The 251,715-nt window shown below is 42.9% G+C and overlaps 3 protein-coding genes across 4 annotated transcripts; 2 read left to right on the top strand and 1 right to left on the bottom strand.

Annotated features, from left to right (window-relative positions):
* Positions 1 to 13,550: 13,550 nt before the first annotated feature.
* Positions 13,551 to 22,443, bottom strand: CLRN3 (clarin 3; the record flags this gene model as incomplete). Its single annotated transcript, XM_082309295.1, has 3 exons — positions 13,551 to 13,825; positions 16,071 to 16,250; positions 22,215 to 22,443. 3 exons carry the CDS (start codon positions 22,441 to 22,443, stop codon positions 13,551 to 13,553), a joined length of 684 nt encoding a protein of 227 aa, XP_082165421.1.
* An 8,112-nt stretch (positions 22,444 to 30,555) lies between these two features.
* PTPRE (protein tyrosine phosphatase receptor type E) lies at positions 30,556 to 142,508 on the top strand. Of its 2 annotated transcripts, XM_082308436.1 has the most exons (20): positions 30,556 to 30,618; positions 99,634 to 99,743; positions 107,649 to 107,751; positions 108,015 to 108,088; positions 109,888 to 110,024; positions 114,336 to 114,426; positions 114,960 to 115,036; positions 115,160 to 115,196; positions 115,995 to 116,092; positions 117,135 to 117,254; positions 120,078 to 120,238; positions 123,362 to 123,497; positions 123,915 to 124,064; positions 126,435 to 126,528; positions 127,371 to 127,447; positions 128,425 to 128,559; positions 129,221 to 129,346; positions 132,062 to 132,222; positions 137,965 to 138,100; positions 139,589 to 142,508. In XM_082308436.1, the coding sequence occupies exons 2-20, from the start codon at positions 99,641 to 99,643 to the stop codon at positions 139,661 to 139,663; spliced, it is 2,091 nt and encodes a 696-aa protein (XP_082164562.1). In that variant the 5' UTR covers positions 30,556 to 30,618; positions 99,634 to 99,640; the 3' UTR covers positions 139,664 to 142,508. The 2 variants fall into 2 exon arrangements, with proteins under 2 accessions (XP_082164562.1, XP_082164563.1); XM_082308437.1 differs by lacking the exons at positions 30,556 to 30,618; positions 99,634 to 99,743; positions 107,649 to 107,751 and adding an exon at positions 107,881 to 107,935.
* A 5,301-nt stretch (positions 142,509 to 147,809) lies between these two features.
* Positions 147,810 to 176,175, top strand: MKI67 (marker of proliferation Ki-67). Its single transcript, XM_082308723.1, has 16 exons — positions 147,810 to 147,871; positions 153,120 to 153,233; positions 154,749 to 154,830; positions 154,912 to 155,027; positions 155,548 to 155,617; positions 156,525 to 156,603; positions 158,550 to 160,064; positions 160,390 to 160,628; positions 161,360 to 161,783; positions 163,896 to 164,011; positions 164,233 to 164,404; positions 164,493 to 164,627; positions 168,565 to 169,316; positions 170,482 to 170,557; positions 171,131 to 174,232; positions 175,917 to 176,175. Exons 2-16 carry the CDS (start codon positions 153,142 to 153,144, stop codon positions 176,072 to 176,074), a joined length of 7,128 nt encoding a protein of 2,375 aa, XP_082164849.1. The 5' UTR covers positions 147,810 to 147,871; positions 153,120 to 153,141; the 3' UTR covers positions 176,075 to 176,175.
* Positions 176,176 to 251,715: the final 75,540 nt, after the last annotated feature.

Raw genomic sequence — 251,715 nt, 5'->3', positions numbered from 1 at the left:
CACAGCCAGCAGCAGGTTTGTTCTTGTGCGTACTTCAGTGTGGCTTCTGTTTTGCTTTCCCTTTGCTGCTGGTTGGGGATTTGATAGTAGCATCAAAGCCCACGCATAACCTGTGGTGTATAGCATGACCCTCTTCGTTTAGCCTCTTTTGCTGTAGTTTCCTCCCTGCAGACAGACTGTTAAATCTGATAAATACACAGGTTTGTTCTTAAAAGCTTGTTTCTTACTCCTAGCTTACTGGTAAAATACTGGTGCGAAGGCAGAAGCCCAGCTGGCCCTGGCAAGTGCCGTGTCCCTTGCGTGCCCCTGGTCCTGCCTGCCTGCACAGGGGATGGGAGCGACAGCCTCTGAATGATAGAAATATTAGGGCTTTTTATTTTAAATTGTAAACCTGAAAATGCTGTCTACTACATACTGGAAGGTACCTGGGTGCAGCTCGATGAGGGAGGGGTGAGAACGGGACCTGCTGCTTTCCACAGAGTTCAAAGTCTTTAAAGATACTACAGCTACTCACAGAACTCTTCCAGTTCTCCAAAGAAACTGTGGTCTGTAAACTGAGCGCCTAAACTGCTCATTTGAAACGCAAGGTGAATTCCTATGGCTATCATGTGGTTAAATTCAGACCGTAGTCTTAAAACGTGCAACCTTAGCCCTGTACCCCATGGCAGAACAGCGATCACGGCTGTGGTTCCTGCATTTCCCAGACCTTGACCGTAGCCGTAACTACAAGCTCTTTGCCTCTGATTTAGACATAAAAGTAGAGACCTCTCCGCCACATCCCAAAGGGTAGAAATCACACATGTGCAAAATTGAAAGAAAACTAAGCCCTTATCTTAAGTTCTCCAATTCAGGGGCATTTGTGAGGTTTCAGATTTAGCCACCTGCTGGGAAGTGGAGATTTGCTGCTTAAAAATGAGTCATCTTTTCTGTGCTGAGAAAGAAGACAGGCAGGTTTCAATCTTTCTCACTCAGCACTGAAATGTGTTTTATTTCACAACCACAATGGGTCATCTTGCAATAATTTGATAGTTCTGTGGTGATACTTTGTCTTTTTCCTGTTACAGCCATGTGACAACGGCCATGGCATTGCTCATGTTTCAGTCCCGTCAAGAAGGCAGAGGCTACCTCTACAAAAGGGAGAGAAAAAATCACTGATAAAAGTTGTTTATGTATTAGTTTCATCACGCTGCATTGAACGCGTTTTCATGATTGGCCTGTAGAAAAATGAGCAAGTTGGGAAATTGAGGAATAGAGGGCACTTGTTGTTTCTGTTTCTCCTGTACATAGGGGAACAGATAGGGAAGACTGCCCCATAATAGTGTCTGCAAATGTCTTCTGCCCAGATGCTCCTGAGCTGTGACGCAGACAAGATTTACTGTGAGAGCCTGATGAGCACATCTGATCTTTGTGCATATCATCTCTGTTGAGCGTGGTCATACCATGATCTTCTAAATAAATAGGTCTTTTTGGGTAGTCCCAATATATTCACAATGCACCAGTGATCTAGCTCTGATAGTAATAGTCAGTTGTATATAAATATTAGTGAAGATCTTGACCATGGTTAATTTGCAGTGTTTATCACTTGGCTTACAGGTTTTCCAAGGATGGCACTACTATAACTGACTTATTATTGCTGCGCTTAAGTACTTGTGCTTTTTTATTCAGCAGCGTATCAGTATTGCAGTAACGATCTGATGTGATGTGTATGCAAAGGTGCCTGATTCTTAGTATTGCCAGATTAGTTCAATGTAGGTATTCTTGGATTTGTTTTGGTTTTGTTTGCTTCCCCCAAAAGATGCAAAGGTGTCTGGAGAACTTGATGGTTGAAGCAAAAATTGCTCTTGGCGCTCTCTAATCCATGTTATCTCCTCTTTAAATGGAGGTGAGGAAACGAAGTTGAGATTAGTGAGGATATTTTGATCCCCATCAGTTTCCCCTTACAGGACAAACATGAAAAGATCCCCATTATTGTCATGTTAATTTGTTCACAACTTGATCCAAAGCCCACTCAAGTCAATGAAAGTTCTTATTCTTTCCTATTTTCAATTACTTTGGATAAAGCCAGCAGAACTGTTTTTCCCAACACAGAAAGATATGGCAGCTCACCCCCGGCAAAGGAAGTTTTCAGTCACTATGCTGTAACATGCTTCTGTCGAGAAGAATCAAAAGTCACATTAAAGTTTGGGAAGAGGCTTGAAAAGGCAGTTTATAATGCTGGCAAGTGATTAATTGAGCTGCTGTAAAGTTAGAGATGATACGGCGGTAGGAGGTTCCCATCTGGACAGATACCATTACAGATGTGCACCTACTCCGCGTGCATCCCGTGTCATCCGCGTGCTTTGCTCGCTCTTCTGTTTGTTCAGTTGCCAGAGTAACTTTTTCTTTTTGAGGGGTGGGATTATGGAATCTTTGAAAAGTTCATCTATTGCCTTGGTAACAAATTTTAAGTTGTCTTTTTATTACGTTTAATGTATGTGTTGACAGAAAGAAGGAATTTTCTCCTTGATTTGCTCCAGCACAGGTTGTTGAAGTCTTTCTTGCACAGAACAATGGTGTGCATAGACCAGCAAGGTGCATGTATTACCCACTTGCCTTTATTTTGAATAGGATTTGTTATTTATTTATTTTAAAAGAAGAATAAAATATACACACTAATGTCTGCATAGATGCTAGTTAGAGGTATGTATGTGATGGAATATTATTCTTTTAAAGTTGTATTAGTCCTGTAAGACAATATTGACTCTTTGTGGATAATTTATTAGTTCCTAACGTGCCTTTCTTCAGCCTCCTGCCATCTTGAGTTCCACAACCTTCCCAGTGCAATCCTTCAGCTGTCTTCATCAGACCTCCTGAATGCTTCGGTCCTGGATTTTACCCTGGTTCGAGACATTTGGCCCTATGTTTCACATCGCTTCCCACTTTGTGCTGCGGTCTACGCAAGTGGGGTCTAAGAGTGGACACGGATGGCTCTTTCCAGTCCCAGCTTTCAGCCTGTTCACTTGCACTGGTATAAGCTATGCTGTGTTGGGCTGGAGGTCCAGCCAGCCCAGTTGCCTGCCTGCTCCCTTCGTTATTGATCATGCTGGAGCTCTTTCCTACTCTTGTTCATTCTTGTTGCCTTTCCCTGAATCTTTTCCAGTACTATGACCTTTGTTTTTGAGATGGAGCATATCTAACCTGTATAGGCAAGCCATGGATTTATATGTCATTGGATTATATTCTGTTATCTCTATTCTTTTCCTTTATTCTTCTTTTTTCTTTGCCCAACATTTGATTAGCTTTTCTGACAGCTGTTGAACACTGAGCTGAAACCCCTGAAGTCTCAGTCTGAGTCAGCTCGGTGTACGTAATTTAAATGTGACACGGGGATCATTTTTCCAGGATGCATCACTTCTCATTTCAGTATGTTACTATTGTGAACAGCACACCTCCCTGTGGAACGGTAATGGCCACCTCCATCCTTTGCAAGATGGACTAACTCCGATCACTAACTCCTACATAGGTTCCTGCCTTACACGTTATCGGTGCCAGACCCTCCCTTGTGCCACAGCTACGTGACTCCCTTAAAAGCCTGAGCTGGGAAACGTTGTAAAATCTTTGTGGAAATCCAAGAAAGCTCCGTAATCTGGACGACCTGATCTTTTTTACTCTGAACACGGGTATAATGAGGTGTACAGTTCACTGTGCTGCTGACGGTGTGAATCGTCTGTTGTGCATGTATGTTCACAGAAACTGAGTATTCACAGCCAAGTACACTTCACGGATCGTCTAGCGTGATCGCTCCAGACTTCTCACAAACTCCAGGGCTGGCCCTGTGACACTACTTTGTTTCGTATTGCAGTGTGGTTCACGGCAAGGTGCAACGAAAACTCCAGGTAACAGCAGTCCTGGCTCTGCAGGGAGTGTCTAAATGTAAACTCGCATGGGTAGCTAGGTACCGTTTTAGGAAACACTTTTTGTAGTGTAAATCACAGAATTCTGCATTCGCCATGTGACACTACTGTCCTGTTGGATCTTCTCTTTGAAGTTTGACTGTTTTCCTGGCTATAGTCTATTCTATCTGGGAAACTGCTGCCAAAAGCCACTGTTAAAACAGTTTCTGTTGAAGCATTTGGCAATGGTGCAATGAAAAAATTCACTAGATTTGCTGATTTTCTTTGGGTGACTGAATAGGAACCCATGATTTCTTGGCAGTTTACATTAAATGCCTTTTTTTTTTTTTTTTCTTCTCCTTGCCATGACATCTCATATATGAAATCCTCAGGTTCAGTAAGGAGGCCAGAAACACTGTATGTACTTAGAGCATAGGCAGATGAAGGCAATGTCTAGACTGAACCCCAAAGTCCTTAGGAAATTAAGCTGTAGTTTTATTATATTTAGTGATTTTCTTCGAAGTTCCTATAATTAGGATATCGTCCATCTTTCAGTGGCTTTATTAGCATTGACAGCTTCCTTGGGGCTGTAGACAGGCCAAGCACCAGTGTGTTGATGTATTGCCCTATTCTGCAGAAGTCTGTGAGTGCTTCCCTTTGCTTTGGTTTCTCTACACTGAACAATGCTTTTCTTCTCAAATAGTCCATTTGGCAGGCGGGAGCAAGGGGAGATGGCTCTGATCCTTAACATGTAAAAAACATGCATGAAAACAAACAGTCTAAATAACCCAGAGTTAATTGGGTCACGACTGCAGGATCTCCAACATAGTGAAAGGTCCCTTGGGAGAAGCTGTCACAACACAGGGCACTTTGCTGCAGGAGCAATGATCTGCAGAGACCACTCACATCTTCAGAGAGCATCTGGGAAAGCACAGGAAAATTTTTTTATTTTTATTTTTTTTAAGGGCTTCACAGGTGTTATTTTTTCTTTTTTAAAATTTTCTTTAAGGAGGGAAAACTTAAATGTAATGGAAGTTAAACCATCATCTTTAAATATATCAAAGTAGTAATGAAAAATTTCCTCGAATAAATAATGTGTTCTAGAGTAAATTGTTCCTTTAAATGCTATTATGCAAGAAATAATGCCTGACATCAGAAGTATATACATACAGCATGGATAATCATAAGGAAAACCTATCAGATGAATCCTAAAGCTGGTCAGAAACCTTGGAAACATGGAAAATTATTTGACTCTTTTTTAGTTTTTGATGACCTGCAAAACCAAACCAAACCAAAGAACAGGGGACAAGGGTTGGCGATGCTTCCAAACAATAGTCTCTTGGTTTGGGATAGTTTCAGAAAATTTTTAAAATGTTGGAAATTAAGCGTTGATTTTTTTTTTTTTAATATCTTTCTAAGAAAAGCAGGCATTTCTTCATCAGAAAAGATTACTTCAGCACTGGAAAATGCATACCAATGGCAGAGTAATACAACTCCACTGCACATCTGTATCTTGCTACGTTGATGTTTGTTATTGAATGAAGTTCACTTTTAATTGTGCACAGCTTTCTTCTGCACTGCTGACATTTAGAATTGCTCTTTGCCCTAAAAGTTTAAATCTGAATATACTAGTATTCATTCTAATGTCTGATGCTTATTCTGAGGCTTTAGTATGTAGAACTAGATGAAAAATATTTCTTAGAGTGCCATCAATCTCCACAATCATGCTGTGTTTTCCTAGGATTTTTCTTTATCTATTTCTTTCATCATACAGAAATCTGAAATCTGAAAAATGTTGATATTCATTCCAGAATATTTACTTCCCCTCTATGAAAAATAGTTTTTTGTCAGAGCCTATCTGAAGCCAAAAAACCCACTTCCATTGCGTATGGAGCTGGCGATCAGGTTAAACGTAGCAGCCTTTGGCACAGAAACAGAGCCTGTCCGGACTTGGCTTCTGAGGGAGCATCCTTTTCTTTAAAGTCTTGTATGAAGAATGGGAGAAAGCATCCTTCCCGTGGGCACGGACGTGTTCTCTCTTTCCTATATCTGGAACATAATTAACTATGTGTGGAAAATAATTTTGAGCAATGCTATTTAATTCTTATTTGGAATGACGTTGTTGCTCGTACCCTATTGATCAAGAAATATAAGTGAACGTTGTCATGGTAACATAATATTTTTACTTTTACTATGAAGACTGGGACTGCATAAATCCCATTTTCTCTTTGAGTCTGTATTTCTAACCATTATTAATCAATAGCTTTGGTAGCTCTGCACTGTTCACACCAGCAGCTCTGATTAAGTGGCTTCGAACATCTCCTAGACTTGCACTTGAGATTTTTGGTCGTTTGGGCAATTTCCCTCTTCTAATATTGGGAACTAGCCAAGCAACCTTTTCCAGTGGTCACGTACAAGCAACCCACCACTCTGCGGTACCCCCTGTGCTCGCGGGGGTATCGATTAGAGCACCTAACGTTAACGTGCAATTTGGGTAATGCTTTTTCTTTGGTTTTTGTGTCTCAGAGGAGGAGGTGAAATACAGTGTTGTCTTTGCATGTACAGGTAAGTCAGTTCTCTCTCTTTCCCCCTCTCTTTTTCGCTCTTCCCTTCAAAGGACAGCAGAAAAGGCAAAAAAAAAAAAAGAAAAGGCAAGGCTGGTAGCACAGCCTAGGAAGGAGGCTGCTGCCCTCTGATGGTTCCCGAGGCGAATAACCGGGAGGACAGAGTTCAGGAGCAGCTGAAAGGATCCCCTTTATTTTCTAGCAAAGGTCTCTTGCCAGGCACAGCAGAAGCCAGCTGTTTGACTGGGCTGAGCAGGAAGGGATAACTCTGCAATAATCCAGGACATTCAGAGAATGCTGCTTTGTGGGATTTGATTTCCTTATTTTTCCGTTCCTTTTCTTGTAAGAGGTCATCTTGATGCGGTTTGACCGCCACAGCTAACTGCGCTCCTCCGGCAGCAGCAGCCCATTAATGCCTGGAGTTCGTTGCTCTGAGATAACTGGGTGCATCAGGGTTGATATAGAAATATTTGCACCGCTGCCTACAACCTGTCACCTGGAAAGGTGAGTTTCGAGTCATCTCTTCAATGTTCAAGGCTTTGCAGCTGCTTTATTAAAAAAAAAAAAAAAAATAAAAAAGACTATCAGGCTGCAATCTGTCAAAGTGTGTGCGACGCCGCAGCGCCTGAGCGGAGCCGTTGCCCTTGGTGTTAAACAACTTGCCCGGCAGCGTCGAAGCGCCCGCCGCTCTGCCCCGCAGGCAGCCCTCCTCCTCTGCCCGTGCACGGGATAAAGATTTAGCCTTGGCAAAATGTGCAGGGAGAAGAGAGGTGGGTGTTTTTAATCGCTGTGCACAGCTCGCTGGGCTTGGAGCCGTGCCCCTCGAGGGGAGCGCTGCGAAGAGCGGGAAGGTCTGTCTCCCTGCCCGCTTGCACTGTGTTTTATAAGCAGACTTTTGAACTAAGTTTTGACACTTTTCATCTCATTTTGAGAGCTTCCATCCCTATCACCCAGCGAAGCCAATGTGCACGTACCCAATCCTTCCTTCTGGCTTTCCTCTGGGAAGCTGCTCCCCCTTCCCCGAGTACTGCTTTGCAGTGATAATATGAGGACGTGCCACGATATCTTCTCCGAAAGATAACTTTAAAGAGATCCTTATTGAACGCCATTGCAATTCTTATCTAGATTGCTTTTGAAAGATAAATGAGTAGACAGGAGAGAGATGAGATGATCCCTGAAGTGTGACTACTAGCTTGTGCCCAATCTTTAGAAGAACGAATGAGAAGCTCACCTAGAAGCGCTGATGGCAAAAATTATCTGGAAAGAGGACACTTAAACTTAGGATAAAAGATTTGTTTCTGTCCTTGCGGTAAATTTTTCCAAGCAGGGATTTCTCTGGGAGGTTTCTGCAGCAGTGCTCCCTTCCAGAACAACCTCATACCCCGCGAGGCGTCGCATGAAGCCCAGCACGCAGCCCATGCCGTGCTCCGTCGGCTCTTCGAGGGGCCTGTAGGAAGTATTTGTCTGGTGGAAACGCTGCCAGCAAAACAACCTGATGAAACCCTCTTCCGAGTGTGGGACAAAAGATGCCTGTGGTAAAGCCTCATAAAATCATAAGTGCTCAGGACAGGGTTGGGAGCAGGTTTTAGAGCTTCTCATGCCTGAAGTTGACTTGCGCTCCACGTAGGACTTGCCTCTGTCCGAGAAGGGGGAAACTCAGATGAGATTTGACTGCTGGGGGCTCCGTCGCTCATGCTGGAGCAGCGTTACCGTGTGCTCCACCAGCAATGCTAAAGCTGTTGAAATTCATTACCTAAGAAGCCCAAATTTTAGCTCAGGCTAACAAATGCGTTGGCTGGAACGTGGCCGCCATGAGGTAGGGCACCGCTGCAGCTTCCATCGCTGTGACAGGCATGCCGGCTCGCAGAGCCGCCTCCGCTCCTGTGCTCAGCATCAGCATTCCCCATGTCAGCTTCCGAGCTTTTGAAAACGAAGTCACGGTTTTAAAGCAAAGGTTTTGACAGGTGAGAGGCGGAAGGGCAGAGAGAAGCTGTTGCTCGGCCATCTCAAAGGCACTGGCAGCGTGTGTGCTTTGCCAACGCGTGCCATACCTCTGCGTTTTTCCCAGTGCGTGGCAAAATGGATAGCACCATTTTACACGACGTAGCTTTACGGCAGGCAGGAGTGTTGGGTGGGCTCATGCAGAGGAAGGGACTTGAGTAGTAAAAGGTACAGCTGCTAAGTCAGTGAATATTGGAAGCCTGGTACAACATAGGGCTGCCTGATCAGGAGAATAAAACACTCACCTGTGTGCCAGTCTAAAGCTCTCCTGTACGTTTTCATGCTGTAATTCCTTGAGCTGCCTTACATTTGAGTAGCTGTTCCACTTAAAGTAAGGGCACTCGGAGAAAAAGCTGCAATCCTGCATTCTGCACCCAGTCAATGTGGCAAAAGCGAATGTCACGGGGTGGGGGACGCTGCCGCGCTGTCCCGTGGTGATCCTGGCTTCAGGCTCTCCTCCCTTTCATCCACCGTCCAAACTCGCCCCAGGGCTGTAAGAGTAATATTTATTTTTAATTCTCTGATACTCCTATAATAAAAATGATTACTGTGTCGGCGATACTGCGCTTGATTTAGAACATCGATTGTTAATTCTGGCAGTTCTCCTACCAGCAGAGATTTTTAAATAGCAGGAGCTGGATGACTCTTTAGCAGAATAGCTCCTGGGGGACGGGATTGGTTTTATTGACTGAGTCTCTTTGCCTGTGGGTAACAGCAAAGCTGCGCTGGCTCTTTTTTTCTATAATTGTGAAGTTAACTAGCTTCTGCCATGCTGTCAAGTAGATATGCCTACATCAAAAATTATTGCATTTGCCTGCTGTGAGGTTTGCAATGTGTCTTATTAAATGTTTTCAGCTGCTGCTAAACATTAAGGTAACTGATAATTTACCGGGCATTGAGGATCTTCTGTGTTGTCAAAGAAAAAGCTGCCTTTATTCAGCATTTCTACAGTCGTTGAATTTGGGGTAACTTTTATCCAGTGTGAAACTTTTCAAGTGAACCATAAAGCTAAAACAGATCTTGCATAAATAGGAACCAGAGCTTCTGAAGTGGGAATGTATTATCAAATAATGCTCTATATGATTATTTTAAAATGTTAGTTCCATCATGATCGCTTTAGTAGAAGCATCCAAGTGACTTATTTAGCCAGAGCAAAATAAGTCAACTTATTTAGTCAGAGCAGCCGTTATGGATAGGTCAGCGTGTTGGGAGTGAGGGGCTGCCTGGATTTCTCCTTCAAGGGAAAAAGAAGGGAAAGAGCCATTTTTTGCCCATCGGAGCGGGGAGCGGAGGGGAGCTGCTGGCTGCCGTGCTTCATAATCGTCCTCTTGTTCCTCTCCAGCTGCCAGCCTCCTGGCAGGGCCGTGCGATAGCTGCAGTGAGTCATGGGTTCCTAAACGTGCTGCAAGCGGAGGGCGGGGAGCAGGCAGAATTCATCCGCTCAGCTCTGCGCGTGCAGTGCCAAGGGCGCTGCCAACGCCCGGCCGGAGGGCTCAGCTCTCCACCGAGGTGTGCGGTGGGCGCTGCTGCCCAAAATCGCACGCCGGTGCAGGACGCTGGCTCAGGTTTCTGTGTTTCCTAGCCACCTTCGGACCCGAGCGCGAGGCAAGGGAGCACGCTGCACACACCCTGCCCCGGCGAGCGCGGAGCTGGGACCTCAGCCGCTGGAGGGAGGATTCATCTTTCAGCTGGTTTCAGCCTGGATCCTTCCCTTGACCTGATCAGACGCAGCTCCTGGTGAAAAGCAACGTGCTTCAACTACTGGCAAATGATGAATGTGTAAAATTACCCCGGGTTTAGATAAGATGGGAGCTTGATTTTTCTTTCAAGAGTGCATCAAGCTGACAGTGCAAGCTTTTTTCCTTTTTACCTAAGGGTAAACTGCCAGAATTTGTCCTCATTAAGAGGATAAGTGTACTGAACACAGCTCCATTCATTTCAAAGGCTGTCTGGTAGGCAAGAGCCAGACCAATTCCTTTTTGATATCCTAAAAGCTAGATACAATGTTGCATCCTTTCTTTTTTTTTTTTTTTTTTTTTGTTCTCTTTTTTTCTTCCTGTGGTAGAAGTGGCTGTAACCCAGACGCACAATCCCTTCTTATTGAGCTTTTGATGCAGGGAACGGATACCTGAACTGTTTGGCTTCCCCTTCGTTCATCCCGAGTATTTGCCTGCCAGGGCCAGCCCTGTCCTGGATGGCTCCTGGGCAGTCTGGACTCTTCTCGGGATACAGGTAATTCCAGAGCTCTCATATTTTGTAATTTAACTTGGAGGAGGCGCTTCAAATCCAGGCACTTACCTGGTAACTAACCTTTTCATGGCCTCATTATAAAATATAACAATCCCCATGGCACGCAGCGCTTTGCTACCAGTTTACAGGGCTGTTGTTGCATTTTGGGGGAAAATACGGTGAAAAGTTTGCGACGATTTTTGGCGTTCTCCTCTCCTCCTTGCATGGCATCGCTTGCCTCCCCGAGTTGCTCTCCCCGTGCTTCCCCCGCAGCCCGGCCGAGGTTGGGCGAGTTCATCCCCGCAGGGACGTGAGCGGCCGCTCCTTGAGGCACCGGGGCTCGGTCCTGCGGGAGGCTGCTGCCTTCCTCGGCCTCATCGCCACCGCCATCGCCAACATCTGCCACGCTGACACCGTTGCATGAAGCAGAAAATATGTAGCATAGGGCAGAGAGGGTCATTTTGAGGTTGAGAAGGAAAGTCCTGTCTTTGATTTGAAATAAAACATTCAGACCAAGAATATTAGAGTAGCCTTGTTAGCCACTTACAACTTTAACTACTATTTAAATTTGATTTATTTTTTTTTTTAGTTGTAATGATTTTGATCTGTAGTTCCCATCAAAGCAGGTGAGCTCTCACCACCCAGTGACTTTCTGGCGACACGCGTCGCCGCTGCTTCGCAGCCGTACGTGTCAGCAGGCGAGCATAAGGTCCCTTGAGACTTCCAGACTGATTTTAACAGACCCAGGTGGTTCGAACAGGCATATGAAAGTGGGAATGTGTTGGGTTTTTTTTTTTCCAGCTCTTCCATGGGAATTAGTACTTCAGTGTAATAGAAATGCCCAAGCAACGGCAAGCCGCTGCTTTCAACGCAGGAGCCCCTGCTCCTCTGGTATTATTCTATTACGATGACTTTATTTCTCTGCGAGCAAGTGCCTGATATAAGTGTAATTGTATTGTGTGATGGATGCTGGCTGAGTACAACAGTGACAGATGCATGCTGAAACTGTGTGAAAATTTTTGCAGCCAAAGCAAAACTGGCAAATGTTTGGCTTTCCGCCAGCTCAGCTCGCGGGTGCACAGTATCTGACGGTTTAACTGCAATGTTTACAGCACTGAAAAGCAGTTCTAGGCATGGTTCTTGTCAGCAGTGGAGAGCAGATAACATCTCTTATTTTGTTGACCTATGCCGCCCCTCGAGTCTTAGAAACCTTCATTTATTTATATTTCTTTTTTTTCCCCCCACCCTGCCCTCATCATACTTTTATTCAAATGCTGAAGCAGGATGGAAGAGCCCTCTGCTTTGATTCATTTGAAAGAGCACAGCTGCATTAAGTATTGGGCACTTTAATCCTGAAACTTTATTTTTTGACATAAATAGTGAGAAGTCCCCTCTTGTATCTTCTCATCCCCTCTTCAGAAATGCTTTTTTTTCTCCATGAGCATCTCTTGCACCATAGGACAGCTATCAAGCATGACTGTGAAAATCATATTGTAAAGGAAAACGATGCGATAAAAAAGTTGTTCTCATAGCTGCAGAGGTGAGGAGCAAAGGAGCAGAAGGTGCTGACCACCGTTTTGCACGGTGCACTTCTGGGGCGTGCACCGGGAGATTTGCGCGATGGCCTCTGTCGCAAGGTCGCATTCGTCTGCTGACCTTCCCTTGGGGGGACGGGCAGGGAGCTCCCCACTTCTGTGCACCTCTACCGTTGTGTGTCTTTGTGTGCATATTAAATACTAATTAAACCAGGCATAGGGATGGTATTGGCTATAAATCATCACTGATAAAGCCCGCTATTTGGCTTTTGCGTCGGGGCAAAATGACAGTCAAGGTACGGCTTTGCCATTTGCTGTTGACAGTAATCAAGGGTCTATAAATAGCCTGATACAGGATCTTGCTAATGTTTCTACAAATTAATAACTTGCAGAGACTGGGCTCTTATGCTGTCTTCTGTAGGCCGTGGCCCATCCTCTTGCTACTGCTGCCACCCCAGCCATGGATGAAAGCACCGAGCAAAGGAAGCACAGATGGGGCAGTGCCGTTGCTGTTGGGAGGTTTGATGGGAAGGTGACGGACTGCAAGCAAGTTTGTCCAAGTGCTCACGCTCCTGTTCGTGAACAGGAGCCTGCAAACCTGCTCACAGTCACTGGGGCAGTGCCATAGGGACCTGCAGGAGAAGATCCCTAAGCAGGGAAAAGGCAGTGGTAAGAACTGCAGGACAAAATGAAGCACCGATACCTTAGTGACCATTTCTCACCATCCCTAGGGTTCCTGGTGTTTGCCCTATTTCTGCCCCTTGAGATCCCAAATTACATACACAACCAAAATAATGTCTCTGATCTTCCCATTCAGACCCAAAGGGGGAAGCAGAAATGCATTCATGGGTGCCGATGTTGGTGCACCCCTGCAGAAAGCCGGGGCAGCCACCGCAGCTGTGTCCTGTGGTCCAGAAACATCCAGAAAGCAGAGGTGGGAACCAGCCCCTGTGCGCTGCGTGGGCACGAGGACGGCAGTCCACTTGGGAAGGTGGTGGCGGTGGTACGGAGAGGGGGATCCCTTCTAGGAGCGTGTTTTCACAGCGATCCCTCCGGGGCAGAGCAGAGCCGTAAGGTGCATGAGGCCCGTTCCTACAGGACGGCGCTGGCATTGTGCGCTTCGGGCCACGTCTACTCGGATGTGTTTAGGCAGCACATTGACCAATAAAAACTTGTAAGTATTACACTAATATCTAACATAAAGATAAAATCAAATTGCTCTGAAGGCATAATAGGCTATTTTGTTAACTGAACTATACGCACGGCTTCAATTTGAATGGAAATGATCAGCCATGGATTGTCCGCACTAAACAGTTATTTTCCTTTACACCCTCTTTTCAGTGTCATCCTTAAAACAGAATGACGTCTTTTGGTGCATTTTCAATGGGTCTTTCCTGTTCTTTCTTCTTAGTGTATCTTGCATGGTCATAGAAATATATGATGATGATAGAAGCAATGTTCAGAAAAATGATGGGCAGCATGATCCAATACGAATATCCGTAAAAGTGTGTGGAGCTGATATGTGTCTGCACAGAAGAAAAACATCCACGGGCCAATTGTACAGACAGGTTGTTTTCTCCGATGTTCACAGGAAAAAGTATCATGGCTAGAAGTATGAACATTCCTAGAAAATATAAATACAAATGTTAGAGGTAGAACGGTGGTACTGTTTATGTAGCTACTTCTAAACAGTCTATTTAAATTGGTTAGAATACCTGGACCAGGACAAAGATTAATATTTTCCATTAGTAAAATATGAGGGCATTTAAAGAATTTTTGTCCCACTTAATAGTATCTGCCAGGCGTGTTGACATTGGCAACCAGATCTTCTAAAATTAACGGATTCTCACTGACTATTCTTAGATAAGGCCATTTAATGTGATTTTTTTTTTTCACTGAATTTAGTGCTGATGAGTATAATATATTCACCCCTTGAGTGATTTGCAGAATGCCTATTTGATATGAGCCCAAATTCGTGGGATATGTAGTATCACAACTGGATAAAACCTTGAGCAACCTGGTCTGTGTTCAGGGTTGGCCCAGCTTTGCTGAAGAGCTTAGACTTAGAGGCCTCGCATTCTTTCCAATCTGAATTATTCAATGGCTCTGTGATGAGCCCAAATGAGATGTCTTATTAGATCTGCATCTATTTCCTATAGCTCTCTGAATATAAGTGGAGTTCGGTTACTTTGACATTTAGCTAAGTAATGCTTTTACATCTCTGCTTTCATAGTGCTAACAGGTATAATTTCTGAACATTGGTGAAAATATTTCTATTCCTTTCCCTTAGGTACACCATCCTACAGATGGTCCCTCTGAAACACGTTCAGGTTTTTGCATGAGGACACTGAACTTCCAGGTCATCTGGTAGGAGAATTAGGAACCTTCAAGATACGCTAACACATCAAATGATGCATGATTTTTCGTAAAAATATGCCCACGGTAAAATAGACTTCCAGGTCATAGCACTTACAGGGCTGTAAAGAGTAACCACAATTCTCAGTCAACATGGAGGGTTTACTTTCTCACTAATATTTATCTTGGCAAGCCCACGGTCCTTTCATTTCAGGTCAAAGCTTGCAGATTCAGACTGCATAACAGGTGCTGGGCTCGGGAAACGAACTTTCTCATGCGATAAGACGATGATCTGGTTGTCTCAAAAGTTGAATAATTTTCTAATCTAGGCTTTTTCTCACTTTTCTTATTGTGTTTCGAAGCATCATCTATCTTTATACGCTGTATTAGCCATGGCTGGAGAGAAAAAAGGGTGGGTTTCACTCCCCAACCGGTACTTGCTGTGATTAAGACCACGTTTATGCAATTCCCTTTCCACCAAGGTCTGATTTTGGCAAAGTGCGGCCCCGGGACAGGACACTGCTCAAAGGCAGGCAAGCTCCCGCTCCGCAAGCAGAGCATCTTCGGACCTGAAGAACTTTTGAAGGAGAAAACACCAATGCTGAAGTACTCTGTAATCAGATGTCTTTAAAGAAAATTTTCCGAGTGCAAACCTAGTATTAGAGGAATGCATAATCCTCTTGAGACAAATTAAGTGTGAGAGCTGGAGTCATTACCATAGCAAGATGAAGAGGGTAGCAAGGTGTGTTAGGAGCAGCCAGGCTCAAGCCTGCCGGGTGAACGATGGGTTACACCTCCAGGGAGCTGTTTCACAGAGTTCACGTCTCTACCAACGCAGCATCTCTACCATTTTTTTCTGCTTAGGGAACGTTAAAACTTATTTTGATCTGTGAAAGTGCTTTTTACAGAAGGAAATAAATTTTGCCATGACTCAGTCCTCCTAACTGCCACCCCCCCATGTTAATGCTGTTGTGGATGTATTCAGTTCAACGCATTTTTCAGAAATGAAGCTAGAGTCTATCCTACAGATTAGACCTTTGAGGCCTAATTTGGCATGTAGGTAACCCAGCAACAAATATGCTACAAATACCATAAAGTAGTGAGATAAGGTCTTAAAGAGGTTACAAATTGCACTGTAGTCACATGCAGTGCGTACTTTTCTGTTACGGTTTTGTTCTGTACTTGTCAGCTTACTCTGTTCTTACTGACGTGTGACACGCGTGAAATGATGCTACACCTGTTGGGGCCTTTTCACATCCATTTTTGCTGCCATTGAATCCAGACTCCTCCTGATCGATGGTGCCGCTTCAACTAAATAAGACTGTTTTACTGGTACTTAAAAGATAGTTTTCAGGTATCCCAGCAGACACAGTTAAAAACCAAAACCAACTGAACAGAATACTTTTCCAAGTGTTTCCTTTTCTTGTGGTATTTCTTAATCTTGGAATCAATGAGAATACAGTATTCATCTGTACGGTGGGCAGAAAGTGGTCAGCATGGGATGCGTTACTCACCGCATAAGGAATTCCAGGTATAGACTCCAGTGGCCCCCAAAAACGTCTGGTAGGGATTACTGACAGCATTAGTGCAGGTAAATCCAGAACTCAGAAGAGAACTCAGTAAACTGAGAATGAGAATCACGATAATTGCAGTGATCATGCTTTTCGCCTTGGTGTTTTCCAGGTTATCTGCAACTGAAATAGAGCGGCTCAGCATTGATAATCAGCCTTCCCAGCACAGCCCAGTGGGCTCGGATGACCTGATCACTTAGTGGCGTCGTCGTAATTAAAAGCTAATAACCAGAGATTTGGCTGGTCTGCAAGGATCGGGATGTAGAAGGGGAACAGCGGGTTTGGACACAGCACATGGACCCAAATCCGAAATGGGATGAAGGTACATTAGCCTGAAATAAGTGCATGTCTGCTAATCCTGCAGGCACACGAACTTCCCAGGCATTGGGTTGGGTAGTAAACTTCTCATCCTTAATATTTCTGTAAATATTTCCTCTTGACAAGGCCAGACAGAAATTTTGTGTCTAAATCAGATCAGAAAACCAGGTGTTCCTCTGCCCATTGCTCCTGAGATGTCTGGCAACTTCCACAGATACCCGACTTAAAACTTGGCTCCAATTGTAGATTATTTCCTTTTAATATAGCAGCAGTTCCCCTCATATGGAATAAATCTGACAAGGGGAACAGCTCCTAAAAGTCCTGTAAAGCCATTAGCCTGGAAGGGTCAGGTGCATTTGTATGACAAACGTAACTGAGCACGGTCATTCACGGACAGCCGAGGCATGGCTGCGCTGGTGTTCACACCCGGACTAGATTTGTCTCTTTCCATGTCCTGCAGGAAAAAAATTGGTAGAGGTAGTACTCGCTCCCTTCTTTTAAAAAAAGAAAGGAGCAACTCCTGCTTTGTTTCCACCGGGAGGACCGGGTGGATGGAGAGCTCTGGCTCCCAAGGGGCTGCACTTCTGCTCACGGCTGGTGGCCCTGGGCTTGGCAAGGGGACAAAGGTGGGCTCCCGAGCGGCCGGCTCAGCCCTGCCCTCGGGCTCCTGCTCTCGAGGTCTCCAGTCCTGAGGCCACGTCTCAAGGAGTCGTGCATCTTAACAGCAAGCATCCTGGCACCTCTCCTTTTTGCTCCAGCTTACTACAGTTGATACGCGTAGATTATTGCCGCTGTGGTTTCTGTAGCTATATGCGTGGCTGGCCACATAGACATGGCACATCTAGTCAAGCCCTCCAGGACTGTAATCAATTTTATTGGTTTTGCCTAAATCCTTCTAGTTATTTGATATGTTGCTGATAATAAGAGGCACAAATGTGACTGCAATATACTCAAAGTGTAATTGCAGCATAGCTGTGTTGAAGTATATTATTTTCCTCCTTTCAATTTAAAGATTGAAAAGGCAGCTATAATGTGCCTGTGGCTGCCTTACCCTATAACAAATATGACAACAATGTTTTCAAGCTCTTTTCAAATGGGCGTTGTGATAGACAGCCATCTGTAGGAAAACCTCCTTTCTATGCTGCTTTTAATACAAAGCCGTTACTACAAAGTATTCAGTTAGTGCATAAATTGGAGAAATCATAGCAGAGAAAATAGTCAAAACCCCATAAAAAGGAAATAAACACTCATGACAAAAAGAGGAGCTATTGGAAATAAATGAAAAGGAGAGCGTCTCTCTCATTTTATATAATATTCCTGGTAGAAGTTAATTTCTGTTTGAGGAAATGGCAGGTAAGGATGTGTTATGGAAATCAGCTGTAAATTTAAGCAGTTCTCCTAGAGGATTAGGAAAGACAGGCGTTCGGGAGACATCACTCAATTCAATGGAAGTGAGCACACCACGGGCTGTACCGCGCGCTCGCGCTGAAGCAGCCTCACTGCTTGGGCATTGCCCGGTTCAAGAAATAAGTCTGGAGCCAAATCAGACAGGTTTGCCTAATTTCCCTCTGGCAGCCTCACTTAATTCTATCATTCGGAACATCTCCAGGATTGACTGGCTCCACCTATTGCACCCCCTAATTGATCTTGTTTACTCTGACAGCAATCTGCAGTTTAGGGGATGTAATTTTGTCGGACTCCGCCTGTTGTAAGCACGCCTGCAACAGCGCAAGACTAAAGGTTTTAAATAAAATGCTGGTTTTGTGGCAGCAGATTTTTTTTATCTAAGTAAAGCAGCCTGTGCAAATTGAAGGAATCTACAGTAGCTGATCTACTTGAATGGGATTGATAGTAACACACAACTGGATAACCTCTGCAGCAGTGTAAAATAACCTAATTCCAGGATGAAAGCAGAGGTTTTTGCCTTCGCCAGGTCTCCCCTTAATTTCTGTGCCTTCTTTTTTTTTTTTTTTTCATCTTTAACTTTTGTATGGTTGGATAGAATTTCCCAAATTTTTACTGACCTGAATGTGAATGACATCCAGCTGCCAGCTTGGAGGTCTTTTCTAAGCAGTGTTTATCTGGCAGGTTTTATGAGGTCTAGGATCTCTTACGACACATAATGAATTGTTCATTTAAAAAAACAAACAAAAAACAAACCAAAAAAACAAGAAACAAAACCAAGGAAGGTAAAGCTCAACCTAGCTTTCTGCTCTTTTCAGGAGATCCCATAGCACACCTGGAAACTGCTGATAACATTAATGAAGTTCCAGTGATTTTCAAGCAGTTGCCATGTATTTTAAAAGTTAGAAAGTTAATCGATTCCTCTCTGCCACAGCAGATTCCAGACTTCCTTGGGTGCTGTCGGCCTTGCTGGCTGCCAGCCGTCAGAGAAATCCTGACTTAGCAGGGCTCTCCGGGCAGCCCTCTTCCTGCACCTTCCTCGCAATTTGTACGTGTTTGACTTGGAAACAAGCAAGGCTGTAAACAAGCTCTTTTTTTCATATTCATAAGTGGTTCCTTTCTAAGACAAATCATTCAAACAGCTAATGAAGACTCTAAGGACTTAAGTTATTTAATAACTTTTACATTCTGCCAGATCATCCCCAGAGCCTCTGTAGTAGCCGCATTGATTTATTGCTCTATTAAGGTCGTTCATGGCAGTCTGTTAAAGAGGCCACCCCGACCAGGCAGTTCATGCGCTGTACGCTTACAGAAACCGTATTGCTTTGCTTGTCTTTCATCTTTACACTTGGAAATTTCTTTTTTGAAAGAATGTTGCGGTTTCCAAAAGAATAAGTTATGGTCTTTGTAAAGGCTGTTGATAATCTGCTTTTCTATGGCCATTAGTAAAGGCCAACCTAGGCTATGGCTAACAAGTGCTCTGTATCCACAAGCTACCATCTTTGATGGACTCTTCCATGATTTCCATTCTTTTCTCACACCCAAGTATGAAAATGCCATTTGAGAAGCACGCTCGGGGTGCACAGCAGAGACCCCAGCCAGGCCATGCCTGCTGAGCGGCAGATCAGGCTGTGATTTAAAAGGATGCTTATACCTCTTCTTACTGTTGTCTGAAATGTTAGAGTGGAGAAAGCACAGCACTTCATTTCTCCATCGCACAGGCAATCCATTTACTTAAGGATATCGCCAAACAAAAGAGATCTACTGTCTTAGGAGGACCTGATTATTTGAATTTAAAAATAGTACGTATGCAATTCTGTGAAGTATTTCTTCTATTTCAAGAATGTACGGAACCACTCTTAATATAAAATGTGACAATCATGCCTAGTATAGAGCCAGAGAATTAATTTAAAATCAGTTCATTTCATCTTGGATATGTGCCCAACTGAACTAGCGAGGGGTGTGGGCAAATCCATATTTAGACTATTCATAAAGCGCAACTTTCTTTCAGCAGCTGTTGAAGGCAACTAGCAACTCCTGAAGCTCACTGGTTTTGTTCATCCCTAAATGGCTTAAATGTGAGAATTGAAATGACATTTTGTAAATGATAAGCACAAAACCCTAAATCTGGTGGGGGGAAACCACCACCACCAAAATGTCTGTAGACCATGCAAAGAACTGAAATCCTTTACTGATGCAAGTGTTCTGTGAGTGCTTGTTGCTAATTGTAATTAAAATCTATATGTCGATAGTGCCCACGCCCCAGGATTGGGTTGTGATAGCTGCTGTGCAGACAAAGGCAAGACACATGTCCCGAATTCCTGCCAGGCTGCATCCTCGCCCTGCGGTCAGCGCTCAACGGGGGACTCTTGGCTTTACACGGAGCCCTATTAAAATCAGCAAGTCTGCCCACGTGGCGCGAGGTTTGGGGCTTGAGCCAACTGGCATGGGGAGATACAACCATATATAAACTATTTTTATAAATGTATATTTACTCTTATAAAAATGACTTTGATTATTCTGATGTGACTGTAAATAAACTGGTTTGAATGACTTGTGATTTTGTATTTGTTACGTAGTGATCTCAATACATGCTATATGCTTTGCTAGGAACACTGCTGTGTTCAGGTTTTTCATGCCAATATAATTGTTACAATGTGAACTGGCTTGTGGGATATAGCTTTGCCACCGTGGTAATTTGGGTGCCTGTTTGTACAGATGCAATTTCTGTACTACATTCAGGTGGGAAAGAGCTAGGCGATGGGAACCATCTGGAGGCTTAGGTCTGCTGTGCTCTACCTTGGTGGCTTCTCTGTGTTGGGACATCTTACAACAGCCTACCAAAAAAGAAAAATTTTCTTACAGTGCATCTCGTGTTTCAAAATGGTTTGACTTACTCTTCCAAATTTTCATTAGGTTTCTTTTGACTGGCTTTCTTCATTTTATTGCTTTGAACTCGGCGAGACAGCAAGATACATAAAATCAGTGCAAATCCTCGCAACAGCTTTCAGGCTTATCTACCTTTGGGCTTTGTGAATGCTTTTCTTCACATGAGTAGAGCTACCTGACAGACCTAAGTAAATCTTCGCTGAACCGTGTAAAATCAGTATTGAGTCTGTGGTTCGTACTTGGTATGCATAATTTCTTGTTTCTGGTTTACTTTTTCTCATGTTTTGCTTCTCATATTAGGATTTTTCATGCTTGTCTTAACTTTCTCTGAGGTTGCTCTACGTAAAACCCCTTCTGCTCTTCTCCTTAATTTTTAACTTCGTTTTATCCCCATGTAGCATCTCTCCTCCCTTCTCTCTCAGTTATTCTGTCCTCCTTAATTATTTAACCATTTTTATTCTTTTTTCTTCTGTAATAATTCTACCATTGAGGATAAATACCAAGAACTGCAGATGCACAAAAAGTAAGATCTGTTGCGTATCAACGTAAGATACAGTTTAATTTGAATCTACTGGATGTTTGCTGAAATGTTATTCCAACAACCTTGTTTCCAAAGCTCATCTCAGAGTTTTGTTTTTTTTTTGTTTTTTGTTTTTTTTTTTTGGAAAGTCACGATGACGAGGAATCACCTGAAAACCGTGCATTGGGTGGGGGAAGAAGGGGTTTATAAAAGGTGACGAGCTACGTTGTAATCCATACCTCACAGTCTAGTGTAAAAAAAAAAAAAAAAAAAAAGACATGAGCAAGCATAAGGTTTGAAAATACTAACCAAATGGTTAAGTTTGATAATGGCACTTAAAAATGGAATGGTGTGCTTTCAAAGGAAGAAATGAAAGGAATACTGTCGTTAATGTGTAGGTACAGCACAGGTATAAACGCCATATCTGTCTAAATTATTGTTTTACGCGTTTTGTTGTTTTCCCTTCAGCAGCCTCATAAAATATTCTTCTATAAAAATGATACTGATTTGATAGTAGGTGGCAAAATGTTTTAAATTAAACAATTAATTTAACATAACAAAATTTAAAAAAAAATCCTGGAAAGTGAATTAGGTTTGTAATCCTTTAATAAAATAGTAGTCAAATGTTGCTTTTCTGTTCCTCACTGAAAGCTTCCGAAAATTAAAATCAATTTTACATGAAGTTCCTATTTTGTATTTTTCCCTTGTTCCAAGGCATAGGCTAAGATCACAAGTAATTAGAAGAAGTTGCTATTGGCAAGAAAGCTGCAGCATTTCTGTGCTTTTTTGGGGTCTTATTTTATACCACTTAAATCCCCAGACTGCTTTACAGATATTCTTGTTCTCTCTTAAAGTGTTATAGTAACAGACGAATAAGAGAGTGAGCCGCGGTTCCTACGTCCGTCGCCTGCATTAGCAAGAAGACGCCCTCCATTTCCAGGCGCAACACCACTCACCTCGGAAAGTCTGTTCTGAAACCTGAAGTCCCGCATCGACGAACTGTTCGCAGGTACCGCTGAACAGCCCGTAGGTGAGGCTCACCGTGACGCTGGAGTTTGTGACGGAAAAGCGAACCTCGCTGCTCATCCAGTGCTGGGTCGCCAGAACGACGCAAATCATCGCGAAAGAGAAAACACAGGTGCAAAAAGCAGATGCAAACATGGCCGTTTTTTTTCTGGACGGCATTTTGTCAGGCAGAGCTTTTCCACCGGTTCAGAGTATTTTCTTCTCTTTAGTCCTGCTTAGCATGAGGTGGTTTCCTCCTCCTCGCTCTCTGGGATCTGCTCTCTGTTCTAGCGCAAAGTTACCCTGGTAAACTTTAAGCAAACAGCAGTGGTAATAAAAATGTAAAATAATTGAACTTTGGTCTGGAGTAAAGGTGTTGCCATAGTTACAACACCACCAGCCTGGCCAAGGCCAGGAGGAATCGTCGGCAGATGATTTACGATCGCCTTGCCGACCCGTAGCTTCTCCGATCACGGCTCTGGAGAGCCCTTCTAGAGCCCGACGCCTGCGGGGCCAGGGTTCCCGGCTTGCCTTACGGCTTGCTGGCAGATTTTTTACTCCCTGACAAAATTTTCCAGCCTGTTCTTGCTTTTTCGCTTGAAGGGCTGATAACCAGGCTGGAAAGAATTTTTGCTAAATCTGTATCTAATCCGCATCATCTAATGTGTTATGGTAAAAAGTAATAAAATGTTCTTTCTCTGGAAGTTGTTTGCTTAATAGCTACCCAACTACCTCTTTTGAGGCCTCTTTTAAGTTCTTCATGCTCTTTGTGAAAACATTGCATTGGCCTTGGCTTTTGGGGGTAAGGAGATTCTATCATCTACTGTCAATAGATTATTTTCTACAGAGGAGCTATAATTCTTAACTAAATTTCATATATTTTCATGCAATAGCTCCTTCCCTTTTTTTTTGACATGAATACCTTAAATAGGGATTCATTTCACTGAAGTAGTGGATATGTAAAGAGAGCAATACTGACGAAAATCTGTTTTGGACTATAAAGCAAGAGAATATATTCTTTTCTTCTGCCTAAATAAGGACAAAAGACAGTAACAACATGATATCAAATAGAACATACATTGCTTAATAATAAGACTGAAGCCAAATTTCTAGAATTTGAGGTAAAATAGGCATCAGGGTCCCCATTTTGTTTGTGGGAAATCTGAAACCTAAATTAATAATCTATTGTCGGGATAAAATAAAAGAGATTCCATTAGCTTTTATTTCTAGTAATTATAATGTCATTATTCTACATTATACTCAAGTCATGCTTCTGGATCACCCAGCTTTTTTTTTTTTTTAATTAATCTTTGGAAAGCAGTCTGTTTTAACAGTGCTGCTAAATAAACCCGTTGAGCTATCTTCCTGAAGCTTGACCGGTTTGTACTGTAAGGACATTGAGAGATTAAAGTTTTATGAATTTGAAATGGCAAAGAATTTCTTGGGAGGAGAAAATACCTGTTCTGTACTGCCGTGATACTGCACTGTAATTGCTCTAGGGTTGATTTCTGGATTCAAAATGTGAAAGCAGTAATCACATTTGAAATCAACGTATCTTATTTCTGAGATGTACAACTGGTCTTTTACATGATATGGTCTTCCGTATTTTTTTTTTCAAATTGCATGGGACTTTAATGATACCTCTGATGTAATTGCTTTTAAGAATTTATACATTTTATTCATAAATAATTTATATGCTTCATATATGTACTTAACATGTGTAACATAGCGGAGATCAGTCAAAACACAATTTAAGCACCGAAGACCAAAGGGAAGCTTTTCAGCCCTTCTAAAGAAATAAGACACGAGAGACCTGTCTCATTTTTCTCTCCGGTCCGTCAGTTAAATTTTAACCGTAGGTAAAAAGTTTACCATGGGTAAACTTTATTAGACTGATCCACCTCTACAGGTTTATTAATCCAATAGTTCTATTCACCGTTGAGTTGCATACAAAGAGCATAGTCCAAGTATTTATATTCCAAGGATATTTTTTTAATAAACTGAGGTAAAAATCTGCCCGCCTGCCCTCAGCCCTGTGCTGTCAGCTGTGCCACTTGTCCCCTATGAAATATGTTGAAAAATATCTATATTTAAGAATTTATAGTTGTCTTGGTACTAACTTTGAGGGAATAAATTTTCAGCTGCTGCTCACTGGTCCTCCTTGGGCAGACTTGACAGAACCAAACTTAAGTGATCTGAGCACCCACACCTTTAAAAATGCGAAGTAACAGAGAGTAAGAGCTGTAGTGAATAGCCTGTAGTTCCTTTCTAAGCAATCTTATTCGATTATATTTACTTTTTGGTGACGCAGATCAAATTTTTGTAGCTCAAATCACTGAAACTCTCCTGAGGCCAGGGGAATTGCTCTGTAAATGAGACCGTCATTTGCCTTTTTATTCCCTGTCACCTTGAAGTTAATCTATTCTCTGCCGATGGTACGGTTCCTTGTGTCTTTTTTTCTCACAACTACCTAAAAAAAAAAAAAAATCGTATAACTTGTAATGAAGATTGTAGTTTGACATGACACACCTCATCACTCGAGAGAAGAGATTGGTTTCATCTGACTCAGAGAAAATGTTTCGCTATCAGCACCTTACCTCCTCTGCCCCCGCTAACACCGACTCAGCCCTGCACGACGGTCACAGAGAGCAAGCAGAGCAATTCGTTATGAATCAGACGGACAGCAGAGAGATTTGGAATCCTTTGCTGTATAAAATTACATAAACCGCTGTGTTTTTTAAAGGTAGAGCATGTGAGTATTTCTCTTCTGTTCATGTGCAAGGTAGTTTGCTTTAAGCAACCAGCTATGTAAAAATAGAAAATGAAAGCTTTTATTTGCAAACGTTTCATATACATTTATTTTTCTATGTTACAAACACGTTCTTACACGGGGGGGGGGGGAATGACAGGGTGGTTTGTTGCTTTGTCCAGGGCTCCAGACGGATCCCATCTCCTGAGGGATGCCATCTCCCATGGGATGCCATCTCCCGGCTGCGGCAGGCAGGGTCCGAGGGCTCACGCCTCACTGGCTCACGGCAGCCAGGGAAACTCAAAGTGAAGCCATTGCAGCAGAACAGAAAATAATTTGCAACCACAATTTTTAGCAACAATTACTGGTGGTTTAAAAAATTCCATATTTAGTTAGAAACTTTCATTTAAAAAACAATTGACAGGTGGCAAGGTGATTTAGCAGTGTGGTTGGCTGGCAGTTGCACCGATATTTGTGATTTTCCTTGGACACCACCTTTGTGGTACACCCTTGTACATCACACAAAGCTTTCACATCCTTTTTATTTCCCGTTCTCCATGTCTAACTGCAGAGGAGCTCAGCATCTGAGATAGCTGAGATCCTTGTGCTGCACTTGACCCCAAAAGGAGTCGATAAAGCCCCACACAAGGCACACGTATGCACAGCAGTGCAGGATCAGGCCATGCATTACCAACGTTGCCTCCACCTCTTCCAAGATGGATAAATTGTAATATAAACAAATTATTATAAATGTACTATAGAATACTAAGAATGAGATTGATTTTTTTTTCCCCTGGTCGCTTTGCAGCCAGAATTCTGAGTGGTGGCTGAAACAGGGGTTTGTTTATGCTCCTTGGACTGGGTGAGGAAAATCGGATAAAGCATCACTAATTCTATTGCAGCTGAAGATGAAAAATTTGAAGCTCAACTGAACTGCAAAATTATTGCAACAACTGTTTGGGAAAGCGAGAGGGATGCGATGACAAGTTTTGTGCATCCACAGCCAATGCTGCTGTGCAGTGGATTTGTACTATTCCATCTTCTGATTTCATTCTTCTCTTGCTCTGACCTTTTTTATAGCACTATTGAAAAAAAAGAAACCAAACATGTTTTAAATGTTGTTTGGATTTCTTCCCAGAAAATGACTAAGTCTTCTCAGCTGAGAACTCCGTCACTAGGTAGTTATTGATTTCTGAGCTCTGACGCTGGAGCATCTTGGTAAGTATTGGAGACAGCTGGAATACTGTGCTGCCACCAGCCCCTCCGGAGCAGCATCCTTTCACATCAGCAGTCAGCAGGAACAGCCACGGGTGGGTTTCATCTTGAAAGAAAAAAAGGCAGAAGCTCCCAAAGCTACCACGCTGGTATCAACGCAAATGCAATGAGCAAAACCCCATAGTAAAAGGATTGCCTGCTGCAAGAGCATTCCTCAGCGTTACCATCCCAGTAAGCCAGCTGGTGTCTGTTCTGGTATCTTGAGGCACAGCCCGTGCTACTCTAGAATCTATTCACAATACAACTGTGTGTTCTACTCAGACACCTGAAGAGGTGATGGCCAAATATGCCTGGGCTCGGTAGAGGAGGAAAAGCCACGTTCAGCATCTCCTCCGCTTGCCATGAGCGCTCCTTGCCCAAACAGGAACGCCACTTGCCTCGCACGGCGGCTGCACGGGCAGCCCTGGAAATTGCCTTTTCTCAATGATTTTGAGATTAAGAAATGAGCCAGCATTAAGTTTTGATAAGAAATTAATTCTTCCATTGGAAAGTTTGTCTTCTAAAACTTCTCACGCAACACATGCCAAGGCAGGTGAAGGAGACCCGTACCTCGGTGGCAGCTCACTGAATGTCTGACTTCTCGCTCGTCCTGTTTCTCCCCATTTCCAGGTTGTAAACTGCTTGGGGGGATTTGAACAGAACAGCACAGACCGTTCTGGTAAAATAAGAAATTATAAAATAAAATTTTGAAAGCCTAGAGATGTCTTCCATCTTTCTTTAACCCTGAAGGTCAGCGCCTGCAGTTACCAAAACAGCTGAGCTCCACTAAAGCCTCTAAGATGTCCGAGGGTATCTTTTTTCCATACCTCAACAGATGACTTGCAAAACTTTAAAATAACGTGTTGAGGCGTTCAAAAGCTGCTGTCATTCATGCCTGAATAGTGCAAGTTGAGTGGTCAAGTACAGTTTATTAAAGGGTAGGGGAAAAAAGCCTTCTGGCCTCATAAGAGGCAGAAAATACAGCCGTTGCAATATTTTCAATTTAATAAAACGTGGCTTTGAAGCTGTGTCAAGGTTTGTAATGTTTAGAACAAACCCGGGAGGTGGAGATGGAGAGAAGAGCTGGCAGGGCAGGCTTTCATTTATTGCAATTTCTGTAACAATTATAAAGATATGTAGTCTTGAATACTTAAATATATTCCTAGATACTCATAATTTTAGATTCCAAATGTAAAAATCTTAGACAAATACCTCTTTGAAGTCATTAAATTAGCTACTGCTGGGATGTTACATATTCTCATGCTTTTGCCCAATTATCTGTACTTTAAAGAGTTTTTCGTGTATTTTTAGGCTGAGATACATTTGCAGTTACAGAAATCACGTGTCCGTATCTGTTATTTGCCGTGCTGCCTCTGATTTTCTAACTTCTTCTGTACATTTACAATTTGTGTTCCAGTATATCAGCAAAGAGACGGATCTACCGTGCTGCTGCCAAGGGTAGAGCGGCCTTTTCTCAGTAAATGTGGAAGCCTGGGAAATATTTGGGGAGCTTTTGCCTAAGTGAAGGAAAGTGGTAGGATTAGACTGGATATCGGATGCTTTAATAGGACCATAGATGCTCCTCCTTGAAATCCTTTCTCTCAGGGCTGTGAGCACGCGTTACTGTCTTTTGGTTTTACAGGCGTTGCACAGAAAGCAGTAAACATAATTTTATCTTATTTGGTGCTATCAGGTTCGCTATCATGCTGGAATACCTGAAATAAATTTTTGGTGTTCCAATATTGCCTACTTCCTAGCCTATATTTCTTGAGCTTGGAGCAGAGATGATACTCTTTGTAACAGAGAGTAGCAAAGTGATGATAATTGTTCACGGGAAAGTTTCCACCGCTTCTACTGGAATAATGCTGCTTCCACGGTGCGAAACAAGGGATGCAGGTGCTGGGTCCTGCCAGAAGCTGTCGGAGGTCCTGCAGCTCCTCCGGCAAATTGGAAGCAAGGGTGAAACGGCTGCCAAAGAGCTGACATTGCTGAGAACGTATTTGAGCTGTGATGGAAAGAAGGGAAAAGACAGGTGACCAGTGAACTGTGAGATGAACAAAGAAAAGCCACTGCTGGAGCTCTGTTGGGCTAAGCATGAGGACATCTACCCGTTATTATCTTATTTTTGCTATCGTATTTCAGTCTTCCAGTTTCTTAAATCTATCTTCTGATGAAGCGAGTAAGCTCTGTCAATGTAGCTAAATTGCTTCAAATCCCACAGCAGCTTCATTTTTCGTCCTCTCCCCTTTCTTAACAGCATAAATCCTCTTCAGACCTTGTCTGGAGAGCACTGAAAACGGGTTCAAAGACGCTTCATTCTTCAGATCCCCAGCTCCTAGACTTTGTGGAGGACTAATCTAGTTTTCCGGATAAAGCACTGTATCAGAGAACATCATACTGCGTTGTTTTTCTCCAGCAAGCAACCGCAGATAAAATCAGCCTGGGGCTTACTCGCTCCTGTTGGCTCCGGCTCGTTAGCGTCTCCTGAAACGCACCAGCGGCATAAACCCGGGCTTAGAAGTATCCTGGACGTGACTGCAAGAAAGCGGAGCTAGGAACACCGACGGGGATTAGCAAGGCTAAACTTCCGTCACCTTATGTCAGTAGTTATACTTAGGACTTGAGTATAGGATGCTGGAGCAAGATTGGATGAAGCTTCTTTTATAACTTTATTTCACAACTGTACAATTTATTTAGATATTCCCCTGATCTGCAGAAAATCTCTTTCCCCCAAATAACGTATTAATAACTATAATGCGCATTTTCTTTGCTTCTTCATTGTATAACTTCGGCTTCACTTTTCTTTCTCATGACTAATTTTGGAACCGCGGTATAATAGTACTTTTAATTTCTGCACTAATAAAAAATGCGGTAATTTTATCCAACATGTAAAATAATTCCATTTATTTTATTGCTTGGATATAAGCAGTCATTTAAATTAATATACAATTTCTTGCAAATGGTTACTAGGGAGAAAATTGCTGACTTGCAGTCATTTGATCTACAAACACGTTCATTAAAATCAAACGCCTTCCTGGTAGCGTGCCCGTTTGCACTGCCATGTCTGCTGAAGAATTTCAGCGCTCCACTAAACTGCTGTTTCCTAGTCAACACGATGCCAAAGGGACATAATTAGGCTCTGATTAAGTTTTCTGCAGAAGACACAAATATTCACAGATGTTCTAATATTTTGTTTTGATGGTCTTTTCATACAATCCCTAATTGTCCGACATCCTTTGGTGGACTTAATATAAATATGGTGTGCACGGATACGGGTTTTTGAAAGTAATACATATGTGAGGGCTTCCTGGAGGAGAGATTTCTTCTGCTGAGGGACTTTCTTGTTTTGCGGGAGGTGGTATCCTAGGGGCTGGAGACAAAAGAAAGCAAGACGTGCCTTCCGACTCCCTGATTCTCGCCTTTCCTTCAGTAATCCCCTCCTCCCTGCCCTACTTTTCAGCCTGACGTTTCTATTCTGGGTTTCACCGTCCTGATTCATCGGCCCCGTGCAGCCCGAGCTGCGGCAGAGGTTTCTTGGAGAGGGAGGTGGGTGCCAAGGGCCTCAGGCTTGTCCCTTCCCGCCCGGCTCCGGTGGAGCAGCGGCACGCTCACGGTGGGGTGAGCAGAAAGGGGACGGATCCCGGGAGGCTGGCTGATCCCCACGGGGGACCCGCAGACCCCGCCAAGCTGCGTCGCACCGGTGGCCTCGGGAAAGGAGGACGCCCAAGGAGAACTCGGCGCCGCCAAACACCGGCCCTCCTGCTCCCGCGCATCCTCTGTGAAGCGCGCGAAGGAACGAGGCCCTTTCAGCATGCACGGATAGCAAGGCTGACTTCGGAAATTTTGGCAGGTGGTGCAGTCGTGACCGTGCCAGGCAGCGGAGCCCAAGCCCCGCTTGAAACTTGGGTGCTCAGGCACAGTAACTTGTCATCCGCAGATCAAAGCACTTTCGGGGGAGGGGGTGCTGAGGGAGGCCCGGGCCGGCACCGGGGGATGAAGCGCCCGCCGGCGCGCAGAGGAGCCCGGGCTGAGGGCCGGGGGTCCCCCCGGGAGCCCGGGCTGAGGACGCGGGGTCCCCTCAGCCGCCGGGGCCCGATCCCCGCTGCCGCCGCGGCCGATGCGGCCGGTGTCCGCCAGGCGGCTCCGCGCCCGCCGCCGCGGCGCCGAGGGGAGGAGGAGGAGGAGGAGGCGGCGGCGGCGGCGGCGGAGGGAAATTTCCTGCCTGGCTGCCGCCGCCTCTGCCCGCCGCCTCGGGCCGGAGACCGCCTGGGCGTCCCGCGGCCGGCCGCGCCCGCCGCCCTGCGCGGGGGCGCCGAGGGGCCCGCGGAGCCGCCGCCGACGGAGCCGGCGAGGTGAGCGGAGCCCGGTGCGGCGGGAGGGAGGGAAGGGGCAGCGGGCGGCGGGCGCGGAGCCGCCGCTGCCGTCGGCAGGTGCTGGCGGCGGCGGACGGGGCGGGCTGCGAGGCCGGGCCGTCCCTGCGTCCGCGGCGGGAAGCGACCGGCGTTTGCCCGCTCCTGCCCGCGGGGCTCTGGGGGCCGGCCCCGGCTGCCAGCGCTGCCGCCCGGGGCCGCGCTCGCCCCGCGGGGGTGTCCCCGAGCCCACGCGTGTCCCTGTCTCCGTGGGGTGCCCGTCCCCGGGAGTTCGTGCGGGGCCGGCCGGCCCGCGGGAGAGGCCGGGGGGCCGGGCGCCTTCCCGTGGGAGCCGGGAGGGCAGGGGCCGGGCGCCTCCGGCGGGGGGCCGCTAGGGCGGGCCGGGCGTCTGGGCCCTGCGGGGCACCCGCGGGATGGCGAGGGCAGGGCCGAGCCCGCCGCCGGGCATCCCCGTTCCCTCGCCTCCGCGCCGCCCGCCTGGGGAGCACGGGGCTGGGCTGTCAGGCTCTGCCCCGGCCCCCGGGATGGGGCTCGCCTGTCAACTTCGGCTCTAAAAAGCCATTTCTCTCCTGTCAGCGCAGCCACGCTCATTTCAGCCAGCTCCTCCTGAGGCGAGCGGGGCTGTGGGTGTATGCGGCGTTCAGGTGCCCAGGACCAACACCTGAGGGGTGACGTGGCTGCCTACCAACTCTTTTACTCTCCCGTGGGCAAGATTAGCGCTGTTTGAAAACCGTACAGTTCCATTTCTGCCATTTATTGGTTTCCGATGACGTTGGCCGGCCGGTTCACGCCGCCGGCAGCGCGGTGCCCTGGCGATGCTGCGGTTTGGCACCGACGGTGCCCGGAGGAAGGGGGTCACCGGAGGAACCGGCGTCGGTGCTGCGCTCCGGTGGCCCCGTCCCTTCGGCAGAGCCTTCGGGCGCGATGGGGCTCCGGGCTCCCCAGGGCCGCTGACGAGGAAAGCACCTGGATGTACGGAGATAGGTGTAAATCCTGCAGCTGGTGAAAAACTTCGTATTTTCCTTATACAGGCTATAAGGGAGAAGTGAAATGAGGCTTTCATGGAAAAAATCTGATTTATTACTTCCAAAACCAAAGATACCGTGTTCCCCCCTCCGCTCTGCTTATGGTTTCATTTAAAATACTGTGGAAAATAATGACAATTGTCAGAAGGATAACATAAAGGCAACTTTTAACTGTCTCCCGTCATTGGGTTTTGGTGTTTTTGCACTTTAATCGTGGGTTGTAGAGAGGGTTAATGGATATCCGCTGTGAGATTGAACAGTTTTTTAATTGGGAAAGGGTGTCTCTTAATGTTTTTTTTTTAATTTTTCTGTGAGGTTCCTCTCCTTGAGGCTTGTTTCCATAGAGTGAGGTGATTTGCTGTGTATTCAGCTGCGTAGCTTCTAAACCACTGTCTGTCTCTGACTTGGATGGAGTAGAATCTGCTGGGTTAAAAGAAATTACATCGCTTATCGAGCTTTTTTTCCTAAGATGTTGTAAGCTCTCTGAGAAAACTTGGGAAGTAGAAATAAAGGGGCTGAGAAGTGAAAAATATTTATTATATGCATGGCAATCTTAGCGTCTGTGCATGTTGTGCTTTGGGGCTTGTAAAAAAAAAAAAAAAAGGTAACTTTTGATGAGAATTAATGACATGCAGCTGGAAACTCGATGTCATTTACAAGAGATTTTTATGTGGATATAACGGGCTCTCCTCATCCAGGAGGCACCGTAAGGTCCTGGTTTGCTTTGCTGGGTCATGGATGAAACCGTTTCAGTCTTGATGTGGGAAGATGCAGGTGGTCCGGTGGCACCGGCCCCGTCGTCGTCTCGCCGGAGGTGGAAGTTGGGCCTTGAGGAGAGGGGTCCCTGATGGGGTAATGATCTCTAATTACTGCTGGTGGCGCGGGGGGCTTGCGGGGCTCGGCTTTGTGCTGGGGGTGGCACTTGTGCCCCGAGGGAGAAGGGGGGTGAGGATGGAGGTGGGACGAGTGGCGACCATCCGGCTGAGGTCTCCGAGACGAGCGTGGATGCAGACATCCTGCACGGGGGCTCCGCGTTAGCGGGAGTGAAGGGAGTTAAGCTAAAAAGGTTTGTTTTCTCAAGTGACAAAATCAGTTGTTTTAGAAATCTGGGAGAAGAAGGGAAAGAAAACAGTGTGAGGAACAAAATGGTGTGGGTGTAGTGTTTGATTCCTTTAATTTGCTGTCTTTGCTCACAAATAGAAGAATTGCATAGGAGCTGTGTTACACCAGCCATCCTTGCTTGCTGTGCTTTGACTAACATACCCTGTGTGCCTTAAATGCATTTAACATATTGTTCCAAGTAAAAGATAAAAACTGAGTTCCTAATTTAAAAGCTTTCTATGCCTCTGACACCTTTAATAAAACCAGACATCTTTATATACCTCAAATCAGTGTGATGCTGCTGTTTGGACTACGGTAGTTTATTCCGAGCCTGTGAAATGCAGGTGCAAAGATGATAATTTTGGCACTTTTGGGTCCTAGTTCGCTTTTGTATCTTGCTTTCTTTCCCCTTTTCCACTTCATGTTTATGTTTATCTATCTGTTATCTAGCTCAATCAGGTTTTTTCATCTGCATGAGTTAACAGCTGATCTCTACCCAAGCAGCTGTTTTGAATCCCTGTTTTTCTTGGTCTTATTTTTCTTCCCCTGCCCCCCACTGCATTGCCAGCTCCTGGATTACGTGGCCTGGGCGATGTCAGAAATGCACCATGTGGGCTGAAATTATTGGAAGCTGGAAGGTGGTGGTTTGGGGACTCTGCAGGTTCGAGGTCTGTGTAAGAAAGACTTTCATCTTCCATGTGGGTTCCCGTGAGGCTGAAGCAGAGGACGGGCAGAGCTCCGGTCCTTGCATTGCATGCACGCGAGTGGGCTCTTGCGCATTCCTAAGTGGAAAGGCTTATGGGGATTTTGAAATTCGTATTTTCTTGGCGTCTTTCTGACAGGATGGCGTGCGCCTCATTGTGGCAAAACCTGCTCTCCTTAAATAAGCTTCTCGATTGCAAGACACCTGCCTTGCGCTGTGCGTGTCGTGTGCTTTCTGATTCTTCTGTAAGACAACTGCTGCCATAAGTTGGTTTTTTGGAGCCGTTGGTTTATGGACCAAAGCTGCAGAGCTGTGTTATTGACTGAACTAATTTCAGAGCATGTTACAGGAGTACTTAGATCGGCGTACTTGGTGACCTTTTTCTCTTTCATTTAAGAGGTTACATGAAGAAAAATGGGTGAGCACGGGTTGACAAACTGCAAAGTGAAAAAGAGCTGTGGGAAGTCTGGTGCAAAGCTGCCTTGGCACAGCTATCCTTGGTGTTTGCTGAGAAGTCAGCTACACGTTATCAGTAAAAGTGCTTATATACTACTTCGTGTTTGATGTCCTGTAAATGCGTTCACCAAGATTTCGGAGCAGGTCAGTTGTAGTGAAGAACAAAAAAGAGCCAAGGCAAGCGTTGAATGCTGTGTAGGATGAAAAAGAGAAAGATAAAAAGGAATACTGGCTGTTTGCCTCACTGATGGGAGCGCAGCCCATCCACCCCGCTCGCTGAAGGAGTGGGAGGTTCTGCAGGAGATACTGTTCAATTACATAGAGAACCTGCGGGTTATGTGTGTATGTCCTTTGAATGATATTGTCATTTTGTAAATGCGATATTGTATTTCAATCGCTGCTTCCAAAACACTCTTCAGCATAGATTTATGGCAGGGCTTAACACCAGCTGGAGAGCCTATGTCTGAAGGTTGTATCAGAGCACTTGAAGGCCATCAGCAATGAATGAAGATGCTTTAGTGGAAAAAAACCTTGCCTTTATATAGAAACATGAAGGTGAATGACTCTGTATCTGGAAGTACGCTGAAAATTTCTCAGCCAAAGCAGTTGGCAAGAAAAGGGATGTTTTTGCTAGACAGTGCTAGCGTCAGGGGGTCGGGAAGAAGGGACCGGCTTAGGATTAGCAAGAGTGGTGCATGCAAAGGAGATGAAGAGACGCATAAGAAATTGCTGCTTGTTTAAAATGGAAGGCCATTTTTAGAGATAACCACGCGGTTTACCTGATCCTGGAATGTAAGCCGTATGCTGCATTTCAGAGAAATACTTGGGTTTTTTTAAATTCATATATGAATAGTGTAGTCAGAACAGTGCTGCTTGGTGTGCCTGGTGAATAATGTATGCAAACTTAAACTTGGTTACTTGCTCCACATCCAGCGCGCACTGGGATGCGGTGGCTTTGCAGCGCCGCATCCCTGCGGCCCGGGAAGCAGGAGTGGAGGAGCCAAACCTGGGGGCTGCCGTCGTGATGCCGGCAGTGAGCAGGTCTTTATTTCTTGATAGGCATTTCATTATTGATTTCCTGATACAATATTAATGAAAGCAGAATCCCTCTGTAACCTAAAATATAATTTGGTGCCCCGTAATCGAAAGTATTGTAAATTGAATTGATACATTATTAAAGAGTTCTGAATTACGTATTCTTTGTGGAGCATCATTTATGGGTACCCTGTATGTGATGCTCGCTTTATGGGTTGAGAGCTGTCTTAGGGAGTGATTCAGAGGTCGCTTTAACTGATTTGCGATGTGATGCAGCAGAATTCAAGCTGAATAAGAAATGGCTGTAGCCACCAGGCTGCTCTGCGCAGGCTTTCTGCGTCCTTTTTAACTGTGAACTTATCTTTTTTTTTTTTTTTTTTCTCATTGCCTCTGCCCTTCTGCACGAGGTTGCATCCCAGTGTAGTCTTTGTGCTGTCTGATAACAATATGTATTGTATAATCCCAAATGCTCTAAGGGTTAATATTAAAAAAAAAAAAAAAAAAAGCAGCTGTATTTATTCCAAACTTTTTGCTGAAATGTACATATCTTTTAAATATACATGTACAACAGACTGGAGAACTTGTGTAAGCCAGAGCTGAAATGAGATACTGATAAGCCAGAGATTAGGAGAAAGTCAGCAGCAAGAATTTATTGAAGTATTTGTACAGAATTTATTTTTGAGTTATTCACAACATGGAACATATTTTTAAGGCATGTGCACAGTGTTGTGCTTTTTAATTCAGTTGACTTACTGCAGGTGTAATAATTCCATCAATGATATCCTTTTGCCTGCCAAAATCCTCTGTGTTGTCTGCAGAGGATGCCTTTGGGAAGTGGGAGAATAGATGGGAGTTTTTTCTTGCTGATGGGCGAGGGTGATGCTGTTGGACTGTATTTTGATTGCAGTGTGCTCAGATTTTTCTTCCTAAGTAAGCCAGCCAACCGATTATCTCCAGTGAAACAGCTCCCTGAATGAGAGTAGCATTCAAGGCTGCTTTTTTCTATCCTCCTGGTCCTGACAGTGAGTTTGGGGACAAGTGACCTCGCTGACAGTCTGTCCTGGCACCTACGGCAGACGGACGGGGGCCCTCGCCCTGCCCGGTGCTGGGTCTGTGGGCAGGGGGGAGCTGCCCTGTCCGCTGCTCACCAAGTACATCTCCTGTCGAACGGCGATGCCCTAAAAATGCCCTTTTTCCTTTGACTCCTGACTGGTGACTCACTGTTGAAGTGGGGAAAGTAAAAAGCTGCTCGCAGAGATCTGGTGCTTGCCCACGCAGAAGTGATGTATCTGTGTTCAAAGGTGTTTCCTGGCTAAGGGAGGAAAGAAAACTGGAAAGAAATTTGTTGGGGTAGTTTATTGCTTCTGATGACAGCTTATTGTCACTGGAAAATGTGGCACAGCTCAGACGTGGGGTTTTCTGTCCCTTTTCTCCCCACTGTAAAAAGGAAAAAGTACTCAGTCCTGAAAACTTAGGTTATTGGAGATTTTCTTTTTCTAACGTAAAGTAATAATTATTGGTAAGAATGAGAGATCCGAGCAGGTAACACACAAAAAAAAAAAACCCAACCAACCAAACAAAAAAACCCCCAAAAAGCAAAAAACAACTGTAAATCAGGTAGAGGTGTGCTGAGATACAAACTAAAAAGGCATGAGCGATGGAAGTGGAGGTTTTTGGGAGGCAGCTGCGTCACGCGGGAGAGCCAGGGTGCCCAGCAGCTGGATGGAGCTGTACCAGCCGCACCGCTGTTCGCCGAAGGGAATGCACACAAACAAGGATGCAGCAACATCAAGAATGACCGGGAAGAATGCAGTCTAGAAAACATAGAATCACAGAACGCTTTGGGTTGGAAGGGACCTTTAAAGGTCGTCTAGTCCAACCCCCCTGCCATGAGCATCTTCACCCAGATCAGGCTGTTCAGAGCCCCATCCAGCCTGGCCTTGAGTGTTTCCAAGGATGGAGCATCTACCACCTCTCTGGGCAACCCCTTCCAGTGTTTCACTACCCTCATTGTGAAAAATCTTTTCCTCATGTTTAGTCTAAATCTCCCCTCCTTTATTTTAAAACCATCACCCCTTGTCCTGTCGCTGCAGACCTTGCTAAAAAGACTACCCCCATCTTTCTTGTAGGCCCCCTTTAAGTATTGAAAGGCCGCAATAAGGTGTCCCCGCAGCCTTTAAATAGTAGTATGAATTTTTAAGAAAAAGGAAATAAGCAAGTAGTGGAAGATTTACGAGGAAAGCAAGTGAAAATTGCGTTAACTCATGTCACTTAAAAAGATCAGGACAAAATGGATTAGATAAATTGGAGGATAAAGTTTTCTGCCAAAGCAAAGGAGTTAGATGAACTAGGTCTCCTCCTCCTTCTAGGTTTTGTTGCTCTGGAGGCATTAGAGGATAATTCAGAATGAAATATGCAACTCCACCTTCATGACAAGATCTTACTCTTCTGAGACCAATGGGTTTCAGGTTTCCTGGTGGCTGGGTTTTTCCTTAATTGTTGTGGTTCTTGAGTTTTCTTCCGCTTCAGTAAAATCTATATCTCTTTCATCTGAAATAACTTTCAAAGAAAGCTTAGATAAAATGGAGCGCTGCTGTAGTTCTTGGTGGTGCCCCTTGCAAGGGACTGATTGAGACTAGCAGAGTAATTTCGATTATCATCGGCCAGCATAACCAGAGACTGAGATGAATTACAGGAGCACGGTGCTTTTAAACATCGCTTTCCGGTGGACGTGGTGCAGTGTGGATTGTAGTGAGGACAGACCAGTTGGCTTGGTTGTATAGAGCCGGCGCTTCCCTGGCCTGCGGTCTCGCCATCCAAAGGTCCTGGTGCCCAGGTCTGCTGCCGTCCTGTCCCTGTGTTCCCAAGGGTGGGACCGCACTCCATGAGGCTGACGCTAGGTCGTCTTTTATCTTGGCATTTGCTCCCATAATTTGTTACTTCCCTTGGTTCTTTTAATGACAAATTTTATCAGAAACAAAAGATAACCTTTTGGCAAATGAGAGAAAGCCCGTGTAATCATGACTTGAAGCCAACGATGAGAATTTGTGGTTAAAGACCCTCTTGTTTTTCAGTATATTTGATAAAGGATCTGGAAATATTTCCTTACCAAGAGCTGTAATTCTTTAGCTTCAGAGCAGTTTTCACTATTACTTGGGATGCATTTTAATTTGTTTCTTAGAGGGGCAATTCACTTTTCAACCAACCTTTCTGTCTTTTAATTTATTTTTGATATAATGTGGCAATTTCTAAGCATATCTGTGTGTAAAATCTGCAGGGAATTTACCGTAACTTATTAGGATACCTTCTTGTCTCACTTGCCCAAGTAGTGCTAGGTCTGCTCTCGCGCCTAGTGTGCTTCAGTTGCAATTTTTAGACTTCCAAGGCTGTGAGATTGTGGTTAGAAGAGTGTGAACCTTTCAAAGCGTACTGAGAATTACTTTTTTCCTGACAGATTTGCTTGCTGAACGTGCTGCTTTCTTTACCTGTAGCTGTTTCCCAACTGGATTCCAAACTAACAGTGCAAATGAAAAAATAAACAAGCAAACAAAACCAGTCTTGTCCAATACAAATAGTTCTATTAGCCCTTCCTTCGCCTTGCTTACTATTTCTTTTAGTAAATTCCATTTTTATTGTCTTTTGCCCTTTAATGTTGTCATCTTCGCCATTTGTCCTTTGATGATTATTTTTCTTTGCATTCCTAGCCTTAGTTTCTGCTGTAATATGCTGTATATAGCTTGAGCTACTGTGCTGTGCTTTTTCATGAGTAGTAGGCTATTGATTTAAGCAAGCAATGAATGATGTTTGTATCCTGTGTTCTGCGGGTTTAGATGTCTCGGGTACTTTCCGATTTTTTTTTTTTTTTTTTTTTTTTTAAATTTAGATTTGGGTTTCATGAATGGATTTAATCATACTGCACAATGTCACTTAAAATATTTAATTACTCAACAATATTAATTTATCTGCTGCCTGTGTTTCTACTAATCTCATACAATTGGGTGAATTCGGCAAGTTGCTACTGGGAGCAAGACTGTGGTAAAAAAGCTTTCATAATGCGGAAGAAAAGCCTTTGTATAACCAAGTTAAAATGATACATGCTTTTCCTGTTAAATATAGGGATGTGTTTAAATGGATTCACATTATCATTTTGTTTGCTGTTGTCAAAAGCTCATTAATTTTAAGTCAAACTACCTAGCTTGCTGCTTCAGATTGCTTTTAAATTACACATGTGCTGATCAATCTTGAAAAGCCAAATTAAAAACTCAGCTGAGGGCACATTTCAAGGCCACAGATACAACACTTAATTCTAATGTGTTTTTCACAGCCTAACCTCCCACCTCCAGCACCTCGCTGGTTCCCGGCAGAACTGGGAGGAGAGGAAATTTTAGTGACTTAAATATTTCTGGGAAGGCGGGGAGGAAAGGAAAAGGTGGAAACAGGGAACTATATTTAAATAATGACCTATTTGCATTACTTAGTTTAAACTATTAAAAACGAACTTAGGAAGACGTGATGCTGAGATAATTGGTACTATCATAACGTGTGATTTTTCAAGGGGACTTGCCCCTATTCCACTGCAAGTCCCTCTCTGTTTCACCTGAGCACAGCCTGGCTTGGCCCGGGATACAGAATGATGTGCAGGAGAGCTCTTGGCAGTCACATTCTTCACTTTTTCTTTTTCTAAGATCTTTGACTAGCAAACTGCAGAAGTTATTTAGAAGTTATGTGTACGTGTGACATGACTGAGTTGTAATTTGTGCTGAAAAAGCTTGAGAATTTCTCTCCTAGATCAACCTCTTTGCCCTTGAAATTTGGCCTCATTTACCAGGATCTTCAGAGGAAGAAACTTGAATAATTTCCTTGAAAAATCACTGAACCCTCAAAACTTTTTCTGTAAACAGTGTTTTACATTTCCAAAGGCCTTTGGTTAGCAATTTATTATTTGAAATGAAAGCTTGATGCCTTCCAAAAGAGATTACAAATGCTGTCTAGTGTTGCTCTGTGTGCAGTTAACATCTTCAGGCTTAGTTCTGCCAGTCTGCTGCTGTCCCGCCAGCAGGTCTGCGTACTGGTTTGTCCTCTGGTAATGTTATATTTAAATATAATAAATTTTAGCAGGTTAATTGTGCACGATATCTTTTAGATTTTTTTTTTTTTTTTGGTACTCTATCCTTCCTCATCTACCATGCTCTTTCACATTAGTTTTAGCAGCTGTAACGTCTATATTCCTGATGTTGGTTTTGTTTAAAAAAAAAAAAAATTGCAAGAAAAACATCCTGCAGTGACTGAGCCTCCGTGGCATCTTCTGTGTCTTAGAAGGAGAGAAAAGCGGAGTGAAATACCGCTGGCAAAGTTGGAAACAGCTTGCACCGTCCCGTTCCCTGATAATATACCGACTTCTTTGGGGCATTACGCTTTCTGGCTGATACTTGACTGCAGCTGATATTTTCATAGCCGCCAGCCCCCGTGGGAAGGGGAGGTGCCTTCTGTTCCTCTCGGGGATTGTGTGCAAGGGAACCGAGACGCGGGGACTGTCGGAAGGAAGGGAGCGCAGAGCCTGGCACCGCTGCTGGTGCATCTCCAGCCTGCCCCGTGATCCGCACGGTGCTCCTGTTTTAACTAATTAATACTACGCAGGATGCTTTGGTGCTGAAGATGTTCTTTAAGAAGAGTTTCGCTCTGGGTGCTTTTATTGAAATTGGACTTAAAGGTGGCTGGTTATGAAATGCTGAAAGGAGAAAAAAGATGATGTTAGAAAATGAAAGGGCTGTCAGGCCCTGGCCCAGGCTGCCCAGGGCAGGGGCTGAGTCCCCATCCCTGGGGGGATTTAAAAGCTGGGGAGATGTGGTGCTCAGGGACATGGTTTAGTGGTGGCCTTGGCAGCGCTGGGTTAATGGTTGGACTCGATGATCTTAAGGGTCTTTTCCAACCTTAACAATTCTATGAAAATTCCTTCTGGGGGAGGGTTGTGTGATTTTTATTTTTTTAAAGGAGAAATTATCCCATTTGCAAAACGAGATGAAAGGTATTCCAGCAATAGATTAGCAAAAGAAAAATCTTCTGGTTTTTGAGAGGGTGCATTTATTTACCTTAGCCTTTGTGGCAAGGTGGGACCCTCAGGCGACTCTGTATTTTTGGAGACAAGGCTCATCTTGGACTTCTTGGAAGATGGATAAATAAGAATCCACTGTTCCCATCCAGCCTGGCCCTGGTCTGCCGAGATCTGTCCCCTCCAGAGAGAAACCGTTCAGTCCCTCAAAAACCGTACAGTGTGATTTGGGGACAGGCCATCCCCGAGCTTTTGTCCCCAGGGCACCTCGGCCCGAAAGGCGGGCTGCGGCTGCCTGCCCCGCGGGACGCTGCCATCGCTGGGAGCTGTAATCGGAACCAGCTCTGGAGCGTGGGAAAGGAAGGAACTATCCTGCCGGCCGGCCGTTTGCAGAAATATGCCCAGCTGTCAGGGGGCCGGGGGGGGAGAGCAATGTTTTGTCAGTTTTTCAGCTAGAAATGCATTCACAGCTGTATACCAGCTTTTTGGAGGTGCGTTATATGCTTTTATTTTTGCCTTCATACCCCAATTTATTTCAAACTGTTAAGTTTAGTGACTTGTACTAAACAGAGTCTCCTTCTTCAAAACCTCCAGACTCTCGCGTTCTCTTACAGCTGAATATGAAGCTGTTGTCCTGCGCTGTTATACATCCTCGTATCTATCCAACAGTGCTTTGGCCAGCTTTTAACATTGTAAATGATGATGTTGTTATGCAAAGCCGTGTTGAAAGGTTGGTGGATTTCTGCTTATTCACTTAACGTATTGCTCAATGTGCAGTAATATTTTTCACGGTGTTCGTTCACGGCTGTCCCGCAGGAGCTCTGCCAATGCTCCCTCCCGCTGCTCTCAACCCTTGTTGTATCCAAGTAATTAATATCCTCGTCACTGATTGGATCTATCAGGCTTGATTTTTATTAAGCTGCTTGCAAAATATGTTTGTGAAGCTGTCAGAGGCTCCAAGGCGTGACAGTTACTTCCCCAAAATACGTGCGCTCTGCCCGGCAGCGAATAGCCGCGTTCTCGTCCTCACCCCTGGGTTTTCGCCTGTGGTGCTACACCCCGTAGTGACCATTGTGTGACTGATAACAGAAACATCGCCTTTGTAGCAAGCACAAAGTGAGGGCCTGACGTGGTTCAAGTGGTTTTCACGTGTCTGGGCTGTATGACAGAAATGAGCGTATCCTCATTTACTGGTCCCTGTAGGTGCGTTTTGTTATGGCCAAGAAGTAGAGGCTGATGATTCAAGGTCAGTGGGACAGCAGACTGGTGGCATGTGTTGATAGATATCAAATTTTTAGTAAAATTTGTGGTAGGATCGCTTTGAAGACATATTCCTTTTATAAAAGCACATTTGTGGAAAATGTTTGTATTGTACCTTACTTTTAAAAACCTTAGAAAAACCCAACAAAAACCCAAAAAACCCAAACTAAAAGGCTTGTCCTGCAAAGAATGATATGCCCGTTTGACAATACTTTCACGCTCAGGTTCATATGCTTCCTTTTTAAGTAAATGGACGGAGTGAAGTTCAGTGGAGAACAGATGCTGAATCGCAGTCCAGAGTCGGAGCTGGGATATTCTGTCTTCCTCCCAGCAGTCAGGTTATTCTCATAGCAAGGAGAATGAGACATGCTCTGCAGCCCCTCCGAGGAATAGTCCTCTTACCCAGCGTGTGGGTACGAACTTGTGTCATTTTTCTGTGTCTGGGAGCAGGTCCGGGTGCTGCTGGGATGGAAGGAGGCTGTGCAGAGCAGGCTCGGGCCCTTGGGCTGCGTCTCGATGGTCCGTCGGTGGTTGCATATACAGAATGCCGAATTTATGTATATAAGAAATGTGCATTCACACTGATGTATTTTAAGACTACTGCTTTTGCCCTGATCAGAATGGAAACTTGATGGTTGGGTAGGTTTTCAAACCGTTGTGTCTGCATATGAGGCATGCTGCTGTTAATATACTTATCAGCCTCAAATGTCCTGTTTAATACTGTGTTTTTCCAAGGTTAATTTTAATGTATTCATGTGTTTTCAAAGGCAAATTACTTGTGAATGTCACATAATTAAAGCCTCTAGGAACCTAGATACATTGCTATTTTAATATTACTGAAATTTGAAAACTTGTATTGCCCAATTTATAAACTTGGGTATATGCACTCCCCAGCACTGTACCCCTAAACTAGCAGGCTGGTTTACTTAAGCTCTGTCTTTAGTCGCTAGAGAGAATCTTCTGGAGGGATAATTCAGACGACCTGTGGGCTTCTGCCCTGTCCTGATGGCACTTCTTGTCTCAAGACACTTGTCCTACCTTGTCCCTCTCTCTGATGAGGGAAGGGAGCATGGGGAGATTAACTGGTCGAGTTCCAGTGTTGGGTAATGTACATTTTATAGATCTATTTGTGTCTATACATATCTAGAGATGGATTCTTACAGGTAAAAGAAACGTATCAAAGCCAACATAACAAGACAAATAGACTAAAATATTTTCAGTGTATTATTTCTTGTATACGAATAACAATGATAACCTGATAAAATACTGGTAGACAAAGTACACGGGCAGTTTGAATGGGAATAAATGAGGTGTGATTTTAAGGTTTGAAGTGAAACTTCAGCCTGTTGGTGTTTAGTTTCTGGGGGTGGTGGTGGCTTGTGTCAGAAAACAGAGCTGTTTGGGGGAAAGGCAAGATGAAGAGAACAGATAATTGTGAATTTGAGAGAGCTGTGGTGGTGCCTGGGCTGAGTGGCAGATGGGTGAGGTGATGAAAAACGCACAGAAAGGGCAGGTTTGGAAGGTGGGGGTGGGCTTGTGAGTTCCTGGCTCTGCTGGTCATCACCGTCTCACTATAACCAGTGTAGGGCAGAAGTTGCAGCTGGTAAGGGTGATAGCTGGTAAGGCTTCCCTCTTTCTGCTTTGAATAAGAAGAACCTGGATCCAAAGCACAGCTTGCAAATGTGCATTAAAGACTTTGTCATAAAAATGATTTTTATGGCAAAATCTGCCCTCACTTTTTTTAATGAATTGAATTGGGCTGTGCTGTAGCTTTCACTTAGGTAAGCACGTTTCCTGATTGCTGTTCATTTCGGGACGCTCCGTGGCTTTGATGGTATCGCAGAATACCAGGTTGGAAGGGGCCTCAAGAATCATCTTGTCCAGCCTTTCTTGGGAAAAGCATGGTCTACACAAGACGGCCCAGCACCCTCTCCAGCCAAAGAAAAAAATTTTTCATCATTCCATGAACATTTATTGTATTTCATCATTGCACGAACATTTGTTTCTCCAACTTCGTGCTACCTCCTTGGATTTGATTCTTCCCTCGCGCATCCTTTCTGCAGCGTCGTGTCTGCATCTTTCTTCCCATCAGCATTAACGTAATCAATGCACTCGGCCCTTGGCAGAATGGCAAGCCCTTCGTATTTCAGAGTAGCGGCCGTCCCCAGGCAGGGATCTGGCAGAGGTGCCCCCACCCCATCTCCCCTCCAGCGCTCCTGGGGACAGGCTCCCCGGCCGCATAGGCAGCGTCAGGCTGGGCCGGGCTGGAGGTGCAAGTGGCAGGGGTTGAAGGTTGCTTCAAAATACAAGAATGAAACAAAAAAGCTGAAATTTTCAAGGTAATATTGTATTTCTTTTGAATATTTTTCACGGGAGGTGGCACAAGCACATCTGTTGATGCCTAGTAGGCTGCTGCTCAACTCTTGACTTGAGGAACCACAAATACCCATTGTGTTGGGCAACGGGACTGGCTCTGGAGCTCGCTCGTCATACGGCTCCCAACACTGAAGCTATTCACGGGGTCTGATCCAAGGGGCTGACAGCAATCTTTATCTCTGCATAGAAACTGGAATTTTCCTCTGGGACAGAAGCAGCAAAGCTTGAGGGGAAAAATGCCCGTCTTCAGCACCGATTTGTTTCATCCTGTCAACGGCAAGGCTGGAGCGTAGGGAAGCCCCCTCTTCCCTGAGCCAAAGGCAGGTGGTATCAACTCTTTAGTACCTGGGGCTTACGCCTGGGTTTTGTATATGTTCAACTTTCTCATAAGTGAGGTTTTTATTTTTTTAATCTCATTAGGTCAGAAGGTAATAATGCTTTCCTTAAAGATTCCTTGTAGTATTGGTCTTTTTAAAATTTATTTTTTAAAAATGCTGTATTGATTATATATGTATTATTGAATTGTATCTATGGAATATAAATGCAGCTTTAAAATATTGTTGTGATCTCAGGTAGAAGGAAAGGGGAACTTTTTTGGCTAGTTTCAGCGTCTAAAATCAATAGTTAGAAATGATACAGCGTGTAAACATCAGGAGAAGCACTGCGTTTGCTGGGAATTGGTGGCATGTCAGAATTTGCTGCTTAGGGCTTCGCAGCAGTTGAGCAGTAGCTAATAAATTTTCAAAAGTATTAAACAGATTCTGTTAATTTTCAGGGCCGAAAGGAAACAAAACTCAGAAACCGCAGAGGCATTTGTGTAATTTCTGACTCTGTGTTTAAGAAATCCCATGGGAACCTCTTAAAACCAACAGGTGTTTTCTAGCTTTTTAGGTCTTTATTGTTTTTTAGCTTTTTAGGTCCCCCTGGAAACATATAAACAATTGCGTCACATGCCCGCTCTTTGATCAGAATCTTTAAATACTGAAACTCTGGTTTAATTGCAACACACGCTGTTTGGAAATAGAAATTTGTGAAACAGTGTGTCCTTAAAATAGCATCATACCTAGGTCATGGTAAACAAATTCAGGCTGTAGCAGGATAGTAAGTAGTGGCAATTGGTAACTGCTGTAGTAAAATTAATTCTGGGATTGTTGGGACAGCCATGTTGTTGTGGGTTTTTTTGGTTTGAGGTTTTTTTTTTTTTTCCCCAGTTTATTGTAATTATGACCAAAGTGAAATAATTGAGCAAGAATGATGTTTATGGCAGCAATTCCCTAGTGTTGCTGGGCCCCCAAATGGGAGATGTCTCTGTACCCAATCCCTGTAGCCCATGTTGCTTCTAGATTGTTTGGCAGCTGTTCATTTTATTTAATTTTTTCCCAAGGCATGCCAGCAGGTATTGAATACGTTTATGCTGTCATGTCTTTCTGTAGGAAGAATGGGCAAAGGAGGCATTGCCTGTTTATCGAGTTTCTGGAACGCTAGAATCCTTTGTGTGCTTTGTTTCCAAGCAAACAAAGTCGGGACAATGGAGAAAGGATATTGTTATTGGGCCTCTGGGACTCTACTACTGCATTTTGTTTTTAAATAGCCTTTAATATTTCTGACCTGATATCCTGAGCAATATAACAAAAGTCCAAGTGGACAGCTAGCTTTCCTTATTTTGGAAATGTCTCTGCTTCCCCCCTTTTTTTTAAAACTGAAGAGGCAGGTTATTTTCTTAATGCCAGAACAGCTTATCTGCGGGTGGTGTACCACCGTATCTGAACAGTTCAGCAAAAACTAATTCTCAACAAAAATCGAACCAGCTAAGGTAGTGTCAGTGTCCTGCCAGAAGGTAAAGCAGAAAGTAAAAAAGGAATATAAATGATGCAAATAAATAGCATAGCAAGAGGGAGCGTTGTGTGTAGGGTTAGATGATGGATGTTGTTTGAGACTGTCTTGAGTGTCCGTCCGTGAGCTTTTGGCCAGGTTGCATCGAGTCTTTAAAAAACCGTTTCAGATCTTCCACTTGCATCTGAATGAGTGAGGAACCTTTGTAGTGTTGGATGCTAGAGGGGACTAAATTATGTCATGGCCTTGTGGTCCAGAGATCTGAATCCAAACTATTTCTCCTTCCGCCCTTGAATAATATTAGCAGGCATGATTCTGTAGAGGTCTGTTAAAACTTTATTTTAAAATATTGTTTCGTGTTAACTGAATGCCCCGGGGCAGGCAGGGGTCCCTTGCTCCAGCCTGAAGGAAAGCAAGCACTTGAACGGTACTTCAGCACAACAGTCCGGTTTGATGCTGTCTGGGTTTAATTTAGCAGATTTGGGGCGTTTTCTGGGGTTATTTTTACAAGAGAAGGAACAACTTTCTTGCTGGGAATGCTGAGCAGTTCTTGTGTGTGGGCGGGCTGTGTCTGGGCGATGTTACGCTTCGTTTCGGTTCATCTCTTGGGGGATACCTTCTCGCCATTTATGTCTCCAATAACATGTTTACTGTTAGCATTTAAAAAAAAAACTCTGCTGGTTTTCATTTTCCTTTTACAGTGTTTCTGCGTAACAAATGGAACAAATTTATTGCATATTCTCCCTGAGTTAATCTCAGTTGCCAGTAGCCCACGAGGACCAGCCAGGAGCCAACGTAGTCTGCGCAGCCTCTATTTCAGCAACATTTCTGCTACCCTTGAAATAAAAAGTTTACCAATATTGTGAAATAATGCATGGTATTGTGAACGTACCGAGTACATTATTGCAAGGTATTAAGACACTAACAGGGATAGATATGTGGGCTAATGTTGTGGCATTCGGTGCTGTTTCCTTTTGAGGCTTAGGCTCTATAATTTTGGCCTCTGATGCCGACCTGGTGGGGACGGTTTGTGTAGGAGCTTTCTTAAATTTCTGACTGAGGCATAAAGTGATCATGCCTGGTAACAAGAAGATATTTTTGTAGTTCATGTCTGTTAGAGGGACGAGGTTAGTTCTCTGATAGGACATGACCATTAAAAGAAGAAGTAAGAGTTGCTGTCAAAATTCTTTTTCATGATGATGTCCAGAATTTACTACATGACTGAAGAAATCTCATTGGCAAACGTAGGTTTTGGAGAAGAGGAGGTACAGAAAGGTGCTTCTCCTTACAGTAAACATAGGAGGAATGACAAGAGAGAAATCCTTCCTTAAATGCACAGATGTATTTGCTGTAGTAAAAGTGACTCCGCATATCATCTCAAAAAGATTAAAAAATTTTTTTGATGTTTAGAGGAGTTTTTGACGACTTGGTAGCAGTCATCTTCAAGCATTTGTGCTGTCATTTCATTTCTGAAGGCTCTGGGCTGGCTTGTGGTTCTTCTCTTTGGTTTCCCCCCTGAGCTGTGGTTTCGCTAGTGAGAAGCTGCTAAGCTGGTCGTAGCTCTGAGGTCTCGGCTTCCTGAGCTTCAGGCTGAAGGATGAGAACAGGCAGAGGTATTTAAAACTGGAGCCCTTCGGTTTCCATCCCCCTGAAACAGATCTCCCTGGGAGCTGTGGTTGCAGTAGGGGCCCTTTACACTCCGCAGGGCGATGGGACACGAACGTGCATGACCCAAGAGGCTGCGTGTTGATTTTCTGCCACGTCCCTGGAGCACGGACGGTCGGTTGTGGTGTGGCCTATCAGTCTCTTGAGCGATGCACGTCGTTGTTGCTGGGTTGTGGACCTGCCTGCCGGGCCCCATCACTGTCTCTGTCCCTCCTGTAGCTTCAGCCTCGGAGCAAGTGGGAGAGAAGAGCCCATGAGCAGAAAAAGCCTATCTGACCGCCAGTATTGGAGGGAAAGGTTCACCTGAAAGACAGACGCTGTTATTTGATCCTTTAGAAAGCAACCAAGTCACAGAGGGTTGTTTTCTTCATGGAAAAATAGACAGTCTGTGCTAACAGCTTGGCATATCTCTCCACTATTTAAGGAGTGGAAGAGACTGGGGCAGCAGAAGAGCCCATGGAGAGTCAAGCCTACCTCTTGACTGTAAAACCCTGTCATACGTGGACTTCACTCTGAAAAAAATGTGTATTGTATGCATTGGAAGTTATGGGATTCTGGAGGTGGCAGGAGTCAGTACTGGTGATCAGGAGTTGCTCAAGGCTGAGGCTGGAGATCCCCGAAAATACATCGGTGTTCATGATGTGTTTCAGCTTGGAGTTGTTGAACTCCTTCCTTATCATATTTTTGCAAAATAGTGAGGCTCCATATGAAATCTGGTATTTTTGAAAGGAGATTTATCTGTTTTCTTTTCACCCTCCCACCGGTAGTTTTTGTTTTGCATCTGGATTTCTGGTTGTTTATCCAATCTTCAAACATGAACATCTGACCTGCTCCTGGAGCCAGTAGTAATAATGACTTAAGGAGGTTCACCATTTCTGTTTGGATAATCGTATGGAAGAATAGCTGAAATAAGCAAAAACTGATAGAAGTTTGAGGTTTTCATCTCCCGCATTAGGCAAATAGCAGTTCTGAGTTTCTACCGGAAGGTCTTAGGGTAGCAGTGTCCAAGCAAAAAGGTCAAGTCCTTGTAGGACATATCCAGTATATTCAGATGAAGGGAACTTTGTGTAGATGCAAACATGAAATGCTCCCTGAGGGCCACAGCTTTTATTTATCCCCTCAGTGTTACAGAAACCAAACTTGGAACCAGTTTCTGCTCTTTAAAGCACCACTGCGAGTCCCCGGAGGATGCTGTCCTTCCTGCACATTTACAGGTCTCCAAGGAAGGCTCCTCTCCAGTTGACTCAATATGTGAAGCTGGAAGTTTCTTCTGCACTAAGGCAGAGAAACGATTTATTCACATCACATTTGTTCTTAAACAGAAGGGAAGAAAAGGCTATAGGTTAACTTGGCATCAAAGCACATTTATAATGAAAATTGGCAATCATAAGGCGGGGGGGAAGTCATGTCTCCTGTACTGCGATGTTCGATGACAAAATAGTTACTTGAATCTTGCTGATTGATCGTGGAGTGGTCAGGGCTAAAGCAAGGCTGTGCTAGAATGAAGATGAAGGTGATACTTAAATGTTTCCTGCTGTTGAGGTATGTGATTGTGAGAATCCTGTTATGATAAAACTTAATGCCTCAGAGACGGGAGATTGTGTGTACTTATCTGGACGTTACCTTTCTTTCGAGCTGATAAAATTCTGAGGAGAATAAAAATAGAAATTGCTATCCACTGACTGGTGTCATCTCATTTGGAACTGTTTTTTTAGGCACTCTAGTTGATGGAAAAATATATTCTTTAAATAATATTTAATGCAATCTGTCATGTTTGTGGAGTAGAGTTGAATTATGTGGGCTGTAGAAGAGGGAATTGAAGGAAATAAGTTGTTAACTCTTATCAGTGATCTGCCAGTGTGGATCCTGCTCCCGGGCTGCAGATGAGTGTCTGTTGTAGCAGACCTGACCTGGCAGCGCCGGTCTCCGGGATAGGAACGGGGGTATATGCTTCTGTTTGCATTACACTGGAAAAAACTCTTCTGAAGTCTGCGCAAACGGCTCACAATTTACTTGAGGACCAGGCGGAGGTGACGGCGGGACCCGCAAGCAGAGCCCGCGTCTCCCTGGCTGCTCGGAGGAGCTGCTCCGCTCATCGCGGTCGGTCTGTCTGGCCTGTTTATCGTCCCTTCTGCCCGCAGGGAGCCATTACGCGAAGGAGATTTTTGGACAGGAAAAGTTACAAACTAAACAGAGGAGACAGGCGAAGGCTGAAATAAATGAACTAACAGTATTCTTGTTTTGTCAATTTGAATGCAGGCTGTTGTGGTTATATGAATGTCTTCTTCCAGCAAAGATTTGCTGATAGGTTTCTGCCTGTCCTCAGTTGCTTATTCCTGCCCCTGAGCTGCCACTCACTGAAGATGTATAATGTTGTTATTTGCAGGCTGTAAATCAGATCAGGGAAACGTTTCCTTCTGGAGGGCTCTCACTGTAGTATTTTATTTATATATTTTAACCCAGATAGTCTCTTGGGCTGGCTTACAGCAAACAGTTGTGCCAGCGCCAGTGGTGGAGTGGTGCAGAGCGGCTGGGGTGGTGCTCAGCTATGGAGGGAGGGGAGAAAAGATGAAGAGGGAAAAAAAAAGAAGAGGCCTTTGATCTTGGACATTGTTTTTATTGCTGTTTGTATTCACGTACATGCCGTACTCTTGTTTTCCCGATGCCGTGAGCTGTGCTTCCTTTCAGCATAATGTTGAAAAGAAGATCCCCTATGGCTATATGGTGTTTTAGATAGCTACATCGCAACTGGTGGTCGTGTCTTAAAGACGCCGCACAAAGACAAAAGTAAAGAAATCGAACAGCAAGAATAATAACCAAGTTATTACTAAATCAATATGAAACTCGATGAGGAGAACTGTGTTTCCGTAAAGGCACGGATGGCTGTGAAGGAGCTGCCCTTTCCTCGGGCAGTGGCAGGAGGTGCCGTAGCCAGCACTGCCTTAGGGCAGAGGGAATTGGCATTGCCCAGGAACCGAGATCAGGACTTCAATTTGTTGCTTCCCCTGGGTATCCCTGTTTGAGAGCGCACTCTTGTGCCACTTAGCTTGTCACATTTGTGTGTCCCGGGGGAAATTGCCTTGGTCTCAGTAATCCTTTCAGAATGAGCATGTTATCAAACCCTAACGTTATTTCCAGACGTTGCAAAATAAAGTTGTTTTCAAGACGTACATTGCCACATATTGATGCAGAGCTTAGCCATCAAGTTTTTCTCCTGTTAATTTGTTAAATAACTATTTAAAACTTTTCAATAACAAATACATCTTGGCTATTTAAAAAGGGAAATAAATCTCCTATGTCCTCTGTGTATATCTCCTGTTATCGTCTTCAGAATTACAATTTCTCCTCCGACACAGAGGGCAAATCCAGAGCTTCTTAAGCAGAACCCTAAAATGTTTGCTGCAAACACACATCCCTTGTTAACTAGTATTTACATAAAACATGCTGACACCACTTTGGGGAGATTGAGTAGGATGCTTTCTCAGCTGTTGAAATTTGCACATGAGATGGAAGATGTTTTGATTAAAAAAAAAAAAAGGGGGGTTAGCTGAATATTTTTTCCATTTATTCCCATGTGCCAAAATCAAAGCAGTGTTTCTCCAGGCGTTTTGCCCATTTTCTTTTTCTGTTCCTCTTGTTCGGCTGTTTGGATTTTTTTCCCTCAAGGTTGGGATTTGGGATTTTTTCCTCTTAATGGAGGAATTCAGTTTGCTTAATGAGATAAATGCGTGTAGAAATGCCTTTTGGACAGAAATGAACATAATAGTACTAGGTTTAGATTCCTGTTCACTTTTAGTAGTTGCAAATGCGTTCTGTTATTTATCGGTATAGGCATGGTGAACTGGGGACAGGCGGTGGGAGACCTGTGAGACTTCACCAGTAACGTCCTCCTGCGGTAAGAACAGTAATGAAAAAGATTACAGTTATGTCTATTTTACTTCTACACGTTCTTTTACCTCGTGCATTTTCTAATATGAAGCCCTTTCTGTGATAACATTTTAGTATGTGGTTGCTTAGTTTATTTTGGAGCTGTATTTCAAAAGCCTCCTGTCAAGGAGGAGAACTCCCAACTTTCTTAATCAGCGTTGAAATGGCTTCTTAAAAGCGTAAAATAGAATCTTATCTTTTTTTCCTTGCAGTGAGGGAAAAACATTCCCTTTCTCATTTCTTTGTTTTTATTTTCTCCGCGTGGATGCTAGTGCTTGTGGCCACTCAGAAACTAGAGCAAAATCTTTTTTTAGAAACTAGAGCAGAATTTTCATAATAAACTTGATCTCGTACAGATTCAGAGCCTCCTTTGGGGGGAAGTGAGGGAAGGAAGCTGGAATTAGGGAGGTTTATAAGCAATGTAATTTCGAGGATCCATATTCTAAAAAGTCTCCATGGATTTGCTACTGCTGCCTGGATTAGAAGACCCTTTAATTTGCTTTTAATTAAAATGATTTTCATTTATTCTGTGCCTTCTTCAAAGGTCCCAAGGCACCCTACAAACTTGTGATTATATATAGGAAATGCAAAATCCATATTCATGCGATGCCACGGTTTCACGTTGAAGTTAAGGATGAAAAAGAGTTTTACCTTCCTTTTTTCTAGTGGTATTTTTAGAACCTCAATTCCCCATTACAGTACAACTTTTAAAGCCCTGTAGTTGTACATGTTTGATCTCAATGAGATTGCAGTCCAAAGTGTAAGCATTGACCTTCCATAAATATCTTATCTGAATAATATATTTAAATAGCCAAGGCTTTATTTTTGCAACCTCATTAAGTTGGAGGAAAAAAAAAATCATGTAAATACATTTATTTTTTAAAAAAAATAGACAATGCACCTATTGCAGAAAAGTCCAAACCAAAATGCTATGGAAATGATATAGTAAAGTGGAAACTGTTACATAGCTTGTAAGTATAGTTAGGTTATGGTAATTTTCTTTTAAATAGCTGATCTTAATACAATGTAAATACTTAGAAATAAAGAAAAACCTTTCCTAAAGATGACTGTACTGCACTACATTTTACTTGCGTACTCCACAGTAACTACTAAAGAGCAGAAGAAATAGGGTCATCAGCTGGGAAATACCCATATTTTAAATGACTTTTGTGGTGGTTTCTTTCTTTTTGGTTATTTGCTGTGGAATTAAACATGATGATGAGCATGGAAACCTGAAGAAGTCCAAGGAGTAGTATGGATAATGCAGTCTCAGGTGGGAATTTGGTGCCCCGGCTAAGGTGACGGTGCTGGAGCCAGCGCTGGGAGAGAGGAGCAGCAGAGATGGGGAGGCTGGCAGGAGCAAGGATGCACAAGTGCTGAATTTTTCCAGAGACTGGAAAAGTTGCATTTATGTTGGTTCTTTTTGTTTCGGAAGAAACATAAGCTGTAGTGGCAGAGATGCTAAGATTTTTTTTTTTTTTCCATGCTCATGAGCGTAGACAGCTCTGAATTAATGCTGGGACATTTTGTAACGAACCGCAGTCTGCTGGAGGCAGAAGTTCTCTGTGTGCTTTTGCACGATGTAGGCAGTTGTACGAGTTCAGTAACTGTACCATGAGTTTTTTCATATGCGGTAATTAAAATGGAAAAACAACAAAGTCCTTAAAAATGATTTAAGCATATTGATTTCATAATAAAATTGTGTCTTGAAAAAAATGGGTCTCCTGCTGTCGAAGAAGAAAACCTGAAACTTCTGCTTGTTTATAGAGAGCCAGAAATTTCACTGTTCGAGTTAGGGTAAGCAAAATGCCATTTTTGACATTACACTGTTGTTTGAGGATATTACACCAGAACTGTGAGCAGCATATTTTCGTATAATACTGGTTTTGTTTTCTAAATGAATACAGCAGTGTTTGTGTCTACGGAGGAGTTATTCATGAGGAGTTCACAGAACTTGCTCAGGATCTGGGAGGAGGGGAGATGGCTGTGCTCAGCAGTTTGACTGAGGATGGGATTTTTGGGGGGTCTTGGGGGGTTAACTTTTGAAAGGTTGGAATCTTTGCGTGCATATCTAATGTACAATTTAAAAAAAACTGGTGTAATTGTCTACAGCAGCTACAATTCTGTAGCCTGTTGGCATTCATCTGCCGAAGCGGTCCAGGTAGGGGAGAGGTGGTGCTGGAGGAGGCTGAGGTTGAGTACCAAGAACCGAGTGATCCTAGTGAACGGACAACTTTGACTTGCCGGATTTCCCTCCCTAATGCTTGAATGATTCAATTTGAAGCTTCGGGATTTTTTAGTTTGTTTTTCTTCCACCGTTATTTCCCAAACCTGTTCCCCATCTCCTGCTCTACAGCCAAATCCACAAAGTCTCAGCGTTATTTTCTGGTATAACTGATCAATAAAGGTGACTGAACGTGTGAAGGCTGGTATTTGGTCAAGCGTTAGTGAAAAAGGCCAAGTGCCTCCTAAGGGCAGGTATGCCTCCTTCTCCCCCCGCCGTGTCCTCTTCTGTCCTCCTGGTCTATTGTGGCAGCAGATTTCTGGTGGTTGAGTCTTTCTTCAGACCTGGAGTGGCTTGTTTCCAATGAGAAGCTGATGGCAAACTTCGGCCTGAGAATCCATGGATTCCTGTTTTCTGGAAACATGTTAGGCAGTAGGAAAACTGTATTTTAAAAGTACAAATGGCAGTTGCAATGTAAAGCTGAAAGGGCCTTTCATTTCTTTTTTTTCTTGTTTTTAGTTGACTCTTACCTTCAGTAAGATGTTTGGCTGAATTAGAAAGATGATTATAAGCATCTTATGAAACCACTGCGTCCTGTTGCTCTGTAAATAGATCGTAATAAATGACTGGGTTGGGATTGTGTGCATCTGAGACCAAGAAACATGCTGCTGCAGGGTGATTTCTTGTGAAATTGTAGGCCATTAAGATGATGGACTTTGCGGCGGCTATCCACAGACAGCTTTATTAAGGGCCAGTTTATGCATTTGTGGTGAAAAACATAGCAGTTGTGTATTTTCAATGACTTTGCAAGGCATCTGTATTGCATCTACTCTGCTTCATTGTTTCATTTAGGCACAGATGTCAGAAAAATGACTGAATGGAGTTACATAAAACTCCAGTGCAAATTGTTATTCTCTTTGAAATTAGGATGGTGTCATCTTGTTTTGGCTCCAGGGAGGTTAGATGAAATGGGCTTCCTAGAGGAACATCAAATACCGCAATTTGCAGCCGAGCGTGACCCCAGATGCTTTGTGAGAGCTCGCTGCTCTCCGTCCCTTTCGTAGTGCTACCACCGTGTGGCATCGGCGTGAATTATGGTCCCGGGGAAAATGGCATTTATGCTGCGTGTGGCTGCCCGTGGGAGGACGTCGGCGTCAAATAAAGTGCCGTCACGTTGGAAATCCAGTTGAAGAGACATATGCTGCTGTCCTGATGTGTTGCTTCAGGACAAAACCGTGTAGAGAAGTGACTGAAAATATATAGACTTAACCAACAGCCTTACAGGCTTCCTGCAAAGCAGCGCTCCCCGCTCTTCAGGCGGTGCCGTTGTGTTTTGAGGGCGAGGGGAAGGTATGCGGAGGGGAGATCCCCGAGATAACCCATGTAACGGCTGAGGGTTTTGGCCGGGTCTGGCCTGGTGCAGCTTCACCTCTCTGCTGTGATCAGGAGCTCATCTGTGAGCTTATCTAAAGCTGGATGTGCAGCGGACGCTTCAAGTTGTTCTCATCTCCTTCGTGCAGGAAAGGAAGTGCCTTAATGAGCGCAGGGTAGAAGTCATTTTCATAATTACCGTTCTAAAATAAATTTAGGAAATACTCCTGACTTTGTTTGGCAGTCCCTGGAAAACCTAATCTGAGGCCCGTTTTCCCTAGAAGATTGGACCAGGTGCTCTCCAGAGCTCCTTGCCAACCTCAGCTTTTTTCCTATGATCAATTTTAAAATCACTTGGCATGTTTCTTTCAGGACTCGCAGCCTTTTCAGAAGATGCAATTAATTAATTTCAGGTGGAAAAGGGTGCTTAAAAGAAGCCTTTGGGGGGCACCTGTAAACTGGTTTCAAGCATTTTTCTTTTTTTCTTTTTTGTTTTTGGGGGAGTGGGGTTGCAGATCCCTTTAACGCATGCATTAGTGCAGGGCGAGTAACCAGCATATTAGAAAGAAATGTAGTTGCACGCCCGTCCGTGAGCATCCGAGTTGAGCTGTTTTGTGTTTCTGCTGCATTGAGGTGTAATGACATTTGCGAGTTCGTCTCTCTTGAGTGCTTGTGGCAAATGGTCAAGACATCAGCAACTGAAGTCTGCTGAAATAACTGCAGGTCTGCAAGCATTTTATATTCATCAAGAAGCAATTTTTGTTGTTTTTTTTTTTTTTTTTTTTTTTAAGATGCGGTACAAGAGTTGCATGTTAGTTAACGTAGTCCTGATTTTGTATTCAGTATACATCTAAAACATCCTAACAAACATCCTTTGTACATCAGAAACAGAAGGCATGCAGTGCCTGACGTCTGAACACAGTGGTTTTTTCCTGTTTGCATTGGCCGAGACCCTTAAAAAAAATTACTTATTTTGTCATGAAGAAGGCTACCAAATAAGTTCACATCTGTGGAAGCTTGTGTAAAGTAGATAGTGAAACTTGGCATGTCCTGTATGTTCTTGCCCTTCCAGGAGATCATTCAGGACTTTTGTGTGATATCATCGTCTTATCATTGGAGCCACGTGGGATCAAAATGAAATGACTGCTACTGCGCTGTAGCAGGGAGCAAACTCTGAAGTCTGATTTGCACAGCAGCTGTTCCTCATTTAATCTGAACAAACACGAGAGAGCAAAGGTCTTTATACATAATTTTCCACTGGATATTATTCAGCCATATATTCATATGCAACATCTCTGCCAGTGACCTGGATGATGGGATGAAGTGCACGCTCAGCAGGTTGGCAGATGGCCCCGGTTTGGGAGGAGCGGTTTCTGTGCCGGAGGGCAGGGATGCTGTCCAGCGGGACATCAAAAAGCCTCCTGGCGTTGGACAAAGCCAAATGCAAGGGCGTGAGGACGTGAAGTACGAGCCCAGAGGGAGAGGGCTTGCGGGGTGGGGACTGAACTGCAGTCTTCAGCTACCTGGAGGAAGGTAATGGAGAAGACTGAGCCAAGTTCTACCCCAGGGTGCACAGCGCAAGGGCAGGAGGCAGTGGGCACAAGCAACTGGTTAGATAGGGGGAAATTGCAGCTGGTTAGATGAGGAGAAGAAAATTCCCTGTGAGGGTGGTGTGCAGCACCACCTTGGAGCCCCACCGGCACGAGCAGACGTCCCAGCAGCCTGGAGCCCAGCTCTGCTTTCCGCAGGAGCTTGGGCAGGATGAGCCCGAAGGTCCTCCTCAGCCCAAGTTATTCTGTCTCATTCAGCGTTGATGCCCGCCTAAAATCCTTGCCGGGAAGCTGTACGTGCTATGAAGTGACTTGCTATTCTTAATTGTGAATTAAGGAAAAAATGCAAAAAATTCATCCTCTGAATGACTTATGAAAGGGAATTCACGTCTGTGTGCAACTCCAACTGCACTCAGGTATATACAGCGTGTATGTATATATATACACACACGTATATATACAGCGTGTGTGTATACATATATAGTTATATATATAAAAAGCTGGAGATCTTGACCCTTTTTATGATCAATCTGCTTAACTTGTTCATTATTGTCAATAATTATGATTAGGCTAAGAAAATATTTAACACTTCTATTCAGAGTCTGTATTGAGAGAATAGCGTAGCTTGTCACAGCAGGTGTCGGGGCTGTTCTGTGGGACCGCACTGCTTTAAAACATCCTCTGGTTACAGGTGTTCATTGAATTATATTTTAAATTAATTTTCATGAAGTGGATATACTGTTATGCTTGTGTTTTTAGCCATGCTGTTAGCTGGTGTAATACTGGAAATCAAAAACAATTCTGTTGATTCAAAGCAAAGTAAAATTTTAGGTTTACCTAAGACTTAATGTGTCAGTGCTTATGACGGACTACAGGGAAAAGTGGGGAGCTCTGCTTACAGCTGGAAAGGGTTGTTTTCCTGCGATGTGAATCTGATCAGTATACTTGACTTAGTGAACTAAAAATCTTGTTGGTAACAGCATCATTACAGTCCATGGTTTACAATTTTAAAGAAACTAAGAAGTGAATCCGTATTTCAGTGATCGAAAGATAATGTGTTTGAATGCCGGTCGCTCACCACCACTTATTCTCTGGAAATAGCTTATCTTCTTGAGCCATCCTGTTGTGGTGGTATTTATATCAAAAATAGTGCTGTTCCTAGCCCATTAAACCAGGATGTGTAACACCAGAAACAGTTTGTAGAGGAAGTAAGATATATATCTTTATGGCTTTGTGTGGTAGCTATGACGCATGTATGTATACTTATATACATACATGTATCATAGCTATACATATATGAAAGCTAACACATAGTTTTACTCTATTTTGAATTTTCAGTATTGAAAAATAAGCCAGTTTTTGTCAAGTTGGTACAGTTATGTCTTACAACGCGTCTACTTTTGTGTTTTTAATGACGCATTTTGCGTATGTGGATGAGCACGCACTAATTAAAAGTCATCGAGCAGTAAAAGTCATGGATCTTTTTGTTGGAGCAGGGAAGGGTTCCCCTCCGTCGAACAGAAGGTGGAACCTCTGCAGGCATCAAGTATAAATGGAAAATGTGTTTAGATTTGGATCTTCACAGAAGGAAAAGGTTGGGGAACTGTACAGAAAGGTGTGCAGATAAGTTTTGAATTATATTCTGCAGGGGAATCATGTTGGCTTAGAAAGGCTGATGGTGAATGAATCGCTAGAAGACCTCTGTGGCCTCTTTTGGGCAATACTTAGAAAAGTACTTAATTATCAGTGCTGGGAGGTGGAGGGACACAGTGGGCTACAGCTGCGGCTCTCGGCCATTGCAGCCGACTCCCATGGGTACAGCACATGGTTTAACTGAGCACCAAAATCTCTGCGTTTTGGTCAGAAATCGCTCTCTGGTCGAGCCAGCACGTGGCAGCAGCCCTGCCTGGGGACCTCCTTGCTTCCATCGCTGCTCGCGCAGGGAGCTGCAGATGGGTCGGGGTTCTGGCAGCACCGCGAGCCATCGGGGCCCCTGGCTGCGGCGAGTTGGTCCCCAGCGACGGGCAGAAAGCCGTGGGCCTTTTTGGAGCCAGCAAGATCTTCTCAAGATCTTTTTATCTGCTGAGTTTAGAGACGACCAGTTGTGTGTATAGTCAGCATTTTCCCCCATCTTACCAGTTTGCATTGGTCGTGGTTGAGTGGTGTGATACCTTTCCCCAAATCTGATCCAGAAATGTTAACTTTGACCAAACTGAATAACTTTAAACCTGTGGATTTTGTCACCTCCGTGTTGATCCTTTTTCCAGATCCCTGAAGAATGGCATTTCTTTTATTTATGTTGTCCAGGCGCCAGCCCAGCTCCTCGTGAAACACCGTTGTGAAAACCAGTAAGTAGTTAGAGCAGAAAGAGTAAGGGGCAGAAAAAGCGGTTCACCTGCTAGTGAGTCTTCACCTGTGTCCCGTGGTTAAAATACAATGAAGTCAAGAACTTCAGTTTTATCTTTTCCAAAAATGGTCTTTTGGATGTGTCCTCCATCACAATGTTATTCTTAGTGATTACTGTTTGTGAAATAAGGAGAAGAACAACCCAGTGACTGCAAATATCTTGCTGTTCCACTTCACATTTTGTTTGTGTGCCTGTAGATTACTCATGAAGCAAAAGTTTTGCTTTATTATTGAAGAATCGAGATGTGCGTTGTTTAGAAAATACTCCCTGCAGGTTCATCTTTCACTAGCTCAAAGGCACTTTAAAGAAGGCATTGCCTTATCTCAGTAACGCATCTTGGAAAGTCATTTAGTGAGCAAATTGCCAGATAATTGCATTGGTGGTAATTGCATCTTAAATTGATCTGCTGTTGAGAAAGATGCTGAAAATGAACTGTTCTTAATCATGATATCAAAATATTGGTTCTGCTCTATTAATTAGCATGCTGTGAAATAGGAATTTTTTTTTTTTTTTTTTTGTTAAGGAAGCAACTTTAGCTGATCTGGTTTGCTTTTGGGTTTTAGTTAATGCCTTTAGTCAGTTCCCTGCAAGAATCAAAGCTCTGTGTCTGTGTGTGTGAGAGGGGAAAACAAAGTTTCTAGGATGTTGATGAATGAAAACACACAAGATTTTTTCCATAAAAGAAATTTTGAGATATATCTCAGGATTTTGTGTAGCTTCGCCAAAAGACTTTTTTCTTTCCTTCAACCCTGCTGTTGTCCTAGCAGTTGCTCACCGTTGACAGCACACGCTTTGCCTTTGAACCCGTTGTTAGCAGCAGAAGGGCTGCTTCAGTCTGCCCTGTACGTCTGCATTTCCCTTCGCTGACCTGGGTGGAGAAGGTAATGACTGAGCAGCCAGGAGATGCAGAAAGCTTCTGTTCAGACACGGGGGGGGTTCATTTCATAGGATGTTTATGACTTAATTTGCTCGTCTCCCACAAAACCACTTTCCTTTATAGTCGATCTACTTGACCTGTGGAGAAGAGGTCTCTTGGAAGCCAGTGCGTTTTGATTTTTGTATGTTTTTGGGGTTTGGTTTTGGTTTGAAGCGCTGTTTTGCAGAGCCGCATTGACTTAGTATTGACCTAAGTTTAGTTACCATCACTTTTGTTGATAATTAGACTTGGCTTTCTGCTCTCTAGCAATCTTTTTTTTATACATCTTTCTGTAGCTTGGTTCTGTGATGTGGCCAAAACACGAAAACAGTGAAATAGGTGCAAAATCAGTTGGAGCCTGGAAATGAGTTACAATCCCATTATTTTGTCTCATTTATTTTTCAGCAGTGGTTCTTTGGTGGCCTTTCAGGAAAGGTCTGTGGGACACTTGAGTATGAAGGCAGAAGAATTGAGGCTATGATTTCTTTTGAGAATTGCTCCAGTGCTACTTCGATAAGGCTAAGATAAGTTTTATGAGACAGCTAAGTTGCACTAAATTGTACATTAATGACTTCAGCTGGAAAAGCAGATCATAAGCACACAATATGCATGCCACAGGGCAGGTTTTTGTAGCTAATGCCTGATGTGATGGGAAAGGAAGGGACATGTTTCAGCCACAGACTGCAGCGCTGCTTGTAAATGCGGCTTGGTTCCATTTCTCTCCATTGCTGCAGTATGCTGTGTGTAGGATGTGTATGTATATATATATATACACATTATTTTTTTTCTGTTGAAAAGTGTGCGAGATGGGGAGAAGCCCTCAGTGCCCCGGCAGTGCCTCCTGCGCTTGAGGTCTCTGGGATAATCCTTACCACTGCAGGAGCGAGCGCTTCTGCCAGCCATACCATGCTCGGAGCTATGTGAGCAAATTATCCTCGTTTTCCTCTCTCAATGGAAAAAGGTTGACTTGAATCTGGCAAAATCAGACCTACCCGTTGTCGGTTTTGCAGCTGCCAGGAAGATTTCTTGCCAAAAAATCAGTTCAGGTCTTCCATCTAATGAGGCCTCAAGTTCTTCAGCATTTTGAGACTTCATTAACTCGAGTTTATCTGCTGCCTCTCTGGCTTTTCCACAAGTAGCAATTGCTGATCACGTCTAAAGAAAGAGACCTTGTTGTTCCGTGAAAACACAGTCCCACGAAGCACATGGGTGAACTCCTACCTCTCCTCTTCCCACCACCCCGCTCCAGAAGCGCGTGAGTTACGCCGTCGGTTGGTGCGGCTTCCCGCAAAGCAACTTCCTTGCTTTTGTACATCTAACGGGCTTCAAATGAGCTTTGCCGTCTCACGGAGCGCGACTCTCGGCTCTTTCAGATGCCTGTACAAAGACGGTCCTCCGGAGCCTGCTGGACTCTGAAAACAGAATATCGTTAAAATTACCCTGACCTGGAGATAAAAAAAACTGATTACTTTTTCCAAAGGTACCTGCTATCTCGGATTCGTGCCTCTTCTTCAAGCACAAAATTTCTCTCCTTTTTCCTTCTCGTGAGATGTTTCCCTACATGTATGAGAAAATAAAGCGGTTTGAATTCAAAATCCCATCTCCATCTCATGCAAGTGGGTTGCAGGAACCCCCTTTGGGGAGCGGGGAGCAGGGGCACCCAAGCAATGCGAGCGGTGCATTATCGCCAGCGGTTAGGTTTAAAGAAGTTGAGCCCAGTTTCTCAAGCTGGGTTTTCCCGTGGCGGAGAGGAGGCGGCCGCGTGGGAGCACACTGACGGTGCACTTGTGGGGATGAAGGAGAATCACAGAAACAATTTTCTTGTGACTTCCCCTTCCCTCCGCCCCCAGTGTTTGTAAACAGGGTGTGAGGAGGCAGAGCACTGTGTACTGAATATTTTGTTTACCTGTACAAGTAGATTTTCTCCATTATTTCCTGGGATAGAAATACAGGGCCAGGTTCTCAGTAGCTGCTCTGTTGAAAAAAGAGGGGACTTCACTTTGTGGCAGCTTCAGCCAGTCATTGATCGGCCTGAATGTTTCCTTTTCCAGTCACAGGAGGAAAATTTTGACGTTATAGTATGGCCAGAGCCTCTCGGGTTATTCCATTGAATCTCTGGGATGAGCACTTATCACATGCTAAAGCCGCAAGCAAAATATTCAGCAATCAGGGTTTCCATCACCAGGGTGGGACTACACGAGCACACTGAATTTATTCTATAAAAAAGCTCGCCCTTTTTTTGGCTGATGTATTCTGAAAGGCAAGTTTGACAGACAGCAGCATTCGACAGATAGGAAAAAATGGATCCCGTGGGGCAGCGGCGTTTGTTCTTGGGCAGCTCTGCATCAGATGGAAAGCAGGTAAATAAAAGGAAAACAAAAATAATCAGTTTGTATCATGTAATTGAACAAGGTGTGCCTGTATTTCTAGATATGTGTTGTCTTTGGGACTACAGAAGGGAAGCCCAGGAGATGTTGAGTGTGTCCTGTTCTGCCACGCAGGGGTGAATCTGCCCCAACGCTGCTGGAGGAGGAGGGCAGGGCTGGGGTGCAGGGAGGCAGTGAGGGACCGTCGGGGCCCCGAGACGGGACTGGGACAGTGGAAACACGTCTAACATGCGGGTCGTGCTGAACTATAGCTCAACTAGAGTAGTTAGATTGAAGGACAGAAAAGGAATCAACATTACTTTTAGTAGGCTGTCCATTAATTGTATAAATTACCTGAAATAATCTCTCTAGGAACATTAAAATAAAAAAAAATTAGAAGGGGGACTATAGAACAGCAAAATATTAATTACTTGGGTGAAAAGTGTTGTAAATATAATTTGGAGGATCTCCTTCCTTAGTCTCTTGGTCCTATATTTTTTACCCTAAAATGTACATGTGCATGACTCATCTTTATGAAGCTGGTGCTATGGCTTCGGCTTAAAAGTATGGGTCTCTATTTGTGCTTTGAGGGATTGTGGTCGAGAACGTACAGGGAAAAAAAAACCCAAGATAATGGTCCCTGGACCAGGAAACGCAGAGAACTAGGAGGGTATTTTAAATATTCACTGCTTTGAAAGATGCCTTGTTTCAGAGACATTCATTTGTTACAACACGGTAACTGACTACTCAAAATACAAGATGAAGATGCAAAACAAACAAACAAAAAAAGTAAAAATATTAGTACCTGTGCATTTGTAAATTATACTGCTTTCGTGCTGGAGATTTCGGTGATACTGTTTTAAACCTGTTTCATCAGAAAGGGTTATCAGAAGGAAGTAAGGTTGGCTGGTTTAGTTTCATATCCTCTGGAGCTAAAAGTGTCATTTAAGTAATTTTTGCGTCCTGCTGTGTCTTGACAAACTAAAATTGAGTGTTTATGTTTCTGTAGCCTAAGGGAACCTGAGCTTATCTGAAAGTTTTGTAGTTGTCTTATTAAAAAGTTACTGTTTAATTGACTATATCATCCTGGCAGTGTATTTTTATTGTCAGAAGTAGTAATGGGAACATGCTATTCTGATGCCTAAAAATCTGGCTTGATACTTGCAAAATTGTACTTCTAGTGAAAACTTCAAATTCTTTTCCATATGAAAAGAAAAATCTGTATTCTGAAATGAGCCTTGAGGCGTACGGTATCTATATGCAGGTGCTCGGTTGTTCTGCGGGTAAGTGGAAGTATGGAGGGGGGTGAATTTTGGAATAACAAATTATTTCTGTAATATTCCCTGGTAAAAGCCTTAGAGAAGCAGCCGTGCACCGTGCAAGTGTTGAGGTTGGATTAGCAACCCCAGCGTGTACATACGCTGTGTCTGGGACCTCGGGACCCCTCAGTGTCCCCGTAATCCCTTGGGAGGGACAGAGCCGTTCCCGGGAACGTCGTGGTGCCTTGGCTCACGCTCCTCCCGTGGTGTGAATCTTGCTTTTCACCCATCCTTGCATTCTCCCCCCAAAGACACCCCCGCTTGTATTTTATCCTCAAGGTGTAATGTGAAATAAGTGACCTAAATGTCACGTAAGTGAATAACTGAACGCCAGGCCTGTCTGAAGCGCAGGGGAGTGTGTGTTTGTGCATCCTCCACGTGAGTCTGGGCTACCAGCAGGTTTCCAGTAAGCAGAAACAGATGGCTCGGGCAGACGCAGAGCTCTTGCCAGCTTCCTTTTTGCAGAGGATGCCATAATAAACACTGGGACAGAAAAAAAAATTCATTTTTTATTAAAAAAAAAAAAAAAATCTGCCCTTTCAGAAAACAAATGGTTTTCCTACCCTGTTATTTTGGTGGATGCTGCTGGTGCTTGGCACCGGCGGGGAGCGAGGGCAGGACACGTGCCTGCCAGACAGTACCAGGTTGTAGGCTCTGCTCGTGCCGTTGTCTGCTGTTGTGTTTGTGAAAATAAAGCTTGCAGATCTGGAACTGAGTGTCCTGTACAAATGCTGGATTTTTTTTTTTTTTAAGTTAACATACTTCTTTACTTCCAAAATAGAAAAATAATTCTCTTTGATCTTGGGTCCAGGATACAGTCTCAGTCCAAAAAGCTATTCCCATGGTAACAACCCACATTTGGCCAAGGGGTATTTTCCACCAAATCGTATTTTTGGATGAAATAGGCCAGCATCGCTGAACACGACGGTCAAATCTACAACTTTGTTATGTGTTTCACTCCAAGGAGGTTCCAAAATGGGACTCTTCTGTATTTTGTACACATGGTGTCTTAGAGAAAGCTGTCAGGGGCTGGTGGGAAAACACTCTGCCTTTTCTTTTTATTCCTGTCCTCGAAGAAAAACATTCCTTTATGCAAAAAATCCAACTTACAGTGTAAGGAAGAGGAACAAATGGTTTTAGAAATCCTTGCAAAATTATGTTTTTGTGAGCTATAACAAAATCTGCTGTAAATACCCCGAGCAGCACTCAAAACTCACTTGTGCTAAATATTTCCCAAGAGTCTGCTTCTATATTATTGCTATTATTATTGTACTATTAATCACATACAGTTTTTCTTTTGCTCCTTAGTAAATATGTTCAAGAGTAGCAATTCTTTTTAATACCATGTCTTGAAAAGAATTGATAAGAATTTGAATGCTAACTGGCTATGGATCTTCAGTGCTTTGCCAGGGATTTAAGACACACATACATTTTATCAACAGTAATGGCATCAGGAATTCCAGTGATGATTTTAAAACACATTAAATAATAAAATACCAGTTTATTCTGCAGAAAGTATGTCGGTAAATGCATACTGTTGTTGACACCAGCTGTCACTGGAAAGCAAATATTCTTTAGGTTGTTTGTTTGTAGGCAGCAGAAGCGATGACAGCAACCTATAGGAAAATCAATAGCTGCATTTTCCATCAGGCACTGCCTCTTGCCAAACTGCTACTCCTGAATGGTACCGCTTCAAATTAGCGTATGTTTGTGCACTTCTTTGTTAGCTTGTGTTGTCGATATCCGAGCAAAAGAAAAAAGGGGGTTGTGTGTTACTTGTGGATGGGACAAACGGCAAATGTAGGAGCGAGGGCTGCTGGGGCTGGGTTGGGGAGCATCGGTGTTTCCTACCCCAGCGTGCTGCCGTCGTGGGTGTCCAGGAGGATCTGCCTTCCTCACTGTCAGCCTCCGCTTGGGCTTTGGGGAAGACGTCTCGTCATCTCTTGATTTATTTCTCATCGTATTTTCCCAGTTACCGTACATCTGCCAGCTTCTCTTCCTTCCGAGTGATGCTTTCAACCTTACTTTATTGCTTGAAATTATCTGCTGATTAAATGCTACATTGCCATTTTTTGATTGAAGTCCAGCCCCTGCCAACCTCCTTCCAAAAAAAAAAAAAAATTGAGAAGGACTTATGGGGACTTTATTCATGAATAAGCAATGGCAAACTGTAGCCTTTGGGCCCTGTCTGCTAATGCTGCTGTGGGGAGTTCTTGTACAGGCTTTAATTTTTCTCCCAGCTCGAGCTGAAAGCAGATTTTAAGCCTCTGATGCAACGTGGTGTTCGGACCTGGTGAGGTTCCGGAGGAGCCACCAGCCTCCTGCTGGTACCAGCGTTGCCCGGTTTTCTGTGCTGGACTTCCCTTTGGTGGGTTTTCCTGATTTTGCTTAAATATACACAGTTACAGCTGTATCTCAGAAACCATCTGGCATCCATCTGCTCCCATCCAGTGCACGGTTTTCCTTCTCTTACTCTTGTTTACATGTGTTGGAAATGCATTTTTCTTATTAATTTCACCCACATCCTTCAAACCGTATTTGAAACAAGTGAAGCAGTGGTTTGCTGCACTAAGGGTCAGGCAAAAAATGGGACTATAGGAAAAGGGAGGAAGAACTGTCATTAATTGTGGAACACAAGTGCTTCTTGAAGTTAATTGAGGTGTAAATTAACTTGTTGCACACATTAGCATCAGTGCAACTGAATGCGCTATTTGGTAATTGCAGTGAGGGCAAGCAACTCTCTAGATCCAGACTACTTCAAATATTTTTTAGTGGTCATCAGCTTTTGTGGTCCTCCACTTTTGTCTGTTCCAGACCCCGGTGGGAAAATACAGCAGCTCATTTCTCCAGAAGGGTCACGCCGTTCGGAGCAGATATGATTTCTTTCACTTCTCTTTTGCAGGAAGGGACAACACAGGGGTCTGAGCTCTTAGAATTACTCTGGTGAATACTTATTCCCATCACAGAACTGTAATGTTTCTTTCTCAAAGTGTCAGCTTTTTGAGGATTACTAGATAGGTGTTGAACAGGTCTGAGTTTCTGAGTTGAAATAATGAACTATTGCTTGTGATAAGCAGCTGAATATTTCCTCTAATGAATTATCTTCTGTCTGAACTGCGACATTGGGCAAAACATGAAGTAGCACACCTGGAGATGTGCCTCCATCTTCTAGCGATCTGCTGGGTTTTGTCCTGAATTGGGTAGCTACCAAAAGTCCAGGCAAACGAAACCATTCTTGCCGATTTCCAGTGAACGATGGAATTGCTTTAAAATTACTTCAAAAACTTGGCTGGGTGAGGCCAAATGTTATATCCAAGAACTGCCTGGTTTATGGGTCTCCATGTGGTTCTGCCTTCTTGTGTGTCTCTTAAATGCACTAAATGAGGCAATTAGATTATGGGGGGAAAAGCGTACAGTGAAAATCTTTTAAAGGTTGTAAAACTCTTCCTTAGCTTCTTTCTTTCTGGAGAGACATTCTGCTAATTCTTGAGGAGTCTTGTTAGCTGGGGGCAGGAGTACAGTGCTTTCCTGGAGGTGGTGGTGTTGACGTGAGCATGGAGGGGAGAATCCGGAGGAGGGAGGACGTTCCTGAGAGCATCTGCAGACATGAGGGAGGGTTGGGTTGACCTTCCTTCTCCTTGTGGTGTTGACTTGGAGTATACTCATCTCTAGCATGTGAGTGGCAGTAAAAGCCGTGGTGGTGGTGGTCTGGGTGAACTTCTACAGTGAACTCTGCTCATCAGAAGAGTTTGATTCAAAGAGCAGTTGTATGCCACAGCTTTTTGTAGCTCTTTAAATCTACAGGTCACTCTTAAGGTGATGAAGAGGAAAATTAAGTATTTTAGCAGAAAGTCTCAGGAGCTTGGACTCTGATGGGGTCACTGTATCAGGGCTCTGTATCAGGTCACTGTATCATGTCTTCTCCCTAGCAGAAGACCTATGTTGTACTGTGGCTCATCCATAGTACAATAATCTTTATAATTTTTAAAGAACTTTGCTGTTTTTCTCCACGTAAAATTTTTGAAAATAGTTTGAGGTTGCTATACCCGTTAATTAAACTCATACTGACTATAATCAGAAATGAAGGGGAGCAAACATCAGTCAGAGCTAAGCCTGAGCTGGAACGGAGGGAGAAAATGGCAGAAGCAAGCTCGCTGTGTCCCATGTCAAGCTGCAGCAAGAATTGAATGCAGTCAACTGCGGTCCAAGATCTAAAGCAAGCTTTGCAGCTGGCGGGCAAAGTCGGGATGACACGGGGAATGTCACACGCAGAATAATGTACCGGGTGTGTTGAAATGGTGTAAACAAGGTCTGGAGGAAGCAGAACCTTTCATTTTCATTTGCTCTTAGTCTATGGGGTCAGAAAAGATCTTGGTATTGTGAATAAGGGAATATCTGCCTTTCAGGTGGTTGTTCACGATGATAATCTTGTACAGCGTTTGTCTCCTTCAGAAAAGCAGCTGTAACGTCCACGTGATGTTCATCGATGTGGACGCTGCCTGGAACTCGGTCTGTGCACAACTGAAACACAAAATGAAAAATATTACAGTTATCACAGAACAACTGTTTGGGCTTCACTGGCTGGATTGGCAGTGTTTGAACATGTGTTTGCTGTCGGCTTGGCTTGCAGACGAAAACCGACTCTTGTGGGCTCTGTGTTAAGGCGAGGTGTAGCAGCCCGCGAGCCTTGTCCGCGGTCGGGTTCAGCAGCGGTATTCTTGTTCCACTGCGGCGGATTCCCTTTCCTTTAGCTTTAGTATTTTCCCAATAACATTTGTTACACCCCATGATTACCAGTATATATTTATATAATCAGTTTATATATTACTTATTATTTAATTATCTATATTACTGCTACATTACCCGATTTGCTAAGCATGCTGCTTGGCTCATCGCGCTAAGGCGCAGAAGTCACCGTGCTCAGCAAGACGAGGGTTGTTTATGCCGAAGCCGTCGGGCGTCTGCGCATCGTGCTGACAGCGCGGGATCTGCGGGATAACCTAAATACACAGCTTCAGCCAGCTTCCATTGAATTGATTTGACCTCTTTTTTTAAAATGTGAGTAGTAAAAGGGAAGGAAGCAGCTTTGTTGATTTTTTTCTTTTTTTTTTTTTTTAATTTTTGATCTGTCTGTTAAGCCTCTTCACATTTGTATTCGAAGGGCATTACATTTATCAGTCTGGTTTGTTGTTACGTGGCAGATTGGTGCAAGTGACACATTGCTGCAAGGAACTGCACATGCAAACTAGTTCATTAGGAAGATATAATCAGGTTTAAAATCATTAGATATTCTCCTGATGACTCCACTGGTGTCATATGATTTCTCATTATTACGAAAGGAAGAGAACAAAAATGAAAAACACAGCTTGTTCGGGACTTTTTGGTTTGTGGGGTTTTTTTGACTTGTGAATTTGTAAGTATGTCTTGGCACACGATTATTTTAAGTTTGGCATCAGGAATTGTTGGAGAAGTTTGCGCTTACTCTGACCTTCCTTAATTTAATAGAATATTTCTATTGGAAAGGTATGACTCTAGGATGTAAACTAGTTTGAGTTGCATTTTCATTTTGGTCTTCATAGCCTGAAAGATGAATAATTTGTAAATGGTGGGTGGAAATGTATGTGTACGTATATACGGGCCATGGATCTCGCAGCAGTCGTACTTGCAGGATGAGAAAAAGCTGCTGCAGCCTCGTTATCTGTCGTTCCCCAGAGATCCATCTTCTCCCCCGGAACAGCGGCGTCGGGAGGGGACAGACCTTTGGTGCGGGGCGGTGAATCGCGCGCGGGGGACTCGGGGCTGTTGCAGAAGGGACGCAGCCCTCTCCGCTGCAGAAGCAAGCCGCTGTCGGGATGCCGCCCAGGCTTGCCCCGGCTGTGATTTGTAACCTGCGGTTTGCAGCTCTCGCCAAATATTCCCATTTAAGAGCGGATAAACCTGTCAGTAAATCAGACCGCGGTCTGCTCGTTTCTCTTCCATGGGGATAAAGCATGTTTCGAGAGCGCCAACCCCTGTTTTACTCTTCCAGAAGCAAAGACAAATGTAGTAGCCAGCTTACGTGAGGCTTTACTTTTCCAGAGTAAAGCACTGTGGGTGATGGGACTTCGTACCTTTTTCTGCCTGAATTTATGAGTTGAAGCCTGTTGTCCTACACGAGACCTCTCAGTAATGGTGTGGCCCAAAGCCTTCTGAAAGGAGAAAACATGCTGCTTAGGGTGCACCAAAAGCAAGCCGGACTGGAAGTTAATGTAACGTGAATAATGTGAATAAATGCGTCTCTTGTTCCGATTCAGCAATAACTTTGCTGGAATAAATGGAGACTGTTCTCAAGTAAATATTTTGGTATGTCCAAGTTGCACAGAATGACAGGAGCGATGCAGGCCTGTTTTGTTGGTGGGAAACTAAAGAATAAGAAGCAAATGGGAGTTAGTTTCACCTCTTTAGAGGTTTAGGAAAATGTTCCTACTTGGAGGTTACGTGAAGCCGCTGGAGAGAAACCTCCAATTGACCTGTGCTGCGAGGGCAGAGGTTTCTGCTTGGCGGCATTTCCCCTGCCATGTCACGTCTCAAAAAAAATTTCTTCCCCCAAAGGGCTGTCAGGCCCTGGCCCAGGCTGCCCAGGGCAGGGGTTGAGTCCCCACCCCTGGAGGGATTTAAAAGCTGGGTAGACGTGGTGCTTAGGGACGTGGTTTAGTGGTGGACGTGGCAGTGCTGGGTTAACGGTTGGACTTGATGATCTTAAAGGTCTTTTCCGACCTAAACGATTCTGCGATGGGCTCCTGGCAGCACGTGTAACACCAGTTGGTGGCGGCTCCGCGGTCCTGCCCTAAACGCCCCAGCAGAAGACGGTGGTTTGCTTTTATCTTGTGAGCGGACGGGGCTCGGTGAGGGAGCTGTACCCCGCCAGCCCCGGGGCTCCTCTCCCCACTTTGTACCACGGCCAGCCAGGTGGGAAGCTACAGAAACCCATAGCAGCTATGCTGCAACATCGCCATGGCAACCAGGGAAAAGAAGGGCCCCTTCTGGGAAAAGGAGAGATTTCAAATTTTGTTGCAGCCAAGAATTATTATTAGTGTCTGATTGCAGCGCTAACACATCCTTGTTTCAAAGTTTCTCGTCAATAAAAACAAATGGCAATGGCTGTTTCTCTACTGCTCAGGTGAAGGTACTTGCAAGCCTGTACTGTTGGTTCAAGAAAAATAAATGGGATTAAGCCAAGAATATAGAAGAAATACTGCATTAATTACATTTACAAAGCTACTAAGTGCAAGACTAAAAACTAAAAGAAAAGTCTGCGTGCAGCCCCCATGAAATGTGTGTGCATACGTGTATAAGGCTGTGTGTAAAATCAGAACACCTTGATTCTGTAAGTGACGTTTAAGGTCTAGTTTCTTGGTTTTATTATAAGACATTGGAGGAAGTAGCCATGCATCCAGTCATTTCTGAATGTGAGAACCCTATTTTTAATATTGGGCTCCTTTGCCAGTCCTCAAGGTGTCAGTTCGCTCTAGTTCTGTATACACAAAACTGTGAAATTGTTGGGTTTTGTTGTTTGTTTTTTTATAATCAGGAAGTCACTAAATTATTTAAACTATTTAACGAAACTCGAAAACCTGTAAATAAAAATGGAGAATTTGATAATTACAAAAGCAGTGTGCTGTTGAGTCAGAGCTTATTTTGCATAGAGTTACCATTGCATGTCCTCTTTAGCTAAGAAACCGAACTATGTAAGAAAATACCATATGATATTACATATGGCATTTTAATAACACCTATTTTATATAGCTTCTGCTTAGCCTAACTGATAAATGTGAAATGTAAAATTTCAAAGACATCTTACCATTTGTAATGGAAAGTCAAGTTTGCTTGCCAAGCTAGACCATGCCTTTTTTTTTTTTTTTTTTTTTTTTTTTTTAAATTTTATTTTAATTTTTCTTTGAGCAGAGGGGTGAGTCCTGAGCAATTGGGGGTCTCTTGCCCCATCAGTGTGGTTATTTGTTCATCAGCTCCTCCCGAGCCCGGTCGCCGTGCCGTGCCGTGCCCGCAAGCAGCGGGGCTCTGCTGGGGCCACCTCCTTCCTTCTCTTCCTCCTTTAATCACAGTTAGTGACAGCTCCTTCTTAAACATGGGTTCGGGTGACGATTAGGGATCTTTTCATGTTATTTCTGGCTCTTGCGTTTTAACTATTGATCTGTGTTGATGAGAGAAAGGTGGAGAGTTGACGGGAGCCTGCAGCCAGCAAATGGAGAAGGCATGGGAGACTGGAGGGATATATGAAGACGCTACCCTGCTCGGACTGGTGTGTCTGTTATAAATGAAGGCTTAGGTGTTTTAACTGCTAAAAGCTGATTTTCTTCTACTTCATAATGTTGGTGTGGCAAAATCTATGGGTCTCCCAATAATAGTACCCACCAGTTTGGATGGTTGGAGTCTTGGGTTTATCTTCTGGCTTTGCACAAACTACTCGTATGTTTTGTTTGAAAGCCTAAATCCATACATTTTTAGGTACTTAAAGGCACTGAAAGTTGCCCAGTGAAATTTTCCAAAGTATCAAGGCACCAGACTTCAGACCAAAGATACAGGATTTTTACCTTTATACCTGATTTGAAGACCTGATATGGTGTCCTACTCATACTTATGGTATCTAGAAGTAAATATGAACCGTTTTTAAATTATATATATGGATACTGTGAGTTTATCTGTGGGAAAGCTACTTTTCTTCTAGAAACTTTAGACTTTGAGGGAACTTGCTGAAATATTTTTAGCCCTGTACATAATTTGGGAAGTACTGCTTCCACTGTAGCATATAAAAAGAGTTTCCAAGATTTACTATGAATTCAAGAAGATAACAAGCAATCGTTACTGAGAAAAACATACTAACCTTTTTCATAACTGTAATCTTGGCATTAGGTTATTTTCAAGAAATATATTTCGGTCCATTAAATCTGTCTTTCTTAAGGTGGAGAACTTGGAGTTGGCCATAAAGACCTGACCTCTACCTCTTTCCTCCCATTATTAACATTTGAAGCCTGTGATGGTTTTCCTCTGTTTGTTTATACATGGAAAAAAGTTGACAGTGGGATAGATCAGCTCCGTATGCCGTTTCCTTCCCGAGAAAGTGGAATGTTTTTTTTTCTGAATGCATAGATAGGACGAGTATTGGCTATACATCATTTTGATCGTTCAAACCTATTATTTTAAAAATTATCATCGCTACTGTGATATTAAAACCAAGGATTAAGTTGCCTTTATTGCGAAGTAAACAGGCACTTAAAACAAATATTGACAATTAAAGAGTATTTAAAAATACAGAATCAGAAGTTCTCAGGTTTGATAAAACAGTGGCTTGGCTGAATGATACATAATTTGTGGATCTCGTGCTCAGCTGCAGGGATTCAGCCTTGTGCATTACTTGGGCAAGTAATACCTAAGTAAATAAAACCTTTTTGTTTTTTAATCAAAAGTCAGTATGGTTGAACCCTGCCCAGCGTTCCCATTTGCAGTTCAGCGTAGTTCCCTGTCGTTAAGAGATGGAGAAGAATCTCTGGCCACACTTCTAAAAGAAAGTTATTTAATGATGCCTGTAATCTTAGGTTGTACTGCATTTGAACAGGCAAGTCTCCAGGGACACTTTACAAGTATGTTAGCGGTGGATATTAGACTTTGCTTGAGTGTTTGAAGTTACATTTTTTTCCGAAGAACTGTTCCCAAGTTAACATCAAAAGGGAACATTTTCAGATGATCTTGAACATTTCTGAGAATGCTCGGTGAATTTGCAGTTGAGTCCTCGGATTATTCTGGATTATCACGTTACTGATGAGACTATATAAAAGACATGTATAAAACAGTCCCAAAGAAGACTTAAAGATAATTTTAATGCTTTTGGCTTAAATTTCAAGGGCTTTGCTAGGTTTGCATGAAGAATTTCAATAAATATGTATTGGCTGTGTTAGCTTAAGTGGTTAGAAAAACACAGTGGTGGGAATGGATCGTAATCTTTTGGTTAATAAGAATGGAATAAAAAAGTATTATGGGCTTACTGCTTCCATTGTCAGGAGCATAAGCATATTAGGCTGCTTTTCACAATATGATACAGCCTTTCCCCTAAGTCGATGTATGTGTTGCATATAGGGAATCCCTATTTTTGGGTATATCTAAGTGCATTCCAGCAGATGCATTCAAAAATTCTGCACAGCTGCCATTTTTCTGAAGCTATTCACAGTTAAAATAATATAATTAAAGTAATTTAAACGTGATCACGATGAAAATAACTTTTGTACGGTATATTTACTCTCCTGTCTGATTTCAGCGTGGGCTGCAGAGCTATTCTGCAATGCAAATGCATAGTCAAGCGTTCCCTGTTGGAACTGCCTGCAGATAGCCCCGTACCTTCGCCTGCCCTGGAAAGCAACAAAGTTTTTGACCTCATTTAAAATGTAATCCTTTACCTTTTCCCCAGCTTGCTTTGGTGCCTCGCTTTTCTCGTACGTATGACGCTGCCTTACTTCTGAACAAAAATTGGCTTACTTTCAGATAAACAATGTATTTCATGTTGATTAAAAGGAATTAAAGATTATAGGCGTATGAAGACAAATAAAAATGCTGAAAATGTCTTGGAAACGAGTGTTCATGGATCACAAAAGTATTCTTTGACAATTATTTATACATAAAGACGCATTGTTTTCCATTTTGATGAAGAAATGAGCCATAAAGCTGTACTTTGACCCATGTATGCATTTTAGAAGTGAACGTTCCCCTTTTCAGGGGTCATAGCGAAGCTGAGTCGGGCGCGCTGCGCTTCAGGACACTGCTGCGCTGGGTTTTGCAGCTGCTACGTTTCAGGGGCTGTTTAATTTCTTTGGGATTAATTTTGTTTGTGTATTTGAAATACTAATCCTTGTCTTTTGAGGCAGTATCTTAAAAAAGTGATAACTTTTGCTTGGAATCATCTATTTAGCTAGCTCAAATGCCAAGAGAGCTGAACTGAAGATTTCTCATTTATCACTGTAGTTACTATTGAAGAAAAAATGTTAGCACCAAGTGCCATAGATGCACTTTTAGGAGAAGGCTCTAAGGTTCACTTTAGCGGGTCCTTACGCATATCGTAGCGTTGTTCGGTTTTCTGCGCCGACAGGCTATAAATATCCAGGAAGGAAAATAGAAGGCCAAGTGTAAACCTCTCGCATCAAAGGAGGCCATCCAGCATCTTCCAACTCTCATTCTGTAAAGCTCTGACGAGAAAAACATATTATTTTTAATAATGCAAGCAAACCAACCAAAAAAAGTCTCTGAGTTCACTGGGGCTAGGAATAGTAAAAGGTGGGAGTTAGGAAATGGGTGGATTGAGGAGTGTCAGGGATGCAGGAGTGGTACAGCCCAGGGGCGAGAGCAGCGGGTGACTCTGAATCCTTATGCCCGATTTTCCTGGGAAGGGTTTCTTAAGCTGTACCTCTTCGATACAGCTGTTAATGGAAGTGAGAATGTGCCATGTTTAAATGGTTTTTTTGCTGCAGATAATACTTATTTATCCAAGGAAGCTCAAAATGTTAAGACACTCACATAATTGTAACTGCCGTGGAAAAAGCTTATTTTCGAAATACAGTGATGATGTTTAATTCATAATTCTCTCCTCTTTGGGGCAAGAAAAGCTCACTTTCCTGCTCAAGTTTGAGAGTTGAATATGACTACTGAGTGTATAGGCAGCAATGGAAGTAATTTGTAGACATGAGGGCTATACATAAATTTTATATACTATTCTCCTACCCTACTAAAATGTGATTCTGAGGCTGGGCAGTGGGGCAGGGTGCACCCTTGCCCAGTTTGCAAACAGCACCCAACTGGAAGGGGGACTGGTGGACCTGATGGCTGCGTATGGAATGCCGCTGCGCATTGAAATCTGCTTTAGCATCCAACTTCTGAAAGTCAGCCTTTGGTCGACGGACCTTGTGCATACTTGGCTTTAGCCCTGTGTTGTGCATTAGCTTTTTAAACCTTGTTTTTTAAACAGGAGCTCTTGCAAAAATGGCTGGCATTTAAAATTTGGCTGTGCACATGCAAGTATTCATTGTGGCTTAATGACTTCGCTTGTTTTGAATAAATCAGATTGTGATATTTTTTTTTTTTTTAATTTTTATTTTAGTGATTTAAAACCTGCAAGCAGAAGGCACACGTGTAGTATACTGCTTCTGTGTCTGAGCTGGAAGTAAAACCTGGGGGGGAGGTTGGTGGTAATAAGCTGCAGGGTCTGCTGTCGTCCAGGGAAAACCTTCTGCGTCCCCCAGCCACCTCCTTTTGTCTTCTTGACATCTCCTGGCCCGAATGGTCCAGCAGTGCTGTAGGATGGCAGGCGCACAAAGGTGGATGTAAACGTTGAAATGTCTGTGAGTGCTATAGGTTGGCTATGCTGTCAGCGCTTGTGCTTGCTCTTCCCGGCTTTCTTGTTAATAGTTTAATGCATTTCAGACAATTTGCACCCTTTGGCACAGTTTTGTCCTTCATGGATGCATACCATAGTAGGCTGAAACATTGAATAGTCAAAAGTAAGAGAGAACATAGCAATCAACATTTTGGAAGTGGGTCTAAAATAGATGAAGTATGCTCTTTTCTGAATATCCAGACAATATAAGCCTTGTGAAGGTTGTGCAGTTATCTTGCATATTTATGAGAAGATAGTCTGCCCTTGCTATAGCAGTATTGGTGTGACTTCTGTAGCTGTGAGGTCTCTGACACCTAATCAGATCTCACAAACACAAAATTTGTGGCATAAACATGTTGTTTTAAGCAGCAGTGAGTAACATGGATTGTTTTCCTTAAGGTTTTCAAGAAGAACCTTGCCACAGAAGTTGCAGTATTATTAGTTCACAGTGAATACCACACTTGACCAGAAAACCCGTCTCTGAATTGAAGGTTGCTGTTTATATTAAGGTGGCATTGAAGAGAGAAAAATCCTGATGTAATTATTTAGCGAAGCCGTCAGAGCAAAATAAATAACCCGACCTTGGTTGCCTGATCTAATGATACGTTTTCTCAAAAGATGCAGCAGCTCCACCGCAGAGAGATTCCTGTATTTTAGGTAAGTAGCACAGTTTTGGGAGAAGGCAGGGAAGCCGCTGACCTAAATCCGTGTTATCTGAGAACTATTCCATTACAGGGAGGTTTTTAAATGAAAGCGATCTCAATCTTAGTCCTCTAAATCAGTAGGGGTTTAGAGATTTTTAGGGTTACAGGACCCAATAAATTTGCATGGACTTTTCTTGCATTATTCTGTGTTTATTACCCAGTTTCTTTAACAATCTTGCAATTTATCGTTGTCTTCGATGTTCATATATTAGTGATGTGAACTTAGGGTGGAGGTATAGAACAGATTTAAAGTGCACCATGTTAGACTGAATATTATGCCTAATTTTCATTAATTTTTTTGAATGTATATTTCAGAGGAGATGATTTTCTGGCTGTAACAGTTCAAATTTCCTCAAGGCTCAGAAGCACTAGGTAGAGAAACATTTTTCTTTACTCATGAGATGCTGTCAATAAATTTTATATATTACGAATAGTGACTTTTTTTTTTTTTCTGATGTCCTCACATTTGTAAGCAGCATCTCTAACGCACTAAAGAGGCTGCAAACATACCCTCTGCTGTGTATTTTTAATTTTCTTCCGCTTGAAGTCGCTTGCCGCCGCCTGCCAGCCGCTCTCTCCGGTGTGAGCCCCCCACAACCTGCCCTTCCCCGGAGCGCCCCGCGGCCGCGGGCTTCTGGCTTGGAGAAGTCGTGGCGATGGGGGAGGCAGGGGAGGCTGGAAAGGAGGGGGCAGAGCAGCCATGGGTGCCTTTGCAAAGGCCTTGTTTCTTCTGCAATATTACAATACCAAAAAAATGTGAATATCAGCTGGGGATTCTGTCATTGCCTGCTCCTTCCCTGAGCGTGAAGAACCATTTGTCGTACAGGGCATGGCTGCAGGATGCTGCTAATAAAATATTTGTGAAGATGAAAATCAAATTAAATAATAATTTCAGCAAATTGTTCTGCCTGTGAAGACTTTTTCAGCCATCAGCAACGAAGAGAGATATCTTGGAGGCGGAGTAACTTTTTTTTTTCCTTTAAGCGTGGATTGAGTGGAAAGGAGCAGAGGACTGTGTAAGGCAGACACTTTGACTGTCACAGGGAATCCCGTCATCCTGCAGATGTATGGAGAAGAGGTATATATTTGGAGACAGAAGTTTTGTCATGTCACTTCAGGGAGAAGAAGGAAAAACAATGCAGCCGTCAGCCCTTATTTAAGGAAAGCTTTCTGTTGACTTGCATAAGAAATCATGAACTTGGGCTGTACTCTGTAGTGCAGACACTAAGAGCTGCTCACAGATACCAGGAGTCACAACCCTCATTTTTGCAGATATAATAACTATAGCACACTGTATAACATGTGTTTTACTACTCAGCTTTGTTTCCGATTAATTACTAAGTGGTTAAGTTCTTGCAGGTCAGAGCCTAAGGCTGTTGTTGTTGACAGTTGGGATGCCCAGATGATGATGCTGGTTTTTCAGATGGGGGGGGAAAAAAAGTTTAATAATGTTCCACTAATGGAATTTATATTTTCATTCAGAAGGAAAAAATAGAAGCCATCCAACATTAGACAGAAGAAGTTACAGAAGAAGAATTATCTGTGTGCTTCTTGATGCATAAAGGCTTCGGCCTTAAGCTTTCTGCCTGAAGTGCGCAGCTTTGGGGCAGATTAATTACAGAAGGCAAATGGACTTTTCTGAGTTTGTCCATATATTTTGACTTACAGTTGAGAATGTAAATAAGTTTTCTAATTAACAGAGTTTAAAGTTTCTAGTCTTCGCTTAACATACTCGATGTCCAGGTGCTTTTAATGGGCAGGGACATTATTACAAACTGACTTTCTGCATCTGGGAGAGCCCGTAATTTCTAGCAAATTTGAGATGAAAAGGTAAAAAAAATGTTGCTGTTGTTGACCTGCATGTGTTCTGCAGTTCAGTGAGGGTGTTTAGCATCATTTGAGAAAAGGGGCTTCTGTACTGGAGATACTGCAGCTGCTTTTTCAACACGGTTGGAGGCAGCTGCTGCTTGAGAAGCGGTGACGGTGCTGGTGCCACCCTGGGCTGCTGAGGTGGCCAGCGCGGGCTGGGGCCGGCTCGCAAAGGCAGGGCAGGGCACCCAGCCCACCCTGCAGAGCAGTCGCTGTAGTGGAAGAATTGTGGGCAGGCTCTGTTCTCTTTTCTGCATTTAAATTGCTCCTAATAAGTTAGTTGAAGTAGCAGACCTGTGAATCTGAAATTGAAGTAGAGGAAAATTATGCTCCTTTATGCATGTGAATAACCTTCTGGTTAGAGTTCTTGGAGTGGGGATGTCAGGAAGGGCACTGTGCGCACAGAACAAGGGGAGGGGGTGCCTGGCTGCTGCTCCTTAGGGGCTTCGCGCCTCCGCGGATGGAACGGGATGCTCTGGAGGGATGCGGCGTAGGCGCTGACATGGGACTCAGTATTGGTTTTCTTTGTAAGAGTTCCTTGCTTATGATTCCTCCTATCTGTTCCCTCATAGACCAGAAACACAGAGTACTTTTGGTGTGCATTTTTCCCTAAAAATACATTTTTTAAAAGATGGTTAAAATGCTCTAAGTTGATATTTATTGGGCAGTTAGGTCTTGCGTACCTCCCTTGTGTACAGTAGCACAAAAGCATCGGTCTGTACCAGATTTTCTGAATTACTTGGAAAATAGGTTTGGGTTAGTATTTATTATTTTGCTAGCACCTTAAATATGCGTAGGGCCTCAGTGTAAAATGGTGGTTCTGGATGTGTTTCACTGCTTTGATGCTGTGATCCTGCTTGTAGTGACAGCTAGCAGAATAATGGAAATGCCATCACAGTGTTTATTCTGAAGATAAATTCACTTTTTCCCCAGCCTAGTCTTTGAACAGGATTGCTGTACCTCTGCTGAGAGGAGATGTGCAACACCAGCTTCCCCAGCAGGGTACTCGGGCATGGAAATTAAAGGATTTTGTTCAGTGCACCGATGTCAGATAGCTCAACAAGCTATTGCTTCAGTAACTCCTTGGATTCATAAAAAGAACTGGATGTCTGTCTTATCTCCATATCAAATATAAGTACAAAAATGTAGAGATTTTTTAATAGGAAAAAAGGCGATCTTACAGTGTTTTAGCAGCAATATTATGACAACTATTACTCAGCCAAAGCAGTGGTGTGCTTGGTGGCAAATGAAACAAAACAAAACAAAAATTGGAAACCTTCAGTTTTGTTTTGAGCTGTTTCCTGTGTTAGAATAACAGGATGGCATGAAACTGGAAGGATTGTTTATGAGAAAACTGTTGCTTCGCAAGGCTGGAGGTTGAGAGAGCTGGAGAGCGGCTGGGTAGGTGGCTCAGCAGCAGGAGGAGAAGGTTTGGAGGGGGTGCGTGGGGAGGGGAAGGGTCAAGCCTAGGAGGAGTGGAGAGGAGCCGAGAAATAAGAACAAGTAACTCAGTGGGGCAGTGGGGAACAGTGGCAGCAGTAATTTTTTTCAGGTTGTTTTTTTGTTTTTTTTCTAAATCTCCTTTTGATGTTCTTTTAACATGTTTCTCAGACTGTATCACTTTCACTCCTTATATTGGACATTTTACCATTCTTATTTATAGTATTGCTATGTAGATTAGGTTTGCACGCAGTCCCAAAGCGTGGCCCGGACACTAAGAACAATGGAGATGGTTAACTGGCTTGTTGCGGTGGGGGGTGGTGTTACTATTTATTTTTTTTTTACCTCATTTTGTTTTTTTTCCCCCCACGTGAATTCTTACCATTTAATCAGAGCATCTTCAAGCTGAGGCTCAATCCGGTTTCTCGTGGGAAGCGCACGCTAACTAGGAGAGCGAGCAGGGTGGCCTTGCATGGGAGATGCTTATACTTTTGCATTCACCCAAAGACACCCGAGCTGGCTGCGGTGGTAATGGTGGAGAAGAGTCCACGCTGCCAGCTATAATTTGAGGGGTGACAAATTGTCTTTTGTAGCTCATCAAGAGCCTGGCTTTGCAATGTGAATGTTACTGCCTGGAGGAACTAATGTGAATCCATCAACTTGTAGGGCTGTAAAAGTGAGATGATGGTGATGAACGGGAGGGGAGCCCATGGAAAGGCCATCTCCGGCGGTGTAGCTGTGGATAGTTTGGGCAGCTCTGTGTCCGCTATCAATGTAACCATCAGAGATCGTAGTCTTCCCTGGGAGTTTTTACCCCAGCTCTCTGTATCTTTGATTTCAGAATGATTTATCTAAAATAGTCATCAGCTGTTGTGTAATTTGAAGGTGATGTCTAGCATCATTTTTAGTGTATACAAATTTACAGGTCAATTTTTAAGCTTAGCTGTGCAAGTAGTGGTGCTAAGAAGAACTTGTGCAAAGCTTTATCCCTTTTTCTAATCTTAATGCTTACTATCTATATCATGCAGCTTAAACTAAAGAGTGCCTGTGTCTTCTAATAATCAGTAAATACAGGGAGAACGAGATGCAACAGTGCAGGATGTTTCTAGACCCAAAATCTTGCCCATTATTTTCTTATCAGTACCTCACCTCCTCCCAGCCCTATTTCTTGGTCCCATTGCAAGAAGACTTTGCTAATAGGGTGCCTGTTCATTAATTCAAGAGTATTTTAAAGCCAATTAGATAACACAACAAAACATTCGGCACGTTTCATTCCAGTGCACTGGGGGTATATTGTAATCTGCAGAAAAAGGGTGAATGAGTTAAGCCATTTGTTCGAATACAGCCCAGGTTGGCCAGCTGCTAAGTTGGGCTCCTAAATCCAGCTGGTACCAACGGAGATGTTCCCCTGCATGAAGACATCGCAAAGGAGGCTTCGAGAGCCCAAGAACTGCAAAAGCGAGCGCCGTTCGCTTCCCCCCGGGCGAAGCTTCACGAGGAATCTCTGCACATTTATACTTGGGAGGGCTGGCTTTCCTTTCCTAGCGACATTTATAGAAATGTAGTAAAAGTCAAGCTGTAATCCTGGGTCAGCTAGAGAAAAGGAAACATATTTTTCCCTAGTGATAAAACGTTGGATCTCTCTCTGCTGCATTACGGCACGTGTCCAGGCTCTCATTCCTTTTTCTTACATTAATTTATTAAAAAAAAAAAAAAAAAAGGTTGTTTTTTTTTTTTTTAAATGTCTTTTTTAGGAAGTTTTCTGCCATCATGCAGTGCTCAAACTGTGTGTTTTAGATGACCCATACAGAACGGCAGACTCTGCCCCGTTGCTGGCAGCTGCGTGGCGTTCCTTGGCCGAGGCGCGGGGGGAAGCTCTGCGGCTCGGCCGGCGCCGGGGGTAGCGGCAAAGCCCTGATCGCTTTTCGCTTGCTGCCTGTACAGAGATCAGCTTTTGGTCTGGGGTTTTCTTGCTGATCATTCTTTTCTTCGAAGCGATCAGTAGGTTTTTAAAGGTATAATACTACATAAAAAAAGCAGAATTTTGAGTCTTGAGTCCTAAAAATGATTCATGTTAATATAAGCAGCTGCAGGTTACGTGCTGCCCTTCAGAGACGTTGTAGTACTTTTTTTATCAGACTCTTTTTTTTTTTTTTTTTTTCTTAATGGCTTTTATTTTTTTTTCCTTTTAAAACAGAGTTGACTGATTTGTCCCATGATCTGAATTTGGAACATATTCTCTGAGCTCCCACTTACTGAAAAATTTCTTTTTTTTTTAAAAGTATGTGCCCACCATTATTAATTTTGAATAGCATGCAGGTGTTTCCAATGGAGATTCAAACATTTAAATTGTGCCTTCCTGCCCTGCCCCTTGCTCCCTCATTTTTCTCATTCTATGAAAAAGGTTAATTTTTGGCAGGGTGCTGGAGGGGAGCGGCTGGCCGGGCTCCGACTATCACCCGTGTCTCAGGGAGGACATCTTTTCAAAGAGATGAAAGTAATTTGATTTTCTGTTTTAATATCTTCCAATAGATTTCCATTTCTCCAAATCCAGAGCAAGCTTAAAGTTTGAGAAGGCTTCAGACTATGAAAGATGCTCCAAGGACTTAGCTCAGCCCAATACTGTTTTATTGGGTTTTCTTGTATTTTACCAGTCCAAGGCTGATCTGAACCGAAATGATGGAAAATTCACTGCAGAGATGGTTTCAGTGGTGAATTGCCCTCGTGGTCTAGCATCAGTGTTTTAGCATCAGTGTTTTGCCGTCAGAGATGGCGTTACGGGGAGGAGGTAGGAGTTCTTGCCGCATTTAACCTCCCCAGCTGCTGCAGAGCAGAGAGTATTAGAGAGCTTGTTACCCATGTAATTTTTCTATCTGGTGGCTTTTCCAGCCTGCATCAGCATTTTTCTCTTGGGGTTAACTTTTTTTTTCCTAGTTGTTGTTCCTCTTTTATGATACTAATTCTTCTTTTTCAGACTTGAGCAAAGATAAATCTTCTCCCCCCTGCCAAGAAACCTTAATCCTCTGTTATGCCATGAAAAGTTGCAGATAGCTTATTCAGGAGGGGTTTTATTTTCTCAGTGGAGAAGAGCAGCATGTGTTAATGCTTTCAGCGGCGTTCCTGGCGATGCTGAAGCTGTGCCCGGGGCAGCCGTCTGCCCTCCCGCAGCGACTCATCGGGGTGTGGGGGGGAGACCCAGGGATGCAGGCACTCAGCATCCCAGGGATGCTGCCTGTGGTTTCTGCGGCCAGGCTTGAGTGCCTGCATCCCTGGGACTCAGCGCGGGCTCCGAGAGCCGCCTGCACAAACCACGCTGCGGGCTTGGATTTTACATTTCTAATAACTCAGAGGCTTGCTAGTTTAATTTTAATAGTAAATGCAGTTTCTATTTATTTCTTGAGACTCCAGGCTGTAAAGAACTTTACTATCCCTAGAAATTTGCATTGGTTAACGACCTTCTTTTGAGATAAATGGCTTATTAGCAGGCCTAGAACTTAATAATGGATGAGAAAATCAGATGCATTTCATGTCCCAAAGCCGTGTTTTGAATTAAAGCTGCTGTTGATAGCATAAATTTAGTTATATGAAGTAAATATATCTGCTAACTTTGGGAATGTTGCAGGAAAAGAGAAATACCGAACACCGGTGACAGATGCTACAATATATATGTAACGCAGGCCCTGCTGTTGCTTTAGTTCTTAGTGCAGGGGGGCTGGAAGAGCAGAGAGCTGCCGTCTGTCCCCGAGACAGCGATGTCTTTCAAATAAGTAATTGGAGTATCAGGCTTTTGATGAATGCTCAGCAAGCAACTAAATATAAAAACAGATGTTACCCGTGAATCTCTGTGCACGTCGCCGCGCGCTGTCATTACGATACGACACCAGTCACAAAACAGGTGTTACATGAAATTATCTGGGGCGTGAGTTCAACATCTGGCGTAGCTTGCTTCGTTAGTTTTGTAATTGTTTCTTAGGCGTTGCATTCGCCGCGTAGCCTGGCTGGTCAAGGGGACGCGCTTTTGGTTGGAAGCCGCGGGCTCTCGCAAGGAGGACGTGGCCATCTATTTCATTAACCTTTGGTTTGGTTGCTGGTTTGGTGTGACTGCTGTCAGTCTCGGGGGATGATTGGATTGTACGAAGGATAAATATTACGGGGTAACTTTTAGTAGTTAAAGTTTTAGTGCTTCTTTGTAAAAAATTGGAGAGATATACACACACACACATTTCCTAAGTGGAAGGTGCAGAGGAAAAAAGGCTACAAAGAGTACGGATTTTTGCCTGTTGTAAACTGCTGTTTTGAAGCTGCTGCTTTCTGTGAGCCCCTGGGATGTACAAAGCAAGCGTGGTCCTCCGCTCGCCTGGCATGATGAGTGGCTTAGTTTGAACATCAAGAACTCCTCTTGCTTTAGCTTTAAAAATAATCCCCAAAGTGACATTTATCGTGTTGCTCTCTTGTAGTTTGAAAGATTCTGGTTCGCGCTCTTGTCAGGGTTTGGATACAGCTGGCTCAGCGTGAGGAGGCTGTATCCAAACCCCCCCATGGAGGGGTGTTTTCCTGGGGTAGTTTGGGTTCCCAGCCAAAATGGGGATGGGAATTTGGGAATGCCGGTGGCTTGGGGGGAGTTGCTCTTGCCTGGCTGGCAGCTCGGGGTGTGGATGGTGCATCCTTGCTGCTGACACAGGGGTCTGCATTGGCCAGGTCAGAGATACGGACACGGGTCCTAACGGGTTGAGAAGAGGGTCGAGCATGGTTATAGAAAATACTGTGTGCTTAAAGAAAGGGGAGAGCCTGGGGTGGGGACCTCGGGGAATAACGTCTGTTAAGGCGTTATTTCAGCCTGTCTGTCTGTCTGTAGGACATCAGCAGGGCCCAGAGCTGTGCAAGCTCTGCCAAGGGGGCTGCGAAGAAACAGTCCTTGTAAGCAGAGAGAGATGTGGAAGCCCACCTGCAGTGCATGTGTCATCTGCAGGCACGGCCAAGCTACTCCTGACCAGGCTGGGTCAGGTACCGTTCCCGCTCTGAGATGCCCTGCCCTGTATTTGCTGCTGCTGCTCTGCAGTCCCTTGCCTGTGCCGGCTTTGCAGTACGTGGGCACCTCAGTTTCACTAGCTCAGCCGTAGGTTGGGCTATGCAAGTGAGTTTGATCATTAAACTGCTTCAGGTTTAAGAGAAAAATGAGCTTTCCTTCCTTCTCCCCCTCGTTTTAATCTGATGGGTTGGCAGTATGATGTATGGTTGTGTTGGTGTAAGTAGGAACACGTGAGGTAGTAGGAAGACAAAAGGTATAAGAGCGTGTAAAACCTTGTGCTATCAAACCCTTTGTATTTTAGAGCGGCAGTCAGAGGCCGATACAGCCCCTCTGGCCTTGCTCCGAGCTGTGCCTGTGTGTGCTGGGAGGAGGAGGTTTCACAGAATTCTGTGAACCTGGGGGCCGTAAATAGTAGATCTAAGCTCAGATCATGGGCAAGGCTCCAGAAAGCTTTGTCTGTCCCATGAAGTGCAGAATCACAGAATGCTTTGGGTTGGAAGGGACCTTGAAAGGCCATCCAGTCCAACCCCCTGCCATGAGCAGGGACATCTTCCACTAGATCAGGTTGCTCAGAGCCCCGTCCAACCCATCCTTGAATGGTTCCAGGGATGGGGCATCTCCCACCTCTCTGGGCAACCTGGTCCAGTGTTTCACCACCCTCATTGCAAAAAATTTCTTCCTTTTGGTCTCGGCAGCCCTGTGCCCCAGTGAATCTGCTGGAGGAGGGCATCAGCCACATGCAGCTGCGGTGCAGAGCCGACGAGAGTAATTATAAGCCTTGAAACACATTGGTACCGTTCCATTTCTCCAGTTATACAATTGCTAAAAATTTATGTTGCTGTACAGGGGAAGCAGCCGAAGGCTTAAAACCAAGAACTTATTGTACTGAAAGTACACATCGGGCACGTTAACTGCAGAGCGGGGGAATCCCGTGGAGGACACCGAGGAGGAGGGAGGACGAGCGGGTTACCTGAAGCAGCCGGTCGGAGCAGCTCTGGAGCTATCTCCAGCAGTAAATCAGGGGAAGGAGCAGTTCTGAGCGCTCTCGAGCCATACCAGCGTTGTGGTGGGGCTGGAGCTCCTGGCCTGTCTCACCAGCGAGCTGACCTCCCACACCAGCCAGGGAGAACCTTTACTATTAATGTTGATAGTGTCCATTGCAATCTTCAGCTCTGAAGAAATACTTCTGTCTTTAAATTTGGCCCAGCGCTGGGGTTGACCCTGAATAATATGCCCAAGGCTTGGCTGCTTAGCTTTTCTTCATGGATAACAACTGGTTTACCAGATCAGCTCTGAAGAGTGCCTCTGGTGCTGCCTCCCGCCCGGAGGGGCTGTGGGGTTCCCAGTGGGACGTGGGGCTCTCGGCCACCGGGCTCCGAGGACCTGGTGTGGAGGGAGCTCAGGTCTCGGTGGAGGCAGGGAAGTGGAAGAAGGATCGGGGGTGAGCTGGTACGCTGGCTGTGCGTTAGGGCCAAGAACAGCGAGGGCACCGAAAGCAGCGTCCAAGTGCCCTGTCTCTGGATGCACCACGAAATCCACCTTTTAACTTGGGACCCTGAGCGTTGCTTTTGCTGCAGGGACATTGTTTGGGTTGGAATTTCTGCGGTGCAAAGCCATGCTCGGCTTTGGATGTACCCGTAAGGTTTCCAAGCCCTGCTGGGCTGAACAGCTTTAAGCCGTAACGCTGCTGCCTGCCTTTCTGCATTACACCTTCTTGATGTGTTACGAATGAACCCTCAACCATCCAGATGTCATGTTCTCCTTTCCTGCTTTGTCTCAATATGTAGACAGGGCACACACTTGTGCTTTTGGTTTTTCCCTTCCTTCCCTTCTCTCCTCCAAAATGAAATACTTTCCTGCTGAAACACAAGCATTTAATCTGGCTATTATGCGGCATATAATTCATCTGTATGTATTTTCTATCATATATAATTAACTTGCGTTTTCAAGAAGCAATTTTAAATATTCATATAGATCTATTACAAGGGAGCATCTGTATGATGATATGTTTTCTGCAACTGAAGAATAAAAGGGCCACTGGGACGGAACAAAAGGCAACTTCTCAAGTTAATAGTAAGATTTTATTGGTGTTTCACTCCGCTGCTCGAGGGTTTCTCCTGCGAATCGATAGCAGACTGCCTAATTTATGTATGAGCTGGTTGAGAGGCGTCGCAGATCCATTTGCTGACAATGCACAGGGAAAGGTGACCCTAATTTGTGACTGAAGTCTCGGCGCAGGCCTGTTGGGAGAGGGGGATGCTGGAAACCTGCAAAAAATGCAAATTTTTGTGTTTGCTTGAAAGGTTCTCCATATGTATTCAGTAAAACGTAATTAATTTGGGGTTTGGGTAGCAGTTGTTTAGTATTATAGAGGATATTAATGAGACTTTAAAATCAGTCAAGGTATTTTTCCTGAAATGTTTGTTCCTGTAAGATTTTATAAGGAAGTCCTGGAACTTTTTTTGTTGGTGGACGTTGATTTGTTTGATTAGTGCCCTGAAAGCAGTGGGCTGTTTGACAAGTCTCTTCTCCTTCTCCATGTTTCTGTGTTAATGAACTCGCTCCTTTGGTGAGCTTGCAGGTAAAATAGTAAATAATTCAAAATAGAGCCTCGCTCCGGAGATCTTTATTTATCTAAAATGAGACCAAGAAGGATGGACAATGAATATTTATGCAGCGAGAGAGACATTTGGATATGAAATAGGAATGTAAAATGGCTGTGGCATAGACCTAATGGTAGGCAACATGTGCTTTTAAAATAATCCAATGTTTTTTCTTTCGTTTTCACCATAATAATGTTCTGTGCTTTAATCTCAACTCGTTCTTCCATGTCTTGCTCCTCCGCTCGGGTGTTGGGCAGCTCTCAAGGCGGGGGCCGGTGCGGGCACCCCCGGGGCCGTGGCTGCGGCGGGGCGGGCTGGGGCGTGGGTGTGCGGTTGTGGCACCGCCGGTCAGGAGCCACAGCTGCCCTGCCAGCGGGGCCACCACCAACCCAGGCGTCACAACCGCTTCCTTTCTGAGCGCTGCTCCGGGCCGCCGTGCCACGGGGACGGTGGCGGTGGCCGGAGCGTGGGCTTCCTGCTGACTCAGCGCCGGCGTCCTGCCTGTGCCAGCACTGCCCTTCTCCTTAACCATGAGTTAGAGCTCGTCCTCATGTCGAGATTTGCAGAGGCTTTTCACTTTAAAGTTGTAACTCATTATCTGGATGTAATTTCTTCTGTGCTGAGTATCTGTCTCAAAACTTTAAAGTGTCTTTTAGGATTTAGCCTCTGATCTAGAATTTCTAGAGATTTGGGGTAGGAAAGGGATTGACGGGGCAAGTCGAGGTTAGCAGCGAGAGCCCAGGCAATTTATAAACCTCCTCTGCCAAAAATAAGATGACGCCTTTTCTCCCACACTGTCTTTGAATAGATTGGCTCTTCTTTGTACACTCCAAAAGCTGGAGTTATTCAGACATTCATCAAAACACTGATATAATGGTCTCCTCTGCCGGGGAATGGGGGCCAGGGGAGGGCTGGCTCCTCACTGATTGTAAGTTTTTCTATATATAAAATTGCATGACTGGCTCACGATACCACTAATGCGATACGAAATGTCCTATTAACTATTTCATAAATCCAGCAGTAGTTAGAGCAGGTATCACTTGCTTTCCGTAAGTTGTTTCACAAATGACTGAGAACAAGGCACCGTTCTTAATTTTCATGCACGCAGCCCTGCATTGCAGAAACCGCTGCTGAAATTGGGAACGCTAGCAAAAAGGAAATGGTGAAAGTGGTCATTAAAAAAAGAAGTCAGTCCAAGCCCAACTGCACGGTAGAAGTAAGAAAAGGGCAATAAACTGAAAATAGTTTGCTCTTCCTGTAAACGTGTCATACAACGGAGATTCACGTTAGAGGATTATCTGATGAGCCTGCAGAAATACTGCGATTTAAATACTGCAGACAGCTCATTCAGCTCTTCCTTTAGCTCAAGAAATAGACTTCAGCTCAAGAAATGCTTTTACAGCAGCTCTTGTGTTTTGCATGGAAGCAGTTGGTTGAGGCCGCGCCTGCGTATGGAGTCACCTGCCAGCGGCTGGCGCGTGGCGCTGAGCGCAGGCAGTGGGTAAGACGCGGTCATCGGGGCGATGACACCGCGACGTGTACAGGTTTCCAGTTTCTGCCTCTTCCGCGCCAGCTGAAGCTGTCATGCAGTGGAATTTGGGCTCGGACCTGGCATTTCAGGTCAAGGTTGTTACTGCGGCGAGGAGCTCCCTCCCCGGAGCTGCCGTTCGCTGTTTGAGGGCAGGACTGCGCATCGCAGTTAAGACGCGAGGGAGAGCATCTCTCCCTGGGACTGAAAAGAGAAGAATCAACTTCTCGTGAATTTTCTGGTTTCCGAGAAGACTTCTGTTTTTGCGGAGTTGATGTCGTTCTGCTCCTTTACAGCTGTACCTTCACGAGATGACTGTGAGTGGTCGGGCTTAAGTGTCACTGAAAGAAATAGTCCTTCAGGGGCTGCGTATGTGACTGCTAAAGGTGGGTGCAAGAACGTGTGGAAGAGCGGTGGCGTGGCTCTCCTCCCCGGCAGAGGATGCTCTGCGCGGTGGGCGCCCGCCCTGCCTGGGGACCAGCGGGGAGCGGGCAACCAAAGCCACCGGGCACCAGCGCCGCGTGGCAGCAGGGTGCAGGGATGGGAGCTCGGGCTGCGACGAGGGAAGGACAAATTAGCATTCAGAGGGAGTTAATTTGAAAATACTGAAGTGGCCTGTGTGAAATCCTCATCTGAGAACAGGCTGGAGCGATCTCTGGGTGGTTTGTGTTTGGGGGCTCGCAGGGGCCAGGAGACGCGTGAGCGGGCAGAGGGCATTACGTGAGTCCGCTTTGGGAGGGAGACGAGGAGGAGCTGGAGGTTTCGCAGACCCATCAGCTTAACTCCATTTCCAGGAAAAATACCCAGAAATGTCAGTAACCCCCTGGAAACTGTTGGGAAGATGTGCAGGGAGTGACATGTCCTGTCAAATCAGGCTTTTTCCCGTGACGGTAGCATGCCTTACGGATTTCAGCAGAACCTGTAGGTGCTGCAGTGGGGTTTTGCCCCTGTCTCAAAGAGACGATGCTTTCTCCGAAGCATGTTAGGAAAAGATGGATGTGATGACACCAATGCTTTCAGAGCAGCTATTAATTGGAAAAGCTCTACCCTGAAGAGTGCAGGTGTGTGGCCTTCACAGTAGCCTGGATGTTATTATGTATTGTGTCTGTTAGCGGCTTGGCTTGCTTGGGAAGTAGTGTATTAATGGCATTATTAATCTTGACTGATGAGGGAAGCATTGTGGAGAGGATGGCATGCAGATGCAAAGCAGTTGCAAAGTCTGAAGCAGTCATCAGCTGCACCGTGCGAGCTGCTGGAGTAGTTTGCCTCCGTAGGAGAGCTTAGGAAAGGACCTGTCTGAGCCTTCCCATGTCACGCTGCGTAAAATACATGAACCTATGGGATAGCGAATGGGTCGTACCCCTGCGTTTTGGGCTGATGAGCCCTTACCCAGAGCATCAGGACTTCGGGAAGGATCTTGGGCTGAGAGAGTCCAGAAGACAGTAAAGCACATTGCTGGCGTTTAGAAGTGATGTGTTTGGAGAAGCTGAAAGAATTGCCGCTGTTAATGAGTTTACAGAAGAGAAGATTAAAGGGAGATGCCTGTCTTCAAGCATCGGAGGTTCAAATGGGAGTAGTTTGTAATCCGTCTCTCCGGGTAGGGGGAGAGGAGCGGTGGGCTGACTCTACACGGGGAAAATAAATTTAAAAAAGGAAAAGAAAAAGCGAAGGAGTGGAATACAGAGCTGAGGGATGCTGAAGACCTGGAGATCTGGATGCACGCTTCAGACTAACATGTCAGGAACGGGGTAGGCAGAGTTGGTCCAGCCTATGGTGAGGGAATGGCCTCGGTGGTTTCTCAAGGACCTTTTGCAAAGAAGGTCCTTCTTGCTCCGCCGTATTATTGAGCACTTAACAGCTCTGTTGGTTGTATTTAAATTAATCCCCTTGCAGTTGTGTAAACACCTAAATAAAACATGACTCATTTAATTATTTACACTGAAATCATGGGACTTTACATTTAGCTTTAGATAGGAATTATTTTAACTTCCCCCTTAACGATTAAAGCCTCAGTTCATGACCTACCAGGTATGAATCTTTTAAAAATATACTATTGGGGGATATTTTTATTTAACATAGGTATTTGTGTTTGTTTTTTTTTTTTAATAACAGAATTTTGTTTAAATTCTCAGCAATATTAAAACACTTTTCTGTACATCAGGTAAGAAAGCTGTGAAATAGTGTCCTTGGTGCATTGACTTTGGAGCTATAGCTCCTGGTTACAGCAGTCTGGGCTTGACAGACATCCATAACGGTGCTCATCACGTCTGAAAATAATGCTGCCTCTACAAATAGTGCTAGTCATTGCGCCATGAGGTGGGGGGCCATTTTATAAATTACAATTTTCTTGCTGGCTTCATCCTGATTAATTATGTTTCATTTATTCTGGTTAGTGTGGACTGGCTTACGTTAGCTCAGTTTAAATCAATATTGGTCTCGGTGTTAGCCAGCGGAGGTGGATTATGACTCCTTCAGAAACGCACCTGCTGAGACCGTGGTTCCTGCAAAAGCTGGGCAGACAACTGCAAAAACGGGAAAAAGTTCTTTGAAAAGTATTTGAGAGTAAAGGTACATCTGTGAGGGAGAGAATGTATTAATCATCCTAACCTTTTTTATTGCAGCATGGAAATATGGTTGTGAATTTGAAAATAATTTCTCTCTCTCTTGTTGTAATGCCTTCTCTTTTGTGTGCTCTTTTCCTAATTTTGAATTTTGGTGATGTGAAAGCTGACTGTTCCAAGTCTGACCTGTGTGGTTTTAGATATGATGTCCCAAAATCTTCACAGCCTTTATATTGCTTTATTGAGAGCCGCTCAGCACGGCATGGGAAAGAAATCTCTCTTTCTTTTTTTTTTTTTTTTTCCCTTCTTTCTTCATTTCCAGAACTATGGGGCTGCAGATAAGCCATATAGGTAATACATGAGTGGGATATGCATAGTTTTCCAAAATGAAGGCAGCAGTCAAAGTTCATTACGTTCCTGGTTTTAAACACATCGAAACCAATCCTCTTTTTAATACAATTTAGCACATAGCTTATCTTCATAACTGCTTTGAATTTAATCCTGGTGAGCTGTAGTACCAAAAAACCCAAGCAAACAGAAGAAAACAGGTCGCCGTCATACTCAACGCTGCTGCCTCCTGGTCCTGGGTGCATTTGTAGAATCCGATTGATTGAAAAATTCCTCACCATTTCTAACGTGGCAAATGTCACTTTGTAACGGTGGCACGTCAACCCCACTGTCAACACTGTCATTTAATCCTTTTCAGAGCAGACCCGCTAATGCAGCGCTTAATCTGCTGGTGACAACCAGTAATTTATATTCACTGGAGATCTCAGCCTCGCTAATTGAAATGGATTTGAACTAGCGTTAGCCATGGTAGGCTGGGTTTTGAGACTTGCTCACGATGCTGAGAAAGACAGATAGAGACCAGCTATATTGGGTCAGTAGAATTTAAAAAATTACTGTTACAAAAGTGGTAAATTTTGTCTGTTAGGTGTCTTTAAACATAACTTTTTTGAACAGATAACATATTTTCTCTGTAAGTCCTTGTTAAGCTGCCTGTAGTCCATGAATGTGTGTGGCAGATCAGAAGTCGTCGTTTCTCAACTGTCTGCTGTAACTTTTTGCCCCACGCATACTCTGTGCTGCATATGCTGACCTCCTCTGGCAGGAAAATGAAAGCAAATGTCATAATTTGTCTACCTGAATTAGAGACGAAGTGACTAAGCAAGTAGGACAGTCTATCAAGCTTGATTATTCTGAACGGAGATTCATTTTATTCAGTTAATTGGTACTTTGCCTCACTCAGTCTCTTACGTGTAAGTGATTATTCTAATTTGTATTTTTTTTAATCTAATTATTTTCATCTCCTTTAAATGATCTTTATTGCAAGTATTTGTATAGCATACACGAGGAATTGTTATTGGCAGATATAATTTTGTGAGCGGTTATATTACATTATACATGATTTTAAATATTAGATATTTATCCCTGAAATTCTCATGCTATTCCTGAAGAGGTCAGAAACGAAGCTTGTATTTACACGTACAAAAACCCCAACAGTGAGTGTGCTGTAGGCAGTCCCATTAAAAAAAAATACATTTTTATGATGAAATGTAACTTTTCATCGTGGGGTGTTTTCTAACCTGCCTCTGAGGATCGGCCGTGCGGCAGACCGCGCGGCTCAATTTTGAGGAACGTTTCCCAGGCAGAGAGGTCCCTACCCGAGTTTTTTGCTGCTTGCTGGGCTGCACTGAACGCCCGCACAAATATCTCAAATATTTTTCTTTTTTTCCTCTGGATTTTGGGATATCTTAAGTCTCTGAGGCAGAATTACAGGGATTCAGAAAAAGAAAAGGGAAAGATACCTGATGTATTCATTTTTTCTAAAGCTCCTAAATTTGAAAGCAGGTCAAAATGTGGGACTTCTACCGAACTTCTGGAAATTTAATTTGGGGCTTAACGTATAACTCCAAGTAACAAATCGTTACTGAGTGGTTACCCCAAACGAGGAATACTGCAAAGCCGGTTCCAGCTGATGCCCCGTGGAGCGGTGGGATGCGCTCGCCCGCGGAGCTGGGCACCGGCGCCTGAGGTCCCGCTGCTCCACGGGCTTTGACGCCGAGCGCCCGAGGTGGGGACGGCGGCGGAGAGCTCCCGCTTTCCACCCGTTCCTTTGGAACGGAAAGGAGCCCTTCTTTTTCCAGTTATTTTGTAAAAACAGAATTCAAATGAATAATAACGCTTCCTTACCCGCCTTATGACATAATGGTGCAATAAAGTCCTAACCAAAAATGCAGTCACGCAAGAGCTATTCCAGTTAAACTGTAACTCGGCGCTGCCTGGTGTGCGAAGACGGGTTGGCGGAGCCGCCGTGGGAATGCCCAGGCTTCAGGGAAGAGAGAGTGGCTGCCGTCAGCCCGGCGGGAGATGAGCGCTGCTCCCGGTGCCCGGGGCTCCCGGCCGGGGGGGATGCCACCGCCCCGGCTCGCCGGCTCCAGGTAGGGCAGCCCCCCAGCCAGCTGCAGAAAACGGCCTCTGGGGCGTAAGATCCTTCAGCGGGACCAGCTGGGTTTGGGGGGTTATGGGTGAAAAGCAGGGAGAGCAAAAGGAGAAAAGAGAGCAAGGAGAGAGCGTGGCCTTCCCCCCTTCCCTTTTTGAGTTTGTTTATATTTGGTGGGTTTTTTTGTTTGTTTATTTGTTTTTAAACTATCAAACTTTTTGGGTAGGCGCTTGCCCTTGGTGTGGCCAGCATCCCAAGTGCCAACGCATTTGTCAACCTGCAGTGACAATGCTTTCATGTCTCTCATTTTTAATTGTAATTCCTGAATTGATAGAGCTTGTCCTTTAGAATATTACTTTTTTAGCACTAAAAATCTGGGAGGTGACCTGGGCTGCACGATACTAAAGCCCAGGGGGGAAAAACCAAAACCCACCAGTCTCTCCACTGTCCTCTGTATTAGATGGGATGTTTTGCTGGTTTGTTCCTGCTTTAGGAGGATGCAGGGAGCGGGTATCTATTTAACCCGCTCTGCAGCAGCTTCTGCATCAGGCTCCTTGAAAAAAAGTCACACAGCCGTAGCAACGCCACGCAGCAGGACAAAGGTTTTATTAGCGTGTTTTCTTAAAACCCAGGTTTTATTCTTAAGCTGTCAGGTCAGATGAGGATTCAGTTCTGCAGCCGAAATAGAAATTAAGCATGTGTACTAGTAATCCCTGAAAATAATCCCTTTTTCTCACGTTTTGGGGAGCTGGGCCATCCCCGTGGCGTCCCCTTGGGCCGGGCGAGAAGCGGCGGCAGCGATCCCGATGCTGGGGGGAGCTGTGCCCAGGCTTCCCGCGCTCCCCTGCCTTCTGAGCCGGACCTTATTGGATTGCATTTAGATTTCAAGTGCTCCGCCGCCTTGGCAGGATTTGAGTTAGCTGTGCAATTTTACAGTGATTTTTTTTTTTCTTGTTATGGTATCGAGTTCACTGTTGGACATAGAAGCCTTTATCTATAACAATGCAGGCATTTAAAACTGTGGCTGTAACAGGAATCTCTGGCACCTTTTTAAGGCTTCAGATAATCAGAAATAGCTAAGAATCCTTCATTACAAAAAATATTATTCCATGGAGTTAACGTTTAAGTGCCTGAGCCATTTACCCACACATAGCCACGCAATAAAGGCTGGAGGTAGTAGCGCATAAGTAGATAAAAATGCATTGTATCCCCGTGCAGTTACGAAAGCAGTTCCTATTTCTTTTTCCAGGCAGGGCAGCAGTTGCCTTACAGCAAAGCCCTGTAATAATGACAGTGGATGTCTCTACCTGGATCTTTTCCGATTTTATCAACAAGAGGCTTCTTTTGTAGTACGCGGTTCTCCTTTCTTGTTCAGCAGTGCTCTTCTACCTGCCTGTCCTCTCTGGAGAGGAGTTGTTGTTATTTTTTTACTTTTCTTTTTTTTTAACAGACTGTATCATGATAGTGAGGATGGAAAATGCTGCTGTGTCTATGGCAGCGGGGTTTTTTGGTTCAAAAAATGATACTGTTGCGGTCCTGTATGTGAAGTCCATAAATATACATCTACAGCTTACATAATAAATATATACATAAATATACATCTAAAGCTTACAGTGTTCTTATGCTACTGCGACTTGCTCACCTCCGCACCCGCCCCAGCCTGAAGAGGAGTGCCGACTGCTCGGTCGTCTCTAGTGCTCGGTCCTGCTAAGCTCCGTCTCTTGCATCTGCCTCCGTGCTGCGGCACCTACATTCGCTATAAGCTTGCTTTCTTTAGCAAGCAGAAATACAAAGTGCCTCGGACAAAAATGAGATCCCAGAATTCACAGAACCTTTGTAGATGTGTTTTATTTCTGGTTAAATTGTGGAGCACCGACTGGATGCTCACGTTGCGCTTTAGCACTTTGAAGGGAACAGGTACAAGATGTCTGGAGTGGGGTTTGTATCTGTAAAACCCTCCTAACAGTAATTTTGAGAAATGTTGATGCTCCTTGCACTTTCCAGTCTTTTGGAAACCTGCCAGCAACTTCGATTTTTTTTTTCTTTTTTTTTTTTTTTTTTTTTTAAAGAGCTGGATGTATTTTGCCGGTGAGTCGGTGAACTCGGCGCTGCACTGCGGGACGGCTCAGCAGAGCGGCTCGCCGTACCTGCCAGGCCGATCACCCCAAAGCCCAGTGGATGTGAGCAGCCTTGGCCGAGGGCGGAAGGCACGGCAGCACTCAGCACCGCGTTCCTGGCAGTGCCAGCCCTTTCCCTATCGATCCCACTTTTATTCTGGCTTTATTCCAGATTTCCAAATCCTCTTCCTTCCTTTCCCCTCCCAAACCGCTGCTGCGTGTTTTGAGCTTCCAGCATACTATTGCTTTATAATTCTAAATTGTTAAATTTCAGAAGGTTATCTATAATGCTAAATACAGTGTAGCCAAAGTAGGTACAGTTTGCAGTAAGCTGTTACACATTATTAGTTACTTAACCCCAAGAATGGCCAGTTCGGGGTTAACCTGGCTGTTGCCTGAGCCTGTTAGTGGAAGGCATCCAGGCTGCTTAAATTATGAACAGCAGTAGAAGGAATTGAATGAGTAAATCTGTCAGTAGGAAGCTGGACTGGAAAACAAAAACGACTTTAAGAAAATAAAATTTGATGCTAATAATACTTTTTATTATTCTTTCTTCACTCACTATGTTAAAGAAGAAAATCAGCTGGATCCATTGAGCTTCCAAACTGTAAGAAGGGGAGCAAGAATAAAGAAATGCTATTAAGTGTGTGCTCCCATGTAAAAAAAAAAAGTTTTATGCTATTTTTTTTCTTCAAAAATATATTTTGTCTTTTTAATTTCATGTTCATTTTTTTTTCTTACTCCTGTATTCTCATAACACTTGGAAGAATTTAAAATAGCATCTTAGGGGCAACGGATAGAAGGCATCCTGCAATCCCTGCTGGAAGTGGTCACCTTGGTAAACTGAGCATGCTTTAATTGCTTGCAGAAGGGCTGCTCTGGATCTTACAGAGCCCTGGAAAAGAGAATAAATACTGAACGGTAATGTCGGATGCGATGGTGCCCGTCCTCGCAGGGCCGGTGCTCCCCGAGGTGGCCGCCGGTTCCGGTGCGCTCTCCCGGCGTGCCCAGAGCCTTGCTGCTGCTGACATCCCTTCAAAGCGCGAGAGAATTAGTTTTTAAGTCTGTTCCTCACTTTTAAAGAATACCCGGTGTCTGTTGAGTTTGGATTTAGTCCTAGGTGTAGCGGAGAGGCTGGGAATAAGGTTCGCTTCTGAGTAACACGTGAGAGTGGCGAAAAGGTGATCTGAAAGTTGTTGTTACAGAAGTTTTTTATACATTTGACCTTATCCACAGATTATTTCTGGTGGATTGCCCCATTTTACATTGAAGGGAAGGATTTTCAAATGGTTATTCCAATGACTGCCAAGTTCCTGGATTTTTTTTTTTTTTCCTGTTGTTAGGCTGTACTATATAATGTCCTGTGGAAATTGTAATTTTAAATGTATTATACTGAAACATCGGGGAGCTGTGTTGTGCAGTATTACTGCGGTTATAATTTTAGCAATGGATGTAGAGCCACCATCTGGATGTGTTCTGGCATTTGTGAAATACAGAAAGTAATGCTTGTGTGCTATGTTTTTTGCCAAAGAAAATATTTTAAAATCAAGCAAGGCCAGCTAATGGATGAGATGGCAGCCTCTTATAATTAATGTGTTTATTAGGGACTGGATAAATTTACAGCAAATTAATAACAACATTTATTTTTTCCACATAAACCTCAGTTTAGAGGGACTAGAGTATTTCTAGGCCAGCTCATTTATCTACAACTATTCATTTCCCTGAATTTCTCATAGTCTTCAAAGCAGCAGCACGTTCTCATCACACCTTTTCTCTGACCTTCCCTACATTGGCAATTATCTTCTGGTCTCACAAAACCTGAAATTCGCTGTATTTGGAAGGCTCTGGTGAAATGCTTTACGGCTCGCAGACTCGTAGCTGTGGCCCATGTGTCCTCCAAAGGAATGTATCTATGAAGCACCGCGTGTATCTCTATAGGAAATCAAGGTAGGATAAGGCAACTCTGAAGGGTGCTTGTTACACGGGCTTCAAGCTTCGTGGTTGTTACTGGTCTGCTCGGTGGTAAAAGCTTCCCTTCTTTGGTTCGGTCTCCAGGCATCTGTGATGCCAAAATTGCGTGTCGAAGTTGCGTGGTGTAGAAGTATTGGTCTTGTGGAGGAAAGTCACTTGGACCCTTCCGACAGGGTCTGGCCACGCTGGGGTTTTGGGCTGCTTTCCCCTCCCTGCAGCCCATGCTGCTCCTCCTCGTGCTCTTTGCAGAAGATATAATACGTGCAATCATGGCAGGAACCACCAAAAATATGTGATTTTTGCATTTATTCTCAAGATTTGCATTTATTCTCAAGATTTCTGCTGGTACTTCTGAGTTTTCTTCTTATCTATGGAAATGACTTCCAGGCTCCTCGCCTCAGTGTCCTCAGCTGCTGTGTTTTACTGATGTGGAGCAGCTTTTCTGGCCTCATTTCTGTCGTCGCCTTTGAGCGATGGCTGAGCGTTCTCTTCCCGGTCTTGGATTTACAACATTCTTGATGAATTCTTAGTGCGCGCAACTGGTATTTTCCTTTTCCTTCTGCATCAAAACTGAAAGTTAAGTGATAAGGAAATGGGAGAGTAAAAACCAAGTTTTAAAACATTGCTCATCTACAGTAAACGTTGTTTTTTGTTTTATCTTTGTTCTGACGTGAGGAAGAAACGTAAGAGTAATTTAACCTGAAAATTTATCTTTTGCTTTCGTTTTCTTTTAGGTCCAGGATGGAACATTCCTGCTCGCTCCTGCTGCTCTGTGTTAGTTTTCTGTTTGCGCAAGCCTCGCCGCCCAATGGAACGGAATTGCCAAAGCCAACGACAACAACCAGTAAGGCCATCGCTTGGTTTGCGGGAATGGGAGCAGGTGTGGAAAGGGACTTCTGGTGAGGTCTCCCTGGTGATGTAGTTCTGGATATTTTTCCAGGACTTTGACCCTGCTAATGTGCTTCTAATCTTGCAGATGACCTCTGTATTTGATCTCTATACGACCGGTGCTGTACGCTTTGCTTTCTCTTTCCCATGTATGGGAAATGCAGAGGATAGCTTTGGGAGAGGCGGAGAAGCACAGGATGTCTCCTCCTGCCTGGGCTGCCAGGTCTTCGCACCCCATGAGCTGTCGCTGTGGATCTCCAACGTGGTGGGACCTGGACACAGATAATATGAAATAAAGAAATTCTCAATTAGACAACAGGATGAATATATTTAAACATCATGAGGAACTGCGGCCTTCATGTGTGTTCTGTGTTTTCTAATGGTACGAGCTGTCTAAGGCAGGACTTGAGGAGATGGATAATAGTGCAGGTGTCCTGCATAAGATTAGGTCAGGTGAAAAAATAGAAAAACCTTTTTCCGAGACCTGAGAGCAATCTTCTACTCACCGGTCCACCACAGCATCTTTTATTCATCCTCATTTCTATTTTTGGAATTTCTTCCTCTTGCTTCAGGCCCTCCTACAACTACGTCCTAACATATTACAGTCCTGGAGAGGGGCCCGTTCAAGTCAAATAAGGGTTTGTTGGGGTTTTTTATTGAAGATACTGATTCTACTATTATGTTCTGTGACGGGATGATATATTTTACTTGCACATTGTCCTTATCCTTCACGGTCCTAGCTAGCTACCTTCGAAATCCCTGTGCTGGTGAGTGGTGTTGGCCAGGCAGTGGTTCCCCGTTCAGGCGGTGGCCGTGCGTGACGCCGTGCTTACGTCAGAGGGGGATTTCCGAAGGGATAGCTGCTCCGTGGACTTGGGTGAAGGGAAGTAAAGCTGATGATGTTCCATATAAACAGGGTGGTGATACCTTGGTAACTTTTCAGATGACTGTTGTTGACACCCAGTCTTTATAGGAGGGTATCTTTGTGTTTTGGTTGGTTTGTTTTTAATCTGCCTGTGAACTTTACACCCAAGCAAGAATCAAATGCCAGGCATGGCTGATGGCCACTTTGTTTTGGTCCTTGGTTGTATAAATTTAGGTGTTTGGCATTTGCTTCCACCAAAATCTGAGGCCGGAGCGCAGCAGGGGCAGCTGAGCGCTGCCCTGCCTGCGCCCTGCCAGACCGCGCGGGGGAAGTGGAGGGGCTCTACCGTTAGTCGTGACAATCTTAGGGTTGTTTTGCTTAGGGCTTTCAAAACATATAAATTGCTGCTATTGGTCTGAATATGTAAGAATATGGGAATTGGGAAAGGGAAGTAACTTGTTAGTTGTATCACTTCCCAGAATTTTAATAAAATTAGTAAAAAGGGAGCTTCTCCATAGATGCTGTTCATCTTCAAAGCTTAATTCAAAATTGTGTTGAATTTAAGTATGATAATATGGATAAGAGTAATCTTATCATCCGTGTTTTAATTAAATCTTAACTTCAGTGATACAAGTTAGAAATGATTAGTACGACTAAGCTGTTTTTTTTCTAAATACCAAAGCCTTCATTACTTTGCAGTGAGAAGTGAAGAAAAGTTTTGGCTGATAGACAAGTGCATGCACACTGAAAATGTACTGCTGTGCAGAAACTTCCAAGATAATAGGATTATCTAATATATTTGATAGCCGTTGACTTAATACAATGGGTTTTTTAATACAAAAATAAAGATATTTGATTGAAGTGTCAAGAAAACTCCATTTAAAAGAACATGGAAAGAGCTGAAGGAATCTAAAAAAAAAAAATCCAGCTTTCCTTTTGCATACTAATTGGATGAATGATCCAAAAAGATAAGATGCTTTTGATTCTGAAAGGAGTAGTTCTAATTTATTACATGTCATTATTTTAGCTGACTTGGTTTTTAAAACATTTTTTGAATTAAAATACTGTATTTATTCTTATCTTAACCATGGATACTTGGTCTGTATTGCTCAATTTTTCAGCACTATTGCCATTTTGCTTCCTACAAGAGTATCATGAAATTGCTACCATGAAATTTCCCTTTCATAAAAAAAGAATATTCTGGGTTTTATTGCACTGCCATTTACTGGAGAAGTTGCACTGCCATGTATTTAACGCATTCAACTATATTAACTAACTACAAACCAGTATTTATTTATTTGGATTTGCATAAATAAACACATTTCAAGTAGATAAAACTTTATGCTATCAAATACGTGACAGACTATTTAGATGTGATTCTGTCCATAGCATTCAAATAATTCCTGATTACTCAAATATTAATTAGTTATCCAGTATTAATCATAGGCAGGGTTCTTTTACTTCCTCTTACATTTTTACTGTTACGTAGTTTAAATGTGAAAGCAGCCTGAGAGTTGCAGTAGGAAAGCTTTTAAGTCCTTTCCAAATGTTTAAATTTCTTTGGTGTTTACTCGATGAATATTTCATGGGTTTCATGCCCATCTTTACAATTTCTTTCCACTACGGGTGTATTAACATGCAGAGGTAATGAATTTATCAGATGAGTGGGAGGTTGAAAGGCAGCAAACGGTGCAGCTTTTGATGCCCTATTTATTTCTGGTTTAAACTTTCAAGCAGTTAGTGGGTGTCTTTGAAGATAACGGAAGCAATGTATAGAAAGAATGAAGTCTTGCTATACGATAGCCAGAACAAGACCTAGAGATGGGGACTTTCGTGCTAGACCCGTGTAGAAAACGAGGCTTTTTTTATGTAGAAAACGAGGCATCATCAGAAAACTGCGTTTTGAAGAAGGAGGCTGGCTCATTTTACTTGGTATTTAAAAGCCAAAGGGATGCTTTGCTGGTAGATACTCAATTTTAAGAATTAGTTTGAGAAGCAGAACTTCAGAAATCGGTGGTTTTGGATTGGGGGTTGGACTAGATGACCTTTAAAGGTCCCTTCCAAGCCAAACTGTTCTATGATTCGGTGATTGCGGTGGCAGGCGGGGCTGTGCTCGGTCCGGCTGTGCGGCATTCGGCTCCGGGATGGCAAACGCAAGCGCAATTCCTTCGCTTGCTGCTGCTTGCCTTCCTGCGTACTGCAGGCTGCGGACACTGGTTTGTCTTCCCTGCCTGTCTTTTTCCTTTGCCCTTCCATTATTTTTTTTTTTTTTTTAATTTGGGTTTATTATTTATGCATCCCCTGGTTATCATCTGCTTATCTCCTTCTTCTCCACAGTCAGGGCACGATGAAGCACAGCGATTCTCTGCAGGGTTGGGGTTTTCTCTTCCAAAAATAGCGAGAGGGCATAGTCTGGACTTTGTGATATCCCCATTGCCCTGGGTGGACTTCTCCTGCCCAGCTGTTGCAGCACAAGTTCAGCTGCACCTCAAGGAGACAGGGTGGCTAGATGAAAACTCAGAAAGGAGGAGGGTTCTTCTTTTATTGAGTTAACTTGTAGGTTTTCAGTGCACTTGAGTCACTTGAGTGTGTCTTCACCTTAGCCTCAGTGCGAATGATGGCATGAGGACGGCGCCTCTGCACTGTGAGCAGCATCCCGGTACCCCCAGCAAGGTGGGCAGGCAAAAGGGTTTCTGTCCCGCGGCTGTGTGTCCTTTGGTGAGCTCTGCTGCTCCCTTCAGTTGTTCTTGGTGAATTTTGAGAGTTACCTGCTCTGTGGGGCACGTGAGGAGCACTGAAAGACTACAATAAAAAACGAAGATGCTTCATTGCCCTTTGATGCATGAACAGGTGAAGGAGTAATATGGAAGATACTCAACGCTCTCATGCATGATAGGTTATCCGGTCTGAAGGATGCCCTAAATTAATGTGTGAGGTCTTGCACGGCCACCAGGCAAGCTAGCTGCAGAAGCTGGTGCAAGCTGGACTGAGCTCTTCAGCACAGACATGTCTGAGAGCTCCTGTATCCCGCACGTGGGGGATGCGTTACTCTGCTAGACGTCGCGAGTAAGTACCAACATTGTGGTGAACTGGGAAGCACTGGGGTGCGTGCCTGCAGGTGACAGAACACCTCTATTAAAATTAGACCAGAATTCTATTCATAATCATGTATTTTGTAACATGGCACTATATAAGATTGCTTGCACCGTGTTTGCCGTGCGATGGATAAGGTCTGCGTCAAGATGTTGTGACAGCCGCTTTTCATGTAAAATAAATGTCGGAGGAGGTTGGGGTCTTTTGCAGGGCTGGATGTCTGAAACAACAGTTCTGACCCAAAACACTGTGGTCAGATTTGACTGAGGACTGTTTAAAGGACATTTGTGTGTCTGCCGAAGGGACAGCAGAGATGAAGGATGCACCCTGAGAAAACCCGCTTGAAGTCTAACCCAAATAATGGGTGAGAGCAGTTGAGATTTAGTTTTGGAGAGGTGGAGGGTTTTCTCTGTTGTTTGAAAAGAAGTTTGAAAGACCTGTGAATAAATAGAGTCTGTTGTGGGATTTCTCCTGTGCTCAGATAAACAATATCTTGTCTGCTCTGTGTCAAGCACCGGAATAATTTCAGGTACCTGACTTTGCTAATCTAGGGCAAGCCATGTGCCTTCCCTTGTTAGCTTGCTTTTGTGGAGGGAGAGAAAAAGTGCTTTAATCACACTTTTATTCATGGGCCATTTTACCGTTCAGATCCTACATGCAAAGGAATCGATCCAGGGATAAAGAAAAGCAAAGTTTGGGAGAGAGTGTGGAGGGAGGATCACGGGACAGTTACCAATGTGCATACACTGCTGTTGGTTCCCTTTTTTTTTCTTGTGGGTGGTTTTGTTTTTGACACATACGGAAAGTGGGAACATCATAACCCTGAAGGAAACGGTGATACATTTCCAGAAAGAGCTGGCTGGGCCGGTGGCACAGGGAATGAAGCTGGGAAGAACCCGTGAGTCAGCCTCGGTGGGTGGCAGGGGAAGCACAAGGGGTTGCCACCATCCTCCTGGTGATAATCCTCCTCTTGTCAAGATGAAAGTCGCTATTTCACTGTATTTCTAAAAAAATACCCTTGGGGCGATGTTTTTCGTGTAGCTGCGGACAGAAGGCCCTGTGGTTTTGGACCACAGCGCTCTTTGTGTTGGAGCAGTGGAAAATTTTCCCTGGCAGTGGCTGCAGTAGAGATCTGCTTTAGAGGACGTCTGCCTCTTCTGCGTGCGTTTACTCATAGGTTTCAGTTGTCAGTTTTTGAGGCAGCACTGATTAAAAAAAAATATTTCTGGTCTGTCTTTCAGTCTCCCCTTAAAATCCCACTTAATATGTAGGGAGTTGTGTTGGCCAAAGATCTTTCAGCCTCTGAGTCTACAGTGGCCTAAGCTCGGTTGTAACTTTCTCTCACAATTTTTGGACTACATTTATAAAATTACCAATGCAGATATGGAAGAAGATGCAGGTAATAAATGCAGCTGGTTAAAATCACATCATGCCTTACGCACAGGCTCTGCAGAAATGAAGCCATTGGTGTGCCACTGCAAGGCTTCGAAAACAGATGTGCCCACCTACAAGGAAGACGGGACTGTTTGTGGGTTTTGACCTAATTTTCTTGTGAAATGGTAGGAGGAGAGGTGAGATCTTGATTCAGAGAATTGCATTGGTCATTGCAGGGCTGCTCTGTCGTAACTAAAGCAATGTAGACGGTAGTCTGCAGGAGGTTGAGCTTCTCTTCTCCTGGGTTGGATTGAGGCTTTCTGTGGTTGACCGGGAATCAGTTTTCCAAAAGCATGATGTTGGGTACATCAGTTTTTCTGAAAGGAGGAGACGGGGGATTTTGTATTGTCTAATGAACTGCGGGAAACTTTAATTCCCTCGTGACTCAAAGTTGTTGTTTTTCTCCCCATGTGTCATGGATCTTGACACGGAGCTGATGATGAGAACTAACACAAAACCCCTAAATCCTGCAGGATTCTGAGAGGTTGAGCCTGAAATTTCTAAACTTCAAAAGTGGGTTAAAGTGGCTCCTTTTTGCCTGTGAGGGCCAAAAATAGATGTTTTCGTTTGTTTGTTTCTTTGGCAGACCTTGGTTTCTATAGAGAGTGCAGTATTGCTCAATACCACACAGAAATTGTTAAGCTGTTTCTAGTGATGCACATTCATCCAGAGACGCCTTCCAGTAGTGATTTTCTGCAGCCCCGTCAAGTTCTGATTACAAGTTTGTCACTTTTGTCACTTTTGTCTTTATATACCACTTAAATGTCAAGTTTGATGCATTTTGTTGCCTTCCCTTTCTTTGTACTGTTATGCTGGCTTGAGATACCTTCTTTCCTTGTCTGCCCCTCGTGCACCTATGCCTCTGAAGGAGTTTTTTCCGTGCCCTAATTACCCTGTTTGAGCATCCCGCGAGTTTCCAGCTGCTGACGAGATACAAACCAACACTCAAATGGTTTTGCAGGGATCAATTCTGGATAGTGGGTTTATCCATATGAGCTCTTTTGTATAATATTACAGGTGTTACGTAGTCTTAAATAGTTACGGTAATCTTGTGTTTTCGTGATATTTTATGTCAAGGCTTGTGGCAAGGTCTCTTCAAAAAGCCTTTGCTAAAAGTGTGAATGCAGGAGGTGTTAGGAGAATTACTGCTGCAGTTCTCAAAGCCCGCCGTAGGAACGGTGAGGAACTTGTTAAAGGTGTGCAAATGTAGTATAAAAAGAAAAAAAAAACCACACCAGCAGCCACAAAAGTTGCCTTAATTTTGGAAGAGTGTACGTTGCTAAGAAGGTATATAAAAAGCGCAGCTGAAGGAGGCTGAGGGAGGCTGGTGTAATGATGGAGAAACTGGGGGGTCCGGACCGGCAGGGAACCATCCCGGTGGACGCCCCGAGTGCGGGCTGCTGCCCCGCGGGGTCCTCTGGTGTGACTGAGCACCCACCGGCCTCGTGCTCTGTCCCGTGGCCTGGGCAATACCTTCCAGGCGCAGAGGCCTCATCCTTCCCATTTGGCCAGGTCTCCACCACCGCTCTTCCACTAACCTGGATTTACCCGTCTGGTCAGAGAGAAAAACAGGCAGCAGGGTAATATTTTGCTTGCTGAAGGCTAAGGCTGCGAGTTTTGCTTGCTTAAATAAAACATGTTGCTTTTTAAATTATGTTAATGTGTTATATACGGAATGGTTCAGCAGAATTAAAAGGTTACAGAAGCATAATGAAACTGAAATGTAAAGAGTCACATACACAAAAACACTATTAACAGAAGGATAAGACTTGCAATTTATACTAGATGAAACAAAATTTTCATTTTTTTAATTTCCATTCTGTTTGTTAAAAGTCTCATCATTCCTACTCATTCCTATATTTATATATAATATAATATATACAGGATATATAATATAAGCCGTAGAAGATGCTGCAGTTTGCACTGTCCCCTCCTGCCTCCCCCTCCATCATGCTCAGCATCTGCTTTACAGCCTAACACAGCCAGCAGCGGTGTTTTGGACTGGTAAATGAGATGGGTTTAAAACACATGTTGTATCTCTGGAGTCAATAAAATCTATACGACGGGTGGCATTCTTGGGTGATTTCTGTCTGGCTGAGCTGATGCGCATAAGGATACTGCAGCAAGCCTTTTGAATGGGCCTCAGATTTAGTTTAAAAACTTGCACCTATTAGACTTAATTACAAGTAAATTCTTTGCTTAACCAGTCATTCCCAAAAACATCCTTGACGTTCTCAGCAGCAGGTAGTTTGTTTGTGCCTGCAAAGGGAAGAAAAAAAAAAAAAAAAAAAAATTGAACTTTCAATTTCAGCTTCGCATGTATTCAGTAATTTGTGATGCTTTTAGTAAGCACAAGCAGAATATTGCACGGGACCACAGATTTTTGATACACCAAGCACAGTTTCTGCCCATACAAGATCAGGCGATCCGTGTCTGTAAAGTTTCACGCTGGCTGTGTTGAATCCACAGACTCGACAGAGGAGAACAGTTTGCACAAGGACCTGTTGACTTCGATGCTGATTCTGCTCCTGGTCTTCATCATTTTCATTCTGTTGGCTGGCTATTTTTTCAGGTAGGTCTGAGCGGAGCTGTGCATGCAGAACTAGCTCAGTCTTGTTTCGATATGATCTAACAAGGAAATGAAACGCGTACTTATGGTGAGGCAGGAGCCTCCATCACAGCGTAGAGCAGGGTGCTGCGGCGGCGGTGGCTCTCACTCTGAAGATGAACAGAAAGAGTTTCTCCAGAATTACATGGTTGGTAAAGACTGGTTTGGAAAAACGCTTGTTACCTTTCAACGTAGTTCCTCGGATTAACGTGGTGCATGTATTTCAGGTTCAGAAGACATAGGAAAGCTGTTGTGAACTCTGGGGACAAAAAGATGCCAAATGGGATCTTAGAAGAACAAGGTATGGAGAGATTTGCTTTCCTTCTCATGCTGAATTTTGTTTGTGTATGCGCACGCTCATTTTCTAATTAAGAATTCAGTTATTCAGTTATGTTTACTTTTTATTTATAAGTTATAGGATTGTTATTAAAGAGAAAACAGTTTAAAAAAAAAAAAAAAGGAGGTCCATATTTAAGTATTAGTATATGTAATCTTAACTTTCAGTTGTTGGTTTTAAATAATTTTCGCTTTAAGTAGGGATACAGCAAATATTTCTTTGTAAATGTTTCTCATGCTCCTTATATGTGTTTTATTAGGATGCCAGCTGAGAGTCAGGTTTCTGGCACTGTGATCCTTGTATTTAGAGAAGGGATTGCAATATTTCTTCTTAAAAGGGGAAAAAAAGTCCTTAACTTTGTGAAATTACAGGCTGGTTCCTGAATGTAAAGAGAAAGAAGCAAGGGGATGAGGCCAGGGCAGTATCGTAAGCCAGCGGCACTAAAATAAAACACTCTCAGGAGTTGAAAATGTTTCCCCCTGGCTTTTTCCCGTGTGCTGGGTTTGGGTCTGGCAGCGGGGAGCCCTTCGGGTGGGTCGCTCTCTGGGGCTCAGTTCAAACCTAGCAACTGTGGAGGAGCCGTTCCTTTCTTGCTTATAAATCATTTTAGCCGTAACAAGGAGAAAAACTTAATGATAGGAAGAATTACGTCTTTGTGCCAGTTCCACATGGCTGCGTATGAACTGAAGAGCGGGTTAACAGACACGGTGGCAGTCATAGAGAAAGTCAAACCTCTAAATATACCCGTCAGCTTCCTCTTGGGTCGGTGCCGGTGCGCAGCAACCCCGGGGAGCGCGGTTTGGAGATCCCCAGCGCCGGGTAAAGCCCTTGGGCAATAAATGGTTCATGCAGCCACCAGTGAGTTTTAGTTCACAAGTGGAAATCGCCCCGTCATTATCAGCCCGTAGGGAAGTGGTCTGCCTTTCTGTTTGCCTTTGGTTGTAAATAAAACTTGTCTTCACCAAACAGCGGGCTTAATCCCTCCGCTTCTTCCAGCCACCGTGCCCGGCAGCCCATGAGGATGCTCATTTTAATTTCCAGCTGTGTTCTTGAAGGGCGGTGAAGGTGTCCTGGGGCTTTATTTCCCTGTGTGAGCTGAGGTCTCGGTGGCAAGAAGCGCCCGCAGCAATCCCCGTACCGAAGCCTGCGGCCGCAGAGCGATGGCGTGCCGGGGCTGGGGTGATCTGGGGCAACCGAGAGCAACAGCTCATCTCGGTGCAGAGCTTCTGGTGGCTGCCAAGTTAAAGATATATTATTATTATTATTATTATTATTATTATTATTATTATTATTATTATTATTATTATTATTATTATTATTATTATTATTATTATTATTATTATTATTATTATTATTTCCCCTTCACAAGTGAAATAATCTAGCAGTATCTCTTTGGTGATAGATACTAAAAGCTGTCCCTGCCCTGTGGCAGAGCAGCTCCGGGCTGGTATGCTCTTCGTCAGCAGAAGGAACCTTCTCCTTTTCTAAATAAAACTTGGTCACATTTTAATCTGGTGTAAGTACAGAAACCATTAGTTTTACCAGTAGTGGTTCTACTTGATTTTATGATGTTCTCAAAGAAGCTGCTTGGCCTGTGGTTTTGGTTTTTTATTTCATTTAAATCAGCTTTATCACTGATTGAAGTCTCATGTGAGAAGTATGTTTTGGCATCTTCCAGCATAAAAATCAATTTGTAGTTGGAAATAGCTCGTTATCTGTTGCTCTGGACATGCCTTTAACACATACTTTCCTTGTACTGACAGAACAGCAACGGGTGATGCTGCTCAGTAGGTCTCCCTCGGGCCCAAAGAAGTATTTCCCTATTCCGGTAGAAAATCTGGAAGAGGAGATACGGATGCGATCGGCAGACGAAGGGAAACTCTTCCGTGAGGAGTTTAATGTAAGTGCTCACATGTGGAGTGGACGGCTGCATGGCGAAAAGTGGGGGGCAAATCAAAACGCCTGCAAATGTTAACGATTCTTTTAAAAGCGGTTGGTGTGTGATGGTGCCGTCTCGGAGCCTCAGCACTTGTGTGAGTGTGCTGGTGCTGTCTGTACGTGCTGTCACGTGTGGCAACCTTTTATCTGGGCAGAATCTGGAACGATAACTGCTTTTTGATACGGTGATGCCAAATTGCTAGTATATAAACTGTTTGACACTTGCTAACGTTTAAAGAAGGTCTTCAGTGTTTGCCTGAAGGCTGGAGGAGAGGAAAATTGAATATGAATCTCTTTAGCATTGATTTTCTTGGTGGGGGTGGAGGGTTTTTTTGGGAGTCTGAGTGTTTCACCTCTCTGGGAAGTACTTAGAGGACAAGACACAGTGCGGCCTTTAATATTGCCCTAGTCAGGTTTGACTGCTTTTCTTTTTTTATTGGTAATTTGACCCTTTGCTCTTCGTTATCATCCCCTTCCTTCCCTATTTGCAGCACCCTGTGCCCTAGCACATATGCATCTATGAAGTATCTCAACTTTAAGGGTTTTTCTTTAAGTCTTGGTCAGAAAGGGGAGTTTATTTTCTGCCCATAACCTGAGCTTCAGTAGCCTGTGGTCATATAGACAAGTCTTAACCGGAGTCTGTGGCGAGCTGCTGCAGAGCCGGTTTCTATGGAGAAACGCGGCGCGACGAGTCTGCTCTCGCACGTCTGCATTTGGGGGCCTCTTCCATACTTTTATTCTTTTCGCTTCCCTTAACAGCAGAAGAAAGTTGCACTGAGCAGTAGCTTAAATGTCAAACGCAGAGTTGTCAAAGCCAATGCACGCATTGATTAGACAGTCTGTTAAGTTACCTTCTTAATTGGTAGCATATTTATATCTGCAATTTGTTTGATGATATATTTAAAACACATAATTTCTTTGCCTTATCAGAGAGGGAGCATTGTGGAGATATTTATCAAAGTCAACAAAATGAATGTGAAAACTAATCTGACAAGATGCGCGCTTGTGAATTTTGACTCTCCTGATTAATTCGTTCTGCAGTTAGGAGTGAAACGAGCCATCTATTTTTATTTTTAAAACCTGCTTTGCTTGGATCGTTTTCTGCACCACGCTGTGAGCGTGTGAGTTTCTGTCTGCACACAAGCGCTGAGTCGGAGGACCGGGGTCCGGTCCCCACAAGTGAGCAGCCTGAGCAGTGACGGGGTGGTGGTACATAAAGTCTGCTTGATGCTTTATGTGTTGTGTTTTTTTTTTTTTGTTTTTTTTTTTTTTTTTCCCTGCTGTATCTCCTGTGGCTGCTTGTGCGGATATGTGAGCTGTTTGCTCAAGCCTGAGAGGGGAAGAAAGGGTGAAAAAATGAAAATCGGAGTGATTGATATTGTAGCATAAACCAGGAAAGCTGACAAACAGGAGCCTGTTACTGCAGCAGTGGAAGGAAGAGGGTTGAGAAATCGGGACCCATCTGTGTGACAACCTCACCTCCAGAGCATCCCCCGGTACTCAGCTCCATCCTCCCTCCAGCCGAGGTTACACCTGCACCTGCTCCGCGAAGCTGTAGCTGTCAAATCCTGCGGTTTTTGGATGGGTCCAAAGCCGTCGCCGCCGGGCAGGCGAGGCTGCGGGAGCTGCTGCTGGACCAGCTGCAGCCCAGGGCTGGGGATGCTCAGCGGACGGGGCTCTCTGCCCGCTGCGGCGCTGGCTTCGCACAGCCCGATATAACGCGTCAGGCACCTCCGGGAACCCAGAGACAGGGTCTCCATTGCGAACTGGAAACAGATTTAGGCTTGAAATGGCGTTTCGGCCAGTCCTGTGAGCCAGCGGTGGCCAGGCACGTGCACCAGCCAAAGAAGTTAGATCCCAAGCGGTTTTTCTGGCGAAAAGAAACCAAAGCAAGTGCTGATAGACGAAGACCCGCAGTGGATAGAAAGGATTTTTTTAGGACAGTTCTCTTAAATTTATGTGCCTAACATAAAGTATTCTTCAATACTTTTGATTTTTATCCTTAAAGCCTAAATGAAGAAGTACCTTGCACTTGTTGCGCTTGTACCCTAACCAAAATCGCAGAGGCTCCTTCTACCTTCAGTTGCTTCATTTTTTATTATTTGATTTCTTTGTGAGCACAGAGCACTAGGAAGAATGTGTTCTTTCTTCACAGGGGAGAGAAAAAATTAAAAAAACCCCAACGTATTCCTTTCTGTCTGGTCCCTTCAAATAAGTCTCACCTCTATTTATCATCTATAACGCAAGATGAGCTGGATGTTTGAAGTTTATGATGCCTAGCTTATTGCCTTGATTTTCAGATTAATGTCTGAAAACCTTCCTGGAAGAATTTGCTTTTGAAATTTTAATTTTGACTTGATTAAGATGTCCCTGCCGTCCATTCAGTGAAAAGAAGGAGAAGATGCGCCGACGCTGGGGTAGGTCGAACCCCTCGGAAGCTTCGGAGAGGTTTTGGGATTCCTGGGAGCAGATGAGACTGCGGTGGCAGCGGATGACCCAGTGCCACCGAGACTCATGGGCTCCTCGTGATCGGCAGGGTGACGGAGAGGACGTGATGAAGGCACCCTCGCTGAATCACATCCTCCCCTCCGAAGATGGGTGGGAGCAGCGAAAGGGGCCGTGTCCTCGCCCCGGGGTTCAAAACCCGCATCGGGCACGGCAGCGTGACATTAGGAGGTGTCCAGGGCGGTGTCAGGGCCTCGCAGGAGTGAGGAGAGGTTATATTGCCAGAGATAATTACTTGTCATGCATTTTTCACATGAAGATGCAGAACTTGTATGGCTGTTTACGAGGAATATGTTGCCTGACTTCTGAAGTTTGAAGAAATGGTGTTTGAAGTGCTAATTATTTCTTTTTATGCAAACGATAAATTAAGTTTCTGTGTTTTATAAAAATTGTAAATGTATTTTAATTAGCAAAACCATGGGCTTCATTCAAATAAGGAATTAAGCAATTTGCTAAAAGCAGCTTTCTTTTTCAACTCTTTTTTTAACCTTCTCTCTCCTTTCTTTTACTTACATTCACAAGTTTAAGTGATAGAAAAAAAAAAAACACAACCCGAACCCACAAACGCACGTTGCTGTTTCCTCTGTGGTGGTGGCGAAGCCCTCCCCGCACCCCCCCTTTTGTCCGGTGTCACCCTGACAACACGGATTGCTGCTTTTAAGGGGAAATTTCAAGCCCTGCTCTCTGCCAGGCAAGCGGGGATGGTTGCTTTAAGCCGTACAGCCGGTTACCAGTTTTTTCCCTTCCCCGACGTGATTCAGAGCGGGTGGTGGGAGGCAGAAGGTGGGAGAAGGCGGTTGTGCATTCCCAAACCGCGGGGATTTTACCTCGGTGGGATCCGGCACGCTAACACCGGGTTTTAGGAATTCAGTACAAGAAACTTGATGAAACTCGGTTCTTGTTTATGCCGTTCTCGGTGAGGGGGCAGCTGAAAGCGCGGGGCAGGAGCCTCGAGCCCTGTCTCTTGATGAACGGGGCCTTTTCCGACGCTCTCCCCGCAGCCCAAGCTCGGCCGCTTGCCCGGTGATGGCATCTCAGCAGCTTCTGCCTGGAGGCGGAGGGGCTCCACCTTGGGCACCTCCTTGTTTTCATCTTCACCCTCTTCCTCTCCGTTTCTTCCTTTCATTTGATTGCTCTGCAAGAGTACTTTTTTTTTTTTAAGCTTGACTAATTAATCTGCAGTCCTAGATCTTGCTGATAGCTAGCAGAATTTGACTTGTGCTCGTACAGCGACGTTTAGCATAAAAGAATTGGGATTTATTTTTGCTTCGTCCTTTTCCGCCAGAGTTGGGCCCTCACCTGTGGGTCTCGGCAAGATGTTTGATATTTAATGCTCTTAGCAGTGAGCTATTAACAATCAAACTCTATTTATGTTATTGAACCAACTGTTAGTGCTAAAAGTAGCTGTCGGAGCCGAGCCGGAGGAGCGGCGCATCCGCGCGGCTGGGTCACGGCGCTGTGAATCACCGCGGCAGATGGCAGCTTAAAGCAGCGGCTCAGAGTTTAACAATTTTTCTAAATAACTGCGATCTCTGGTGGAAAAATTACTTCTTTTTCCAAAACTGCTGAACTCGTTTTCTGTAGTGAAATCTGCCAGGACGTGGTTTCCTGTTTTAGAGTAATGAAAGTTATTGCGAAAAAAAATAAAATATGTTTAATTCCGTTTGGATGCAAGGCAATATGTATAAATGCAGATTTTCCCTGAGGCATGTGCAGTCGAGAGTTAGCTGTTTTCTAACACATTGACTTTTGTATCTTTTTTTTTTAGTCATTAACACCTGGATATGTGCAGGGAACTTTTGAAATGGCAAATAAGGAAGAAAACAGGGAGAAAAACAGATACCCTAACATCTTGCCATGTAAGACATTACCTTTTCTTTTGAATCGGACAATTAACTCTGGCACTGAGCATGCTAGTAGTAGCGTTCATTTGCTGAAAATATTCAAGTAATATAATTTCACTGGTCACAAACGTTCTTCATGCGTTGTATGTGCAAAGCCTGTCTGGTTTGTGGCGTGTTTCTAGTAGTGACCTTCTGTTAGGTTTTTCTGGAGCGGTTATCAGGCGCTGCCCTGTAAAGCCTTAGCTCTCACGGGGTTCTACCAACTAACACTATGGCAAGTGGGAGTTTTAGTGTCTCAGGGTAGTTTTGGGCAATCAAATATGGCAGAGTTTGGGCTTCCAGTATCGTAGAGCTGCAGTCCCGGTGACCTCCAGGTGTGGGAGCAAAGCAAGACGTTTGTGGGGCAAGTTCCTTGATGAGAATTAGGGACAATATGGGAGACAGCCGGTTTGGGAAATGTGTGCTTAGCCTGGCCTCCTGGTTGCAAGGAAGAAACATATTTCAGATAGATTAACATGAACACGTGCTTGTAATGTGTTTTCTTCCAGATGATCATTCCAGAGTGATTTTGACCCAAATCGATGGAGTCCCACCTTCAGACTATATTAACGCATCATACATAGATGTAAGTTGACAGTTTTCTACTGTTGGCCAAACTGCAAACTTTGACTGTGAATTAAATACGTATTTTTCTGCTAGCATACATTGGCATTTCATCTTTTAACTGCTGTGATATTTATTTCCATAGGGTTATAAAGAAAAGAACAAATTCATAGCAGCCCAAGGTAATTTATTCTCATTTCTCTGTTCCGTACAGCTTATGGCTGAGCGTATTTAATTTTAGACGTGTTTTAGAAGTTATTTTCAGCTGCAGATGGTGGTCAAACGTGAGGTAGGATTTAGAGGTTACAGTTTAAATGAAATTAAAGTGAGTGTGAGGTAGCCCACTACCTGTAGACCTGCAGATACTGCTCTGAGCGAGGAGGCTCGCCTTCCCTCCTCCACCCCGGCTTCGCTGCTCTCTCCTTATTTTTCATCTGCCTACTGGGGGTTTGAACAATGATGTCTCCTGATAATACCTTCTGCCTAAGCGATCCTGATACAGAAATTAGCATTTTCACATGAATTCTTACGCTGTATTTAGTCACAAATTTTGTGAACTTTGTCATCGCGATCCCAGACACAAAGCAATAGCTGCCCCTGCCCTTCAGAAACGCTCCTGGCCTGCCCAGCGCGATGAGCAGCTCTCGGGACCGGTTGTTCATTGTGGTCACAGGTGATGTTGGACCTCGGCGTGGGGGAGAGCTGCAGAGCAGGAGGCCTAAACGATGCTCCTGCCGTAGCCCGCTGAAAAGAGCATTAATAATATTTCAAGAGAGGAGATATCTGCTAGAAATGTAGATTTGAGTGCATATGATTGTGTAAAAGAAAATATGGGGTTTTTTTAAAGAAATATGTGGTATATTCAAAACCTGAGCAGTCTGTAGGAAACAGAGATCTGGGTGGGCACCCAGCGCAGGGGCAGGGGGTGTTTACCCTGGTCTCCATCACCCCTCTTGAGCAAAGCTGTATTCTGTCTGCAGGACCGAAGCAAGAAACAGTTAATGATTTCTGGAGGATGATATGGGAGCAGAAGTCTGCTATTATCGTCATGTTAACCAACCTGAAAGAAAGGAAAGAGGTAAAGAGCTTTCAGTTTGCTCTGGGATGTCTCTACGAGAGCGTGCTCCAAAAGCAGGCGTGGGTGCTCAGCGTCTGGCCAGTCGCATTTCTGACCACTTCCTTCTCCAGTCCCTGTTAGCACATCGGAGTTTCTGCTCAGAAGTGTAGTTTTCATTTCCAAAATTCAAATTCATATATGTAGATCTCAAGGAAAAAAATCTGATAGCTAATTTTGTCCTGCGTAGCCCATAGCCAAAGGCAAATTCTCATGCCTGTGTTTTAATCGCAGCGTAAGCCTGCGCTTGTGGGTGGGTTTGGTTAGCAACGAAGATAAAAACTTTATTCATTCTTCTGAGAGTTAGGTTTCAAAATTCTTTCTGGCACATGCACGTAAAAATCAAAAACTAACGCTTTTTTCTGGTGAGAGCGATGCTATTCCTTCCCCCCCCTCCTCCTCGTACGTGTCTTGCTCCTCCCGTTGTGCGAGACTTCTGCGTGTGCTGGCTGAACGCCGAGACGCACGCGAGACGCGTGAAACATTTCACGGCATTCCTGCTTCGTGGACTTAAGAAGCTAAGTTAAAATACTAAGGAAATGTATCATCAGAAACATAAAAGATGCTTTTTAATTATTTTCTTTTCCCCTGGGGGACAGTTTGCCACACTGAGCACGCTACATCCTTATTTGAAATATATAAAGTCCTCAAAAACACGTGGCCGAGAAATAAACCTTGTTTCCCTGGTGACTACACGTCAAACTTAAAAATATAAGAGTCAAGACATCAGAGTCCCCACAGTTAGGCAGAAAACCCAAACCAAACCAAAAGCTGTGTAGGTCTGGCTAGGTTAAAACGTAACTTCAAAGCTATTCTCACCTTCTCTGCATAAATTTAAGCCTCAATAGCACTAGCGAGGTGTTAGAGCTGTGTTGTGCCAGATGAGAAACTCTGCATGCTCATACGCACACGTATGTACACGGCTTTCAAATAACTTCGTTGTTCTATGAGTGACCACCAATGAAAGCAGGCTCGGTGTTATAAAGCTCACTGTATCTTTGTACAGGAAAAATGTTACCAGTATTGGCCTGACCAAGGGTGCTGGACTTACGGAAATATCCGCGTGTCGGTGGAGGATTGCATAGTTCTGGTGGACTACACCATCCGCAAGTTCTGCGTTCAGTCGGTAAGTAACACTAATGCTCTTGCTGGGTCTTCGTTTTAATTTTTAAAGCAGATTGTTACAACGTCAAATATTTGCTTAAAAGAAATTCAGGAAATTAGTTACACGTATTTGTGCATGGAGAAAGGTGTGGCACCTCTCCGAGGCAGGCGAACAAGCTCTGCAGGTCAGCACATGCAGCGTCCACTACGGTTTAATGGATCATAGAATCACAGAATCGTTAAGGTTGGAAAAGACCCTTAAGATCATCGAATCCAACCGTTAACCCAGCACTGCCAAGCCCACCACTAAACCATGTCCCTAAACCCCATGCACGACATCTCCCCGGCTTTTAAATGCCTCCAAGGATGGGGACTCAGCCCCTGCCCTGGGCAGCCTGGGCCAGGGCCTGACAGCCCTTTGGGGGAAGAAGTTTTTCCCAATACCCAACCCAAACCTGCCCTGGCGCAGCTTGAGGCCGTTCCCTCTCGTCCCATCGCTTGTTCCTGGGGAGCAGAGACCGACCCCCCCCGGCTCCAGCCTCCTTTCAGGCCGTTGCAGAGAGCGATGAGGGCTCCCTTCAGCCTCCTCTTCTCCAGGCTGAGCCCCCCCAGCTCCCCCAGCCGCTCCTCCCCAGCCTTGTGCTCCAGCCCCTGCCCCAGCCTCGCTGCCCTGCTCTGGCCACGCTCCAGCCCCTCCATGGCCGCCTTGGGGTGCGGGGCCCAGCGCTGAGCACAGCATTCGAGGGGCGGCCTCACCAGTGCCCAGCGCAGGGGCACCATCACCTCCCTGCTCCTGCTGGCCACACCGTTCCTGACACGAGCCAGGATGCCATGGGCCCTCTCGGCCACCTGGGCACCCTGCTGGCTCGTGTCCAGCGGCTGTCGACCAGCACCCCCAGGCCCTTTCCCCCGGGCAGCTCCCAGCCGCTCCTCCCCACGCCTGCAGCGGTGCCTGGGGTTGCTGTGCCCCCAGGGCAGGACCCGGCACTGAGCCTTGCTGCCCCTCACCCCAGGGCCTGGGCCCATCGACCCGGCCTGGCCAGGGCCCTCTGCAGAGCCCCCTGCCCTCCCGCAGATCGACACTCCCACCCAGCTGGGTGTCCTCTGCAAACTGACTGAGGGTGCCCTCGATCCCCTCGTCCAGATCATCAGTGAAGATGTTGAACAGGACCGGCCCCAACACTGAGCCCTGGGGAACACCACTGGTGACCGGCCGCCAACTGGATTTGACGCCATTCCCCACCTCTCTCTGGGCTCGGCCGCCAGCCAGTCTTCAACCCAGCGCAGAGTGCACTTATCCAAGCCGTGAGCAGCCAGCTTCTCCAGGAGAATGCTGTGGGAGACAGTGTTAAAGGCCTTACTAAAGTCCAAGTAGACAACATCCACAGCCTTCCCCTCATCCATTAAGCGGGTCTGAAGAGGTTCTGCTTGGTTTCGTCTTGTCTGTAGCCAAGGGCCATGGAAAGTCATTCCTTGTGACTGCCAGGGAGGGAGCACAGGAGCAGAGTCTTGACCTTTTTGGGGACAAATTGCATAGATAAATAAATGAGAGAATTTGGATCTGTTTGGGTATTTGGAGTAGTCTGTGGATATTAGTTGGCCGATGTCAGCTGGCATTACAGCTTTATTTCTGTTGTATCCTTGGTCTCTGGCACTAGTTAAAGCTTTAGATCACAAGAGAGAAGGTGGGGATGACTTTGCTCTTGTCCACAGAGCATAGCCTAGTAAGGGAGTAAATTGCTAGAGATCCTCCCCCCTAAAGGGCGGGCTGCCGTCTTTGTAGTGCAGTGCCTGTCTAATGCAGATTGAAGACTGAAGGCAATATGGGCTGGTGAGAGGTGATAAACCACGTATAGCTGCGTAGAACCACGTGGGGAGCTCAGAACCCCCCAAAATACAGGTGGATTCATGCAGCATTAGTTACAGATTCTGAACTGTGAAGCAGTCTCTGCTGATTTAGCGTGCAGATCGCTTTGGTGTGATTAGTGATCGCTGCTAAGGCATCGCTGATAGAAATACTCAGAGAAACTGTGCTCAGAAGGCAGAATGGGAAGGGAGTGACGGTACGGAGATGTACGTACTGTGGATAAGCTGAAGGGCTGGAAAGTTTACGAATGGACCCTGCTGCCTTTCACTTGTTGATCACTGCTGAGCATGTGTTAGGAGGATTTGGTTATCCATTGATGGAGATAGGGTAACCTTACAAAACCAGTTGGCTTTCTCCACTTGAAAAGACATGTCCTTGACCCTGGCTCACAGGCTGAAAGCTTGAGACAGGTAGGCTTTATAACCGTAAGGACAGGTTGTGGTTAGTGGATGCAGGTGAAACGATGCTGAGCGCTGCTGTCGGTGCTTCTGTAGGAGCTTCTCTTTCATTCTTGAAGAGTAGGTCAGGTCATGAAACTGGCAGTGGCTGGGCGTTCGAGGTCCTGGCTTCATTATTCATATGCGATATGGCAAAAGCTGGCATTTGGCATCTCAGAGCGATGCAGATCCCGAATGTTTAGGCTGAATTTTTGAGTTTCATCTGAGGCAGCTAAAAGAAGCGTGAAGATTTTAGAAGTGAAAAAGGACTTTGATCCGTTAGTAACAAATTGTGAGTCTTACTCTTTGCAGTCCTATCCTGGGATTATTCCAGTTTTCACCGCAATGCAAAGATGCATTTTAATAATATAAGGTAATTTTACTCTTATGTTTGTATTTTACGTACACTGTAAACTTCCAGTCCTTGAGTCAGGCTCTAAGTGTTGCAGGAATTAAAGTCATAAATAACCAGAGCAGTTTGTTTATAAATCTTTGCATGAAAAATGAAACGTCAGACTCAGAGTTTGTGTGTTCCCTGCAGCTTCACGACGGTTGTAAAGCTCCGAGGCTCGTTACGCAGCTTCACTTCACCAGCTGGCCAGATTTCGGGGTGCCTTTCACGCCTATCGGGATGCTGAAATTCCTGAAAAAAGTCAAAACGTTGAATCCTGCCCACGCTGGACCAGTTGTGGTTCACTGTAGGTATGTATGCGCCCTTCGAGCCATTCTCTTAGCTTGGCCTGGAGTTACGTGTAGAATATCAAGGCTAAATTTTAATCTTCTGTTCATATCCTATGAAATTTGTGTGCGTGTGTGTATGTATGTGTGTGTGTATATATATTTACTTACATATTTATATTTACGTAGGTAAAGGGCAATAATATGCTGAGCTTTTTGAGAGCCCAGGGTAAAAACAATTTCAAAAGATCTGTCTCTGCTGTCACTTTAAGACTCAAACAGAAGTTGTTGTTTTGGGTCTTTTTTTTTTATCCCTGAGTGATACCCAGCGTTTGGTATAAATATGTTCTTTGTCAGAAAAACAGACTTGTAATACAAATCTGTGACCTTTGCCACTAAATGCTCCTCTGAGAATTCATCCCCCACTTCTCCCACAACAAAACTGCAGTTGGCTATGTAAATTATCTATTAAATGCCTAGAAAGATTGGAATAAAGGCTTGCATTTAAGAGACTTAAATGCTGCGATTTTAAAAATGTACTGCATAGCAATACAGAGCAGATTCCCACTCATTTGGTCACCCGCACATGAACTTCCTGCTATTAAAGGCTTGTGCTAAACTGTTTGATGTTAATGAAACCACAAACAAACTCCAAAGCAGTTTTAAAAGAATAATTGCGATCTCTATAGCAACTGTAAGCTGAGGACTGAGCAAGAAGTATCTTTTCAGGAGCAATTATCATAGCGAGGTTAGAATCGAAAGAAAAGAATAGCAGCTTTGTCTTTCTGGGTTTTGGCTTTAAGGAAATAGTTGTAGATTTGTCTATTTGTTTCTTTTTCTCTTGCTTGTGTCAGACAACTAGAGCTACTCTCCCAGAGTCCTTGAAGTGTGTCCTATGGAAAAAGAGCGTGGTTGTCCGGCCCAAGCCAGCCTTTCTGTCTCTTCATTTCCATCCAGACCTTGCCTTGCTAGGATTCATCTTCTCTCCCAGGTGTCATACATGAGAGGCTTAAAGAAAAGCATTAAAGGGAAAAAGACGATTTTTAGTAGTCTCCCATAGTCTTTCCTTTGAGAAACCCACAATATTTTTATAGCCTTTTGCCTTGATGCTCTGTGGAGACTCGTACTGGGCTTGAGCTTTATTTTGCACCAGCAGGAAATTCCGTACTTAGTTTTATCAGGAGAAGTAGAGACAAAATAAAGGAAAATATAAAATAGCTTAGTAAAAATCTGCAGAGATTTAAATATGATGGTCCAACAGACCACAGTAACACTGTTACGTGTCAGTGCTGGGGGCTACAGCAGTACTTCAGCCTGCTTTAGAAATAAAGAACGAGAGAGGTGACACTTAATTTCCGTTACGGCTCAGGATATGACACTACTGAATTGTTGAAAAAAGGAAAGGGAAACTCATCGATAGTGAGTAACCGTCCATTTTTTGTGAGCTTTTATAAAAATATCACCCAGTCATTCTGAGCAAGAACTGCTCCATCGGAATCTTTTGGAAGTTAACAACGGCTGATTTAGCATTTGGAGGTACAGAATTGCAGATAAAATGGGTGGGGGGATTTCTGCCAATTTTTTTTTTTTCCAGAAGTTTTCAGAAATACATTTTTTCAGTGAGGAGAGAGCTACATTGAGGAATAGCTGAGGAAGGGATACCCTGGAGTAGGTTAAGGATGGATAAAATCAGGGAACTTCCAAGGCAAATGTCAAGGTTGGTGAAACTACCAGCTTTAGCAGGAACGCGCAAGGATGGAATTAGGCACTGATCTGAAGAAAGGTAACCTTGGGGCAGAGGCCCGGGGAGGGAACAAGGATGTGGAAAAAGGGCTCGTATCTGTAAAAGGAAGGGAAGTGAGGAAGCTGAGCGCGGGGCTGGGTGGGTGAAAGCTCGCAGGACTGAGCAACGAAGGACAAGCGTGAAGTGACGATGAGCAGCCTGCGCTCAGAGGTGGTTTCCAGGACACCTCAGGAAGAGGGAAAATCTCTGTAAACGGAGAGTCAAGAGAGGAGGAGTTGAGGCGGGCTCATCTGCGGTGGCGGAAGTCAAACATGAGTGAAAGGAAGCGAGAGGGCCGGGAGCCATGGCCCCCGTGGGGTGGAAGCCGTGGTGGCCCGTGGTCAATGGTCGCAGAGGGGCCAAGGGGGACTGGCGGGTGGGAGCGCTGGGCCGGGACGTGGCTGGGCGAGGAGAGAAGGGAGCCTGCCAAACCCATGATGAAACACAAAGGGATTTGGAGGCAGAAGGTTATAGAAGAAGTGTGAAGAAGTTGCGTGAAATTTTGGTGGAGGGCCATGGTACTCCATGGGTCTGCTCACCTCGGTCATCCCTCTGGACCTCTGGGATAGGAGGGCTTGGGGGCTTTGGTTTCACATGGCGTTTGCTGTTAGAAGTATGTGTGTGTCCATATGAACTAAGTTGTATTATGCATGCAATATTTTCTTTCCCGATGTTACTTAAAGCCTAATGTTTCCTGGCTGAAAATTGATCTGTATCTTTGGACACGCTGGGGCGGGGGAAGAGATTTTTGTCGTGTTTCAGAAGGTGTTTGTGGACACTACAGCAGTTGCTGTACGAAGTAAGCTAACGGAGGGTTAAAGGAGAGCTCTTAACGCCTAGCACAGGATGCCATGCCCTTTTCCTCTGGGAGGAAGAGCTGAAAGTCGCTGGAGCGGTGTAATTTATAATGATCGTGCTCCCTCTCGTGGCTGTTGAAGGATATAAAAAATAAATAAGTAATTTGGGATGGCAGTTAGGAAGTGTAGAACTTGTAACAAGCAACTTATCTAATTGGCATGTGACAGCAACCATGCAGAAAAGAGCAAAAATTAAGAAAAAAAAAATTAAAATGTCATCTTAGACTGAATTATTATACCTGATCAAGCGGAATTTTTTTTCCGTAGGTCTTTTCTAATATAATTTTGATCTTATCATTTCCGAGCTGTTAAGAGGTGACTTTTTATGTTAAAAACTTAGACCTCTTTTTGTTGCTATCATTGCTAAAATAAAAAATGAAATTTGGTTTTTCACAGTGAGTATTTCAATCCAGTAAAAACAGCATAAGTTCTGCCTGTGTCATTGCTGTAGCAAGTCCTGCAGTCTCAGTACTTCCATAGAGATTTTGGTTTTGTTTCCTTTTTAAGCGCTGGTGTGGGTCGCACAGGCACGTTCATCGTTATAGATGCCATAATAGACATGATGCACGCCGAACAGAAAGTTGATGTTTTTGAGTTTGTTTCAAGAATCCGTAATCAGCGTCCGCAGATGGTTCAGACTGACGTAAGTGGACTTTAATCAGTGAAATTACAACTTTTTGCGGTCAAAGAAGAATATGCTCCTCTGTTTCCACTCTGATATGCAACCCAGTGCGTCCTGTTGTGTTGCACGCCTGGAAAATTGGAAAATGAACAAAGCCCAGTAGAAGGATGGGGTTGGGGAAGAAGATAAAGGCATGCTAGGGCTCTGAAGACCACTGTAGGGCACGTTATCTTTAGGTATCATGTCCAGGTTTCCCCATGCACACGACAGTGAAATTTGAGAGAATGCGAGCGATGTACCAGGAAAACTCTGCTTTAGTTTAAGGTATATTTTGATAATTAGTACGTTGTAGACCATTGAGATAGATGAAAGTGCCAGAATTCATAGTTCTACTTCCTTGCTTTGCAGTATGCTTATCTGCCTCTTTGCTCGTTCCAGATGCAATACTCCTTCATTTATCAAGCCTTACTTGAATACTACCTCTACGGTGACACGGAGCTAGATGTGTCGTCCTTAGAAAAACATCTACAAACATCACATAACGCGGCACCAAACCTGGTCAAAATAGGGCTAGAAGAAGAATTTAAAGTAAGTACGAAAGCCCTTTGCCATAGGATTTCTAAGTGTGGAAACATTTAAGCCTAAAAGATAGTTCAAAAGCAGGAAAAGTGTAACGTTAAAAGAAAAGGTCCATCGGAACGGAACAACTTGTTTTATTTTGTGCTTGCTGTGAATGGGTCCTGCGGAGTCGGCGGCTGGGGCCTTGCTTAACATCCTGTTCTGCAAATGCGCGTTCAAAGCGACATCGTTTTACGGACCTTTCCCTATATGCTTTCTGTTTGTTTATAAAAGAAAAATGGAATTATTCTTTCGGTTTGGTACTGGATGCCAGATCAGATAATGCTGGGAGAGGGAGCTGGATTACGTGCACCTTATTTGCATCTCAGCGGGACTGTTAACTCGGTGATGACTGACAGCAGAGCGAATTGCAGAGGACTTACACGTCTGGTGCTGAATATCCAGACCTGTCAGGAAAAAAAAAGAAAAAAAAGGCATTTCTGTTTAGTGAAGAAACCCCAAAGGCAGAAAGCAACCATGCTGGCTGTTTGTGATCATTGCTTAAAACAGACCTTATTGTCCTGAGGAAACAGAACTTTTCTATGACTTTCGCTCTGCTAAAATATTGATTCTACATATAGGTCTAAAGCATTAAATGACACATAGACATTAACTGGAGTTCTCCCTGTCTTCTAAAGGATTAATTTAATCAGAAATTGGGAACTGGGAAAAGAAAATGATATAAAAATAAGTCTGACATATAGCAACAAGTTCAGAAATCAAAAGTATTGGTCTGAGGGAAGGAAGCAAATGAAAACATCAAGAATTCGCCTTTTTCCCGAATTCCTAGGCTTGTTTTTGCTGTCCACTGTGCCAGCAAGGCTGCATTAAAGTGCAGGGAGCAACGTTTAGTTCTGCGGTGTATTCAGAAAAGCGCTTCGATGGCTCAGGAGCACCAGGCCCACCTACACCAAAAAAGTAGAGCCATGCTGTAACTGGTAGGAGAGTCTCTGACGTGAGGTCTATTGAACACAGCCTTACAGAGCAGCTGAAAAGTGATTTCTCAGAGGGTAGGCGTTTCTTTTTAATAGTCTGTTGCCGGTACTAGAGATTTTACTGGAATTGAGATATGCTCCTGAAACTCAGTACCTGGCAAATAGATGCTTGCAGTTTGAAAATTAAATTAAGTTTAATTTAAATCGAATTTATATTAAATAGTTGCTGAAATGCAACTGTCTAACTCTGCTCGTTATCTGGTAAGTCCCACCCCAGCAGAAGGAGGCTATTATTGTTGTGTTGTCTCGCCCAGTCTTGCGGGTGTGCAATCTATACTTTACAAAAATTTGGGGGGCAAGAGCAGTGTTTGTCTTCCGTGTCCTGGGAATGCTGTCAGCACAGATTGAAGAAATAATAAGGAATATTGGTCCCTTCACTCGCAAAAGCTTGAAAACGCGTAGAGCCAAGCTGCAGGATGTGGTGCACGGCAGGCCATAAACTCGTGCGACCTTGTTATGCCAGAAAGAGGGTGGTGTGCCGCAGGGAAAGCACCGTCCCGAACCAAAGGACCAGGGTTTTAATACTCCGAACAGGATTGTAATAACAGTAATATGAAGGAAATTAATATGAATATGAATTCAGTTCATGCTTTGACCATAAAGGAAGTGAAGTCTATAAAAGAGAAGTTTTTTCAGCGTTGGAGAACAATGTGGAAATGCACAGGCCGTTACCGCAGTGCCCGGCTGGCTGGAGCGCCCGTCGGCACCGCTGCCCGTCGCGGGCTGCGGCTGCCGGGAGCGACGCTGGGCGGTGTGCTGGGCGGCCTGCCTCTGCTCACGGAACGGCCGGGAGGGAAAAAAATAAAATTAATTCGATAAAACGGCATGCAGATGTTATTAAATTATTATTATATTTATTATTATTATTAAATTAAGTTATATTATAAAAGGTATTTTCAAAAGTGGCTGATTTTATGAAACTGAATTTCCAGATGTCAAATTTAAGAAACAGAGGCCTTTTCAAAAGGAATGGGTACTCTGTGCTTCTGAAAGCCACGCTCAGACCGTCCAAAAGTGTCTTAAAAGAAAATAAACCAAAAAACCAGACCCGAAAGGTTAAAATCTGCTGTCATTTTACAGCCCTTAAACTTTATTGATATGCCTTGGGAGTACGTTCAGATTCTTAAATATTTATCAGTATGAAAAAATTACATGACTTATTCGTAATTCATTTTTATAGGCAGGACGATGAGGTGGCTTTTGTGAAAGGTCAGTCTCTCCTTGACTGCGTTACTGTTTAGTACCCACCAAAGGCACTTGGGAACCCTCTGGGTGCAGGATACGGTGAGCAAGGACCACTCCTGTTCCAGCGAGTTCTCATCCCCATTTGTGTGCTTTATTCCAGAAGTTAACAAATGTTCGAATAATGAAGGAAAACATGAGAACTGGCAATCTTCCAGCAAACATGAAGAAAGCTAGAGTCATCCAGATTATCCCATGTAAGAGATGAACTTTTTATAGAGAGAAACAAGTGCTATAAATACGCGATTATCGTGAGTATGCACTATTTCTATAGGTTGACAACACGACAGCTCATATCAGAATACAGCTCTGTGGGGATAGATCAAGAACAGAGGTCCTGCCTGGATTTGGAAACTGGAATTAGGATGATAATTACTGTGTATGTCTTAAAGAGAAAAATTATAACTTCTCTGCCTGTAAAATTCAAATGCTTTCACAACCTGTTGCTTATCCAGAATGGTGGTTTTTGGTTTTGCTTCATTTTTAGCTAGAACACCTTTTTTGGGGTGTTTCCATCCGCCATCCCCTTGGTTTTGTTGTCCTCTCTGCAGGCAGAGTCTGCTCTACAGTTCTAGAGAACTTACTGATACAAACAGCACTATCCTCTCCTTCTAAAGTGTAATGCCCTTATAAAATGTCTGCAAACAATTTAATGAATCGTTTTTGACTTTATCAATGTAAAATGTATTATGATCAGATACTTTTTGTGACTGAATGAAATAATTCAGCAGTTTCACCTTTTAAACCCACGTATTTTCTGAGCGATTCCTTGCATAGCCTGGAGCAGCACGGCAGTGTCTGCACCTGAAAATGAAAGTCTCAGACCTCACTGGCCATATCCTGTGTGAACGGAAAAACAGCAGCAGAAAAGCTGTGCCCTCCTCCACACGCTTACTAAATGCTGGATAAGATCTCTGAGACACTCTTTGGCTTTTAGATAAAAGAATTTTGTCATTTTTGTTCTTTCACAAATGTAATAGTGGAGCAATCAACGTACAGTTAACAAAAGTAAGACTAGACTTTTTTTTTTTTCCCCCAGATGATTTTAATAGAGTGATTCTGTCAATGAAAAGAGGGCAAGAGTACACAGACTACATCAATGCTTCCTTCATAGATGTACGTATAAAAAATTTTCATATATTTAAATTGCAAGTCAAATATTTTGCTGTTGCTGATAAGTCTTTTTGAAGAGACACAATCAATTTGGCTTATGAAGAACATCAGCGTTTTTGTTTGGGTTCAGTTTATGAGAGTTTCCAAATACATGCCTTATCTGGTGTCTTCAATTTCAGTTTAAATGGTTGTGTAATTTAAATATTGTTCTTGTTAGATTTATAAACTAAGGGTTTTATTAATTTCTAACGAAGAGGCAGCGAAACAAATTAGCTATAGAACTAACCTCCAACGGTTCCATTATCTGCGTGCAGGTTAACGGATGTAAATACGTGCTCTTCTGAGGAAAGGAAAAAGAGAAGTCCATGTTCAGCATGGGGAAAGGCTATCGCAGGGTCTGGGAGCCAGGGCTTACCTGGGCAGACCTGCGGTAATCCCGAACTTCGTTCCCTGCTTCCTCTTGGAACCCGGGCAACACCTTCCACCGTGTCTTCTTTTTATTTAAATATGAGAATTAATTATATCCTTAAGCAGTCAAACCCCATTAGTGATTGAGGATTGTGGATGCTACAGCTGTGAAGATCACATCAGTATGTAAATAGAACTGTAGCTCAAAAATGGAGTTAAATGTTAGCCACTGCAGCTATTAGCTTTCCTATAGAATTATGAGAATCTCGTCGTGAAACCCTTTCAGTTACCTGTTTCTGCAGAACTGCATCCCTTCAGCCATGACTGTAAAAAGGCATAATGTACAACTCAGGACTGTGAATTTGGGGGATTTTTTCCTGCGTTTCTGGCAACGAGCAAGAATTGGGTGGGCTCAGCGTCCCCGGCTTTGCCGTAACCACCGCGCTGCCAAGCTGCGCGGCTCACGGGAAGCACCGGTTTCTGTAGCAATCTCCTCTCCGACCATCACCGCCGTCCCCCTTCGCTTGTACGCGCGTGCCGCGACATAAACGCCTCCTGCTCCTTCTCCGCAGGGCTATCGCCAGAAGGATTACTTCATTGCCACCCAGGGACCGCTGCCGCACACGGTGGAGGATTTCTGGCGGATGGTCTGGGAGTGGAAGTGCCACACCATCGTCATGCTCACCGAAGTTCAAGAGAGGGAGCAGGTACGTGTCCCACAGCTGCCGGCTCCAGAGCAAAGCAGTTGCTGGTAACACCTGTAAAACATGAGCATTAATACTAGATAAATTATTTGTTGCCTATAAACTCTAGCGATATGAGATTTTTTTCCTTTCCTAAAATGAGCTCTTGCGTCACTGTTTGGTGTGGGCCAACGTCGCTGCTTTTGCTTGAATTGTCAGAAAACCCATCAAAACTGGTGAAAATTACTGTTTGTGAAAGGGCCCGGTTCACATTAAAAGCACAAAATGTATAGGGATGCCTGATACGGAACAGCAGTTTGGGATTTGGGAACAGCTGGACAAAGATTTGTGAAAACTTCCCTCCCTGTTCTGCCAGTAGAAGCTCCGGTGGCTTATTCTGAACCTCTCCTAGCACATCGTTAATTAATTAATTGAGTTACTTATTTTATTCTATTCTGGTTTAAAGCAGTATTTGCCATCTATGACTCCTAAGCCCTTTTCATCTTAATGGTCTATGTTATAGAAATATTTCATTGCTGTATTCTCAGTCATTAGCATTTTCATTACAAAGTGTTTCGAACACGTTTATTGTGCCGTATGTCATGTCCCGCATCGGAGACTCACGGCAACGTCGATAACGGGGAAAAAACGTCAAGGAACGTTGACAATTCTCTCAATTTTGCAGGAAAAATGCTGCCAGTACTGGCCATCAGAGGGCTCTGTAACTCACGGAGAGATAACCGTAGAAATAAAGAACGACAGCCTGTTAGATGCCATCAGCGTAAGGGACTTCGTCGTTACGTACAACCAGGTAATGTTTTTAAATTACAAGAGTTTTTTTTGCATTTGGAGGCATTTACAAATAGGATTATGTAACTTAAATTCTGGAATTTCTGTCTAAAGATAAAGGTGGTTGATCGGCATCGGACATTGTATCAGCCAAGGGGAAGCTTATATGAAACATTTTTGCTTAAAGCCCCGGGAAAATTCTGGTCAGTAAAACATGCCCGTGCTCAAAGTGGGGTGTGGGGTTCTTTTGGGTTTTGATTTTTTTTTTAATGTTTTGTTCTTGCTGTTATTCTTGTATTTTCTCCCATCTCCCACATATCTGTAAAAGAACATTCGATTCAATATTTTTAAATCCTATGAAGCATTTTAACTTACCTCTGCCTACCAGCTCTTCCTTTATGTTGCTCTGCTACAGGCACGATCTACTCAAAGCCTGGTTTTGATCTTTTGGGCATGCATCTCTTCACCCACTGCACCATTTCTTTAGGATCTGATTTGCATTGCTCTTTTTGAAAAATAACAAAAAAATTACCTGCAGTTAAGAATATAATTCATTTGACTACTTATTGCATTGCATATAACTTATGCACTTAATTAGTTGACACATGCAAAGCAAAAGGACTTCAAATTTGCAGTACTCTGTGTTTCCTTATGAAGGAGGGTGGTGGATTAGGTGTGAATACACACCGAGGTTCACAAAGCAGAGAGTCCTTGTCAACGTGCTGACTTCTGTCACATTGGAAAGTATTTAAAACTCAAGTAACATTTCAAGTAGCATTTTACTTGGTCAGGAGTGGTGCTCCCCAGGGCTCAGTACTGGGGCCGGTTCTGTTTAATGTCTTTAATACCTTTATCGATGATCTGGATGAGGGGATCGAGGGCACCCTCAGTCAGTTTGCAGAGGACACCCAGCTGGGTGGGAGCGTTGATCTGCTGGGGGGCAGGGGGCTCTGCAGAGGGCCCTGGCCAGGCCGGGTCGATGGGCCCAGGCCCTGGGGTGAGGGTCAGCAAGGCTCAGGGCCGGGTCCTGCCCTGGGGGCACAGCAACCCCAGGCACCGCTGCAGGCGTGGGGAGGAGCGGCTGGGAGCTGCCCGGGGGAAAGGGCCTGGGGGTGCTGGTCGACAGCCGCTGGACATGAGCCAGCAGGGTGCCCAGGTGGCCAAGAGGGCCAATGGCATCCTGGCTTGTATCAGGAACGGTGTGGCCAGCAGGAGCAGGGAGGTGATGGTGCCCCTGCGCTGGGCACTGGTGAGGCCGCCCCTCGAGTGCTGTGCTCAGCGCTGGGCCCCGCACCCCAAGGCGGCCATGGAGGGGCTGGAGCGTGGCCAGAGCAGGGCAGCGAGGCTGGGGCAGGGGCTGGAGCACAAGGCTGGGGAGGAGCGGCTGGGGGAGCTGGGGGGGCTCAGCCTGGAGAAGAGGAGGCTGAGGGGAGCCCTCATCGCTCTCTGCAACGGCCTGAAAGGAGGCTGGAGCCGGGGGGGTCGGTCTCTGCTCCCCAGGAACAAGCGATGGGACGAGAGGGAACGGCCTCAAGCTGCGCCAGGGCAGGGTTGGGTTGGATATTAGGAAAAAGTTCTTCACCCAGAGAGTGGCCAGGCCCTGGCCCAGGCTGCCCAGGGCAGTGGTGCAATCACAGCCCCTGGAAGTGTTCAAAAAACGTGTGGATGTGGTGCTTAGGGACGTGGTTTGGAGGTGGACCAGGCAGTGAGGTTAATGGTTGGACTCGATGATCTCAGAGGTCCACCTTAACGATTCTATGATTTTAGGTAATATCCAAACAGCAATGTTTTTGCTCTAGAGTCCAGCATTGTTAGAAGTGTTTGCTGCCGCAGATCTAAGAAATCTGAGTAACTTTGTGCCTGAGTCCAGCTAGACTACCTCAGTGATCTGAAGCAATATTAAGTTAAAAGATCTCTTGCAGAGCTGGGAGGAAGGATTGACCAAGCCTTTTTCCTCGTATTGGTGAAATCTTCCAGGCTTCTACCACAAAACAGTGTCCCAAGACCCCCCATCAGACTCGTTCACTAGATGTCCCCTGTGGTGGACACGTTGCAAGCACCTAGCATCAGCAGAGCCCTAGTGTTTTCAACTCTCTGTGGCTTGCAAGAGTTGATGATATGTAGTAAAATTGCCAGAATATTAATGTTGCATCCATACACTATTATAATGCAGTCATGGGAAAGAGCAAGCAAAAATCTCAGGGTGGTTAAGCCATCCGAAGATGAAGAGCCTTTGTGCATCCCAACCTGTCTAGAGCTAACTGCACTAGCATGGTATTGATACCTATTGCAACTTTTAGTGTGGTTTTAATCAGCAAGCATAGAGATAAGGCAAATAATTGTTAAGTTCCAAAGTAGCAGGTAGCGTTGTGCAAAGATGAGGGCATTTCATGAATTGGGTTGTTTTAATGGCACTTTGGGTTAGGCCTGTGCATGATGAAAGCTTCCAACCAGTGGTACTTGGGATGAATAATCCTTAAATGTATCCTTAGTACTGCCCTGGTGAAGCAGGTGTGCAAATCAAAAGGCAAACCGTAGGGGTAAATTACCAGCACAGCGGATGGGGAATTTGGAAACAGAACTCTCAGGTCTGCATGACCAATATATTACGGACCAGGCTGCAAACAGCCCCCTCTACTACAGCGGTGCAAACTTGATGCTACAAATGTTTACGGTAAGAAGTGCGTTTCCGTTTCGAAGGAACAACTGGATAAATCTGCTGTTTTCCTGCACGCAGGGTAACCAGGAGAAGCAAAGCAGGCTCGTTCGGCAGTTCCATTTCCATGGGTGGCCAGAAATCGGGATTCCTGCAGAAGGAAAAGGGATGATCGACCTGATAGCAGCTGTCCAAAAGCAGCAGCAGCAAACGGGCAATCACCCGATTACCGTGCACTGCAGGTAAGAGTCGCCTCTTCTTCCCACCATTAGCGAAGGAACCAGTTCGCTTTTTCTCCAGTCGGGTTGCTTTTACAGCAGTTTTTGCTCATGAGGGGAGTAGACTGCATCCTTTAAAAAATAAATAGAAATTAAGAAATAAGAGAAGATAGAAAAAGAGAAAATCTAGTATTGCATAAAGGATTTTTGACTTGTCTTTTGCTAAATTAGCACATTAGATACCTTAATGGTAGCTGTAATGGCTGGGAGTAAACAAATGGATTAACTTGGGGTGTTGTAGTCTTGCACCTGAGTTTTGCTAAAGGCTGTGATTAGGAAAGTAAAGCTGTAGGTTTATTGCAGCAATGTGTAATACACCCCACCGATACAGTGCTCCGATAGTCTATTGGGATCAAAACGCTGTTGGTTTTTACAAACTGTCAGGAGAAAAAAATACATCCCTCATCTAAGCAGAAGGCAACATGTACCCCTGTCCTTGAAGGCCGATTCGAGAGCTGGGAGGACAGAAAAAACAATGTTTACGTTAATGGTAAGAGGTAGCTTGTGTATGACTTTCTGATACATGATAACTAATTTATATGTTTGTCCTGTGCCAGGTTTTCACTTTTGGGGTTTTTTTTGAAATGTACTTTTTTATTGCAGCATCTCCCCCCCCCCTTCTTCTTTTTTAAAGGTATACATTGGGTTTTTCCACTATTTTTTCAAATGATATTTTTCAGAGTGTGGGGTTTTTAATCAGTCTTTTAAATTTGTCTTTTCTGTACTACATCTGCTGATTTTTAAAAAGGAGTAGTAAAACTGGTATTCTGCCTTTTTCTAATTCAGAACTCATACCTTGCTTTTAAAATATTTTAATCTTTATAAATCAATAAAGCTTTTTCTGTCTTCTGGTCAATACAAAGTCAAGCTCACAGTACACGGGGACAGGATCAGCAGGGTTTCAGAGCCTCCAGAAGAGAAGTTCCTATGTTTTGTTTTGTTTTTATAAAGCAGCAGCTATTAACCTGAAGAGGTCACCCTTTGACGTGAACCTCTCCTGGGCTGTGGGCTGCTCGGGCCTGCTCTGCGGGATGCGCTGGCGGATCCCCAGCTGCTCTCCCCGGCGTGGAGGTTTGCAGAGGCCTCATCTCCGCTGTGTTCGTGTAAGGCCTCGTGCAGCGCAGCGTCTCTCGCGGTTGAAGCTCACAGGCTCGACCGCGACATAAAAACAATCATCGTTTCTTCTCCGATTGCCCTCAAAATCACTTATTTAATTCATGCTAAGTATTGCCCTTTTAATCTTTTCCTCTTGGGCACGTTGTACAAGAAAAACTGATTTTGCTGGACCCTGGCCATCTTCTAGCAATACATGGAGGTCAAGGTCCTGGCATCTTTCTGTCTAACAACGTGTTATATTAATCGTGATATTTTCTCTACCTGTCTGTGGTCCCACTATTGAGAAACGCTTGGCACCTGCACTGTGACCGAGACCCCCTGTGACTGACTACTGCATGAATAAGCTTCTCCAGCCTCTTGCCAGTGAGCTAGGTAGTATGTTGCTGCTTCTAGATTTTTCCTGCATTTCAGAGAACATCCATCTGGTTTTGAATGAGTAACTGATTATTTTTTCTTCTGGAAAAAAAAAAAACAACCAAAACCAGCTATATTGATTTATGTGCCACTCAGATTGTTCCTGTAGCATCGCCTCCAGGGAAGTACGCTCACTGACCATTTGGAAGTATTTTGGTAGAAAAGCTTGTCTGCTTGCTGCTCAAGTTTGAATTGGGAACGGCACATCACAGCTGTTCTCTGCAGCGTACGCTGACTTTTCTTTCGCTCTGATTTGAGTTTCAAAGGTGCTGCCCCAGTCTCTGAGAATTACGGTTTGTGTTTGGCTGGCTGCAATGTCACTTCTATTTTCATGAACTGTTGAAGCAAAGAGATCCTGGGAGCTTGAGCCAGGACTCGGATTTGTTGGTGTTTTGGGACATGATCTTGTACCAATGCATATTCATTGCTAAAACTTTCTCCTTCTTGCTTCAGGAGTGTTTTCATAGAATCACAGGATGCTTTGGGATGGAAGGGACCTTGAAAGGCCATCCAGTCCATCCCCCTGCCATGGGCAGGGACATCTTCACCCAAATCAGGTTGCTCAGAGCCCCGTCCAGCCTGGCCTTGGATGTTTCCAGGGATGGGGCACCTACCACCTCTCTGGGCAACCCCTGCCAGTGTCTCACCACCCTCATCGTAAAAAAATTTCTTCCTTATATTTAGTCTGAATCTCCCCTCCTTTAGTTTAAAACCATCACCCCTTGTCCTGTTGCTAGTGGCCCTGCTAAAAAGTCTGTCCCCATCTTTCTTATAAGCCCCTTCAAGCACTGAAAGGCTGCAGTAAGGTCTCCCCGCAGCCTTCCCTTCTCCAGGCTGAACAACTCCAGCCTCTCAGCAGAGCTGCTCCAGCCCTCTGAGCATTTCGGTGGCCTCCCCTGGCCCCGCTCCCACAGCTCCATGTCCTTCCCGTGCTGAGGACCCCCGAGCTGGACGCAGGGCTCCAGGGGGGTCTCCCCAGAGCAGAGCAGAGGGGCAGAATCCCCTCCCTCGCCCTGCTGGCCACACTGAGGAGGATGCAGCCCAGGAGATGCTTGGCTTTCTGGGCTGTGAGAGCACATTGCTGGCCCATGTCCAGCTTTTCATCCCCCAGCACCCCCAAGTCCTTCTCCTAGGCGCTGCTCTCCATCCCTTCATCCCCCAGCCTGTGCTGATACAGGGGACTGCCACGACGCATGTGCAGGACCTCGCACTTGGCCTTGTTGAACCCCATGAGGTTCACCCAGGCCCCCCTCTCCAGCCTGCCCAGGTCCCTCTGGATGCCATCCCGTCCCTCAGGCGTGGCGACTGCGCCGCTCAGCTCGGTGTCACCTGCAGACTTGCCAAGGGTGCGCTCTGCCGGTTCCATACGTTCTCCCTAGGGGGCTGTGGGTTCCCCCACCCCGTGGTGGCTGCGCTTGAGGGTGATGATGATGATGATGACATTTTGTGTTTGCTTCTGCAATTTGACAAATTTGAACAGCCTCTTTTTTTTAATTGCTAGGGAGTTAAAACTCTGAATGATAATTAAAGCAGGTAAAATATCAAGGAGCTCTAGCCAGTAAAATAAGAGATAAAAGTAAGTAATGCCTTCGATATGCGCAGTAGATGTGTAAGAACGGTTTGAGGTATACATTGCTTCTACTTTCCCAAGCTTTTAGACCTGAAGCCTCTCTGAAGCCTTAGCTTAATCTTTTGGTAGGCATTTGTCCTAGATTGTTTGAAATCTACTGCAATCACTATAAAATGGATTCAAACAAGAAAATAAAACCCAAACCACACAATGTATTCTAGGATTTTTAATGTTGAGAATTCTCTCCTGTCCCTACTTGGACAGCCTGTACATCGCAGCTTTTGAGTTACCTGAACTTCTCCATGAAGTCATACTTGAGTCTTCAAATATAAATGAATGTAACTTTATGAATAAGTAAACACATATCAAGTCTAAGACTGCTTTTTCAGAGCGTTCAGGTGAACTTGTGAAAACTTCTGTTCATTTTCTCCAACGATTTACGAACAGTTTAAGGAACTGCTAAAAAAGATAATTCTTAAGTAGAATCAAGACATAACCCTAAATAGTTCAGAAGGGTTTTGCTAGCTGAGTTGCCAACAGAATTCAAAGCCAATCTGTTCTAAATCCGAACTCCCTTCTCTTCCAGTGCGTGTCTGCAGCTGCCTTCTCTTTAGCTCCTGCCTACCTACGCTTCGTCTCTCTTCAGTCTCCTCCTTTCCGTGCTCTATAAACTACGCAAGGCTGCGGTGTTAGGCAGAGATCCCTTGCTTTTTTCTTCTGCCCACTCTTTGCCCATTCAGCGTGTCCTTTGCCTTTGAACTTTCTGTCCCAAGAAATGACGTTTGAGTCAAATTTAAAAGTTATCTTAACTTTTTTTTTAAGGGAATTGCAGAAAGAGAACCAAGTATGCAAAGAGTAGTGCTGTGTTCCCATGAGACAACACATATTTTCTCCTCCTTTTCAAATGCAGTTTAGTTTTCCATGCATCCCTACGAAAAATTCTTAAATTAATTAAAAAGCCCCACCTTGTACGGGCTTTAAGGGTTTGCTAAAAGGATGTTTTCGGAAGAGTGAGCCCAGCACAAGGAGCGTTGAAAATGGAGTGCAAATCAATGGATACCTACCTCTTCTAGGCATAAATGGATAAGCAACGTGCGTGATGATGTGTGCGTACAGGTTTACTTCATGTCCTCATCTCTTTTCATAGTTGAAGACCTATTCTGAAATGCATCACTCATGGGTTACTCTAGAAACCAGGAACGGTTACTAGAGATTAGCTAACTACAAATAAATCTGAACCCTTTTAGACTTCGTAGTTGTCTTTAGTCTGATGGAAGTAACTGTCTAAGGGGAACGACGCACCTAATCCATTGTACCTCTTCATTCTTCCTCAGCGAGACTTTCAATGTAGCCAGCTGAGGATACACGCGTTTGCACTTAATCTTTTCATAAGGCTTGTGCTTATCCATTTTTTTTTTTTTGCATTTGACAGAAATAAGGTAGAAGCAATGACACGTGATTACAATTCACCTACTTAAATTATAAATTTAGTAAATTTTGAGTTTATCCTTACTCAGCAATGCGGTGAATCCATTCCATCTGATGGAGTGGATGGCTGATGGCCAATTTCCCAATCCCATCCTGGTTTTAGTAACTATTCCCTATCGAAGCCATTGGCCTTCCAGTGCACAGCCACTGTTTTGTTGGTGTGAAATAGTCCCTAATTACTGTGATTAGGAGACAGAAAGAAATCTTTTTTTGTAATTTTTTTTTTTCTCTAGAGTTAGGCATAATAAATCAGATAATAATTACTGAAATATATTTTGGTTCCATGGAATTGCGATCTGAAACAGATATAAGGACAGAGTCAAACACACTGAAACAAAAGAAACCTGTTATTTGGGAGTACATTAGGTTGCGTATTGTAGTCAAGACAGAGGCAGAACAGCCAATTTTAGTTTCTTTAGTTTAGCCTCACATGTAGTCTTACTTTAGTTTGGCCTCATATCAGTAAATCTCTTTGAGAAATGGCTTAGATCATAAGAGTCATTAAAATCACTACAGTTGGATAGGACATTTTCCATTGAATTGCTTTGGAGGAGGAGGAGTAGTAATAATAATAATAATAATAATAATAATAATAATAATAATGATGATGATGATGCTTTCATGTCTGTCCACCATGCAGAAGTACAAATCGCAACCTAATTGAAAAATGTGGGTTTGATCGCACCGTGCTTCTTTGCCGTATAACCAAGTTTTGCGACTGAAAGTCTAAAGGTTGTGCTCTCCCCCATCACGAATAAAACGGAAAGCGGAGCGTGGGAGCCCCGCAAGTTGTCCTTGCTGAGGATAAATGCAGGTGTGAGTAAGCAGCTTTGCCAGCCCCGTTATTCGAGTCTCGGACTGGGGCCGAGGGCGTCCCCGTGCTGCCGCAGCCAGCCCAGGATCGCCCGCCTTCCTACGGGAGCTGTCAGGAACCAGCCTGGCTTCGAGTGAATCGCCGTTAATTCTCTCTCCCTTCTCGCATAGCTGAGGTGACAAAGTAGGCACAAAAAATGAGCAGAAGTTGGCTAATAGTAGGATTTGGCTATTCTATATCACTATTGCTTCTCTCTTAACATTTTTATCCTACTGTATGTCAAGCGCCTGTGTTTCCGTTGCAGTGCTGGCGCTGGAAGAACAGGTACCTTCATAGCACTCAGCAATATTCTGGAACGCGTGAAGGCTGAAGGGCTCTTGGATGTATTTCAAGCTGTGAAGAGCTTAAGACTGCAAAGGCCACATATGGTGCAAACACTGGTACGATATTTAACAATCCCGAGCTTAGTCAAAGGATGTATGTTTGTAAATATTGCGGTGGGGGGAGAACGAAGGGGTTTTTGCGGATTGAAATAAATTATGTATGCTGGCTGTGTATGTACAAAGTATTATCAGAAATCTGTATTTTTACAGATTTTTTTTTTTTTTTAATAGCATTTCTAAAAATACAACTTGGCTAAACATTCTGTGTCTTTTAGGAACTGGAGACAGTTAAACCAAAATCTTTTGAGTGTTGCAGGTGACAAAACATGAAGTAAATGCCTTTTAAGCTGTGTGTCAGTTGTTCCTTAGTTGTACCTTAAAATGCCTGGGCTTAAATCGGCTTGCAGTTGGTCACTGAAAGGGGGAAATGTCTTTGACTTCTTTGAAGTCATCTACAAGTAATATGCGAAGCTTGGTCCAGACGCTTTTCCCTATTGAATAAATATTAAAAAGCTTTTTTGAGACTTACGTTTTCGGAAAATATAGAAAAATGCTGCTATTTTGTGTTTTGATAGCAGCTTCCATTCAGTAATTTGAAACTTCTTCACAAACAATTATCTCAAACCACCTTTCTTCCGGGAGGTGTTTTCTCCAGACTACAGGTAGGAAGAAAGGGGCTGACGAAGTAGAACTGGATTATCCGCAGTCACGCTGAGACGGGGATGAAATCTTTCTTTTGGGGTTCTGGCCGTGTGATTTAATAACGTTAGCTAAGGGTGTAATTGCCGCAGATATTCCCAGCTGAGCCTGCGGAAAGGCTTCCGCTAACCTCTGCTTTCCAGCATGAGTGAATGCAGATGCCAATTCCATTTATTATCAGTGTTGTTACGGATTTGGTAACCCAGCAAATCGTGCCGAAGGCGTATCAGCATGCCTAGAAGATGGGGATGTGTCCCGTCTTTCGGATGCAGAGGACTAGGCAGCAGGCCGGCGGAGGCAGCGGATAAATACGCTGCAGCCAGCCTTTGCAAGGGGAACTCCGTTTCAGACGGGTGAACGCAGAGGGCTTTTAATGTTCTATACATTTAACGTTACGTTGTCAGAAGTTATATTGTCAGTTAGTTTCTGCTCAGGAGATGGAGCCCAGGGTTAAGCAGCCAGGGACTGCACAGGAGGAGTTACCTGCTGTAGCGTCAGCCGGTAACAGCCAGGTACAGCGAGCTGCTTAATTTAAATGAGAAGACAGGCCTAAGAATTGATTCAGTTCAAGAACTATCACCTAGAAAGCTTAAAGAAATCATTTGAACTGAAGAGGAACAATCAACCTGTACTTGACAAAAGAGCGAGGTGCCGTTGCTTTTATTTGAAAAAACTAAATACATAAATAAAAATGAGAACAGCCCAGTCCTCAGCTGCTGGTCCAGGTAACGGTCCACGTTAGAACGGGTTGCATTTATCGCTAGGATTTGCCTAAGTATGATTTGCTCCGATGTAATCGTACGATGCAACCAAAGCACGTTTTGATAACGCCGTCTTCTTTTTCAGGAACAGTATGAATTCTGCTACAGAGTGGTACAAGATTTCATCGACATATTTTCAGATTATGCTAATTTCAAATGAAAATTCCTGCCTTATTTTTTAATTTGCCTGTATAAATAGTTGTATATTTTGTTAATTTATTCCATGTCACTTTGATTGTTGACTTTACTGTAAATACGGCCTTGTGTTTGCTCTAAGAGTTGCATTTGCTGTATAAAGTTTTCTTAAATGTAAGTATCTTCTAAAGCGAAGTATAATGTTCATATACAGTATAGCACTCTAAGATGGTATAGAAATCTTTATTCTAAATAACAGTAAATTAATTCTTGAGGGTCTGTTTCGTTGAACTTTTCCCCTTATAAATATTTATCAGTAATGTTATCTCCCAATTCTTGAAACTTTACAGAGGTGATTTACCTTTCGTACAAAGAAAAAAAGTGAATTGTGGTACATCTGTTGGAACATGTTTTGGCCATAAACCTTTCTTCACTATGAAAATAGATGTTTATTTGGGGACACATTCTGATAACCTGCTCATGCTTACTTGTAATTTATTTCACAAATAGTCTCGCTGAAGGCAACGAGACTGTTTGAGTGGAGTGCTTGTTAATGATAAAGGTATCAGAATATGGCCCTTCGTGTGTAATAATGTACAGTCCAACTGAAAAATATCACTGCTTTTAAAGTCTGTTTTTAAGAACCTCTGGGTTGATGGCAGTTCTACTTTGAGTCTTACTGTCAGTAAGATATAATGAGTATAAATACAGATGTGAATGTTTGATTAAATAGAGCTTTCAAAGTCCATTTATTTTGTTCTTTCCTAAATTTTACACCAGCTTAAATCAATTTAGAAAGACAATAATGTGAGTTTACCACTATTTTGAGACTATTTTGCATATCAGAAGAGTATATTTTGCAGCACCTGAACTTGTCTACTTGAAGAGGCTTGGTAGCCATTGTCAGAAATGGATATAAAGCTTCTCTATGCACTCGTGTGTAATTTCCCACTTCTTTGAGAAAAGGCAAAAGAGACGAAGCTGAGCTCTTCGTTCTTTGATGAGACTCAACAGAATAATCACCAATATTTGCTGAAATTTTGAAAAAACGCTTTACTAAGAGTATAAGGCTAGCAACATTAAGCATTGTAGCAAAAAGCTCCTCTACATTCTCACCCTCGCATATTATCAAAAAAGGAGCGCTTCTTTATCTAAAAGGAGTATGTGATTGTGTATATAGATATATTTTTAATGAAAGTACTACTGATAATATAATTGGTGAAAGAAACTTTAAAAGTCTTTATCGTAGCCCTGAACAGGATCTGTGTGGAGGTTAGAAAATCCCAAAATGACAGGGCATCCGAATGTTGAATAATTAAAAAGTATATCTTTTCCACTCTTTAAAATGCATATATGAATTCATGAGCACAAAGTATGTGAATATGTACTTTAATTACATAACTAATATGCAATAGTTCTGTCTTGTCCAGTTGGTTGGGTTTTTTCAATGCAAACATAAAAGCCTTATTTAAAACAAGCAGCTCACACGGATCCTTTCACTATTGTTCTTGCACTATTTTATCCCGTGACCCCTTTCCGTTTCTGACAGCCAGCAGCGTCGTACCTGGCGGCACCGCAAGGGAGCGGGAGGTGTTCGCACCTCTCCTCTCCTTTCACACTGAATGGAAAAGGTGCGGTTTAGAAATTTCCCTTCACGCTGTTCTGAACACTGCCACTTACTGCTTCGTGTCTTCCCATCGCTGCACTTCGGTATTTATTTGTACAGTAAATTATGCACTTAAAGATTGTTTAAAGACTAAACCTTTGGTGTGAGTTGCTATCAGAAGATACACTCAAGACGCAGAAAGTGTTGAGTAACGAAAACGAAGTAAGTTTACATTACGACTGCATGCTGAAATTTTATCAAATTTGAAAAAGCCATCAAATAAATTCAGTATGGAAACCAATACAGCGGGGTTTTCGGTATGATCATTTGTAGCGCAGGGAGACTCAGAGAGGTTAAATGATGATAGAAAATAACGTCAAGAGATCTCCACCGTTTTCCAAAGAAGCATGTTTTATGGTCCCGTTAGATCCCAATGTCAGGATCTTCCCAAACATTTAGCCTCCCTTTGAAAAATGATGTCTCTGTTGGACAGCCTTTTGGGTCCCTCAAAGAAAAGCCTGGATGAAGAGCTGCCCCGTGAAGCAAACCTCCTCCGCGCGCCGGCAACGCGGCGCGCCGGCAGCGGGGAGCCGCGGCCGCCGGAGCTGCAGCAGAGCCCCCCTGCCCGCGGGTGACGCCGCGGGCCGCTCGCTCTCGCCGCAGCAAGGAGCAGGGTGGAGTTCAGCCGAAACGTCAAATCCGAAGTGGGTACTCAGATTTTTACTTGCTAGCTATATTAAGGTATCTAGGAGGAAACAGAAATACCTATAATATATTTCAGAAGTCACAAATATAGCTACCTAATGACTTTTTTTTATAATTCCAAGAGCTTGCTTTGCAGTTCTTGCGTTTAGTCAACAGGCTGCTCGTTGCAGCAGCCGAATAACTGGGGAGCTGTATCTTGACATAGATATATATGAATTTTCTTTTAAATTTTCCTCCGTTGCATGGAATTACTTTAAAATGCCAAATAGTTGATTGGAAGTTGGACATTCTGATCTGTATGGGGTTTTGGTCACTGTGTGACTTGACTGTCTGTTTTCATGTGTTAAGATAGGTTCCAGTTCACCGAAGCATTTAAGCATTCGCTTTACCACATCTCTGTTCCACGAAACATGTAAGTCCCATAGGTTCTGTGTTCCTGAAGCAATCCCTTAAGTGCTTTGCTGAATTGGGCCTTAACGAAGAACGCATACTGTAATTACCAGTGTTTTTTAGGGTATTTTTATGTATCAGTTTTTTAAACTTTCAAAATGAGCCTGACCACCTGTGTTCGGTATTTTGAAATGTTTTCATTTCCTCAGTACCATTTGTAATGTAAAGTTGTTCAGACTTTTCTGTATAACCAAATTGTATTTAATTTGTCAAATCTTTATAATATATGTATGTATTATACAGTTTCAGCTATTATTATTTTCTTTTATTACATTTATAATTTGATCTTGCTGTGTTTTTAATGCCGGTGAATGTCGCTGAATTATTTGTATATGCAAATTGCAAGATCTAATACATTCTGATGCAAGAACAAAGCTTTGTTTTTATTCTCAAACTGTATTACTTTCTTTAAATCTTTTAATTTCATTCCTGTACTGTGTGTTCATTTAAATTAAGTCCTCTAAAGGAGCAGAAATCCATTATCTAGATAAATAATTTTTCAGTACTTATCTGCAGCTATTTGAAAGTAACATTCTGATTCATGTCGGAACCGAAGCATTGTGCGTATAAAGCGCGTATAAACTCGTGACAGCAACCGACAGGCCAGGTCTTCCCAAACTGCGTTAATACGTAAGAGCTGACGGTGTAGAGCTTTGGCGTGACTCGGCCCGTTGCAGCCTTCCCTTTTGAGTATAAATGTGACGATTCGAAGTCTGACCCTGCGGTTCCTGCCGTGTATTTGTACAGCGCCGAGCGCAATGGCTCCTGGCCCTTCCTTTCTCCCAGCACCGTGTCGGAGCGGGGCAGAGCTGCCGGAGGCCGGGGGCTTTGAGCTGCCGGAGGCCGGGGGCCCTGGGCTGCCGGAGGCCGGGGCCCTGGGCTGCCGGAGGCCGGGGGCCCTGGGCTGCCGGAGGCCGGGGGCTTTGAGCTGCCGGAGGCCGGGGCCCTGGGCTGCCGGAGGCCGGGGCCCTGGGCTGCCGGAGGCCGGGGCCCTGGGCTGCCGGAGGCCGGGGGCTTTGGGCTGCCGGAGGCCGGGGGCTTTGAGCTGCCGGAGGCCGGGGCCCTGGGCTGCCGGAGGCCGGGGCCCTGGGCTGCCGGAGGCCGGGGCTTTGAGCTGCCGGAGGCCGGGGCTTTGAGCTGCCGGAGGCCGGGGCTTTGAGCTGCCGGAGGCCGGGGGCCCTGGGCTGCCGGAGGCCAGGGCCCTGGGCTGCCAGAGGCTGGGGGCCCTGGGCTGCCGGAGGCCAGGGGCCCTGGGCTGCCAGAGGCCGGGGCTTTGAGCTGCCAGAGGCCGGGGCCCTGGGCTGCCGGGGGCCCTGGGCTGCCTGAAGCTGGGGGTTTCACTCCCTCGGAGAGAGGCGGGGAGGAGCGGGGATGCCGGGCGCCGCTGTGCCTCGCAGGCTGCCCCGTGGGATGTAGGAGCCGGGTTCGGCCTCCGAGGGAGACGGGATTTCAGCAAACGGGACGGTCGGGGGAGGGGAGAGAGCTCACTCGCAGCACGCGAAACCTTTCTGTTCTTTTGTGCGTACGTTTTAATAGTACTGCGGTACACTGCGGTATCGTACCAAGATAAAGAGAGTAGCTTAACTTTCAATATGTCACCCATCATTAATTGAAAGCCCACTCTAGTTAACAGCAATTTCTTCATTAATTTCAACAGGCTTTATGTTGGACCTGGTGCCAAAAATAACCAAGATGTGGCCCACTGTTGTAGCAAGTGTCGGGGAGGTTTGTGTCCACCAGGATTAACCAGGCTGAAAGACTGCAATCCTAATGGCAAGCTGGTGTCACTGGGATTTAAGAGGTTGAACGTTGTTTGTCAGGTGTGATTTAATGAAGCGATATTTCTGGGTTTGGCCCCCTCAGCCCTGTTTGATCTGGCATCCCTAACATCTGGGAGGTGCTTTTTCAGCATAGATAATTTTCTGATTATTTTTTCCAAACGTGTTCGGAAGAACTTCCCGTTTGCGCGTCCCTCTTGTGCGCGGCTCTCACGTTTAAGTGGTCGCGCTTGGTAATGGCGCCGCTTTCAACGCGAGCTGAACCGTCCAGGAGTAACTGCAGCACCACGTTTGCCAGGAGTAACTTAGGTGTTGCTTTCTGGGACAGCGAGCGTGTGCATCCTGAAGAGGTGTCTTTGCTTCATTGAAAAGATAGAGTTACTAATCAAGAATTTGCCTGTGGAGTTTTAAATAGAGGGATACGCCACGCTGAAATACAGAGCCTTTAGGACATCAGTGTTCAGGAAAATACTGCTGTTTCTTACTGTGGCACTAAATAGTACCAAGTTAAGAGTAATCTCTTCCATTATATGTAAAAGCTATTGTTTTTTTAATAATTCCAGATGAGCTGATAAAACATTTTGTGTGATTGGCTCGTACATTTTTAGCAGACAGCAGGATGCACAGCTTGTGAGCCCGCTGAAAGTTAGTTTTGTCTGAGGACAGACAGATGCCTTTGTGTGGTTTCAGAAAACAGAAGAATCTCAAGTATTAGTTATTAATTAATCATTGGTTAATTTAAATCATTATTGAGAACTGCAATTATTGATTACTGCAGATCTGCACAATTTCTAGTCTATTAAGGTTCTGTCTAGCAGTATAGTAGCACCACCATTTTTAGATTATTCGGCTAAATAACGGGGATTACAAGCCACGAGATGAAGAGTGACTGCCTGCCTGCGTTCACCCTAGTGCGCTTCTGTTGGTCTGTCTCTGTATTAAAGATCAACCGTACAGAGCGCCTCTGCTAGCATACAGCCCATCGCAGCGGTTCTGTGAACAAATTAAAGCTGTAGAAAGGACTTGGGATCGCTCGATCCTCACTCCCTAAAGCAGCTAACATGTGGCTGTTTAGGTACTGCATTGATAGTAAAGTTTTCATATTTGCCTCTGACATCCCGTAAAGAGATTTCCGTGAGAAGGGGACGGCGTGATGAGGATCCACTGAGTGGGAGGGTTTTTCTCACAACAGCTACCCTCTGTCTCGGCTCTGTCCCCTCTAACAAACAGAAGAATCCTAGGACGTCGCTGGAATACAGCAATAATACAGCAATACAGAAAGTATGAAACCTGTATCTTCTGCAATCTTATTTATATATACAGATTCTGTTGAATTACAGGTAAGAACTACATTTTATTGTGCACTCCTCTGGCAATTCATTTTTCTTGGCTCTGATGAGAACGTGCACGTCGTTTTTTCCTACTTTGAAACATTAGAAAGAAATCCCATAAAGACCTTGTGCTGCTTTATCGAGTTTGTGCATTTTACATCTTATGATGCTGAAGATGATGAAGTTTTTAGAAGCTCAGCTTTTAGAAAAAGCACACTTTTGTTGTAAACTGTTCATGAAATAGATTTATTCTAGTAGGTTATTTAAACAATATAAACTAAGCAAGATCAAAGACATGTTTGTTCCGTATAGGGCATATATGTCAAGTCTAAGCTACGTGTTCCTTAATACAGAAATTGCTCAATGCGTCTGAGAATTTTTCAAGCAATTGAACTTCACCGCGAATGTTCTTCATCTTGGGTATTAAAGGATTACGTTGTAATTTAGATATTTTAATAAGAGCTTTCTTCTAATGACTTTTATATATTTTCTGTGCTTCTTTGCACAGAGTAGGAGAATTACTAAATTATGGATCAGGCTGAGACTTTGCCAAGGAAGTTCTTTTCACAAATAATCATTTTGGTTTTCTTTCACCCATTTCCATTGCATTAGAAATTGTTCCGGTGTTTTTATCGATGGCGCGCTCAAACTATAAACATTGAAGGCAAGGTCTAAGTCGTGACTTCGTGCCGGTTGGGTAGGCACAAAGCAAGCAAGCCTGTACCAGTCTGGAAGAGCTTGAGAAGGAATTATTTAGCGCAGCCGCAAGAGCAGCAGGTTACGAAGGTCAGCCTGGGCTCCTGGTGGCAGTGGTTTATGTTTCCGTACGACAGGCAGTCGGTGAGCAGCCAGAGAGCTGTCGCTGTCCTGCTCGTGGTCTCTGCGAGAGATTATGTTCCCGTCTTCTTCGAGACACCAGTACTGCCGTGGTCTTTACGAAATACCTTTTTTTTTTTTTTTCTTTTACAGTACTTTGCTTCAAAATTTTACACAAATAGTTTCTAGTTGGGATTTCTACGGTAACCAGGTGGTGGCCTATGCATCGAGTAGAAGCTGTTTCCAAGGAAGCAGCACGTGGAATAGCTTTCCTCCCTCGTTAGAGCACTGCATGCTTTAATGGAGGTTGATGTATTTTGCTGCACAGTAATTACCGTGGGTAACCGCAGCTCAGCGGAACCTCCCCTCGGTCACAGTAAACAAGTGGCCAAATCAGTAACTTACCCAAACAGCAGATGTGCAAAGGGACTGACCGGGCAATGCAAAACCCCTCCCAGGGCCACCTTTAGGGTTACGAGTGCTCTGTTGACCGCAATGGCCAAGTTTCCTGGAGTAAGAGTTTTCCTCCCCGATGAGAGGGTTTCCACTGGTTCGGCACCCAGAGCTGTCGGTGCTGCTTTCGGTGAGCAGGACGCTGCTGCGTGCGCTGAGCAGATCTGAGGCTTGGCAACCGGCACCTCTGTTACACCGACACAGAGCAGCGAGACGCCCAGGTACGGACTGCAAGGTATTCACTGACATTTAAAAAGTGATATATTTCACCGTGACGCTGTCTGGTTTGCTTTCCGGTCATCTTTCATCATGCCTTTGAAGGCTTCATGTGAAAACAGGCTATTTGGAAAGCTAGTTTTCAAGACGAACCTTGATTTTGTGAAATACAGAAGTTTTGGCTTTAAAATAACCGTTACTGCTTGACCTCATAGACGGAAGTTTGCTCTTTCACAATTTCTTTCCCTCAGCATTTTGTTATGCTATGTTCTTTCACCATTTAAAAGAAAGAGAAATGTGTTATTTCAAAGTATTTATTAAAGGTGCCTAGAAACCATTTTGGAAAACATATCGCGTTTGTTCATAAACTTACGCAGATTCCTCGTGCATAAAATAATTTGTCAAAATTCGGTTCTGTGCATGAATACAAGCATTCAGAAAGATCTTAGGTGCAATAATGTCAGTGTAAGAAACCGTCATTTTAAGAGAGGAAGCCTATGGCAAAAGATTAAATTTTTAGAGATTCATTGTACAATAATGTACGAATCTCTAGACTTTGCTTTACACAGTGTGAATAGCCTGAAATATATATTTTTCAGTGCCCAGTAAAAATTCATAAATTAAATCAAATTAAGAACTCATCTGTGATGACAGTGCAACTGAATTTATGCTAATCCCATCTCTGCATCAACGCTTTTTTTGTTAGCAGTTTAATCATCACTTCCCAGGTGTAATTCTGCCTGAACTTTAGTTTTGGCAGCTCAGAAGCAAGGCTGCTCGTGGTGGTTTTGTTTCTGCCTCTGCTCGTTTCCCTGCCGTCTCTTCGGGATCCGCTGGCCAGACGACAGCTCCACGGAGAGGGTCTCGCGTACTCAAAGGTAACTCTCTTCTAAAAACGGGGGCTGCTGAGTGGTGATGGCCTTTCGCTAATACTAAAGGTGCTGCCTGCATTTAGTGCCTTATTTCCCTAATAACCTTATAAAAGCCCTGCTCTAGTAAAAGCTTCAGCTGGAACTTGTGCTTTCTTAGACTTTCCGTTAAAAAACAGTAGTACAAATCTCTCAGAAATAAACTTCGTTCATGCAAGTGCTTCCAAACCACCTGTTCAGAAACCAGAACAAATGGCCTCGTACAAGGATCTTCACAGGAGGAATTAAGATGCTAGTTTGTCTAATTCTCTTTATTTTGTTGTTGTTCTTGTGGCTCAAGACTTGCTGTAGTGATTAGGTGCCTTTTTCTCTTACTGGGTCACGGTCTTCCACTGGTAAGCCCGATCATTCAGTGCCGAAGAGGCTCACAGATCCGTACTGATGGGTCTCGGGGAAGTGGCTTTTTCCTAATTACCCTTTGATTGGTCGAAGAAGTTAAAAATGTCTGAACAACTAGCAAGGAGATTCAAGGACTGATTTAAAATAAACTATTTTTCAACATGTTTTTTGAAAGTTGACAGCTTGACTTCACCATGTACGCAGATGTATTTGTCAGCTTGCACTCCTAGTAGATTAAATGTTCACAAACCGAGCTAACAGAAAATTTAAACCTTGAAGAAAATGTCATTTTTTGAAGAAAATGTCATTTTTTCCCTCCTATACATCTACTTTTGCAAAATTCCTCTTTTGCTGTCCAGCTCAGTTTGATCAGATGTGGGCTGGTAGAGACGGTAATGAATTAGGCTTTCAAAGAGTTCTACTGGTATAAACTGGTTTAGGTACATTGTCCAGGTATACCTGACCCCCGGAAGGATCTGACTTTAATATCTGTTTATTGGCACTGAGACCCAGTGTGAGAATTCTGATTTTGTCTCAATGTTTTACATCTAAATACGAGATTGTCCCGCAGCATAAAGCTGTTGTGACAAGCTGAAGGTATAATAATAAGGTCATGGCTTAATATGCTGAACTAAATTAAAACCCCACCAAAGCTTATAACATAGACTTCAGAGTAATTTAATTCAAAGGAAAAAAAAATTAAAAAGCTGCTTACATCTAACTGCATCACATCTAAAGGACCCTAAAGTCATCATACCACAGAAAATAGTATCTGAGGCAAACTAGATAATTAAATAAAATAGTAGTAATATCAAAAGGAGTTCTGCTTTGTGAAAGATCTGAATAGCAGAATTTTATCCCCTGAAGCACAAAAGACTGGGTGACCTTGTAAAAGGCCTTTCTCCCTTTGTAGCTCTTTCCCCCGCGCATCCATAGAACTTTAACTTGGAATTAAGGTCACCAGATTCCATATCTCAGTAGTGTATATTTATTATAAAAATTAAAAAAACCAAACAGGCATCACTCAATAACCTGTCTATTTTCCCTTGGAGTTTCCCCAGCCATCTTGGGGGGGCAACTGTGAAAGTGTGATGTTGGGGTAGAAAGAAAGGAATTGAGCGAGGCTGTCTTCGCTGTAAAAAAGTGATGGTAAAAATGAGGTTTGCTTTTTGAAGGAGTCTGGTAACTGAAATGCTTTGGTTTTATATTTCTTTGATAACATGGTGCGTATCAAAAATACTGTGCAAGTTGGAACCCACGCTGCTCCTTCAGGATCTTTTTCCTGTGGTCATCTTGAAATATTAAAAACCAGGTTTAAGTGTTAGTTACCAGTTAGGAAATAGAGGGAGAAAATATCAGAAATTCAAACTTACTTATGTCTCTTATGCAGAGTATATTTTAAATATAATCTGTAAGACTAAGTTGCTCTCCCTTTTTTTCAAATTACTCAGAATTCGTGGAAGTACTTTGCTTTTGTGCTTATTTTAAATTTCTTTTCCATTTACTTCTCCAGCAATAGAGGTTCATTTGGCTTAGATTTTTGTGGAACCGCGGCCTGAAAATGAGGTTTCAGACAGTCTGAGCATACTGATGCCAGAAGAACAGTCTTGCTGCCTGTCCCGCTCAGTACTGGCCTACCAGGGAGGGGAAGAGCCTTAAGCCACCTGAATCTTCACATGCTGCCTGGCAAGTCTGTTCCCTTGGGTTTTAAGCACTTTCCCGACTGTTTCATGGAGGCAAAAACAGCACCTTCCAGTCTCTTTTCTAGAAGTCCAAAAGCTTTCATGACTCCCTTGGACATCAAAAAGAATGAGAAAGCAAATCGGTAGCTTGCTTTTAAAACTTCATGTTGTGCATCACGTAGAGGAGACTCCGGAGAATAAAATTAGGTGGTTAGGGCCTATATTTTGTAATTTCAGACCACCAGTAAAAACGTTCAAACTACAGGAGGAACTGAACATAATGATGGAGGTTGCACGGTCTCAGGATCATCTGCATTTTTCTGCACTAATTTTTAAAGTATTTTAAAAAGATATCATCTCGTGTATTCTGGAGAGGGCTATGGTTAAAAGCCTGTCCAATCTGAAAAATGTTTCTGATCCGAGATTATATTCAAAGGTACCTTCCTCTCTGTGGCTGTTTTCAAATTATGGCTTCTTCTCATTTTTAATACCAGGAGATTATCTCATTGATTGGAGGTTAATTTTTAAATTTATACAAACACACAATAGCAATATCAAAAACAGAAGCCTGATCAAGGATGTGGATGGCAATGCTATTGGATTTGTCTAGGAACAGCTCTTTCTGCCTTTGTGTGACTGAACTAAATTCTGGTTGCTTCTCAGGTTTTTTATTTTCTTCTGTCTTCAAATACCACGCGGCACAAGCAGTGTTTGTCAATTCTCGATTGTTTGTCTTACAGATTCTCAAATTCAAGTCTTAGTATTGGATTCCTGTCAGGGAGCAGAGATGGAAATTTTTGTAGATAAATGAAGGTAACTAAATGGCTGATTAAAAAGGACTTAAAAGGCTAGTTTAGTTTTAACTGCTGCTTTCTCTCTCCCATCCTTGCTCCCCCCCGGTTTTTTTTCCTCCTTTAAAACCCCTTTTTATATTTAAGAGTATTTTAATCTGAGTACCAAATGACCAATGCAGAAAACAGATATAGATGCTTAAATTAGTTTAGAAAGCAGTTGCCTAAGCTAAGCTGAAGCCATATAAACTGACTCTCGACCTTTTTTACTGATGCGAGTAGCTCTCATGAGGGTGAAGCAACATTAGCAGCTAAAGAGGTGCGTGTTAGGGACAGAGCTGGGTCCCCTACGACTCCCTCTCCCTCACAGGAGCGCTGAAGACACACGCTCCAGGTGCAGGTACAGGCCCAAACCCGCACCTCTGGGGCCGGGGAGCGGGGACGGCCGGGGAGCGGGCGGAGCGCGGCCGCGGCCCGGCGGCGCCGGCGGCAGCGGCCGCCCTGAGGCGGGGAACGGCTCCTGAGGCGGGGCCCCGGCCCTGCGCCGCCATTTGAAATCAAACCGCCTCCGCGCTCCCCATTGGATCCGCCGCGCGTTCACGTGACCACCCCTCCACCAATCGTGAGCTGACGCGCGCCTTTTCGAAAAAAAACCGTCAGTACGATGATTCTTTTCTCCTTCCGCCAAGCCGGCAGCGATTAAGGCTAAAAGAGTCCGGCCGCCGAGGGGCGCCTGTCCCAGCCGGCCGGGCTCGGTGTGTCCCCGCAGCCATGGCGGCTGTCAGTACGTGAGGGCGGCGGCGGCTCCGGGGCCGTCTACACGGTTGCCGTGCTCTGTTTCTGTGCGGCGCAGGGATACATCCGCGGCCGCCGGGGGTGCGAGGGCCCGGTGCGGCGGCGGCGGCGGCTGGCGCGCGCGGGAAGGCTCAGTCGGCGCCGCGCACTGACAGGAGGGGCCGGGCGGGCGGGGGGCCGCGCCGCTGCCGCCACATCGGCCCCGCAGCCGGCCGCCGGAGGTAGGAGGCCTCCGGGCCGCCGCTGCGCTCGGGGCTTCGTGGGGAGGAAGGGTGAGAGGGGGGGATCGGGCCGGGCGGACGCGGTTTTGGGGCTCCGGGCGCCGCGGGGAGGAGTTGGGCCGGGTTGCTCCCCTCGGTGGCCGTCTGCTTCCCGGCCAGCGGGAGCCGGGACGCACCTGCCCCGGCCGCCCCGGTGGCTGTGGGTCACCCCGCTTGCAGGCGCGGCCGCAGGGAGCCTGGGCTCCTGACGGTGGCGTAAACTTCGGCCTCTGCAGCTCGTGTGGCGTTTTTTGCTTGTAAGAGTCGGTGGAAACTGTGAACAGGGCAGTTTGGGTGAGGAAAGCTGAAGACCGCCGTTTCCTGTAACGTATAGATAAAGGCTTTTCTTAAGGGTGCTGTCAAGCTTGTCCTAGGGCGTGTTTCGTTTTGTTTTTTCAACAAGTATTCTATCGTATGAAACGCGTCAAAAAAAGTTCAGAAGGGTCCCCCTTAACTACATTAGATCCCTTGTTTTTAGCTTGCCGCTTTAAAATGTATAACACTTGTTAGTGCAGTTTATATCTGCTGTTCTGAGGGTTGCTTGTACTTTGTCGCACACTCCTATCTATACAGAAAAGGCATAGCGTATCTGGTTGTGCAAACGCTCTGCGTTTGGGGTTTTTTTTTTTTTTGCAAGTTAAACGCCGTTCCTTCTGCTTTCTCCGTACGTGCCCGCTCGGGTGCCCTTGCCACCCTCAGTTGTTTCAGCAGCCTACCACGAGATCCTTGCAGCCCCTAAACTGTCAGCCTTCTTTTCAGCTGTCTTCCTGCGAGTGCTCCTCCGTGGCAATGCCACCGTTTTATCTTTTTTCAGGACACAACTGTAGTCCGTTGGTCTCTGTTTACATTAAAAATCAAGCCTAAGAATTTCCACGTAGATAGGAGAACGTGTACTATCTAGATTTGGGTGAGGAGGAGCGACTGTTTACACGAAAATAGTTTTAAGTTGCTCATGGGATGAAATACAGTGCGCGTTGGCCCTGAGTCTTTGCGAAGGCTCTGATGGGTAGCAAATACCTGTTGTCAAAGCAGTATAGCTGAGCTTACAGGAACACGTGATGACTGCTCTTGCCACCCTGTGTAAGCATCAGTTGTTCCAAATCTGTAGTGCCTTCAGCTTCCCGTGTATAATCATACACAACAGTGGTTGCTGGGGGTAAATAGTTCCCAGTTTTCTACACAGGCAAGCACACGTAAATGGCACTGAGATCCTTCTGTGCATTGGAAAATGTCTCTTGAACAGAAGTAAAAAAAAAAATAATTACATTGATTTACTTTCATAAATATGTAAAGCATTATTTGGATGAGTAATTTTGATGTTCTCTTATAGGTAAGATTCCTTACATTTGAAGATGCCGCTCTTTGGGAATATTGTTGTAATTAAGCGGAATGGGACTGATGGAATTAGTTTTCCACTCACTGCAAGTTCTTGTTTATTTGGAAGGTGAGAATTAGTTGAGTACTTGCATACGTTGAAATAACATTAGTGATATTTTTCATGCAGATTATGTCTTTTAATACTTATTTGCAAAAAAATGTTTGTTTATTTGTGACTCATGTTCAGGGGAGGGAAGGCAATATTGGACTGAGGTTAATTGTAAGACTAAAAAGCTGAACTTATTTTTCATTATGTGTTTTTTTTTTTTCCTTTCCTTGCCAGAACTATTTTTTTTTTTAAAGTTTCTGGCCAGAGGAAATCTGGGAAAGAGACTGAAAGTAATACACGGTTGACAAGCAAGTGATGGTATTCTTTTATCCAGAGGCAGTTTCCAGATAATGGGCTAGGGAAGAGAAGCGAGGTACATGGCTTGTATTCGACCATCTTCGTTACATTAGTGCTCTTCTCAGTTTTTTTTTTTTCCTTGGTTCTCTAAAACCTCAGTAATGGAATACCTCAGCCAATATCTGGAATGAATATTAAAAATTAATAAGAACTTATACCCCCTCCTCCGATCCTGAAACTTGCTTTGACTTACACAGTTGAGTGGTAGTTGGTTTTGAGCTTGATCCAGCTATTTCACATTAAAAGATAAAATTAATATACCTGAAGACTATATGTGAAGACTTGACTAGATGACCTTACCATAAATAGGCTTCAAATAAAATGTTTTTACTTCTCCTAAACGAGGTCTGTTCAGCACTTTACTGACAGATAGATGTCTTAACTAATTATTCAGTCTGGAATCAGATTCCATAGTGAAAGTCTATGGGAGGCACTCCAGTGTCACTAATGCTGTTCTGTAGCTTCAGCAGAGCTGCCCAGGCAGGTGATACTTGATGGTACAAACATTAATTTCTGCCGGCTACATCAGTGAGAGGTGTCAGGTACTTCTCTGAACAGTACCCCTGATCTGAGAGCTGTTTGCTGCCTAAGACCTACAGCATGACAAAAGCATTAGAGATTAGCTTAAAAAAAAAAGAAAGAAAAAGTCTGTACACTTAGAAATGCAGCTTTCACTTACTAACAACTTTGAAGAAGGTAGAAGTGGCTATCCAGGTGAGACCAAGGGTCCATCTACCTAATATTCTGTCTCTGAGAGTGATCAGTCACGAACGCCTAAGAGCGAGCTTAAGAGCACATGCTGGTATTTTCTAAAAATATTCCGCAAGTCTTCGGCAACTTGCAAGTAAGGAAACAAGTCATCTCAAGCCACCAGCTGTCTGCTGTAGACGTGTCTCTTTTGGCTTGTTGTGAACTGCTTTTTTCAGAATTTGGGTATTTTACATATTTTTTTTCTGATACGGATTCTCTGATGTTGTAGAAGTGTGAGCTCCTGGGTTTTTTTGCCACAGCTGAAAGACATAGGTAGTTGATTTTCTTCATGTTACCAAATTTAAGAAAGTATCATGCTGCAGTACAATTATTAGCTGGAAAGTTGGGAAATCACCTAATTCTATAGCAGTCAGATTTTTCCGTCTTCTGTGCGTCTTAAAACTCAGATTGTATTTTCACCCACAGGAGAACAGAATGTGATATTCGCATCCAATTGCCTCAGGTCTCAAAAGAACATTGTAAAATTGAAGTAAATGAAAACAAGGAGGTAAGATATACATATTTTAATGGTATATGCATTGCATCGTTGCACCTCATCAGGCTGCTGAAATGTTTGTTTTATTTTTAGGCAATATTGACTAATTTAAGTACAGTAAATCCTACGCAGCTGAATGGTGGTTGTTTTCAGCAACCCGTACCTCTGAAGCATGGAGATGTGTTAACTATTATCGATCGTTCTTTCAGGTAAGTGCCAGTGACAAACTGTTAATGCCTCGATCCTGGAATGTGTCCTGCAGGCAAACAATGCAGAGAGCTTTGTGGACATGGGCTCTTACTGCTTGATGAAGATACAGAAATGGCTGTAGATAAATGGGAAAAACTTAAATCTTCATCAATTACCATCTTCAGACACAGAAGTTAATCTAGTTTATTTCCTATTTCTTTACAATGTCTTACAGACCTTCTTCAGAAGGCAAGATTCCTTAAAGATTTTTTTTTTTTTTTAAATTGCTTTTGTATTACGTTAAGCTAAACCAATAAAGATAGAATTGTCTAGAGAGATCATTTTGATTTTGTTTCAAGGGTAGGCATTTTTTTGGGAAAATTTAGAAGTATTTTGATGTAGTTAAAGCCTTTAAAAGTGATATGTGTCTATTGTTGGGAGTGGACAACTATTGCTAGGTCATGTATCTTAATAATGGGAATTTAATCATCAGCTATTTGACAAAACTCAGTTGTCTTACTTTTTAAATATTTCTTCCAGGTTTGAATATCCTCTCCAATCAACTCCAAGAAAGAGGCGTTCTAGATCTCCAAAAGATGAAACGCTGCAGGTAATTTTGTGGCCATAGACTTATTTATTACAAGTACATTGGTGTTAGAAGTGATACGGTATTCCATTTCCTTGTTCTCTTTTCTTATCAGGAATAATTTTTCAGCCATAGACTACCTTTCTGTTTGAAAATACAACTAAACTTCAGATAAATACTTTTTTTAAAATTAATAATTTATTAATTTTAGACTTGTCAGTTTCTGGTAATAGATACTTAATAATCTATGATGTTACTAATACAGGTAAGCTATTAAAAATTTAATCCTTAGCCTTTTTGAAGAGAGGATGGGATGCAGGAAATGCAGAGTATGGGCGTTGATTATCCTTGTGCTTTAAATGGGGAAGTTTGCCCTAGAGAATAAGCAGTTCTTTTTTTTTTTTTTTCCAAAAGAATCTGTTGTTCTACATGCTAGTACACTAATGTATTGCTGGAATTTATAAATATCAAACTAAGCCTGTCTTTTAATAATTTATTTTCATCAGTTTCTTTTTTTTTGTTCCCAGCAAAGTTTTCTCCCTTAAAAGGGATGCTGTTATTTGTGAGTACTGTGCCTATGAAAGATTTTTTTTTAATGTTATAGTTCTCTTATTTAAATAAAAACCTTCCACTAGGTCTGGTGAGAAGGTGAGATTCAAATGTGCTTGCATAATTCTTATGTTACAGCTGCTTTTAGAACTAATAATTTCAATGATAAAACAAGACTTAAACTCTTGCAGTGTAGGGCCTTAAATGTGTATTGGTCGATGTTCTTAAAGTTTGAAACATTCTAGGATTTCATTTGCATACTTTTAAGCCTGTTTAGTAAACAATGCATGTATTTTTCTAAATGTAGTGGTTTTCAATGTACAGTTGAAAGCTAAACTGTAAAATATTTGTTGCTCTGCTGTAATATTGTACAAATTTACAGGTTCTTCATGTTCAGCAGGTGGCAGAAGTGGAATTATTACACAAACAAACTTCAGGATCTAAAAGTCTTCATGCTTCAGGTTGGTACTTGTTTTACAGGGGGTTTGTGTTCTTCTTCCCCCTTAACTGCATTTATTCTTAGCATAAAGGGAAAAACAAGGTTGAAAAGAGCAAAAGAAAGGTATTTTAAGACTTTTCAATCTGAGTGCAATACACCTTGTTATGTCAGTGTACTATCTCATTGTACTTAGATGCTTGATTTACCAAAGCTAAGTCCTGCCAGGAGACATCAGTTTAATTGCATCCTGACAAATGGGCAGTAGCAGTTAGCCTGGGATTGGCACAACCCATATATATGGCTTTAAGTGATTTGTGCGAATTCAGTTTATGAAGATTACAGCGAAGAAGAGAGTTCAGTACACCAGCTTTGCAAATGCAATACAAACGGCAGCGGAAACTGATATACAAAACAAGCACCTATTACATTTTACTTTTCAGTGGCATCGAACGAGTATAACATGGCAAGTTCACCTTTGTGATTAAAATTCAACTTGCGGTTCTCTGCTGACCTAGAATACAGCTAGATCCCTTTTGAGCAAATATTGCATTATGTCATGTATTCTTTCCTAATAAGAAATTGAAACAGGTATAATTTTGGAGATATATAGGAAGGGTTAATTTTCCTGATTGAAATAATAGTTTACAATACCTGTTTCATGTAGACCCAGTAAATATCTTCTAGAGCTACTAAGGCTGGGTCGTTATAGGCCATGGACTGGTTAAATGCCAGGACTTCACCTTCCCATCCTTCTTGTCTTAAGTAATGCTACTTTCATGGGAAGATAGAAGGTTTCTTAGATGGAGGCTATTTATCTACAGACAGGTTTGCTTTTTGTGACAAATGTTTGTTCCACTGCAAAAAACCCAGGCCGTTTCAAAGTGTTCCATTCCAGTGGGTTGTTGTGAGCGCATCTGTATTCACAGGATCTGGGTGCTGGGATCCCCCACGCTGTCCTATGGCACAACAGTCTTTGCTTCATTGTTCTATCAACTTTAAGGGAACAACTTGTCAGCTCAGTAAAAAAAATACTGATGTACTTGTCTGCAGTTGGGTAAAAGCTTTCATGGAGAGATCTAATTTCCTGTTCTTTCCCATGTTTCTCTTTTCCCCTTTCCCAGAAGATAATAGACAGGCTTTTCCTTGTATGTCAGAGTCCCTACCTTCATCTTTACATGGGTTATTTCCCATCACAATTAAGAAAAGTCAACATGTATGAGCACTTGTTTCGGCAGGCGTTCGTACTGACATAAAGCAGTGTTGAGAGATAGAGCTTGTAGATGTACAGATGCACAAGAGGTCTCAGCTTTTTGCCTTAAAAAGGCGCCTCTTATGGGATGAACTCCGTTAGCTCGCACATACCCCTTGCTCATGGAAACACGAAGTGAAGCACGCGGCCTCAGGCTGCCTTGGATGCGGTTCCAGATTGCAGCGGAGTGGCAGCACCCGGGCGGTCACTTGCTGTGTCTCATCTGGGAAGTGGCAGCTCCACTTTATAGCCTGGCTTGACCCTAGAGAAGCATTGCCACAGTTCAAGCAGTACAGCACCTGTGTAAACGCAGGACAAAAACCAGACTGAATTGTGGTAAGCCAATCTGAATGGTGGCTTAATTCTGTGCTCATAGATTTGTCTCGTGGCAGCCCTGAAAGATGTACGTGAGCCATTGATTCCGACAAGAACAAACGCGTGAAATACCAAGTGCCTTACCTGAATATGGGATAAGTTCCAGATTACAACTTAAAGTTTCCGTTAAACATTTAGATACTAATTCTTCTATTACAAGATAAATTGTTATTGTTAACAGAGCTTTATTTACAGTACTGTATCCTGGACCCTGGTTGACTGTCTTGGGGGTGGAAAGGAAGGAATTTTTATCTGTATGGAACTCATATTTGTAGTTCTGCAATTTTTAAGTAGCTCTGCATCTGTATTACTTTTTGTTTTGCTTTGTTTTGCTTACTTTGTAGATAATGCTGAGTGTGAAGAAAAAAATGCCAATGAAAATAAACAAAGTACAGAGAAGAATATTTCCAAACCTTTCCCCATCAAACTACAAACACCCAAATCTTCACACAGAATACATCTATCTAATAAAAAGCAAAATGAAATGTCTCCCTTTAGTAAACTCTATGAAACGCTGAAATGTGAGATTAAAGTGAAAAAACCTCTGCAAGAGGGAAATGTATCTCAACAAGCTGCAAAAGAAGATGGTAAGAGCGTTCTGGTAGAACCAAGTGCTCGAATTTCATCATCGGGTTGTGTTTATGATCTGGGAAGCCTGACTAAAGAAAAAGAAGTAGGCAGAAGTGAAGATATTGAAGAATGTAAAATAAAAATAAAGCAAGAAGTAATCAGTTCGGAATGTAACCAGATCTCAGCTGTAGGAAGTGCTACCAAGAGGAGTTCTACCAAAAGTCCTCGAACTTCTGTTTCAAAGGAGATGTCAAGAGATACTGGTAAAAGAAGTCACTTGCAGGATCATAAGGAACTAGGTACAGCAGGCGGATCTAAAGGTACTGAAGTTGCAGCCAAACCCAGTAAGGAGAAGGATGGAAATGCCGCGTTTTCACTGAAGCCGTGCTCTATAGAATGCTTGGATTATGCAGATGAAATGAAAATATACAGCTCTGCAATAGCAGTAGATAAACTAGCACAAACAACTAACACGACAAATGTTTCTGAAGTAGATAAATATGTTCTGTCTACACCAACGCCCAGAAGGAAGAGTCCCCGCTCTCAGTTCGTATCGCCTACCAAAGAAACTAGCGGGATGAATCCTGTAAATACCGATACTCCAACAACTCGACGACGTGTGTCATTGAAACGTAAGTCTCTCTCAGCAGTTTCAGCTGAAATTCAAAGGGAAGATTCAGTGTGCAGAAACGATAGCCTCAAACAACTGTCTTTGCCGGAAAATGAATGCTTAAAGCAAAGACGAAATAGTAAACAACATACACCAGGAAAACCTGTAAAAGAAGAAGTGCTGAAAGAAATTGGTGATCAGGCAAACTTTGTTAACTCAAAAGAGGGACACTCCGAAACTCCTGCCTCTCTTTCTAATTCCAAGAGTCCCAGAAGAAATAACAGGCAAAGTAAAGAATTATCAAACAAAAGTGTCCATTCAGAGACGCTGGCTTCAGAAGAGTTGACATCAGATGTGGCATCTCCTGCTGGTCAGAAATCTGACTCTGGAAGGAAAAGGGGTAGGCCAAGGACCTCTGGACTGCTAACAGAAAATGCATTGGAGACAAATGCCCTTCAAGAGCATCACGATAAGACTACAGACAGAAAAGACAGTGGGACTAACGAAGAGCTCGCCACAGAGGGGGATCATCAGAAACAAGAGTTGGAAGATGCCAGTGTTACAAGACCTCGCAGATTGTCATTGAAGAGAAGGTCTTCTGGAAGTGCTACCGTACTGAAAGACGATGAGGCTGTGTCAGAAATGAATATTTCTGGCCTGTTGGCTGGAGAAGAATCAGGTAAGTGTGTTCAATCCCCTGTCTCATTTTTGTATTTGAGCAATTCTCGTAGCGTTTTTATGAGAATTCTTCCACTTACATAAAACGCAGAGCTTATTGCTGACATTAGTTCTAAAATATTTATCATGTAGTCATATTTGACCATAAAAACACACAATAATATGTATAAAAGTTTACTCAATTGTTTCTGTTTCTCTTTAAGGTAAGTTACCTTCTGATATATTTCCAACTTTAAAATGCATGTGTAAGCACTGTTTTCTATGCTGGTTAAAATGTTGACTTGGATTTTTAGATATATGAAAATATTTTTAATTGTTATTTTTAGGCAAGACAAAAAGGATATCTCAGAAGAAGAAAAATGGTGATTTGTTACTCCAGCCTTTGGGAAAAAGAAAGAGAGTGTCTTTTGGTGGTCATCTAAGTCCAGAACTTTTTGATAAAAGTTTGCCTCCCAACTCTCCCCTTAAAAGAGGTGCGATTCCTGCGAGGCTGAGCTTACCATTTGGAAACTCACCACGTGCGGTTCTGAAAAAGGCTCAGGGAGTGAAGCACTTTGCAGTCCAGGTAAATGTTACGACTAATCAAGTTGCTGAGACAACTGATGTGAACAGAATTTATAAATTCTAAGACTTCTGAAACGTAATTAAAAATTAGTAGTAAACCTTGTTAGATGTATGTTGGGAAGTAGAAATTTTAATTGCAAGTTAAGATGGTATTTAAAATCAGCAAATGTTAATCGGCATTTTTTTTTAACTTCTCCATTGTAGGAAAGGGCTCAGCTTACCCTTTATATCTACCTGTCTTTATACAGGAGGTGTGTTTTTATTCACCTCACACGCTATTGCTCATTCTCATGCATATGCAGGAGTATTTTTCTGTATGTTTGTGCTTAGCAGCAGTGTCTACAAGCTCCAGTTTACCATAAAAAACAGAAAACAGTAGCTTGTTGGCAGACTGTGCAAGCTACTGCCACCTGGTTTGGCTAGAAGTTTGAAAACATTTGCTGTTGGTTTAAACTAGTTAAAATGTGTGTAGTGTACTTGATGTGAACAAAACTTCTGAATAAAGTAGAATAGTTCAGTTAATTTATTCAATTGAATTTGCATGTGTCTTTTGAGACTTTTGAAATTTAAAACTTGTTACAAGTTTGTTTTCAGGCAATAGTATTTAAGGGTTTTTCAAACAATCTGATGATATTTTATACTATTGTATTTACTTGTCAGAGATGTAGATGAGCGTTTGTAGTTCAGCTACGTGCAGTAACATTTTATCTTTATGTATTTTTTTCCTACCAGGAACTTTCTGAACATTTGCAGAAGGAAAAAATGTCACCAAAAAATTTGCCAACCCAGAAGTCCCCAGCTGCCTCATCCCCTGCCTCTGGGAAGGCAGCACCTAAATTTACTTTAGGCTCTCCAGCACCTTACACAAAAGGACGTTTCTCTGTTTCTCGCGTCACGGCATCATTGCCAATCGCAGAAGAGAAGGATAGTGTTGCCGAAGACATAAATACAAAGGAGAAAAATGGTGCCCGAGTGAAAACACCTAAGTCTCCTCACGTTAACCGAGATTGTAAAACCCTTTTAACAGCTACGCCTGACAAATCAGCCAGAAGTGCACAACTTGCTTTGAAGGTCACTCCCATGAAGAGAAGAAGTGGGGCCGTAGCAGCTATCAATGCAAAAAGAAGAAGTGGTGCCTCTAATGCCAATTTACTAGGTTTGTTTCAGCAGTTCATTTTTAATATTTATCTTAATGCTTTAAAATACAGGAACAAAACTGAAGTAGGCCTGTTGTTTCGTTATGCAGAGGCCACCAAATGATTGGCATATCTTCTGACGGTTGTTGGACTTGTTGGAAAAAACTGGGAATTGCAAAGTGTTACATTGTCTCGTATTCATAAAGCAAATTGCTAAAGCATATATAAAATTGTTTAGAACATAAATCTTAATGTTCAGAAATTGACAAATGGTAGAATTAAGGTTCTCTTTGCAAGGTTAGTTGCAATAGTGATCCTTCAAGTCCTTCAAATTCAAGTAGTAGTGAACTAAATCAAATTATATCAATTACATCAATTTTGATTTGAAAATGAGCACTTCATAGCAATCTAGCTTCAGTTTGTTGTCTTTATGCTTTTTTTGTACACAGTTCAAAACCTTTGTCCATGGACTGGACTGCATTTAACTGTTGACGGTGGTATATAACAGATATAATTAAAAATAGGATGATAACTGGGTGTTAATTTGAATATTTTGAAGTTGAGCATTTGAATTTGAATGTTGAACACTGGTTTGAAATAGTTTTGACAGCACTGGAAACATAATAGGGAAACTCTGGTTCTTGACATTTTTGTCTTTGAAGAAACTTACAGATAAGGTGTCTGTCATCTGTTTTTGTAAACAGATGTTAAATTGATTTGACTCTTTCAAAGTGAAATTTAAAGTTTCCTACCAACACCACCATTCACCAAGGAATTTTTATTTCTCTTTATGTCTCCATTTTTTTGTAGTGTCATTTTAAAATTTTGAACAGCATACTATATACAATGTCCCAATGATGTTCTCATCATTGTTATTATTACACGATGAGATAAAATCACAGGCCTTCACAATACTTCCTGCTTATACAGCTGAAAGTGGTATTAGTCTTTTAGCAAAGTAAGCTGGGTTCTTTTTTCAGTGCCTTTGGTTGTTCCATTCATTTTAATAGCACCAGAGTACTTCACAAATATTAATGACGTACCGTTTTTCACCACCTCTCTGTAATGTGTAAGTGGTTTTTAATGTGAGTGCATCAGTTTTTTCCGCAATATGAAAAGAACACCACAGTTCTTAAAAATTTTGGTTGTCTAATTTGTATCCAAAGCAAATGTCTTTGTGTTTCCAATGCTTTTTCAGATAATTTCCTGCATGCTTGGCATTTTTCTACGTATCCTGAACACCCTGGCAATGACAGCTTTTGAAAGTTCTTTTTATTTACAGACTTTTGCCAACTTACATGGCAATTCTGAGAAAAGAATAATATTATCCTTCAGGAACAGCATCCCCCTTTTTCTCTCTACTTAAAAAAATAATCATTTCTTTTATATGATCCCTGTCTTCTCATAGCTTATTTGTGAAGTAAATGAGGCAGATGTCCTACCAACTGACAGCTTCATTTATTACACAGCTGCACTAATTCCCTGATTCCTCTGCTGTGTACAGAATGATGCTGTGATAAAGGTAACCTTGCTTTGGGAATGTTCAGAGTATGTTATAAGGAGAAGGTGATAGAAGAAAAATTATGGCAAGTGCGTGTAGATCTAAATGCTGTAAGCAGTATAAATAAATAATTTCCTGACTACGACATTCCTTGGGAAGGTGGTGAAAGAAAAGCTGGATACGTTTCACTTAGAAGCCATTTCTCTGATGTTAAATCTCAAGTCCCACCGGGGAAAAGTTCAGGCATAATAGTGAATGAGACTGAAAGGCTCGTGGCAAGTTTCTATTGGAAAAAATTATTTCCTTACAAAAAGCGAGGACAGAATTGGGTCAGTGTTCAGTTCTAGGATCCAACATCTATTTGCCGCTGTATGAAGATTTTGTTGTTGCTGCTGTTTTGTGGAAAAGGCCATCCTGGGTACTTGGAGACTTTGGTAAACTTCAGCTGAAATTAGATCTTCAAGTTGAAAGCGTTTCACAGAGCGCTTTGGTAGAGGTGTTGTCAGATGATACAACCACCACTTTCCTATGCCCGACTGCAGCAAATCCATTGGAATCATAAAGAAATAATTGTGAACTTCCATTTATTACACCTGAGAATGAAAGTGGTTATTTCTCTTTTGCTTCCTAGTTGCAAAATCTTGGGCAGAAGTGGTAAAATTAGGTATTGCAAGACCACAGTCAAAAACTGTTAAAAAAAGTGTCCAAAAAGGAAGATCCCTAAAGAAGAAAACCCAATTACCAAAGGTATTCTTTTCCTTTTTTTCATGTTTCTTTTATTCGTTTTTGCATAATCACAAAACAACTTGTTAGGTATTTTCCTACAGAAGCTGGAAGCTTATGAGCTTTTAGTATGATGTTAAATGGATGTTGATGTCTTTGCCACAGTGTGTAAGAAATATAGATTTTATACAAAAGGAATCTTTGTTTACAAACTTCCCCCCCCTCCCTTTCTTTCCCCTCTGCAGACTCCAGAAAGAAAAATAAAAGGTCATTTTAGTACAGGTCATGCAGAGTCACCTGCTACAATAGTGGTAGGTAGAGCTTATTCCACCACCATCAGAACGGCTGGACAGGTCCCTAAAGTGGTAAAAAATCCTATCTTGAAGCTAAACATGAACATGGACGAAAGCTTCACAGGTAAGTTTTTAAAATCTGTTGTTCACTCTGCCAACTCTGTAGTTCTTTTGTCAAAACGTATGCTCATTTCTCTGAATATAATTTATAGGAATGAATGAAATGTTTCAAACTCCCGAAAATAAGAGTGGAAAAGCATTACCTTTGGCCACCATTCAGAAGACTGATTTTACACCAACATGTACCGCAGTGGAAATTTCTGAATTGCACACTCCTGAAGAATCAGGTATGTTTGTTATTTGGAAAGAAAGGAAATGTTTAGGTATGTTTAGGGGTAGTGGTGGGTCTGCTACTTGAGACAGTGAGTAGTCTCAGCCTAGGCAGACTTGGTGTATTGAGATAAAAGGAACCATTGATTTTTATCGTGTATTAAAAGACGTTTTTGTAGTTCCAGTTAATTTTTGAGTAGGTATTATTTTCTTATTCATTCTATTTGGCATGAAATTTCAAGATGTTGAAGTATTGTTTCAGACAAATCTTCTGCTGAAGCATGGTGCTTTCTTAATCAGTTGTCTGTGGATACATCTAAATCCAGTGACAAAGTTTCATGGCAGGGAGAGGTTATTGTGTAATCTTGCAGAAAAAGTCTATTTAAATTTTTTTTTTTAAAAAGTGTCAGGTTAGAAAGATTTGTATTAAGACACTACTTTGTTGTGCATCTTTTGCTAGTAACCTTGCATACCGGTCATTGTGTCCCTGTATAACTCAGAATTCTTGAAATTAAAAGTCTGTTTTCTTGAGAATTTAGCAAAACTGAGCATCTACTGAAACACCAAGAAAAATCAAGAATAAATCCTCCGATATTTAAAATAATAATAATAATAGTTGAAATGCATTTTGCTTTATTTCAGATGTCGTGGAAGGTAGGCTTAGGTATAACAAACCTTGTTAGTAACTTCAGAAAGGAGTCCAGTAAAAAGTGTTTTCTTTGAAAAGAAGAACTAGTAGAGTGATCTTCATCCACTTGAAGATGTCCGTTATCAGCTGTTATTTATCCTGTTATTTAGTGGTTTCCTTAAATCAGTGGGCAAGCAAGCCCTTAATTTTAGATTCTATACACATCGATCCTTTTGTACGGCACGAATGCTTTAGTTTTGTAATTCAGGGAACATGTATTGAAAAAACTAGTTTATTTCTTAATCCTGCTGGACCAGGAATTTGGAAGGACTTGAACATTTTATGATTAGGACTTGACAGGATAGGAACTACAAAGGCAAGTTATTGCTAGATCCTACAAGCCTTGGTTAAAAACTGACACCAGTAGATATATGTACTTTATTGCTAGTTTGAAGATGAGGGTTATGCTTTTAAAATGAACAGAGAGAGTTTTAAGATTGAGATTAGAGCTGTAGTTAAGGATAAGGGACTCCTAGAGTTACCCTGTTCCTCCAGCCTGCAGAACTCTTACTTGGTACTGGCCTGCAGGTAGAGACTCGTTAACTGCAATTCCCTGAGCCTGATCATCCAACCAGTTCTTTATTCAGCCCGTTGCCTGTTCATCTAGCCTGTGATGTTCTTGTTTGGATACCAAAATATTGTGGGGAGACAGTGTTGAAAACCTTGTTAAAGTCACATTAAATAATAGCCACTGCTCTCTTTTCATCCACAAATCTGTTTAGGTTTTGGTTTTGGTGGGGGTTTTTTGTTGGGTTTTTTTTATTATTTTATTGTAGAAGGTAATTGGATTGGTCAGGTATGATTTTTCTCAGATAAATTGATGCTGACTGTTCCGAATCACCCTGTTCTTCCTGCGCCCAGAAGTGTGTTTCAAGAGGACCTGCTCCACTATTTTTCCAGGGACCAAAGCAAGGCTAGCCTTTCAATATTCAGGGCTTGAGTTTGAATTTATTATTCCAGCAATAGCATTTCTGGCATTATATGTTTGGTCTAAATTGTGTTTCAGGAAGAAAATAGAACTTCCTCTAAAATCTTCTATGAGTTGTTCTGACCAGACTTTTGTCCGTAACCTTTTCTTTGTTTCAGTTCTTTTTTACTAGTGGGAGGAATGATGGCTATTTCTGTTGAGAAACAGCATGGTTATGCTTGTGCTAATGCTCATGCTTACTGCGCTAGGAAATAGTGAAGGAAAAAAAAGAGATGGCACTAAACAGCCAGAGAAATTCGCTTCACTTTTTCCCAAGCTTTCCTCTAGATTATCCTTTTCTGCTATGCATAATGAGCAGGACACACAAGAATCCAAGAACTCCAAAAGTCAGTGCCTCTGCAGGGACCATAATGAATATTTGTGAAAAGTGTCTTTCCAAGTACAGGCCGCACGCAAACTGAGCGTAGCTGGCTGATGTTATTGCCGGACCTCTCTCCATTATTTTTTGATGGTCTTGGGGGTCTGGAGAGGTCACAGTCGTATGGAAGCTGGCAAATGTTGTCCCAATTTTCAAGATGAGAAAGAAGGAAGACCCTGGTAATTACAGGCCTGTCAGTCTCGCTTCAGTGCCTGGTAAAATGATGGAGAAGGTTATTTTGGGAGTTATTGAAAAACACTTGAGAGACAACACAGTTATTGGTCGTAGCCAGCACAGGTTGATGAGGGGAACGTCCTGCTTAACCAACTTCCTTTCCTTTTATGATAAGGTCATCCACGTAGGTGACCAGGAGAAGCCAGTAGATGTGGTGGTTTTTGGATTTTAGCAAAGGTTTTGATACTGTCTCTCACAGTATCCTTCTGGATAAAATGTCCAGCGCACAGCTAGGCAAGTCCATAGTACGTTGGGTGAGCAGCTGGCTGCCGGGTCAGGCTCAAAGAGTTACAGTAAATGGGGTTACATCAGGCTGGCAGCCAGTCACCAGTGGGGTCCCTGAGGGCTCAGTTTTAGGGCCAGTGCTCTTTAATGTTTTTATAAATGATCTGGACTCAGGAACTGAATGTACATTAAGTAAGTTTGCTGATGATACTAAACTAGAAGGAGCTGTGGACTTCTTTGAGGGTAGAGAGGCTTTACAGAGAGATCTGGGTAGAGTAGAGAGCTGGGCAATTGCCAAACATACGGAATTTGAGAAGAGCAAGTGCTGGATTCTCCACCTGGGATGGGGTTATCCTACATACAAATTGCAGGACAAGAGGCTGGAGAGCAGCCCCGTGGAAAGAGATCTGGGGGTTTGGGTTGATGGCAAATTGAATGTGAGTCAACAGTGTCCCCTGGCAGCCAAAGGGGCCAACTGTGTCCTCGGGTGCATCAAGCACAGTACAGCGAGCCGGTCGAGGGAGGTGATTGTCCCACTCTACACTGCACTGGTGCGGCCCCACCTCGAGTCCTGTGTGCAGTTTTGAGCACCTCAATGTAAGAAGGACATCAAATTATTAGAGTGTCTAATAGGTCTTGAGGGCAAGATTTATGAGGAGCGGCTGAGGTCACTTGTCTTGTTCAGCTTGGAGAAGAGAAGGCTGAGGGAGGGACCTCATCGCAGCCTGCACCTTCCTCAGGAGGGGCAGTGGAGGAGGTGCGGATCTCTCTGGTGAGCAGAGTCATCGCGCGAGGAAATGGAATGAAGCTGCATCAGGGGAAGTTCAGGCTGGGCATTAGGAAAAGGCTCTTCACTGAGAGGGTGGTCGGTCACTGGAACAGGCTCCCCAGGGAAGTGCTCACGGCACCAAGCCTGTCAGAGTTCAAGGAGCATCTGCACGATGCTCTTAGTCATATGGTTTAGTTTCAGGGAGTCCTGCGAGGAGCAGGCAGTTGGACTTGATGATGTTTATGGGTCCCTTCCAACTTGAGATATTCTATGATTGCATGATACAAATTTTACAAAAATCTCCTGTCATTTTTTTTCTTCCTTTCCAACAAATGTATGTTCTTTAATGTGAAAATTTCTGATTTATGTCTGATATTGCTTCAAAACGCAAAGGAAATTGCAATAAAAAAGTTGCACCACTAGAAATTTTAGGGACAACAGAAAACATTCATTTTTATATCAGATTAAATAAGGAAAAAAAAATATTTTTTTTTATAGTCAGTTTTTTAAATGTGTGCTGTACCTTGTAGAAGCGAATTACCAAATCAGTTGTTGATGCACATTTTGGGGTTTTGGTTTGTAGAAGGCTCTGGCTGTTTGAATCCATTTTATTTAGTCATACAACAATTAGAATGCTTGGACTTTCTGCATAATTCTTTTTCCAAATCACATAAATCTACTACTTCTTTCAGGAGAGATGATGGTGTCACCGTTAAATAGTTCAGCAGCTTCAGAACAGAAACAAGATAGTCCAGGAATTTGTCACTTACTGAGAGAGAAGGAGTCTCTAAAGTCTATGTTTGATGCAATATCCACAAAAACTCCTGAAAAAAGAAAAACTATGCTGGAAGAAAATATTAGTGTGGATAGTTTGTCAAGAATTCCAGAAAAACAAGCATCTCAGGTGGAATTGGGAAGTAAAAGGAGGACTCCAAAGCAGAAGTTGGAGCCAGCTGAGGTCATGTCAGGCATCAAGCAGAAGAAGATTGAAAGATCGCGGAAGACTCCAGTGCAAAAAGGGGAAGCAGTAAAAGATGTGGCAGGTGTCGCTTTAATCAAGAAAGCTCCAAAGCTGAAATATCAACCAGTAGAAGACATGATTGGAGTCAGCCGTATTTTCAAGACACCAAAGGAAAAAGTTGAACCCATAGAAGATATGTTTGGTATTAGTAGACTAGTGAAGACTCCAAGAGAGAAGTATCAACCAGTTGATGATACATTTGGTATTAGTAGACTAGTGAAGACTCCAAGAGAGAAGTATCAACCAGTTGATGATACGTTTGGTATTAGTAGACTAGTGAAGACTCCAAGAGAGAAGTATCAACCAGTTGATGATTTTGTGGGTCTGCAAAGGCTTATGGCAGAACCCAGGCAGAAATGTTCTGATTTTGAAGTGGACTATGTTGGAGTTACAGAAATGTTTGATATACCGGAGGAAATTAAGGTAAAACACTTTCTTTAGCTTTTGGAAGGGATGTATTTAGACTTTGAAGCCTGTGGTTGAAATGAATTCTTAAGCCTCCTGGTATGATATCGTGTATGTTACAGGACTTGAAATATGTCCTGCCCATAACCTGTGGAGGAAAAGATACCTTCTAGAAAAGCACCTCATGTTGATTTGAAAACTGTAAAGATGGCAATCTTTTGTCCTTGGTAGCTTTGTCCAGGTGAATGCCCCCCCTACTAGAAGACATAGCTTATTACAAATTTGAATCTGAACACTTTTTTTTTTTTTCTGGTCATTTGTTCCTGTTATGTTTAAAGCACCCTTTAAATTGCTTACAAACTAATCAAATTCTTTCTCAGCCTTCCTGTTCATAAGCAAGGCATATGGTTGGGTTTTTTGTTTTGTACAGCTGCTTCATACCCTATAGATTAAACTTTAAGTTCACTTTTTCTTTGCACGTCCAAAAGTGTTGAGCATTTGACAAAAAAGGTTACCATGTGATCAACTGATTGCTCACTATGCCCTTAAGTCTTTCCTTCATTGCTTCCTGAATGGATGCCTCTTTTATAGAGATAGCTTTGTCACTGTACATTTGCCTGCGTTAATATGTATTTTCTTTGAAGGAACCCAGTCTAAGTAGTTACTGAGGTAGGTCTGGGTTACCATTCTGACCTTATAATTCACAGCTTCATCACTCTCGTCATTTGTGAATTTTATCAGTATTGATTTTTATGTTCATTCCCAGATCCATAGATAAAATATCGAGTATCACTGGGCTTAGTGCTCATCAGTGTAGAACTACAATAAAACACTACAAAATACTCAAATGATTCAGTTTCCATACTCCAAATTGCTTTTGAGCACTCATGTAAACACTTTTCAGCCAATTAAATTAATACTTTTTTAACTTTATGCAGTGTTTGTTATCTTTCACTTTAAAAATGCTACACTAGCTCAGATGGCAAGTATTAAGTTTGATATATTTTTGTGCTAATATCAAATATATGGATGCGGTTACAAAACTAAGTCGATTTCATTTTTAGAGAAAAGTATTTGACAAGACTTTTTTCAACTATTACTTTACATTAAATTTGTATTGGTTGGCTCCATTATTTCTTGTCCTGTCAGACAAGCATTTATTGGTTATTGTTTATTCCCTTAGGTCAGATCAGTAAATGTTATGGGTTCTAAACAAGAAGATACTGCACCTCCTTGTGCTAATTCCAGTCATAAATATGGTAAGTACAAATACTTTTGCTTTAGCTGGAGGAATAATGAATACACAAGGTAATATATGTTGTTACGAAGTTTTAGCATATGTTTTAAAAATTCAAAAATATACAGTGCGAAGCATGCATAGCTCATGGAATTTGTGCAGTCATCCCTAAAGAACACCAGGTGCTGGAATTCTATTGGTGTAGAAGTAACAGTGTAGTAATTTGTTGGTATGGTCATGTTGGCATCTCCAAACGTACCAGTGTAAAAAAACCTGATGTTAAGGTCTCCACTTAAAATTATCTTTCTTTGCAAAGACTTTCAAAAAGGTAGTTTAAACCTATGAATGCTCCCTACCAAATAAACCAGGCATCTTTGGTCAGAAGCCTGGCCTTTAATCTAGGAGTTGGTTAAAATATTTATTTATTTATTTATTTAAAAAAATAAGAATATTAAGTGTGATTTGTTTGAGCAAGATGACTCTGTTAGGAAAATCAAAACTCCCAGATACTTTGATCAGGCATAGTAATGTGTAACTTTTGTTTGTGTTCTTTTCTATGTAAAATCTTTGAATGGGGGGAAAAAAACTGTTTTAGAAGACAAAGGAAGTATTTCACAAGGTGAAGATTCTCAACAGAAGGAATCAAGTAGCGAAGACCAGTCCACCCAGAGACCAGCAAGGGGCAGATCACAGAAAACAGTACATCCTGCTTCCGCAAAGCAGTGTGAAAAGGATTTGAATTTAAAAGAATTGCAAGGTCTGGGAAAAAAGAGCACCCAAGAGGAGACGGGAGAGATCAGTACTTCAGCTTCAGTAGCTAAAAATGAAGGAAGAGGAAGGAGAACAAAGCGTTGCATGCAAGAAGAAATTGTTTCAGAGCACCCTGATCAGGAAAAAGTTGAAACTGTTTCGTTTGTGGAACCACATGCAGCTACTCCAAGACCAGGAAGAGGTAAAAGGAAAGAACCGAAGGAGTTAAAACACCCAAGTGAGAATCTTGAGTCCTGTGGCAGAGATCCTTCAGTGCTACGAAAAGAACTTGCAAATATGAAACAGTCTTTGCAGGAGTATGGCATCAATGACATCTTAGAAACCAAAGATGTTCCAACCATAAAGAGAGTAAGTGTATCTAGTAGCATGCAAAATGAAAATTGTCAACTGCAAACAGGTTTAAAAAAACCTGAAAACAAATCTAATGAAGGTGGTGTAGAAGACAGTGAAGAAATGCTTCTGTCACCTGGGAAGAGGTCTAGAGGAGTAAAAAAAGTAGAAAGCACAGAACCACTGATTCCACCTAAAAGAGGAAGAAGAGCTAGAAATGACCAAGTTACACAAGCTTCTTCAGAGGACCTTCATGGGACAACAAGGAAGCTTCGCAAAGACTTATCAGCAAAGAGGATACAAAGAGATGAACAGACTTCTGGCAAAGATACTGAGACTGCCCCAGCAGAAGAATCTGAAAATGGAACTAAACTTGAAATACAGACAACAGAGAAAAGAATTAAGTCTTTAAGAAGTGCTAGAAAGCACTCAGCTGAAATAAAAGCAGACATTGGTGGGATCGCACATGAAAATATACAAAACATTCAGAAAACCGAGGAAACTTCAGCTGAAACTGATACTGAAACACAATCACATGTCAAAAATGAGATTAAAGAATCTCAGGGAGATGAAACAGAAAATGCTCAGGAAAATACAACAGAGGCATCTCAAAGATTAAAAGCAGAGTCACCTTCTGGAGAGGCAAACAAAATACCGGTTACTGCTCTGAACTTGGAAGCAAACAGAAGTGCAGTACAAGAAACAAACAGAACTAGAAACAGGAGAGGCAAAAATGACTCTTTGGAGAAAAAGACTGATGAACTCGCCAGAGATGTAACCAACCTAGAACTAATTACTCCCAAATTTAAGTCAGAAACAGAAATGGACGAATCTTCTCTCAAAAATTCTTTGAGCTCTGTTTGTGTCAAGAATACGTGCCAAGTCACGGAGGACCAGAACAACCCAGCTGGTGCATCAGGACCTGCTGCAAACAGTAACAGTCTTGCTCATAGCCGTCAAAAGTGGACAAGAAATGAACAGGGAATATTTAAACCAAAGCAAACTGAAATCCTGCAAGAGAATCAAGCACAAAACAATGGAACTGCAGGTAGAAGAGGCAGAGGTAGACAAGTTAATTTTGAACTTGAAGAAGCCAGTTCCAAAGTGGTTGGAGGAAAAAGGAGTTTACCTGGGGATGACAAAGGAATGACTTACGAAGATGGTCAACGTGAGACTTCAGAAAATCCTTCTTCACAAGTAAGGAGGAGCAGAAGAAAGCAAGTCGATTGCACGCCACAAATAGCTTGTTCTACCTTTATGGGAAAACAAACATTAATTGCAGATCATAGTAAAGACGAAGCTTTTGTAAAGGAGCAAGATTCAGTTTTGGAAGCTACTCCCTCTTCAACAGAAGACAATCCACTGAGACGAGGGAAAAGACGAGAGGTTGCTGCAGCATCACAGGCATCCCGATCTCTTTCTATCAGAAAAAGACGTGGGTTGCTAGAAGGTGATGATAAAAAGATGACTGTGAAAGAAGATCAAAATCCAGCTTTGGGAAATAAAACTTTGCAGGCAAAAGCAAATGCATCAGCAAGGGACAAAAGGAAAAAGATTGATCTAGCAGCAGAGGCAAAAAGTTCATCTTCTCTCCGGAGAAAACGTGGCTTGTCAGAAACAGATGATAAAGAGGAGAGTACTAATGAAGAACAAAATACGCCTTTGGAAACAGTGTCCTGTGCAAAAGAGAAGCCATTAGGAAGGGGCAGAAGGAAAGAAACGGCTCCGGCGTCACGCACAACTAATTACATTTCTCTTAGAGGAAGACGCGGTTTGCCAGCAGATAATGGTAGAGAAGAAGCTCCTAAAGAAGATCAAAGTGTTCCATTAGAAACTCTTGATTCACCTGTAAAAGAAAATCAAGTGAGAAAAGGCAGAAGGAAAGGAATTGCCCCCTTGTTAGAAGCCACAAGTTCTTCTCTTCAGGGAAAAGAGGGTTTATCGAAAGAGAGTGGTAGAAAGAATAATTATGGGGAAGCAAAAAAGCTGATTTTGGAAAATTCTACTTCCCAAAGAAAAATGGATCTTTCAAAAGGGAACTCGAGGCAAACAGTCACTTCACTGGCGGTTAGTTCCACTTCACTTCAAGGTTTGCCAGAAGACGGTAAGAATGAAACTCCTGAAGAACAACAGAGTATACTTTTGGAGGTAGCTCCATCTGCAAAAGAAAATCCATCAAGAGTGGGCAGAAAGAAAACAATTTCTTCCAAATCTGAAGCAACTAGTTCCACTTTAATCAAGGAAGAACCTGGCTTGCCCAAAGATAGACGTCAAAAGAGGATTCTTAAAGAAGGTGAAGATACATCTCTGGAAAATAATTCATCTCAGGAAAAAACAAGGCAATTGAGGAATAAAAGGAAAAAGGTAGAATTCACATCAGAGGCAGCAACTTCTAGCTGTAAAAATGGCAACTTGCCAGAAAATGGTAAAACTTCAGAAACTCAAAATGTGTGTTTGACATCCACTGGTTCTGAAAAAAATAGTGAATCTGGAAAAGGAAAAGAGGTTAACCCTGTACAACAGGCAACTTCCACTTCCCGCAGAAGAAAATGTCAGTTGCCAGCAGATGACTTAGCATCCAAAAAATTAAAATCAGGTGAGGCAAGAATTTACTTTCTATTTTTGAAGTATAGCTAAGTTGCATATAGATTATAACAACAATGTGTACAAAATTCTAGTATTACTGTGGGCTGCCATGCTCTAATGTATAGAGAGTAGGTCTTCAATATAGCAAGAAGACTTAAGTAAATATGGTCTATGTTATCTTACATATATATTTATATCTATCTTACATATATATATGTATATGTATATATATATTTTTATATATATATGTATATATATATAAATGTATATAATTGTATAAATGTATAAAATGTATAAAAATATATATATACATATATATATAAAAACACAAGATGTTTTTTCTAAGTAGAAGGGATCGGGTTTATGGGATATGACATGCATTCTTCCCCTGTTGGGGTATTCAAATGTCTTTGTGCTCTTCTATAGTACCGTCTCTCTCAATCCATAACAATAAATTGTTATTTAGAGTAAATACAGCAACTAACTTACATGCAGAAGAAGGTGGTAATGACAGAACATGATAATAATGTGTTCGTAGCACTCATTGTTCATCTTGTTTTCTCCTAAATACCATCTAAGCCCCTGCTTTTATATCTCTAGGTTTTGGAGGACCCTTACTAGTCATCAGCTGTGTTTTTGAAGTTGATGCTAGAAGGGCTTGAAGCTCTATTTGAGCTAAAAAGACAGCAAAAGTTCCATGCGTGTCCCATTTCCTCCTTTACTGTTTTCCTTTCCCCAAGCCAACAGAACTCTTGCTGCAGGCATCTAAAATATTCCCTGCAATTTTCAGCTTGATGCGATGTGACTTAAAAACTACCGTGATGCAATTAGAAAATATTATGAAACAAATGGATTGGAAATAACAATGAATCTTTAAAGCTACATATGGAGGAATTTCCTGCCAAATTGTGTTAAAAACCTTACTGTGATTTGACCGTGCCCTTTGTTTCATTTCTCTTAGGTTCTTTCTCTTTTCTGGTGCATGTGCTTATCCTCATATAACATGCACATCTATTTTGCCAGGTATCTGTCTTTGTTTATTGAGTTTTCTTTTGTTTCCCTTTACACACTTGCTAGTTCCTGCTTCCTGATACTGCTACACGTACTTGCCAAATGATTGATCTCTTCTGGTGCTTTACTACCTGCCTGGATTTTCTCTTCCATGGAGGTCATCTTTCCCTGCATGGATTTTAGTGATGGTTTCTATGTCTGGTGCTTGGGTTGATGCTTATCTCTTGGAGCAGCTTAACTTTTCTGTGTAATCTGGATACTTACGTGGGTGTCTAGTCTTTTCTTTACAGCTAAAAGCCTGACTTTCCAGCTTTATCTGGACCATAAAACAGTTACTACATATTCATTTTTGCAGGATTTTTCTTCGGTGTTGGATATATTTTAGTTTTACGTATCGGTAGAAGGAATTTTAGCTAAAATGATAGCTAATTGGTTTTGGTGCTCTCATTAATGTTAACCTACTTTCAGAAATAGCTGTAAGTCCTCAGGGATCTATCTTAAAGGATATTGGATGTGCAGAAGTGTGGGGTTTGCAGCTGGTTTGTTGAATTCATAGATGTAATCTTTGGAATGTAGTCATTAGGGACGTTTCCTTTAAAAACAATGTAACTGAAGATTGAATTTGGTATAAAATGTTTGATTTATGGTACAAATTTACAGTTAATTTTTTTGTGTACAAATAGAGAATGATGAGAACCGATCGCTACAAAAAGGAAGAAGAAACAAAACTAAAGAAGAACTTGGTGAAGAGGACGTAAGGGCTACTCGGACTGCTGGAGGGACGGACAGGAAGACAAGATCAAGCACAAGAACAAGCGCAAGAACAAGAAAACAGTCTTAACAGTGACGGAACCAGTTTTTAAATCAATTCAGTAATTGAAATTGCAGGTTTTTAATGTGAATTGATTTGCACTCAGATTGTAAGCTCAGATTTTGTAAAGCAATCGCTGAATTATGATATTATCAAAATATATTTCTTAGCTGTTTACAGATACAGCGTAGATATCTGTTTTAATAGATGTGTCTATGTGTAGTGGTTCTTAAACCATGGGGTGCTTGTGCAAAACGGCAAACATAAAAATGAATCTCTCTGTAACAGTATTTATCGCCGTCTTTCTGTTGATCAGTACAGCAGTCAGGAAGCCATATTGCTTTACTGCCGGTTTAATTGTAAGCTATTCTCTGCTTAAATTTTCATGTGCTTAAGTCTTATTTTTCATTACAGTCCTGTAAATATTCTTTAAAAAAAACTATAGATGTATTAGAAGAACTATTATGCTGAAATTTTGATAATTTTTTAAAAGAAACCTTAAGTTCATTGTACTGAAAAGTCCAGATTTGTAAGACATTAAATTTGTAAACAATTTGGGACCCGTGTGTTTTGTGTTCTTAAGAAAAGCTAAGAATGTGTACTTATACTGTCCTCTTAGAAGCATGTTTCCAAGATCCATCCTTCCTAGCCACCTGGCACGTTTCGGAGAGCGTACCAGGGGTCTTCTGCAGCGCAGGCACCGCTCTTGTAAACGCGGCCCCGCCGTGCAGCGCTGCCATGCGTCGGTGAGCGTGGGCAAGAGAGGCAGGAGCGGTGAGTGTGTGAAGTTGTGATGTTGCCCCTTTTGGTAGAGTTGCAATTAACGTGGAGTAGCTCGTTCGTGTGGTTTGGAGACCGTGTGGAGAGATCGGTGTCCGCAGTGGACGGGTAATAGTGGTGTGCGTTTGTCTTCAAGGCTTGCGGCTTCTTGTTACTGTATTAAATGCAGAAAGGGAAAAAATTCGTCTCAGGCATCTAAGTTTTGTGCAGTTTTAAGGCCAGAGTTAAAAGGTTACATTTTTATTGAGTCCGTGAGGAGTTACAGATGTCTCTACGGAAGGACAGTTGGATGCTACATTTGGATGTTCATGTTAGCACTTCTTTTTGGGAATGATAATGGCCCTTTCTTCACGTGAGTTCTTGTTTGTGAAGTCTGTTCTCTTTCTTCAAAATCCAAAACAGTTGGATTAAGTAAGGAACGCATTGGATGTTGTCCAGAGGTGATACTAAGATTTTTTTAATTTGGGTGTTTTTTTTTTTAACATGTGGAATGTGCTGTGTCCGTAGCCATAGTTTTTTTGAATGCTTTGGGCATTTTATCCTGTTATAATGCATTTATTTTTTCTGTCCTCCAATTCTAGCGTGTAGATTTTAAGTGTAAGATGCTGTAGATCTAGTCGTATTTTCAGATTAGCTCTATTGCTTCCTGCGTGTGTTTGCTGTGCCGTGGTTACCTGCTTTCCACTGAGCAGGACCAGTGGATGGTCCGTTCCTCTTGCAATAGTAGCAACCCCCCAAGCCTTTTTTGCGATGAGAATCGGCACCTGGTGATGGTTATTGCTTTAGGATTGAGGAGTCTCTTCTTTTTTTGATTTCAGCCTTCCAGATGTGAGGAACGTCTTTACCCAAAGCGTTTAATTGGCCTATGGCGCAGGATTTGCGATCTTCCGAACCTTCAGGTCGCGTAGCTTCGTGCATCTTGTCCCAGCACCAGCTGAAGCAGTAGGTCTGGCCTGTTACTCTCAAGAGTTTTTCAGACTTGTACCTGTTTTATTAGATCTATATTTATATTAAGTCCTAGCAGGCTGAGCAACTTCTCCAGTTTCCTCTCGCCCTACAAAAGGGTGGTCTTTTTCCCCTCATGCTTGGTTCATGGCCCTAAGTCTCTCTAACCACAAAAACAGACTCCGAAACTCCACCTTCGTGAACCTGTTGCGTTATCAGCCCCTGCTGGTGGCTTCCTAGAAGTGTCCCCTCTTGGTTTCAGAGAAGCCCAGCGACTGTAACCATCAACTGATTCGCAGAAGGGAAAGGGGACAAAGCAACTTCGCGTTTGTAACCCCTTGAAGTTAACGTACAGGGAGGGGATCGCTCGGGCAGAGCCCCGCTACCGCCGCGGTGCACATTACGAGGCTGAAAAACCCGCAACACCCAAGTGTTGCAGACACTGCTGTGGGTTGAAATCCCCAAGCTCTGCTATTCTTTGAAAGTTGTGCTAAAAGGAAGATTTTTATTGTTAGCATTGATGTTGTATCGTTTCTTACCCTGTTTTTTCCCAGCATCTGACATTCTAACGGAAAAGAGGGTTGTTGTTTGCTAGCTGAACTTTTGCAGAAGATGGCTAGATCTCAGCAGAGAGCAAAGGGAAGAATTAGTGATGCACAGTAATGAACGACCACGTGCAGGGAAAATGAAGCGCTGAATATGATGCCAAGGTGAGTGGGTTGGAGAGCGCCGCTGTGATGCGCTTACCTATCTGCCGTTGTATTCATCTGCGTCTCTTGGGTTGCAGAGGATATTTCTGTTTGGAGTACTCTGCTTTGCCTTGGCGTTCAACTCCTCGAGAAATCATTGATGCGCGTGCGGTGTCCTGTTCGCTGATCCATCTGAACGAAGGTTTCTGCTCAGAACTTGGTGTTTCTGCTCAGCTGCTGCTCAGCTTTCGCATTTACATTTCCCTGAGCCGTAAGGAGTTTTTCCTACCGCGTGTCCCGATTGCATAAATACAGCAAGCTCTCCTTGTTTTGGCTCGCTGAGAAATGTGGGTATAAAGAGGGAACACAGTAATGCTTTAACCTCTCGAGGCTTTTGATGTAAGCACCTTTCTGCCAGGTGAGCCCCACAGCCTTGCTGGGTTTTGAGCTCACATCTCTCAATTTTTCTCCTCTGTTCTCATACAAGAGAAGCAAGTGGCTGTACCTCTCTTATCTTTTCAATCTTTAATATCATTCTGTAGTTACTCAAGGCAGTAATTTCTGGCCTAAAGATAAATCAAAGTCTTAAGGCAGAGGCCAAGCCTGTTTTTTCCAGAACAACAGAAAACAGTGCTGAAGGCTATTGCTCTGTGAGAAAACTCTCCATTTTTAATCGCATAACATGCAACTGCTTCTTAAAATTATAATGGGTCACACCATCTTCTCTGATTTAGACGGTAAGCGGTCAGTGGTGAAGCATCCTCCCTACCGAAGGAGAACGAAGCCTTGAGCAGGCCCGTTGCGGTGCGCTGGCAGAGGAAGAATGCCAGGGGAGTTTCCATCGCTGCCATGAAGCGGTTGCGTTGTTTTTCATTTCAGCCCTGCTGCTGCAGCAGTAAACCACGGCACGCTGGCAACCCGGGCTGGTGAACTACTGCCTATCTTTCTGAATATCAAGGTACCTGCTGCGCATCCAGTGTGAAAGCTAGCTGTGATTCGTATGAGAGAGATGCCTGGGCAGCTCTGGTACGATGGGTTAAAGCACAGAGAGGGCTTGGGAGTGCTTAGCAATTTCCCTGCCAGTTCTTGAACTCTTACCGCAAACAGGACGTAAGGGCGCGTTGGCCTTTCTGTACAGAATTGGGCACAGCGAGTAGATCGTCCGCGAGAGGAGCAGACCAGTGTATTCCCTGAGAGGCCTTTTAGGCTTTCCAAAAAGACATCGTACATATACCTGCGTATGGAGATGCATCCAGTGCACAGGAAGAGAAAGACCAGAAACTTGCCAAGGCAGCAGATAGTTCACAGCAATGTCGGAATATGTTCGGTCCCAACTGCGTTTTCATCTAAGCCTGCGCTGGCGCTCAACTTTTCAGGTAGATGAGGAATGGCTATACTGCTCTTGATCAGCTACAACTACTGGATTTGGTGTTTCCCTTCAGAGGGAACTTGTAATCAGCTCCCCGTTATTGGGGTAATGGAATTTGGGGATATTTTAGGTAATGGAAAAAACTGAGGTAGTTTGGGCATTGAAGCCTGCTTAGTCACAGCTGCCTCTGGCAGATCCATTCAGGGGACTCTGTCTCCTCGTGCTTTTTAGGTGGTGCTCGGAGCTGAGCTGGCTCGCTGCAGTCATTCCCCAATCCGCAGACTTACAGTCAGAAGTTTTAAGGGTTGTGACAACACACGTCTGACCAATCCAGCTGTGGTCAGCACACGTCCGCTGACGAGTTTGGGGCTAATGAACCGTGCTAGAACCCAGCCGGTCACTGTGCGTGCGCTTAACAGCGCAGCGATGGGGCGTCGGAGCTTGCTCTGCGCGCAGGTACTTGGGCTTACTGGGTTTTGAGCTCGTCCACAAGAGAGTAACTGCTCTGTGTTTGTTTTCTGTTGGGCAGCTAACGCCCACTCTAACTAAACGGACTGTAAATACCGAAGTAATAACTAAAAAAGAGTCCATAAATAACAGCTGGCTGTGTCTGCTGAGATACCAGAGAAGACAATGTCTCTGCGAACAAAACAGGTCCTCATGGCCTGTTTAGACAGTCCAAGAAATTCCCTCCAAAGGATGATTGTTGGTTTTGTCCTCTTACTCTGGAAACCAACCTAGTCCTAACTGACACTGATAGAAAGAGCACCATACGCTTTTGAGGCTTACCTGTTTCAGAACAGATTTAAGACAATATCTGTTCTTGTCTCATGTCACAGAACCAGTGATTCTACATGTGACAGCAAAGGCTTTAAAGAGGATTTTAAACTAAAAAGTGTTTTGTAGGCCTGATTTGACTAGTAAACTGAAAAATATTTTGGGTTTGGAATAGGATTTGAAGATCAGCAGTCTATGCACTTCATTCTCAGAAGGAACCGAAACAGTGATTTTGAGTAAATCACACCTATTTAACAAAGAGGGGGAAAAATGGAGGGCGGAAAGGTAAAAAAATTGACCCAAGCAATGTAGATGGCATGAGAAGTGGAATTTGCTTTGTTTTGTTTTGTTTTTTAATCTGCTTCCCAATCATGGCATCCCTAAAACCTTAGCCCTAGAGTCTCAGAGGGAAGCGAAGTCCTACCATCTCATCTAAAACGAAAATGGTCTCCGCTGCGTAAGCACACGTGCAAACTCTATGACATGGTTGGGAAATGCAGGTAAACGCTGAGGAATATTTTTCTGATACTAATGAGTCTCTTTGTTTCTCCAGTGACTCTGATATGTCATTTTTTGTGTTTGGTCCTAGTCTGAAATCTAACAGGGAGCCAGATCAGATGCAATGACTCTGAATTCTGCTCCATGACTGATGTTTCTCCCCTTCCAGCTAAAATTGTCTTTTGGAAATTGTCTATTTTTCTCGTTCCTACTTTCACAGGCTGCCTCAGTTACGCGGATTTGGTCTCAAGACTAATAAGGCATACTAGTCGCAATCTTCTCTAAGGTAGGCAGTAGAGTCTCTCCTTAGGGAGTGTACCCCTTGCTTTCCTAGAAAGAGGAGAGATCTCTCAAGTCAGATCACGGTGTAAGACTAACTTCTCATTTGTTTGTAACGCTAGGAACACGCGTATCCTATGATCTTCTGTGCAAGTCCAGATCTGTTTCATGAAGAGATGAACAAGATAGGATGGGAAGTCCCTAATGTCAAAAATGTCAATCTATGGAAGTCTCTTAGTGAGTAATGTTGTTATATTAGTTGTGGAAATGTTCTTGGCAAACCAGGAAAAATAGCAGGAGAATAAGATAACTGGCTGATGTATTTTATTGTGCAAATCTGTATTTGATTGTGAGAGTACTATGCACATGTAGACTAGTGCTTTGCTCGCTACTCAGAATGTTTCCAAAGTAGATTTACTTAGTGCTCTTTTGTAGAACTGGTATTTTACATGAATTCACATTGAATCAAATTCTGTAAAGATGTATTGTATTGGCAACTACGTTTCCACTTGAAAAATTTGAAATTGCAAGTCTACCTCAAACGCACCTCCAAAGTTTTGTTTTTTTTTTTAATGAACTTCCCAGGAAGAACCGAGACAAAGCTTTTAACGGAGAGGTTAGCCAAAGAGACCAGTCTTCTCTTTCCTCTAGAAAACTTCTTCTCTAGAAAATTTTCAAATTCCCTTATCCCTCTGTTCTGTAGTGACACTTCATCATCGTTGGTTGTGTGCCAACACAAATTTAAAAAAAGGGAACATGGTAGAAAAAGTTCATTGCTAACTTTTCTGCATCATCAATCTTTTTGGTCCTTAATCTGGGCAGGTTACTTTCTTATAATGAAATAAAGAAAAGAATGGAAGATAAAATAAAGTCGGGAAGCGGAGGTTGTCTTGCTCTTATTGAAGAACTCAAAGGCAGTAGCTTTTCTGGGCATTTCTTTTGTATCTCTGAAGATGCTGTCAGTATAAGTTAAAGCTACTTCAGTCTATTTCTGAAGTTGGGTGATTAAGAAAAAGGGAGTTTAAGATGGGTGATTACCTGTCATTCTCCATCTTCCATTGCAAGAATTTTGAATGATCAAAGCAACCATCTTCGCTTTCCTACATGCTCAGTATCTATCTTATTCATGTTCTTTCTAATGGAAATAGTGAACTATTCTGGCGTGACTGGTATTTAAATATGTTGGATTTCATCATTAGATGCTGTGCACTTCATTGGTGCTACAGATCATTAGAATGGTTTTTTTGAATGGAGGATGTGTGGTCGCTGCCGTATAATTCCTTCATCCATCCCAAACCCACCGTTAGTCTCGAATCCCTTAAAACCTTTCTATTTCTTTGCGTATGTAAAGTATGATTATCAAAGTTATGTATTTAATACAAGTCTTTTTTTCAATATAGAAAGAAGATCAGATTCTGCCTTGCTGATATATAGAAAATGTTTCCTTCATAGTATGTTAATTATTCATTTTTAGTTAGTTAAGTAATAGGGTGGTTGTCAGAGGGAGGAAAGGTTGCTTCCTGGCCAAATTCTGCCTGGAAGTGTCCAGGGACCAGCAGCATTTCTGAAGTCAGACAGGAGCACTCTACGAACTTGTGGGAAAGTGTTAGAACCTGGTATCTAGATTAGGTGTTGAGTTTAAGAATCTGAAGCAGTCCTTGGAGGATTGCTTTGAGTTGATGTGTATGCAACCTTAGGGAGAAAATAATAGTTAAATAAGGGTTTACATTCCCATGTCAAGATGCCCTCGCTACTCAACATTAAATACAAATTTAGATATATCTGTGGATTAGATTCCAAGGTATGAGGTATTTAAATATTTTAGCTGTTTTCTAGCTGAATGAAATGCAGGGCGAAAACCTTCACTTTTTAGAGGTGAGTTACAGGGCAAGTAACAGTAACCATTGTTTTCTGTAGCTTCAGCTGACCTGTTTCTAAACATACTGTGTAATTAATATTTGATATACATTTAATGTCTGTGTGGCAGCGAACTCATTTACTACTTTTACCGTAATATTTGTTTGGGCTTAAGCATGAGTACAGAAAAACTGGTATTCCGTTCCTGGCGGAATGGTGATCCATGGACCAAGCCTGCTGTACCCATCTCCTGGCTGCTAGCGCTCCAGTACGTGTTCAAGGATACGAAGAGGTAAGCCAGCATTGCTTCGCTAATTTGCATGTAACAAGGGAAAATACAAAGCCTGGAATTATTTTCTGTAAGAAAGCATACAAAAATTACCTTGCAATTTGTTCTCAGGAATAGGTAAGCGTCTCAAATTAAGTTAATCTTTCCTCAAACGCTTTACTGGCAAATGCGTATGTGTGAATGTGTGGTTGCCATCCCATGCCGTGTGTCATTTGTTGTCTCTTGCATTTACACCTATACTCAGTTCCTTTCAGGAAACTGTTGATATTTCCAAAATATATATACCCTCTGTACGTTATAAATGCTACTAACAGCCAGATATTTTTGCCTGTTCAGGAAACTGAATGCCTAGTTTAAAAAGCTGTAGAGCTGCAAAACAGTGACAAAACTTAAACTATCATACTTCTATTTCACTCTTTCTCTTTTAAATTTATTTCTGGTAGCGTTTTGCTTTTTCTGGAAGACCCTTTTTGATCATCCTGACAAAAGCTGAAATCAGCTGGGCAGATACAGAAATCGGGTAAAGCGCTTGTGACTTTTTCTTTTTTAATGAAACTCCCTGGGAAGCAGAAAATGAACCCCAAATAGGTGGTGGAGTCCTTAAAGAACGCAAATCACAGTTGCTTTACTATGCCAAAATGTCTTCTAAAAATGGGCTGTTATTCTAAGTCTTATGATAAATAAATATTCTAGGAAAAAAGAAGGGTCCCTACGCAGAAATTCTGGACACAAAATTGAAGTATAGCAAAAGTTAAACTACATTACAGGAGTTTGAAGAAGCTATAATGCTTATACTTGACCTAAATTGTAAACTATCCTGTGAGGAGATATTTGTAACTCTCTCAACTTCCTCAATGTATTTACCTTTGGGATGTGAGCTTACAGAGTCATTTTCTATCCCAAAGTATGACCTATACATGATTGTAGCAAAGATGCAACCAAGTTTTTAATCTGCTCTTGGAAGAACACCGTTTGTCTTTTATTTAAAGAAACATTGGTATCACTTTTAAGGGGCATAACCTGAAAATTAAAGATGGATAAACAGCTGACCTCTAGTGTCGGAAGAGGTTTTGCAGTTCTTAAGATCAGGAGGGATCAAAGCGTCAGGGAGATGTTGCCATGATGTGTTTGTCTGCAGTGGAGCATTGCTATCCTAGACAGTGCCTTGCTTATCCACCTAACCAGGGTGTTTTGATTGTGAATTTTTAAAGAATGTAATTAATTTTCTGTATGTGCCTCACTGCTTTTAATGCCTTGGTTCTAGAAAGCTTTTGTTTGATGATGGCAAAACAAACTGACTTTTCATATTTTTTATAATGACTTTACGTTTCAGGGATGCATAAAAATGTGCTTAGGGTTATCCACGACTATGTTTGTGTTTACATGTTTCTATATATGTATATCTATATATTTTTATACCTACAAATCTATTTAAAAGTTGATTATAGATGGCAAAAGGCAATACAGAAGAAATAGTAAGTAATGGTGGTGCAGAGTGGTGGTGAACATCCATGGCCAGGTAACATAAAAAAACCCCGAAGCGTAACCGCCAGCCTCTTCAGCACCAGCGTGTTTCCTTTAGACCAAAGAGGGGGGGAAAAAGAACAGCGTAAGAAACTAAGTGGTACGAAATAGTGCGGAGGACTACTTTTTCAGTCTGATATATTTGAATATTACATTATGAAAGACTAAACCAAATGTATTTGTTCTGTCCAAACTAAACAATAATATTCCAGAAATACCAGCAAGTATGTTAATACAAGATCAACAGATTTTTCAGGAATGGTGTAATATATATCCTTTAAAAGGCTGCTACTTTGTATTACTTTTAAATAAAATGTTACATGGATATAGTGAATATACAGACAGAATATTTCTTGTTTGGTTTCGTGTTAAGAGCGTGATCACACCTTATTAAATGCGGTCACAAAACTATTACCTTCTAAGGCTGGGCTTTTAGTCAACTCAGTATTCACATTTGTGAAGTGATCTTGAAGCAGTAGTAAAGAAGAAATAAATAATTTAAGCCTCGTTGTCAATAGAGCGAGCTGACCATTGATGATATTTAGAATCATAGAATCGTTTAGGTTGGAAAAGACCTTTAAGCTCATCAAGTCCAACCGCTAACCCAGCACTGCCAAGGCCACCACTAAACCACGTCCCTAAGCACCACATCTCCCCGGCTTTTAAATACCTCCAGGGTGTTTATTATTTAATCAGGAGACATTATTTTTCTAGGAGTGTTAGTATGAACATCCTTTTGATGGCATTTTTGCTACCGTACTGTTGATTGTCACTGGTCTACATTAATTCACTGTGGGAACCTACGTATATACTCTAAATTTGATCTCCACAGTTATTAAAAATATATGGACTTTCTACTTCCATTACATAAATAAGGTTGAAAAAGCAACTTGATTGTCATGGAGGGTTTAAAAACCTTCAGAAAATTCCTGACAACAAAACTGGATTTTAATATTTCAAGGCTGCATTGTAATCAATGCCACGATTCTGTCTGTTCTTGACATTCTCTTTCATATCCAATATCCTTTCTGAATACTGTAAGTTCTTGGCTTGAAAGAGTTTCCTGACAGCAAGATCAGCTGCTTAATTACATGAGGTGTGGAAAGAAAACTTGTACGGGGTTGAATTTTCCACCTTTTAATTTGCATCTTTCCATGGCACTCCTCTCCTGACTTGACACTAAGGTGCAATGCTATTTTGAGAGAACAGTATAGTTGTTAACCTTGATGCCGAGTTGTAAACACTATCAGGTTTGATAATTTCCCAAAGGCTGGGACCTGATGGAGGCAATTCTCGATGATTAAAAGATGCCAGGTAATTGATGATCTTCGAGGAGGTTGTCTCCATAGATTCCCACTTCAGCTTCCTTTCCTGCTTCTTTAGAATATAATTTACGGCTGATACTCAGAGGAGGTTGCAAAAAAAACCCAAACCCTGAGACAGGTGGGACTCGCACCCTTTTTAAAAATCGCATGTGAGGTTACACGCAACTCCAAAAATCATAATTAGGGAATATTCTCAGGCTTGCAACTAGAGGTACATGCACTTCAAAAGCTTAAATTTGTGGAGGCAGTAAACTTGAGGAATGTCTCATGAAGTAACCTTTCCTTTTCTAGTACTAAAAAAGGTAAGGAAAACCCAACTAGCATTTTAACTGTCAGGTGTATTGCGTCATCCGCTAGCTTTTTATGGTACTCGGGACAGATACTAATACGTTTTTATGGTTCACATGAGTACTTACGCCTAGCAGGTATTTTAGTACCTGTCAATCTGTGACTAGCACTGTCATCGTTACTTTTCCGCACTAAGTCACCTGTATAATGAAGAAAATAACACTAGATACTGATACCAAAAATTGGAAAAACATCAGGTATTGGAAAAGTCAAGAAAAAAGAGTGATCTGATCTTCAGTATTATAAATTAGATTTTTTTTTTTTCTTTATGAGTTTAAGCAAGTTCTCTGTACTAATATAGTGCAGTTTTTTTCAAGAAGGAATTTTTAAATTCCAGTAGACTGCAGGATAGCGTGTGGCTAAATTGCACCCTTGTAGTCCAAACCTGATGTTTGGTAGCCACAGTTTCTACAGGATAGATGGCAGGGTAGTAATGAGTAAAACTTTCTACTATCTTTCACTGCCAAGTATCAGTTTTAACAAGAAATGGGTACGAAGTGTTTTAATATCTAACCAGTTTTAATAGAAGAATTTTAAACCTGTTGCAAATGCAATCATAAGCTGTTACAAACTCCAGGTCTTTGTGTCTTTCAGGTGTAAGCATGCAGGTGAGGGCAACCTCATTAGAGCTGGCAGACAGTTTGCACCATCACACATGTTATCAACTGGGGAAAGAAACCAGTAAAAACCGTGATGATGCTGCAGAAAGCAAGGTACTCACCTCGTTTGGGCTGGGGTGGTGGTCGTTCCCGTGCGTGGTCTCTCTGTACTGGCCACTGGGGAAAAGGTGGCCGTATCCTCGTTTGAAAACTGTGATCTATGTTATGTGGTAGCTAAAAAAAGACAGGCCTGTATTGTTTCAAAAGTCATACACTGCATATTTTATACTTGGGAAAAAAAAAAAAAATTGTACTATTTAAGAGTGTATTTAAGAAAGTAAATTGGAAATTATATTCCCAGCTAGATGCCTTATGAACAGAGAGACCTCTGGTCTGAGCTCAGAATTAAGGGTAGGCATACCGTATAAACACAGGGAGGGGAAAAAGTACTTCAATATCCAGTCACATCTGATTCTGAGCATCATAAGTCAGGATCGCCTTGTCCAGGTCACTCTAGACTGTATGGAGATAGTTTAGCCAAAGCCAGAGGAAATCTAAGCACTTTGAGACAAATATTCCTGTCTCTATGTATATTAAGGAAGAAACACTGGCAACACAGCAGCATTTTTAGCATTACTTTTAATGCTACTATTGGAATCGCATGAATAAAATTACTACATTTTAAAGCTTATAGTATCATACTAAGATCAAGTAATCAAAACAAAAATCTTGGCAGAAAATACCTTGTGGCTTGTTTTACCTCCTTAAGATGTATGGATATTTAAAGCAAAAACTGTGTGAGAGAAGTCTCACTCTTAAGTGTTCTTTTAGGAATAAAAAAAATCTATTCTGACTTCAGAACAGCAGTTTAAAATATGATGCTGATATAAATCCTTCAACACAAATGTCCAAGCATTAGGAGAGATCTGGGCTCACTGCACTGCGATACTTTGAAAGAGAAGTTCAATCGAGTTTGAATGCTTGAACAGACACAACGTTTTATTGGATTGGTGTTGTTTTAAAGTACACACGTAAGTTTTTCCACTGCAAGAGAAACTTCTTAACAATAAAGGTGCAAAAAAGAAACGCTTTTATTAAACAAAAAGCTTGTATGTGATTTCCAGAAATGTACCATTTTTTTGCCATTAATGGTAGGAGATAAAAGGACTGCACAGATTTGCAGCTGTCTGAAAAGTATTTCTAAATATAAGTTTATTTCTAATAAAACAATTTTAATATTTAGCTTTTCTATTTAATTTTCTTAGTATTATTTCTTTCAGTGAGCGGATCACATTTTCTAGGAAAAGACATAGTTTTAGAAGTGCTAGCAGGGTGGAATGGAAATTGGGATGTTGTGCAATTAAGAGCCTTTTCCAGGCTGCTGTATAACTATGGAAGAACATAAGGAAATCTAAATGGCTACTGTATGGCATAGAAATGAGCTCATGATCTTCTCTTCTGCTAGTTTCAAAGGGAGTTGCGTCTACATCGTTATCTAATATACTTAGTTTTGCAACCCTAGAATAATTTTAAAACAGTGTTTATGAATACCAGGAAAAGATGCAGGTTTCATTGTCCTTAAGAAGGTCAAACAAATTTTCCTAAAAATCAACTAATTAGAGCTGTAAATTATATTTAAAGACTGGTCTCTTCTTAACCACCTAAGAGCATTTACTATGTAAATCTCTGAAGCAAAGCACGCTGTTGTAAATCCTTGCTTTTCTTTGAGACAGAAGATATCGCACAAGCTAACCAAAACTGTGTTGCGTGAACTTTGTAATTAATATTTTGCATGTGTTCATAAAGCTCTGAATGACCTATTTTTAAATAATGGAAAATGAGAAAACCCTCTAGGAGGGTCAACCAGATCATTTTGTCAGAAATCATACATAAGACAAGTTAAGGGCCGAATTCATTTTAATTGAACCCACCGAGAGCGTGTTTTCAGTCGAAGTCTGGAACTAAGTTTAAAACTAAAACTGAGACTTCTGTCAGTCTAATCTGGTAGCTGGACCAGGTGCAAAACCATCAACTTTTATCTGTTGAAGTTCAAGTCTGTCAATTTACCAAGATAGAAGTGTATAATTATAATATGTGTGTATATATATATGTATATATACACTGTAGTGTCTTTAAAGTGTATGCCTTACTTTGTAGCCCTCCTTTTAAAATGTGTGTAATTACTATCAGCAAAGTCAAGACCACCAATTAGCACGAGCTAATTTTTCTCCTTTTCCAGTGTGTGCTTCCTTTGTTACGCTATACATTGTTCATTAGTTGGTATACCTAATGCCAATTAGGGAACGAGGCAGGCACAAAGACTAATTTGATCATCCGGAGACTTGCCTCCCAAGATCCCCGTGTAGTCAGCAGAGACACAGCAGTTCCTCCAGGGCACTTAAGCTTGGGTTTCTGCTCTCATTCGCCCTCTAGAGAAGCCTACTTCTTTCCATTAACTAAAGGGAAAGACTAGCATCCCCAGGCAAAAGACGGCCCTTCTCAACCACGCTCCCATTTCAATAAAGGAAGTCACAGACCGAGCTTGACTTTTGAGTTTAAGGGCAAAGGCTGCTCATCTGCCGCAGTGAGAAGAGGCCCGTTCACGTCACCCGATGAAACCCGGACACCACCTTCCCGCTCCTCCTCTCCCAGCTTGTTTGGGTCCATAGTTGTACCGTGCCGGTCCATAGGGTCAGTATTGTCCGTAGGCTCAGCAGTTCCCTCTTGGCAAGCTGCTGTGTTTTCTCAGGACACCGCTGGCCTCACCAACGCAAGGTCAGGGAGGAACGGGGGGGTGATGAACCTTTCACATGAGTTAAAATTGTTAAGTAATTTTGGATGGGGCACCTATTTCATAGAATCATTTAGGTTGGAAAAGGCTTTCAAGGTCATCAAGTCCAACCGTAAGACCTATTCACAGACCTATTCATTGCTGTAATTATAAATGTAAACTTCTGAAGTTTCACTTAAATTGACTGTAATTGCGTTGTACACTGTTGTTCCCCCTTTAACGCCAACTTTTAAAAGGCCAAATCCTCCTGCAGTGTGTTAGGATAGCAAAGTAGATCTCGGCTGTCTCTTACAAGACAGAACACGCTGCGTTGTAAAATGAGGTACGTCCTCCAGAAAGGTTCGGGACAGCCCGCACGGATGGGGTCCTTCCTCCTCAGCATTTGACCCGTAATACAGCTGTAAAGAGAGACAGCTAGTAAGCGGTTTTAATACCTTTTCATATTTAAAATTGCCTTGTCATTTGAGTAATGAGTTCTCTGTGCTTTATGACGGAAAAGATTACAATTGAGTTTTATTTTAGGTCAGGTAGCCGACTAATTCGCTAAACCACTTTGGCAGCCCAGGTGTGTTGCTAACTGAACCAAAATTATTAACCTTAATACAATTTTTAAACAATTATTAAGCTAATCGGATGCAAATTAAACAAAATGAACCTATAAATATATGTGTTTTTCAAATTAGTAATTGGATTTTTTGATGATCTTTGGCTTGACATTGATAAGCTGCTTCTCATAACAGTCTAATTAGGCAATATGTAAACTTTGGCATTCGGTTCTGTCCTAGTGGCTTTTTCAAATGATGTTTGTAAAATTTGCAATTTCATATTACAGATTAAAAATTAAAAACTGCAGGAGGCTAACATTAAAATGAGAATTCATTTCATGGAAAGCCCTGTAGACAAAATTCACCCTAATAGAATTGTGCATAAGGGGCTGCAAATCATGATCTATAGTTACACAGGGGAAGGCTTGTCAAAACCAGTATTGTTGGCCTGTAGTTCTATTCACAGTATTAAACCCATCAGTGAAGTCACTTTGGGGAAAATGCGAACATTATCAAAGAACAGTAAATTAGCAAGAAATTAAAGCATATACCCTTGCATTTCCAAAACAAAAGATCCCTTCATTAAAAACCTTTCATCAGTGGTTTAATATTCATAGCAGTAATTTGCATAACTAAATCAGTTTTCACTGATGAGAGACGACCAAAGTTTTTTCACTAATTTCTTTTTTGAATGAGCTCTCTAGTTTTTTGATTAAAATTTCACACCAGTAGTTGAGCAGAATTGAATACATGACTTAACCGTATTTGCGAGCATCATCTTTTAAAATGCCAGGTTAAATGTTGCTACTGCGCGAAAAAGAAATGGCTCGGGCTGCTTTGTTCCCTTCCCGGCACATCTCCCTCCCGCGCCTCCGGTCCTGGAGCCCGTGTTACATTCCAGACCGAAAAGCTAGGGGTTGCTTGGTTTTTATTGGCTTTTTCGTGTTCTTATACTCGCCTATATACACAGAACAAAAAGATAACACAGATGATCTAGTAATTAAGAAAAGCCATTAGAGTACACGTGTGTAAGAACTTTTCAATCTCTCTCTGAAGTGATATCCTTTTTCCAGGTCCATTTTTTTTTTCTTTTTTAGTGTTTTGAAAAGACCGGTTCCCTTGTGAAAAGCAGGAAGGAAAGAGGAAATACATTTGCCTTGGGGAATGGAGACAGAAGAGTCCTTTCCAGTGTGCAAAATACACGTATATTATGCTGGCTCAGGACCACGTAATAGCCCTTACCAGAAATCATTTTAAACGGCGTGTTTGAGAAATAATGAAACTTAATTCTGTCTAAGTCACTGAGAGATGCAGTGGGTAACCAGTCAGGCAGTATTTACACGTAGGTACTCTGTGCAATGATTTGTTAAACGGGAATAATTTAATTCATTGGAATCCTGAGGAGTCTCAGCCACACAACAACTGCCCTGAGAACAGCACACTTACAGAGGCAGTTTTAGTGTTTGCCTTCACCTAACCTGATTTCAAGTAAATTAGTGTCAAACGAATAAATGTCCATGTTCAGAAAAGATAGATTGATTAGCAGTTACTCGTTTTCATCCAATTTTTTTTTAATTGGCCGACACTGAAACTTAAAGCAAAAAGAAGAGAGAGTGAAAATGAAGAGTTCTGCTCGTGTACAGAGAACGAGAAAACAACTGTAGTGACAGTTAACAAAGCCTTCCTTTCTCCTTTTCTCCTCCAATTTTTTGTCTTGTTATTATTAGAAGTGGATAGTACTACTTTAAAACGTTTAATATTTACCAGTGCATCCTGTGTGCTCTTAATTGTTCAACGGTGTGGTCTTCCAAACTGTTTCTGCTTAACCGGTAACTATATTTCATGCAATTACGATATTTTAGTTTTACCTTTTTGTAAATACCTTATTGTGTTGGTTACAAATGAAGTGGGCCTCATTACAGGTGTTTCTCCACTGCCATGGCACTCGCTGATCATCAGTAGGAAGAAGTTATCAACCTTGGTAAGTTTTTATGCCATTTCTCTGCTACCCCTGTGTCGTACACAGTGGGGAACGTGCTGGCTGTCAGTCTAGGCCAAAACTTCTTGTATTTGCTCCGTTACTTTTTGTTTGCTTGCTTGCATACCATACCTGACAGAGCCCTTGTTAGCAAGTGGAAGAGGTGATTTTCGGCAGGCCTTGCCAGCTGGGCGACACCCAAAGTTGCACACCCGCCCGTACCGTGCCGCAAGCAGAGCTCCTGCAGCTTCTGCCTGCAGGCTGCACAGGTCTGACAAAGTGAGCTCAGCTTTCTGTGCGACGTACATCGTACTCGGAGGCTGCGGTAATGCTGCCGCGGGAGGAACGTAGAAGCAGCTTTTCATATTCACTCAGTTGTGTTGACAAAGTCGTCGGAGGTCTCCCCATAGGAACGAGCACTGGAGAGAAAGCCGTTCAGGGTTTTCTACCATTTGTGTAGAACCTGGTCAAATATTTCTGACTAGATTCTTTTTTTATAAAAAAAAATAAAAAAGTCACAACTTTATGAGGTCTTATTTCACTGGAATAAACATGAATGAAACCCATCAGTAAACAGACATTTTGGACTTCATAACCTGGCTCTCTTCTACGTTTAATATCATGAAAACTATTTCTATTTAGAGAAGAGGGTTGCATGCAGGTCTAAAACCAAAGTGGCAACCTGCATCAGGAGTTGGGACTGTATGGACAAGAGGTCTTAATTTTTCAGGGTCCTCTTTGACTTTTTGAATGCCAACAAATAATATTCAAATTTGGCATTTGAATGCCAACAAATATTATTTTAATGCAACAAATTGACGTAGATACTGACAGACTCTTCCAACTTTATGTTCCCTTTTTAAAGGAAGGCTTAGCCAATTCCTTGGCAGATGACTTTTTAGGTTTATTTCAAGGGTCATGAGATTCACTCTGATATTTAAGTTTAGTGCTGTGAACTGGCTACGGAGCATTTTGCTCATGTACCCTTATCACTACCTTTCTGCAGTTTTCTCCCTATGCACCAAGGTGGCAACCCATCATGCAATCCACCTAGTATCATCTACCATATTACTGTTAAAAATTACATTTTTGAAACCCACCTCTCTGGCCTCATTTAACAACGTAGCTCTGAGCTTTGTCATCCTTGTTTCCTGAACTGTTTTTCTAGTTTCTTTCTAATCCAATGTGCATATTTTGTGTCGTTGAAAGGGCAGCAAGCAGACTGCTAAAGTGATACAAACAGGAGATCTGAAAGAAGATGAGAATAAGCACCTCTGATTAGTTTTCATGCCACCGATTTTACTAGTTTTACAAATTTTGTAAACAATTTGAGATTTCTTTTCTGCCTGGAAGTAAATTTGGAGTTAGTGAAAAACACCAGGGTGTCCCCGAAGGGTAAAGGGAGAAGGACCTTGTCTCCATAATAGCAAAGGTGCGTGTTTCTTGGGCTTTTGTATTCTTCTGTCATTTCTTTGAATGATTGATTCCATTAGAAGAACTATTTTATCATTTTCTTTCGCTCCAAAGTGAGCGATAATGAACAGTGTCCAACAGCGAAGGAACGAAAGGAGCCAAGATAAACAACAGTCGCTTGTTGTTTACATCAATCAAATCTACTTGTACAAATACCAAAGTACCCCCTCGGTTGTTTCAAAAGGCATGACAGCAAGGAACATAAAGGTGCTTCACATACTAGTAACTATGCATTGTCATTAAAAGTTCCTTAAAAAAGAAGCAAGTAATTATGCAATGTCTTTAAAAGTTCCTTTAAAAAACAAGCAAGTGAACCCCTCTAAAATAAAGAGATTTTAATATGTCTGCAAAGATACAAGGAAGACTTGTATCCCGTTCTTTGGCTCACCCCACATCTAGAGCGTGTAACATGAGTTCACGTGATGCGTTGTCCCCCGTGATAACCTGGATATATCCGTGATAGCAACATCTTATCGTTCTGTTAAAGAGGGGGCTTGAGTCTTGTTCTTGATGCTCCAAGCATTTCAGCTGAAGATACTAAGGTTATATTTTTAATATTTTATTTATTAATATATAAAATAATATTTTTATTCATATTTTTCATGAGAATTTAGTGAGGAAGTTTCTGTGGGAGCCAATGCAGTAAATTGCCACCCCGTGGGCTGAGCGCTTCCCGGCGTGCCCCGCTGCCAGGGAGCGTGTTTGTGGGTAAACCCCATCGCCTTCAGTCTAAGCACAAGAATCATTTCTTCAGCCTTGCCCGTTCCAACATAAATTCTTTACAGCCTGTGTGTGAGGCAATTAAAAGTGAACTTGAGCTAAATAGCCCACCGAACTCCGAATAATTATTCTAAGTATTTCCATTTTAAATGTCTCCGTTTAAAAAAACAAACTAATTTCCATCAATGTGTTCCTTGTTAGACAAGGCAGAAGAAGAAAAAAAGGACAGAGAGTTGTTATTTTGCTTAATTATGCAACTATAATAAACCTGGATAACATAATGATGACCGGGATCTGTATAATAATGATATAAGGATCTATATAATAATGATAAGGACTGGAATTTTGCTATTAAAATATTATTGACTTGTTACAGACTAAAATACAGATTTTGCTAAAAGTGTAAGGCCTCCATCAATTACTGTCTTTTCATAGTAATTATTTGTGAAAGTGTAGAATACCGCTTTTAAAATGGAAGCTGAGGCATTTGGGAAGGTAAGTTTGCAATGTGTAAGTGATTGGGTAAAATAAACTTTGTTCTAAATATCATTCTTGTCTATTTTGCAGCGCTGATTGCGCTGTTATTGTAGGATCTGAGCAAGCCTTGTGCGTGCGACTAGCCAAAACGTTCCATACGAAACTTTTTTGTGGTTTGAATTTTCTTTCATGTCATGTCATCTGGATTTCTGAAGAAATCCTAGCGGTAGCCCCTGACCCAAATGTACACCGAGTGCTGTTCCCCTATGGCCCTGGCCTATTTATTGCTTTCCTAACTACTTGAGTTCAAATAGGAGCTCAGAACAAAATTGAAAATGAGCTTGGGGTCTTTTTCTAGTCCCAATTTGTTCACTTCCAAAACCACTACCCAATTTAGCACAATTGGCAGCGTCTGCTCAAGAGAGGGCAAAGGCTGGAATAACAGGGATGCAGAAGGGCAGGACTGAAGGGTACAGGCAAAACAGCATGGAAGAGCTTTTCCAGCGCTACGCCGCCTGATGTAATTTCTCAGCTGTACGAGCGTGACAATTAGCATGCGAAACTGAAGAAGGCAAAGAGGAAGGTTTTGGGTTTTTTTTTTTCCAGTGCCTACTCAAAATACGCGTATTTGAGTGTGTAATATAGCCTGGCAGCAAGGCAATTGCTTTGTTATTGCTCGTGACTAAATATCAATGCACGGCTGTTTATCAAAGGTGCTACTGTATCGTAGAGGTGAAAAACAGCTGATAAGCAAGCAGCATTGCATGTTATCAGAAGAAACATTTCAGTTTTCATTTGTCCCTAATGTAGGAGGAAATACCTGTCGTGTACGTAATTGGATAGGCGCTTTACTGCGCGGAGAAAAGGTTTGTGGTTAAAACGGCGAGGTGCTGGACACCTTTATTGCCCGCTGAAGTTGGTGAGAATTGAGTGCCCAGCACCTTGCGCAGCTGAGGTTCTGGTTTGGAGATTAACTGGTTGCCCAGGATTGAAGCATTTATTTTATCTTTATGCAGAGGCATGACTTCCTTTGGATGGTTTACATGAATGCCTTTTCAGAATGAAAAGAAATCATGTTAAGATAGGTAAGTAAATATTTGTCTGTGAAGAAGGCTGAAAATGTGAACGAGAAGTAAAAGAAATAGGTCTCGTCCTTATCCTAGTGAAAAATCTTGAAAAGAAAATATAGCATTAGATTGCTTAAACTACTGCTCTTAGATTAATCTCTTTAGTAACCTTCATTTACCAGGACTCATCTTTCTCCTGCTTCAGGTTATTTTCTGGCGTTAGCAGTTGCTATGTGCTGCACGTGATTTTGTAAATACTTGGCTATTAGCAGTTTAATTGCTTTTGGATACACAGCAGACATACATGAAAACTGTCCTGCTGTAAAGTAGTAGTAAAACCAAAAAACAAAGTAAGAGAAGTAGTAAAATCAAAGACTTAAAAATGAAAAACAAAACGCAAACAAGCTTCTTGGTTGGCTTGAGGTGTTGATGGAACGGCAAAAGAAAACGTACACAGACATTACTCTGTAACCATTTCTTTAGATTATATTATTGTTCTGACGTTTTTTCCCTTAGCTTCATGTCTATTCGATGTCAAGAGACACCCATCACTCAGCAAAGCAGATGCTCGGTCTAGGCAGAAATAGAATCAAATCTGTAAAAATTTTGCTTTTGAAATATTGAGGTGATCTTATTTCATCTGTGCTTTTAAGGTACACTTATTAAAAATACATGTACTCAAATCTGTGATTTATATAGATAGCGTGTGAAACAGACTTCCTCCTGCAATTAATTATGCCTACAGCTGCCTCAACGAGAAGCGTTTACTCTTGGCAGGTAAAAAAGAAATCTCTTCTGCCCACAGATATATGTATTTTAAAAAAAGACTGTAATAGGAGGAAAGGCTTCTTTTCAAGGATTCGGTATGAACTATATTGATACAATTTTGCTCGTGTATGTGCATTAACGACAGATTTGGCTTTAGAAAAGACGAAGCAGTTAAATGTGAACAGGGTATCTGTTATAGTACTTTTTAATCTTCTTACAAAATTGTAGGATATGATTTTTCTCAGACTCTCCCACCTTTCTCTTTTGGCCAAGAAGCCCTTAGCTGTTACAGGCATTTAGGCATTAAGATTAAGGACAGCCAAGCACTTACAGCTCCTTTCTGTTCTTCTGAAGTCCTTGTCTCACTGGGATCAGCCTCCAAACAATAGGTACTTTTTTTTTCCCCCCTGCCCTGTCATTTCTTTCTGGTTAACTCCTATTTTATAACAAATATTTTTGTTTTCAGTCCAGTTCTTTCAGCATGGTGGGATGAGGACTGCCAGCTGCCCCGGTCAAGTCCGTTCGTGCCAGCACAGTTCTAGTGGTTTCCTCATATGTCACTTTGCCCTACCCTGGTTTCCAGTACCCTTTTTTCAAACAAAACCAAAATACTGTTCCCCACCTTCAGAAATCCACCCGTGAAGTTTCTGCAGCTGGAAACAGGATTTCTGACCTTTTTGTTGAATATTTCATATAGGCACCAAATGATACTTTGAGCCTTATCAGTTCCATTTATAACGTATTAGGTAAAGCTTTTCAGTTCCAAAGTTGCATCAATTTATGCAGTAAATTGGCTTGAATTTTGATAGAAGTGGAAGTGATAGAAATGTAAATGTGGTTTTGTGGTGAACATACCTAAAAAAAACCCCTACGAGATCTTTGGAGTTTAACAGATTTTGAAATAGAAGTATACCTAATTTTTGAAACCCACGTTAGCTGATAACAAACCGTGCTTTCCATAAGAAAAGCACTCTCCGCAATAAAGGTGGACAAATTTTACTATTTGGCAGGAATGTTTCTTTGCTCACCTTGTTGGAAATGGAAAGAAGCTGGTTTGGCCATGGAAGGCCACCAGGCAGCACAGCGCGGTGGGGCAAGCTCACCCCCAGGGTAACACCGTCAGCGTCAGTCAAACACAAGTGGGCTGAGCCGGCGATATAGAGAGTTATGGGTAAAAGTTAATAAGCAGCTGAGCAGATGCCAACGTCTGTAATGTTCAAACAAAATATGTTCCCTTTTTTATATTAAGATCTAGATAGACATACTCTTCATCACCAGACCCCAGGCTTTATTATTTGAAATTTTTTTTCTTTCAGAAAAGTAAGTGGAAATTCAGAACATTCCTACATGGTGAGCCAGGACAGAGCTCGACTCTAGATATTGAGTGTTTGGCTTCTTGTGACTCCTCTCTCCACAAATTCTGTTTCCCTTCAGTAAAGGGTTGCTTTTTCCCCTTTTCCTTAATACTACCATCACCTATTGCATCTTCTTATATACTGTCTCAGGTTCGGCTCAAGGGGTTGGGGTTTTTTGCAATACTCTCTAAGTTATTTCTTCCTCAGAGGTTCAGTTGAGCCCAGACCAGAAGTTTCATTCAGCTAAGGCCAGGAATCTTGTTTCATGGGTCTGTGGAAGCCAAGAACCAGTAGGACTTTCAGAGTAACCAGGTAAGACACATTGGCAGCCCTTCTTCATCTTCTCCAGGTGAGCAGGCATTGGGCTTTCCACCCAGCCCTTTCATCACTGAGCTGTTCTGATGGTTTCACGACTACCCGTCAACTGTGTGGAAACATCATGCGTCTCCAGAGCCATCTCAGGGTTATCTTCAGTGATTCTGTTCAGCATGAAGCACCTGGACTGGGAAGGACCTTGACCGTGTTTCTCTTTTTTCTCCTCCTGTAGTGTGGGAAGAGTTGACAAGATTTCCCTCTGCTCAGAAGAAAATGAAAGAAAACAGCAGGGATGCCTGAGCCTGGTTATTTCTTCTTCATATTCTTGTCTACACATGCTCCCCTCATTTTTTTTTTTTTAATTATTTTTTTTATTATTATTTTTCAATGCTCAGTTTAGATTTCTGCAACACAAATTCCTTCCTATGCTATCTTTTACTTTTAAGATTCTTCTATTGCTTCATCGATTTCTTCATTCCTATTGCAGGAAACATCCCCAGCACTGGCAAGCGTCTACAATATTTACCTACGTCTTCAAAGTGCAGCCTCGACTCTGTGAACGTCCTTGTCGTGAGTACCTTCAAGAGCAGGAGATGCCGGTAGTGCTTAGCACCACGTCCGCACTAGCAGAGGGTCTGGACTGAATGTCACCATCAGAGCACCACTCTGAGCATGGCTGTCACTTCCCAGGGGCTGTATGGCACAGATCCTGCACCTCAGGAGAGACTCTTACCCCCATAGCAGTATTCTCGTCTTTTCAGAATCTCCACAGAGTGCAGATCACTCTTTCTCCTTGCAACTTTTCTTCCACAGTGAATGGTAAATTGGGATTTGAATGAAGTAGGAAATATTTGGACAACAGCCCGGAGGGAAAGGGAACTGAATACAGTCTCAAAGAGAGACTAATAAGAGAGTGAAAAGCAGTTTTTTGATAAGTATCAGCCTTACCAGGGTACTAAATTGGTAGTAATCAATCAATTTCCAAAGAAGTTGGAGAGACAGGATTTGGCCAGAGTAATTTTCAAGTCTTGCGATTTACTTAATCTAGTTGCTTTTGAGAATCTTTTGAGGAACAGAGCATGTTTTGAAGCATCATCAGCGCGTAGGAGAACAGTTGGAGCAACGCAGAGACTTCTGGAAAGCCAATTTCCAGCTGACTTGCACGAGGTGTGAACATGAGTACGTGTGTCTGTGTGATAAATTAACTTGCCGAAAACACCTCACAATAATTCTCATTCTGACGCGGTCCATGTGCCTTTGAACGGGCTGAAAGTCCGGCCTGGTGAAGTTTCCCTGCCCTTGCACAGTTCTAGCTGAGAGGGGAGACTGACATCCAAGAACAGAGTTGACCAGCGCACCTCAGGTCCTGGATTATAGAGTGGTCAAGCATCTACAGCTCCATCGGGAGCAGAAATTTGTGCAATTACCTATGGGAAGACCAGCTGGGGTTCTACCAGAGATCCTATCCTTTTTAATGTAACGTCCTTGAAATAAAATCATGTGTTTTCTGCCAGCTATGACTGTCATAACAGATATTTTAATTGGAAGTTGGGAACTTTAAGCTTGTTAATTACAGTCAGCTTGCAACAGAAAGCTCCCTACGAGTACTCCCAGGGGCCAGCAGAATTCCCGTGGCACGATCTCCCTGTAGGCCCTTAGGATCGCAGACTGTAGGTGCTTTCTCTTATGTACTACAGCAATGAAAGGAAACTGAAGGAGGAAGGTTGTCGCTGTCATGCTAGAATGTGATTTGTCTGTGGACTTGATATATTCGATTTTACATCCAATCTCAAATGCCATCCTTTCTGGGTCTCCAAAACACACCCCATAGTAAGTCCTTTCTATAGAATGGTTTCTCAGTCCCTCTGTCCTGGAAATGCTGCACAAGCAGAAACTTTTTTTCATCACTTTCCAGTACAAGTGCCAACAGATTTTCTCCAGGGAGAAGGCAAGTCCAGGCTTGCTGCCAAATGCTTTAACCCTGTCTTAGGCCCTGGCATTGTTTTATGTCTTCTTTCCAGTTCTTATAATGTCCAGGACCATTGGGAGGCTCACACAGGTCTCGGGCCACATCATTTTGATAATCCACCTTGGGACAAGCAGTACTGATGCTAAAAGTGACAAATTTCTTGGACAATCGACTCATCATCTTTTCATTCTTTTCCAAGCTCCCATGACAGCACTACAGGCAGATGTTACACCCTGAACCCTACTTCTAGACACTTAGCTTGAGTCTTTGCCAGGGACCATTCAGGAGAGAAAGAACAGGAGAGAAAGAAAGAGCCAAGACATAGGATATCCATATGGTAGGGCTCCCTCCCTTAGCTTTACCTAAGTGGTAAAGAAATTCATCATGTGGCTCAGCTTATCCACCCTCTAAAGGGGTACCAGCAATTTGTAGCTGTTTAAAATCTCTCTAACCATCTTGTCTTTTCCTGAGCATGGTCTAGCTGTATCTACTGTCTTTATAATATATATGTACCTCTTTATCATATACATTTCTCTCTATTGGTAAATCATCTTTGTCACCCAGAGGTTCAACACCCACCACATACACATTTACACTTAAGATTTTTGCATGTTGCAAGCATTATTCCTACATAATTTTGATAATTACCACTGTACGTGTGACGCGTGCTGACATCTTGCTTTGCAAAGCACCTGCCTCGTGTCCTGCTTCCTCTGAGATGCCCAGCAAAAGAGAGAAAACATTGAAAATTGGTAATGTCTTTTCTCTCCTAGGCCTGCCTGTGTCCTTGTTGTGACCTCCTTTATGGTTATTTTTATCTTGTTTATGATATTTTGATCGCATATGGCATTTCCCTACCTTTGACTCAAGTCGGCCGAAGCTTTTCTTAAGTTATTTTTGCATGCATCTATAGCTTTTCTGAGTAATATTGGTGATGTTCACGTATGTGCTTTATTCGAGGGGTACGTAATCTGCTCAGATGAATACATCAGGTTGCTTATTTGTAGCAGGTTTTTCATTCAGGACTAGTTTTGGGAGAAAGCTGAGAGCTCCATCAGAGCCTGGTTCCACGTCTGGTTCATCCAGGTCAAAGCCAACTATGAGTTCTTCAGGGAAGATTTGTTGTGTTTCGCTGGGGAGGTACCGGGTGCCCTGTCTACAGTTCGGCCTAGGTTAGAGTTCGGAGAAAAAGAAAACCCAGAGCTGTGGTTGAATGAGGTTGCTAATACAGTTTCTCCTATCTATCTTTTATCCCTGCTAAATGGAATTTCTGCTAGTAGGATTTTATTTTGGTAACAGGGGATTGAACGATAGCTGCAGTGGCCCCTCCCTAGCCTTGCTTTTAGCAGTCAGTAAAGGTTGAAGACTATCAACTGCAGTCACAGTGGGTATGGGTATTCATAAAGAGTCTGATCTCTTTGTGTTCCCGGGGCAAAGGATCGCTTAGAAGAAAAGTAAATTCTGTGAACAGCGTGATGGCTCTGGGGAAGTGGGAAGGAAGAGGTGTTTTTGTCAGGCTTGGCAAATAACCACATCCTTCGTGTTGCTTGCAGAAGTTTCTTAACTCCGTTGCTCTTCCTTGAGGACTTGTGCAGAGGGTGGAATCACAGGGAAAAGCAGTCATACGTTCAGGAGCCAAAGAGTAAGCGGACATCAGTTGCTGTCTTGGAAAGCCAATGTGAAGATGGGGTCGGGTCACTGATGTTCTCCTGTTTCTCTCTTTCAACACAAGTCAATTATTCTCCCTCCATTGCTCCTTGTTTGTCAATATTTGCAAATGTTTGACCTTTTAAAGTACAAATGCATAATGAATTGCTTTAGTTAAATGTAAAAACTACCCCACTTTCCCTATGGTATTTATTTTTTAAGTAGATATGCAAGGGATAAATGAAGTAATGATTACATACACAGTATTTTCAGGCTACAGAGTCTTTTCAGAGGACAATTGTCATTTAAAATGACTTTATTCTATATAATGATCTTGAATACCGTCAGTCTGTGGTGCAGACTATGCATCCTTTGCTATTCAAAAAAAATTAAATAGTCAAGTCACGGTTTTGAAAAGTGAATTCTAACTGCTGCTGTGAATAGGGAGTTACTATATTTTATCAAAAATGTGATGAGTTTAATGTACAGAGTTACACAACACTTGAGTGGCTCTTCAGATTAAAGCCTGCCCAAAATACACGTTGACACAATAGACTGTAGCTGCTCCAGTCCGGTCCATCGCCGCAATGTACTACAAATTGATTCTGAGCGCGTATCGAGTACGCATCTCCAGAGAGCTGCACTTTGGTGCTTGTTCAAAAGCAGCAGCAAAAATGAAGTGTGGTACTTTCTGTGGCCAGAACTTAATTTTCAATCACTTTGTTTTATCTACGAGCTACGTTTCTTGAAACATTCAAAAATATTTGTCATCCATGAGTGCCAGTACAAAGTGTAGTTTTTAAAATCTGCTTTAATTATTTTGTGCTCCGCAGAGCACTTCAGTAAAAAAAACAGTGTTTTCACATTCACCTGAATGAGAATTAGACCAAATGACTTAGAAGTCTTTGCAGCTATGCAAAATGATTGGTCAATCAGGAGTCGGTCAAAGGCTTTACCATCATAACGAGGTGCTACTACGGAGACTTTTCTGTTCCTATGTATTGCAGCTAAGCACATCGTGTAGTGGCGACTTATGAAGAAGCCGCTAAACTAGAGACCGTGTGGCTTTGAGATTGATGCCCAAAGTGCTGCCCAGAAAGAAATGGGAGATAGATAAAAGCCAGGTCAAGGTTGAGATCATTCACAAGATGGACTCACCACCAGCTGTGCTCTCCTCAGCATAATTAAAATATCTTCCTCTGGAATATTTCTCCCCTCCTTGTGTTTCGCCAGCTCGCTGTCCTTCCTGCCCTCCTGCGCTTTGGCATTGCCATTTCACACTTTGTGCTCGTTTTGTGATTCCTTGCTCCTTGGCTCTTGAATCTTTGTGCTATATCTAGCAAGCTCTAACCCACAAAACGCTGTTATGTGGCACCTCCGTGTTTGGAGTCGGCAGGAAATAAAGCACGGTCTGGAGGAAAAGGGTTCTACAGCACGAAAAGATAAATGGCGGGAAGTAGCTAGATCTGTCTAAACAGACCTCTCCAAGCTGGTATATATGCGAATCCGCTAAGATCTTGGTCTGATGTCTTAAAGAACAGTTTAGATATCTTGAAGTGCAAAAATAAGGTTGACATAATTGTCAGTGAATAAGTTCATTTTACATAGCATTCATTTTTCTGCAAATGCATTTGCATGGGAACTCCTGAATAATGCGGCATGCTTGGTAGGGTTGTCACAGCAGGTAGAACTAAATTTTTGTGAGGAACGGAGAGGAAAAAATGTATGTGTTAGTGTTGTGCGCTAAAACATTGCCACACAAATGTGTGTTTTAGTGGTGTTGTAGAACTAAGTTGGCGACTGGCCTGGGTCAATGTGCTTGTGTTCTTCCACTTGCAATAGTGGGTCTACGTTAATTTATATCGGATGAAGTCTGAACCTGAGTCTGTGAAAGGTTGCGCAGCTGGATTACCTTAACGTATGAATTGTTAGATCTTGCGGCCTGACTGTTGTTATATAGTTTATTGATGTTTCAAGAAAATACTACATAGTTCAACTTCACTGGGTATTTTTCATTAATCCTGAGCAATCCTATTAAAAAATAGTAGCAGATCTTGATGAACACTTTACTGTCATCAGAGTAGTTTGTGATCTTCTGCTTGTGAGTACTAGACAGTGACACTTCAGGTTATGCTCAAGGAAACACTGAGTAAAAGTTGGTGTATAGGTTTATATTAAAGCTGAAGAAATGTGTCCAGTTTCCTGTATAATACTCGGACGCCGTTATCAACCCCTGTTCTAGCTGCTTCATTACAATGACACTGTTCAGGCATCATCTAGGGATAACCTGGGCTATGATCGCCTCTTCTCCAGTGAAACCTCCATCCACCTCGGCCCAAAACCACACCCTGGGGCCAGTAGGTTGCTCACAAAAGGCTCAGCCTTTCTGAGCCGAAAAGGAAGCGGTCTGAGATCTGGACTTCCATTTGCTTTTGTGGAGGTTCCTGTCTTCACGTAGCCGTTGCCCTCCGCTCGGTGCCGTGCGTTGTCTCTGACACAATGGCAGAAATGGATCAGCAAATGGAAAAATCGGGACAGAGAGCTGGAATTTTATACATAACTAGGAATTAATTTCTTTGTGGTTAATGGATAAAATAATATGTACTTCCAGGGGCCAACGCACAGTAAGAGCTTGTGCTTTAGGTCAAGATGAGTTTAATTCAAAGCAATGTGGAGTCAACGGATTGACTTCCAGCAGGCTTTGTACCAGACCCATAAAATCCCAGTGCATTCCACAGCAGAAAGACTGAATAAGGACATTTGTTTCCTGGGGAGCCCGTAATAGAGACTAGTGTTTGTACCAGCCTTCTAAATATGCATTTATGTGCAGTCAAGCTCATAACTTCATGTATGTGTATATTGTTTGTATACAATTTGGAGTAGAATTCTTATAGCGTTAGGAACAATGTCTGTTTTGTTGAACTTATACTGTTATACCGCATGTGTTTTTCAGCCACCCATGAATCTTGTAACTTTCCACTGAAGGAAAACCTTTGCCAGAAGAAAAAAAAAAATCACCTTCTTCATTTGTTAGTGAGGCTGCTTGTAAAGAGTCCTCCAGAAAGTCAGTTTGGCGCTCGGTCTGACTCGTGAGCTTTGCTGTGTTAAATAAAACCTTGGTTATTAGTAAAGGCTTTTGTAAACCTCTGTACAAACATGGGTGCCCAGAAAAGTTAGAAAATATTGTTGGCTTATTCCGTTATGCCAGGTGACAATCAAATTTGATCAAATTCATTGCTGCACACAGACTAGGCAGCCGTGCAAGGACTGGTGCCTGCATGGCCCAGGGGTTTGGTCTGAGCTTAGCATACGAAAGCTAGGTCTTGTTTCAGACTCTCCCAGGTGAAAAGAGCTTTGAAAAATCTTACAGATTTAAAATGCAGGAATAGGACCTATAGATAAATTTTGCTATCTCAAAATATGGCGCTGTCAGTGATAAAATTATGCAGAAAATAGCAAAAGCAGAGCAGCTTCGGGATACTAAAGGAATACATGGAATGAAAGTGGTAGCTGGCTTCTAATGTAATGTGTCTACAGTGAAGCTGTTGTCACTGTTCCTCTGCATGGCTGGGAGATGGGGACAATTACAGTCATTAAATTATGCTCTGGAGTTGTTTCCATACGTAGTGTCTTCATGCCCTTGTATAAAATGAGATCCTGGTAATATAGCCTGATAAATAAGACAAGACACAACAGCAACGTGTTAGAGCATCGCCTACAAGTCAGTATCAAAACTATGTTTGTCCTGCTTCAGCTCTGTTGTTCCAAACATCTGGTTTGTGTGTCAGGAGACCACCAGCAGTCGTTCATTACGGCTGGTTAAAATACGCTGAATGACCGGGGATAACCGAAATGCCACGGAGGCAAGCGCGACGTTCGGCATCCCTCCTGTGGCATCGCTTCCCCAGCGCGGGAGAGTAAGGCACAGCTCTCCAGCGGGGCAAAACGTGTGCCCCAGGGCCATGCTGGCCCGTCCAAAAAGCCATTACTGTGGGTGTGCAACATCAAAAGTGTTTGAGAAAAACAACTGCAAGAAATAGGGAAAGCTATACTGGTGTCATGTGTGGCTGTTGACCTGGGACAAGGAAAGACTTATTTCTCATCAAAGAACCCACTAAAAGCAAGTATTTCTTTTTTCTTTTTTCATCATTCCCCACTTAGTTCAAATGTTACAAAATTATAATACTATAAACAGACATTTTTGAGGTAAATTCAGAACTGCCCACCTACTGTTTGCATTCTTTGGGCTACCCCAGTGAAAATAAGGAATTTGACGCAAGTGTGGCTAGGAAGTACAATTTATGAAGTTGTTTTCTGTGTACATGATGATGAATCATTATGCTCGTATTATCTTATTTAACAAAGGATTTTTGCTATCAAGAGAGGCTATATCTGGCAGAGGAAATAAATAAAAAAATAAAAAGGGAGAGCCGGGATGGTTCTAGAAGGACCTTACCCCTGCAATTCCTGACCACTCACTGGCTATTTTTTAAAACCGTAAATACAGTTAAATGCTTTGCATAGCATTTTGCTTTGTTTCCAATTAACGAGAGAACTGAAAATTAACACTGGAGCTTCTAGAGCTGTTTGGTTTGATATTGCTGAAACTTTGGGTCCCTGTAACTAACCTCTCCTGAGTACCCAGGAAATCTCTTAATCTTTATTTGTCAATGTGTATTTAAAGGTTGGATAATTTCTGCTTATTTAATACCTGGTTAACTCTTTGGCACTAGCTAAACACATTTCCATTAAGTAAAATTTGTGGTTGTGCTGGTCCGATTAACTAGCAGTCATTCTCTTTCAGTGTCATTTAAGCTTCATCTGTTTCCTCCTTAGCATAAAATTCAGTTCAGCGGGGTTTACTGCAATAAAATTTTAGCGAAGTTTAGCACAATGTCATTTTGCATTTTAACAGCCTTTTTGTTTCCCTTTTGCTTACCCATTACGAAGGAAACTGGACACGACTGTTTCTGCGAGCGGAGAGCAGCAGCCCGCTGATGTGCGGGATGCTACCCAACAACCGCTATTAAAGATGTTTAACACAAGGACAGTTCTACAAATCCCTTCTCCAAAACCCACCGTGTGCTTCCCAGCGCCTACGGAGCAGGAGAGGCTTTGGTCTATACGGTGTTCCCTGAAAAATGTACCGAGTTCGCTGCAGGTAATCTGGCATGTCCATTGGAGATAAAGAGTGATCTCGCCCTGCAAAAGATTGCAGGAAACTGGTGATAGTATTTCCCACTTCTCCTTCCTTCGGTTGCTATTTGAAAGGCCTAAATATCTGTAGATTTTAGCATAAGCAACAATTTAAGTGAATTTCTGAATAACCAGTGTTCACAGCCGTGATCTAAATCAAAATCCTAGCTGAAAATCCAATAATGCAAATGAGCTTTCTGACAAAATTTGTGAGGATTGGAGTTCCCAACCTAGAAAGATCATTTCCTTCAAACTTCATTTGTTCCTCAGAGCCATTAATATCTAGGAAATGGTCAAGAATACTCCGCCACTGAACTGCGTGTGAACATTTCTTGACTGTGGGACTAAAGCAAATTTTTTGGTAAACAATTGCAGGGAGCAAAACAGGTTCTGTTGGCTTTTTCAGGAGCTAACTGTTTGCCTCTGGGCGGAGAGCAAACATGGAAAATTTCAGCCCCGCAGGAACCTGAGAAAATTAAGAGCAACTGGGCTAGGAGAGCTATAATCACCGCTGCGGCTCAGCTCAAGCTGCCTCCTTTGCTGTCGCCGTTGCTGCAATCCATGCACGGCAGCAGATATTCCTGCTAAAAGCGTGAGGACTCGAGCACGCTGTATCTTTGGAAACAACACTGGGCACGAAGCCAACAATAAAATGGAGATAAAACCGCAATCGCCGCTTTCCACCCGATGTCAGGTTTGGCGTTGAATCTCACCGCTGTGCAACAGGCGGGGATGGGGACCTGGAGGCTTGTGGGGACAGAGACGGGCATTGCTCTCTGCCACCATCGGCTGGTATGACAAATGTGTCAATAATGTGGAAAACGTGTTATTTATTATTTAAAGCTGCAGCAAGCTGTGTGACAGAGGTTCAGACTCTTCCGAATGAGTCTCTCTAGGCTTGCAAAGTCACTGCCATTTGCCTTTTAGGCTTGGGTGAAATGCAGATTTGAGAGGTGCCAGTATCTGCCTGTGATTCGCAGTGGGACTGGGATGAGAGAGGCAGAAACGGTGTCTGTCTCTGTGAAAACAACCACCAAAAAAGTAATCTGGTATTTTTCCCAAGCTCTCACAATGTTCACATTAAAACAACAAGTGATACTTAGCCCATTTCTAGACAGAATTATGAATCACGGTCTTCTGGGAATGCTGGCTTGTACACCTATGAAATTGGAATTTGTGCAGACTTGAAAATAAGCTTGCTTGTAATATTTTCCTTGTTTTCTTTTTCCTAAAGCCTAAAGAGAAAGGTCTTGCCTGCATGTAAAAATTGCAGTGTTATAAATAATTTGTTCTTTCCCTTTCGAGACTGACTGTAAAAATGGAAATGTTTGCTTTCAACCTAGTTTGTTTTCTGTTGACTTAATTTGATAGCTGTCCAGATAAAAATATTAGCTAATATATTTTGACATATTTACTTAGAAAGTGTGTGACATCAGCTAGCTGTTACTATCTTAGGAAATGTCAGAGTGATGTCATGCAGTCACTTTATTTTAAATGAATTACAGATGAAATATGACTCTTCTCCAGGTTGTTACACAAAGTGTAGCGTCCGTGAAGCTATACAGCCAAATTCATCTTGTATGAGCTTATAAGTATTTCAGGTTTTGTTGCAATAGCAGAAATACTCATCTGGTATCTAATAGATGGGAGAAATAAAGCACAACTCAAAACAGGATCTTCTCCAAGATATTTATCATTTCATGCTTTATAATTTTAATTTATATTTGCTGTCTAACCTGTTTCTCTACAGTCTTGACATTCACGAATACAGCCATCAACTCTTTGCATGACTGATTCATGGAAGAGTATAAATTACCAAATTAATGCCTCTGCATATTTTCTGCACTTAAGCTAATAGTAGGGGAATTTGCATAGGTGACCTCAGTGCTTTAAAACCTGACATAAATATAAAATAATGAAAATGATCTCACTCCTTTTCAGAGATGCCAAATTCGTATTGGGAGTGTGCTTAGCATTCCTCCATGCGTCCAGCTCTTAATTACCAGGTGATGAAGTTATTCCTTAGTTGAAATAACAGGCGTATTGGCTGGTTCAGACAGCTCGGAGGGCTATCTAGATACAAACAAAACCAACTGAAAATTCATGCCAAACTGATTATGTTTGTGTGTGATCCCCTGTAAATAAGGTCACAGATTACAAAAGGCTTCAACCCTAAGTCACACATAGGCTTCAAAGAATTAAAAATGACCCAACGGTAACTGATAAGGCAAGAGTTGTAATTTCTAGCTTCACTACGTGCTGCTTAGCTTTCTTTTGGCCTCCTTCCATGGCCCTAGCTCTGAGGCACGCTGCCGTATCGCAGACTCAGGGCTGCAAGCCTCACGCTTATTTGGATATAATACTCCTAATCTCATGGACTTTAAAGAAATCAGTGGCAGTTTGCTCCAGTTTATTGTTTGTTTGTTTGTTTGTATTTCAGCTGTTATCCCCTTCACCTACAGCAAATGATTTGTAAAATTTTTACAAAGTAAGGAGTTTCTCATCTAAAAATCAGCTTTTGCTGTGAATGGTTTTTTGCTATCTATAGCCATCACCCACCAGGCACTTTGCTTGGATTAGGATGTTCTTACCCGTGGGTAAGAACGTCATTGGTCTTGGGCCTCTGTTCAGGTCAAGCAGAAGGAAGGTCCACCAGTTAAACTCAAGGCTGGACTTACTGAGTCTCTGGTTAGGACACAGGTCTGCAGGTGGTGGTCCAAGTCCACCTGCAGTTCAGGCCAGGGGGTCCCCAAACTCCCTGTCTGTGCCCCTGTGCTCTGCGATGATCCTGGGAGGTTTGCCCATGGCCTTCAGGTGGCCAGGGCTGTTTGCTCAGCTGTCTCCATTTGGGGCCTTCCTCGATGCCACTAGCAATTAAATTCTGCCTCTGTAGGCTTGCGTAGTTCTGGTTTGATATTTGTTTGCCTGCATAGATGCAAATATTAACCACTTGAAAACAGGCCAGAGAAAACCGAACAGAAAAGCCTCAGCAGGCCAAGATGCTTTTACCTCCATGTGCTCTGAATAAGTCTGCTAATGACTGACCCACCATCTTCTGTTCCTTGACTTTCCTATTGTACCTTAAAAGTCCACTTTAAAAAGCATGCAACAGTAACAGCAGTGTGATATGTATCTCTAAATATTTATGCTGACATACAATTTCTTCTTGATTTGTAGTGGGTGCAATCGCTTATTTAATGGAGACTTTAATTAGACTCCAAGATAGAAGCAGTCACCACATGGACACGCTTCTATAACTGACACGAAGGCTGTCAAAGAAGACAAACCCCCATTTTTTTCAGTCTCTTGAAGATCTGGTAAAACAACACTCTTTTTGTAGATGCCATAGGGTACCTACAGGCATGGTGTGAAAAATGAGTTCTCAGTAAGATGCGAGAAAAGTTGTCTTCAATTTACTTTGTTATCCAAGGTTAATTGGGGAACAAACTCCTTGAGCTTCACTAGAAATAACTGCATAAGACTGGGGAGTTCTTTACAAATCTAAACTCCAAATAAGACCCTGAATTCATTTTTTTAGAAGTGTTTATTTGTACATAGCTTCCTGTCACTGGGCTGAATCCAAAAGTTTGCACTCTCTATGCATTGCTCAAAGTGGGTGTTTTAGACGTGACCAAGTGAGAAAACCAGAAAATGTCTGCATGCCTTTGCAAAGACCTCCCAGCCTTCCTGCTGTAAGAAGGAAAACTCCATAAACTGACCTACGCGCTGAAGAGCGGTGGAAATGTGTAGTTTGAGGAGGACAGACTACCAGGGTTGGCTGCGTGGCCAAGGGACGCTGGTGGGTTACTCCTGGCCCAGGAGATACACCAGAAGAGGGACTGTGATTACTTCCTTCAGTTCTTATTTACTCCTTATGCTACGTCTTATTCAAACATGTATTTTGAGACATTCTTGCTTTGAATTCACTGGCTGTGTAGCTCAAAACTTGATGTCTGTGTGAAGGCAGGAGGAGCTCTTGGCACGTGTGTGCACACCGGCCGGAGGAGCAGAGCCCGGCCAGCTCCCCGCACGGATGCCTGCCAGCCGGGGCACGCTGCTCACCCTGCAGCCCGGCCTTTATGCTCAGATATTGATTAGCAAAACAAGCTCATAACAAAATTGAAGAATTTAATTTTGATTAGTTTTGTCTTCCCCCAAGGAGAAGTCACAATCTTCTTTCTTTCCCTGAAAGACAGTATTTTAATTCTCACGTTCTTTATTTTACTAGTGACCATCTGGTACTTTGTAGATACTTTACTGGTGCTGGATATTGATTTCTGTAATGATTCCCATGCAACCTGGCTCTAATTATTTGAATTTCTTTTTTTTTTTTTTCTGTAGATTAGATGCTATTTTTTGATGTTGGCTCTGGGCGCTTGCTTTTTCCTCCACAATGGAAAGAGAACAGACATAAATGTAAATAACTGAATGCTCTTTAAAAAAAGAGAGAAAAAAGCCAACAAAGTATGTAATGTTCTTGTAGAAACAGTAAGACGCGCCATGGAGAGTGCTGTTGCGCTAAGCAGGCATCTAATGTACTTTAGCAAGAGTTGTTTTCTGTAGGTTCCTCAGCTCACCTGATGAGTAAGGACACGGTGGCCCTGGCAGCGTGGGACCCGACTCCATCGGAGGCACTCATCCGCAGGGCATCTTCTGTTTGTGTGGTCCTAGGCTCTGCCGTGTGGACTACCATTGAGGAGAAGGCTGCAGCCCCAAAGCGGTGGCCAGGGACCCCTTGGAGCATCTCTCCAGCCTCACCTGGGGGCAGACAGCAGCAGAGGACCACGAACACTTTGGGAGAGGTAGAGCCATCTCAGTTCTTGACGGCCTTTGCAAACATTGCCCCAAAACCTGATGTTGACCTCCAGATGTGTCTTTTTGTTGCTTCAGGCTCATCTATAGTCCTACCCGGCTGTCCTTTGCTACGCGGCCCGGACCAGCGCTTGCGGTTGCAAGCTGGGCTCCTGCATGGAGGTGGCCGCTGCTCTGCAGCGCCGGTCCCCGGTACGGCCGTGGGTTTCCCCACGGACACGTGCGAGCCGCCGCAGCCCTGCCCGGGGCTGCAGTCACCTCGTCAGGCGTGGAATAGCCCCCGTGCGCTGGCATGTCGCACTAGTGGAGAAGCGATCCCAAGAACCTCTTGGAAAACATTTATTTTTGTGGAAACGTCCCACTACATCCTATTAAAATATTTATAGCGCGCAGTTCTGTTTTATCATTCCTACATCAATATTGAAGTTTAATGTCAATATTAGTATGAAGTGTCTGTAAGGGTTTGGAAAATAAGAATCAGAAAGATCAAATATTTTATTTATGCGCAGTAAATTTTTAAAGTCTCCCTTGTGTTTTGATCGAAAATGCATATTACTGAACAATTTAGTTTCAAAAGTCTTTCTCTGATGTAAGATTTATTAGGTATCTGTGATGGTCTGATTGAAATATGTGAAAAGTCAACATTACCCTTACCTGCACCCCAGGCAGTGCTATTTAAAGGTCTCCGCTGTTCTGGGGTTCCTCCGTTAAAAGAAACAATAATCACAAACTGCGTGCAGGGAGTTTTGCACGTCAGAAGCAATGCACAGTTTATAAATGCTATATATGATCCCTGGTCTCTTAAAACTACCCCCCGGCACCACCCCGGGGCTCCTGCCTGCCGCTGCCGCCCCGGGAGCCAGCAGCGTGACTCCAGGTTTTCGGCTTTTTGCCGGGGATCTCATTTGCTTCTGCTCTCAGCAAAACCCTGCAAATAACACCAAGGGGGCAGACGGTCGCAGGTGACTTGCAGATGTGGTTGCAGAGGTCAGTGCCAAACAAACTCCGTGAAAAGGACCCGGCGCAGCAGATTTCTGCTACGGTTATTTAGTTGGAGTGCACTGCAAGAGTACCCATAGATGCATATATTAGTACCGCAGTGGAGTTCTGTAAATGTTTTCAGACAGACTTCAGCTCCCTGGAAAATTATTATAATTATAATGATACGCATATATGGCACCGAATATTTTTTTTAAAGTTAGTAATGGGCAATTAATATATCCTGAGCTTTTATTTGTAAGGCAACATTTTTCCTCCTTTTCCTTTGAAATAAAATGTTGTAAGTAAGAATAATACTGTAAAAAAGAAATAAAACTCCCTTTAGAGACAAATTTTGTTGATTCTTAGTAATCTTTCCCAATTTACTGGCAAATAAACATGTTTGCCTTTAATTACTAATTACTGTCAAATAGCATTCCCTTCACCTCCAGATGAAGGCTGCAACACACGTTACAGGAGGCTTGCTGTCTTTGGTGGTTATCTTTTATATAAAATAAACTCTAAGATATTGCAATGGTTACAGTTAAATCCTGGTATGTTGCAGATGATCATAATTTTTTAAATTTCTGAGTATTTGGAAGTGTGTTGTATTGTCTCTTCTTGAAACTGTAGCTGATGATCGCATTTTGTTACTGAAGGTAGAATGATAGCTTTTGCAGTTACACGGTACAGCTTCAGCGTCTTTTGCCGACGTCTGCGCTGCGGACCTGACGGCGGCCGCTGTCGTCGCAGTGCCATTTCCCCCTGAAAACTGGCTTTGTGTAGAATACCTCAAATTATTATTATTATGGTTTAAAACATATATATACATACACATATACATGGATAGATGAATAGGTATTTATATTTGTGTGCTTGTGTGTATATAAATATAGCTCTTCAGATATATATATAAGCCTCTTTTCCTCTTCTAGGATACCTCTCAGTCTGCCTGAGTGTGGCCAGCTGTGAAGTTTCTGCTTAAATCACCCATATCTGGCTGAGGATCCTGTTCTTAATTTAAACCTAGAGGATAAGGCTCTTCATTGCAGAGAAAAATTATCACTCGGATTCCCTCTCCAAAGTGCAAAGCCTGAAGGTGAGTACCAGTCGCCCGCGTCCCGGGCTGGAGCTGCCGTGGCCGGCTGCGTGGGGCAGCGCGGAGCTGGGGCTGGCCCTGCGAGCCCCACCACTGAGGCTGGAAGGGCTGGGGGTGCCGAGAGCCGTGCCGTTGCCCGTAAGACCCTGTTTTTAAATGCAGACCCTTCCAGAGGTGTCCCTCTCTCCGGGTGGCTTCTCCGGGGTTGGTGGCTAGCACGTCTGCCCACGCAGGATGAGGGCTTAAACGGCAGCTCGTATCTTGGTCTAGGGATGCTGCTGCTGTCTGTATTTTACGGGACCAAGCATACTGTTATCAGTAAATAAATAAGCGAATAATAGACTAATTCTGGGCAGACAGACAAAGTATTTCTGCTTCTTACTATCCCACATGACAGCAGTGGGCTTTGCAGTCACATATGACCTTCCCCCAACTGCATTCACATCACTTTTACTTTTCATCATAAGTAGCTATAACTAGCAGAAACAACTCAGTCAGTATAAATTTCATCACTTCAATATAAAAGGCTTTAAAGATTGACTTGAACAACGCCTCTTTTTTTTAACTTAATTTTTTTTTTTTTGGCATGGAAAGCATCACTACTAGTTTATTCCTTTCCTCAAACAGATAGCTCCAAAGCATACGTATGGGCTTTGAACGCACCGCTTGTGCCCTTTTCTGCCCAGGTTGTTTATTGGCATATAGAGAAGCAGTTTGTGATTAATCAAAGTGTTCATTATAGCCGTTTATTTTACGCGGGAGCACCACATAGGTATTTATTGGAGGTGGCGGCGACGTTGCGTGATCAGGATCCCTGTCCGAGGGCTGGAGTACAACTATAGAACTGCTATCATTTCCATATTGCCAGGATGCTGCCAGTAAATATTAATGGATTATTTTTTATTCATTTAGCCTGTGTTTTTGAAAGATGCCTAAAAACAAAAAGATCATATCTGTACGTTGTTTTTTAATTTATTTTCACCTTTTTGTCTCCTTTGGAGACCCCTAGTGTATCAGCACTTTGTTTACCACAAATTAAACCGGGGCTGATTGTTTACCAGACTGGAGACCCTTGTGCATTACTCCAGCACTTTCCTTTTTTTTAATAATCACAACCTGGGATTCATTTGCAAGAGGCCCTAATCTGCATGAGAATTATACAATTAACTTTTGATTAACCGCCTAGTTCTTTTCGAAACCGCAGTGTATAGGATACTCTGCATTTAAATAATTTTCCTTAAATTGGGAGCAGGCCTTTCATTAAACCGGTGAGTTTGACTAAACAACAACATTTGGAGATAATCAGGGTCAAAACAATAGGCAAGGCTGCAAGGCTAGAATGTCATCTTTAAATATAACAGCTGAGATAAAGGCACCCAGATTGCGCCTTATCGAAACACAAAAAATCAAAGCTCTCTCTTGTCTGTGGCAAAATACCAGGCCCTAGTGTTTAGGGCGACCATTGTTTGGGCCTATAAGTGTTGCAGGATTTGCATTCAGAGAGCCGGGTCTAACACACATTACATCACGTAGGGTACTTATCTCGGAGTCTGACAATAATTATCAGGAAGAATATACTCAGAATGACTTTTTTGTGATTTTTATGCATCCCCAACACAAGGAAGGGGAGATAACAGCATTATGAAAAAGGGGAGAGTCTCCAAAGGCTCTCCCTGGAGCTGCGTTCTTCGATTAAATTTGCTATGCCACTCTGGTGTGCTGAACAAGTGGAAAGAAAGACTATGAGGCTTTTATAGAGGGTAATAATAGTCCTGAACACAGCCCTTACCAAAAGATAAGATCCATTGTCAAAACAAACAAAAGAAGCGGTATTAAACACCACTTGAAGAATATATATGAGCAAAGTTTTAAATCCTTGGCTTTTTTCGTACCTTGAACCTGGCTCTGTCGCGTGGCCGTCTTCTAACCAGACACCTTTGCAAGCGTGGAGGCTTTCATCGTGCCTTTTCCCTCTGTCCTGCACTGGGGCTTTTTGTGATGGGGTCTAGCTGTGGTTCCAGCAAAGACAAGGAAGAGACAGCCCAAGTTTGTTGTCTGCTCTGTTTTTTTTGACGTATTTGCTGATGATCCAGTATTTTGTTCCTATAATGCCTTTGCTGTAATAATTTATTGCTCATTTTTCACATGATGACTGTGTTCTCATGTCAAAGCTCAGCTGCAACTCACCACAAGACAGTTGAGGGTGAGCCACACCTGGGCACTAATGGCTTGATCCGGCAAAGCTTGGATGGCAACGTGGTAATTCCCGAAGACGCCCTTTGGCACTGGGTCAGTCTCTCCCCGGCTCCAACCATTCCCAACCTGCTGCTGGTTTTCATTTTGATGGAAATATGAGTGTCCATTTCTCTCTAATAGACATAGATTTGACCTGCAAATCAGGCAATCCAGGTGCGCTCTTCCCCAAAAGTGCGAGGGTGATGATTGCCATAGTTCCGTAAGGGGAACGCACATCAGGTTACAAAACTGTATTGGGAGAAATCATGGCCACAGGGTACAAATCATATTTTTTTTTTCCCCCCTACGGTTATGATTACTGGGTTAGAAATAGCCATTTGACAGCAAGAATGGCATTGGAGAAACAAATTTATAGATAAATGATATACTCATTAAAGCAGGGCTGAATTTAACTACAAAATCTGGCTACCACCAGACATTCAAGCAAGAAAAAACTGCTTAAAACAACAGGTACATTCTGCATGTTACTTGAAGTTCAATTTAAAGGCTACTTCTGCATTTCAGTCTTTGAGTTGCTTAATGGTTATCTCACCCTTCCGTCATAACCTGCTGTCGGTATTGCCTTGCTGTCCACCTCCTCGCTTCTGCTGCGGTGCAGCCAAGGAGAGAGCGCGGAGAGGAGCCGCTTGCTCCTAATCCTGCCCTCAAACTTCCCTCTGCCGAGGTGGGAGGCTGCCAAATGGCAATTAGGCTGTCCGTGATACAGGCAGCGCTGGCAAACTCATTGGAAAAAAGAATCGAAGGATTTCCCCCAACAAGGCTCCCCGACTAACGCGTGCGGGGAGCCGCGGATGCTTTGCTGCGTGCCTGTGGCTGTTAGCACAGCAGCAAAACTGACACCGTACCCTTTAAAAAGTGCTTCTGAAATGCTTTTTTCCACGGCATAGTGTAGGAAGCACCAAAAATATGATTTAAGAAATGTAAATAACTTGTGAAGGAGAAGGGGAGGAGAAGTTTTCAGGTGCCTCAGTGCAAATGACTGCCAAGGATGCTTACAGAAACTAATCCCAGTGCCCGAATGAAACTGGAAATGAGAGCTCAGAGGTATAGTCTGTTTTAAGTGAGAATTCACTTGCAATATTTATGAAGAAAATCAGTAATTATCCAAGGCCAGAGGATATGCTAAGATAGGATGTGGTCAGTACAGTTTCCAAAGATCAAGAACTTTTGATACCACTGAAGAAGACGTTTATTCGAGGAAACCAGAAGGTGTAGATGTTGGAGTGTCTAAGAATGACCCCAAGCCATCAGGGAAGCTTGGCAAGGTGATCAGAGACAGCCCCCAGCAAAGAGAAACACACCCAAAGGTGTTTCTGAAAAGAAAAGCCAAGGTTTGCTATTGCTTTTATCTCTTTATCTGCCCAATAGCCAACAACAGTATGCTCATCTCAGAGTGGTACGTGCCATTCAGAAGTGGGACTGTTGGAGGAATTTTGCCAGCATCATGCTAAATGCATGTGAGAACTTTTTCTGATACTGCGTCTTTTGCATAAATTATCCCACATGCTTTTAGAATATGTGTGTGTATGTCTATAAAATACTATGGTTTTAGGAACAACAGAGGCAGTAAGTGCAATCTCTCTTAAATATACTGCATCTGCTGAAGCAGAGAGAGCTGAACAGATTTTCGCTCAGCTGCTGCACCTGCTTTTCCTTCTGCTGCCTCCTCGCTCTCGGTGCTGCCGTCCAGCCCCCGGCTCCTGCACGGCTCTGCCTCCCAACCTCGGGCCCTCGCCAAAGGTCTCTCCAAGCTAACTCCTGGAGACCTGCTCGCAGGAGGGAAGCTGAATCACAGCTCCTTTGCCTGGGGACTGATAAACTTGTTTTGGGGAGCGATCAGTGAAGAAGGGCTGGAGAGGAGGAGGGGGGAGCGTGGGGACGTGGTTGGAGTCCAGGGAAGTGAAGGATTCATTTCGTACCTCAGAAAGTTCAGAAGTTCAATCCTGACAAAGCTTTGGTGGTTCAGATAAGTATCTTTATAAAGGTGTGACCCTTTCAAATCTTTGTTTCAACCTTCTCTTTTTTTCCCTTTTTCTCTTTACTCCTTTTTCTAAGCTTTTATTGCTTTCAGGGGACCCCTTTCTCCTCCTAAATTGAATCCAGGACCTTGCTTCTGTTCCTTCCCTGCCTGTTTTACCCTTTCCCCCCCCAGCAGACTGTGTACCTTTTTGTTACTGCATTGTTGAGTCACTTGTGGCATTCAATTCTTTACAACGTGCTATATGCCAATGATGGAGCATGTCTCATAACGCACAAGCAATCCCAAGCATTCAGGAATTGAGGTGAGTCCCCCAGATCATCTCATTTGGCTTAAGAATAAGATTGTAAAAAGAAAAATGTCATTGGCGTCCCTGTATTTGGCTTCTGTGTTTTTTAACCTTATGGGTACTTAAAGAAAAAAAAAGGGAAAAGGAAAGGAATCTGAGACGTACAAAAGCACAGCTTTGTGAGTAACGCTAAGTATCATGGGGCTTGTGATTAAATCTGTATATAACATTTGAATGGAGCAAGAGAAGATACTTTATTTCCTAAGTAAATCAAAGTGCTTCGATATGGAATAAACTGCAAACATGCATTTATACGCTGCTCTCAGCTGCTCTTGTAGAGCATCGCACCCACTCCAGGGCATACCAACAACCATCAGCAGCCCTAATGCAACCAAATATAAGGGTTTCTTTAGCACACAAACTAGATGTCTGATTTTAAGCTTCAGCTATTAAGAGACCGATAGCACTGCTGGATGCCGACAAAGTAAGACCTTGCCTTGGGAGCTGCGGTCCTGCCGAGACCGGCACGCTCCTCTGCCTGTCCCTTTGCCAGGACGGAGGGGATGAGCCTCCGGGGGGAAGCCGAGGCCATGGAGGGAGGGTGATGGCTGCTTGTCCTACACCCCAGGCAATGGTGGCATCCACCCGTCCTCGGCGGGTTTGTGCTGCCCATGCTCGCAAGGAGAGGAGGCAGGGGAATGTGAAGGCAAGACCAGGGGCTGCTGTGGGAGAGGCTGAATCAAGGTGTGAAGCCATTGCTTTTAACACAGATTTCACCAAAAATAGGTGTAAAGTAAGTTGCTGCTACAAGGCTGCAAGGCGGATCTCTTACTGACACAATGCAGTATTGCCTTGGGGCAGGTAGTTCCCTCTTCTTTGATTTTGGTTTTTGGGGTTTATTTTTTTTGATGATTGACCTGATATTGGTTCTAAAGCTGTTGACTTAGCTGCTTCTTACAAGTTTTATGAGTGATGCCACAGCTTTTCTGTATACATTTTTTGATTTTTCTCCTGGAGAAACTGGCTGCTCACGGCTTGGAAGGGCGTGCTCACTGGGTAAAAAACTGGCTGGGTGGCTGGGCCCAAAGAGTTGTGGTGAATGGAGTCAAATCCAGTTGGCGGCCGGTCACAAGTGGTGCTCCCCAGGGCTCAGAACTGGGGACAGTTCTGTTTGATACCTTTATCGATGATCTGGACGAGGGGATGGAGGGCACCCTCAGTCAGTTTGCAGAGGACACCAAGTTGTCCAGGAGCGTTGATCTGCTGGGGGGCAGGAGGCTCTGCAGAGGGCCCTGGCCAGGCCGGGTCGATGGGCCCAGGCCCCGGGGTGAGGGGCAGCAAGGCTCAGGGCCGGGTCCTGCCCTGGGGGCACAGCAACCCCAGGCACCGCTGCAGGCGTGGGGAGGAGCGGCTGGGAGCTGCCCGGGGGAAAGGGCCTGGGGGTGCTGGTCGACAGCCGCTGGACACGAGCCAGCAGGGTGCCCAGGTGGCCAAGAGGGCCCATGGCATCCTGGCTTGTGTCAGGAACGGTGTGGCCAGCAGGAGCAGGGCAGGGATGGTGCCCCTGCGCTGGGCACTGGTGAGGCCGCCCCTCGAATGCTGTGCTCAGCGCTGGGCCCCGCACCCCAAGGCGGCCATGGAGGGGCTGGAGCGTGGCCAGAGCAGGGCAGCGAGGCTGGGGCAGGGGCTGGAGCACAAGGCTGGGGAGGAGCGGCTGGGGGAGCTGGGGGGGCTCAGCCTGGAAAAAAGGCTCGGGGAGCCCTTATCGCTCACTTGCAAGAAAAGTCCAAACTTCCAATTTTGATAAAACTTCTATGCCACGACATGTCTCAATTTCAGGATGAAATTCATGCTCAGGGTACGAGAGTGCAAAAATAGAAATGTGATCAGATTAGTCATCTTGGATGTAGGAAATTTCACCTGTATGCTGCTTCATCTGAACCCAGCAAACCACAGGGAGAGATTCAAGTCCCTGCCACCTAATGAATGCCCCGATCATTTAGCAACAGGCAATGCTGGGGTATGCTCTCTTTTTTGTAAAAAATATGACAACCCTTGCTTTCATTTGCACTGGCAACATTGCTGGAATCCCAAGTCAGTCTTTGATTGGAAAAGATTGTTCAGCTCTGCTCACAATTTTCCTTTGTGTTAGCTAGGAAGACCTATTTTCTTTTTATCCAAGCACCCAGAATCATCCAGAGTTTCAAGATGCATTTACGTTGAGTTAAATGAGCCAGCTCAGATTGTATAAGATTTTGATTTGTCTGATCTATGTTAAGCATCTTTGCAGGACTGAAAGGATCTCTGAAAGTGATTTCATGCTTGTCATGAACTTTGAACGCTCTTCTCTGAACCAAAATACAACTCAGCTAGGACAACTTTAGCTGACGCTCCTCAAACAGCTGCAAGACCTGGCAGACAGCAGACTGTATGCTTTTTCCGTTTCAAGACAATGTCTTTGTTTGTTCCAAAACTTAAATTAAAAAAAAAAAAAGTCAGAAAACAACATCTTGCACAGAAACAAGATGCTCACTTATTTTCTGACAGAGTGGAGAAGCCTTTGGGGGATCTTGAAAGCATCTACAGCCAGAAGGCATGTGTGAGGTGCAGCAGGACGACAGTCTTGCAGCAGGAGGAGAGGCTTGTAGCTTCTCCACATGACAGAGTCTGGCAGTCTAAGTCAGTAATTATTATGTTTAAGAAGCTGTTGTAGCAAGTAGGAAGGGAAGCATGAAACCTTGGAGATACTAGAGTATCTGTGATATTTAAAAAATAGATTTAAATGAGAGGTTTCACAAGAATTTCTGCTCTTTACTCTGCACTAATAACCAGGAACATGGCTGTTGTTGCTTATGGGAGGATTATGGCGGGACGTCAGAGGCTAGCATCCTTCCTGCGAGTCCTTCCACCAATTTCCTTCTGTGCAAAGAGCTACACGTTTGTCTCATATTGTCTGATATTCCCCCTCCCGCACTTCGCTGATTTATTAGTTTTTCTTTTCCCCCTCTCTGTCTGACAACACCACATGGGCATGGATCAGGGAAGAACACGCTGACTGCTGAGATCCTGCGGTGCGTGAACAGATGCTCCGTCGATGGACGCGGCGCTGAGCTGTCCGGCGAGGTCTGTACCCGAGCAGTGCTGCTACTGCTCCCTGCAAACCAGTATAACCAGGCAGGTCCTGCTTAACAGTATTTGTGTTAGTTTAATAGAGTGATTGGGTCCCCATTGCTATAGGGTGGATAAATTTACAGGAGTTTCATTCTCACCCATCATACAGCGTGGAACTTGTTTCCTTTGTAAAACCTCACTGGGCTGGGAAAGCATTAGATGTACATCTGGATATTGTGAATGCATTGTCTTTCTAAAAGTCCAAACCTAACATATAAACTTTTATATTTCATCTTATAAACCATACATTAGCATCCTCTCTTAATTAGGGACTTTTTTTAAGCCTTTCTTTCTAATACTTGCCATTTTTTTCCAGAGAATTTACAGAAAATATCTGTAACAGTTTCTAGGTTTATTTCCAGATTTTGGATTTAGCACATCCAGGTATAAGGCTATGCATCTGTATTAAGGTAACACTTTTTACTGATAAAAACCAAAGTTCATGGATACATTTATAAATAATAGCACAGATGCTCATTATCTTCATATCTCTGTCATTCCAGTCACCATTAATTGGCTAAAATATTAAAGGTAAGATGTCATCAGCAATGACCACTTCATTTACAGTTCTGAATGACAGGAAAGATGAGAGTATTGACAGGGCTGACAATGAATTCGGGAAGGAGGGTGTCTTTTAAGAGGCAAGATCAAGAGTCCGATTTTGATCACTTTAAATTAGAATTTGCATGGAAACATTTAGGAATAGGCATCAAAAGAAGGAGTGAAAGGCAAGGCTGAGTGAAAGGAGACAAATTGTGACCGGAGAGGTAGATCTGAGAGACATTTGTGTAAAAATAGACATTAAACTATCTATGTGGGTAAGTTGCTGAGCCATTGACCTTGTTGTCAAAGTTGGAGGTCCGTTGTAGGATGTTCTGCAGAAGATGAAGAGGGCAAAGGAGGAAAGTGATAACTGAAGGGGAAGAGTAAGAGAAGCAGAAATTTCCAGAAAGGCTCACGAGTCTTGGGATTTAGTCAAAGGGTGAGTAGAGGGTGCTGAAATAGGATTGAAACAAAGATGAAAATTGTTGACAGAAAGAATTAGAGAACTGGCCTTAATTTCCCTGAGAAAGGAGCTCTTCTCACTGGTGTACGGCAGGATTGTCCTGTCTTGAGCCATTCTGGGCTATATTCCAGCCTAACAGGCAAATGTATTGTGCAGTTCTATTACCTGGGAATAAAAGCTTCAAACTGTTGCTCTGGGTGGATTAGACCTCCTTCAGAGATCCCTTCTGACTTCAATTATTGTATGACTCTTACAGATACCAATAATATAAGTATATGGTAAGGCTATTTGGAATACTCAGCAGCTTCTGAGCCATTCTCATACAGATCTTTGTTTGTTTGTTTATTTTTAAGGAAAACTATCTTTCAGTGCAGGAAAAGGTTATGTCTGTATTATATCATACCAAAGAGGGTTCAGGAAAGTTGCTTTAATGTACTTTCAAAAGATAATCTGTGTTGCCCACTACAGCACAAAGGTGAGGGATGAGGAATTATTATTGTCCTAATTGTCCAGGTAGGGAAATGGGATGAAGAAAGTCAGAAGCCCAAAGTCACATTGAAAGTCTGTGCCAGAGCTGGAAACAGAATCCAGGCTCTTTACTTCAATCAATACCTTAAGAACATCAACGACCATCTCACCTCTTTTTCCTTGCACATTATCTCAGTGAGGAACTCACTACTTTGTTAAAAGCTTGAGAGATTAATCAGTACTGCTGAAAACACAACAGCAGTCACAACAGCACCATTTTGCAATTGTAGTTTAATTCTCTCCAAAATTTAAGGTGGTGAGTGGTGCTGATGGCATTAAGAAGATGCTCCGTGAGGAGGTGAGGTGCAATTGAGTCATCTTGCATGCTCTCCCACCTTTAAACTGTCTTGCCTGGCCCTAGGAAAGTCAGCAGAGAGCAGGTGATGTATTTCTGATTGCTGCCTTTTAGTTTTGCAAAATAACTCCTAAAGCCAATTTGGAATTGGTACAGGACCATCGCTTATGGTGGAGATGCTGCCAGCACGAGCAAACAATAGCAGATATGATAATAAATGATTTTAAAGGATCTGTTTTGCACTGCTTCCAATATAGCAGGAGAGAAAAACAAAGGAGTTGACAGATTTGCTGCTGAGCAAAGGTTATTGGTAAGTAGTTGAATTCACAGTGCTCATTTCTTTTTGCAATGCATTTTACATCAAGTCTCATTTTTGACTTCCCAAGTCAGAAGAGCCTCATTCTCTCACTGGCGCTGAGTGAAAACTCTACAGTTACATGCTAGCAATGTTAGACTAGGGCTTCTCATGCATTATCACATTATTTTTGCTATCAGTTCAAGGAAATGGACACTTGATTCATCTTCTCGCATATATTGATTCAATCCTCCTTTTAATTTAGCACTGGAGAAGACTATTAGCCTCCATTCACATTTACAATAAGATAATATAACCTGATAGCTGTTCTCCCAATCCATTATGGAAGAGGGATAAAATAGTTTTGTTTCTGTACGTAAGGATCTATTGACTTATTCTCCTCAGCCGCATTTATAGCAGTTGCTGTCCTCAGTACTGTATGTCTTAATAGCATTTCACCTAGGTGGAGTATTGATGAAAGCTCCCTCTGAAGAGCAGAGATAAAGGCATGGGTAATGCCTTTCGCTCTGAAAAGGAATCCAGCTTTTCCCCTTGAACTTCTATTAGCTGTATTAAGGACCGGGCAAAACAAACACCATCTCTATCATCATCATTAATCATTCTTTTACAATCCTCAAACTGCAAACCTGAGTAAGTCTTCTCCTGGCAGCACCCCTCACTCCATCAGCATCGCTCGAGTCCCCTCTTAGACTGGCCTTCAGCCACAGCACCCACATCCCAGCTCCAGTACAGCACCTACTTGATCAGACCATCCAGACTGACTTTGGACTTAAGAACTGCTCATTTATTTCACGTGGTACTGTAAGCCTGTCTTGTCTCACCCCAAAACACAGCCGTTGCCTTAGGCAGCTCCCTGGCGTCAGCTCCAACACACTTCCTCCCTGTCCTTGCTCCGATCCTGGCCTCGTTACTCACAGATTAGTCACACCAAGATCTTTAAAGAAGCAATTCCTAGGCATGTACTCAAGAACCCTTTTCGTTCATTCAAAAAACAGTGATTTTCTTTTAATCTTTATGTTGGGATGGTCTTTTGAAGAATAGACACTATGGCCTGCTGCTATAACTGCAAGCCCCGGTGGGGCAGAGAGCTAGTTTCACTGCTATTTAAAAGCAGGAGGGAGGAAGAGAAGGGAAAATCTCAGAAGTTTTGCTAAAAGAGTATGAAACGCAAATGTGTTCTGCCATGCTACATGCAGAAGTGTTGGTTGCCCCTCCATTTCAGCCAGCGTGGAAGCCCTGTGGGGTGGTCAGGAGTAAGTGTATTCTGCAAGAGAAAAGCCAGTGCACGGGGGTGGATGCATTTCACGTCTGCAGCTTCGCCCATTCCTGCATCGGATGGGGAGCTCAAACATGCTGCTGGGTCTTTATCGGCCCTTTTATGCTCAATTATCAAAAAAACACAACAGCCAGTAACAGCCAGTATACCCATAAACCATCAATTAATTTGCAAAGTGGAAGATGAGATATACACAGTGGATAATTTTTTTTTAAATATTGCCCTGACCTGCCTTTACCTGTAATAGAGTGGCAGTGATCCATTTCCTATTTATTTCTGTTTATATTTCTCATACAGAATAAAATATATAAAAGATTAGCAAGATTTTTTTTATGTTGCTAGGAAAAAAAAGTTTTTGTTTTGTGAAATAATACACTTTTTCTTAAAAAAATATAATATAATGTGTTAAAAAGTCATGATTCTAATTGTTCTTGCCATGGAAAAGGTACGACTGAATTAAATTAATACATAGGAGACTTGTTTCGTTCTGCAGTAACTACTACTGTTCTTTGAAAGGCTGTTCTTTTTTTGAGTTCCTTATCTGAAAAGGTTTACCATGTCTTCGTGCAAGTAGTTGTCATGCTTTAGAAAAATCACAAGCAGCAAAAAGTCAGAATTGTCAGTTCAGAAGACACTGCTTGTTCCACTGGGTAAAACTGAGAAAGCAAGGCTGGCAAACGATCTTTAGGAAAAAAAAAAAACAGCAGCAGAATGAAGATAAAAAGGGTTGCAGGCTTTATTCTCATTGAAGGTTGGCAACGGGAAATCTGTTGGAGTAGAAGAAGAATATCTGATAGGTCATCTGTTGTGTAATGAAGAATAGAAGACAGAAGACAAGCTAGGAGAAGCAAGGTGATTCCAAACCTCAGAGGAATGTAAGCTCTTATGAGAGAAACATGAAAGCAATACCTTTATAAACTATAAATTTAATTTACTATCAACGAGCCTTGTAAGACTACAAGCTGACAAAATCCATTTATAATGTTGTGGGTAAGGCTGAAGTCATACATTTTTCTCCTGTGGAATAATTTTATTATGTATTTGCTTCTTTTTCGTGCAGGTTTCCTGATTAAAAATTACCACTAAATGTCAAATATTTCCTTGTCCTCTGATATCTGGGCTTAGTTCCCCAATAACTTATTCTGCCTATCCATCTTCTTTAGTCGCAATAAAACGTGTTTTCAAAGGACGAACAAAAGCAGATAAATATGCTGTCATTTAATATGCACAGTTTTCAGCAAAATGTCCATATTGTTCCGCTCTGTATGTTCCTTGAGAGACACTGGAGTTGTCAGTATGTTTTGTTGCAATATTTTAAATGCTCGGCCTCATGATCAATGAGCATCATAGCAAACACAGTTGTGATTTCAAGTAGAAAGTCAGGAAATGCTCTGCATGAAGTTGTGGTCGCTTTTCTTTTAATTTGTGACCCTTTGAGAGATGCGAAAACTGGATTCTTTACATTGGGAAGAGGTTTGGACGGGATGTGCTAACAGCGGATTGGCATTGCGCTACAGGACTGTGTTGGGTACCAGCATCCCCAGGCCAGGCTGCGTTCCCACTTACTGTGTGGAGAAAGAGAAAATGGTTTCTAAGTTGATTTTCAAATTCAATGGTGACCACTAAGCGACTCACTCACGTCAGTATGTTTTTGAGTTCATTTTTACAGACCCAGTAGGAATCTTTGCTCTCCATGAACAGAGCTGTTTGCCCTGGGAGGAGACTCCGAGCTTTATGGTTAGGAGGTTTAGTTCAGGAGGAGGAAGATATGACCGAGTCCCACCAGCTTCTGAGCTTTATAAACATGGGATTCATTACCAGGACTTCTCTCTGGTCTTCCACGTTGTGGAAAGAAGTTGGGGTTGGAGTGTTTCATGCTTCCATGGAGCATAGTATTTCTCTGCAAGCCAAATGGGTGAAGAAAGCAGAGGAGAGGGGAAAGCTTCCCGTTACAACAGGCTTTGGAGAATTGTGAGTGTCTTATTGTAACCCTGATTTAAAGGGGCAGATCTGCAGTAGGAGAAGTCCCTCATCCTTGATCATGGGAAAAAATGGCTAGAAAGCATAGGGTTAATTTTATAGAGGGGATAATGGAGTCTTGCGGTTGATAATGAGCCGGGGAGCTCACCACGGCGCTGCCGAAGGGCTGTGATCTCCGTTAGCACCGCAGGGGGAGTCCGCCTCAGGCACTCGACTGCAGCTCGGGAGACACTGCGGCAAAGCGCAACCCAGCTTCTATATGGCGTAATATGGAAAACGTCAGTGTTGTGATGCCATAGTGGCATAGGAAACTAAAAAATAAGACTGCATTAACAATGAGCACTGCATTACATTGTAACACTGTATGATGGTATGGGATTTTCTTTGCCAGAATTGCTCTTGAGCCATTATGAAAAGAAGCTCTGTGCATGGACACGTTAATTTTATTTAGTCTTGGTTTAGAAATCTAATAGAAACCCAGCTAAATTAGGCTAAACCACTTGATTCTGCTATGCGCTTTTAAATGCTGTAAAGTAAGAAGATTATGTTACCCCCTTCCCCATAAATCAGGATTAAACTTGCATTTTCAGGTTTTTGTGCCAACAAAATCCCCAATTTGCTGAGCTCAAACTCTGTAATCATAAGCCAGAGGCCAGAAGTAGCGATGCACTTCAGAACCGGCAATGGCCGTATTATGTATGTGGAAGAATTAGGACTTGTTCTGTAAACTATCAGGGCACTATTCCTCCTGCCATGGGAAGAGCACGTTTCTTATCTCCGTAACCATTGTGCTTTCTCGGCGTGCTCCGTGTCGCCTTGTTTCTCACGTACTTTATTAGAATCGGAAACTTTCACCTGCAGCATAGCATGCATCTATTAAAATCTGTGCCAATGTGCTCATATTATTTTTAAGAGAATGTAAGTTCTCCTTCGTAAAATTCCAGTGGGCAATGAATTAAAAATGACAACTCTATATACAGTGAAAACAAGAAAATAAAATATACAAAACATTGCTAATGATCAGTTCTTGAAAAATTTACCAGACACATGCTACCCAGGGAGCTAAACTCATTAGCAGAGACTGATAGGAAAGCTGAGATACTCCAGGATGAGGCTCAGACACAACATATTCAAATGAAATCTCTTTAGCAAAATTGTTTTGTTTCCTTCACAGAAATATTTGGCAACAGCATGCCTTCCTTTCAAAACAAAAAGTATCTGGGAGGTTACAGCATCTCATTAATCAGCCATCCTGATGTTTACGTGCTCAGGAGCTCTTCCCTCCTTGGGGAAGGCAGAGGAGGTCCTAATGATGGGCCGGAGATTTTCCCGGTTTTATCAGGGTGGGTCCCGGTGCCGTTCTGCTCGGCCACAGCCCGGCCCCGCGTCCCGCGGGTGATCCTGCACGTCTCCTTCTCTCCTGGCGGAGCCAATGGGGAGTTACGGACCCGGGGCGCGCAGCAAAGTGACACAGGCCGTCTATACAGTGCCAAGCACGCTGCCAGCACTCAATAAATTGTAATAATTAATAGTATCTGGATGACCTCACTCGATGACCGCATGACATTGGTTATGTTGGATGACAGTATATGCCAATCCATCAACTTAGGAGAGCTGCGTACATACTATGTGTGGCGCTTGAATGCTGACACCTTCTAGAAACAGACAATTGTTTCACACCTCATTTGCAAACTAAAGGAGATATGAAATGAATTAAACTTCCTGCAAACACTCAGGAGATTTACAAAGAGTCCTATCTCTAAGTCTACTGTACTATTTGCATAAAAGAATTCAGTATCAATGTAATTATTAATGATAATTCTAAAGTAGTTGTGCTGCTTCAGGATTTTTCAGATTAAGAATGTAATGAATTAGTAATAAAATCCTAACACAAATTTATTCCTAAATACAATTTCCTTTCTGGCTGTGAATCTCCTTGTATTTGTTATAAAAGATGTACTTGTTGAAATAGCTTTTCTCCGGCAGCGTGGTTTAAAGATGCATGTCTTCGACAAAGTCAAATTTCTATTAGCGAACCACTTTAGAAAAATCTGCCTTTTCTTTAAGCAGAAAGAGGATTTGACTGATGTGTCCTTGCATGCCGTAACGATAAATGTCTTATAAATATCCGCCTCATCCACAGCCTTACCCTACGTGCAGCGCAAGCGGCGGCGACGTGCGGCTGGCAGCGCAGAGAGGGAGAAGACTTTGAGATCTTGAGCTGCTCTTCTACCTAATGAAGCTCATTAGCCTGCAACAGGACCCAGCCTAATAACCATGCCTCAGTGAGAAAGTCAGGCCTGTTTGCTCTTGATTGCGCCTCTTTGCTGGCTGCCTCCGCGCTCCCAATGTAAATCCTCCACCTTCTCAATTGCCCGCACTTACCCCCCTAATCGTTAACACATACCTTTTTATTTGTTCCCTTCGCATGCCGTTAAGTCTGCGTGACACTGCACATCTGCGCCTCAGCATGCCTTTTCTGCAGACCAGTGAGTCATTAGGAGAGATAAGATGAGTCCCAGATGTTGAAGAAACATGGTAGCACTTCATGGATTACAACTGGGACAAATAAAAGCCAAAGGTTTAACGTTTATTGGGCACTACAAGGTAAGCAAGTTCATTTAGTTACGTGGAGGCGGTGACACCTTTTATTTAATTTTTTTTTAAAGCCCATTTCTTGAAATTATTTTCTCTTGAAATAATCGCGAAATAATTTTCAACCCCTGAAGGTTGAATCCCAGCCGCAAAGTAAGAAACCCTTCCATTTTCTTCTCTCATCTTTCCTCCTCTCGTTGCTCTCTCTCCACGAAGCAGCTTCTGCTCCTGGGACACCCGTACAAATGCTGGTACATTTGCTGAGTTTTCAGTTTTGGTGAAAGATGTGTTTTTCCTGGGAAATTATAGGGCTTTATCATCACCTCTAGGGCAGGTTACAATTTTGTGTTGGTAATTTAGAACATTTTTTTGTCTGTTTTGATATTCTGTGAAATTAGAAAAAAGCAAAATTTAGTGAATCTGGCTGGTGCAGTAAAATCTGGATGTTGGTTTCATTCAAAACAGAGCTCTGCTTCCTTATTTAATACCCAGATGGGAACATACCTTCCTGGTTTGATGGCGAGATCTGGCTCCGAGCCCTGGTTTCCCGTCTTTCCAGTGGATGTGGTCACGCCGTACCCACCAGTCCTCAGCAGGAACTGACCACCAAGCCCAGTCTTTCCAGGGGAGCTGATGGAGCTGAAATTTTCTGTAACCTAAAGAAAAGTCCCTGTGCATTATATATATATATATATATATATCTATATATATCTATATATATATCCAGTTTTGGCACTCTACCGTGAGCTAACTCCCGGTGACAAAGTAAAAGCTAAACCCCGTGCCCCCATCGCAGTGATCCACCAGGTGACAACAACCCACCCTGGAAATGGCTCGAACTCTGCCACGGATGAGTGCGTTATCATCTTCCTGCTGCGGCAAGGCTCGCCCTTAAATGGGTGAAACATTGCTAAAATATTGATTACTTGGCACGATAAAAATCCCAGAGGAAAAAGTACTTTTGTCCTGGAACGCTTCCAGAGAAATTTTGCACTGACAGGATTGTTTAATGATATTACCATGAAAAAGAATTGATGTTTGCTGAAAATGAAGATATGCTCTTATTCCATTCTCAACTTTGGCCTCCAGAGAACTAATTTACCAAGACATACTTTTTCTTGTATTTAAGACCACTGGAGCACACATTTTACATTAGACATCCTGATCTGTGTTAATGATGGCTCTGGTAAAATTTTCATATATGAATGTATTTTTCCTAGTGATCCAATTTTCTGTGCAGATTATATTAGCATCTTTAATGTGAATAATAGTGAGTTCCTGTTTGTTTCAAGCCACCACAGGAGCTCTGGAAAAGTGGACTTGCTTTTTCTCTAAGTTATCTGCAGAACTGAGAGCTACTGGATGTGCTATATCCCAAACGTGGTGCGTACCTGTGCTCTAACACAGTGCCGTATTTTAGTCTTATAACTGAAAGGTTAATTGTCTTTAAAATTGTTTGCACGTGGGCAGAGCTGCAAGTCCCCGTGCTTATTTTACTTTCCTTTCAAGCTGAAGTGTGTGGAGAATCAAAACGTCCAAATTGTTTATTTCAGGTTCGAGGCTGTAAATGGCTTGTTACTACCACCAGTAGTCTTGCTGAAGGAAACAGTCTTAGAGGAGCTTTAATTTACACCACGGAGAGTGGAAAAGCAAGATTAGTGGCTGATTTTATTCTAGCGATATATAACAGTTTGGAACTCTTTTGAAATGTTATTTTTAAAAACAACAACAAAAGAATCCCGCTTTGTCCCGAAGTGTGGGATCCCCACCGGCAGCGGCCCCAGGACATCTGCGCGTGGGCCTGCACCCATCACGAACCTCAATGTAAAACCCCGAGGGAGAGATCCTAGTTAGACCCAGCAGTCACGCCTAGACTTGGAAAAGCTTGAGAGTTAAAGCATGTGAATGTTTTAGATCTGGAAAAAGAAGTTTTATTGTTTGTTGTAGGAACGGGTAAGTTTTCTAAGTTCCCTGAATATATCTTCTTTAAAATGTAGAAAATACAAAGACAATCTTGAATTTGCTTTATGAAGTACTAAAACTGAAAAAAATTTGGGCAAATTACTGTAGTTGTTGGTTAACGATTAGGTAAAAACTGTGTCAAGAAGTCACACTGCAGGCCCCTTCGGTGGCGGATCCCCAGGATCTGATTTTTGAGCAAGGGACGTACAGTCACGTCAGCGTGAAGGCCACGGTGAACGGCCGGCACAGCTCTGACCTCTCTGCCTTGGCCAACTAGCGACTCTTTGCAATTCTCACTGTGAAAAGTGCTGTGAGTTTACTATTTGAAAAAACTCTTTTTTTTTTTTTTTAAATCTTGAAGTTTTTGCATCATGGAAAACAGTTTTCAGCCTAGCGCGGCTGCCTGCCTTCTCGTGGCATTTTGCTTCAGCGCTGCACTCCGGAGTTTCGTGGCAATCTCCAGCCGCTGAATCCAGCGCTGCCAGCAATGCTTCAGCAGGGTCGCGGGTAGGGCTGATTTAGGAACTGATGCCGTGACGTGCTGAGCGCTCCTGCCTGTTCCTGAGCATGCTTTTCTCTGTTCTCTTTCATCTGTTTGGTACCTCCTTGGATCAGACACCGTGTGACTCCGTGTTTTGGAACTGAATCATGACCCTACAAATATTAAATCACCGTATTCTGTAAAAATGATGTGAAATGCTGGACCTTGTCTCCATTCTGATTGTTCGCAGATGTTGGGGTTGTCCTGAAGAAACAGTCAGTGTCTTGACTCATCCCCAAAAATGTTCAACATCTGTGCAAGCACGTTCAAATGTGATATATATCAGGTAATTAGTACCACATGCCTCCCCCCTCCCATTCATATTTATTGATTTATTTAATTTTGCTTGCAAAGATAGCGTAAGAATTAAGCTGTTTAGTACCTGAAATTTTCTGTTTTTCAGCCCGTATAATGCATTCTTCCTTCTGCCAGTCGCGAGGCTTCTCTGTTTGTCAGTGTGTTGTTTCACCTTTTGTTCCAAGCAGTTGTTCCACTCGCAAGATAGCTCCATTATCTGCGCATTTGCCTGTTTGCTGTAATGAAGACAACTGGATTCGTAATAGTCTATTAAATGGTCTATTAAATAATGTAGTTGCTGGAGGGACCCTGGTAATACTGTATGGAGTGGCAGGGTAATAATTCTGCGATTCAGATGTTGCATGGATTTCCTTTCTATTACAGCTGCTTGAAATGTTTTCTTGAGAGTTTTCATAAATCTTTCTACTTCTCGGCTGGCCGGCAGCCAGGATGGATCCACTTGTTTTACCAGAACCTGAGACAGTCAGCAGACGGGGCAAGTTCTTTACTGTTGGACCTGTTAGTCCATCATCAAGTTGAATGACTACTGCCCTGCACGATACAGAAAATACGCTGGCTGGACTGGCCATCTGGCTGATGCTAAAATCATGGTTTTGATTACATGAGATATAAATCTGGATTAAATTCAGTGAACAAAGGTGTGTATTTACTTTTCTGGATGTGATAGCAGAACTGGTCTAATGGTCTGCTGACCTTGATCTGTGAATATGAGCAGCTATTATTTGTATTGTAGTTTCGACCAAAATTGGATCTCCACATATCAGGTGCCTTGAAAGCCTATTGACCATCTCAATGCTTCTGAGGTTTTAGCTTCAAACCCAGAAGTGATGCGCTGTTTTATAAGGCTTTTATTGATGCGCAGACTGCGTAAGCGACTTCCTCAGGTTGACGGAGAGCCTGAAAAGTATGGTTCTTGACTCATACTCCAATACTTTAAGATCAAGGCTTAATTTGCCTTTAAGAACTTGATCCCAAAGGCATGTGAATGGTCCTGCTGAAATTACGGTTTAAGGATTTTTCTGAATTAAGGATTAATTCACTACCGTGCCATTTGCAGTGGTGCTAATTGTTAGACATTACTGCACTCGTATGGTTTAAAATGTGTACTCTACTAAAATTTTTTGGAATTTTTTCTTTTTTCCTCCACAAAGAGAGCAGTTTCCCTTTTTCCTCTGTTCTTCAGGTTTTCTCCTCCACTTCTGAAATATTGCCTTTACATTCCAATTTATGCATTATTACTCCAAATGTTCACCATAATATAGCTCCATAGGAAGTCTGTGCAATGACATGTTTCTTGGACAAGTGCTCATTCTTCATTAGAAGATGGACCTTCACTCAGACATGATCAAAAATGAACAGTATTAAATCCCAGCACTCCTTCTCTTCCCTGTTCCATTGAAGTACGAGTAACCATTGTGCATTAAAAACACTTCAAATGAAATGACAGCAACCATGAAGGAAACTTTGTTTAAAGGGTTTCTGTTGGTAAGAGTTTTTATTGGTGTGACTGTGTTTTATATCACTAACACTTAGCCAATTATTTTGTTCTCTGCCCTTTGAACCAAGCAGGAGAGAGCATTTCTGCTTTGGTCATATTTCGATTCATTTAAAGCTCGGCTGGATGCTGTCTTTCTGTCTTACGGTCTTTCTGGACGCGGAGCCGCTCAGAAGCCCACCGCACTCTCAGGGTAAGATCTTGTTTCCATCCCAGTTTTGACTTGCCGTGAGTGACTCTGTCCTCTCGTTGTGTGGGGAAGGAGGATGATAGAGGTGGTTGCGTTATGCCTTTCCTGTGGTTGGGTGGTTTGATAGCATTGCTCCCCTTGGCCAACAGGTTTTATTCTGTACTCTTATATTCAGGAGAGAAGTTGATTCCAGAACAGACATGACATTTCTTTTCTAGATGAACTGCCTGTCAATGTTTGTACTCACAGGTCTTGTTTCTGTGGTATTCCTTACCCAGGGACTCCTGCAAGAGCTGAGACCCTGTGGATGACCATCTTCCACTCTTTACATTTTTTTATAGTCCTGATTCCTTTGTTCATCATGGTTTTGCTTGTTATCTGAAAATTGGTGTACCTTTTAAAACTACCATGTTCCTTTCTTCCCCTTTCACTTGCCCTAAGAAATTGTTGGGTAGTTCTCCAAGAGCTCTGTGCATTAAGATTTTGGTTTTGTTTATGCTTTGTAGTGCTGTTTCGGCACTTAATTTGCTTTAGTATTTTTGCTGTGGTACCTCAGTATATTCCATTTATTCTGCAGGATTCATTTTTTCAGTATGTTCAAAACTTTCTAGTGAACTTAAAATTCAAACTGCTGCTGACTCTAGGGACCAGAGACCGTCACAAGCATTGCAATTCTGTCCTGTCCTGGGAGTGCATTAAATTGCTAATGGAGATCTTAAGAACACAGAAGCTCAAAACTGAAAATCTCGGAGTGGTGTCTTTAGAATTTGAGGTCAATGCTTTTTCTTTCTCACTGCACCTCAACCCAGTGCAATCCACTCCTCTTCAGTGATGTGGTTCACACCGAGCATTGGTTGAAGCCGTGACACCATCCTTCTGCTAGGAACTTCACAATTACGTATTTTGGGTATTGCACTTGCAAAAATTCAGTGTAGTCAGAGAATGCGGCCGTGTGTTAGGAGCCAGGAAAGGATTTTATTCTGTGGTTATCATATGGTGAGACTTAATTCTGAAAAAAATGTTGGCTTTACTTAAATTGGTTACCTGCAATTTGTTCGCAGTGTTGTTTCAGCTGGAAATCACATTTTGCTGGGTTATCAACCACATAAAATCATCCTATGGATTTGAACTGCAGGCGCTCTAGTTACTCCCTGAAGCTGCCTGGATATCTGCGAATGGATTATTTGGCATGATTAGGTGCAGCTGGTGCAACTATCAGAAAGGGTGGCTTTTGAAAGACTATTCAAGATGGTTTTGATAAATTCAAAGTTTGAGAGTTTTTATTTGCTTTCCATTAAAAAACTGTGAAATAGAAGACCGTTCATATGTTGTAGGAGGAATTTCTTTACGGTGTTGAGAGATGGCAGATGGAAAAACAGGAACCTTACGTTTCAGTGGTACCCTGCATGTTGTACCTTAGTATCCTGCTTCCCCTCTTCAACAAATCTCTAAATTCAGAGATGAGACAGCGGTAAGATTACAACCTGTATCATGATCTACGTTGGTGGTTGCTTTCCGTTCTTCTGTATGTGTGTGACTACGTTTCCCAGACTCACCTGCGCATTCTCACCAATCATTTTTCCTGCCAGATTGGAGATAGAGGGGAAGAGTTTGTGGCACATGGTATTTCTGGTGACTATTGGTGTTTTGAGCCCGTGGCCTGCTGTTGGTGTCAGGGGGCTCCTGTCTCCTTCGGTATGGTGTCTGGGGAGGCGGAGTGGGTGTTCAGAGAACTTTTCTGGGGAGATGGCTGTTGCATGCCCCTCTCTGATGGCAGCAGAAGCTGCTGTTAGTTGCTGTAAGGTTTTCTCCACCGGCCGCTAGCGAGGACAAAGGCAGTGGACAGGCTGAACATAACAGATGTTCTTGTTGTTTTTGCTGACATTCAAAATCCGCCTTTTCTGATGTACCAGATAATTTTTGTGTCAGCTGAAGAGATGAGATCCTTATTTCCCTGAACATCTCAAATGGATATGAAAGCAATATTTTGTTTTGTCTGATTTATGGACGTGTGTTGCCATTGCCAGTAGATTATCTGGACTGATAATGGATTTTTACTTGATGTTGCGGAGCCTTGTTACAGATGTATGTTTTTTTCTCTTATCTTCCTCCAGAAGATTTGTATGTTCTGGCAGACACGACAAGCTTTCTTTTTGGGTTGGGAAGAGAACAGAAAGGGTTTATGCTACTGTTTGCTGTTTGTATCTTCCTTCCTTGGGCTTGCCACTTGTTTAGGATTTGCTTCTCTCCTCCAGTCCCTGGGAGGGAACTTTTATTGCCATTGCAGATCATGACACTGGATCACTCCCTCCCTTACCAGTCTGCCTTGCTTGCATTGCTGGCATTTAGTAAAGCTCCACGTACATCTGAAAGTTTTGTCAGCTCATTTTTAAGTCATATTTGGCATCAAGGACTGGCTAAGAGAAACCCTGTAGTCTGTTTTTTATTTCTTTGTGCCAGCCTTTCATGCCAGTGGGTTTTCTGCTGCCCCAAAGCCAGCGCAAGGGTATTCGCCATGGGAGTGGACCCTTGCCACGGCATGGCGTTCCCCCATCCCCACCCACCGTCGGGTTCCTGCACCTCTTTCCACTTCTGTGAATTTCAAAAGCAGTGAAACATGGGAGGTTTATGTCCCAGAGTTGCTTTTTATGTAACGCCGTGTGACAGGAGCCGGTGCTTCACTTTCTGCACATGCCAGTAGGATTTGAGCATTCAAGAGATCGCGGTAAACCTGCATGCATGGGGTGGCCCTGTGCAAAGCCCTGGGCTGCTCTACAGGCACATGAACCCGGTTTTGTGTTAGCAGGGGAGCGGAGGGGCTCAGGAGACCTGGGAGAAACCCCAGTGATGGGCAGTGATGTCCGCTCAGGCGCAGCGGTCCCTGGGTGTGGGGGATTGTCACCAATTCAGTAACGATGCACGCAGGACCTCATCCTGGGGATGCCTTGACAGCAAGATGCGACCCCAGGACATTGTTATTTGGGTGAGCAAAGAGATAAGTTGCGGAAGATACCTCTTCTTGCTGCAGGAGGAGATGTCCCCGTTCGCAGGGGTACGGCGGTGGTGGCGGGGCCGGGCTGGGAGGTGGTGGTCCTCGCAGCCCCGCTGGTGCGGGGCGGTGGGAGTGTGCAGCTTTCCGAGCCATCCACCCGATGGCAGCACAGCTATGGCTGTCACGCCGCACACGCCTGCCTCTGCCGCGGCCTTGCACACGCCGCTGATGAGCGGCCGGTTTTCCGCAATCCAAAAATAATTCCGCATTTTTTTGTTTTTCCGTCGTATTGCCCAACACTTTTGTTTAAATCCTTTGTTAAGATATATATTTAGTAAATAATTCTTATAGCTTACGGGAAAATGCTGCAGCACATATAAAACAGACCTAAGAAATTCTCAGCATGTGGTCAAAATATCCATTTTCTGAGTGGATGAAACTGGGTTTTAGAGTTTATACTTGTGCTATTGCAACTAAATTAAGCCATGAAAGAGGATAATACAATGTACCATCATTTTAAAGTAATTTAATCATGAAAACTAAAAATTTGGAAGCAAACAGATATTTTACTTAATAGAAACCATCTGCACTGTACAGTAGGCAAATTGTATAAAAATGAATAAAACTGTCTCTGGAGGAAAATGACTCAGGCACCAGCTTATATAATGAAGATGTATATGTGCCTTTTAGCATTTGCATTGTCTATTAGACTAGGTAAATCGCAGCACTAGTGTAAGTGAAACAGTTACAAATTTTATTACCATCATATGACTGATGACAAAGGCAGTAATAGAAGTAATGCCTATTAGCGGGGGCTTGTTCCAGACCCTAAAGAGCTTTGTGCTTTGGACCGGTCTGTGCAGCTGAAGCTTTATTGAAGGGGGTCACCGGGACGTTTTCGGCAGGTTGCTGCTTTTCCTGGGGAAGCCTTTTCCCTTGTTTGGGCTTTTCCCTTCTCGATTTGGGCCCTCCGCGGGGGGAGACTCGTTTATGACCATCCGGAGAGGATTTCCTACCGGACTTTTTATTTGGCAGACCCGGGCGGATGATCTTTAAACCGGTCCTTTACTCCTGCCGCCGCACAGCAGAATGCGTTTGTTTGACAGAGAGATGCTTTTCTTCCTCGCTGCTGGCGCGTCTCTTTTCCCCTGTTGTTGAAGGACAGATTTCAGTACTTTTCAAAATATTTATTCGTTCGCATTCAGCAGCTTTCCTAAATGATCGCAAATAATATGAATTATTCAATTTCAGGGCTGTAATAGCCCGCATCTAGTCTGCTTTTAAAATGAAGTTTATAAGAGCCGCTTTCAGTTGCTGGGATTTAACACTCGAAATAAATGTGCCCTGCGTTAAAAGCTGTGTACTATTATTTCTCCCAAATCCACAACAGTATCTGGTTAGAAAAGCAGGAATTTTCTGACACAACATTTTTTACAACAAAGGAAAATCCCACCCTCCCGGTGACATTTGTGCTTATACTTTCTCAGCTGGCATTTTAAAGGATGGGTGTATGAGGGAAATCTGTGTAATGCAAAAACAGATTTATTTTTGGTTTAGGAAGAGTAAGGAGGTGAAAGCAGAATCGGTTTCCACTTGCATATTAAGCATATTTGGCAATGAGAACATTTCGCATTAACAAATATGTAAAGTAAAAATACATCCCAAAAGATTAAGACTTCTGTGAATTTAAAACAAATTAGATGCAATTTTCTACCCTGATATTCTCACTTTCATTTTTGCTTGATGTTGTTGTAGTACACAGGTCCACATGCCCAGCCTGCCCTGGTAAGGCAGCCGAGCGGCGGGGAGCCGTGGAGCTGCTATTTCACACTCGGGAGGATGAGCCCCCACCAGCTCCTAGAAAGCATTTTGGGTAAAATGCTGCTTTTTATTTTTTCTGAGAATGGCTTTGGGCTTTTTTGGCCAGAGTATCAACCCCCCCACTGTGTTTGAATTCAGAAGTTCTTTAAAATAGAAACAAATCCTTGGGATGCGGAGGCTGCTCTTTAGCAGAGCAGAATGGTTTCAAGGCAGGCAGGTCGCATTTGGGGCCTGGATTGTTTAATAACGGATATATAAGGACACGATGTTCTCTGGGGGCTTGATGCCACCCTCATCAAGGCAATGTGAGTCATTGGCATTGACTTCAATGGACCTGGATTAAAAACTCTTCGATAAAAAAAAAAACCAACCAGATATTTGGCCCAGACCTTCTGCACTGAGAAGGAATTAGGCCATCAAGTTCAGAGAAGGATCAGTCCCATGCCTTTAAATATCTTGTTACCAGTATTTCATTAATTAACATCAGTTACTTTAACAAAAAGGAAAATGTCTTGGCCTGCCCGTGACCATTCAAATCTGAAGAAAAAAAATCCTTACCTGTTGTTTTTTTGTGAAAACATAGCCCGCTTTAGGAAATCGCAGTTGTTGCCATTTTTTACTGAAAGATGTATGAAAGTTAAAACCTTACAGCTTTTTAATATCAGAATCTTTTGCATATTACTAAACCACAGGCACAAATAGCAGTGTATCTTTTTATTTTTTAATTTGGTGATTAAAATCAAGTAAAACATGAAACTCTGAGATGCAAATAGCCCTGGAGTCCAAAGGCACAAAGGAAATGGCTTCAGAATGAAGACATTTATTTTCTTCTTGCTTCCCTGTAACATGGTTTATTTAGTTTCATGTGATTTGTGCCAGAACAAAGCGTGTTCTATAAACAAAAAAGGGAAAAGGTTAAACCAGTAATAAAGTGCAATGATAATAAAAAACAACGATGATAAAAAAAGATTATTAAAAAAAAAAAAAAAGGGTGAAGAGCATTGCAAGTACAGAGTGGGTGAGTCAGTGGGACCCAAAATAGAATCATTAGGAAACTAAAGATCACTGTTTGGTGGGGGAAGAAGAGGCTTCAGGAGCATTTCTGTGGTTCCTGGGCTGCAGGGCTCCTTTGGAAGCTGCTGGGATTGGTGCTCACAAATCACTTGGGCGTTTTGGAAGGTTTATCCCATGCCCTGGCTGTTGTTCAGCACTTGGGCAGATTTTTGCCCGCTACCAAATCCCACCGTCCCTGAGATGCTCTGTGTAGGAATACTGAGAAAACTGAGGAGTGGTATTTTTTGCAAGCAAAATAGCCCCATGTTGGGGCTGCCGGGGTGTGAATCCCTCGCCTCTGGCTTTTCGGGGCCGGTGCGTGCCAGCCCCGGCCGGGGGCTGCGGGGGCAACGCCGACCCCGCTCCCATCCCAGGCCCATGGAGCAGGGCCACCGAGTCCCTTATCCACACGATGGCACTCTTAAGCTTTCAAACAATTTCATCTAACTCGGCATTTAATGTGAAACCTATTTTTTCCCCTGCCAAAAGTAAAGGAGGAGTTGGTGGTGGGGGGACACAGCACACACAGCTTGGAGCTCCCCTTGAAATCCGAATGTCCCAGGTTGGCCCCAGCCCACCCCACGCCGTGACCTTGTGGGCTGCACCCCAAGTGCCACCGCCACCGCGGGCTGGATCCAGCCATGATCGGGGCACCCGCCCCGCTCCCCGTCTTGCAGGAAGGGAGAGTGCTCAGTCCCTTGAGTGGCTGAAGGGCAATGGAGAGCAGCTGGAAATACTATTTTAGATGCACCAAAAGAAACTGTTAAAAAAGGCCTTTCTGCGTGGTGAGAAGGCTGCGAACACTGCAGCCCAAAAACAAGCTCTTGTTTGGACTTTTGTGGGGGAAAAAGGTCATATTTTTTGTTTTGTAGATTATTCTGCACAGCCTAAGCTGTACAAAAGTCAGGAGTGCAGGCTGTTTTCTTGAACACTTTTAGCTATTAAGCGTCTTTTAAAAACAAGAATTCATTGCTATCAATCTGGCAGCTTCTAGGAGCGCTAAATTTACTCCATATTAAAGTGCGTGTGGGGGGTGGTGGGGGCAGATCCTGCCCTTCTCAGTGCAGTTATCCTGATGGCTGTATCGCCCTGTCTGGGAGGTATGTGTGTGCCTGTCGGAAAAGTCAGCAAATCACTGCACACCAGCACAGCCGTGGAAGCAATTTCTGCTCCTTTCTCCCCGCCTGCCAGGTGGGTTTGGGTATTGTGGTCAGGGGTCTGGAAGGATTTTCCAGGTCTGCAGCCTCACGGTACATGGTGGTTGCACAGGCAGCAGCTTGCCCTGGATTTGTGTACATGTCGCTGACCTGATATGTTTTCCTGGCAGGGAAAAAACAAGACCTTGCTCCTTTGTTCCCTTCTTCACCTGAAGGTATCATCTACCTATTGGATACAGAGCTTCAGACTTCTCCACCAGGTCTTGACCACCAGCACTTAATGCCACTGCTCCTGCTAGGGCAGCATATGCCAACCCGTTTTTCAAGGGAAGAGAGTTTCACTGATGCAAAAAAAGGGCCATATCATCACCAGGCAGGGCAGCAGCTGAACCAGGAGCGAAGCTCCACAGGCCTTCGGCATAGTCCCCGTGTCAGCCGTCCGCACGTCAACCAGCCCGTGCTGCCGGAGTCGGATTTAATCTTGCAAAACTGTGCGCAACCCCTTATTAAAAACTAAGTAGCAACGGGTCACTGCATCGCAAAATCAAGGGCAGCCACAGCACATGTTGCAAAAAGGACAAATTTCTGACCCCCTGCACACCAAATGAGCCCTTTGTGGGGATGCTTCTCAGGTGTCAGCGTAATGCACATCCTAAAGGTACCAATGTAATGTGCATCCTAAAGGTACCACTGTAATGCACATCCTAAAGGTGCCAGCACACTGGGAGAGGGGCTGGTACTGGACTGGGATCTCTGCAGGCAGAAGATGTCCTCCCCTGTTGTTGCGGTGTCTGGTATATTGGTGAATATTGGGGTGAAGCGGGGAGCCAGGCTGGGGACGGGAAGCGAGGCGGCTTGGGGCAGGGGCCGGACAGGATGGTTCCCAGTCCCTACCTGCCCTTGGCTTCTCGTTGACCGTTTCTGCTGCTTGCTGGGTGTTTGTGGGCTGTGGGGTGCTGTTCTTACCATCGCTGAGCACCCATGGGGTCACTTTTGAGAGCGGCTGGGGAGAGAGAGGTTTCAGAGCTGTGCTAGATTACATCTTTTGAAAATTGCCAAGCTGGGGTTAGAGGGCATTCTCAAGGGAGTGTCCAAAATCAACACGATTATCTTGATTATTAATATTTGCATTGGCAGAACTACTGTAGATTTGTGTGGAGAGACACAGTCCCTCCACTGCTTATTGCCGCATGTCTGCGGAGCCAGTTGAGCAGCAGCTAATCCATCTACATGGTGGATGATCTTATTTTTTTTGCTTTTTCATAAATGTCAAGATAGTTTAATGTGCAATCTGTATTAGCGGCTGGCTGACGGGCTCTTTTGGGTCAAATCCTGACAATCGCTCCAGCATGCGATACGGTGAGCCCTGGGCAGATAGCCTGCAAAAATTGGATCTTCAAAGGACAAGGAGGACCTGTATTTTAGATGGGGGTGGGAGATTTGCGCATATTTGGCCTGCACTCCTAGGTGTCATAGGCAGCTTAATTCTCTGTCTTTTCCATCTAAAACCAGCCAGTTTTTGCTGAAAATTGGTTCTGGGTCATTTTTTTAGAAGCCCTCCCAACCTTTACAAAATATTCCCTGGCATGCCAGAGGTTAAAAAATAATTCACTCATTGAATTCTTTAGCACTTAATTAGACAAGAGATTATTTGTACAAACCAGGAAACAATCATTTGGGCAAAGTTCACTCACATGGTATGTTCTGCCTCATTTTTACTAAAGAAATTCTTTTGTTATGATTTTGGAGTGTGAGCAGGTCATGCGTCATCCCTTTTTTAAGTGTTCTAGTGCATTTAGTAGAAATATGACGGAGAGACCTATGCTGAGGCATTGCTACAGATATATTTTTCTACTGATGTGCAAATGCTGGGTTAAGTCCATTACTCGTAAAGCTACACTTTTTTTCACCACTGAATACAACCTTACTATATTTTCTTCTTAACTGGAGTAAGAAATTGGGCTGTTTTCTAAGTATGTAGTAGATATGCTCTAATTTATTGTAAGAAACAATAGATATGTGCATAAGAAGAAGTTAGTGTTGTAGCAATACCAAGTTATTTACAGTGCTTTTCTTTCTGCGTTAGCTAGAAAGGGGAATGCGTCAGGGACTCTTCACTGCAATTACAAGATATCTCTTGAGGTCACCTGCATTTTCGGTTACATGTATTGCAAAGGGAGCATAATTTATTCCAGTTAATTTTGGATTTGAGGAGCAAAAATGCACAGGGTATTAATCTGACGAATGTGAAACGTTTGGTGTGTGTGTTGGTGTTTGCAACGCTTTCCTCTGCTCTGCAAGTCTCGGTTGAAGAGGGCAGTTCATCAGTTGGTTTGGGGGGCAGAACGGATCTTTCCCTTATAAAATGCAGAATGCTCAATGAATGGCAAAAGTGCTTTTAAAAGGGGCTCGTGGAACACTTTGAAAATATTAATTAGTGTGTTGAAGCATTCTGCATAGCATATCATAGTAAAACTGCTCCAGGGGGTTGCTTGGAATGAATTATTAATATGAATCCCTCTCTCCCTTATGCTTCACACCCTGATTTTATGGGACTTGGCGTGGGTTGGGGTGTCTATTAGATTCACTTATTGCCTGTTTAGTGGGAGTACTTTGTAGACTGCATCAAAAGATCACTATTTTTTTTTTCCAGAATCCCAGATTTTAATCAGTAAAAAGACTAGATTCCTCCAAATGTGAAAGACAAGCTATTGAGAAAAAAGAAGCAAACTCCCCACAAAGCCATGATTAAAATCGTATCCTCATTATGCAGTAGAGAAGGGGAACATATCTGGGCTGCTCAGTCCCTGTGGCACCGGGACCAAGCCCTTTTAGGTGCATCGCCGCTGGGTTGTACTGAACTGGATGTATGGCACAGCCACATGCAAATCTCACCTACACGCTTGCCCAGACGACTCCGAGAAGAGCACTTGCACTAAAACAGTGTTCTAACATGTTCACGCTTCTTTCACATGCATTTTGATGCCGTCTACCACAAGTAGTGAATTCATTAAATTCACAGAGCACAGTTCCTTTTCCCCTTTTGGCTTTACAATATCACAAAGTTGAACCTGTTAACCTAACACTGAAAGAGAAAAGCTGCGCTTATGAAAAAAATTGTTTTTCAGCTCTTGAGGTCTGTTTTGATGAAGTCCCTTGTGTACAAATATAAATAAATCCATAAAGTAATTTGACTTTTAATTCATACTTGGATTATGGAAATATTTGTATTTTCATGGCTGCTAGACTGAATTACAAAGGGTTTTGGGGGTCCAGTTTTCATTCTTATAAGCAAAAGAAATACAAAATTGATGGTTTGCAAAGCAGTGGCACCTATAGCACAGTGATTCTCGAAGGACGAAGTATTGTGCCAAAGCCCAGTTTGTTATCTCTAGTCCAGGAAGGCAGGGGGAGACTGAACTTTGGACTTGATGTGCTCTCATCGCACATTCAGAGTTCCCAGTGTCTCCAGCATGAGCAGCAAACAAGTCGGCTGGGAGTGCTGAGAATGAAGGGAATGTAATATCAGGCGTTTTTCCCATAATATTCCCCAAAAAAAAAAAAGGACACGAATAAGGAAAGCATTTATTTCTGCATCTGAAAATAGACGCTTAAAAATAGATCCGTGTGTCATCTTTGAAAGTCTAAGAAGATGGTGCATTTAGGCTTTCTCTGAAAGAAGGAAAAGGCAAGAAGAAAGGGAAAGCTCCTCACAAACAGCATTGACTTTCTTGAAGCATAAAGATTTTAGTTTATTTATGGTGTTAAAAACTTCAGTTAGAGTCTTCATTTTAAAAAGCAAATCACAGAGTGGTAAATGCCAAGAAGATTATTAATAATAGCTTTTTTTTTAATATAAAAAAGGTGAAAGACAGCACGTTATATTGGAGTCTAATAGATAGCATAAATCTGCACCGTCTGCAGAAGTCTGACGTGGAAGATTTTACTCTTTTGCTGTACTTCCCAAGAGTTCTGCCAACGCGAGGCCTTAGCTGCAATTTCTTTTTGATGACAGCTTGCTGCAATTATGACAGAAACTCATCATTAGCATCAGCCTTTCCTTACCTTTAAGAAAATGAACAGCTATTTCATTTGTTTAAAAAAACCAGTCCTGAGAACTAACTCTGGTTTAGGAGTTAAACTGTGATGGATGTTGCTGAGGAAAGGATCACCTTACGGTTTCTCAAGTTGTGAGTGTTATTGGCTCTATTTAATGTGTCTTTTTTTCTTCTTCTTCTTTTTTTTTTTTTTTTTTTTTTTTGTTCCAGAGGAGAAAGGTTGCCAGCTGATTAATATTTTAACCATGTAGACAACCTGAAGACCTTGCTCTCAGACTCAGCTTTCTCCCTTATCCCTCCCAAAAAATGGTTTCATTGCTAAAAACTCATTGTTAGAACGTCATACTCCCAGGTGAAACGTGATTATTTATTCACTTTATTTCACCAAAATTAAGGACAAATAGTAATAGAAAGAGTTCAGCAAACAGTTAAAATAATATCGCATGTAATCTCTGTGGAGTTTGGTTAAGATTTCAGCTTCTTGCTTAAAATTATGTGGGTCAACCTTATGATGTGGGCAATGAATAGGAAAATATGCTACATTTCAGTAACTGAATTTTATATGTCTTTAACGAAAATGCTGGTAATGCTTAGTGCAACAAAGTATAAGATGCCAATTTAAACATGTCTATGTGCACGAGGTACTGCAAAGCAAGTTGTAGTGCACTGTTGTAAGCTCCTCTGGATAATTTATGGGGATTTGTTTTTATTTATTATTCAGATGAGGATTTAAACATTCCACATTCTCATTTGAAAGCGTAAGCTGAGAAACTGAAAGTTTGCTGCGAGATAAGAGAGATAAAGGGGCTGAGAAAGGAACTTTCAATGGCCCCTCCATCCCGGCCAAGCCCCAAATCCATGATGGCTTTTTGTCGACCTCAAATCTAGGTGTGATTTGGACTGTGTGAGGGGCTCCTCACGGCCGCTCTGAAGGCTGGTGCGATGGTGTGGGCTCACGTTACGTCCCAGGACTGCCTCCCTGAATGTCATGAACCAGATTTAGCACCTGCTTATGTCGGTGCAAATCCAAAGTGCTCCATCAACACCAGAAAAGCAACTCCAAAATTGCACCAGCAAAACTGGGAGCGCTGGTGGTTAAGCTGAAAAAAACATCTTGATATAGTTTTGCTCTGATAAATTCTGCATTACTACTCTCCATAGGGCCCACTTCTCCTCCCATCACATTTATTTTTTCACTGGGGTTACTTTTGATTTATATCTACACGACCATTGCACAAAACTTTGGGCTACTTTAAATAAGCGTGGAAACCAGCCTTTAATTTTGATCGTTTTTGTTATTTTCATTCCCTCCCTCTCACCCCAGGTTTCTGTTGAATTGTGTGTTAGACTCTGCTCTTGCATCTGTGAAATGCTTATAGGAAATAAAATATAGAGTACAACAGACGTGGCAGATACGTACACCCATTCATGTCAATGGCAGCACAATAAATTCTGGTTTACAAATCAAAAGGAAATAGAGGATTTCTGCTTATTCAGAGCCCTGTCAAAGAGCCACTTGCACAAAATATGCTGTGCATACTTTACATGAGAGACCTACAGAAAAATGTTTCCTTTGCCGGTGAACACTAAGTAGATCTATGGTTCAGAAAAGGCAGCATGAAAGATGCGCTTAGTGATAAAGAGCAAAACCCAAACAAATTAGAAAGCGTTCAGATCTATACAAACACATTTGTGGAAAAACTGGTTGAGCGTATTAGATGTTCTCCATTTCTTTTGGCTTCTTGTGACTCTAATTCTGCCTTTTCCTCCAGCTCCCTGGTGATATTCAGTATCTAGTTATCAACTTTCCGCTTCCACTGAGATCAGGGACCCATTTAGGTGCATTCAACCTGGGCCTACCTGAAATTTTCAGCTGTAATCAAGCTGGATATGTGCTCATTTTAGTGGTAAAATCTACATCTTAAATATTTGCAGAGATACACACATCTGTTGTAAAACCACAGATGTGTGTCTCTGCAGATATATATACTTCAGTGTGATAGATGATGTTTTATAATTAAAATTTTATTGAATTTTAATATAAAAACAAATTCATACATTAAAAATTAAGTAGAGAACAAACATGTGTGGTATCAGGAGGATACAAGCTGTGGTACAGTAGGACAACAACATCTGACCCATAAAAAACACCCTGCTTTAGTTATAAAATACCTTTGTGGCTAGGAGATTAGTGTGATATATTATTGAGGTTCCAATATTTGGAAAAATAATACTGTTTTGTCACTTCCATTCATGAGTAAAGAAACAGCTTTTGAAGTCCCTTTATTAAACATTCGAAAGCAAATGGATTTAGACAGAGCAAGCATGGTCGCCCAACAAGCAGAGTAAGTATTATTTATACTATATAGTTAATATTTTTGAGCAAATGAAATGGTTTCTTGCAGCGTCCAATTCAGCACATTCGTCTGGATGCTGGAGTTGCGTGAGCGGAAGATCTGAGTGCTTGAATCGAGAAACAAGGCGGCCTTTGCTTGCGATCCTGACCTGGTCAAATCCCTCAAGGACATCAAGGTAAGTGCTGATGTTGCATAGAGGAACTTACTCTCCTTAGGACGTGTGGTAAGTGTATCCTACGGTGCCCAAAATGAGGGGTGCTAGAGTACATTACTTAATCTTCACGTCACCTTTGGGGGCAAAATTGCAGTATGGAGAAAATGGTTGACCCTATGTCCCAGAGGAAGGTTGTCGGTGACAGCAGTGATAACCAGATGACTTCTCTCTACCAAGTCCAACTCATCGGCATCACATTGCACTCCCTTCATTGAAACCATTTCCTCTGTGATAAAAAGCAAACCACAGCATAGGAGGTATGCAAATACAGGAGAGAAAATAGTACTGAAATATTTGAACACTGTTACATAAAGGGGTGATGTGCCTTTGCCTTGAACGCCGTATTCATTTCCATTTCAAAAAAGGTACAGATGAAATATAAAAAGTTCATAGACAGTTGATGGAAATGATTAGACGGAGGGATAGATTTGTGCATGACGAGAGCATGTCAAGATTGGAAAATGAATTTTGTGGCTAACAAGAATGAAAAAGGTAAAGAGGCATCAAATAATGAATAGCACTCAGGAAATTGTTGAGGATACCTTTTTTTCCTCCTTTCTGCTGATGCAAGAACACAGGAACGGCCAAAGGACCTGGCAGGGACCACATCTCAGGCTGGTGACAAGAGACGGACGTTTTGAAGATGGGTTGCAAGACTCTTGAGCAAGAGTTCAAGAAGTTTGGAGGGTCACGGGTTTAAAAACTGAGCAATTAGAGATTTGGATAACAATATTTGCATTAGATGAGGTAAAGCTAAGAGACTTGTAGTCTTGTTCTCCATTAGTGCTGGGACCGAGGAAGGTGTTTCCCAGGAGTTGCATCGTCCCGTTGCGGCGTCTCTTGAATCTTTTCCAAGGCTTTTGGAAGCTGTTGCCGGAGCTGGACGTGGCCCCTACCACCAGCCCTCTTGTCTCCTGCACCACCATCCTGAAAGGAGAAAACAGGCTCAGCTCTGTTTAAAAGTTAAAATTTAACTTTTAAATCAGTTCCATAATCCCCTCTGCATCAACATTTTTCCCTCCTCTTGAGAAAACTCTGCAATAATTTACAATAACAGCAATATTTGGGTGCTTCAGTGACTTCAGATGACAAGCACATCGTGACTGCAGACTCCAGGAATTCAGGGCAAGAGACTTTTTTAAGGACCACATACAAGCGCACGCGTGCGCACGTATGCAGACATGCCTGCACGTATACCCTGAACTTAGCATGACTCTGCGCCGTCAACTTTTAACACACTTCCCCAATTAAGCTATTCAGGGCTCACACTTAAATAGCTGTCCACAGCTGCTGCAAATTGATTTATCCCCTGATGACAGTCAGAGCTGCTGACCAAACTGCTGGAGAGAAAGAGTTCTTTAATTTCGATGTTGTTTTCTTTCTTACTTTTTCCTTTTCACACTGACTTTAACTTGCTTTTGCTTTACGATTAATTCAAGATTGCAAGTTTAGTGTGTATCACAGTGTATATCTCGGCTCTATTTGGCATAAATAATATTTGTTTTCCTGTTTCTTAAATGGATGAATTAAAATAGGGTTTTATTTATGTAGATAAACTTTTTTTGGTAAAAAAAAAAAAAAAAAGGATTTTTAAAACAAGACTGCTAAGACATCCCAATGTTACAGATATTTTTTTAAAGGCATCTTGTTATTTGTGCTCTGAGAATTTACTGAAATGGTGGATTTCAGATTGGAAATGGCATATTTATTCACTCTATGAAAAGATCATGGCTTCTCGCTGGTGAAAAAGGGGTATTTTCCTCTACTCATATATTTACTTTGTTAATCTGCAAACTCAACAATAATCTCAGAATCCAGCTGAGTTATATACCATTTACAGTTTATATAAAATGTTGCAGCCCATCCAACATAAACCTGTGACGAAAGGCTGTACTATACACAGATAATCTATAACTCTCTCAAATGATCACTTTATGATTGTGCATACAAAGAACATACTCCCTGCTTATTTTTGGCTTGGAGAAAAAGAAAAAACCTTTAGAAATGATTAATAATAAGTGTCAGTAATTTGTTTTGGAGAGGGACTGTCTTTATGTTATCACATGTCCCATTAACCTGGCAGGAGGATATTGGTTGTACACAAAGTAACTATACTTGCAATTATTTCCCTGGAAAGGATGAACAAAAAAAAAGTAAAACCCCAAGTTTCAGATTTAGAGCTTTATAGATAGCTTTCTTGTGAGTCTACAGCAAAATAATACATAGATAAAACAGAAAAAATAAATTTTCTGTGCTAATTTTATTAGATATTGTTTTGGTACAGCATATATTTAACATTTTTTCACTACTAAAATATGCAGAGGAAAACAAAAGTTCTGTGAACTTGCAGTAATCCCCCAAATCTTCATAGCTGGATGACGGTATTTGTAGAAGATACTAAGTGTGTTTTATTACATTTTTTCAAGTCGCTCCAGTGCTTCAAATCTGGATGCCATCAGGTTGGATATGCAGCTTCTTCCTTCAGCAGCTGCCACAGACAGGTCCAGCTTTCGCGTGTCCATGTGCTGTGCGTCTTGGAACAGGGAAAGGGAAAATTATCATCCTTGTTATGCCAATGCTCTTCTTCTAACCCAACATTTCACTCAACTTTCAGGAAAATTCACCTCGCTGGCTCAGTCTCAGCTCCAGCTGTCTTAAATCAGGCCTGAGAAAAAGCCTGCTGAGATATCTGAGACTTAAAGAAAAGCCTTATTGTTAATAGAAAATAACAACCTTTATACAGTGCTTTTTATACCAGACTGTAAAATTTAATTGAGGGTTTTATCTAACTGTAGAAATTTGTTTTTATAAAAATGCCAGGTAACATTATAATTTCTGTTCAGTTCTTTTAAGTAACGTCTCTAGGAATTCCCTCTATCTTTATTCAGGTATTTTCAGGAGCTGCACCTGCTGAATGCTACAGGGCTCCTACAAGGGCAAATTTATTTCCTCAAGAGGTTTGGAAAATCTTGAACCCCCTCATGATGTTGAATACTTTTCTTTTTTCACATATAACCTAACAGTGTCTTGGGGGAAAAAAAAAAAAACAAAACCCTTATGGGAGCTTAGTGAAGAGCGCAGCCTCTGCCACTGCCTGACCTAAGGGGATGAGGAGCTGCACCCCAGCCAGGGACTTTTGGGGGGATGAAGCCTGTAGGGCCGAGCTGTCTCCTTCGGCATCAGACGGAGCGTAGCAGGAGGCGGCTGGAATAATCCCAGGGAATGGCCTAAACGCTCGTGTGTTTTGCAACACTTTGAGGCAGTTTTGATGCTTCTAAGAAGGAATGCAATTAGCTTTTCAATGATAAATAAATTAAAGATAGCTGATTTTGCCTTTCACAAATTTGTTTTCTT

This window comes from Platalea leucorodia, assembly GCF_965183815.1.
Source record: "Platalea leucorodia genome assembly, chromosome: 4".
NCBI lineage: Eukaryota > Metazoa > Chordata > Aves > Pelecaniformes > Threskiornithidae > Platalea > Platalea leucorodia.
This window is presented reverse-complemented; position numbering and strand designations above follow the sequence as displayed.

What these genes read in the sequence shown, in the direction of transcription:
- PTPRE (XM_082308436.1), top strand. Translation starts at nt 99,641, where the DNA reads ATGGAACATTCCTGCTCGCTCCTGCTGCTCTGTGTTAGTTTTCTGTTT. An exon ending in ACCTGAAAGAAAGGAAAGAG is followed by an intron (nt 116,093 to 117,134) that starts GTAAAGAGCTTT and finishes ATCTTTGTACAG; the next exon opens with GAAAAATGTTACCAGTATTG. An exon ending in CCGATTACCGTGCACTGCAG is followed by an intron (nt 132,223 to 137,964) that starts GTAAGAGTCGCC and finishes TTTCCGTTGCAG; the next exon opens with TGCTGGCGCTGGAAGAACAG.
- MKI67 (XM_082308723.1), top strand. Translation starts at nt 153,142, where the DNA reads ATGCCGCTCTTTGGGAATATTGTTGTAATTAAGCGGAATGGGACTGAT. An exon ending in CTCTAATGCCAATTTACTAG is followed by an intron (nt 161,784 to 163,895) that starts GTTTGTTTCAGC and finishes TTTGCTTCCTAG; the next exon opens with TTGCAAAATCTTGGGCAGAA. An exon ending in TAATTCCAGTCATAAATATG is followed by an intron (nt 170,558 to 171,130) that starts GTAAGTACAAAT and finishes AAACTGTTTTAG; the next exon opens with AAGACAAAGGAAGTATTTCA.